General features: G+C 43.6%; 2 protein-coding genes and 5 long non-coding RNA genes across 11 annotated transcripts in view; 4 read left to right on the plus strand and 3 right to left on the minus strand.

Annotated features, from left to right (window-relative positions):
• Positions 1-24,507: 24,507 nt before the first annotated feature.
• On the minus strand, positions 24,508-176,112 carry MARCHF3 (membrane associated ring-CH-type finger 3). 2 transcript variants are annotated; one of them, XM_030317222.1, is made up of 6 exons: positions 175,897-176,112; positions 76,904-77,010; positions 62,757-63,000; positions 59,105-59,309; positions 32,783-32,992; positions 24,508-26,554 (listed from the first exon to the last, which is right to left on the minus strand). In XM_030317222.1, exons 3-6 carry the CDS (start codon positions 62,942-62,944, stop codon positions 26,396-26,398), a joined length of 762 nt encoding a protein of 253 aa, XP_030173082.1. In that variant the 5' UTR covers positions 62,945-63,000; positions 76,904-77,010; positions 175,897-176,112; the 3' UTR covers positions 24,508-26,395. The 2 variants fall into 2 exon arrangements, with proteins under 2 accessions (XP_030173082.1, XP_030173075.1); XM_030317215.1 differs by lacking the exon at positions 76,904-77,010.
• On the plus strand, positions 67,215-72,066 carry LOC116738005. Its single transcript, XR_004343475.1, has 3 exons — positions 67,215-67,278; positions 67,686-67,922; positions 71,778-72,066. It is a non-coding gene; the product is annotated as an uncharacterized LOC116738005 (long non-coding RNA).
• Positions 176,113-176,324: 212 nt separating the features above from the next.
• On the plus strand, positions 176,325-183,523 carry LOC115515441. Its single transcript, XR_003969273.1, has 3 exons — positions 176,325-176,653; positions 178,786-178,866; positions 183,438-183,523. It is a non-coding gene; the product is annotated as an uncharacterized LOC115515441 (long non-coding RNA).
• Positions 178,450-178,843, minus strand: LOC115515444. The gene is made up of 2 exons (XR_004343482.1): positions 178,751-178,843; positions 178,450-178,634 (listed from the first exon to the last, which is right to left on the minus strand). It is a non-coding gene; the product is annotated as an uncharacterized LOC115515444 (long non-coding RNA).
• A 16,043-nt stretch (positions 183,524-199,566) lies between the features above and the next one.
• On the minus strand, positions 199,567-220,373 carry CA1H5orf63 (chromosome A1 C5orf63 homolog). Of its 3 annotated transcripts, none has more exons than XM_030317232.1 (5): positions 220,331-220,366; positions 210,759-210,812; positions 205,621-205,741; positions 201,327-201,383; positions 199,567-200,174 (listed from the first exon to the last, which is right to left on the minus strand). In XM_030317232.1, exons 3-5 carry the CDS (start codon positions 205,732-205,734, stop codon positions 200,004-200,006), a joined length of 342 nt encoding a protein of 113 aa, XP_030173092.1. In that variant the 5' UTR covers positions 205,735-205,741; positions 210,759-210,812; positions 220,331-220,366; the 3' UTR covers positions 199,567-200,003. The 3 variants fall into 3 exon arrangements, with proteins under 3 accessions (XP_030173092.1, XP_030173099.1, XP_030173104.1); XM_030317239.1 differs by having other exon boundaries at positions 220,303-220,355; XM_030317244.1 differs by lacking the exon at positions 210,759-210,812 and having other exon boundaries at positions 220,331-220,373.
• Positions 220,374-220,427: 54 nt separating this feature from the next.
• On the plus strand, positions 220,428-251,636 carry LOC115515446. The gene is made up of 3 exons (XR_003969277.1): positions 220,428-220,506; positions 240,288-240,415; positions 251,604-251,636. It is a non-coding gene; the product is annotated as an uncharacterized LOC115515446 (long non-coding RNA).
• Positions 251,637-274,138: 22,502 nt separating this feature from the next.
• The window catches only part of LOC115515451, a 15,804-nt gene continuing 1,584 nt past the window's right edge, over positions 274,139-288,358 (plus strand). The window contains exons 1-4 of one of the 2 annotated variants that reach the window (XR_004343484.1): positions 274,139-274,399; positions 277,446-277,519; positions 277,945-278,063; positions 279,081-279,159. This is a non-coding gene — a long non-coding RNA (uncharacterized LOC115515451). Of the gene's footprint in view, positions 274,400-277,445; positions 277,520-277,944; positions 278,064-279,080; positions 279,160-288,358 lie in introns of those variants that run through there. The other variant, XR_003969278.2, reaches the window with a different exon arrangement.

The following is a 288,358-nucleotide window of genomic DNA, read 5'->3' on the forward strand; positions in this document are numbered from 1 at the left end:
GATCGTGACCTGAGCCAAAGGCGGACGCTCAACCGCCTGAGCCACCCAGGGGCCCCTATTTTTTTTAATTAAAAATTTTTATTGTTTATTTTTGTGAATGGGGGAGGAGCAGAGAGAGAGAGAGAAGGAGACACAAAATCCCAACCAGGCTCCAGGCTCTGTTCTGTCAGCACAGAGCCGGACTTGGGGCTCGAACCCACAAACCATGAGATCATGACCTGAGCTGAAATCGGATGCTTAAACGACTGAGCCACCCAGGTGCCCCTTTTGACGGTTACTTTTGAGAGAGAGAGAGAGAGCAGAAGCAGGGGAGGGGCGGAGAGAGGGAGCCACAGAATCCAAAGCAGGCTCCAGACCCAGAGCTGTCTGTCAGTGCAGATCCCAGCGCGGGGCTCACCGTGGGGCTCCTCCTCCTGGACCTGGAAGTCATGACCTGAGCTGAAGTCAAACGCTTAACCGACTGACCCATCCAGGCACCCCTAAAGGTTTCCTAACTTAAAGTTTGCTGTACCGCACTGGGTAAGGGGTATCCTTGCTTTGCAGACTGGCTGTCTTGCCTAGAGGTGAAGTCATTTATTCACTCATTCATTCCTTCAGCAACCATACCCCGCGGAATTTGCGTTTGCCTGGCGGCCACCGCCAGACAAGGCTTCTGGAATACGGAGCTGAGAGATCCAGTGGTTTTCTGAAAAACTCGTTCTGTTCACACAGGCCTGTATCCGACAGCTCTGCCTACTTTATCCCCGGCAGCTGTCAGAAAATAATTTACACAGCCGGTTTACAAATGAAAACCGTGCTATTCGTTGTCCAGAATGAACGGGAACAATTCCAGCTGTCAGATAATCCCCACATCCCTAGTTCAAATCTGTGTTGCGAATGTTCCTCAAATTAATGGCGAATGTAATAAATATTACTGGCGTGGTGCAGTTCAGCAAGCGCTTTCACGTATGTATTCCAACCCGACTTGTGCCTCTCAGCCTGTAAAGCCGTGGCTTGGTCGGGACAGGCCGGCTGACTGCTCTCAAGGAGGCTCGCCCCCGCTCGCCCCTCCCCCCCCGCCCCTCCCCCACTACGACACGCCCCTCCCCCACTACGACACGCCCCTCCCCCTGCCGTGCCTTCCTGGCTCCTCCCCCCGGCCTCCGCCTCGTTCTGTTCTCCGGGGTCGGAACCACAGCGGGCACGCGCTCCCCGCGCGCCGCCCTTCCCGGAGCCGGAGCGGGCTGCCTCCCCTGCAGGATGCATTTCTCCTGCCGTCGGGGAGGTAATGAAGTGTTGTGATGTAAAAGTCACCTCTGGGGGATAGTCACCATTAGGTAAGCTAAACAGAGGTGGTGGAGACGCAACAAGTCCTGCAGAGCAGGCCGGGCCTCGGTGAGGCAACGTGTTACTAATGTATCTGGGAACTGTGGGACGTGTCCCGGGGCGGGAACAAGCACCCCCAGTCCTCCTAGCGGGTGGTGGACGGCCTGTGAGTAACGGGAATGATTGCAACTGGTGGTGATTCAGCTCTGATTAGTAAGGAGGTGAAAGAAAAAAATAGTGGTGTTGTTTTTTCGTTACATGATAGAGAATTAACCATTGTGTAAACCATGCCTCGTGCGGTCCTGGGTTATGTTCCAAGTTTGTACTTCCCCACATGGGTGGGCCTTCTCCTCAGACGGGCTGTAAATAGAAAAGGCAGCATTTTTTCACCTTTGAACCAGCTTTGGGAATGGAAACCCCTGGAGACTGCAGCACTTAGTGACAAGAAGCTGCCGTCCCAGAAAGTGTGGTCTAGAGAAAGCTGACATTCCTGCTTCTCAATTTGCTTATCCGCAAACCGAGACCAAAAGCCCTGTCGCAAAAAAGAGTGTTGATGGGCGTATTAGATCCCGAGGAAAGATCACGCCAAGACAGTAGGTCTAAATAAATAGTGATTTGTTTAAGTGTATTTATTTATTTTCAGAGAGAGAGCGAGCATGAACGGGGCAGAGAGAGAGAGAGAGAGAGGGAGAGAGAGAATCCCAAGCAGGCTCCACACCGTTAGGCAGAGCCCGACGCTGGGCCCGAACAAACGAGCCAGGAGATCATGACCTGAGCCGAAACCGAGAGTCGGACACTTAACCGAATGAGCCCCCAGGTGCCCCCGATAGGTAGTCATTTAAAGCGAATGGTTACTTCAGAATTTTTGACAAGGGGTGTCCGCAAGTAGGGTGAGGTTCTGATCGCGCGGCTGTTGGTGTCTCGAAGTCTCCGTGTGAGAACAGTGCAGGTCAGAGCTGACGCTTCTCCCCGTCAGCTGAGTGCTCAGGCAAGGAATGCCTCTGAGAATGCCGGAAGCATCCCACACTTCGCTCATTTGGTGAATAGATGTTAACCCCACAGACGTTTCTGAGCGCTCGAAGAGTGCCAAGCTGCGCCCTGGGCCCCGGGAAGGCAGTGTTGCGCGCAGAGAAATCTTGCCCTGACGCCGATGTGGCTGCAGCTCCGGGAGGGCATCAGACGAACAATCGCACAGATTCGTCCCCGCACAGCCGTGGGACGGCACCACACAGCTGGCTTTGGGACACCTGGTCTCCCATGGGAGATGGCCATTGGGAAAACGCGTCCGGTTGGAAGCCGGGTTTCAAAGACGGGTTCTCGCCACCTGGGAAGAGCTCCCCTGCGCACACCTTCACAGTCACGACAGGCGTGATTTTCACTGTGTTCAAGTTCTTTGGCTTCGTGCGTAGTAGGGTTACTGGAGCCTGTTGGAAATGGTGGCCGCCGCCTCACACAGCATTAGCTAAGGGGACATCGGGTGGTCCCGAAGGGCCGTTTCGCTCTAGCCTGGGTCAGTCCAACTGCCAGTCTCAGGGCTCCCTTGTGCAGATGGAGGCGGAACAGTGAAGAGCGGTCACATCCCCGGGGGGGTATCCGCACCAGCCACGGCCTGCGTCTAGGCCCGTCTCCCTGATCTCCCTGGTGCTCTTGGACCTAAAATTGACAGGCACCGATTCAAGGGTGTAGGTCAATATTGTTACCATGGGAGGCGAACGTGCCCACGTCTGTCAGGTCCTTCACCCAGCCCCCGAGAGGAATTCAGAACCGTCCTGGGGCTCTCCGAGACTAGACTCTGCCCTCTGTCACTGATGGGGTTTGGGCTGGAACCTGGAAGCTCCTGGAAATTGGGAGTTTTGGGGATCGAAGGCTGCCCGAAGATAGGCTTTGTGAGTCACTCACGTAGAGAAACCCATACCTGAAAGGGGATCATTCCCCACCCCCCCAACATTGCCACCCCCCCAGCCAGGTGCAGACAGGTGTGTAAAAGCAACATCAAATCAGGGATAGCATAGCAACATCGGCTTTTCTTTTTTATTTGAAAAGTGAGTATTAGATGACTACTTCCCAGTTAGAAGTTTTGGAAAGTGCACTCCGAGTTTTCCGTTTTAGACAAATGTCGGCTCTCCCCTGCCGTGGTCCCCACTGTACCGATTTGTTCCAAATCATTTAAACATGTAGTCCTGTGGCTCGCCTCCCCCGTGCAGAGGTGCGGCGTCCCTGTCAGATCCGTCTCCATTTCTACTGGAAGAAGACATTGGGAGCTCTGTCAACACTTGTGACAGGTTGGCCACACTGGCACCTTTGTTGCTTAAAACCAAAGAGGACAGTGACGGTCCAGGTGCCCCCTGTGCTCAGGGCTCAAATGGGACCACGGAGAGGATTTCTGGAGCATGTTTGGCAGTCACTTCTGAGTTTTCCGTCGAGACCCAAACGCTGAGAAAATCTTTTCGCTCGTGCCAATTGGCCATCCTTCCCTCTCAGCGCTTTCCCGGCGCACAGGGCCTGCGCGCTGCTGGAAAGTCATGTCTGCGCTCTGCACAAAAGCTGCCTGCCGACCTGCTGTGCGTGATCCACGGGGCTGAGATGACAGGGTCTCGCTTGATGTTGGCTGTGGGTGGATTTCAGGTTTTCATTTAAGTAAAGAATAGTTTAAGCCTTCAGCTGGGAGAGGGGGTTAATGTGTCCGTGGGCGAAGCCTCGGGGGTTCTAATGCAGCAGGTGATCCACCAGCATAGCCCTCTCCCCTCCACACCCCCACACCCCCCAGGTGGCCAGAAGAAACTGTGGCTCTTTGGCAGCTCTTTGCCAAAATGCTTGGTGGAGGTTGGGAAACACTGAATTGTGAAATTTAAGGCAAGGCGACGGGGTGCTCTTGTCCTCTTTGGCACGTGCATCCTAAGTGACAGGAACGAGAGCAGACCTCATTTAATGGGCGGCCAAAGGGTGCCGGGCTATTCTGAACCAATCTGTTGGTCAGCGTGCTACCTTCGACAGGCTCGGTAGCCAATGCTGAATGACTTTGGATGGTTTCAGTGGAGAGACATGAGTTCACTGATGCTGTGTCTGTGGGGGAAGCCAGGAGGCCGACAGGATTCCAGGAGGCTTTGTGTGAGGGGCTTGCTCACTTCCAAGAAACAACGGGCGGAGCAGGAAATGTGGACATACGTGCTACTCGTTAAATGACTTGTTCATATGGCAGATTGTCCCCATCTGGGGGTGCGTGACCCCTGTTATGTTCACAGGAGCCACCAGGAGGTTGTGGAGACAGATGTATCCTCTCCTTATCTCCGATCCCCTGACCCCCGAGGTGCCTGTGGCCCCTTCTTCCCCCGAATCCTCTCTGGATTCACTGTTGATTCTCACACTTGCTGCCTCATTCTTTTTCCTTCTCACGCAACCTGATTCCAGGCACTTTTTCCTTGAGTGATGCTCATTGTGGCCACATGGAGCTGTCATTAGGAGTGTGGGACGGGAGGAGAGGAGATGATGGGGTTTCAGAAGACTTCACCTTGATTTTGATAAATGAAAGGAGGTGGCCTATCCCCAGATTTAAAGCAAGGCAACGGGCAAGAGCACCCCGTTGCCTTGCTTTAAATTTCAGAATTCAGTGCTCCCCAACCTCTGCCCACACCCACATGCTTTATTAGAGGAGAATCAGGGCTTCAGGGGAACCTGTGGCGATTTCTGTTTCCAGAGTGTGGTGGGTGGCTTCAGTTCAGCAGGACTGGTCTGGTCAGTGACAGCCTCACCAGCACTGTGCAGTCTCAGCAGGACGTGTCTTTGGGGTGTTTTTTTTTTTTTTTTTTTTTTTAAGTTTATTTGAGAGAGAGAGTACAAGCAGGGAAGGGGCAGAGAGGGGGAAAAAAAAATGCCAAGCAGGCTCTGAGCTGTTAGCACAGAGCCCAGTGTGGGGCTCAAACTCACGAACTGTGAGATCACGAGCTGAGCTGAAATCAAGAAAGAGCTGGCCTCTTAACTGACTGAGTCGCCTGGGTGGCCCAGGTCATGTGGTTTTTAGGTCAGAAGCTCTGAGGCTGGTTGGCTTCTATCCACGATGGGAAGAAAAGCATCATTCTGGCACAGACCTGGAGGCCCCTTCTCTGACCTTCTCCTGGCAATCAGTGCACAGGCTGTTCACAGTCCGTGCTGTCGAACCTGATGTAGTTTCGCTTCAGCAGGGCAAACACCAAAATAGTCAGCCTTGGCCACGTATAGCATCTCTAAGGACAGTCACCAACTTTGAGCCTATAGCCTCTAGTTAAAATGCACTGCTGCTTTCTCACCGTTGCATGCTGTTCATGCAAGCCTCTGACTCTGATTGTGCTAGCTGCAGCCCACGCTCTCCTCAGCTTCCTGGTCTCAGCTTTCGGACAGCGCTGGTGTCAGGCTGGGCCCAACTTGCTCTATTTTATTTTATTTTATATTTTATTTATCTTATTTTATCTTATCTTATTTTTTTATTTTATTTTATTATTTTATATTTTATCTTATCTTATTTTATTTTATGTTATTTTACTTTATTTTGTTTTATATGTTATTTTATTTTATTTTATTTGTATTATTTTATCTTGTTTTATCTTATCTTATCTTATTTTATTTTTTATTTTATTTTATTATTTTATATTTTATCTTATCTTATTTTATTTATTTATTTTAATTTATTTTATTTTATATTTTATTTTATTTTATATTTTACTTTATTTTATTTTATTATATTTTATTTTATTTTATTTATTTTATTTTATTTATTTTATTTTATTTTATTTTATTTTACTTTTTTATTTGTTTATTTTATTTAAGTTTATTTATTTTGAAAGAGAGACAGAGACAGTGAGAGAGAAGGAGGGAAAAGAGAGACAGAATCCCAAGCAGGCTCCGAGCTGTCACCACAGAGCTGGACACAGGGGCTCAATCCCATGAACTGTGAGATCATGGCCTGAGCTGAAATCAGGAGTCAGTTTAACTGACTGAGCCACCCAGGTGTCCCACCAACTTGTTCTGTTTTTTTAAATTACTTTTTACAATGCAAAATTTAAGCATATGTATATGTGGAGAGAAGAGTCAACCCTGTGTGCCCATCAGCCAGCTTCAACAGTTGCCCATATGTGGTCAGTCTGGTTTCTTCCCTACTCCCTCCCTCTGCTCTGCCATCTGGTGGATTATTTTATTTTTTTAAATGTTTATTTATTTTTGAGAGACAGCACGAATGGGGGAGAGGCACGGGGCAGGGGGGACAGAAGATCTGAAGTGGGCTCTGTGTTGACAGCAGCCAGCTGGATGTGGGGCTCCAACGCAGAACCGTGAGATCATGACCACAGCTGAAGTCAGGTGCCCCCCACTGGATTATTTTAAAGCAAATCCCACATATTACATAACTGCAGATATTCCTTCAAAATGTATCTCCAAGAGACTGGGACTTTTTCTAAACAGAACCATAGTTCTATTATCATACCTAAAACAATTTCCTTTAAAAAATTTTTTTTTCCTCCTTTCCTTTTTTCTATTTATTTTTTTAACTTACATCCAAGTTAGTTAGCATATAGTGCAACAATGATTTTTTTTTTTTTTTCAACGTTTATTTATTTTTGGGACAGAGAGAGACAGAGCATGAACAGGGGAGGGGCAGAGAGAGAGGGAGACACAGAATCGGAAACAGGCTCCAGGCTCTGAGCCATCAGCCCAGAGCCCGACGCGGGGCTCGAACTCACGGACCGCGAGATAGTGACCTGGCTGAAGTCGGACGCTTAACCGACTGCGCCACCCAGGCGCCCCGCAACAATGATTTCAGGAGTAGAGGCCAGTGCTCATCCATAACGCCCCTTACGCATTAGCCCACCCCCATCCCACAACCCCTCCAGCAAACTTCTGTTTGTTCTCTATATTTAAGGGTCTCTTCTGTTTTGTCCCCCTCCCTGTTTGTATATTATTTTTGCTTCCCTTCCCTTATGTTCATCTGTTCTGTGTCTTAAAGTCCTCATATGAGTGAAGTCATATGATTTTTGTCTTTCTCTGGCTGACTAATTTCACTTAGCATAATACCCTCCAGTTCCATCCACGTAGTTGCAAATGGCAAGATTTCATTTTTTTGATTGCTGAGTAATACTCTATTGTGTATATATACCACATCTTCTTTAACCAGTCATCCATCGATGGACATTTGGGCTCTTTCCATACTTTGGCTATTGTGGATAGTGCTGCTGTAAACATGGGGGTGCATGTGTCCCTTCGAAACAGCACACCTGTATCCCTTGGATAAATACCTAGTAGTGCAATTGCTGGGTCGCAGGGTAGTTCTATTTTTAATTTTTTGAGGACCCTCCATCCTGTTTTCCAGAGTGGCTGCACCAGTTTCCATTCCCACCAGCAGTGCCGAAGACATCCTTTTTCTCTGCATCCTCATCAACATCTGCTGTTGCTTAAGTTGTTGATGTGAGCCATTCTGACAGGTGTGAGATGGTATCTCATTGTGGATTTGATTTATATTTCCCTGATGATGAGTGATGTTGAGCATTTTTTCATGTGTCGTTTGGCCATCTGGATGTCTTCTTTGGAGAAGTGCCTATTAATGTCTTCTGCCCATTTCTTCACTGGATTATTTGTTTTTTGGGTATTGAGTTTGGTAAGTTCTTTATAGATTTTGGATACTAACTTTATCTGATATGTCATTTTCAAATATCTTCTCCTATTCTGTCAGTTCCCTTTGAGTTTTGCTGATTTGTTTCCTTCACTGTGCAGAAGCTTTTTATTTTGATGACGTCCCAGTAGTTCATTTTTGCTTTTGTTTCTCTTGCCTCCAGAGACATGTTGAGTAAGAAGTTGCTGCCACCAAGGTCAAAGAGGTTTTTGCCTGCTTTCTCCTCGAGGATTTTGATGGCTTCCTGTCTTACGTTTAGGTCTTTCATCCGTTTTGAGTTTATTTTTTGTGTATGGTATAAGAAAGTGGTCCAGCTTCATTCTTCTGCATGTCGCTGTCCAGGTTTCCTAACACCATTTGCTGAAGAGACTGCCTTTATTCCATTGGATACTCTTTCCTGCTTTGTCAGAGATTAGTTGGCCTTACGTTTGTGGGTCCATTTCTGGATTCTCTATTCTGTTCCATTGATCCATGTGTCTATTTTTGTGCCAGTACCATACTGTCTTGGTGATTACAGCTTTGTAATACAGCTTCAAATCTGGGAGTGTGATGCCTCCAGTTTTGTTTTTCTTTTTCAGGATTGCTTTGGCTATTCGGGGTCTTTTTTGGTTCCATACAAATTTTAGGGTTGTTTGTTCTAGCTCTGTGAAGATTGGTGGTGTTATTTTGATAGGGATTGCACTGAATATGTAGATTGCTTTGACATTTTAACAATATTTGTTCTTCAATCCAGGAGCATGGAATATTTTTCCTTTTTTTTTTGTGTCTTACTCAATTTCTTTGGTAAAGCTTTCTATAGTTTCGTGTATAGATTTTTCACCTCTTTGGTTAGGTTTATTCTTAGGTATTTTATAGTTTTTGGTGCAATTGTAAATGGGATCGATTCCTTGATTTCACTTTCTGTTGCTTCTTTATTTGTGTACAGGAATGCAACCAATTTCTGTGCACTGATTTTATATCCTCCCACTTTGCTGAATTCATGGATCAGCTCTAGTGGTTTTTTGGTGGAATCTTTTGGGCTTTCCATATAGAGTATCATGTCATTTTCAAAGACTGTAAGTTTGACTTTCTTCTTGCTGATTTGGATGCCTTTTACTCCTTTGTGTTGTCTGACTGCTGAGGCTAAGACTTCCAATACTGTGTGGAATAATAGTGGTGAGAGTGGACATCCTTGTTGTGTTCCTTAGGGGAAAAGCTCTTAGTTTTTCCCCATTGAGGATGATATTAACATTGAGTCTTTCATATATGGCTTTTATGATCTCGAGGTATGATCCTTCTACCCCTACTTTCTTGGGCTTTTTTTTCAAGAAAGGATGCTGTATTTTGTCAAACGCTTTCTCTGCATCTATTGAGAGGATCATGTTGTTCTTGTCCTTTCTTTTATTTATGTGATGTATAACATTGATTGTTTTGTGGAAATTGAACCAGTGCCCTGCATCCCAAGTATAAACTTGGTTGTGGTGAATAATTCTTTTAATGTATTATTGGATCTGGTTGGCTAGTATCTTGTTGAGGATTTTTGCATCCTTGTTCATTAGGGAAACTGGCTCTAGTTCTCCTTTTTAGTGGGGTCTTTGTCTGGTTTTGGAATCAAGGTAATGCTGTCTTCATAGAACGAGTTTGGAAGTTTTTCTTCATTTCTATTTTTTGGAACAGCTTCAAAAGAATAGGTGGTAACTCTTCTTTAAATGTTTGGTAAAATTCCCCTGGAAAGCCACGAAGCCCTGGACTCTTGTTTTTTGGGAGATTTTTGATTACTAATTCGATTTCTTTACTGGTTATGGGTCTTTTCAACTTTTCTATTTCTTATTTCACTTTTGGTAGTTCATATGTTTCTAGGAATTTGTTCCTTTCTTCTGGATTGCCCATTAAATTTTTTTTTAATGTTTATTTATTTTTGAGAGACAGAGACAGAGCATGAGCAGGGGAAGAGCAGAAAGAGAGAGGGAGACACAGAATCCAAAGGAGGCTCCAGGCTCTGAGCTGTCAACACAGAGCCCGATGCAGGGCTTGAACACACAAGCTGTGAGATCATGACCTGGGCTGAAGTCAGATGCTCAATGAACTGAGCTACCCAGGCACCCCCATTGCCCATTTTATTGGTGTATAATCGCTCACAATATTCTTTTATTATTGTTGGTTTTTCTGCTGTGTTGGTTGTGATCTCTCCTCTTTCATTCTTGATTTTATTTATTTGAGTCCTTTCCTTTTCTTTTTGATCAAACCGGCTAGGGGTTTATCAATTTTGTTAATTCTTTCAAAGAACCAGCTCCTGGTTTCATTGATCTGTTCTACTGTTTCTGTTTTGTTTAGTTTCAATATCATTCATTTCTGCTCTAATCTTTATTATTTCCTGTCTTCTACTAGTTTTGAGTTTATTTGCTGTTCTTTTTCCAGTTCTTTAAGGTGTAAGGTTAGGTTGTGAATCTGAGATCTTTCTTCCTTGTTTAGGAAGTCCTGGATACTTTCCTCTTATGACTGCCTTTGCTGTGTCCCAGAGGTTTTGGGCTGTGGTGATATCATTTTCATTGGCTTCCATGTACTTTTTAATTTCCTCTTTAACTTCTTGGTTAGCCCATTTATTGTTCAGTAGGATGTTCTTTAGTCTTTGGAGACTTTTTTTTTCCGAAGTTTTTCTTGTGGCTGATTTTGAGTTTCATAGCGTTGTGGTCTGAAAATATGCATGGTATGCATGGTATGATCTTTTTGTACTTGTTGAGGGCTGATTTATGTTCCAGTATGTGATCTGTTCTGGAGAATGTTCCATGTGCCCTCAAGGAGAGTGTGGTTACAAACACCTTTAGTTTTTGTTTGTCTGGGAAACTTTTTATTTATGTCTCCTTCTATTGTGAATGACAGTCTTCCTGGATGAAGAATTCTTGGCATATTTTTCTGATCCAGCACATTGAATATATCCTGCCACTCCTTTCTAGCCTGCCATGTTTCTGTGGATAGGTCTTTGGTGAGCCCAATCTGTCTTCTCTTGTAGGCTGAGGACGTTTTTTCTTTTCCTGCTTTCATGATTCTTTCCTTGCTTGAGTATTTTGTGAATTTGACTGTGATATGCCTGGTTAATTTTTTTAAAAAATATTTATTCATTTTTGAAAGACAGAGAGACAGAGCACAAGCAGGGGTAGGGTGGAGAGAGAGAGGGACACAGAATCTGAAGCAGGCTCCAGGCTCTGAGCTGTCAGCACAGAGATCGACATGGGGCTCGAACTCACAAACCACGAGATCATGACCTGAGTCAAAGTTGGACTCTCAACTGACTCAGCCACCCAGGTGCCCCTGATATGCCTTGTTGATGGTCAGTTTTTGTTGAATCTAATGTGAATTCTTTGTGCTTCCTGGATTTTGATGTCTGTATCTTTCCCCAGGTTAGGAAAGTTTTCCACTGTGATTTGCTCACATAAACCTTCTACCCCTTTTTCTCTCTCTTCATCTTCTGTGACCTCTATGATTCTGATGTTATTCCTTTTTAATGAGTCACTGAGTTTTCTAATTCTTATATCGTGCTCTTTTACCTTAGTCTGTCTCTATTTTTCTACTGCTTTAGTCTTTATAAGTTTGTCCTCTGTATCTCTGATTCACTGCTCTGCTTCATCCATCTTTGCCGCCGTGGTATTCATTTGAGATTGCAGCTCAGTTATAGCATTTTAGATTTCATCCCAACTAGCTTTTACTTCTTTTATCTCCATAGAAAGGGATTCTAATCTATTTTCAACGCCAGCTAGTTTTCTTATTATTGTGATTCTAAATTCTGGTTTGGACATCTTGCTTGTATCTGTGTTGATTAAGTCCATGGTTGTCATTTCTTCCTGTTCTTTCTTTTGGGGTGAATTCCTTCAATTTGCCATTTTGAAGGAAGAAAAGGAATTAATAAAGTAAAAAAAAAAATAGAAATTAAAAAATTAAAAACAGCATAAAATAATCAAATAAAGGTTGTTAGATCCTTGGTGTGTTTTGATCTGGTTGTTGAAAGAAGTTTGATAGAATAGAGAAAAGAAAAAAGGAGAAAAAAAAGGAAAACATTTCAAAATTTGAAAAAATGAATACAGTAAAATGAAATGATGAAAGTAACCTAGAATTTAACAAATTTACAAAAAAGTAAACAATATAGAAGAAAATTAAAGAAAAAATCTTTTTTATATAAAAACAGAAGATAAAAATAATTTTTTCTCTTTCTGTATTCAAGAATAAGAAAAGGAAAGAAAAAGAAAAAAAGTAGAATAGATGGACCAGCGAACAGAATGAAATATGATTGAAATTACATCCAGTTTTCCCTAGAAGTCAAATTATGAAGTACTGTCTACTCTGTAAACTAAGGAGGCGGAGAGACTTGTGTTCCTCAAGAGCGTGGTTGGCACAGTTGGCTTAGTTTAACGTCTCCATTCTCCACTAGGTGCCATTGCTTAGCTAACTGGGGTAGATTGTTGTGGCACATGTAGGCATGTATGCACATGCACAGGTGAAAATGGTGTCACTCAGCTACCCAGTCTCTGGTTTCAGAACTCTGTGCTCTCCTGACAGGCAGTCAAGCACTCCTCCTTTGTCTCTGGTTTCCATCCACTCCCCACTTCTACACTGTCTGTGACCAAGCCTTCAGGCTGCCAGATAGCACCTCCCTCCTGAGTTTTATCTCAGATGCGGCTGTGTTTCTCAACCCCTCACTTCTGAGGGACTGCAGCTTTCACCTCAGACCCTCTGGGGGCGGGTCTCGCTGAGCAATGGCTGGGTGCCAGTCCGCCCCCAGGAACCTTCAAGCAACTGTGCTGCTGCTGATGTCCAGAGACTGTGCCTGGGCACCAGCCCACCCCAGAAAAACTTCATGTGGTCATGTAGCAGCAGTGTTTCAGGGGCTACGGGAAACCACATCACACATCTTGCACCAGGCTTCACCCCAATGTCCCTCTTCTGACACCAGAAAATGTGGCTGATCTCCAAGATTTGCTGGGTCCCTTGCCTGTAGGAGGTCTCGCAGCCTCTATCATATGTCCTCCCAGCAGGGGAACTGCCACTCCCCATGTGGCCATAAGACCCCTCAGACCTCGCTCTCTGTTCCTGAGGATTCACCCTTCCCACCAGAGCACTGCCAGATATTGAGCTGTGGAGTTTCAGATTCTTTGCTCCCCCTGTTTTTAGAGTCTTAATGGAATTCAAATCCTTTGCTTTCTCCTTTCTCCCTTTTATCTTCTGTCCCATGCAGCTGTTTCCACTCTTGCCTTTTCTCTCCAGCTGCTTTCATTGGGGGGGGGGGGTGCTTTGCTTCATCCTCTCTCCACAAGCAAAAACAGCTCCCTGCCCTCTGCAGCTTCTCTCCCCCAGTTCAACTCTCCACACCACATGACTGCCAAATTCTGTGGTTCAAGTTGTGCAGATTGTTGTGTTAATCCTCAAATCAGTTTTCTAGGTGTGCAAGATGGTTTAGTGTTGTTCTGGCTGCATTTCAGGGAAGAGAGAGGCAAAAATCACTTCCATGCTCCTCCACCATCTTGGCCCCATTCCCACAAATTATTTCTTAAAATATTTTTTTAATGTTTATTTATTTTAGAGACAGACAGAGTATGAGCCGGGGAGGGGCAGAGAGAGAGAGCAGGAGACACAGAACGTGAAGCAGGCTCCAGGCTCCGAGCTGTCAGCACAGAGACCAGTGCAGGGCTTGAACTCGCAAACTGTGACATCATGGCCTGAGTTGAAGCCAGACTCAGTCGACTGAGCCATCCAGACGCCCCAAATTATTAATATGATCAAATATGTAGTGTTCAGACTTCCCTGTCTCATGATGTTTTCTTTGCCTTTGGTTTTCTGAATCAGGATCCAAACCCAGTCTACATGTTATGTTTTTTGATGTTGTAAGTCTTCCAAATGAAACATCCAGCTCACAGTGTCAGTAGCGCTGCTGTTGAGAAACCCTGTGACTGGTGCAATTTGACAATGTTTTTGCCCCTCTCGTTCCTGTAAACCAGCAGTTAGATAACAGTGCTTGATCATTTTCAAGTTCTGTTGTTTCACAAGAATATCTCGTGGGTGTTTCTGTACTTCCCATTGCATCATGTCAGAAGGTATGTCATGTCAGCCTTTTGCTTTTCTGTGATATTAAGATTGATTTGTGGGTTTTGTGGAGGCTTGGATCCTTTTCATTATAAAGTTCCCTATCGGCCAGTGGTTTCAGCATCTGTTAATGATCATTAGACAGATTGATTATTTCATTTAGATTCTGTCATTATTTCTACATTTGTTTGGTGAAAGTCTTCTCTAAAGAACTGTAATTCATCAATTATACCCCAAGGTACAGAATACACAAAGTAGTTTTTAAAAAGCACTTACCAGCACAATGATTTGGTTCTTTAGTGTGCTCCAGAGGTGACTTGGGAGCTTTTTTATTTTAAGTATCATTGTAAACTCATGAATTTTACCAGAGAATTTGTGTAACAATTCATGAGTTGTTCCTTTTAAAACAAAATGTTTATTTATTTTGAGAGAGAGTACAAGCAGGGAAGGGGTAGAGAGAGAGGGAGAGAGAGAATTCCAAGCAGGCTCTGCCCTCTCAGCATGGTGCTCGATCCCATGAACCGTGAGATCATGACCTGAACTGAAACAAAGAGTTGGATACTTAACCCACTGAGGCACCCAGGTGCCCCAAGTCATTCCTTTTTGATGCCCATATAGTTCCATCTTAGGTTGGTGGGAGCCTGTTTAAGTTGTATCCTGTGTCCGCTGGATACAACCACTGTAGTTTTCTTTGCCTTCTGGTATGACAAGGTGTTTCAGATTCCTCTAACACATTTTCTTTCCTGACCTAGAGTCAGACCTTTCTCCAAGGAGATCTTCTTCCTTTTAGTAGGACAATGGTATGTAGCAACCATAAGCAGGGCTGCCCAGTTTTTGAAGACCTTGTGTAAGTGTTGACAAACCTGTAAGAGATGCAGGTGTACATGGAGGGATTCATGTCTTGCACGTGGATGTGATCACCTGCCACAGCATTTTTACCAGGTGCATGAAACAGAATACATCCCATCTCTTTCCTCTCAAATAGTGTGTGCTTGAGAGTTCCTTGATCCTGGCTGATCTTGCCTGAGTCTCATTCCTCATCCTTCCTATCTGGCATGAAGGAGACTTATCACCAGTGTGGAAATCTTCCCTTTGCCCCTAGTAGCTGGCACAGGCTTCTGAAAGTGGAGTCTCAGGCTGAGGACTTGGAGAGGGTTCTGCAGGATTCCTGAGGTTGCTCTGGTAGGACCCCCCACCCCCCTGCTTCCAGAATGGTGCATCCCTTGGGGGTGGGGGAGTGTCTCCTCATGCACAGACCCCTAACTCAGGGCCACTAATTTTGTCATAAGATGTTGCCTACAAAGAGTCCCGTGCCTTCAGATGGACTGCAGAATAGACGGAGAATAGGTTGATCCTTATGACAGAGTCTGAGACCGCTTACCATGGACTCTGCTTAATCTGTCTCCATGGTCTGGGGCCAAGCTCACCAGGAGCCCTTAGCTGCTGAGAGGCCCTGAAGAGGGTGAGCTCTGAGTGATGTCCTGTGAACCTCACCAAGCTGCCTGGCACCCTCAGCTACTGAACCAGAGGCATCAAATAGAGCTGGCTCTGCATTTGTTAGGCAAGGGGAGTGAAAGGAAGGTAAGTGATGGAGAAAACCCAGTGACATTTTTGAACTCCAAATGGATTTTCATATGATAGCAAAGTTAATTGCAAATTTCCCAAAAGCCAGTCTGAACTTCTAGACTGTTCCATTCTGTTTAAAGGGCAAGAAAACATAGTTCTAGTTGTTACACTGTAAAAGTAGTGCCCCTTGCCCATCACCGGGGCATCCTCATGCCTCCATGGCACCACCTGGGCTGTGAGGGGTGCCCTGCAGAGGTGCCCTCACAGCATCTCCCAGACATTTTCTCCCACAAATCTCAAGATTGACTTAAAAAAAAAATCCTAACGTCAGCAGCCTTTAAGCCTTGTCTGAGAATAAAACACACTTCTTATGTCTGCTAAGTGTTTCTTATTTGCAGCTGGGTTGAAAGTCACAGCTGCCTCCTCTTGTGAACAGGGAGGAGGAGTGGGTAGCGCATGGTTAGTCATCTTCATACAGGACAGGCCCACGCAGCCCCATCCTTTCCTGCCCTTTGCAAACTCAGGGTCCCCAGGAGCCAGGGAGCCAGATGAGGTTGCCCAGAGTTTTAGAACAAGAAAGGACCTAATTTCAACATTGTTGTTCTTCTTTCCAGTGAAATCTAGCCCAGATCCCCACTATACAGAGCAGACATCAAGTAGTTGACTGGAGTTGAGGCACCAGAGCCAAGGCTGGGTGGCTCCTTCCAGGCCCTGTCTCCACAGCACCTCCAGAAGTGCTGATGGTAGAAAGTAGGGCAGTCTTATCCTGACCATTGGCTTCTTTCCCCTCCTCCCCCCACTCCACCCTGGAAGTGCTGAAGAAGTAAGAGGATGGGTGGTGAATCTGAGAAAAGGATATAAAAACCTAGAAACACTTGGGCTACAACAGGTGTGGATGTGGAAGGGCTCATTGACATAGCTGGGAGACAACTATGGGGGGGATGCTGTGTCCCTTTCTCTGTCCTGTATAGCACTTTAGGATGGATCAAGGCCTGCTTTATCACATCCCAGAAAGAAAAGAGCAGTGCCAGTGTGGTGCCACCAGGTCATTGGGGTGACATTAGGGCTGTATTGCATCCATGCTGGGGTAGGTGCTGATAACTTCTGTATAGTTTGTTTTGCCAGCTGAATGGAGTTTCCCACTTCTGTTCTCGAAAGGCAAGTTGGTTGCAATCCAGGGCAGGGAAAAATGGTGAAAATCCAGGCATCAGGAAATGGTGATCAGGAAAGAGGTATGGGGATGTTCCCTGAGGGATGCAGTCACTTGCTGAGGTGTGGCATGTGGACAGTCGTTGAGTCCAAATGGCAGCACGGAGCATCTCCCTCCTCTTCCGCTGGCCCACCGGGATTTAGCTGCCCTCGTTGTGGGCACATGTCAGTAGCCAAGGTTGTTGATGCTCAGGAAAGTAAGGGAACACAGGAAAAAATAATGAGAGATGAAATAAGATGGTAGAATTCTGACCCAATATATCTGTTTAATGTAAATTTAAATAGATAAACTCACCAATTCAAAGGTAAGAGATTTTCAGATAAAAAAAAAATTAGCAGCATGCTATCTACAGGAGGCATAAAAGAACGAAGAAATGTTTAATACAAATTCAGACAAAAGAGAATTTTAAAACATCAAGATGGACAAACACAATATAGGAATATTATAATTTGGTAAGGAAAAATCCATTAAAAAGATGTAATGGCAAAGATAAACCTGTAAATATTGCCACAAGTACATAAAGCAGCTACCAACAGGATTAAAAGAAGTAAATAAATCAACAGTTGTAATGAAATTTTATATGTCCCCCTCAGAAACTGACAGATCAAGCATGAAAAAAAGCAAAGTTGGAAGATGTAAATAATTAATACACTGTAGCTTGTTTATTTATATGTACATATATGTATATACATTTGCAAATATCAACCATGTATCCAGCCACAAATAAATGCCACAATTACCAAGGATCAACATTACTGAAATCATTGTTCTTAGACCATAGTGTAAAAATAACTGAAATACAAAGCAAAAGAACACTACCCACCCCATGCTTATTTGCTGAAAGAGAAAAATGTCCCTACTAAATGACTCTGGGGATAAAGACAAGGAACATAAGAGAAATAAAAAAAAAAATACCTAGACTAAAATTTAAACATTGAAAATTTCCAAAAATTGTAGGAGATAAAGTAGTACCTAGAGGAAAATTTATAACTTTAAATTATCTATCTAAGAACAAAGACAACAAAAAGATGGAAACGAGAGGGAATTACACACACACACACACACACACACACACACACACGCACAAAACAAAAAGGAAGGCCATAATAAAGGTAAGGCTAAAATCAATAAAGCAGAAGGCAAAGAGGATGAGAGAAAGAGAAGAGCAAGAAAATTCTAAGCTTATTTTTTTCAAGATGAATGAAATGCACCATTAATTCAGATTGGCTAGACAAAAGAATAAAAAAGAAGATGGAAATTAAACACTGAATGAAGAAGGAAATTGGAAGCAAATGAGTGAAGGTGAGGACCAGCCACTGGCTGCACCAGAATCTGACTGGGATGAAGTGAGTGTCCCCTGAGAGGGGTAACCTGGTATGGGATGTCAGAGCTAGAGAAAGGTGAAGGGGATGTCTCCACAGGGGAGGGGATGTCTGTGGAGGTGAGAAAGTGGTTACCTACAGAGACACTAATTATATAGGTAAATAAATTAAGGGCAATGAAAGCCAGCTTTCTCCTGGTAAGTGAAGAAGCTATAAATATGGCAAATATAAACATGATTGAACTTTATGGCACTGGATTTGAATTGGTGCTATTGGTGTGAACTCTTGATTTTCAATATATAGAGAGAGGGATACACACAATCTTTTTTTAGTGTTCATTTATTTATTTTTGAGAGAGAGAGAGAAAGAGAGAGAGAGGGGAAGGGACAGAGAGAGAGGGGAGAGAGAATCTCAAGCAGACTCCACTCTGCCAGTACAGAACCCAATGCCGGCCTTGAACTCATGAACCACGATATCATGACCTGAGCCAAAACCAAGAGTCAGATGCTTAATGGACGGAGCCACCCAGGTGCCCCAGGGATGTACAAAATCTTAAGTAAGATTGATCCAAGATCAAAAGGATGGCTTAACAGTAGCAAGTCTTACTACTTGGATTAAGGTAGTAGAAAGTCAGGTGTAGTTATTATTACTAGTTCCGTGTGGTATTTAAAATAATGATGTAAAAATTCACAAAATACTAGAAATAGAAAGGAAACAGAAACTCAACAAAATGATAGAAGAAAAACGTATAGCAAGTGTCTTTGGTGGAGAAACTCTGACCCCTCATTAAGACTTGGAATCCAGCCAGTGTGCCTGCTATCATGACTGCCATGGAAGGGTCCGAGAGGACCTGGCCACTGCACCCGGCCAGGGAAGAGCAGGCTTAGAAGGGAATCAGCAACCTTCAAGAACTAACAGCAGGTTCAGCCAAGATGCTAGTACAGGATAATACTAGCCAACAAGAAAAGAGAATAGAAAATAGGAAAATAAGATACAAAATAGAAATAAGATACTGTGCCTGGGTGGCTCCGTCAGTTAAGTGTCCAACTTTGGCTCAGGTCATGGTCTCATGGTTCGTGAGTTCAAGCCCTGCGTCAGGCTCTGTGCTGACAGCTCAGAGCCTGGGACCTGCTTCAGATGCTGTGTCTCCCTCTCTATCTGCCCCTCTGCTGCTCGCACTCTGTCTGTCTCTCTCAAAAATAAATAAAAACATTACAAAATTAAAAAAAAAGAAAAGGTACCATTTACAGTAGCAATATGACTAAAGGTGTTTAAGAATGAAACTAGCAAAGGACACAAGAATTTTACTGACAATGATTACAACTCTGTTTCAGGACACCGAGAACACTTAAATAAGTGGTGTTATGCTATTTTCATCATATGGGATTGCTAAAAATTGCAAAGAGGGCAATTTTCATGAAATTAATGTATAAGTTCACTACAATTCCAATCAGAATTCCATCAGGACCTTTTAAACGAGTTAACAAAACTGTTCTAAAATTTATGCACAAGAATTAAAAGCTTGTCTATAAATAACCGAGTCAGTTTTGAAAAAAAAAAAAAAGTAGAGCGAAATTGGCAGGGGATAGGGTTGCTCATTCCACTAGATGCCGAGGCTCAGGATGAAGCCACAGGGAGAAAAACAGCGAGGTAGTGCAGGGCCACAGCAGTAGACAAAAGTCACAGATTGAGACTGCAGAAACAGACCCATGTCTACATGGAACTGGGTATATGACACAGGTGACACCACAAGTGAATGACAAAAGGGGAGATTGTTTTGTGGAAGGCGAGGGGAACTTAGGGAGATAAAGCTGGATCCCTGTCTCATATCCTGCACAGAGGTAAACTCCAGATAGTTCAGAAGCCTAAGGGTGATACATGAGACCATAAAGGCAGAAAATCTGGGAAACTGTCTTTGTGATTTTATAACGAAAAAGGACTTGTTGAGGCACCTGGGTGACTCAGTTGGTTGAGCTTCTGACTCTTGATTTAGGCTCAGGTCATGATCCCAGGGTCATGGAATTGAGCCCTGCATCAGGCTCTGTGCTGAGTGTGGAGCCTGCTTGAGATTCTCTCTCTCTTCCTCTGCCCCTGTCCCCAACTCATTATCTCTCTATATATAAAATTAAAAAAAAAAAAAAAGACATTTAAATTTCAGTAAGACCACTCATAGTACAGAGTGCCTGATGACAACCAGATCTGGCTATGTCCAAGTTAAGGATTTCTGTTTAACAAAGTATACATAGCACAGGCAAAGTTAAGAGAGAGTTGAACAAATGACAAATGGAAGCACATTGAACTGACTAGGGAAAATATAAAGGGGAAGATCACCAACCCGGTAGGAAAAATTAAAAGTGTGCATTTGCACATATACAAGCAATGAGACACAGGTTTGTATGGTCAGATTGGTCCAAAAGTAAAGACTAGCTAGCGGAGAAATTGCAAAACTCAGCTGCTACAGGGTAGTGTCTTAAGTGGTGTATTCCTTCTGGAGAACAATTCAAACATAGTGAAATTAACCATGTCAGTGTCCTAGAACCTGGCATTCCCATGCATGCATACCAGTCCAGAGGAATCTTCCAACAGGACTGGAAGGAGATGACTACCCGGGTGTCTGTTTCAGGGCCCTGTTGGCTGGGTCAGGGAGTTGGTGGTAGCACGAAGGGAATAGAAACATGAAATGGAATCCCAAGCCACCATTAGAAACAGTGACCTAGGCACACATGAAGCAACACAGATCTTAAGAACATAGTGTTAAGTGGGGAGTGGGGTGGGTAAAGAATGAGATTTATAGCATAATCACCTTTTTTGTAAATTAAGACATCTAGTAAAAAACAGTATGTTTTACAAAGTCCTATGCATATTCTGTTGACTGAATGCCTAAGGAAGGGAAGAGATGAGAGTGGAGACCAGGAATGAAAGGGAAACCACCATAAAATAGAAGCTGAGAAGCATCAAGGCATAGTGGTTGGCAGCATGGACTCCAGAGTCTGGGTCTGAATCCCAGATCTGCCTCTTACTAGCTCTGTTACCTTGAGCAAGTAACTAAATTCCCAGGTTAAGCTTCTGCCTCTGTTCTAAGGGTCTGGTAGCGGATCTGCAAAGATGCAAAGACAGCCCCAAATGATTCTGCCCCTCCTGTCAGCAGGCAGGGCTTGTCACTGCTTTGACCAGTAGAATTCAAGGAGGGGACAGCTCCAGGACTTCCAAGCCCAGGCCTTATGCAGGACAGAAGCTTCTTCCCTCTTAGAGCCCTGAGCTGCCATGGAAAGAGAGGGGCCTTTGGAGTTGAGATGCCAGGTGAAGAGGCAAGGCCACACATGGAAGGAGCACCTGGACCATCTGACTGAGACATCCAAGTGCAACCAGAAGGGGCGCCGCCCACAGACCGCCTGGCTGAGCCCTAGGTGGTGAATGCATGGAATGGTGAAATGCAATGAAATAGTGGTCTTAGAGCGCTGAATTTTGGTGTGGTTTGTTAGGCACAAAGAGTTTGGCTCTAGGTACATACTTGTAGAATAAAACAGAAGAAGGACCCGTCTAGGCTGATGGTGACAGAAGTTATCAGAGACTAAATGTATGATTAACTCAGGTCTTTGCATCTGGCCTTCACAAATATGATAAAATAAAACGTTTGATAGGGTTCATGTATTCATTTCCTTAATATGGTAACTGTGGATGGTGTAGGTGAAAAGTGTGTCTGAAAAGGAGTTTCTCAAAAGAAGCAGGGCTCCGAAGCTGATCTGGTGTTGTCTTTGTGCACAGAATTCAGAGTCTCTGCGAAGGCACTAGATGTATGAGCTCAGTGACTCATGAGTTCCTCATTTCTGGGAACACAGACAACTGATAGACTATATTTGTTTTCCTCTGTAGCACTAGATCCAGAACTAGCAAAAAAAAAAAATTTTTTTTTTCATCTGTGATGAATTCTCAATTAGCCATAGTCTCCAGTGTCAGGAAATGCAAGGGTAACTGAAATCTACACATGATTCAAAGATCTCAATCAAGTCAGTAATTTCAGCCTCCAGAAGGGTCTCTTAGTTTTTATTCCAGGCACAGTGTGCTCAGTAAATATCTCTTGATCATTTAAAAGCAATCCCTCTTCTTTTTGAAAAGGATTTTTAAACTATTTGTTTATGGTCCTTCAAATCATTTATTAAAGTCGTTTGGCAAAACCCAAGCTAGGGCAGAATAACCCACACATCAGCCACAGTGAGTGGACTGAAGGGGGCAGAAGGGGTATTGCCATTCATTCATCAACTATTGGGAGCTAAGCCCTACCAATCTCACAAGGATTGTCTGAGGTAGGTATTGCCCCCATTTTACAGAGGCAAAAAACTGAGGCGCAGGTAGGTGGGGGTCACTTGTTCAGTCAGCAGCAGGGACACAGTAGAGCCAGGCTCAATGCTAGGTTGCCTGACTCATGGCTGGTTCTCTCCCACTCTGTCGACCTGGGAAGCAGAGAGTTGGAATCACCCCACAACAACTAAACAACAAGGGAAAAGAGCCAATCCCTCGACACTGAGAGCTCCAAACCAGGCACTAGATGCCGGTAGAATATACCGGCCCGTGCATTTTTGCAGAACTGACCCATTTTGCAGAGAGCATGCATTTGCCCAAGCATGGCCTTGGAGTACACATTTCTTGTGACTCCAGCCTCCACAGTCCCAGGTCTCTCGCGGCAGCCTGCCAGACCATAGACCCTCCACGTGCTTGGCCAGGAGGGATGGCGTCCAGCCAGGTGCATCCATGTCCCGACATCTGGTCCAGAAATAATCCTGAGCTCTGTACTTACCCACAAGCCCACCTCCTGTCCCATTCATGGCTTTGGAATCACCACCTGCATCTCTCATCCAGCTTTAGGTCTTAGAGCTGTGTGGCTGACTTCGGGTAGCTTCTGGGAACATTATAAATCAAGGAGGAAAGGAAGAATGTGCCAATTTCCTTTCCCAGGTATCTTTTGTCCTCAGATTCTTTCTGCCTTGGGATTCTCCCTGGTGAGAGAGACTGAGGTTGAAGTGTTTGCCTGGGGAGAAAGTGGAGCCTCCAGCTGGCCAGTGGCCCAAGTGCAGGTCAGCAGGCTGCTTTTTCTCTTTCCTTTTCTCCGTGGCTCCTCTACGCCCTCAGATGAGTCACTTTCACTAAAGATGAAGTAACTGTGGCTTCAGTCCAGCTGTAAGTGATAGTCCATGGCACTGTGGCACAGGAAAGGGAGACCAGGCCATGGAAGACAAATACAAGTAGCTTCTAAGTCATGTCATTTATTTTTTCCCTCCATTGTATTTTCTAGCTCGTCTGAGCTTCTGCTCAGTAGTCTGAGCTGTAGAATTTGTGTGAACATTCCATGTTCTCTGTATTCCCTGGATGTGAACATGCAGAAGCATGTATACACACACACACCACACATACACACACACACACACACACACACACACACACACACACACCTGGGGCAGGCAAGAATGCACTGGATTTGTCTCAGCTGTCCCTTTCCCCTCTGGCTTCACTGTGACACACATTTGTCTCTACCCTATATCCTTAAGACATATGGTTAGGACAGGGTACAGCAAAGAGGGAGAAGAGAGGGCTGTTGAAGAAGTTGAAGGAAGGGAAGCTGTGAATCCCCAGGATCCTTTACTTGCCCCTCCTCATTCTTCCCCCTGCTTCATTCTTGACTTTTCAAAAAGAATCAAAGCAAGAGGTCAAGGCTGGCAGTGACCAGTGCAGCACCTCTGCACCCCTTCTTCCAGGCAGGTGCAACTTGGCTTGGTGACAGACACAGAGCCTGGACAGCAGTCCCCACCTGTCCCTGGCCTCTTGGCTGGTGCCTTGTGCAAGTGCTGCAGTTCCTTATGCTCTCTAACCTTGAATGATGTCATAAAGGGCCAAGAGTGGATCAAGAACTTTGAGGATCTCAGATGGGTGCTGGGCTGCTAGAGCTCAGGGTCTCTCTCCTGAGGAGGACCCAAGCTGCTGGCCCAGGAAGCGAGCCACTGATGCTACTCTGGGCTCCCAGGAGTGTCCTGCCCACCCTGCAAGCAATCTACTCCTTGCATTTGGACTCGGCTTTATTTACTCGGGTGGGGATGCAAGTATGGGGGAAAGACGTGTAGCACAGACCCAGTACGAATGTGCCAACCTTCCCAGTGCAGAGGCCTCAGCGAACTGCTGGGCACCTGTCTGCCTTTGATATTTTGAGTCAATGTATCTCATCTCATGAACGAAGATGGCAGGGACTCCCTGCAGCCAACCTCAACAGGAAATGATCCCAGGAGTCTCTCACTTCCTTAATTCACGGAAGGAGCCGGGAGGAGAAAGGGGCTGGTCCTCTCATGACTGCTTGTGCCATTCAACTGAGAGGTGTCGCTGGTTAACCTGACAGCTCAGGGACCAGGGCTGGGTGGATGTTATTTATCCAATCTATTACAGGGCTGTAGTTCACAAGCTACCAAGTTGGACTCTTGGCTCTGGAAATTTAATGTGTGACAGCTGCATGCAGCCAGTGGTGTCCAGCATTTTAAAAAGGTCAATTAAGAAACGGTTGATGGCGGTGCAGCTAATGACAGCCTGGAGGGGTGAGCAGGGCCGAACAAACAGAAGGGCTGAGGCGTAGATTACTGGAACGGAGTGTCGAAGGGGAGCGTGGTGGGGAGGAAATCTATTGTCATCAGCCATAAAGCACATCTGAGTTTTGCAGCGGAGAGCGGTACAGCTGTTTCCCTCCCCAGGCAGCTCGGGGAGCAGTCTGTGAACGGGAGTGGGGGGGGGGGTGCTCAGCAGACAAAGGTGACACCTGCATCCGCTTGATCGATCTGCACACAAAAATCATTCCCCTCCTGGCCGCCTGTTCCTTTGCACTTTTCCGCTCTCCCACTTGGGGAGCATAAGGCAGAAGCTGGAGCGATATTCAGAATGTGGGTCATGTTCTAGAAATCCATATTTTAAGCATTCCCCAACGCTGGGCTCCGCCTTCTCCTCCTGGGCGTGTGGGTAGGCGGCAGGCAGGCGGATGGGGGAGCCAGCGCCAGCAAGGGCTTTCCTCAGACGACACATGTGCCCCATGGTTTCAGTGGCTACAAATGCAGGGTGCAGTTTAGAGCCTTTACACAGTGGTGGATAAAACAGGGACAGGAAGTCCTTAGCAAAGGTCTGTTTCAGCCTGTGACTGAATTGGCTCATGGTTGGGGGAAGGCACTGTGTGGGATGCGTTTTTTAAAAAATCAGACAAAGGGGCCATAGGCTGCTAGGACAGGTTTTTTGCCACATCTACCTGTCAAGCTAGAAATTCAATAGAGCAATGGGAATGCTAATTGATATGCAAAACAGGTCCAGGGTTCCTAGAAATGTCTAATGATCCACCAGTTCCTTGTGAAGGCAGAATTAAGACATGCACTAAACGAGATGGGAGTAAGAACACCAACCTTTTTGCTTGTCTTTTTTTTTCTTTTCTTTTCTTTTTAAAACCTACTTTGGGGAAACTTCACAGGTTTTATAATTAAAAAGAAGAATGTTGCAATCAGCGGGGTTTGTCTTTCACACACTGGATATTTATTATTAGAAAATAGCTTTTATCAGCTGGCAGTATCAAACAATTCGAAAGGAGCCTGCTTCTCGCCGTAATTTTCTTTCCCTCCTTAATGAAATTTAAATAAACAGTTCACTGTAGGGAGAGTTGCCACACCTTTTTTCCCCTTTAAAAACGGAATAAATGAAGTTTAGTACAAAACATCCTCCAAATATGCCTTGTTCTGTAGCCATTACGCTGTCCCCTTGAGTGAGAGAGAAGGCAATGAAAAAGACCACTCAAGTTATCAAATTACCCCCAAAGAATCTACAGTAGAAACTGGGAAACGCATAAACTAACCCAAACCAAACTCATCCAAACCAAGAAACCAGTTGTAACGTTGGCTTTTTCGACTGTAATTATCATCTGACTTTAATATATATACTTATATATATATATATATTTGAAATAGTAATAAAAAAGGAAGCATTGAATTGCATCTTTAGCAGGACAACCTTCCTCATATGTTAAAGAGGTGTTCAGAAAATCCCACATAGTATCTGCTAAATAAGCATGTTTGGCAGCTGAGCAAGTATCACGTGATTGCAGCATCCATGATTTGAAGTCAAACAGCATCTGCTCTCTTTCGGCTGAGTCCGTTGCTGGGGCGATGTGCTCACAAGGCTCAGGGTGTTCTGAGACCCACGGCTTAAGGAGGGGTTCGGGAGTGGCTCAGTACATGGCCCCCGTGCGGAGACTTCCAAAACCCCAAACAACGAGCCAACCGACCAACCACACAAGCCTCAAACAATGGTCTCCTTTGAGTTCCTCTTGACAGAATGGGGGCCCAGCAGGGACTGCTGGTTAGAAGGTACGCTGACAGACTTTGGAATGAGGAGAATCACTCTCTGATTGGTCCGACGCCATTCGTTGTACAATCGACAGTGGTATCGAAATGACACCTGGGGTCAGGAGAGGAAAAAATAAGGGAAGGTTTCAGGTAAGCAGAAGCCGAGAATCAAACCAAGGAACAGAGAACGTCATTTACAACAGCTCTGAACAGCTGACGGTGGTACAGCGGGGCGGGCCGCATGGGCAAAACGGCTCTTGCAAGCGGCTGAGGGTTGGGAGGTTGGGACCAACCAGAGAACACCCATGTGTGGGCACACGCAGGGCTCCCAGGGTGGCCTCCTCCATTCCCCATAATACTGGATAAAATTAGGATATGAAGAGGAAATGAGGTTCCTTTGGAGTCTGGATTTAGTTTTGGGGTAGTAGTGTTTGGGCCCCAAAGCGTCAGTTGTGAAGCAAGTTAGCCACAAGCAGTTGGGCAGAGTGGGTATAGTGCTAGCCCTCCCCGAGGTGTGGGATATGGCAATGTGTCTTTCTGGTCTTCAGGTTAAATGAGAGGGATGCTCATGTATCCTCCTGCAGGTTGGACTCTGCACAGTTCAGTATTCAGACTAGCAAATGTACCCTTCGAATTGTGCCATGCACAACCTGTACAACTGTACTAGCTGGCCCTGATGGGTGAACTCCAACTGCCTGTAGCTACGGTGTTCTATGGCTTCCAGTGGGGATGCTTTGGCATGGGCGCCAGGTCCCTTGATAAATTCTTCTTGAGCCAGAGCCTGGGGTAGGTTCAACTTCCGTGGGCATCTGCAATGCCTTGTGCCTACCTCAACATTGCATCCAGTGCTCTGTACCTTAGTGTATTTGTTTCTCTGTCTCCCTGCTCCAGAAGCATCTTGAGAGCATGGTTTGAGTTGTATTCGCCTGTGTAAGCCCAGCACCTAGCACGTGCCTGGCACTTAGGAAGTTGCTCAGTAGAGTTTGCTGCGTGAATAAATATCCTATGCTTTCTGATTGCACCACTGCTTCAGATTCAAGCCTCTCTTATAGAATACACAACATTATAAGCAGTCAACTGATGGCCAATTGTGGCATAACTCCGCCGAAAAGTACTTGCTTCCCATGTAAATACACTGGAATGAGACACATCTGTGGTTTGTTTTGGAGAAGGCTAGCTTACAGCATTGATGGACTGCCCAGGCAGTTCAGAGTCTGTACTTCTGAAGATGCATAAACTGTCTTTAACACTGGGGGTAGGTTCCAGTTTGGGAGCTTCTAGATGACGAGGTAGGTGCTGGGAAGGAAGATGCCCGTGAGCTTAGGCTGACAAATTACCCGGTATGGGCTGTTTAATAATCTGGGGTGGGCGGTTTGGGATGATCCCGGCACAGGATCCATGGTAATCAGAGGGCTGACCTATGGTTGGACCTCAGTGTTTCTCAAGCAGAGGAGAGCACAGGCCCTTGATCAGAAAGGGCTTACCAGTCGTCTGGCAGGATCATGAAATTCACGGCTGCTAGCTCAAATTTCTGAGGCTAGAAAGCAGATGCCACAGGCTGAGTGCCAGTGAGATTTGGATATGAAAATATAAGCTTCTCAACTCACACAGATGTGCTTTTCTCCAAAAGGCCCTGAACATGCCAAAGTGGATCAGGTTTTTTTTTTTTTTTTTTTTTTTTTCCTTAAGCTCGATTCTCATGTATCTATTCTGTCCTGCTCCTGCTTGGTGCTACTCATGAATGTGAAACAGGTAGGCTGGAAAGCCCGCTGCTCGGGGCTAAGAGCAGGGAAAGAGGAGAATGCAGACAAGTACTTAACAAAGAGCGTTGGCAGTCCTGGAAGTCGGGAATCTGGAAATACTATAGTAAAGCTGGGTTTCCAATCAAGAGACCCTTCTTCTGGGGGTGCCTGGGTGGCTCAGTCTGCTGTGTATCCTACTAGTGATTTTGGCTCGGGTCATGATCTCACGGTTTGTGAGTCTGACGTCGGGGTGGGAGCAGGTAGGGGGGCGGTGGGATCTCTCTCCCTCTCTGCCCCTCCCCCCCTCATTCTCGCATGCACACTCGCCCTCGCACTCTCTCTCTCAAAATAAATAAACAAAAAAGAGACCCGAGGTGCCTGGGTGGCTCAGTCGGTTAAACATCCGAGTCTTGGTTTCGACCCATGGGTTCGTGAGTTCAAGCCCCATGTCGGGCTCTGTGCTGATGGCAGGGAGCCTGCTTGGGATTCTCTCTCTCTCTCTCTCTCTCTCTCTCTCTCTCTCTGTTTCTCTCTCTGTTCCTCCTCTGCTTATGCTGTCCCTGTCTCTCTCAAAAATAAATAAACTTAAAAAACAAAAGAGACCCTTCTGTATGTTAAAGAGCCGTGCATGCTGGACCTCAGTAAGCAGAGAAATAGCTGTGGGCATCTGCAGATAGCTCCTTTTCTGATGCTGGGAGCAGACCCTGGGCTCTCGGGCCAGGCACCCCAGGCTTGGATCCCATCCTCTGCCAAGCGGCTCCACGTTTGGGAGGGTTGCTTACCATCCCCAAGCTTGAGTTTCCTCAGCTGCAAAATGTGAATGGTGGTATCTCAGAGTGCACAGAAAGCACTTAGCACAGTGCCTCACGTGCGCTAGTGTTCTCGGCCTGTTATTTTTGATGTGTTAAATATGGAAAGGAAGACAGTTTTGTGACGCTCCTTCTTAGACACAGGGGAACTGGGGGAAAAAGAGAAAAACAGGGCTGTTTCCCTTGCTCTCAGCGTGGCGGGGGGTCAGCAGCAGGTTGCATCACCTGGGAGCTTGTTAGAACACCAGAATTTTGGGTTCCACCCAGACCTAAGGAATCAGAGCGTGCATTTTAACAAGATCCCTAGGTGATTCACAGATACATTCCAGCCTGAGAAGCACTGCTTCAGGCGACCCAGGAGTCAACAACTTAGCAGTTCTCCTGGTGCCTTGGCCAGGAGGTACAAAAATCAGCCCGCTTGTTGAGACAAACAAATGAGATCTTATTATGCATTAATCTATCGTCATTGCCGTTAACCATCACAGTCTGCAGGCAAATTCAATCAATAAGAAGAAAGCATCATATAAAGATGACTTCTTATCGGGGGACAGTAAAATAGATTGGGGCATGATGCAGACGGGCCCTTGGGTTTGCGCTTGCCCTGGGTTCATGCTGAGCCTGGACCAAGAGCTCCAAGACGCCCCCTCCCTGCAGTGGGGCAGAATAGGAAAAAGGGAGGTTTGATTTAGAGGAAAAAAAAACAGGCAGTGACGGAAAAATAAACAACACAAACCAAAAAGAAGCTGTGGCAACTGTAACATTAGGAACTTCGTTTAGATATTTCTTAAATGTGTGAGTTTTTAATTTTTTATTTTGAGAGAGAGAAAATCCCAAGCAGGCTCTGCCCTGTCAGCATGGAGCCTGACTGGGGGCTCCATCCCATGAACTGCGAGATCATAACCTGAGCCTACATCGTAAGTCAGATGCTTAAACAACTGAGCCACCCAGGCGGCCCAAATGTCTGAGGTTTTAAGAAGAAAGGAGGAAGCAAGAGCACAGGGCCACTATTCTAAAAATACTGTTCCTTTTGGGGTGGGTTTCTTAAGGTGTATTCATTTCTTTGTCCAAAGGGTATTTATTAACCTGTTGTGGACCAGATCCTGCGAAGAGCTGTGGTCACAGACTGGGCAAGGAGGGCTAGAATACATCAGCATCCACCTCTCCCTGTCAGGGAGGGGACAGGCTGTTACCTAAGGTCTACTGTAATGTCACGGCAGGGTTTGGGAAATCTTGTTACGGATTTTTTATTCTACCCTTTCTCTCCAGAGGTTTTGGCGTGATTGAGGCTTGCTGATGGGGCCAGGGCCTTGTAAGTCACCTTCCCAGAAACGGACTGCCGCTCCCTGAACTCTGGCTGTACCGCGGAGGTGGGCTGTGTGAGCAAATGGGATGCGGAGCAGGACTGGGCACGGGGTCACATTCAACCCCAGGCTAGCTCAGGCTACCGTGGGCTATTTGGGCTGCGGCTCAGCCAGCCGGCAGTGACCCTTGTTGGACAATGTCCTACGGAAGGTTTCCCCGTGTTACAAGGAGAATTCAAATGACTACCCCATTGGGCTGGGAGCAAGCCAGAGGAGACAGATCACTCATTCACTCCATTCTGTGCCTTAACCGGTTTCTGTGCTGAGTGCTGGTTCCACCAGGGACGCGGTGAGCTGAGGGGCTTCCCCCGGGTCACAGCACCACCCCCCCCGCCCCCCTGCTCCCCACCTCTCAACGGGGGCTAATTATAAGTGCCACCCTGGATGTCTTCCTAACGCTGAGCGTGGACTCAGCTCTCATCCGGCTTTTGACTGTGCATGGAGCTCAAGTGGTTTGTGATGTGGGCAGTGACGTTTCTGGGGCACCTCTCCCCGGGATCTCGGCGGAGATGGCTGGCACCCTGGACTCCGGGATTCCTGGTACGGGTTTCCGCACGGCAGCTTCCAGAAGGCCCAGCTCCCCTGAGTTGCGCCAGATCTGTGCACAGACTGCAGAGGCAGGCCGGCTGAGTCTGAGATGGTGGGGAGGCTATGTGTCCCCCTTCGCTGCGCCCGCGAGGCCCTTTCAGGAAGGCTCCTCTGAGCAGCCGGGCTGGGACTGACACCGTGTTTGTTTACCTAAGACATTTTCACAGCATATTCTCCCGAAGCCTGACAGCTTGTTTACAATGGGTTTCTGCCGGAGGGCACTTTCCACGTGCTGTCAGCTCCTGACTTACGGCTCCTGCCAGGGCTGCTGGGTGCAGCATTTATCAGGGAGGGAGTTAGTCTAGATTCAGTAACTACTGTCGCGGGGCGTCGCGGTTTCCACACCAGTCAAAGGGGAGAAAGCCTTTCTTTCCCTCCAAATGCTTTGCATCTTGTAGACGGCTGGGCACGCAGAGGAAGAAAGCCCTGTGCCTGTTTTGGGTGCTCTGATAAATGTTCCCGAAGTTTCCGCGCCTAATCGTCACAGCAGCGGGACCCAGGGGCTGTCGCCTGCTCCTCCACCTTTTTGCGTAAGGCTGGTCAGAGAGGTTAAGTACTCTGTTCAGAGTTACACAGCTATTAGGATGTAAATCTTGGGTCCAACCACAGGGCCTTTGGATTCTAAATGCATATGTGCTCTTACCATGCAGCACTGCCTCTTGGAAACATTTCTGGAATAGAATATGTTCTCATGCTCCTGAAAGAGCCCTTGCTAGGTACCTTTCCCACCCAATCCCCTCTTTCATCTAAGATGGGTCGCATCCGCATTCCCCTAGGAAAACTTTTCCTTTCCTTTCCTTTCTTCCTCCTCCACCCTTCTTTTCCTCTTTCGTAGTGGGAGTAGGAGCTGGTGGGGCCGGGTTTGGAAGGCAGAGCAAAGGAGCAAGTGTGAGCAAGCGCTAGAAGCTTCCACATGCTGACACACTGTGCTACGGGATATGAGAGTGGTACACTCTGGACAGGAAATACATATTAAATAACAATGGAACGTGTTCAGATTAGAAATGAGCAGGCACAGGAGAGTCATGCCAGGAAGCAGGGGGCCTGGTTTCTGAAACTGTTGTAGAGGCTAGTGACGCTCTTCTCTGCGGGTCCCAGAGGGAAACATAAAGCGTGAGATCAATGCCGTGCCAACTGGTGCCCAAGCCATCAACTCACTTCATGAGTTCAGTGAACGGAAAGAACAGAGATGTTTAAGAATTCTTCCTCATGTACAGCAGGCACACTTATTGGGAACTGGTTTTCTTTGGTGGCGGCTTCTCAGCTAGATAAATGAGTGTTTTTATGGGCAGCAGAGTCAATATCCCGACACAGAGAATAATCATCAGGCAAAGTGCAGCCCCACGTCCAACAAAGACTTGAGGCTGCGTCAGGAAGTAAGAAGAAAATAACCAGCAGGAGGATTCATGATGTGCGCAGGCAGTGACAGCAACGGTGGCCGAATGCATCATTCATAATACACTACAATCCCAGCAAAAGTGAGGAACATAAACCAGAGAAAGGAAACGCCATGCCTCATAACGGATGGAGTCCTAGAACGCTGGAGGGGAGAAATGTCTGGGGTGTGTGTGTTTGACTGATGGGCTCTCAGAAGCTGGGGCTTTTTCTTTACTTGATCTGCTCTTCCCAGCAGCACACCTACGCGTACACACACACACACACACACACACATGCACACACGTGGTAATAAATCGCATCAGACTCTCTCACCAGCACCTGCAGGTCTGTCTCTCCACGGACATGTGACGGACAAGAGGGAAGTCTGTGCCAGCCTTGGGGCAGCCAGCTCCAGCTGCTCTGACCGCCCCCCCCCCCTCCCCGGACGGTGGGCCATACTTACTAGTGTCCAAAAGAGGTAAATAGTGAAGAGTGCGACAGTGAGTGCAATCAGTCCGACGGCCTCCAGCCGACTGCTAAAGTGCAGGTGGTCCACAGCGCCCCGCAGGCAGAGCCAGCCCGAGATGGTGGCCAGTGGAGTTATGAACAAGAAGCACACCATGTCTCCAAACAGAGTCCGCTTCTCATGCTGGGGGCCTGGGTTTCTGAGCCACTGCCGGGGAAAAGGGAGGAGAGAGAAAAGCAAGGTCACGGTTAAATGCCAGGATGGCATGGAGATACACTACCCGCAAGCTGTCTTCTTCTTCGGGAAACTGGGAACGGGCACTTCTGACCCATGCTGAGATCACAAGGCAGCATTAAGGGCTCATTCCCAGGCCCCGCCTCACCGGATTATAGTGACTATGGTGATAATTTAACGTGACAATAGTGATGATGATAAAAACAATAATTTGAACAGTGTCCTTGCTGTCGATGGCCTGCTGTTTCTGAAACGATGGTTATCATTTTAAATAGCGACCCCATGGGAAGGTAGAGAGGATGTTATTTCTGGAAGGTAATAGCTGAGATAGAAAAAGTGCTGTCATGTGGCCAAAGCCTTCCAGGATCTTGGCTCTGGGAGATGTCTACAGGAAAGGGTTAACTCAGCAGGCCGGGTGGCTCAAATTGTGCATGTTCCCCTGAAAGACCCGTTTTCAAGATTGGCTCTTCAGAAATGAGCTCTGAGTCCTGGCAATATTTTGCCTTTTACGAGTGTCTTTGTTTGCCTGAGGCCTTGGGCCATATGGTAAGAGTATAATGAAATAGTTTATGCCAACAGCGTGATTTATGCTGAACACCTATGTTCGCTGTGGGGGCTGGAATATGAGCAGCTGAGGTCAGTCATGCAGGCGCTGAATGCCTATGTGACCGACCCCAATAAACACCCTGGACACCAAGGCTTGGGTTGATAACGCTTGGTATGTGTTGTCACAAATTGTTGCTGGAAAAATTAAGCAGATTTGTATGACATTACTGGGAGGGGACACCTGGGAAGTCGCACCTGGTTTCTTCTGAACTTCACCCCGTCCATTCACCCTTTCCTTCTGCCGATTTTAGTTGGTGTCCTTTTGCTGTAATAAATTGTAACCATGAGTAAAAGAGCTTTTCTGATTCCTGTGAGTCCTTCTACTCAATCATGGAGGCTGATGGTGGTTTTGGGGATCCCCCACAGAGTGAGACTCATGTGACTCCATGAACTGAGTGATGCCCCTCCTTGTTAGGACCCTGGACCTCCTCCTTAGGGTGCTCCCTGACATTTTAATTGGGTTGCTCTCTTGACTGAGTCAATCCCAAAAAAGGGTGGGCAAAACTTTGTGGTTGTTGAAAGACCAGAGAGGAGAATTCCTACAGGAGGGGAACAGAGTTGCTGTCCCAGTTGGGGAATTGCTGAATGCCTGCTGAAATGTTCTCCATAATCCATTCTGGGAAAAGTCATGCTTACGTATGGGTGTCGGTGCACGACAGTAATGAGGTCAGGTGGCTTTTCTTCAGATTGGCATTGAAACATGTCTCCAAATACCCCTGCCTCACTACCCCATGTAGTAGTGGCTGTGCCCAAAGGGTCCAGAGGAGGGGGGGTTGAGCACAGTTAGGGGTGGGAGTGGCAAGAGACGCAGGCCGAGTCTGTTTTCCATCTTGTTTCCTAAACGAACAGGGGCTTAGCTGTGCCGTGGGCTGGCCCCCAAATGGAAGCACTGTGGGCTGCTGAGCACACTTTCCAAATGGCCAGGGCTGCAGTTCCCACAGAAACATTGGTGGGAGTGAAAGCATCATGACAGGGGATATGAGAGTAGATGGTGCACAGTGGAGAGTAAAGGGAAGGCCATGGTCAAGGGCAGGAGGAAGAGACAGAGGAAGCAAGGTGAGGACAGAGCAATGGAAGGGCCAGCAAAAGCTTCAGGGAGTGACTAGAGGAGATGGGTGGCGGGGAGAGATGGTAAAAGGCAAGGAAGAGCTTTTCTGAAAGGTACCCTTTCCTTGAGTGTTTGCCTGGGGCCAATATTAAACGACCCACAGTGCCCAACATACCAGTTTCCAGGGACAACCCACCTTACCATCGTGCTGAGATGCTGAAAGAAGTCAACCTCAGCTCAGTAATGAGGAGGCAACTTGTCTGTGAATATAAATACAGCATTATAAAAAATTTCACATAAATCCCTAAGTGATCAAGTGCGAATGATGCTGACCCTGCTGCCTGTTGTCATGTTACCTTACACATCTCAGCAGCTTCAGCAAAATTCAAAGAGCTCTTATTAATTAACATTTTCTTGCCTAAACACTGGGAATATCGATCGCTATGAGGTGGAAAGGAGAAATCAGGTACGATTATCCTAATTTTATGGAGGCTCAGTGAGGTTAAATGATCGCTCCAGGTGATTCGGAGGTCAAACTGAGGAGAGGACTCACATCGCTCCCCTCTTGCTCAGGTGTCCTATCAGTAAAATACTCGAAAAATATTAAAATTGCAAGACATGCAGAAATCCAGATCCTTAAACAATTTTGCTCAAATCGCAGCAACCTGATTCCCCTTGCAGATTTTCCCTGGAAGCAGATCTGGAAGCCTGGCCTCCCTTGTTGGAACATAGGAAATTCTCAGTAAATATGCAACAGATGTTCACAGACAAGCCGACCTCACTGGCGAAGACTTTCCTCAATTTCTGCTGCTTGGGAATTTGGAATGCATTTTATGAAAATTAATTTAGAATTTTACTTATCTATGTGGCCCTTAACATGACCCAGTGAAATGACTCAGGTGTGGAAGGAGGTAATTACAAATCACTAGTTATCTCTGTCTGGTGTAAGATAAATTACAAAGGCAAGATTATTATTACTAATGCTGGTTCCTGGTTTCTCAGTTTCTAGTTGTGCTCTGATTTTCTATATTCTTTTTTTTAGATGTTTATTTATTTGGAGAGAGAGAGAGAGAGAGATAAGAACGAGTGTTGGCAGGGGAGGGGTAGAGGGAGAAGGAGAAAGAATCCCAAGCAGGCTCCATGCTCACCATGGAGTCCAGCATGGGGCTCGATTCCACGACTGTGAGATCATGACCTGAGCCAAAATCAAGAGTCAGCTGCTTAATTGACAAAACCACCCAGGCGCTGGTGATTTTCTATATTCTTGAAAAATTTTCAGGCCTTTTTATATATACATTATCACCCAAAATCTGGACTCTGCACATTATTAGCTATAAATATATATGTGTGTTTATAAATGTATATATATATGTATATAATATATATGTGTATGTATTGTATGTATACATATAATATATACATATATATGTGTGTTTATAAATGTATGTATATAAATATATATTTATAGTTAATGTGCAGAATCCAGACCATGAGTCATATAAATTTGCTCAACTTACTCTTTATGTTGTTTGCTGCTGGGTCATATTTAAGTATGAAGTTGTTTTTCTTTTTTTTTTTCTTTTTTAAAGTAAGCTCTGTGCCCAGCTTGAGGCTCGAACTCATGACCCTGAGATCAAGAGCTGAATGCTGTACCAACTGAGCCAGCCAAGTGCCCAGGTATGAAGTTACACCCTAGGTAGCGTTATATCAAAATCGGTGACTTCTTCAGAATCCCAGGTGTCATTTATGTTTTACACAAATGTTAAGTCCCATGAACAGGACCACTGGTAGTATCTGTTGCTGAGAAAAACCCTGCCCTCTGCCACAGTAAGAATGTCTGTCAAAGCATCCAAGTTGGTCGATAACAGGATATTTATACAAGCAGAGATTATAACCGAGAAAATCTGATTACACCTCAAATTTCCATCAAGAGGGGGGATGTCTAAATAAATTAGGAAAACAAAATAAATTATGGAATTTACTTAGAACAGAAAACCATCGAGTAATTTCAAATGATAATGCGCATTTTATATTTCCTGATATGATGTACTGCTGAGCAGGAAGAGTTCTACTGGACAGAATGTGTAGTAAGATCCTGTATATATGATGAGATAGTTACATACACACAGACATTTACACCTACAAAGATGTAGTGGATTTACACAGACAAAGACCAGAATGATACCCAGCAAGATAGTGGCTATTCTTGGTGGTGGAATCATGAATGGCCTTTAATTTTTTTCACTTTGTATGTATTTTATAAAATGAACATGGATTCGCCATGTAGCTACACATGTATGTATTAGTTGTGTACGAAACATTGGGAAAGACAGAGGGGGACACTGACTGAGAGACAGGGAGAGAAGAAGGAGGGAGCTGTCTAGCTAGTGCTTAGCAAACAACAGCAGTAAAAAAATAAAAAGAAAAATAAATAAATAGTACTGACAGATGTTTGGGGCAAGCTCAGTGCTAGAAATCTGAGTTCATTATGCATTATCTCACTGAGTCCTTGCAATAACTCTCTGAAGCATGTGCTAACATCATCCCCATTTTACAGATGCCGACACTGGGGAACAAAGAATAACTGACCTAAGGGTGGACAGCAAGTAGGTGGCCGAGGCAGGATTCAAACCAGCCTCACTTTGCTGTTCCTTGATTTCCATGCTTACATTTTCTTTCTGCACCAAATGGCACTTGTGTGGATGTGTGTGTGTGCACACGCAGTCACTAGATTTTTTGCAAGCTTTCAGCGAGGTGGGATATGGTAAATCCTGCCATTTTACTGTTTCATCAGGTAGGTGAAGGACTGGCTGGCCAGGATGGTATCGTGGTAACTTTATAAAATATTCTCAGGCTACTATTCCGTTCTATGTGAATTCTCTTACCAGATCACAATGCGGTCCAATCTGTGGGCATTGAATCACAGCTTCACTTTGGCATAATTCGTAACAGACAAAGGGTTGATCTCAATTATTGTTCACTGTGGTTTTTTGCTCCTCTGTGTCTCCTGCCTCTCTAATCAGTTATACATATTATACACAGAATATTAAACCTATTCTGTAGCAGTATCTTCATTTCCCAAACATTTAATAAAAGAGCAGGCTTCGGCAGAATGGCAGGTTTGTTTGTGTGTCTGTGTTGCCACCCGACCTGACCTGAGGTGGACCCTTTAGAACACTGGCATCTCGCACATTCAGCGTTTACAATGCTAAATCAGTGACAGGAACTTATGTTGACTCACACCTTGTGAAATGCAGAGCACTCTCTTATATGCCACATGAAGTAATTGCTTTACTCTCCGATAATCTTTGAAGGCGGTGCCACTACACCACCGTTTTACCGATAGGGAAACTGAGGCACAGAGAAGATTGGTGTTGGCTCTGGTCCATGCACTCTAGCTCTAAAGACTGTGCTCCGAAACAATCTGTTCTGTCATCATTCTTTTTTTATTTTTTATTTTTTTTTAATGTTTATTTCTGAGAGAGAGAAAGAAAGAGCGAGACAGCGTGAGCATGAGCGGGGGCGGAGCAGAGAGAGGTAGACACAGAATCCGAAGCAGGCTCCAGGCTCAGAGCTGTCAGCACGGAGCCTAATGTGGGGCTGAAACTCACGAACTGCAAGATCTTGACCTGAGCCGAAGTCGGATGCTTAACCGACTGAGCCACCCAGGCGCCCCTCCGTCATCATTCTTGAAGAGGCTTTAGTTTAACATTGGTCTTCTGCTTATACTTGGGGGTTAGCTGTGGCCGATGTTTGAGAATACTAATTTATTTGGCATCTCTCACCTGGCCGGCTCACCTCCTTGGCCGCCAGGGGATCTGTCGGCAACGTGGGCACCCTTCCGGCCTTCTGTTCTCTGCTTCCATCAGAAACGTAAAGCAGGGAGACTGCGCCATTAAAAGCCCTGGCACTGAGCTGCCTATTTTTCTGTGGCGATCTCATTCCAATCGCTAACTCGTTCCTGAACCCGGAGATTGATCTGCTCTTGGAAATACATACAAAAACCAACCACTCAACCAACCATCTAAACAAAACAGAACCCCCTCGCCCCGCCCCATGGTAATCAGCACTGTAGGGCCATAGACAGCAGAGGGAATGAAAGTATCATTCCACCGGTGACACAGCATCACTCACTGGCCGTAAGTGTACATCCAAGGTGAGCCGGGCACCAGTGATTCCTTTCAAGGTGGAGTAACTGTGGGTTCGGATATAATTACAGTGTCAATTTGTTAAATCCCTTCCTGGGGAGTAGGGGCAAAGGGGGTGCAGTGCTATAGGACATTAGATTCTGCCTCCCAGCCTCCGAGTTAATCGGCTTAAATCCTCAAGGTAGATAGGACAGCCTGCAGGTCAGTTTGTACTAGAACCAGATTACACTCTGGTGGCTAATAGCTCTGATCGATTACAGCCTTCCCCATGAATCTCCTTAATGAGAAACCATCACGAGAATGGGAGAAACTGATAGAAGGGATAACAACTGATAGGACCACCAGAAATTTATGGAGAGGAAAAAGAAAAAGAAGGCATGGTCTCACAATGTTGTCTCATGTGGGTTTATCCGCTTGAGTGTCTCTTGTTAATATGACACTTGGCAGAGTTATTAACCAAGGGCTTACCTTCCTTGGGATGGGTCTTATTTTTGAAGCCCAACTCATTTTACACTAAGCTGTCTTGCTTGCCTGGGGAGCGGCGAAGTGGAAGGGGCAGTGCTGTGATTAGACGGTAGGTGATGGGTCCTTTCCATGATTTAGAAATGACCGTGAAACATGAAAACCATGCATTTCAGTTAATGGAGGCACAAAAGAGAACAAAAACAAGGAAACATACTCCTACCGGTGTTCTCAATCCCTGAACTCCAGTCTGTCAGTCAATTTCCAGGACAGCTGAAGTCTCACAGAAAGAAATTCCGGTGCCGGGGAGCTGAGGAGATGCTGCTTGTTTGGGACATCCATCAGTGGATGCTGACACTGCTCACAGCAATGCGCCTCAAATGAAAACTTCACAGAGGATTTGCTCATGATCCTAAAATGTCCTTCTCCAGCCTTGGCCTCTGTCCAAAGCTCCAGATGCGCATATTCAACAGCCCGCTCAACATCTCCACTTAGATGACTAACAGGCGACTTAAACTCAATCCGTCCGAAACAGAACTCTTGATTTAGTACTTAACTTCACAACCTCTCTTTTCTCCACGTCTCCTCCATCTCAGTGAATGACATCACCACCCACCCAGTCGCTCAGCCATCCATTTCCTTTCTGTCTTGTGCCTAGCCCTCCAGGAAGTCCTATCAGCACCACCTTCAATAAGTCTGGCGTCTGTGCACTTCTTCCCACGTCCACTGCCTCTATCCCCGGGCCACGATCATCTCTTACTTGGGAGGCAATAGCCTCCCGGCTTCCATTCTGGCTTCCCTACAGTCCAGCTCCAAAACCAGGGAGAGAGACCTTGTACATACATCAGTCAGAGGATTTTGAACCTTTGCTTAAGGCTCTCCAGTGGTCAGAACTGTGTCTGTACTCTTGACCTAGGACTACAAGAAGACCTGACCTCACACCTGCCTACCTCTCTGACTACGTCTCCTACCACCTCTCCCCCTTCATTTCCAACCTTTACCTGTGGTGTTCCCGTATGGGAGGCAGGCTTTGTCCACATTCTTGTACGGTTGGCTCCTTCCGATCACTTAGGTCTCAGCTCAGAGGGTAACTTAGCACTGCAAACACTCCTGAACCTATAAACAGTGCCTTGCTCTATTTTCTACAGAGCTATGGCACTCTCTGAAAAGATGCTCTCTTTATTTATTTGTTTGTTCCCTTGTTTACATTTTGTTCCCTACTTCAGTGAGAACTCCGTGATGACAGGGACTTCATTTTTGTTCATTATTGCATGCCTCAACCCAAGAACAGTGCTGGAATGCAGTTGATGCTTAATGAAAATGAATGAGCAAACATCTGGATGCCAGGACCCCTGACCAGAAATGATCTTAGAATATGAGTTAGACGAATGAAATTGGTTGGTAAGGAGACACTTTTGTTGGTGAGTAGACATCAAGTCCTGAGGATCACTGCGTTCAGCCTTCTGGACGGGAGATGGTATTCCTGAACATTTTGCTCTTTGTAGGTTTCCAAGAGAAATATCTACATGTTGTTTTGTTGCTATGAGGTGTAAAACCTGTATTTTCTGTTCAAGCTTTTTTTCCCCCTGAGATGTAAATAATTGTGGAATGCCATCTATTTCTCCATAGGTCATGAGATAGCATGGCAAATACACTAAATTATTTAAGGTCCTTTCTAGTGTTTTAGTCACAATTACTATCTTTTTTTTTTATACCCCCATCCCTTTTTTTTTTTTTTTTTTTTACTACCTTGAACTACATGAGAACGAGACAATATCAGATGCCCATTTAAAAATTATACAACCCCGGTTCAACCAAAAATATGTACTGAGTGACTATTATGTGCCAGATACTTTCACTGAATTTAATAACACCAGCTGGTGTTGTTATTCCCATTTTGAATTACGATATTAAGCCTCATCGATGTTGAGGTACTTGTTCAAGGTTACAGGGCAGAGGAGCCAGGGTTTGAGATCTCCAGCCTAATGTTCTTTCAGCTCTTTCTTTCAGCTTGCTTTTGCACTACATACAATCTTACCCAAAATTTTTTTTATTAAAAAAATGCTTAAGGTGGCTCAGTCAGTTAAGCATCTGACTCTTGATTTCAGCTCAGGTCATAATCTCACGGTTGGTGAGATTGAGTCCCATGTTGCTGACAGTGCAGAACCTGCTTGGGATTCTCTCTCTCTCTCTCTCTCTCTCCCTCTCTCTCTGCCCCTCCCTGCTGCACGCACTCTCTCTCTCTCAAAATAAATGAACATTAAAAAATGTTTAGTTAGGGGCACCTGGGTGGCGCAGTCGGTTAAGTGTCCGACTTCAGCCAGGTCACGATCTCGCGGTCCGTGAGTTCGAGCCCCGCGTCGGGCTCTGGGCTGATGGCTCAGAGCCTGGAGCCTGTTTCCGATTCTGTGTCTCCCTCTCTCTCTGCCCCTCCCCCGTTCATGCTCTGTCTCTCTGTCCCAAAAATAAATAAATGTTGAAAAAAAAAATTAAAAAAAAAATGTTTAGTTGAAGTGTAATAATGGACGTATAATGCTATACAGTATCAGTTTCACATATAACTACATGAAATCTTGATCCTAATTTGTTTGCCCCTACAGGCTGGGGAAGTAGCCGGAGGAGACAGGAGACTGCTTCTAGTGCCCCCTGTTGGCTCCCCCAAATGCCGTGTGACCCTCATCCAGTTTTTTCACCTCTCTGGGGGCAGTAAAATAACAGAAGTCCCTCTCACAGGGGTGAGGAAGGTTCAGCTTCGAAGGGAGTGGTGCAAGACCGTCTCTCTTTGGCTCAAGTTCCCACTTCTGTTCAAAACATCAGGTTCAACTAGAGACTGGGTGTATCGTCTTCTGAGCTCGGGCTGTGCGTTCGCTGCTCCCTAAACGTCTTTCCATCTGTGCAAGCAACACCTCACACTTGACACGGTCCACAATGGAGCACTGGGTTCACCTCCATCACCCAGCTCCCGCCCGCATTGTCCTAGACTTGGGCGTGGCAAGACCAATACTGGTGGCTCTGGTGCACACCCTCGACCCCATCCTTCCTCGATGCCCCACCCCCCACACGCAACCAATCGGCAGGTCCTGTTGGTTCTTCTGGAATACATCTTGAACTCGTTCGCGTCTCTCTCTCTCTCCAGTGTCACTAGTCTTCCAAGCCACTACTCTCCCCTGAGCCACATAATTGCCTCCTCACCCTCCTGTTCCTGTTATCCGAGAATCCAGTGTCTGCACAGCAGCAAACTCACATCACTTCTCTTGCTTAGAATTCCCTGGCGGCTCCCCAGGGCATGTAGTCTAAGGCTTCTGAACGGCCCACAAGCCCTGTGTGTTTGTACCCTGGGCTCCGCAGACCCCCAAGCAGGCCAAGGACAGGATTCATGGGATCTGTGATTGGGGAGATTTTCACAGCCTCTAATTGAAATCTGGCATCTCACTGAGTTATGCAGAAGATCTTATGGGTTGGAGCAGCACTTGTGGCTTTGTGATCAATAAAAAAATCACAGCTATTTCCCATCCCATTAAACTGTTGCAGACATCTTGACATATTGCTCCTTCATGGTTGGTTATTAGATCTGCCACAGAATGTGTTAAAGAAGCACTTCGATTTTATATCCCAGCTTTTGTCTTTTTAATACTTTGATCGCTGTGTTATAATGTAATGGGTTGTCCCATTCCTACGTTTTTTTATTTTATGTAATTAAAAACATGATCTGAGAGAAGGGATCCACAGACTTCAACAGACTGCCGCTGGGTCCTCAATGGAAAAGTTTAGGCACCTGGAATCTGGTTCCTTTGATCTCTCAAGCAATGCTCCTTCTTTTTCCATGTTTCTTCCTGATTCAGAAAAGCATGAGGACCTCTGCAGGGGTTCTCTTCTGTCTAGTGCTCTCCTTCCCATGGCCAGCTCCTTCTTGGCCACACCTCTACTCAAAGATCATTCTTCAGAGAGGACTTCACGAATCACCATGCACTCTCTCACCACGTTACTCTTCACAACAACTTGTTTCTTTCTTTATAACTTTTATCACCATCAGAAATAACCTTTTTATTCATTTGTTTATCCCATGTCTTTCTCCCCAGCAGGTAAGCTCTCTTAGTACATAATAACATTCTCCTGGTGTGTTCAGTTATAAAATTCCCGCTTCCTGAAATACTTAGTTTGTGCTTGATAAATATTAGCTGAAGAAGAATATAAATCCTCCTGACTCACAGGATCACTTTGAGTGGAAACAGGATGAGTTTAACTGAAATCCATCCCTACGTACATAAAGACCATTCACCCTGACCCTACTAGTCAAACACCGTAAAGTAATTTTTTGCCACAGACACACGGTTAGAGCAGTTGCTCTGGCATTCACAGGTGTGATTTGGCTGAAGCATAAGTCACATTCAAGGGCACCCTGGAGATTTGTGACAGTCCCTGGAGGACTTAGGCCAATAGGCCAATTAATGGGCCACAATGCGTCATAAATACCATATTTGTACCTGAGACGCTGTAATTTGGTGCTGGCATTATTTAAAACAAACGCTACACATGCTGACATCAACGGTTTGAAGTTTTCCAAAGAGGAGATGAGCCGCACAGCAGGACTAGATGGCAGCGTAATTTCATATATTCACTCGCAACTTCAGATATAAGCAAAATGGGAATCATTTTGCTCTAATTATTTTAGATCATCCCTGTGCAGACGTGATCACAGCCAAATGGAGACTGCTTATCCGGAATATGAGAGGATGCTGCACGATTCTGTGGCACATGTGATCAATGTGAAGCCAGAGACAAAAGGAGACGAGATCAAGAGAGGACGGAGGACAAGAAAACAGAAATTTCTAGAAGAAATTAGTAATTGACAAGCATAGTGCCCAAAATAGAAATGATTTCTGGGAGGCAATGGTCTCATACTGTGTAGTCTGTTATCAACAGGACCCCACCAGCCACCCCAGGTCCCTGAGCCCTGTTTCTTTTGGCTGTTTTGGGGCTCCTGGCCCTGCATCCAGTACATTTGCTGGCATCTGACACCCTGTCTTCTGGCCTGCTGTGGGCCATAAGCTTTGAATAATGACTTCCAGCAGAAGGACAGGATCACAGGGCAAAAGGTGCCTGGACAATGGACCAAGTAAGAGCCCCATTTGGAATCTTGAACAAAAGCTGAGATTATGATGGATAATGTGAACAAGGATAACAAATCTCTATCTTGATCCCTGGGAACAGTGAGAGAGAGAGGGAATAGAGAGAAACCAAATTCAAAACCAGGTTGTCAAAACGGGACCACATTTAAAGATCGGTGTCCCTCCGAGGGAGTGAGGGAGGATATGAGTGCAAGAACTCTCCAGGCAGAGTGTGGTGGAGGGGTTGTAGTGAAACATGAGGTACCTGTAGAACTGTGAACAGAAGGCACAGTCTCACCAGGGCCACATACGCCTGAAATAAGCAAGAACAGCGGCACTTTGAGAAAGGGGAAGATTTCTGCCGGATGGAAGAACCGTGAAGCTGTGGAAACAGAGGAACTTTTAGAGTCACAATCCCTATAGCCCAGTGTTTTGTTGCCGAAAAGGACCCCAACTATGTAGGATGGCCCAGCCGACTTTGCTGATGTGCAATGCCTCTGAGCAGTGACTGGATCTGGAACCTCCCAGGGCTCCCTTTGAGCCAATGGCCTAAGTTCATGTGCTGATACCTCTTTATTTTTGTTTGAAATGTCCTGTCCTCAAATTTCAAAGGTATCCCCGTAGCATGCAAGCAATTTAGATAGTGCTGCCCACTCCCTGTGCACATTGTCTAAGCTCTTCATGATTTTCAAGATTTCAGATATGTCCTTCCTGAGCCTCTTCACATCTAGATTAGAGAGTCTCCCTCTGGCTGTCCAGGCCAACCCAGCCACCTGTTTTTGTCACTCCTCTGGACTGGTTGGATCTCCTTCATTGGTTACAGAGCTCTGAATATAATGAGGCAAAAATATGCCTTGGTGGGGTATGAGGGGAGGGCCCTGTTTTCCACTCGCTGGCGTCGCTTCTCTTGATTATGTTCAATGTTTATAGACCGTTTTGCTACAAATACTCACAGAGCTGTCTTCAGGGAAGACATTCTTAAAGGGGTAGGGGCAACAGTTCAACTGACAAAGGTCGTGACATCAAGGACTAGCATTTATGGAAGGGCAGGCAGGAGTCCGGCTGGATGCACCAAGTTGTTGTCTTGGGGGAAAACGCTTGTACAGCTGGGAGACATACATTTTTAGCTTGAGTGATCCTGAGACATGTGCCCCCAGTATGTCCCTATGCGGAACCAAGCCAACCATGGAAGAGCCTGAGTTAATAACTAGCTCAGTCCTGTATATATGCATAACTGAATCACTGGCTCTCCCCCTCCAGACCAGCAAATCATATCCACTCTTGGGGCACCCACAGAATTATAAAGCAGCCTCCTCATGGAAGAGGGAGTTTGCAGCCAAGTGTTGAGAAATTTCACTTACTTTTCTTGCTTAAAACATTTTACGGGTGGGGTGCCTGGGTGGCTCAGTTGGTTGGGCGTCTGACCTTGGTGCAGGTCATGATCTCACCGTTCCTGAGTTCGAGCCCCATGTCGGTCTCTGTGCTGACACCTCGGAGCCTGGAGCCTGTTTTGGATTCTGTGTCTCCCTGTCTCTGCCCTTCCCCCATTTGTGCTCTGTCTCTCTCTCAAAAATAAATAAACATTAAAAGAAATAAATAAAACACACACAACATTTTAAGGGTGTGGGAGACACTTTGGGAAACCCTACATGTTCCTTTGCAGTTTATGTAACTGTCTTTTCAGATCAGGGGTCTTTGACCAGGGCGCAGGGCTTTGGAAAACCTGTGACCCCCGCTTTGAGACTGTATTTGAGCACTAGACATCTGTGCATTTCAGAGGAAACAGTTCAAGCTTTTATCAAATTCTCAAACATATCTGAGGGTAAGAAATGCTATTGCAGAGCATTTCCTTAAATTGTCTTGAGACACTGCTTGGGTCCAGTTCAACTTTCTGAGCTTTGAAAAATTTAAGAATGTGGGCAGTAGGATTTGACTGGCTTCTGAGAAGCCGTAATTTTTCCTTAGACACTGGTTTAAAAAAATTGCCCTAGGGCACAAAATGTGATATTTAAAAAATTAATTGTATAGTTGCAGGGCAGCAGAATCATGAAAGCGACCAAATTAAATTAATGGGCTTAAAGGAAGAAAAGGATTTATATTGAGCAAAGATGGAAAAAATTCAGACAATGTAAAAAAATCAATGTGCCATATGATTTCCATACAATAAAAGATTAAAAAACGAATAGGGTTTCAGCTCATAGACTGTTATGGGGAAAAGGCAAAACTTCAAGAGGAAAAAGGACTATTGACATCTGTGTCAATCTGCCCTTTTCCTGTCATCTGCCCTTTTCCTCCTTCCTAAAATGGCTGTATACACAAATAGAACATAAATATTTTATTTTATTTTATTTTACTTTATTTTAGAGAGTGAGTGGGAGAAAGGGGCAGTGGAGAGAGAGAGAGAGAGAGAGAGAGAGAGAGAGAGAGAACCTTAAGCGGTCTCCATGCTCAGCATGGAACCCAATGCGAGGTTCTGTCCCCCAACCCTGGGATCGTGACCTGAGCCAAAATCAAGAGTCAGATGCTGAACTGACTGAGCCACCTAGGGCCCCCCGCAAATAGAGCACTAGGCTCCTAGAACGGGGTGCAGGGTAAGCACTAGTCAATGATAATGAGTAGGAATCGTATATTAAGGAGGATATCAGGAGAGAATCAAAAATACATAAAATAATAGCAAGGACGGTTAAGATACATTTTCTATAAAGTCTGAGACTAGACCTTGCAAATGTTATGCTAAGTGAAGGAAGCCAATCACAGAGGACCACATACTGTAGGGTTCCATTTCTAGGAAATTCCCAGAATAGGCAAATCCATAGAGACATAAAATAGTTTAGTAGAATACCCTGTCACCAAATGGTACACTTTAAATGGGTGAACTGTACGGTATATGAATTACATCTCATTAAAGCTGCTTAAAAAGTCTGAGACCTGGAAAATTCCCTGGGTAAAAAATAATTTGAAGTGTCTTGTAGATTCCCCTAAAGAATCTTACCATCCCGTGCAGATTTTCGTTTCTAGGCATTTCCTTTCGCCATGCCACATCTTCATCTAATTGGGTTATTTTTCAGATAGGTATCTGTCAGGTATGTTTTCCCAACAGCTGAAAATGTGTTTATTTTGGTGAATGCACGACTTCTGGGTTTCAACATGAGAGTCATAGATTTTAAAGCAGATACGTCAGTGTTTAGAAGGACATTAGAATGCTTTTATTCTCCCATCTCTCATGCCTTTCCTCCTGGTATCTCCTACTTTTCATGCAAAGATGAAGTCTTTGCAAGTAGGAAAATAGGAAGGGTGGCATGATTTTCTAGGATGGTGGTTATTTCCTCTTCGTCTCGCAATTTCTGCTTTTACTGATTCTTCCCAGATAGAAGTTCTTAAATGCCTATAAATTCTCTTTTATAACATTCCTGCTGCAACCACCTGCCAGCATATTATATATACTATATTACCCTATATTTTCCTCCAAGCCCCAAAAGATTTTGAACCTTGCCATTTATTCCAGCTTCCTGTTTCTTTTTTTTTTTTTTTTAAACGTTTATTCATTTTTGGGACAGAGAGAGACAGAGCATGAACGGGGGAGGGGCAGAGAGAGAGGGAGACACAGAATCGGAAACAGGCTCCGGGCTCTGAGCCATCAGCCCAGAGCCTGACGCGGGGCTCGAACTCACAGACCGCGAGATCATGACCTGGCTGAAGTCGGACGCCTAACTGACTGCGCCACCCAGGCGCCCCTCAGCTTCCCGTTTCTAATAGTGTTGCTGGAAGTGAAGTAATGATCAAGTGATGAGTAGAAAATATTTCCTTTTCTTCTTTTTAAATTTTATTTCTTTGAGAGAGAGATACAGAGCAAGCAGGGGAGGGGCAGAGAGAGAGAGAGAGAGGGAGAGAGAGAGAGAGAGAGAGAGAGAGAGAGAGAGAGAGAATCCCAAGCAGGCTCCACGCTGTCAGCACAGAACCCGATGCTGGGCTCGAACGCACCAACTGTGACATCATAACCTGAGCTGAAACCAAGAGTCGGACTCTTAACCAACTGAGCCACTCAGGCACACCTCCTTTCCTTCTTTTAATCTGAGCTCACTCTTCACAAACACATCTTACACATTTTCATAAATGGCACATCTAAGAATTAAACCCATTTTTCAGTAAACTAAAAGCTTCAGTAGAGTTTTCTCTCTCCCTCACATTATGCATATACAGTCCTAACTTTCCTCTCACATATCCGTCGCAGTGTAAATCTATCCAACTCTGTAATAATGGATTGCAAAGAAAAGTTTTATCAGACAATATCACAGGGTCCTATCTGAAGCATACAGGCAGGCTGTTGATGAGGCAGAGAAATACACAGTGAAAAATAAAGGAGGGAAGCCAAGCTACAGGACCTGACAGGGTCTTTCTTATCTTTCCCCAAATCTGCAGCACCTGTCAGGGAAGGGAAGCAAAGAATTGAGGCAATTATACAAATAATTCAAGAGAAAAGCCGGTGTTTTCCTTCATGAGTTGCAAAACCAGTTTTGCCAACCCGAAAGATCTAGATGACAGTCTTTAAAGACATTTATCTCACAAATGTGGGCGACCACATTAGGAGTGATTAACCTTCACAACTGTTCATAAAAGGAGGGAAAAGGTGAACAATAGTGTGTTCACCAGGCTTTCTAATGACATCTCTCTTAGGAGAAATCTCAGAAGAAATTGGTGACATAATAACTCAGTAAAACGAAGACTCAAATGTTGAAAAGGAGTAACCAGATGAGAAGAAACAAAGAAGGGATGTGAAGTCCTTGGAAAGGAAGAAACTTTTCTAGCTCCTAATGGGTTGCTGTACCTAAGAGCTTAGACTACATCAGACTAGGGCAGAAAGAGGCACAAAGAAGGAATGCTATTCCACAATCCCGGCTCTCATTCAGAACCAGCCCAAGTCTGTTCTTCTGCTTGGTTTTGCTTTAAAATATTTTAAAAAATATTTATTTATTTTTGAGAGAGATAGAGCGCAAGTGGGGGAAGGGTACAGAGAGAGAGGGAGACACAGAATCTGAAGCAGGCTCCAGGCTCTGAGCTGACAGCACAGAGCCCAACGTAGCGCTTGAACCCATGAACTGTTAGATCATGACCTGAGCCAAAGTCGGAGGCTTAACTGACCGAGCCACCCAGGCACCCCTGTGTGTGTGTTTTTAATAGACTTTATTTTTTAGGGCAATTTTAGGTTCATAGCAAAATTGAGTTCCCGTATGCCTCCTGCCCTCCCAACATACACAGCCTCCCCCATTATCAACATCCCCACCTGAGTGGTGCATTTGTTACAGTCAGTAACCTACATGGACACACTGTTATGGCCCAGAGTCGTCCTTTACATTAGGGTTTATTCTTAGTATTGTTCATTTTATGGGTCTGCACAAATGCAAAATGACGTGCACCCACCATTGTTCAGGGAAGGTTGACTGCCTTAAAAATCCTGTGTTCATCCTTCCCACCCTGTAACCGCTTTAGGTTTAATAGACAAATTCAGTGTCAAGAGGAGATCACAGCTTTAATCATCCATACAGTTAGTCTCTTAGAAAGGCTGGCAATTGGGAAGAAGCCCTTGGCTCTGTGTGTGCTTGTGCATATGCATGTCAACGAACAAGTGAGAGGGAGTACTTTTCCAGCTGAGACAGAAGAATCCAGGCATGGTGGGGACAGCACAGATGAGGGGCTGTGGAGATCTAGATTCTTCTGCCTTCTCCACTTACTGGCCCTGTGGCTGAGAGTGTTTAAGATCTCTGAAGAGGGAGGGGTACCTGGGTGGCTCAGTTGGTTAAGTGTCTGACTTTGGCTCAGGTCATGATCTCCTGGTTTGTGCATTCGAGCCCTGCGTCGGGCTCTGTTCTGACAGCTCAGAGCCTGGAGCCTGCTTCGGATGCTGTGTCTCCCTCTGTCTCTGCCCCTTGCCTGCTTGCACTCTGTCTCTCTTTCTCAAAAATAAATAAACATTAAGGAAAAAAAAAAGATCTCCTAAGAGGGACCTAACATCTCAGAGTCTCAGTTTCTTTACCTACAAAATGGGTTACTATCTGTTACAGGGATCGTATCTTTATACGGATGCGGACTTTGAAATAAGAAGGGTATAGAAACGGTATGGCATAGCATAGTTCCCTTTCCCTTAAAAAAGGGGAAATAATTTAATAAGAAGAAAACTCTGGGAGGTGAACACCGTCGGGACAGAAACAGGTGGACTCAAAGTGAAATCAATTAATGCCCCTGTATTTGGGTGTCACGTCAAGATCTGTGCCTATTCTGAAAAAAACAAATTTTTGGTGACAACAGGCAGAGAGCAGGCTATCACTCTGAATGAACAGCCAGTGATCTCCCACTTCCTAACAGAAGACCCTTCTCCACTTTGCTCATTCGAGTACAATTGTCCATCAGGCAGCATTTAACTATAATCATGTACCGCCTGCGATATTTCACACCATTATTTGTTTAATAATGCGTATTCTTTCTTTGGAGTTATTGACACTTAAAACTGAAGAGACCAGAGCAGGGGCTGGCAGGAGCCCTCGGCAGGGGGGCTGTGTGCATATAGTCTAACTCTGCATCTGAAACCTGGGCCAGGGGGTACGCAATCAATGTCTCCTTTCCGTTCAGGCTGGTGCCTCTTACTCCCGCCCGGGAGCTAAATGCGCCTTGTTATTTTGGCAGACCTTAGGGAGAGATGATTACCACCAGCTTTAGTCATTCAGTGACATCGCGTTGCTCCTCTCTCAGACTCCCCTTTACACAGCTCTCCTGCCGGCTGCCCCGGGACATTTTCACCTCCACCCACCACCACTCTGAACTCCCACGGAATAACTTCTAATCGTGTGCCTTTGAAAGAAGCGGACCTCTCAGTGGCCAACGCTGGCTGGGCTAGTTGTTCTCACGTTTGGAGTTAGCTAAAAGGGTCCAGAATCTCACGGGCTTATCAGTCTCCTTTTGTTTACTTCCTCTTATTCTTGGCCCAGATGTGTTTAAGGAAAACCTGGCTCCCTTTTCTCCTGTGTTTGAGAACACCTAAGGGGGAATTGGTGAAGACATTTTCTCTCTGCACCCCCCCCCTCCCCCCGCAAAGAAGCTGTTCCTTCGAAAGGTGTGTTGCTCTCAAAACGCTAAGGTTTGTTAATTCTAGGTGGTGGAGACACTCCTGTTTGACACGTTATTCTTTGTCCTCCTTTGGATTTTTTTTTTAAAAACACAGAATTAAAACTAAAAAGTTGGGCGAAGCAACTCTTGGTGTTTTGCCTCTTTCTGTCTCGGCTTCTCGAGGTCCTCAGTGAGCCAGTGCAAGGGAGCAGGGCTGGACCGACAGAGGTCCTCTTGCGAACATGGATGCTAATTTGTATTTCAAACCGAGTTCACTGCGAGGATCAGTACAATTTAAAATAATAGAATCTGGTCATGTAATTCTTTTTATGCATGGCGCTGGATTTTCCCTCCAAATTAATCCTGTACCAGCAGTGGATGGGCTGAAAACACAGGCACCAAGCACTTAGCTCACTTCCATCTGGCACGGCCATGTGAACACTTCGGTTGGCTTGCTTTTTTAATGAAGTGATTTCTAATGAAGCAAGCTGTGAATTTAATAGCTACCTTAAAACAGCTTCTTTGTAACTAAGCTTTAAGTAAAGAAGCAACTGCCAAATTAGCCACCGACACCAAGAGGAAAGTTCAAGACAGAACAGCCACAAGGTGGGGGATTTCAGGCTGAGGTCATCTGGGATGTCATCTCAACTGCTGGCACCAGAGATGGTGTCCCAAGCCTGTGTGCAGGCTGGCAGCCCATCCAGAGACTGGTTAAGGAAGCGCCTGGCCAATGCTAACGGTGGCTGCAGGGGTAAGGTATCTGAACTGTTGTTATCCTGACCCCTCCCCCCTCCCAGGCTGGTACACCGTCTCTCCGTGGTTCATTTGCCGTGTGATTCTGAACCAGCCACTTCAGCTCACTTATAATGTGGGCACAATAGAAGGGATATCCTTGGGGTCGGTCTCTACTACCCAGAAAGAAAGATGCTGGTAGAAAAAAATGCACACAGGAAACTCTTAAAGGTGGGAGAAATCACCCAGTTTCGCAATCAAAGGTAAATGGCAGGCAGATAATGCAAGGGGGTGAAGAGGGCCGGGTGGGTACGAGCAAGAGGTAAGGCCCGGGTGAACTGCAATGACTCATCAGATCTAGGGATATTCAAATTCCTTTATAAAAAAGGTGTAGGAGCGCCTGGGTGGCTCAGGCGGTTAAGCAAGACTCGGTTTTGGCTCGGGTCATGGTCTCGCGGTTTTGTGGGTTCAGTCCCCACATTGGGCTCTGTGCTCCTGGCGTAGAGCCTACTTGGGATTCTCTCTCTTCTCCCTCTCTGCCCCTCCCCCGATCATGCTGTTTCTGTCTCTCTTTATATAAATAAAGAAACCCCAAAAAGATTCTTTAAAAAAAAAAAAAGTGTTGATTGACAGCACACCTGAGCAAGCCAGTGTGTGAGCTCTGCTTTTCTTGACTGGGGTGGAAGCTAAGGCATAAAGATGAGCCATGACTTGTCCAAGGTCTCCCTGCACATCGTGAGTGGCCAGCCCAACATGGGTTACAGAGACGGGACATTAAGCCCCGCTTGGCAAGGTCACTGGCATGGATTTCTCAGTGGGAGGGCCTCCGCTCTGTTGTCCACAACATATACACAGGTTCCTCAACACAGTCCCCTTTCTGGTAACGGATACTTCCTTGTCTTTCACGCTATGGGTCCTTCCTCTGCTTTGTGAGGCCTTAGCCTCATCTGGAGCGGTTGAGAGAGTTGCCGCACATTAGGAGGGGCCCAGTAAGCTGGGGGCCAGAGCAGGGGGAACCCACGCTCACCTGTCCTGAGCTCAGGTGGTGGCATCAGCCTGGGAGTGAGTGTGAGAAGTGGGAACATCTTGGGGCACCTGGGTGGCTCAGTCAGTTAAGCATCTGACTCTCGGTTTCGGCTCAGGTCATGATCTCACAGTCGGTGAGTTCAAGCTCCAGGCACCTGACAGTGTGGAGCCTGCTTGCGGTTCTCTCTCTCCCTCTCTTTCTGCCCCTCCCCTACTCGTTCTTGCTGTCTCTCTCAAAATGAATAAACTTTTTTTTTTTTTAAAGCAGTCTCCATTCTAATTTTTTTTTTTAACATTTATTTATTTTTGGAAGACAGAGCAGGGTGTGAGCCAGGGAGGGGCAGAGACAGAGGGAGACACAGAATCTGAAGCAGGCTCTAGGCTCTGAGCTGTCAGCACAAAGCCTGAGATGGGGCTCGAACTCACGAACCGTGAGATCATGACCTGAGCTGAAGTCAGACACTTAACCAACTGAGCCACCCAGGCGCCCCTCAAAATGAATACACTTAAAAAAACAAAAAAAGAAGTGGGAACTTCTGTGGTTTCAACCGAAGTCCTTCCCTCCCACTTTACAGATGCCAGCATATGACCTTGTCATCCATTTTGTCCCTCCAGAACAGGACACAGAGTAGGAGAGAGAAGTCTGAGGGCAGTGCATGAGACAGCTCACTTCTTCCTCGCCGAGGGATTGTGACCTAATGCAACCATGGTAAATCTATGTCTTCCTCTATCCAAGGGTCAACATGGGCTTTTCTCCCCAAGACTATGGTGCAGTGTTTGTACAGTGGTTGGATTCCTAAAAGCTTGGCAGAGGCTCACCGGGCCTGAATTTTTCCCATTCGGCCTGATCCACCCTACTCCTGACCCTTTCTAACTTGGGCCAGCACTCTCCTGCTGAGTCCTGGAGTGCATGTTCTCCCCTCGCTGGCCACCTGGTCACCATGCACACAGGGCTGCAATTGCCTGTCCTTCCTCAAAACCCGATTTAGGACCAACGACTGAGCGGGAGCCAGGATTGGTCAGAATCTTCTCACGTGCCCTGTAGCTCAAAGCTGTGTCACTAGTGTGTCTTGTGTAAGATCTTGTCCTGCTGTGTCCAACTTGAGCCGTAAAGACGTGGTGTCACTTTCTTTGATTTACAACCATAGGCCGAAAGTATGAAAAAATTTGTAAGTGGGGGGAGGGGAGGTTCTCCGTTCTTGCATTTATTTAATGAGCAGACACCTCCTGACTGCCTATCACGTATAGCGATCATGGTCCAGCCACCTCCCTTACCAGGCTGCGCTCACCAATTGGCATGAAGAGGGGAGCATGCTTGCCTGTCTTCAAGGGATGGATTAGGTCGTACGCGTGCCTGGGAAGCGCCTTTAATCCCTTTATATCTCCTATGGTGTCATTCCCTAATTACCCCGATGCTAAAAACGTTTGCTAATGAATATGAACACTCAGAAACCAAAAGCTCATCCATTCAATACATAGATGTATCGAAAATCGCCAAGCAATGTCACTGCCTAAGTCTGATACATACATATTCAGAGGGTTTGAGGGAAGTCTTAAATCTAGTAAATAGCAAATGCCAAGGTACAAAGTGGTTTCTCCCCAGCAGTCCAACTCTGCTTCCTGCTGTGTAGCTGGAGATTATACTGAATCCAGGGCACTCTTTAGAAGCATTTTCCTCGAATGACTTAAATATATGTGTGTGTGTGTATGTATATATATATATATATATATATATATATATATATGGTAAATAAAAAGTTTGGGAGAAAAAAAAAACCCTTAATCCTCCTCTCCCTAGCTTTACATCCCACTGTTCTGAGTAACTGATCTGTGTGAAAACATTATCGGTCTCATTGTAGCTAACCCTCTGAGTCACAGGGAACAGCTTTTAAATTGTTCATACAGTTCTTATCAATCAGCTGGGTCTGTGTAAAGGAACTAGAAGTATGGAAACCTAATCACTCCCTCTGTGAAAAATCACCGTGTCTCCTTGATCAGAGGAAGATCAGAGCGCAGAAAGCCTCCCCCCCCCCCCCCCGCCGCACCCCCCAGATTTGCACCATTTCCTGGCTATTTCATTTTAATCAGGACGTTGCTGAGCTGATCTATTACTTCATAAGTCCCCTGGGAAAGCGTGGGTGTTACGGATACATGTCTCAGGAAAGCCCAGTGCCAGATACTCCCATCAGTGGAAACTCATGTTGCAAGCATGCTGTTTGCATGTAATCAGATGGGTTTCCTTGGCAAACTGCTCAATCACATACACAATCACAGTGGTAGTCGGGAGTCAAGGCACACGTTTTTGGGAAAGCATCATGGTACTTTTATTGGGTTTCTGTATTCTTCCCTTTGTTATAAAAGAATGGCATCAGAGTTCAATTTACAGAGAGAAATGAGGAAAACTAAAAATGAGCAGGAAGGAGCCCATAAAACCACCCAGGCTGGTCATTCAGTGAATCCTTTTATGGTTAGTGGATGTCTATTTACTGCGTTCTACCAGGTCATTATTCTTGGGGATACTTTATCTGACAAATTGCCACTGGGTAAAATTTCCATCATCAATGAAAAATACGTAGCCTTTATAAGACAGAAGTACTAGCTGTGGAGGTGTGAAATGTGTCTTATCTGCTCTTCCTTTTTGCTACGTGCAGTTTGAACGCTTCCCTTTCAAGCTTTGGCTGATTGACACAGACCTGAAGAGATTTACATAAGCTGGACTGGAGGAAATTCACCCATATCCAAATAAACCAGATGATCACAGTGTAGTTCTCTTGTTATACTGGCTTACTTAGCAGGAAAAAAAAAAAAATTAGGATATAAAATTGGCAGTGATTTTACCAGAGGAGACTAAATGATTTGGTCTGGCCGTGGAGGTAGGAAGGTTAGTAGATGGGCACACACAGAGTCACCTTATTGAGTTATAATTCAAGTACCATGAAATGCTCTCATTTTTAAGTGTGGGATATAGCTTTTGAATGTATTCATAGAGACCAAGGATATAATGGAGAGCCCCCAGTTCATTGTCCTGCAGCTCTGAGAAACTGAGGCATGCCACACAGATGGACAGTGGCTAAATGGGGAGGTGATACCCACTTTGGAGGTGCTAATGAGAACCAGTCCATTGATTTTGGCCATGATGGGTAGAAACTCGTAGACAGAAACCCTGGGTTTCTGATCGGTTACAAATGAACATCCAGCTGCTGGGTGCGGAGAGTGCAGGAAAGGAACGGATGGGGCAGTGTCTTCTCAACAGTGGAGATATGGAGGATGAGGTTTACTTTGAAGGAAGGACTGGGGGAGTTTATGGAAGAGCGTGAGAGTCCGAGGTGTGACAGTGATTCTGACCACTGCTAACCCCTGGGTGCTGACAAATAACATTTATAAATGACTTTTTCAACCACTTCCTCTAGCAAACAAGAAGCTGTTATTATTATGTTGATTTTGAAATTCACTGTTATAGAATTTTCGTGCCTTAATGAGAAGGCAGATCCAACTGGTACGTAATGATTAACGCAATTGGAAGAGTGCAAACAAGAAATAAAGTAAAGCTACTCCGAATGCTTAACCCCAATAGGCAGGTTTTGCTGATTTTCCAGAAAAAAAATTCATGGCTATCTCGAGATAAAAATATTAAGCAAAGCTCAGTGTGGATAAGCCTGCCCTTTGGTAAGAGAGGAAAAGTCAATTAGTAATGTCATTTGTTTAAAACTATGCCTGCACCTGGTTCTCATTTGTCCTCCAGCTGAGAAACCAAAGACAACTTCTTTTTATTGCTTGTGGTCAAACAGCAAGTTCATTTCGCCATGGGATGATCAAACGGCCAGCCTCCCCCGGCTTGAGAAGGTTTGCCTTTCACTTTCAACTTGTTCAATCATCATTAACTCTGAAAAATGTCACATTCCATTTGTGCAATGAAAATTTCACCACTGGTGACCGTTTGGGTGAAGTTTTTGTAGGCATGGCCCTAAATCTTACAGAGCACCTCACACATTCTCAAGGTCATTTGCCCTGTTTCCTTGTTTAATGACAGTTGCCTAAGATCCCAGAGTCTGTGGTCAAGCATAGGCCACTTTGAAGAACCTTTGTGTATAGGTACATGTTTCTGTCTCTGAGATGGAAGGGGTTCACTGGGTGATTCGATGCAGGCAATTTAGCTGAGAAAAACCAAGATGTGTGCATGTGAAATGCACACGTGTGCACACACACACACACACACACACACACATACACACACTGGGGTTTTTACCAAGGGAAAGTAAGAGTCTTCTTTACCGGGGAGAGACCAGTCAAGACCACTGGATGCACAGCCCTTTTAAAGCAGAGTTGTTTTTTTTGTTTGTTTGGGTTTTTTTTGTTTTTGGTTTTTAACTCTGGGAAGTTAGCTTCCCTGGAGAAGCCGCAATACCAACTTGGGGAGGTTCCAGAAAGTTTCTGGAAAGGACAAGTAGGCTTCTTTTTTAACTTTTGCCTTCGGGCTTGAGAAATCTTCCACCTCCCTTGTTTATTATTTAATTATGTACCTCCCCATGCACCTTCTGCAGAGAAGTTCTGGAATGTAAATCCCAGTGAACGTGGCATGGGGCCAAATCCCTGACAGGCACTCTACAAATATGAATTTCTGAGAGTGGATGTCAAGCAGCAAGGCTGCTAAATTAAGAGGTCACTTGATCCAGAGTCTTAAAGCATAGGGTGAACTGAGGCAAGTCCAATAAATTTTACGCCATTTGGCAAGTAAGTCATTGCTAAAACAGGCCCCAGTTACAGGTCCTGATTAAATTCTCAAGGTCAAACCCAAGAGCATGTACATACAGAGTTCTCCAGAGCCTTAAGTGCTGAGGCGCTAACATACTGTTTTAAATAGTCTCTGAGAAGGGCGTCTTGATTTCTAGCTCTAGCTTAATGCCCAAGTTTCGCTGGGTCAGCTGCTGAAATAGTGGGTTATCAGCGGGTCTGGATTATAGGCACATAATCTTGATCTTGGTCTCTCTCAATTAGCTCCAGCTCATAATATATTAGAATAGTTATTATTGCTAACATCCAATTTTTAACTGTCTAATAGACATTGAGGGTAGGAGAGAGGGCAAAATAGTCTAGTGATATTTTCCACTTCCCCTAGCTAATGCATAGACCAGACCCTTGGTCTAACGTAGAAATGTGTGGCTCCTAAAATATGAAAGAGTGTCCTGCCATTTTAATAGCTGGGTTGAAATGCCTTCCTTTTAAGAAAAGAGATTCCAATATTAGGTTATTAACTGAAAAAAGCTTGTGTATAATTTCCTAAGAGAGATTTTTTTTTTTTTATTCAAACACTTGGATATGTACTTGGTATTCTTCTAAGTGCTTTAGAAATCTTAATTCATGTAATCCTCATAGTAATTTCAAGAGGTAAAGTTACTTACCTAAGGTCATGGCACTACTCAAATCTAGGAAGTCTGGGTCTGTATCCATTATACTATGCAGCTATATTTTTTCATAGAGACCTCGCAGAGTATGCAAGCCAAATGCCCACGTATCTGTTGCTTCAACTGGGGCAGAGGGTATGCAAAGCGAAAGTATTGTCTCACTTCTCAGGAACGGGAAAATGGACAGCAACTTTATAAACTTCCCCTTTCTCCTCACACTGCTTTCCCATCTCCTGTCTCCACTTCATGGAGATCACTTTTCTACTGTCGGCTCCAGAGTGAGCTCGTGAGCCGTTTCTGTCTGTGTCACGCACACACATGCACACGCACACACACACTTACACATTGCTCCCGCTGTGCTTCATTGAGCTGCGTGGGGTTTGTGATCTGGGCATCAAAGCAGACATCATTTGCTCATTAGAGCTAAGTTTTCAGGACGTGCCCCAATTACTGACCTCCACTAACGGCCTGGGTTTGCGCTCGACTGCAAACTTGAAGTGGCAGAGTTCACAGTAGCTGGTGTTTGAGGATGACAGCCAGTGCTCCAGGCAGCTCCGATGAATTGTCCCCAAGGTCCCTGTGCATTCGCAGGGAGAGAGCAAGTCCTCTTGGCTGCTGCCCTCGTGGCAGATTCTGCACATCGGCCGGTCATTGAAGGGGCTGCAAGAGAAGGAGGGGGGCCTGCTGGTCACCAGGCTGGAGACCATCACCAAGAGGATGGTCCTCTGGCTCTGCGTCCCTCAGACCCTCCCCAGTGGCAGCTGCTCCAACAGACACTTGCTTTCAAACCCTAGATGTACGCTCTGTGTACAGCGGGGGGGTTGGTGGGGATCCTTGGGCATCTCCCTTCGCCAATATAAAGAAGCAGGGGATGGCCCGGGGCCAAAAGTGGGTGAAAGCGAGCAGTGTGTTATTTTTGTCTTGGACGTGGATGTTGTTCAGGCAGACTCCCGATCGAAAAATAAAAACTACTCCTCACCCTTAAAAACAGAAATTGTTTTGAAAAGACACCAACTGTAGTTTCCAGGCAAACTTCGTCTTTTGAATCAAGCCAGGACACTTGGAAAAACTCACGGGTTCTTTTCCTTTCTCCTTCCATAAGGGTGGGAGAATGAGGGGTGGGAAGTTAACCGGCAGCCAGCTCTCAAGCTGGCTAAGGATACTAAGCTCAACGCAAGTAATGGGTGTGTCTCACAGAGGTGGCCTGAGTCTAGAGCTCTGCCATGAATTTAGAAAAACCAGCCCTGCGCATTTCTTGAAGGCACACGGTGTGGTGGTTCCTGAGGCAGGTTCTGGAGTGGTGCCTGGGCCTGAACCCCAGCTCTGGTGCCTACCCACACTGGCTAATTGGGTGCGATTAATGTCATGTCTCTGTATGTTAGTTTCCTCATCTCTAAGACAGGCACAAAGAATGGTGCCTTCCTCTTTTTTTTTTTTTTTTAATATGAAATTTATTGTCAAGTTGGTTTCCATACCCAGTGCTCATCCCAACAGGTGCCCTCCTCAATACCCATCACCCACCCTCCCTTCCCTCCCACCCCCCATCAACCTTCAGATTGTTCTCAGTTTTTAAGAGTCTCTTATGGTTTGGCTCCCTCCCTCTCTAACTACTTTTTTTTCCTTCCCCTCCCCCATGGTGTTCTGTTAAGGTTCTCGGGATCCACATAAGAGTGAAAACATATGGTATCTGTCTTTCTCTGTATGGCTTATTTCACTTAGCATCACACTCTCCAGTTCCATCCACGTTGCTACAAAACGCCATAGTTCATTCTTTCTCATTGCCAAGTAGTATTCCATTGTGTATATAAAATATAATTTCTTTATCCATTCATCAGTTGATGGACATTTAGGCTCTTTCCATAATTTGGCTATTGTTGAGAGTGCTGCTATCAACATTGGGTTACAAGTGCCCCTATGCATCAGCACTCCTGTATCCCTTGGGTAAATTCCTAGCAGTGCTATTGCTGGGTCATAGGGTAGATCTATTTTTAATTTTTTGAGGAACCTCCACACTGTTTTCCAGAGCGGCTGCACGAATGGTGTCTTCCTCTTGTGTGACTGTGAGGAGAAGTGACAGTCCAAATCAGAAGCTTAGAATAGGGACCAGCCTGTAGTACATGCGTAGTTAGTGGTAACTATTTCTGCTCGCAGAAAAACTCAGGTCAGGAAAAGTCCAATGACACGGCCCTCATCAGGGAAGTTAGTAGCCAATGGAGGGCTCAAACTGACATGGCCTCACCTCCCAGTGCACACTGTGTCTTTGTGAGAGGACCATTCCTTTCTGATGGACATATTCTTATGTTGCTTCTCATATTTTTCTTTACTGGGCATTAGGTTTTAAACTATGTTATCACTGTATGTGCCAACCTGAAGAACAGCCTCTGCACCGGTCCTCGCCCAACCTAGACCCATCCCTCTCTTTGACACCATCTTTGGTCCAAATGGAAATGGCCATGGAAGTAACTGCTGTTTCCCAAAGACCTTTCTGGGATGATCCTGGGAACCAGTGAAGGCTTAAAAGAGGAAAAAAATCTTCCCACTTGCCCAGAAGTGGGATCCACTCATGCTCAGGGCTGAGAGAAGGAAGTTTAAGGAGTAGAGTTGACTTTGTCTCTGACTATTCCTGGCCTCCTTCATTCCCACTGAGCCAAATGCACGTGAAAATCGAAAATCGTCTGGTTTACCTGAGCACCTGGTAGAACACGTGAAAATGCCTGATCTGTGCGCCTGCGCGCACGCACACAGACAGACAGACACAGACAGACACACACACACACACACACACACACACACACACACTCACACAACCGGCTCATAGGTCTAAGTCAAGCCTGTTCTTCTGATTAAACAAGGTGTCTGAAGGCTTCAGGGTACACCCGGTCATCTGTCTCAGTTAGCAGGTGAGCAATGGTGCTCATTGCCTCATCATATTCTGAGTCCTAAACCAATTGTTAGAAGCTTTCCAAGAGGTGGGAACATATATATTGACTTTCTTCTACTTTATCCCTTTGCTAGCTGCACAGATTGGCAGAAGGCGGTGTGTGGGGAATGTTTACAAGATGCATGAGTGTGTAAGTCTGTGTCTGGTGGCTTCTGTGTCCAGGCTGGGGTAACGGAAAACGCTGTGGTGCTACCCACAGTCCTGCTGCAGTTGCATGTGGGCCTGTATCTCTACTGTAGGGCTTGGTTGCGTTCCTCAGACAAAGATAAGCAGTCAACATGTGAGTTACTGGCCCAACCTTCCAGAATCAGGAGTGGTGGTGCCGGCATCTTAGGGCAGGTCCAGTGTTGACAGGCATTTTACATTATTAGATCAAAGTTGCACGTAACTGTTCTGCAAGAAAGCTGGAGAAGCCAAGGAGCACGTATTGGCCGGACAGCCCATGGCTCTCAGTCTGCCACCAGACAAGGGGAGAGCTCCAGGGACCAAGTGCCGGCCTGGATAAGCCATCTCGGGGCTGCTCAGAACCCACGGCCTTGTTTTGTTTCATCATCCAAGGGAGACAAGCTGTGGGGGCAGGCAGGGTATGTTGTGAAGGATCAGGGGTGAAGGGCCCATGGGGCGCAAAGGAGGGGGCAACAGAAGTGCCCCCACTCCCGAGTGGGGACATACCACAGAAGCGACTCACCCAGGAATAGTGCTCCCACCAGGCGGTGCTGATTAGCACAAGCACTAGGAAGGTCACTTCAGAAGTTTTGCCCACAAGTCTAATCACTTTGGCTTTGTCACCAGAATTCAGGTGCCTCCTTCCCTCCTTTCTAACAAAGAGCTACCTTTGTTAGCACATGGCGACAGAGAGTGTAATTTACCATAGCATTGTCCAAATAACACAGGTAAAGAAAGCCATCCTGTGTCCTGTGGGATCCTTCCCTGCCTGGCTCTCTGCAAGTGTTTTAAGTGGAGAACTCAGGAGTGTGGATTTTAGCGTTACTCCCCATTGCTATAGAAACACTGATCAGAGAACTTGTATAGTTTTTTCTCCCCTCAGCACCTCCTCTCACCTGACACAAAGCCCTGAGCACTGTTTACATTCCTTTTAGCCTCCTGCATCTGACAAAGAGTGCTCCGGCTCAGTTACAGATTCATTTATTTAATAGCGGTACTACCTCTGGGTGGCAAGAGTCCGCACTACTGTTGACAGCAGCTGCCCGTCCTTGGCCGAAACTTGCATGACATACTGCGGCTGCCCATTCACGAGGCTGCCACAGTCGTCCACGGTCTTCACCACGGGCGCAGCCGAGCTGGTGCAGTCTGGCAGCACTTCCGGCAGGTGACTGCAGCGGCTGGTTGTCATGGTAACAGACAGCAATTACTCTGCTAATGGCTTCCACGTTCATGCAAGATTTCCATCTAGGAGAGATCAGAAAACAGTTTACTTGGGCAGGGTGGTTAATAGAAAATGGAGAACTACGGGCCACCAACATCGCCGTGTCATCATTTAATAGGAATAACACGGGGAGCCTAGACGTGGTGCATTATCTTGTTACCATGTAACACGTGTGTGCACACACACAGAACCCACGAGAAACAGTGGATGTGGTTGTGAACAAGATGGCGGGCATACGTAAATAGCAGTGTACGTGAACATTTAGGATCCCTGCTCTTGGAGGGGAGAGGGCGTGATGGCTCTGGAGCCAGATCTGAAGAGGAGATAAGCGGTTCTCCTGCTCTGTGCCAGAGAAGCAATAAGTCTTTGTTGACACTCTCTCAAAGTTACTAGAATCTTTATTAAAACCGCTCGCAACTCTTTTTTTCTTGTAAGCAATTTATTTTCCATTCGGCTTCATTCTGAGATGCTAAGATTAAAAAAAGAGAGTAAGGGAAAGAAGAAAAAAAGACTTTGGCCAAGTAGCACCTTCTAGGACAATATTTGCCGAAGTGAATCGTTCAATTAATGTACCACATTTCTGACCATTGCCATATCTGTGTCCCATAATACAATTATCTACTTAATATATCTTGACAATTAACTTCCTTTTAAAAACTTAACCTATTTTAGCCTTGTCTTAAATAGTTATTCATGAGAAATGATTAGTTGGATGAGGTCGTTATATTTTTTCCTAATGGACATCACAATCAAGACATTACAATTGAGTTTTTGTTAGTGGAATACCTAAAATCCAGGGACACTGCATCATCATAGAGGAACGCAAGAAATGATGACGAATGAGCTCTCTACAGGCTCTTAAAATCCATTCTTAGTAAAGGCCTTGCCTCCCTGACACACAGTCTGTCACAGGGCCTGCAAGGAATTCTGTCCCTGATCAGTGTGGTGGGGGTTTGAACCAGACCTCAAATTAAAAGCACCCAGATGCACCGGTGTGAGCAACCCCACCGTATCCAGTAACAGGTCTGCATGTGATACATGAGAAACAGACATCTTTACAGAAACTTGCAGTCGTTGAATCTCACCTCTAGGAATATGGCTATTTCTGCCCAGCCTGCTCATCTCAAGCTCCGGAGCCCATGACAGCCCAGACTCTATAGACAGAGGCAGGATTGGTTGACGGATGGAGTTCACATCAACAACCAGACTGGATGGTAAAGGCCCCAAATCAAAATAAATCCACCTCACAGCCCCCGAAAGATTTTTGGAATTCCTCAATGGGTTGCTTTCTCCTAGCTGTTTCTCCTGGTTATTATACAGTACTTGACTCCTATGGGTCTGGGAAACAGGATCATCCCAACTTCCAGAACAATCTGCATCTACTGGATGTTATTAGGATGAGAACATAGTGCTTGCAGGTGAACTTGAACTGACACGATCCCTCCCGAAAAGCACATGTCAAGGAGCCTGGCCATCAGGGGCAACTGGACAGGAACGGAATCCCCTCCTTGTGCTGAGGTGTCTGGCTGGCCTTGCTCCAGCATGTTCCTGTTCCTGTCCTTGGCCGTCACCATTGCTCTTAGTGTTTGTGATCTGGCCTGTCCTGGGAGACCTCTGGAAGCCGGAAGTGAGGACGGGGTAGTGGACAACCAGCCCTGGTCAGAGGCCCGATGTAGGGGCAAGGCAGGGCTGTCCCCACATGTTGTCGTCACCTCCCTGGTGGGCTTTCCAACCACTGGGCACTGGGCAGTCAAGGACACACCCGGATAATTAGCCAGTGTGGTTTTGCTTTTTATTTTTTATTATTTTTTAAAAGTTTCTTCATGTATTTTGAGAAAGAGAGAGAGGGACTTTGAGCATGCATAGGGGAGGGGCAGAGAGAGAGGGAAACAGAATCCCGAGCAGACTCCGCGCTGTCAGCCCAGAGCCTGAAGCGCGGCCCAAACCCACGAACCATGAGATCATGACCTACGCTGAAACCAAGAGTCGGACACTTTACCAACTGAGCCACCCAGGTACCCCTGGTTTTGCTTTTTAAATAGGATTTGTTGCCTTTGTTTGTTTGTTTTTAATACTGTAAAAGTCAGAAATGTATGTTATAGAAAGTACAGAAAAGTACAAAGAAAACAACACGACTCACAGATGATCCCACCACTTGGATAACCACAGTAAACTTTCTGGGTGGATGTCTTTTTAATTTTTGGCAGGGTTGACAGGGCGGAGTTGATTTGTAACTGAGGCCAGATTTTTTTTTTTTTTTTTTTTTTTTTTTTAGTAATTGAGTTATAGTAGCTCTCAGGCCACAGAACAAAAGGATGTTCAAAGACCGACTTCTAAAACTCTGTCTACTCCCCCTTCCCTATCCCTGCTCTTATAAAACCCCATTGACGTGATCTTAAATTCTAATAATGCCTCCTAGTCACCAAGTGTAACTTCCTGGCACAGCTCTCTTGCCTCACAAGGCAGCCATAGATAAAGAGCCAGGGGTGTGTTGGCAGGAAAAGCAGACACAGTGACCTTCTTGCCGCATGGAATCATTATGTCTGGATGCATTCTGTGAGTCTATTTTCAGGTTCTGCGTAACTTCAACTCCTAGGACCAAACGCTCCCTCCCTATGCTCGATGGCATGGGAAGGAGGCGGAGGAGAGATGCACAGAGGGAGAAGATGAGACCCAGGCAATCAGTAATTAAGCTAACTCTAGTGACGGGACATCACTCAGGCACACAATGTCCCCAAGTTCGTTCACTTATAACCCAGATTAAGTTCTCATCAAAGGAAGCAATTCTAAATATATGACCTAAATCTGCAATAAAATGCCCTTACAACAATTCACGAAGTAGAGTTCCCTTTAAACTTATTTTATATCTGTAATTTCACTTCTGGGTGATATACTTCATCATTTAATCTCCCTTCTCAAAGGCAAAAGGGATCATCAGCGGTCTGATCAGTTCATTTCATTCACAGTGGGTGCTGGGCACGGAGTTGAGCATAAAGGGAAGGAAGGCTCCTCTACGTTGCCTTCTCCTGCAAGCAAGCCCTGAACCCAACTTGGGACCTGATGGATACGATGCTCCAGTCCAGCACTCACTGAATACACCACCATATTCACAGACCACCATGCATCAGAATAATCTTGAGGTTCCAAGCCTGGCATGCCCATGATGAGTTCGCACACTTTGAAGAGATCATGTCTTTTTTTTTTTTTTTTTAATATTTATTTATTTATTTTGAGGGAGACAGCATAAGCAGGGGAGGGGCAGAAAGACAGGGAGGGAGAGAGACAGAGAGAGACAGAGAGAGACAGAGAGAGAGAATCTAAAGCAGGCTCCAGGCATGCTCAGCATGGAGCCTGAGGTGGGGCTTGATCCCATGACCATGAGATCATGACCTGAGCCAAAATCAAGAGTCAGACACTTAATCCACTGAACCACCCACGGGTGCCCCTACAAGATCATATCTTGAATTGAAAATTGGATAGAAGGGATTATGCAGAGCATGGGCACCTGAGATCATGGTGGGAAGGGCTAAGTTGGTTCTGACCCCACAAGAGTGGATCTAGTCATCTCCCCAGGTGGAGGAGGAGGAGACTGTCCCCAGTCTCAGTCAAAAGGAAGCACAGAGGCCTAGACCAGGCCTGGGGGAGGAGTGGGCCTGTGTAGGCTGCATGCACCAGTTGGCATACATATGTTGCACTGGGGGCAGTGACAAATGGCCCACTGCATTTCCCTGTCTCCTTTAGGGCCACCTGGGAAAACAGCAGGCTGTTGCTGTGGACGCTGGAAAGAGCTGAGCTGTCGGTTTGCAGCCTAACTGGGCTTCCACTGGTCTTTCTGCAGACCGCTTTCTTATCAACACTGCTGCTCTTGTGGGAACATGTCTTCCTGGTTCAGCCAAGAATTCTGCTGTCTGGGATTGTTCAGGACAAAACCACAGTGCCCGTGGGGGGTGGTGTGTCTGTGTAAACTTGAACATCAGATTGCACTGGTAGGGCAGGTCCTTTGTTGGCCAGGCTTGACACCTTGTATTCTTTCTTTCTCAGGCTGTGAATAGAACATGATTTGGCATCGGCCAAATCCATCTGCACAGAGTGAAAAGGAAGGCGCTAGGTGCAGGAGAGGGAGCCGGCAAAAGAGGAGGGAGTGGCTAAATGAATGAAAGCCTGATGAGACCATTGTGAAGATTAAAAAGGCCTTTTTGTTAAACTGTGACCCCTTTAAAGGACAGTACAGGTTTTACCAAAGCAAGAACCCAGCCGGGCTACGGCTAATTGCTGCCATGTTTCTGAATGGTCTGCCTTTGGTAAGTGATTTCCATGGGAACATGGCTGGCACCACGAGGATGCTGCCGGAGGACGTGGGGGAGGGGAAGGCAGGGTTCCTCTGTTCACCTCCTCAGCCCCCCTGGCCCCAGCAGTCCCTGAAACCTCCCTGAGGATCACAGAGTTCCGGGAGGAAGCTCTGTTCTCGGAGGCAGAGTACCCACGCCTGCACCTTGGCTCATTGCTCACCTGGCTAAATCACTTAGCCTCTCAGCCTTTGGTGAGATCTCTTGCGTATTTGGAATAAAGGCACTAATATTCCTGAGCCACTTGATCGGGTTGTTTGTGAGGCCTAAAATAATACATGTGAACATGCTCCGTAAACTGGGATGAGCCGCGTGCAGGGGACTATTGCCACGTTAACCTTAATTCCTGCTCTTTTTTCTAGGCTGAGTTGCATCTTGTTTCTCTCTTTGAAAACTGCCTTCCCCCGTGGCTGGTCAGTTTCCACCATGCTGTACCTCTGGATCATGCTTGAGCTCTGACGTTGTACTGCTCCGTCTCTCTTGTTGGGGGAGCACGAAGGGACCTTCTTCCCTGAACATCTATTTCTCTTCCTCAGCCCTGTCTCCTTCAGATCCCTGCACACAGGTTGTCACTTGTCCATGATGAATGTTTAGTGAAGGTATGTATTATGTTTGAGATATTTGGGTTTATTTGTTACAGCAGCTGCCATTATCTTAGCTTATCTAGTATGTGATAAATATACTAGGAAATAAAATGCAAGCCACGCCCCCAAGTGCCTGCTTCTATCAGAACTGTATTTTCAGCGGGCAACTCAACTTGAATCTTTTAGTTGTAGGACAACAAGATGTCTGGGGGAGGAATCTGTTATGTTGGCACCTCTGTTTGGGTGTACAAGTTATCATGGGGTTTAAAGGTGAAAATAAGAGCATAAGAATATGTGTGTTAGCTGGCCCTAACCTGGTCAGGAAGGCTGCCTGGGCAGTGGACTAAGCAGGCCCAAGCCTGGAGAGGCAATCTGTGGCAAGAATGGACCTCCAAATTCGATGCTAGTAATTCCTGAGATTTTTAAGAAGCACACTCCTCAGGTCTCAATATGTTCTAGAAGCGTGCCCTGTCACTCTCACAACCAGAGTCGGTCCACAAAGCAAATCCAAGAAGCAAATGTATTCATTCTTTTGTCCGCTCAAAGAAATACTTTCTGAGAGATGACTAGGTACTCCTTCGAAGTTGCTGATGGTGTAGTGTCCAGACCTTTCAAGCCAGGCTTTGCATTTCTTGAGGAATGTTTCCCAGACCCTCTTCGGGGCTGCAGAACCATGAGGGCAAGGCATCTTTCCACTAGCAATCATGCCTTTGCTTACTCGGGGGAAACTGCCCTAAATTTGTGGGGGGCTGGAGGATGGAAATGCACAACTGAGGAATGGCTCAATGGCTTTCTGCTCCCACAGAACTGCACATCATTCACCCTGGTCCAGGATTCAGAAGGTGGACCTCAGTTTTACATGATACTTGCCTCAGGAAGTATCTCTAAAACGTCCCTTCGCCTTCCTAGAGGGGCTGCATACTCAGGGGGGCAAGGCCTCCAATAATGAGACCAATGAGCGGGCAGGACAAGTCAGTTGGTGATTGAAACGAAAAAAAAAAAAAAGCAATAAAGGCTGTCCAGGAACTTCCCCCTCTGAGGGAGACTTTTAGACTCTGAATTCTAAGAACAGTCTCTGAGAATAAGAATGCTCTTTGATAGAACATTTCCCTGGCTTTTGAGGCATGTTATAACCAGGCAGTGCCCTGCATGCCTGATGAACTGACTTGGGAGTATCTGGAATGTTCAGACAAAATGAAGGCAGGCGGGAAATCACACACTGACCTTCCTTTCCAATGAAAATGGAGCAAATGACTAATTTCAAAACCATTAACATGTAAAAGCGGCATATTTCTTCTGAGGACAGGGCACAAAGGCTCTCTGAGGAGATTGCTGGGACATGATTACCAGCAACATTCAAGTTTTCAAAAACACGCCAAGGAGGCTATTCACTAAGAGTGGGTAGCGGTAAAGTAGCTGCTTCATTAAACTGAAATAGCCTCGGCAGGGCTGTGCTTACAGACCCACGCTACCAAATTATACGTTTCTTTTCTGGATGCTTCACTGACCTCATTATGTGGAGCGGAGGGTTTGTCATTCCAAATAAAGTGACTGTCCAAGTCTTTACAAACATGTCCGTCAGGCGCCTCATGAGACTGCGCACTGCCACACTGCCTGGCCCAGTGGGTTAAAAAACAAAAAAGCAAAAAACAAAAACAAAAACAAAAAACTTGCCTTTTTGTTTTCTCATTATGCTCCGCTTACGTGCGCACTGTCACACTTGCATAGCAGAGTAAGCAGGCGAAATGCCGGTTTCCGAGCATTAAGGAGGTTTTGATGTGGGGGTAAAGACACTTTCTTGAGGAAAGCGTAAACACCGGTGATGAATCAGGCGGGGGGAAAAAAATCCAGACTAGCATGAAGGCAAGTTGGATCCAGAGAGTTCTAATCACACAGTGTCTTTTTGAAAGTGACACACGGAGTTATTTATCCCTTCCTTGTTATTAGTTTTGATTCTCCATCCATGTTGTTATTTTTGACTTTCAGCCACAAGAAGCACCAGAAGTATCAGGCTAATTTTTTTTTTTCATTTAAAATTACTAATTTTCTCTTCAGGCAGGTAAAATCCTCTCCTTCTGCTGAAGGCAAATCAAGTAACAATTATAGTATTTATACATATTTTTTCCCCCTCAAGAAGTACTCATAAAATTAATTCGGATTTTGGAGGCTATCCATTTTTTCATTTAATTTTAATTATATAGATGAAAATGGCAATTAAAAATCCCACAACTGCCTTGTGTGTTCAAAGACACAGCGGCAGCTGAGTCACACTTGCAAGTGACAACAGGACCTGGGACACAGACCCCTGCTTCCCAAAGCGGGGGTGGGCATGGGGCAGGGCTCTCTGATGAGTTCTGGGGACCGGGGAGCAATCAGGACGCATCAGAAATGTTTAAGTGACAAGTTGAAAAACCACAGAGGGGAGCAGGCAAAAGAGAGTAAGACATTCCCGGGACATCGCAGGGAGATGAAAAAGAAAAGTGTATTCTTCAAATGACATTCAGCATGCCTAGCACCCAACAGCTCCCTGTCTAGACTAAGGAAAAGTGTGGAGGGTACAACACGCTAACCAGGATATCTGGTGATAGAGGGGGTAAATGTTTCAGCTCCAAAGGAGGGCAGAATAAACCCTAAGAACCAGAAGTCCCTGGTCTGTCGCTTCACTCATATTCATTTTCTACCAGCATCCAGGTGAATGCCCACCATAAAGGAAGTTGTACCTCACTCACCTTTTCTGTGCAAACAGCCCTGTGCCCGGTGTGTAGGTGTGCCTAACTTCAGCCTCCCACCCCCGAGAATAAAGCCAGCTGTTAGCGTATTTTCAGCCCGGGTGCCTTGGGGCTTTCCCCGTCTGCATTTCACCAAGACCATGGGGAGGCTGCACTCTTGCCCTCTCCCAGGGTCATGTCCAAGCTCTACATTCTGCCAGGTTCTGGGGGCCCAGGCCTCACTTCAGGCCCTTGAGGTCCCAAGAGACTTGGCTCCATTATCCTTGGCTTCGGCGCAAGGTTGACTTAAGTGACTCAGCTTGGTGAGGAGTATTAAGGCAAGCACAGAGTAAAGATGAAAACTCTTTGGATCTCGCTTTTCAGCCCTGTCTTTGGCATTAGAGGGACTCCCTATCGTGTGCTTCATAACATTAAAAGCCTCCCAAATTCCACATGTGCTCATTATCTCACATGTGCTCTAGAGACGTGCCAGAGTCTCTGGGTGTCTTTGCGTTGCTTTTGTACATATTTGGCTTTGGGGTCAGGAGCACTCTGGGATGGTGGGGGGAAGGGGACAGAGCCCTGGCTTATAACTGCCACCCAGCGCTTACGAATGGATGAGACTTACCCGGCGCTAAGCCTCATTTTCCTCCCTGACACTGAGGACCTGGGATAGGTGTGTGCCTGGCACGTGGAAGGCACTTGGTAACAGACAGTGCTTAAGACTGTAGTGCAGCGGGGTCAGCTTACAACAGCTGGGGGCCAGGGAGGGTGTGAGGGGTTCCTTCCAGATCCCTTACCTGGCCCATCCCCTCTACAAGCCCTCCTTGCTACCCTCGCATCTGCCCAAGCAAACATCTCACGGAAGCACAACCGCTGACATCTGCTTTGACAGTCTTGTGTAAATATAGCTAAAAAGCACAAAAACATCCCCCTGGAATGACTCTTCTTGGCCCTTCGACTCTGTTCCCTGCCTCTCCGCGACACACACTCACACACATACGCATGCATGCAGAGACAAGCCATAGCTTCTTTTTTGGTGCTTCCTGAAAATAAACGGGTCTAGTCTTTTAAATTAAGGTGCAAACAAGCACACGAAAACGCACCACATAGCCAACGGCTGAGTTACCCGTGATCACTTGATCACTTAATCTCTTCACAGGGTCTTCTGGATTCTTGTTCTTCACCCCCTACTGGCGGGGAATGAGGCCTCTTTCTTCCTTCCTACCTACCTCGATGCAAAGCATTCAATGAACTCCTTCAAAGGAATCTGAGGAGTCACTTTGTCCTCGTGGGAGCACATGCCCCCTTCTGGCCTTTGCTCCTTTCGCTGCCTGGCCCAGCTTACCTTGTGTCTTGACATCAATCCCTGCATCTGACACAGCCCCCATCCGCTGGAATGTCAGCTTCATCTGGGCTTTTTCGGTGTGAGGACCAGCCAGCGCTGTCCCCAAGCCTCCCGTGCAGGTGAGTTTGTTATTTTTTCTTTTTAAGTTTATTTTTAAAATTTACTTTGAGAAAGAGAGACAGAAAGAGAGACAGGCAGAGAGGAGGAGAGACAGAATTCCAAGCTGGCTCTGTGCTGTCAGCGCAGAGCCCGACGTGGGGCTAGAGCTCACAAACTATGAGATCATGACCTGAGCTGAGCTGAAGAGTCAGCCGACTCAACCGACGCTCAACCGACTGAGCCACTTGGGTGCCCCAGCCGCTGAGTATTTTTAAAGCCTGTTAGAAATATCGCAGCACATCACGTACATGGAGGACTGTTTTTACCAGAACATCCCATTAGGCCTCCTGGCCGCTTAGAAAGAAGGTCCTGAATCAAATATCTGGTCTGTTCATTTCTTTGTATATCCAGCCCCGCCAAAAAGAAGGGGTGAGTTTCCTTAACCTGATCCAGCCTGTTTGACAGAAACAAAACAACTTTATACTGACACTGAATTAAATTCTCATCCAAGATAAAACAGTCAAATATTATACAGAGGTCTGTCTATCTTTACTTTTAAATTTTCATCTGATGGGTTTTCCTTCAGAACATACAAAAAAAATTACACTATTAATAGCAATAGTGTGAATATATTTTTCTATTTTCATAGCACTATTCATTTGCCATTCTCTAAGTGCTTAATAAATACAGTGGGTCTTTACTGCCTTCCAGGGTGAAAATAACAGTTATGCCCCCACGGAGCTCATTCATTTGCTTTATGGGCTAAAAAATCTCTAGTGTGTCACAAATTAACAAAATGTTCCTGAGGACTGTGTTTTATTCTTGAATCTCCAATTTCACTAATAAATGTGAAAAACACATGTAGCCAGATAAGCCCCTGGAGACCAACCACTGCGGATGCTGAAGAAAGCAAGTTATTCCAGCTAAGATCAGCATTCACTTTTCCACCAGAGACTATTTGTTACCCAAATTCCCCTCCAATTGCTTGATGTAAGGCAATGGAATTGGTTTGCAGTGACTACCCCCAAAAGCTAACAAAACAAGTTTTTCTTTTAAAAAAGGATACCTTCAAAAAATAATCTTTTTTTTTTTTTTTTTTAATCATCAGATAATGACCTTTTTCTAGTCACGGCCCCAGTGGATCCACACACTCCCACCTCTGAGAGAGATCTGTTATTCTTTTCCTTAATATTTTCAGCATGCAAAATTTTAAGCAGAGAGAATACTAAGTAAACTGACGTAGATATACTCCCATCATGCCAATTTAACAACGAATCAAAATTTTGCCACACTTGTTTCTCCTTCCCTCCTTTTCTTCTTTCCTATGAAGATTATTTTAATGTTTGTTTATTTTGAAAGAGCGTGTGTGCATGCGTGTGCACGACTGGGGGGAGGGGCAGAGAGAGAGAGAGGGAGAGAGAATCCCAAGCAGGTTCCGTGCTGATATTGGCGTTCGATCCCACCAACTGTGAGATCATGTCCCGAACTGAAATAAAGAGTAGGATGCTCAACCGACTGAGCCACCCAGGCACCCCAGTATGCAACATTTAGATGTCTATTTATGTACCTCTTACTTGCCACCTCCTTTTCTTCTCCCTGCCACTATCTTGCTGAAGAAAGCCACATTCAAAATTGGCTTTCTTGCGGTATCATTTAATTTGTTCCTCTATCCCCTATGTTTTCTGTAAATGTGTAAGTGGCCTTGACAGAGTTCACCTCTTAGGCAACAATAGCTCATAAGTGACACTGTATACTTCTCATTGTATCACATCAGGAGACACCTAATGGGTGTCCCATTTTTTTTTTTAATTTTATTAAATTTTTTTTTTTTCAACGTTTATTTATTTTTGGGACAGAGAGAGACAGAGCATGAACGGGGGAGGGGCAGAGAGAGAGGGAGACACAGAATCGGAAGCAGGCTCCAGGCTCTGAGCCATCAGCCCAGAGCCTGACGCGGGGCTCGAACTCCCGGACCGCGAGATCGTGACCTGAGCTGAAGTCGGTCGCTTAACCGACTGCGCCACCCAGGCGCCCCGGGTGTCCCATTTTTAATGGGTTCAAGTGATGGCGGATGATTCCCTCATCCTTCCCCATCAATATTCTAATGGTCTAATGATTGCACCCATGGATGACAGTCGCTTGAAGCAATTATTTTATTTGGGAGCCACAAAATTAAGCTTTCCAAGTGGAACTTCCCTTCACCTTTAGTAGGAAGAATTCTGGAAACAACTTTCCTTCACCAACCAGTGCAATCTGGTTATGCCGAAGTCCGATTTGCATAGAAAACGCATGATCGCTGTTTAATTCTTTCCTTTGATTGTCAACTTTCAGAGTAAGGAATCTGTGCCTTAGTTACATGGTACAGTAACTGAGTTGTTTTGTTATCGTGTGTATTATTCTTGAAGGTCCACTTGTTTTTACTGAAATTAAGGAAAAAAACAAGTCAGACCACCTCACCATAACTAACCCTCCTTCTCATATTGAGAACTGGACTTGTAGTTTAAATGGACACAAAATAACTCAAGGACCTGGTCTCTGCCACTGAGCGCTCTCAGTAAGAAGGCCAAGCACTGCCTCTCTCACCTGCTCTGGTGTCTGACTTTGTCTTTTTTTTTTTTTTTAATGTTTATTTTTGAGAGAGAGAGAGACAGAGCACAAGCAGGGGAGGGCCAGAGAGAGAAGGAGACACAGAATCCTGAAACAGGCTCCAGGCTCTGAGCGGTCAGCACAGAGCCCGATGTGGGGCTTGAACCCACGAACCGTGAGATCATGACCTGAGCCGAAGGTGGATGCTTAACCAAGACTGAGCCCCCCAGGCGCCCCGGTGTCTGACTTTGTCTTGATGGTTGATGTAGTCTTTCCTTAAGCCGAACTTCCCTCATAGACCGAGGCCTTCTGCATTGACTAATCTCCTGGGAAAATGAAAACAAATCTAAAAGATCGCCTCTTTTGCTTACTGCGACACAGACCACTTGGTGTCACTTGCCCCCGTAGACTTCCGCCATCATATTATTTACTGGATGCATCTGAAGGAAGCAGATTGGCAGAACCACATGGCTTCAGACTGACTAGCTGAGGTCACTGGGCCTGTATCAGTTGGACCTTGTCTGTGACTCATCAGGAAGCCATTCTCACCCAATGAAGCCTGCAGGTGCCATCTGGCTTGGCCACACCCTGCTCCGGGGTTGCGGTAATAACACAGTGACGTGCTGGGCAAGCTTCCACTGGGGGAAAAATACGCACTGTGGGTGAAATCTGCCCATGTAATGAGAAACAGCTCCCCTTTTCTCTTCTCACTAATAAGGGTGAAAACATTTAGGCCATTCATGGGTATTCCCCAAAGAGGCATTTATAAGTCTTCTTTAACAATGGCTGATGAGTGTCTCCGAGACTGACAGGAATCCAGGGTCTTTTTGGCTCTCTAAGAGCAGAGACATTTTCTGCCCATTACTGCCTTGTTTTACTGACAGGCACCTGTCAGTTAGACATTAAAACAGAGTGATAATGGGGAGATAATATGCTGGCTCTGTCCACACACTTCAAGAGGGAAGCACTCAAGAAAAATGTGTATTTTGGGAAACCTAGATGCTCATGTGCCCATCTGCATTTCTATTTAGTTTGAAATTGAGTGCAGAATAATAAAGCAGTGAGAAGAGGGATAACAGGGAGACCCGGATCAGAAGAGCTTCCCAAGTGGCCCTGCAGATGCCAGTGTGGGTGTCCTGCTCTAAGCAGGGGGAATGGCTTAGGAAATGCATGCCAGAGAGGAGGAGCAGGACAGACGCTCCCCCCTCCCCTCCCCGCGCCCGGCAGGCTTCACTGGAACTCCCTGAGAGCTGCTGAACCAAGGAACTGGCAGAAAAATATCTTCCAGGACTTTGTAAATGGAGGACTTTCACACATTCTGCAAAAGTGCAAATACCCTCTTTTGAGAGAGAGGTGAAAAAGGAAGTGCACACTATAAATAAACTAATAAAAGCAATTCGATTCCTTCTGAGAATCTTTCTAGTAAATAGTTCTCTGTCAGAAAGTAATACTGTTACTCAGATATTTGGACCTCCAGTAGTATCTTCGGGTCCTGACTTCTTGGCTAATGCGTATCTTCTAGTACATACACACACACACATACACACACACACACACACACACAGACAGGCCCCATATAATACCCTCTTTATTTTCTTCAATCCAATAAAACGTCAATGTATTCAGTTAATGATTATAATATAATGCCATCTTAATGCTAACTAGTCACCATAAAATCTTACCATCGTGGACTTTAGCCATGGAGCCCGGGACTACTGAAGTGTAATCCCCACTGCAAAGTTGTCCTATGAGCACAACAGGAGGACAGCAGGTGCCGTCACATCCAGTGGCAATGGTCAACTTGACTAGCATAGATGCCAGAAATCACTCGCCTCCCCGCTAAAAAGTGTTGGAATTTTCTTTCTAAAATGCCAAGTGGGAGAAAGCTCTCTCTGCAAAGCTCTCTCTGCTGCAGTGATTCAGCATGTGGGATTTGGAGTTGAACACTGTTGGTTTGAATCCTGGCTCTTCCGTCTACCAGTTATGACTCCTCAAGCTGGGGATAAAATGGTGCCCATTTCATATTTGAGAATGAAATGAAACAATGTATCTAAAGTACACAGCAAACACTGCTGGCTGCAATGATTGGGCCAGGGCCACGGCAACCGCACAGGTCTCCAGGGTACGCTGTCGCTTTCAGTATTTCTGTTCAAGCCAAGAGACATTTATTACAGTACTGACACTAATAGGGGAGGCAACAAAATGCTTTGACAGGCAGAGTGGGGAAGCAAAAGACAAAAACAAAAACAACTCACGAGCTTAGGAATCAGGCACACGGTTTTGAATACTGGCTCTTGCCACCAGTTACCAGGGCTCGGTTTTGGATAAGAGACTTGACTTCCCTGCACATCAATTTGCCCATCTGTGAAAAAGAGAAAGTGACTTCCTTACAGAGTGGTCGTGCCCTCAGCTGACAGGGTATGTAAAGTGCCTCACCCATTCTGTGTTCACTCAGCAGTCTCTGTCATTATTATTAGAATATTACATGAAGCTCTGGGGAGGGACAGAGGTGGGCCTGATGCATCTTGTCACTGGGTGGTGTGACCCTGGGGATCCTGGGCTGGGGCAGATGGACCAGAACGTGCCAGGAGAACAGCGGGTTGAGACAGAACACACACACACACACACACACACACACACACACACACACAGAGGCATCCTAGGAATCTAAAAGAAATTACGTATTAGAAGGCGACGTGTGTAGAGAGTATTACCTTAAAACATAGCATCAATCCAATACAGGATATAAAACTGTCTCCCTTTGTTTTTGCTGGCAGGCAAATTTGAGGCTCTGGGGAGCCAGATGGGCCACGATTACTCTTGGAACCTTCCCTTTATCTTCCATGGGTTTGCCCAAGAGCCAGGTACCATTGTGGCCCCAGATGAGGTAGCTACCCTGAAGCATTTAAGATGGACACAGAGGAATGAATGGTCCTGCTCTTTGCTGGGGAGGGCATGTCTTTGGACTTTCCTAACAACAGAGGAGACAATTAAACGGAGTCTGTCATTTCATTTCCATCCGTTGATGTCAACACTCCTAAAACCAGGCCCTCACTTATCTTGTTTACACAGTGCTCAGCACTGGGCCCACTTAGATGTTTACTAGGTACATGAGACAAATACATGTTCTTTCAGTAAAGGAGGGATATGCAGAAAGGGAAATGTCCGACTTTTTGGATATCGGGTTGTAAGGATCTGGACACTTGAAAGAGGTTGAATATACCGTATCATGCTTTTTATTAAGTTCTCCTTTCAAGGTGACATAAAATACGTGTCCTGTTTGCCAGGGGAGAAAATGCAACCAAAGCTAATCCATGATGACGGTGTGTATGTATGCAAATGAGGCATGCTGATTTCTCTAGCTTGGTCTATTCATAAACTGGACTGATTGCTTAGATTTACAACCGATGATCACTATGGTAAATTCAATAACAGAATTTTCTGCTCTAAATGTAGCATTCTTTTCAGTATCTTTTTACAGCCCTTAAGTGGTTTTTGATGTACACGAAACTAAAAGCTTGGAGAATTAAAAATTACACAAATAATGAAGATGAGTTCCTAGGTGAATTACCCATTACTGTGGAGGTTTTTGGATAGTTTCATTAAAAAGAGTAAAAAGGCCATCTAAAGATACTTGTGTATCTACAAATGATTGTGAAGTCATTGTCTTTATTTCTTTCCAACTCCCATAAGCCTCTTTTATTAGTTTCAAGGAATAAAACTCCAATCTGCTTCAGTAAACTGCATTATTTTTTAAACTACAAAACATACGTGGTTTCTTTACATGAGCAATCTTCTTTAATGGCAATGCAGCCATTGGGAAGACCACACTAAAACGTATAGTTTATAGATCTTCCCTCTACCTTCTAGCTCTTCTCTACCTTCTTCTTCTTTTTAAAAACAATATTATTAAGATCTAATGCTTTAAAGTTTTTTTTAAATTTTAATTAAAAAAATTAACTCCAGTTAACATACAGTGTTGTATTAATTTCAGGTGTACAATGTAGTGACTCAACAATTCTCTACATGACTCCATTCTCATCATGGTAAGTGTACCCTTAACCCCCTTTGCTTATTTCACCCATTCCCCCACCTCCCCCGCCCCTGCCACCTGCCCTCTGGTAACCATCAGTTCTCTAGTTAAGAGTCTGTTTTTTGGTTAGTCTCTTTTATTTATTTATTTTTTTAAGTTTATTTATTTACCCTTAACCCCCTTCGCTTATTTCACCCATTCCCCCACCTCCCCCGCCCCTGCCACCTGCCCTCTGGTAACCATCAGTTCTCTAGTTAAGAGTCTGTTTTTTGGTTAGTCTCTTTTATTTATTTATTTTTTTTAAGTTTATTTATTTAATTTTGAGAGAGGGGGAGAGAGAGAGAGGGAGACAGAGAATCCCAAGCAGGCTCCATGCAGAACCTGATGTTGGGCCCGACCCCATGAACTGTGAGATCATGACCTGAGCCAAAATCAAGAGCCAGTTGCTTAACTGACTGGACCATCCAGGAGCCCCTTGTTTGTTTTGTTTCTTAAATTCCACATATGAGTGAAATCAGATGGTATTTGTCTTTCTCTGAGTGACTTATTTTGCTTAGCATTATAGTCTCTAGATCTGTCCATGTTGTTGCAAAAAGACCCAATACTTTTTAACAAGTGCCTGGCACATAATGAGCTCTTAAAAATATCTGCTGGCTCACTGAATGAATAAATGAATTCACTATCTTAATATCAAATTCTGGATCCAAGTTTAAAGTCATGCAACAAAGGGCTGAAACAGTTAGTTCTCTTACTTAGAAGTACAATCCTTTTTATCTGACTTCTTTAAGTGTTTTTTTTTTTTTTTTCTTTTTGGGGGAGAGAGGTGCAGAGTCCAACGTGGGGCTGGATCCCATGACCCTGGGATCACGACTGGAGTCCAAATCAAGAGTCGGACGCTTAACTGACTGAGCCACCCAGGTGCCCCTAAATTCTAGGCAGTCCAGTATCCCCTCTGCTATTTAATGGTTGCCAACATTTTATTTTTTTCCATGAATCTTGAATAATCCTTTTATTCATGTGTGTGGAGTTTTTTTTTTTTTTTAATTGAAGGAGAATCCTGAATAATCATTTTGTTCATGACCAGACTTGGAATCAGGTGCTCGTTGGTACAGGTCATTAATAGGCGGACTATGAATTTGAACTCTTAACCTAAACATGGCTTGCAAGTATCTCTAAAATAAAGAATCTCTAATTTCCCTTCCTATTCCCTCCTATGCACATAGTCTCCTTAAGCTGACATGGCGTGTGTTGTTTAAAAAATCAAAGAATGAATGAATACATGAATAAATGACTAAGTAGATGAAGATACAAAATACTTCAGAGGTAAAGCAGTTCCCATTTTCCCGTCAATTCAGAACCCTTTGAAAGTGCAGAAAAGGAGGATCTGTGGCTCGAAGATCTACCGAGACTTAGGTTCTTGATCTGTGGCTTGAGTAGAAGCATGGTGGAAGCTAGATCTCTGTGGGACCCTGACTCGGAAGTCATGGATAGATTATTTTTCCCATGGTGATAAAATGGCTGGCTATAGTTGAAATGGTACTATTACTTCCGTATTCAGGTGACTGAGCTCTTATGAGCTGGTGCTGGAATCTAACCATCATATGACCAGGTTTCTATTTGTCACAAGATACCATGTGCACAAGTTGAGGAAGCCTGTCCCTTCTGTTTCTGAATGATACGAAGTAACAAAACCACTAGAAATAGCTATTGTTGTAAAGAAAAAAAAAAAAAAGGTTGCTATTTCAGAGTCACCTGTAGGGAATGGTTGGGATAGGTAGGCAGGCCACGGAGGCACAGGATTGAGGGTGTAATGGTTAATTTTATGTGTCAATTTGACTGGGCCACAGGGTGCCCAGATCTTCGGTCAAATATTATTCTGGGTGTTCCTGTGAGGGATATTTTTGGATGAGTTTCACATTTAAATCCATAGACTGAGTAAAGCAGATTGCTCTCCCTTATGTGGGTGGGTCTCATCCAATAAGGTGAAGACCTGAATAAAACAAAAGGCTGAGTCTCCCTTGAATGAGAGGGAATTCCTCCTGCCTGACTGCCTTTGCACCGGGATGTGCTTTTTCCTGCCTTCAGATTCTCACTGAAACACTGGCTTTCTCTGGGTCTCAAATCTGCCGGCCTATGACCTAGAATTTACATCATTGGCCCTTCTGGGTCTCCAGCTTGCCTGTTAACCCTGCAGATCTTGAAACCTGTCAGCCCCCATAATCACATGAATTAATTCCTTATAATAAATCTCTTTATGTCTGTCTATCTATCAGCTATCATCATCATCATCAATCTATCATCTCCTATTCTATTGGTTATGCTTCTTTGAAGAACATTGATTAATACAGCAGGAAATGCCAAAAAGGTGATAATCTAAAAAGTGTATATGTACATACACGTATATATCCATGAAGCAAAAAATGAAGATAAAATCCATAAACAAAAATAAAAAATGATAATAAAATAAAAATCCATAAAGCAAAATTTAACCAAGTTCCCAATTTCCTTCCTGGTGATGCTCAGGCCATGTAAAAGGTAACCTACAATTCTTGATGACACTCTATGCAGAGGGTGGATGACTGGGGTAGGTTGGGCAGAGATGACATGGGCAAGGGTGATGAGCCTCCACATACAGTGCAGAGCAATTTGCTGGTTTCTGCTGCTAGTCTTACAATGGCTGGACCTTTCTTTTCAGGAATCTTTCTTTTAGGATATAATGCTTGAGTCTTTTCTTTATGGAACCCATTTTAGGGGCATGATCAGAAATGCAAACAGGGAAGTATGCACAGTCCACACCCACACTTCTCTTTTATATTCTCCAGTGTTCCTTTCAAGTGGCACAGACAACTGCCCAAAAGTGGGGGAAAGATTAAGTAAACAGATCATACCCATTTCATGGATTATTAGTGGGGCCATTAACATTACTTTTATACTACAGGTGTACTGGCACTGGAAAATACAATATAAGGCTATAAGGCCATATGAAAAAAAAGTAGGCTATACAAATACCTATCTATAATTTCAACTACCAAAGGGAGAAAGATGCTGTATCAACATGTGAACAGTGGTTTTCTCCAGGTAATAAGCAATTCTTGTTTCGTTTTTATTGTGCAGGCTTTTTGTATTTTCCAAAATAAAATGTATTTTTATCATATTTAGACTAAAAAGGATAAACAAATAACATCCTATAGCCCTCAAGAGGGGAAGCACATTAAACCACCTTTGGAAAATGATAAACACAAAAACCAAACGAGAGCAAGCCAATCCCAAACTCAAAAAGGCCTGTGTCCTCATCATAAATAATCCAAAATCAACCAAGACCACTTCCTTTCTTCTCTAGGTGCAGACATAACACTAGAGATATCCAGGGAAGGATATGCAACAACCCCTCTCCAAGGCAGCCCGTTCCAGGAAGCAGCTGGTTTAGTGGGAAGACCCCTGGGTCAGACCCCAGAGGCCCTGGGTGCTTTGCCTCGGACAGGCATGGGGACCCCACTGTATCATTTATATTCCCTCAGCTTTGGCTCTTCATCAGTAATACATGAGAACTAAATAGTCCTCAAGGAGCTCCTCAGGGCGTTGTCATTATAAAATGGAGTGGTACCTGTGCAAATACCCCCACGTACAAAGCACTACAGTGACGTAACACGGTCATCAATGGTCTCCAACACCAGGTTCATGAGCGAATCCTCCAGTGGCCCATCCTCCCCCACCTTGGTGGCGGCTGCAGATGTCAACAGTGGAGAGACGAAATGACCCAGACAGGATACTCTCTCTTCCCCGCCCCCCCACATAAATACAATGTGCCTAAATTAACATTTGGTTAGCTTGTTTCTTTTTAACCAGAGACATGCCAATTTAGATGAAAAATCCATATACTTAACATGAGTCATATCCTTGCTAGAGAAGACAAATCTATAAACAGGAGCTGTAATAATCAGCCAAACTTTTCTAAAGCATCATTTACATTCCTGTTTGGAATTTCTATATCCAAATTGCCTGCCCATCAATTGTATATTTAAACCATGTGGCCTTAGGAGAACTGGTGGATATTTTCACTTGTTTCAGAAATGAGGAAACCAAAGCAAAGGGATTCTATGATTTTCCCAGCCCCCTGAAGTTCGTGGAAAAACTTGGTAGCTCCATCTCTGACCTCAATTTCTTTAAAAATTTTTTTTAAAAGTTTTTATCTATTTTTGAGACAGAGAGAGACAGAGCATGAACGAGGGAGGGGCAGAGAGAGAGGGAGACACAGAATCAGAAGCAGGTTCCAGGCTCTGAGCCATCAGCCCAGAGCCCGACGCAGGGCTCGATCTCGCGGACGGCGAGATCGTGACCTGAGCTGAAGTCGGACGCTTAACTGACTGAGCCACCCAGGCGCCCCTAAGATTTTTTTTTAAGTTTACTTATTTATTTTGAGAGAGACAGAGACAGTGTGAGTGGGGGAGGAGCAGAGAGTGAGGCAGAGAGAGCATCCCAAGCAGGCTCTGCACTGGGTTCAAACCCACGAAACTTGAGATCATGACCAGAGCTGAAATTGTCCAAGAGTCGGATGCTTAACCAAGTGAGCCACCCAAGCTCCCCTCTCTGATCTCAATTTCTCTGCCAGGCTCCCATAATTATTATTTAATACTGATGAAGTGTCTACATAATGCAAGGTGCCCTTAGTCATTCTGGCTGGGGTGATAAGGAAGACTAGGGCAAGAGGAATAGAACTGAAAACTTTTTTTCCTCCTCCAAAGTTGGAGTTAACAAAGTTGGTGATTTCTCCAGTTATGACAAGTATATTCCACAAAAAACTTCAGAGTTTCCTAATACATTGAGTAGGACTGCATTTGCTTAACGGGAAAGTACATGCTCTTTTGATAAGACTCAAATTTTGAAACAAGAAGAATTCTTGGTATTTAATGCTTGGGCAAGACAGTGTGGAACAGCTACAAGATTTCATGATTAACTTTTATAATATGCAGTTGCAATGGCCATCATGGACGCTGATGAGTTCCTCAGACTTTTTCAGTTCACATTTTACTAACTTAGAGGAGAGGAGAGCATAATTCTCAGCTCTGTTGATCTGATTCTATTGAACATTCCCCTCCTCTCCCCAAGTTGGGAGTTAACGTGGAGGACACAACAGAGAAAATACGAAAAAAACTGAAAGCCGAGTCACTTTCCTTAGTATTCCCAAAGTCTCAGGCTGCAGATGAAACTTCTTTTCATATCTGTGAGTCACCACATATTTTCCTGGGTATCACAACTCATTCACTTCCCTTTTTGTGCCATGATTTAATTTTTCCCCGTAGCACTTTCAAACTGTAGGCAAGAAAGTTCTGCGAGCTGTCCTACTGAATTATAGAAAATTAGAATCTGGTTTGGGGGAAATAACTTCACATGTGCATTACAATGAAGAAAATGTCACAGTTCGTCAGTTTTTCAGAAGCCAAAATAAATAATTTTCCTTATTTCTTACAAACAAGGGGGAAAAAATACAGTGATCTCCTTTGCTATTATAATCAGGTATCTGGGGAGTAGGGGAGAAGTCTAAGATCGTCCTCTCTTTGAATAAAAGTGAATTCTGTGGATATATTAGTCACTAAAGTTGCAAATGGCTCTTTTTCTTAGAAAACCTCATGAAAGTTGCCAGACGTTGCCCATTTTTTTGGATACTGTGTGATGATAACACAGGTACAAATTCCAATTAGTGTCCAGTTCTACAACAAACAGAACCTTATGCCAGAGGTTGATTATAACAGGTGACCCTCAGCTGAAACTCTGTTATTATTAATTTTTCACAGACAACACCACCCTGTTGGGTATACCTTCCCTATTAGAGAAGGTTAGGACCAGCGTCTCACCTATATACCTCCCTGTCCCCCATGCCCTTTCTTTTTCACTTGAAAGGAAGGCTTCCCCAAATGGTGTCAACTGTTTAGCCAAGATAGACAAAAGGTCTCCGGAGTGGTTGAAATGAAAGAACACAAACCAGCAACTAGCACTCTCCTGGCTTCTACCTGTGTCTCCATTTCCTTCTGATCCCCTAACCTTACCTGTACCATTGTGCGAGTGACCACCTGCGGTACGACCACCTTTGGAACATGGGACAGTATTCAGAGATAAGACGGCTCTAATGATCTTGGAAGAACTGGAAGACATCCTTGTTGTTGCTTTAAAAATAACTTATAATTACTTAAAAAGTCACTGTAATTTTAACAGCCAGAGATTCTTCTGGACTAAAGGTACTTAAGCCCCATATAGGAGAATTGAATAAAAAGGGAATCCAAATACCACTGAATTCCTATTACTCGAGGTTGTTATGTTCTGTAAATTGCTGTCAATGCTGAATGAACCATTGCTCCTAACAGAAACCCAGTGCTGGATTCCTGCAAGGCTCTGGGCATAACATTTTCATCAAGTGATAACCTTTCGTCACTACATAAGCTTACTTTATGTGTGTTTCTGTTTAAAGATACTTATTTAACATGTTTTGTTGATTCATTAACAGTGAACCCAGGGCCCACAATACTACAACCCATGCCTGAATTAAACTTATGTGACTCTTCTTATAGAAGTTAGATAATGCAAGTTATCGAACTTCTGTTTTTCTCCGTAAGACCTATCGTAGCCTTCTTGTGCTTGGGAACACTAGAAAGCACATCGGCATTTCTGCCATTTTAAAGAGCAAAATCACCAACAAAAAGCCCACACGGGCACAGTGGGAAAAGGACGCTTGTTTACATTATGAGATCTGAAAGAGCTGAGCGTAGCTTTGCTCGACCTCAGCTGGGAACATGTGTGTCAGGTGACTCGAATTTTTTGCTACCCTGTGCGTGTCCGCAAATCACCGTGAAAGCACTGCAAATATTGATTTTGGGGTTACAAATAAATTTTCACAAGTAGGTGAATTCTCAGTTGTGGAATCTGTGAATAATAAGGATTGAGTGGAGAAGTTCTACTCCTTATCCATCAGCAGATCTTGCTTTCTCTCTCTTTCTCCTTGACACTGATACAGCTTCAATTAACCTGATCTTTGATGCTAAACAGTATGGGTTTTTTTTTTTTGTTTTTTTTGTTTTTTGCCAGATGGCCATTTTAATTGTAGTGCAGGTGTATATTATGTTTTATGCTTGTTTTTTTTAAAAGTAAATCATTGGGGCGCCTGGGTGGCGCAGTCGGCTAAGCGTCCGACTTCAGCCAGGTCACCATCTCGCGGTCCGTGAGTTCGAGCCCCGCGTCAGGCTCTGGGTTGATGGCTCAGAGCCTGGAGCCTGTTTCCGATTCTGTGTCTCCCTCTCTCTCTGCCCCTCCCCCGTTCATGCTCTGTCTCTCTCTGTCCCAAAAATAAATAAACGTTGAAAAAAGAAATTTAAAAGTAAATCATAGTGAGAAGCTTTGCTTTTCAAAAATTAATGAGCGTGGGGTGCCCGGGTGGCTCAGCCGAGACCTACTTCGGCTCAGGTCATGATCTCATGACCCGTATTGGGCTCTCTGCTGTCAGAGCAGAGCCCACATTGGATCCTCTGTCCCTCGGCCCCAGCCCGCTGGCACTCCCTTTCTCAAAAATAAATAAATATAAAAACAAATTAATGAGCATCATTAGGAGTGATGGAAAGTGTAAAACCCATCAGTTCACAAAATCCCCTCCAATTTTCTATTATAGAAAGAACACAGCGTTGAGACCACATTATCACTGAACAGACAGAGATGTTAACTACCGTTGGTGCCTTACAACTGACTCTGGTTCAGCAAAGTTATGTTCAGAATTTCACAGAAAACTGATAAACAATTACTAAGTACTGTGGGAAGAGAGAGAACCTCAAGTGTAAGTGTGGAAAATGAGGCCTCAGTCCTCTAAAGCCCCTCGTGCCGAGCCGCCTTTCAGGAGCTTCCTAACACTGCGGGTGAAATTAGAAGTTCAAACCTAGTTTTTAAAAACGTTGTTGCCTTCTCTCAACTGTGGGGGAAAACGTTGACATCAGCCACCCAACAGGGAAGTGTAATAAATAGGAAAAAAAGAAAAAAAGAGAAACAGAAAAAAGAAGTGTAATAAATAGGAAAAAAAGAAAAAAAGAGAAACAGGTGGGAAAATTCACACTCGTTAGAAACAGTTCTCAGAACTGTGCTTGGTTTTTCAAAACTGAAGCCAAAGCATGTGTTATGTATGTGACAGTAGCGTCCCTCAGAGTATAGTCTGAATAAGGCAGGACTGAGGTCCAGCGTAACATTAAAGGAAGATTCTGGCAGAGGCACTGTTTGCACTTGGGCCCTGATCCCAGAAAAGCACATTCCTTCATTCATGTGTTGGTTTATCGGTGACGGCTTCAGGGAAGCGCCTGGGGGGGGTCCTTCTGCTGGTGGCGCTGTTGGCAGTCACCCGGACCCCCGCACCACCATTGTTCGTACCCAGCCTGTGGAAGAGGTCTGGGAAGGAAATGAGAGTCAGGTCCTCTGAGGGGTCAGCGTGCAGTGACGGTATCTTATAACAACGTTATCATCATGTTAGCTGATCTACACGGCCCTGTGCAATGTTGGCCACCATTGCTGGTTTAGAGAATCATGGTGCTGAGACTCAAGGTTGGGGTCTTCCTGCCTTGTATTTCTTACCTAAAACTAACTTCATTTCCCCATGACAGCTTATCTTAGACACCGAAAGGAAGCCTTCTTGAGCATTTGGAGCTATTTAATCACACTGTGGCTTTTAAAAAAATGGCATCACAGGAGCACCTGGGTGGCGCAGTTGAGCGTCTGACTTGATTTAGGCTCAGGTTATGATCTCAGGGTCATGGAATTGAGCCTCACATAGGCTCCGTGCTGAAAGCGGGGAGGCTGTTGGGGATTATCTCTCTCCCTCTCTCTCTGCTCCTTCCCTGCTTGTGTGCACAGGCACCTGTGTGCGTGCTCTCTCTCAAAATACATAAATAAACATTAAAAAAAAAGGTTATCGCAGCACAGTTTCTACCACTCCCTGTGTGGTCTGATAAACAATCAAAACCTTGAATCTCAATAGGGGAGGGGATAGCAACTTTTTAGGAGACCTACTAGTTATTTTAGGACCGAAGTCAGCAAACCTTTTCTGTAAAGAGCCAGACAGGAAATATTTTAGGCTTCGCAGGCAGGCCCTATGATCTCTGTTACAAAGACTCAACTCCGCCATTGTAGTGTGAAAAAGGCCACAGGCAATATTAGCTACATTGCCTGGCTATAAAAAACTTCAAATAAAACTTCATTCCCGGAAAATAAAATTTGAATTTCATGTAATTTTCACACATCACAAAATACTAATCTTTGTTTTACTTTTGTAATGTAATTTTAAGAATATAAAGACCATGCTCTTGGTTCAAAAGCAAACACGGGCCCTGCCCTAAAGGGGTGTGCCATCTAAAGTGAGGACTGTAGACACAGACGTAGAAAGAAAACACAGAAAGAACTATATACCGCACAGGCTCTTTATTTATTTTTGAGAAAGAGACAGAGAGAGCCCAGGAGGGGCAGAGAGAGAGGGAGAGAATTCCAAGCAAGCTTCACACTGTCAGTGCAGAGTCTGACGCGGTACTCGTACTCACGAAATGTTGAAATCATGACCTGAGCCGAAATCAAGAGTCAGGTGCTCAACCGACTGAGTCACCCAGGCACCCCAAGACTTTTTTCTTTTTCTCTCTCTTTTTTTTTTAACATGTTTTGCAACTTCCTCAGAAACACACTGAGCTCAAACACCCAGTGGAACTGTATCTCTGCTTGTACTAACGCACTACTCCATTGCAAGGTTTTCTTTTCCTATGATCGACATCAATAAAGCATGAGAAAGTACCTCAGTGTCTTACAGAAGAGACAAAAAAAAAAAAAAAAACAACACCCCACACTGTAATGGAAGTTAGAAAAATAATATTGAGGGTACACTATGGAACAAGCCCAGTTGTAAGCATTCGGCATGGATTATCCAATTTAATCTTCATAGCAGTCCTCTGAGGGTTGATTAGTAGTAGCAGGAAATGATGGCACAAAAAGGTTACAAGACCAAGGTCACACAGCCAAGGGGTGGAACAGAATCTGAATCCAGGTATCCAATTCTTTACACCTCACTTTTTTTTTTTTTTTAATTTAAATCCAAGTTAGGTAACATACAGCATAATAATGATTTCAGGAAGAGAATTTAGTGATTCATCACTTATGTAGAACACCCAGGGCTCATCCCCACAAGTGTCCTCCTTAATGCCCCTCACCCCTTTAGCCCTTCCCCCACCCAACACCCCAGCAGCAACCCTGTTTGTTCTCTGTATTTAAGAGTCTCTTATGGTTTGCCTCTCTCTCTGTTTTTATCTTATTTTTGCTTCCCTTCCCATATGTTCATCTGTTTTGTATCTTAAATTCCACATGAGTGAAATCATATGATATTTGTCTTTCTCTGAATGACTTATTTTGCTTACATAATACAATCCAGTTCCATCCACGTTGTTGAAGACGGCAAGATTTCACTCTTTTTGATCGCTGAGTAATATTACATTATATATATATGTATATATACACATATACATATACATATATATACATATATATGTACATATACATACATGTACACACACACATACCACATCTTCTTTATCCATTCATCTGTTGATGGACATTTGGGCTCTTTCCATACTTTGGCTATTGTCGATAGTGATGCTATAAACACAGGGGTGCATGTGCCCCTTTGAATTTATCTTTTTGATAAATACCTAGTAGTGCAATTGCTGGATCATAGGATAGTTCTACTTTTAATTTAAAATTTTTTTTATGTTTATTTTTGAGAGAGAGGGACAGAGTGTGAGCTGAGGAGGGCAGAGAGAGAGGGAGACACAGATTCTAAAGTAGGCTCCAGCTCTGAGCTGTCAATGCAGGGCTCGAACCCATGAAGGGTGAGATCATGACCGGAGCCAAAGTTGGACACTCAACTGACTGAGCCACCCAGGCACCCCTATTTTTAATTTTTTGAGGAACCTCCACACTGTTTTACAGAGTGACTGCACCGGTTTGCATTGCCACCAACAATGCAAAAGAGATCTCTTTCTCCACATCCTCGCCAACATCTGTTGTTGCCTGAGTTGTTGATGTTAGCCATTCTGACAGGTGTGAGGTGGTATCTCATGGTGGTTTTGACTTGTATTTCCCTGATGAGGAGTGACGTTGAGCATCTTTTTCATGTGTCTGTTGGCCATCTGGATGTCTTCTTTGGAAAAGTGTCTATTCAAGTCTTTTGTCCATTTCTTCACTGGATTATTTGTTTTTTGGGTGTTGAGTTTGTAAGGTTTTTTTTTTGTTTTTTTTTCTTTTACTGTTTGTTTACTTTTGAGTGAGAGAGCGCGAGTTGGGGAGGGGCACAGAGAGATGGAGACAGAATCCGAAGCAGGCTCTAGACTCTGAGATGTCAGCAGAGAGCCCGATACGGGGCTTGAACTCACAAACCGTGAGATCATGACCCGAGCCAGAGTCAAATGCTTAACTGACTGAGCCACCCAGGTGCCCCTGACTTTGTAAGTTCTTTATAGATTTTGGATACTAACCCTGTATCTGATATGTCATTTGCAAATACCTTCTCCCATTCCATCGGTTGCTTTTTAGTTTTGCTGATTGTTTCCTTTGCTGTGCAGAAGCTTTTTATTTTGATGAGATCCCAATAGTTCATTTCTGCTTTTGTTTCCCTTGCCTCTGGAGACATGTCAAGTAAGAAGTTGCTGTGGCCAAGGTCAAAGAGGTTGTTGCCTGTTTTCTCCTCTAGGATTTGGATGGCTTCCTGTCTTATGTTTAGGTCTTTCCTCCATTTTGAGTTTATTTTTATGTATGGTGTAAGAAGGTGGTCCAAGTTCATTCTTCTGCATGGCGCTGTCCAGTTTTCCCAACAGTATTTGCCGAAGAAATGGTCTTTTTTCCGTTGGATATTCTTTCCTGCTTTGTCAAAGATTAGTTGGCCATACGTTTGTGGGTCCATTTCTGGGTTCTCCGTTCTGTTCCATTGGTCTGAGGGTCTGTTCTTGTGCCAGCACCATACTGTCTTGATGATTACAGCTTTGTAATACAGCTTGAAGTCTGGGATTGTAATGCCTCCAGCTTTGGTTTTATTTCTCAGGATTGCCTTATTTAAGCCCCACTCTTAAGTGCTCACAATCCCATCTCTCACTGCTGAGGGGTCTTGTCACCAATGGCTCTGTCACTCACTTGGTATTCCTTTCCCAAGATACTGTGTCATGTGTGGCTGGCCTGTGTGCACATGTGCACAGGCACAACATTCCTCACACCTGGGCAATCCTTGCTCTTCCCTGCACCATTATCCTCTCTGCTTCAATCTCTGCATTTGCCCAAATGTCTGTTTTCCCACGACAAGCAGGGACGTCGATATGGGAAGCCACCCTGAACAGTAAACGGACATGGGGGTAAAACTCAAGAAAAACTTTGTTCTAGCTCAGGTGTGAACTGTGTAATCCTGTGTAGATCACTATACCTTTGGGGAGATAGTTTCTTCATCGACTAAATAACACCCCTCTTCCTAACTTTTCTGTGAAAACAATCACATGATGCACTGTGTGTGGAAATATGGTATAGTCTGTAAGGAAGCAGTGATTGTTGGTTACTCTTATTATTTTTCCTAAGTGTTTATTTTTTGAGAGAGCACAAGTGGGAGCGGGAGAGGGGCAGAGAGAGAGGGAGACGGGGGATCCGAAGCAGTCTCTGGACTGACAGCAGCAAGCCCAGTGTGGGGCTCAAACTCAACAAACTGCAAGATCACACCATGAGGGGAAGTCAGATGCTCAACCAACCGAGCCACCCAGGCACCCCCCTGTTGGTTATTATTTTTATTACACCCGGCCTTTACCCTTTCCTCTCCCATTCCTTCCTTACTCATTGGGAAGAAGCAACACATTTCACTATCTCAATATGTCTCAAAACACCAGCCCATTATCTTGCCCTTGCCTGCCCTTCTTATTCACCGAGGAGATATACAATGGTCAGCAAGACAGAGATGATCCTTGCCTTCCCCCAGGTCAGAGAGGATGAGACAGACATCCAGCGGTATGCGCTGGAGCCCATTTGCACAATCCCATTGATGCCTTTCCAAGTTCACATTCAGTGAAGCCATGTTGATGGCTTCAAATTGGCAAGTGTGGAAGTATTTACACCAAGGAAATGGGCAAATGCTAAATCACCCCTCCTCCCCCTGCCCGCCGCCCCCTATTCCCCAGAGAGCTGGTTGCTGGACATTTACCAGCACACCCCTGGAGATAGAAACATGTGCAACAGGGCAGAGAAAAATACACCGTGGTCTGCACGTTCACAGGGAGGCACTTATCATGACTGTGGAGGGTGGGGGTGGGGTGGGCACAGGTCCCAGAGGAAATGAGGTTTAAACTGACACCTAGATACGGTCTAAATAAGAGGAGCAAACCAAGCAAAGGGAGAAGAGAGTTCCAGGAAGTCCCAGAGTGTCAGCACAGCTGAAGGAAGTTCTTCGGGCTGTAGTGCAGAGGGAGGGAGGAGGAAAGGAGTAAAATGAAGCTACAGAGGTTAAAAAGTTCAACCCGACCCTGCGGGTAATGAGTGGTTACCAGTGGGCTTTGAGCAGGTAGGGTCAAGGTTACGAGCGGGTTCAGAGTCAGAGCGATCGCCTTTGAAATCTGGCTCTCCCAGCTGGCACCTCCAGCTTCTTCCGTCAGCTGAGGCTCATCTGTACAATGAGGGTCGTTGCAGTACTCAGACCTCCTGGTGGTGGTTGTGAAGCCTCAGGGAAAGCGTGCAGCACCTGCCTGGCTCCTCAGAGTTGCCGGGCAGACATTCAAGCACAGACTAGCCAACCGCAGAGCAGAGTCGCACGTTCTCCTGGGAGGACCTGTTTCTGCAGCCCCTGCCCACCTTCAAACACCGGTATTCTGCTAGTCGGGGACGGTGTTTCTCGTCCGCTGGGGGGTGACTTACTGGTGGCTTGTGAAATCCACAAGTGTCTTGGGCAGCACTTAAGGAAGACACAGAATTAAATGGAATTAGGCAAAAACAAGGGCTGGCGTCCTTTGTACTTTGCAAGGTAAGTTCTGTCTCGTGTTTGGGTGTGCTGGATTGCCGTAAAACTGATCCCTGAGGGCTACAGTTAAAAAAAAAAAAAAAACGTTAAAAAGTGTGAAAGCTGCTCTTAATCAGGAAGCTTCCTGAGCTCTGGGGGCTGGGAGACGAGAGGGTGAGGCAAGCGGGGCCAGCCTGGCTTTCTCCTCTCCTAGAGATCGTTAATGTCTCCGGTAGGGGATTTATTCCCCCAGGTCTCCAAGGCTTTTTAGCTTCCAGTAAAAATTGATGCTCCCTGCACCAGGTAGGACCCTAGGCTTTATCTGCTGATGAGAAGCCAGAGTAACTGACAGCCCATGAAAGTGACCCTTAAAGCCAAGAGCCAGGGAGGGAGACCGTATCTTCTTAGTGGGGGTGGTTGCTTGTTTGGGAGGCAAAAGGAGGGCTATTAAGCACCTCCGACGGCCCCATTAGTAATCGCAACCCCACCGTGAGTCCAAGTCAGTAACTAAAACCAACCAAGACAAGTCACTGCCCACTGGCTTAGTGCATGAAGGAACTCATGCATGGAACTGACATTTAGTTTGGTGTGTCCCAGAAAGATAATTCTATATATGAATAGATTTTAGAATAATTTGCTTTCATCATATGTCAAAACATATCCAGTTTGCCCTTTGGAGTTGCAGAAACCATTTGGCATTTCTTTTTTCCTCTGCAGTTTTAAAAAATGGAAAGTAATGGCAGATGCCTGGTCAGTGTTTGGGAGAAACAAATGCCCTACCGCAAGACGATCTGGTTTCCTCGAGTCCTCAGGGCTCATTCCCCAGGCATGGGCAATTGGCACTAGATTAGCTGCCCACATTTATTGACAAAGGAATTAATCTTCACCAGTGGTGTTTTTTTAAAGCCCATTCTTTCCAGGAAGCTGCAGGAGAACATCGGGCCTCCTTCATTTTTCCCTTTCTTCCTTTCCCTGCTGACAAAAGTGGCTAAAAATAACCTCGTAAACCCTTGATTCCACTGAGGAAGGTGAGGGAGCAAAAGAACAAAAGAATGTCTTTTCCCCAGTGCAGGCTGCCCAGTGCCCAGTTCAGGCATCAAGTGAAATCACAGACATCAGGAGATTGCCTCTTAGATGGGTTGAGGAGGGTGTATGCGTGTGTGTGTGGGGGGGTGGGGGGTGGGGAGGGAGGCATGAACAATGTGAGGACAGTTACCCTGACATGACAACTGTGTATTTGGTCAGACAAAACGTGTCCATCCATGATCTCTAGGTATGCAGCACCCGCTTTAACTGCATTTTCCTACTATGCTTCTCACTTAACAAAATCATCTTCTGGGGGAGGGAGAAAGCAGTATACGCTTCCTAAGTCAATAAACCAATGCTGGGAGCACCTGAGTGGCTCAGTTGGTTATGCGTCGGACTCTTGATTTTAGCTCAGGTTATGATCTCAAGGGTTCATAGGATCGAGCCCTGCGTCCGGCTCTGTGCTGACAGTGCTGAACCTGCTTGGGATTTTCTCTCTCTCCCCACCCCCGCCCCTCCCCCTCCCTCACTTGCTCCCCGTCTCAAAAATGAATAAACTTAAAACAAATTAAATGAACGCTGAGCCAGGAACTGCCCATTTCCATTCCGTACACTCTACTGAAAGTCCCCCTCAGTTAGACCCTAGGTAAAGTGCACGGCTCTGTTGGCTATCTTCCAAGGAGTGCTCAGCCTGTTAATAACTGAGCATCTCCTGTATGCGCCAGACTAGGGTTTGTGCAGAAAGGCACAAAGCAAGAGAGAAAACCACAATAGTTGCATGAAGAGATGCATGAGAGAATGAAGGGTTGAAAGGTTGTGGCACTGGGGTTTCTCTGGTCCATGGAGTTATGCATAATGATCTTTGAGCTAGGTTCAATGGGGGTGATGTCTTTTTCTTTTTTTTTTAATGTTTATTTTTGAGAGAGAGAGAGAGAGAGAGAGAGAGCATGAGCGGGGGAGGGGCAGAGACAGAGGGAGTCACAGAATCTGAAGCAGGCTCCAGGCTCTGAGCTGTCAGCACAGAGCCTGATGCAGGGCTCGAACTCACAGACTGAGATCATAACCTGAGCCAAAGTTGGACACTTAACCAACTGAGCCACCCACACTCCCCCAGTGGGGGTTATGTCTTAAACTCCCATGGATTTCAGTATGTCTGTGTCACCCATGACAGGATGGCAGCATGGAACTTGGTGATCTACATGGTAAGACTAGTGTCGAAAGAGGATGTACAGACCCCAGGGAATTAACAAACATGATGGACTTCCATATGTTGGTGCTGACATGGCATTAACTGTCTGATTGGCAGAGGTAGCCTGAGGAAGGTGTTGTGATGAGGGTAGGTTTCTTGGCTAGGCAGTATTCTTCGCGTGTGTTTTTATGCGTGTGTGCCTTTATTGGTTTGCAGCTATGGAAGTTGGGAAGGTGAAAAAGGTGGGTGTGGAGAGAGGAGGGAGAATTTTTCCTTCCATGAAGCTTTATCAAGAGGATATACCAGTGAAGGAAATACCGTTAAAAGACAATGTTTAGGAAGTAAACAGTTATATATGCATTTAAATCTAAATGCCATCCCCGTCACGTACATGTGTTAAAGAAAACAAGGTACCAACAGCTAATAACTTAGAGATTTCAAATTCATCCTCCCTAAAGGATTTAATTATCCTGTTAAACTGATTTCCCATTAAAGATTGTAACACAGAGATCATTTACAGAAAAAAATATGGTGTCACTACAATGGTCAGTATATGTCTGAACAACATTTATAGGGGTTTTGATGGAACAGGAAATAGAGAGTGTCCTCTGTGACAAAGATCACATTCCATACAATGAGAGTCCTAGAAAGATGGAGCTATACACTCAAAGACCTAAACTCTTTTGTCTTTGCAAATTCTGGAGCTAGAGTCCCAGTTGTAAAAGGAAAAGACCCCGTCTCTCTCCAATCTAACAACACTTCATGAAAGACTGAGCCCTTGATAAGGTGGATTGCCCCCAATGATACCCTAGAGGGACAGACATATGGCGCCTGGCCTGGTTCCCCTGGCTTCCCTTCTGGTTCTCAAGGGAATCATAGAATTCTCAGCATCCATGGGCAGATGTTATTAGAGGGTTGGGATCAGAGAGGCAGAGGTGCTTATAGAGAATAGTTAGATTAGGGTTAAGTCATCTGAGAAGGGAGGGGTTGAACCTGGTAGAAATTCCTGGGATCTCAGGGAGAATCAGGAATGATCAGGAAATAAGAGGTGGCAGAAGGAAAGGAGATAGCTTCCATGATCCTAAAGGCTCATCTTAGAAAGGGGTCTGAACTGGTTAAACAAACTGTACACATCCGTATCATGGAATGCTGGGTCATGCCTCCCAGTATGACCACCACCCCTGACCATTCCTCCAGTACCCCAACTCCAACAAGCTTTCAATTTCCCTGGAACCTCTAATCCATTGATTCTTCTCCCTTTTGACTCTACCTCATCCTCTTGATGATTGTCCTTTGGTCCTGAGCCCATTTAAACAAAAACTCCATCCTTAGAAGCCATCTGTTTGCATGTACCCACAACTCTTGCCTCTTTCCTGTCTATTCTCTTGGCAAGGGCATGATCCAGTTCTTTGCCAATTCTACGCCTATACCCTTTGCTGCTGAATATGACTGGAGAAAAACACAGAGCTGCACCAAATGGAAATTTGTGACTGCAAGACTGAGCCCAGAATGCTGCCCCACAATCATTCTTCATTTTTCTCTTTCTGGACCCTTCCCAACAGCATACACATACATGGCTGGTTATTTCTCCCACCTCAAAAAATCCTCTTTTCTCTGCCTTGTGTAGCTCTTACCTCATTTCTCTGCTCCCCCTGCAGCAAATCTCATCAAAAGAGGTTTCTTTCTGTCCTCCCATTCTCTGTCTCTTGCAGCTTTATGAAGGTATAACTGAAGTACCCTACCATGTACATATTTAAAGTGTACAATTTGATTGGTTTTGACATATGTGTATACTGAGAGATCATTACCACAGTCACGATGATGAAGCTATCCATAACCCTCAAGAGTTTCCTTCAGTACCTTTCCTTTTGTCCTCCACCCATTCTAATGAGCCTTCTGCCAGCACCACTCCAAAGAAACTCCTGGTCAAGGTCACTGGTTATCTACATGTTCCTGAATCGAACGGTCGATCCTCAGTCCTTACCTTACTTGACCTCTGCAGCATGTTGACCTATTTATTTTCTCCTTCCATCTTGACACACTTTCTTCTCTTGGCTTCCAGGACATCGTAATTGATGGGGTTTCCTCCCCTTTTCACTATCCTCTTACCCTAAAGAGCCCTAGGATGCAGTCCATGGTGCCCCTTTCCTCTCTGTCTAAACTCACTTCCTTCATAATCCTCAACCAGTAACACGATTAATCCCAAATTTCTCTCCATCCTGGACCTCTCTCTTCTACTCCTTACTCGTACATCCCACTGCCTAGGTAAGATCTCCACTTCTCCAGTGTACCATGTTGAAAGCCGAACTCCTGAATCTACCCCCCTACAAAATTTGCTCTCCTACAGTCGTCCTCATCTTGGTCAACGGCATCTCCACCCTTCCAGATGCTCAGGCAGCCAACAGCTGAGTACTTATTCTTGACTTTTTTCTTTGTGTTACCACCACAAGATCCATCAGAAAATCTGCTTAATTTTACTTTCAAAACCTAGGCAGAATCTAACCACTTTTACTGCCTCCACTGCTTCCAACTTGGTCATTTCTTGCTTGGCTTACTCTGATGGTCTCCTAATCTTCTTTTCCCTATAGTGTGTTTTCTATAAGGTAGCCACGTAGATTCTTTTAAAAATGAAGCTAGGAGGTTCCCTGTGTGGCTCAGTCGGTTAACTGTCTGAATCTTGATTTTGGCCCAGTTCATGATCTCATGGTTCCTGAGTTCAAGCCCTGCATCCGGCTCCACACTGACAGTGCAGAGCCTGCTTGGGATTCTCTATCTCCCTGTCTCTGTTCCTCCCCCATTCCCACTTTCTCTCTCTCTGAAAATAAATAAACTTAAAAAAATGAAGCTAGGTCACATGATCCCTTGTTCATAAACCTTCCTATGGCTCCCCATTTTTCTCAGAATCACAGCCAACTTCCTTACAATGGCCTAAAGGGCCCTACACATTCTTGTCCTCCCCCCCCCGCTTTATCTCTCCATCCCATGTTGAGCTCACTCCATTCCAGCCACAGTGGCCTTTGCACTAGCTGTTCATTCTGGCTTTAAGTGCTTTCTTCCTGGCACAGCCACTCTGGAAAACAGTCTGGAAGGTCCTCAAAAAATTAAATACAGAGTTACCATCTGATCCAGCAATTCCACTCCTAGGTATATACCTGCTAGAATTGAAAACAAAGCTTCCAACGAAAACTTACACATGAATGTTCAAGGCAGCATTGTTCCCAGTACCCCAAAGTGGAAATGCTCAGTGTCTGTCAACTGATGATTGGATCAACAAATGTGGCGTATCCACACAACAAAATATTATTCAGCCATAAAAGAATGAAGTACTGATACGTGCTACAACTTGGATGAAACTTCTAGACATTATACTCAGCGAAAGAAGCCATACACAAGAGGTCACATATTGTGACCGTTTCATTTACATGAAATGTCCAGAAGAGGCAAAGCCATAGGGACAGAAAGTTGGCAACACCAAGTTGCCAGGGGCTGTGGGGAAGGGGCAATGGCAAGTGACTGCGACTGGGCACAGGGTCTTGTTGGGGGTGATGATAATGTTACGGATTACCCCTGTGCCTCCATCAAGGCTTTGCTCAAATATCATTTTTCAGTGAAAATTTCAAACACCCTACCACCCTCCTCGCTCTTCTCATCCCTCTTATCCTGCCTTATATTTTAATCCTTGTACTATGTGTCAGTTTCCGACATGATACACACTTTGCTTACTGTGTCAATTGTCATTTCCTCCCACTAAAATGGAAGCTTCCTGACTTCAGACATTTTTGTCTGCTTGTCTACTTACATAGTACAAGTATCTGGAGTACTACCTTGTGCATCAATAAATATTGACTGAATGAATAAATTAATACCAAGAAGACATGAAGATTGACATGCAAAAGAATACCGAATCATATGAAATAATAATTTATTCTTAAGTGAAAAAAGTGGATTAGCAAACAATGTATAGTATTTACAGTATGATCCCTGAATTGTTAGGAAATAAAAATGTATTATGCATAGGAAATACATTAGGGAGGTGAGATACATTAAAATACATCACAATCCCTGAGTGTTGTAATTATAGTTAGTTACCGATTTATTTCTAAAAAAATGTGTTTGTATTTTCTAAACTGACAGGCTTTGGAATCAGGCAGATTTGGGATATAATCTGTGCTCCACTTCTTACTGGCTATGTAAATCTGAGCAAGTTATTTAACTCCTGGTGACTCAGTTTCCTCATCTTTAAATGGTATTAACCTTACTGGACTCATTTGAAGATTAAATAATACATGTAAAGCATTCAGCATGTGCTTGGCACATGCTAGGCACTGAGTTATCATTACCTTTCTAAAAACTATGGAGTTCACATATTTAAAAAAAAAACTTTTTTTAATGTTTTTTAAAATACATTTTTAATGTTTATTTATTTTTGAGACAGAGCATGAGCGAGGGAGGGGCAGAGAGAGAGGGAGACACAGAATCTGAAACAGGCTGCAGCTCTGAGCTGTCAGCACAGAACCTGACGTGGGGCTCGAACCCACGAACCACGAGATCATGACCTGAGCTGAAGTCGGACACTCAACGGACTGAGCCACCCAGACACCCCTTTTAATGTTTATTTTTTGAGAGAGAGACAGAGTGTGAGCTGGGGAGGGGCAGAGAGAGAGGGAGACACAGAATCCGAAGCAGGCTCCAGGCTCTGAACTATCAGCCCAGAGCCTGATGCAGGGCTCAAACTCAGGAACTGCAAGATCATGACCTGAGCCAAAGTCAGGTGCTCAACCAACTAAGCCACCCAGGCACCCCATAATTATGGAGTTCAAAATGTACTACTTCCTGAATTTTTTTTCATAAACATTTTGTGTCATACTCTTTTAAATTCCTTTGAGTGAACAATGAACGAGTATAGACTCTCACCTTTGTTAGACGTCTGTACACTCTCTTGATTCATTCAAGCCTTGAATCATCCATTTCTCTACTGACCAGGTCCACTGGACTCATTTGTTCCCTGTTGATTTTGGGTGATGTTTGACTCATCTGGCCAAGAAGAGATGACATGTACATAGCACTGTCTGCAAGGCACTGACCTTTAATGTTTCCTTCTGAGTTGTTTGGGCATTTTTGTCCATTGTTGAGTGATTGCTCTGTAGGTTTTTTAGTTTTGGCACAACTGTAATCGAGGGTCTCTAATGCTCTAAGAAGGATACAGAAGTTACAACATAAAAAACTCAAAAGCAAGCTCTTGAGTTTTCTCTAGCTAGACTGTCTTCTTATGGGGAGGGGGGATCAGCAAGGCAGAGAAAATCGTAAATTTTCACCTCCCTTTTCAAAGTTATTGTAAAAGTGATGTATTCTCACGGAAATACAGATTCACTCATTAAAGGAGGGTATACATGGAAGCAAAATACCTCTACTCCTAGTCCTGGAATTACAAGTGGTTACACTTGTAACAATTCTTGGTTTATCAAATTTAAGCAATATCAATTAATTCCTTGTTTTTAAAAAGTTAGAAATTTAGCCCCCTCCTTTTTTTCCCTCCTTTTTCCTCTCCCTAAATTTTGTTATATTTTTTACTTTTAAGTTCTTTGTTAACTTTATAGGTTTAAATAATGGTCCTGTATTTTTCTTTTTTAGTTCATCACCTTCAGCCAGTATCTCTTAAGCTGCCCCCAGTTGTGTAAGTCGAGGAAACTGGCACCGTTCTACCTCCCTCTGTTGCTTCTCTTTTCCATCACTCACATAGATTCTCTCAGCCACATCATTAATTTTGCATTCTTAGGGTTTATAACTTAATTGTCTGTAATCACCCTTGTCTTCCACAGATTCTTTACGAGTAAGTTCTAGAAAACGAAAACCAAGAAAGCATTTTAACATTATGAGTCGCCATAGATACAATTCGCTTCAGAACTAAGTAGTGTGATTGGACGCTGACAGAAGGTGATGTGGGTTTCCTTAATCCATATTGCTTGAAAGAGAATGCCCCAGGCCTCCAAGTGTGTTATAAAAGTGTTAATTATTTTGGGGGGGGGGCACATGGGTGGCTTAGTAGGTTAAGCATCCGACTTTGGCTCAAGTCATGATCTCATGGTTCATGGGTTTGAGATCTGCATTGGGCTCGCTGCTGTCAGCATGGAGCTTGGGATCCTCTGTCTCCCTCTCTCTCTGCCCCTCCCTGCTCGCTCGCTTGCTCTCTCTCCCTGTCTATCTCAAAAAAACAAAAACAAAAACAAAAACAAAACTTAAAAATTTTTAAGTTATTTCTTACCAATTGCTCTAAATCACAACACATTTTCATTTGTTTCATAGTTGAACTATGTATTTCTTATGGAGCTTTTTGTTTTTCCTGACAGTTTGAATTGCCTTTATTTTATTTTTTTCTTGTTGGCAATAGTAGCCTATTTTTCACCCAAATGCTAAGATCATACATCTGGTTAATCAAATCGTTACAGAAAATCCACATTCTTCTTGAAGTCACGCTTCCTGTTGCTCTCTGACTCACACAGTCAGACACACTGTGTAATTCAGACACACTGTTTTCTAAACATGCCACATCCCTAGGATTTCTTTTCATCACACTCTTTGAAATTAGGGTCAATATTTTCTCAAATATGTTCTTTCTTTTGGGTCCTCTGCTTCCTTTGCTATAGAATATTCTCAAACAATTTTTCCCTCAGAGATCTTTATTCCAGACATTTCTAAAATTTTTATTTTCCCTTTCTCTCAATTAATAGCTTAATGATAAATAAATTCTAGGTTTCAAACTCTTTTCCTTCTGAGCTGTGAATTAATTTTTTCATGAGTTCCTGATGGCAAATAAAATGCCAGTCTGATTCTTATTTCTTTAAAGTGTTCCCCCTCTCTGAATATTGTTAGCATCTTTTCCTTCTCATTCGTGTTGAGAATTTCATAGAGTTTTGCCCTTTTAATCTGAAGCTCTGGGAAATGTTATTTCTTTAAATACTTGTATCACCCCTTTGTCTTTATTCTCTTTTTGGAGCTCTTAATCATATGTTGGACTTCTAGGATGGGCTGTCCATGTCCATGAAATATTCTTTTATATCTCCTTGTCTTTTTGTTCTAAGATCTAGGCCATATACTTGACTTTATTTTAAATGCAGAAAATGTGGGGCGCCTGGGTGGCTCAGTCGGTTGAGCGTCCGACTTCAGCTCAGGTCACCGTCTCGCAGCCCACGAGTTCGAGCCCCACGTCGGGCTCTGGGCTGATGGCTCGGAGCCTGGAGCCTGCTTCCGATTCTGTGTCTCCCTCTCTCTCTGCCCCTCCCCCGTTCACGCTCTGTCTCTCTCTGTCTCAAAAATAAATAAAAGTTAAAAAAAAATAAATGCAGAAAATGTATTTTGAAAATTTCGTCCACCATATTTTATTTTTATTTTTAGAGAGGGGGGAGGGGCAGAGGGAGAGAGAGAGAATCCCAAGCAGGCTCCATGCTTGGTGTGGAACCCAATGCAGGGCTTGTTCCCATGACCCTGGGATCATGACCTGAGCCAAAATTAAGAGTTGGATGCTCAACCGACTGAAACACCCAGGTGACCCTCATCCACCAAATTTTTAATTTCCACTGTTTTTATTCCTTTTTTTTAATTTATTTTATTTTATTTTTTTAAAACTTTTTTTTTTCAACGTTTTTTATTTATTTTTGGGACAGAGAGAGACAGAGCATGAACGGGGGAGGGGCAGAGAGAGAGGGAGAGACAGAATCGGAAACAGGCTCCAGGCTCTGAGCCATCAGCCCAGAGCCCAACGCGGGGCTCGAACCCACGGACCACGAGATCGTGACCTGGCTGAAGTCGGACGCTTAACCGACTGCGCCACCCAGGCGCCCCCCACTGTTTTTATTCCTTAAACTTCCATTTATATAGTCACCTCTTCTTATTTTCTGGATACAAATATTCTTTTTATTTAAAAAGTTTTACAGAGAAAATAAACACCTCTGTATTTACAATTCAGAATTTTTTTTAAAGTTTACATTTTGTCATTTGTGCTTTAGATACTTTTCTTATTAAAAGAAATGAGACCATTGAGGTCAGCTGAAGTGGCCTTTTTTTCCCCCAACCCCTATCCCTACTTCTGTTCTTCCCTCTTTCTCTTTCCTACCATCATTCACTTCTTACCAGAGGCAATCACCGTTATAAATTTTGTTGGTTTTCTTCTAGTCCATGTTCTACTATTTTTAATATGTCATTATCTTTGAAGAGTACACAGTATTGTTTTATGTACATTAAATCTGTACCATAGTAGACATATTCCAGAAACATTTTGTTCACCCAATACTTGTTTAAAATTTGTCCATATTGAGGGCTGCCTGGGTGGCTCACTTGGTTAAGCGTCTGACTTCAGCTCAGATCGCGATCTTGCAGTTTGTGGGTTTGAGCCCTGTGTCAGGCTCTGTGCTGACAGCTTGGAGCCTGGAGCCTGCTTTGGATTCTGTGTCTCCCTCTCTCTGCCCCTCTCTCACTTGTGCTCTCTCTCTCTCTCAAAAATAAATAAACATTTAAAAAAAAATCTATCCTTGTTGATACACAGGGATCCAGTTTGTTCATTTTCAACTGCTGTGAGCATCCTCATGATCCTTCATTTAACAAATACTTATGTGCACCAAAAATGTTCCTGAAACCGTTCAGGTGGCTGGAGGCACAGCCACGAAGGAAACAAAATACGAACATAGCATATTTTATCTTTCCTCCGTCCACAGACATTAGGTTTTGCCATGACCAACACTGCTTCAGTGACTGTTCTTGTACCAGGCTTTGATTGCATGTGCTTCTCTAGTGAATATTTCTAGAGGTAAAGCTCTTTATCACAGGCCACATTTTCAATGTGACCAGGTATTGCCACCTTGCTGTCCAAAGTGGTGCATCAGATGGGATGCCCAGCAAGCTGAGAGAGTTATCTGTTCTGTTCATCCTGCTCTGCATTTGGAAAGTCATACTTCTTTTATTTTTGCCATTCTGATGGCCGAGGAATGGTGCCTCTTGGTTTTAGTAAGCATTTCCCCTAATTGTTAGTGAGGCTTAGCATCCCTTCTCCCATTTATTGGTCCCTTAAATCTCCTTTGTGTACTACTCCCTGAAGGTATCCTTTGCTGCTCTTTTTTGTAGTTAGTTGTTTGTCTTTTTCTTACCAACTTGTAACGTTCTCCATCTATACAGTGTGGAAGCAAAAACATTTTCTGTTTTATGCATTGAAAATATATTTTTGCAATTCAGGGTTTGTGTCTTCACTTTATTTATAGCAGCTTCTGCATAAAAGAATTTTACTTCTTAATGCCATCTTTGCCTTTATGAACTGTCCTTTTTGTATACTGACTGAAAAATAATCTCTCCCCCACAGTCATAAAGAAATTCTCCCCTCTATTTCCTCTTAGTAATTTTAAAGGTTTATTTTACACACACAGGCCCCTAATTCATCTAAAATTACCCATCTGTATGAGTTAGGCATTCGTCTACCTTTTTTTCATAATGAGAGCTAAATCATTTATTAAATAATTTTTCTTTTTCTCCCTTATTTTTAATGCCTTGTCTACCCTCTGCCAAGTTCCCACATATATTTTGAAGATTGTTTCTGTGGTTTCTATGATGTTACAATGAATGGATCTGCGATTTGTCAGGTTCTTTTTTGAAACAATTCTCTTTTGCTCCGTAAGTTTCCCATCTTTCACCCAGTCTCAGTACTACTCTGTCTGTCTTCACTTACATTGACCATATTTTTAAACAGACCTCTTTATTTAAAGATGAGGAAACAGGGGGCACCTGGGTGGCTCAGTCGGTTGAGCATCTGACTCTTGATCTGGGCTCAGGTGATGATCTCACATTTCATGGGTTGGAGCCCCACATTGGGCTCCACTGACAGCATGGAGCCTGCTTGGGATTCTCTCTCTCCATCTCTCTCTGCCCCTCCCCCACCCACTCACTCTCATTCTCTCTCTTCTTTAAAAAAAAAAAAAGATGAGGAAATGGAATGAAGCAAATAAATACTCCTTTAAAACTTGATCATGTTCTTCCAATCCATGAGCACAGAATGTTTTTCCATTTCTTTGTATCTTCTTCAATGTTCTTCATCAGCTTCCTATAGTTTTCAGCATACAGATCTTTTACATCTTTGGTTAGATTTATTCCTAGGTATTTTATGCTTCTTGGTGCAATTGTGAATGGGATCCGTTACTTTATTTGTCTTTCTGTTGCTTCATTATTAGTGTATAAGAATGCAACTGATTTCTGTGCATTGATTTTGTGTCCTGCGACTTTGCTAAATTCATGTGCTGAATTCAACTCACTGACACATGAGTTGGTTGAGTTTATCGGGTTTTCCATGTATAATATCATGTCATCTACAAAAAGTGAAAGCTTGACTTCATCTTTGCCAATTTTGATGCCTTTGATTTCCTTTCGTTGTCTGATTACTGATGCTAGCACTTCCAACACTATGTTAAACAACAGCGGTGAGAGTGGACATCCCTGTCGTGTTCCTGATCTCAGGGGGAAAGCTCTCAGTTTTTCCCCATTGAGGATGATATTATCTGTGGGCTTTTCATAAATGGCTTTTATGATGTTTAAGTATGTTCCCTCTATCCCGACTTTCTCAAGGGTTTTTATTAAGAAAGGATGCTGAATTTTGTCATATGCTTTTTCTGCATCGATTGACAGGATCATATGGTTCTTTTCTTTTATTAATGTGATGTATCACATTGATTGATTTGCAAATGTTGAACCACCCCTGCAGCCCAGGAATGAATCCCACTTGATCATGGTGAATAATTCTTTTTATATGCTGTTGAATTCGATTTGCTAGTATCTTATTGAGAATTTTTGCATCCATATGCATCAGGGATATTGCCTGTAGTTCTCTTTTTTTGCTGGGTCTCTGTCTGGTTTAGGAATCAAAGTAATGCCAGCTTCATAGAATGAGTCTGGAAGTTTTCCTTCCCTTTCTATTTTTTGGAACAGCTTGAGAAGGGTAGGTATTATCTCTCCTTTAAATGTCTGGTGGAATTCCCCAGGGAAGCATCTGGTCCTGGACTCTTATTTGTTGGGAGATTTTTGATGACTGATTCAATTTCTTCGCTGGTTATGGGTCTGTTCAAGCTTTCTATTTCCTCCTGTTTGAGTTTTGGAAGTGTGTGGGTGTTTAGGAATTTGACCATTTCTTCCAGGCTGTCCAGTTTGTTGGCATATAATTTTTCATAGTATTCCCTGATAATTGCTTGTATTTCTGAGGGATTGGTTGTAATAATTCTATTTTCATTCATGATTTTACCTATTTAGGTCATCTCCCTTTTCTTTTTGAGAAGCCTGGCTAGAGGTTTATCAATTTTGTTTATTTTTTCAAAAAAACAACTCTTGGTTTCATTGATCTGCTCTACAGTTTTTTTAGATTCTACATTGTTTATTTCTGCTCTGATCTTTATTATTTCTCTTCTTCTGCTGGGTTTAGGCTGCTTTTGCTGTTCTGCTTCTATTTCCTTTAGGTGTGCTATTAGATTTTGTATTTGGGATTTTTCTTGTTTCCTGAGATAAGCTTGGATTGCAATATATTTTCCTCTCAGGACTGCCTTTGCTGCATCCCAAAACATTTGGATTGTTGTATTTTGATCTTCATTTGTTTCCATATATTTTTAAATTTCTTCTCTAATTGCCTGGTTGACCCATTCATTCTTTAGTAGGGAAGAATAAATATTGTTAAAATGTCAATACTACCCAAAGCTATCTACACATTCAATGCAATCCCAATGAAAATTGCACCAGCATTCTTCTCGAAGCTAGAACAAGCAATCCTAAAATTTGTATGGAACTGCAAAAGACGCCGAATAGCCAAAGTAATTTTGAAGAAGACCACCAAAGCGGGAGGCATCACAATCCCAGACTTTAGTCTCTACTACAAAGCTGTAATCATCAAGACAGCATAGTATTGGCACAAAAACAGACACATAGACCAATGGAATAGAATAGAAACCCCAGAATTAGACCCATAAAAGTATGGCCAACTAATCTTTGACAAAGCAGGAAAGAATATCCAATGGAAAACAGTCTCTTTAACAAATGGTGCTGGGAGAACTGGACAGCAACATGCAGAAGAATGAAACTAGACCACTTTCTTACACCACTCACAAAAATAAACTCAAAATGGATAAAGGACCTGAATGTGAGACAGGAAACCATCAAAACCCTAGAGGAGAAAGCAGGAAAAAACCTCTCTGACCTCAGCCACAGCAATTTCTTACTTGACACATCCCCAAAGGCAAGGGAATTAAAAGCAAAAATGAACTATTGGGACCTCATGAAGATAAAAAGCTTCTGCAGTGCAAAGGAAACTATCGACAAAACTAAAAGGCAACCAACGGAATGGGAAAAGATATTTGCAAATGACATAGCGGACAAAGGGCTTGTGTCCAAAATCTATAAAGAACTCACCAAACTCCATACCCGAAAAGCAAATAATCCAGTGAAGAAATGGGCAGAAGACATGAATAGACACTTCTCTAAAGAAGACATCTGGATGGCCAACAGGCACATGAAAAGATGCTCAACGTCGCTCCTCATCAGGGAAATACAAATCAAAACCACACTCAGATACCACCTCATGCCAGTCAGAGTGGCGAAAATGAACAAATCAGGAGACTATAGATGCTGGCGAGGATGTGGAGAAACGGGAACCCTCTTGCACTGTTGGTGGGAATGCAAACTGGTGCAGCCGCTCTGGAAAGCAGTGTGGAGGTTCCTCAAAAAATTAAAAATAGACCTACCCTATGACCCAGCAATAGCACTGCTAGGAATTTACCCAAGGGATACAGGAGTGCTGATGCATAGGGGCCCTTGTCCCCCAATGTTGATAACAGCACTTTCAACAATAGCCAAATTATGGAAAGAGCCTAAATGTCCATCAACTGATGAATGGATAAAGAAATTGTGGTTTATATACACAATGGAATACTACGTGGCAATGAGAAAGAATGAAATATGGCCTTTTGTAGCAACGTGGATGGAACTGGAGAGTGTTATGCTAAGTGAAATAAGTCATACAATGAAAGACAGATACCATATGTTTTCACTCCTATGTGGATCCTGGGAAACTTAACAGACGACCATGGGGGAGGGGAAGGGAAAAAAAAAAGGTTAGGGAGGGAGCCAAAACATAACAGACTCTTGAAAACTGAGAATAAACTGAGGGTTGATGGGGGATGGGAGGGAGGGGAGGGTGGGTGAGGGGTACTGAGGAAGGCACCTTTTGGGATGAGCACTGGGTGTTGCATGGAAACCAATTTGACAATAAATTTCATATTTAAATAAATAAATTTAATTAATTAATTTAAAAAAAAACCTGATCATGTATTTCTTGGCCATAGTGTTTTGTCTTTCTGATTTGTTTACTCATGTTCCCCCAATCTTTGATTTTGTTTTTGCCTTTCTCTTAGTGAATTCTCTATATATCTTCGAAATATTAACTATTTGTTATATGTATTTAAATTAAAAAAAAAAAAAAAAAGAATCCCGGGATGCCTGGTGGCTCAGTCAGTTAAGAGTTCAACTCTTGATTTTTGCTCAGGTCATGATCTTACTGTTGTGAGAACCAGCCCTGTGTCAGGCTCCACATTGGGCATGGAGCCTACTTAAGATTCTCTCTCTCTCTCCTTCGCCTTCTTCCTCTTCCCTGCTTGTGCACGCTCTCTTTCTTTAAAAAAAAAAAAAAAAAAAAAAAAAAAAAAAAAAAAAAACCTATCATTTGTCTTCTAGTTTTGTTTACAGTCTGTTTGACAAAAATTTTTAGATATCATTCTTCTCTGTGATATCCTTTATTATTCCTCTACTGAGAAAAATCTCATTCCAAGAGCAGATTAAAATTTATCCTAGATTTTTTTCTTTAAGTAGACTACACGTCCAGCATACAGCCCAACAACAGGCTTGTGCTCATGACCCTGAGATCAAGACCTGAGCTGAGATCAAGAGTTAGATGCTCAACAGACTTAGCCACTCAAGTGCCCCTCATTGTAGATTTTCTGTGACTTTTATAATTTCATGAATTCTTCAATACATTTAAATTTTATTTTGGTGTATGGTGTGATGTCAAAAGCCAGCTTTCATTTTCTCCAAATGGTTTATCAACTGGTTCAGTCTTATTTATTGGTAACTTCTTCATGTGTATGCCACTGTTCTCAACAGTAAATCCCTATTCATCGTAGAATCTCTCCCTAGGCACTGCTTCATTAATCTATACTTGGAAAACATCACATTTCAAAGTTATGATAGCTTTATAATTCATTTCAGTAACTGTTAGACAACGATCTCTTGTCTCCCACATTTTGTTGATCATTTCTATTTATTCTTCCTGGGTTGTTGTTGTTTTCTTGTTTTCTCTTTGTTTTTTGTTTTTTTCTTAACCTTGAGTCACCATTTTAAAGTTGAGATTTTCTTAAAAATGTGTTTCACCTGAAGAATAACATAGAAAAGAATTACATTTTGAAAATATTTAGTCTTCCTATCTAGCTACATAGCCTTTATTAGAGTTTGCTTTTATTTCTCTCAGCAAATAGTTCAGTTTTCCAAGTACTCATTTATTATTATTGAATATTTTACATCTTAGTAAATGGGATCTTTTCCATTATATTTTACACACACTTATTGCTCATTGACAGAAAAGCTATTGATTTTGGTTTATTTTGTAGATAGGGTTTTTTTTAATTAAATTTTTATTCATTATATTTTGATTGATTCTCTTGTTTTTAGGTAAACAGAAACATCACCTATAAATGATGATCTTTTTCCTTCTTTCCACAGATTTCTGTTTCCTGGATGGGCTGTGGCTTCCAGCAGAATACTGAGTGATCACTTTGTGAAGGGAGTCTTGGTCCTGATCCTCATGAGGTATTAGTTTATTGTCCTTACCAGTTTACCAGTTAGTGTGCTCTGAGCTGTTATTCTGGTCTCAATGTTCTTGATCATATTAAGATATATGTCAGTTTCAGAAATGGTCTTGTGTAGTTATCCTGAATTTTCAGCTTTTTTTTTTAAAGTTCAATTTTTTTTTAATTTCTAAAAGCCCGTTGCTTTTGTATTCTGTATTTTTTTTTGTTTTTCGTGATCAAATTCTTCATATTCCATTTATTCTATGTCCCTAGTCTCTCCTGATTTACTCTATTTATTACTACTTTTAAAATAATTTATCTTTGAATCCAAAAAGTGTCTCATGACTGGATAGTACAGACAAGGAGAGGAAAGATCAAGGGTACCAAATAATCTTCGGGTAAAACATCAAATGTGACAGATTTTTTAAAAATGCCACTTGTTCACTTGAAAAGAAATTGATTGATGACTGGCACACAGAGGAGAAAAGCTGGTAACTACCACTTTGGCTGACTTTTATGTGCAAGATACAATTAAATTAAAGAGAAATGATCACAAAAGCCCACCAAACACACACACACACACACACACACACACACACACACACACACAATAATGGAGTTATTTCAAAAAGACAGAGGATCAAAGTGTAAGAGGTCCAATGACTACAGGTGGAAAATAAAAAAAAGTAGTATTGCACTATAAGCCCAAGTACGAAATCTGAGTCCATACTTCTACAAATAAGTGACTGAATAAAGAAATCAAGGGAGGGGGAGGGAGAAGAGACCTATCTCCTGTGCAGAAGAAATCTGAATAAGTTATGTACATGCTCAGACTCAAGGAGGTGGAACATAACTCCCCGTTCCTCAAGTGTCGCTGGACACGGTGACTTCGTTCCAGAGGATGCTGTATGGAAGAGAGGGAAGAAGAGCAACTTCACAGTGGAGAAACCTGGTAGACACCATCACCTCAGTCAGGTGATCACGGTCAACATCAACCCGGAAAAGTCATGTTGATAACATGTGCCCTTCATGTGTGATGACACTGGCCCTTGACTTGCATTGTCTTCCTCTCCCAAACTCAGAACCTTAGATGCATCCTCATGGAGGGACATTCTACAAAATACTGACTTGTGGTTGTCAAAGTCAAGGCATACGTGTGAGGAACTGTCACAACCAAGAGGAGCCTAAGGAGACATGACAACTGACTGTCGGAACACAAAAAGCATATTAAGTAAAATTCCATAAAAACTAAGGAAATGTGAATGAAGCATAATCTTGAGTTACTAAGAATGCATCAGTATTGGTTCATTAGTTGTAACAAAGATACTATACTAATTTAAGGTGTTAGTGATAAGAGGAAACTGGGTGGGAGGTATATGAGAACTTTTTTTTTTTACTATCTGCAGTTTTTCTGTAAATACAAAACTGTTCTAAAAAATAAAGTTTATTTACTTATTAAAAATTTTTAAACATTTATTTATTATTGAGAGACAGAGCTTGAACAGGGGAGGGGGCAGAGAGAGAGGGAGACACAGAATCGGAAGCAGGCTCCAGGCTCTGAGCCGTCAGCACAGAGCCCGACCCTGTGCTCGAACTCACAAACTGCAAGATCGTGACCTGAGCCGAAGTCGGCCGCTTAACTGACTGAGCCACCCAGGGGCCCCAATAAAGTTGATTTAAGAAATAATCACACCTTAATTCCTTGGTGTTCTTAAAGCTGCGATTACCACACACCATGGTGGAACACAACTGTAACTCATGAACGGCTAGCCCTGGTTGGCATTCCAACCAGCATCGCATCTGGGACTGATTACCAATGTACCTTTGTCGCCTAGGTGATTGCTTGGTTATAGTTCCATAGAGGGTACTCAGTTAAATTCTAAAAGCTCCTCTGAGAAAACAGCAAGAACAAATGGACATAATTTGCAGTCGGAAGGGGTTGAGTTAGAGTTCTGGTGTGCTGTGAAGTCAAGCTATGTGATGTTCCTAGCTAGGTATCTTTTAAAGGGTGAGTTGACCATAGGTCAGTTTGGGTAGCCTGGCTTTAGCATGTCTTCGAGTAAATCAGGCAAGAAAATGAACTGTCGGGTGCCTGGGTGGTTCTCTTGGTTAAGCATCTGACTCTTGATTTTGGCTCAGGTCATGATCTCACAGTGGGATCATGTGGCATCCAGACTCGCGTTGGGCTCTGCCCTGATAGTGTGGAGTGGAGCCTGCTTGGGATTCTCTCTCTCTCTCTCTCTCTCTCTCTCTCTCTCTCTCTCTCTGCCCCTCCCCCACTTGTGTGCACATGCTCACACACTCACTCTCTCCCTTAAAATAAATAAACAGAAAAAACGAATTGGTACAGTTTCCAGGAGGCCCTAAGAGTTTTTGTATCTTAAGCCGAAAATTTCCATAAACTAAAAGTTGGTCTAAGTGGTTCCAATCACATAGAAATTGTTCTTCAAATTGTCTCCAGTCTCTGCCATTCTCTCCATCAACACATGATTTATTAATTTTGTTTCAGAGACTTGAGTTCAGGCTGCATAAATCATGAATAAAGATTAGTTTAACAGTCACAATGCCCCCTGGGACAATGTTTCAAGTGAAGAAAACTCAAAATTGTCGCAGTGTGAAAATAATATGACAGTTGTATCAATATTTGCAAACTGAAGTGATATTCAGTACCCTTACAGAGGCGGGGAATAAATTCTCTTCCTTCTCATTTTATGCAAACTCCAGAACTTTCCTTTTTAATTTTTTATCAATATTTTCCCCTTTGAGAATGTTTTGACAACAAGTCTCCGTTCACCCTGATCTGCCTCCAGCTGTTCAGCAAATCAGACACTGACCTCTTGCTACTGCCTTGATGACTTAAATACTTTAGAGAAACAATATATTACCTGGCCCCCAAGCCATTCACAGTAATGACAGTTTGCCATCTTTATGCATTCAAAAACGAGAGAAATGTCTGTTAGTGTGGCAGATACCATGGTTTTAAAATTTTTTTTTTTTCAACGTTTATTTATTTTTGGGACAGAGAGAGACAAAGCATGAACGGGGGAGGGGCAGAGAGAGAGGGAGACACAGAATCGGAAACAGGCTCCAGGCTCTGAGCCATCAGCCCAGAGCCCGACGCGGGGCTCGAACTCCCGGACCGCGAGATCGTGACCTGGCTGAAGTCGGACGCTTAACCGACTGCGCCACCCAGGCGCCCCAATACCATGGTTTTAATATTCACAAGTGTATCACCTTGTTTCCACTGGCTTATTCTACTTGGCTTTTTAACCTTTATGAAACTCTAGTTGTTCATGTACTTAGATACGTAACTGTGATTTAGACAAAATGACCAGGTAATAAATACTCTGGTTAGAAGCTAAATAGTCACTGGAATGAGTTAAAAGTGGCTAGTTTTAAGGAGAAATGAGTCATTATTCAGGCAACTTAATTTTCTCTGACTTATTCTCAGGTAGCCGATGGTGTGGTGAGGACCGACAATAAGATCACAGGGTAGAGGCTATCCTAGCTATGACTTAGAAGATCACACGACAGCAAGATCACATAGCTATTCTAGCGATGACTTCATACAGTTAATGGAATCTCTTGCTTTAAACATTTATTCCAAATGTCTGAATCCTGGGTGTGCTAGATGAAGAAAAGAGAGGAATAGAGTGCGTACAAGGGAGCAAACCACAGTCTGTTAGACGAACTTCTGTCTCCACTTCCCGAATGATAGATATTTTGATGGAGAGCTTTCAACACGCTCTCTTGGTCAGCAATGAGGGGCATTGATTTATATACAGGCAGGGTTTGCACAGAGGGCTGTCAAAATAAAACTGTAGCGAATCATTAGAAGGCTGAATTCAATATGTTAAATCCCTAATCAGAGAGGCCAAAACCCAGACTCCGACATCTGTCTCAGGGAAGGGACCACCACGAGGCTGATGAAAGAGGGTTCGCGGAAAGGTCAGGAAAAAAATGCCAACAGTTACACTTACTATTATAAAAGAGTGTAGTACTGTTTGTGGTAAGCAATACAATTTGTTCCCTTTTTGTCCTATGTTGTCCCCTATTCATTTGAATAACTATATTATCAAATCAATTTCATTAGCTAGTATGGGGGAATGAACAAAACCTGATTAAAATTCAAATTATAATCCCATCATGATGTAGTCTGCCCTGGTATTCTCCGAATCTAATAAGAAATTATGCCTCATCAAACATACATAATTTGGCTTGAAGTGGTATTAGTGGGAGGCCAAATTTATAGTCACAATAAAGTTGTCCGTGCTGGATATTTTCATTTCATAGTGCAAGATGCATTGGGTAACCTAGGTCCCCAGGCAATCATCTCATCATTCGGCCTCACTCTGGGTGGAGCTTGTTTATATCCTATAATTACACCATTAACAGCCACTGCTAAATATAAACACAAGGATGGATACGAATGATTGCTTCACAACTGCGGTGGTGTCACCACACAATTACATTGACAGGCTCACTAGTGACAGCCCTGGAACTACCACGGTTACTCCTCTGCAGTGTAAACAAACAGCCATCTGAACACTTAACAGGAATACGCATTGTGTTTCTTTGTCCATTGAAACAGAGGTGCCAGCATCACATGAAGAAGTGAGGACGAGTCTTTGCCGTGAGCCTAGTAGTTCTGCTACACATGTTAAGAGCCCAGGGGTGGAAGGGGTGCCTGGGTGACTCAGACGGTTAAGTGAGCAACTCTTGGTTTTGGCTCAAGTCATGACCTCACCACCGTGAGATGGAGCCCCGTGTCGGGCTCAGTATGGAGCGCAGAGACTGCTTGGGATTCTCTCTCTCTGCCCCTCCCCTGCTCATTCTCTCTTCCTCTGTCTTTCAAAATGGATAAACTTAAAAAAAAGAAAAAAGAAAAACAAAAGGACCCAGGGGTGGAGGTTCTGGACACACCGCCAACATCTTAAGAATTCATGTCACAGGAGCCTCGCCATATGCATCTGCTGGTTGGTTCTGAAATCCACTTAACTGGCTGTGTCCCTGGGGGTTAGTCATTTCACTTCCATGGACCTTAACTTCTTCATGTGACAAAGGAGAGTATCAGGGCCATGTGTTTACGTACATATAAGATAACTCCATGCTTTCAGTAACAGCAACAAGAAAACTAAATATGAACTTGTGATTCTGTAATTTATTACTGAATCCATTTTGTTGTTATTTTTTTTTTTAATAACAAAAGATTTCCTTTCTGTCCATGTGACTGTGGGCAGGTTTGTTGTTCTCTGAGCTTTAATTTTCTTATATACAGATTAAGATAATCACAGCGCCTATCATGGTTTATAGACTATTGTGAGAATTACCCAGAAAACGTATGTAACATTTAGTCCAGTGCGTGGCACAGAGTAGGGACCTGATAGACAGGTTTTCATCTGTTTTCTAGCCCTTTTTGTTTTGATTATAAACAAGTGAGCAAAGATTGAATAGATTCATGATTGTCTACTTACAAGGGAAAGTATTTTTATGACCCGTTAGCAATTTTTGTATGAATTCGTTATCTAGAGAAGCAACATCTGAATTTGGGAAATACTTCAACAGAAATAAGTGATCCTAAGACAATGTATTTGTCCTTTAAAAAATAAACTAGGGTAATACATCGCCCTTGGTATTTTTGTCGCATGAAGCAAGACGGTATCAGGTGCAATACCCATAAAAACCAAAATAGAAGATTTGACCGATCTTAGGTAACTTGTCAAAGTTACCGGGTAGGAAAAAAAAAAAAAAACACCCTTAGGATGTTACTGCTAATTATTGGGGGGCGGGGAAGGGAAATTCTGCCTTAAAAAGAAAATTAAAAAGCAAACCAAGTACCTGCATTTTCTGCTTGAGTAAATGGCATAAAAGATGTTTGCTACAGAGATTTATTTATTAGTTTGAACTAACAGAAGATCAGTTTGATCTAAGACACTGAAAATTTTTAGAACTGGAAGCTGACAGAAATTTAAGCTTAGTTTTTAAATTGGTGAATCTTTCAAGAAACAAAAAATCTAGGGAGTTTTTTCAGCAGTTGAAGAAAAGCAAGCGGAGAATCAATTCTTCCATCGTCTTCTGTTAGGAAAGCCAAAGGAAAATGGGCTAGGATGTCAAAATGTCAAGGATACTCATTTTAAACTCCTGAAGTTCATCAAACTAATTCACCAATATTTTCTGGCATTCTCCCTCCTGTGTGTAACAGAAAACTGGCCTAAGGGGCGGCATCAGAGGGCTAAAGCGCCTCTCTAAAGAGCACTCCTACCTTGGGGCTTATTTTCAATATGTAATACAACATTGGACTGTCTCACACCTTCACCCATTCTGGCTGAGGGCGCTCGCTCCCTCAGTGAACTAGCTGCTTGGGCCAAGTGGTCACAGATGTCAGCCGGTCCGGTCCTTCAGTTGATACCTTAGAGGGTATCTGACAGAAGGATCTGGAACTATGGTTCGCATGACTTCACCCAGATTCTGCCAGACCGTAACCTCTGCCCTCCTCCCCACTTCCCCGCTGCTGTGTCTCACCCGTCCTTGGCCTGAGGTGGAACTAACACCGTAGGGTGAAGGGCGCAACACAGAGAAGATGACAAGATCCTCCCCAGTGCAGTGTTCTGGTCAGCAGATTTACCAATTTAAAAACATAATGCTGGTTAATCCGAGTTTCCCTGGTCGCTCTCCTTCCTACACATACCTAAACACATTCCATTTCCTAATTAACTTACTTACTGGTATGGTTTATTCCCCTCCTGACAGGCTGCAATTTCTCCAGAGTTAGGAGCTAGGGCAGATGCAATACTGGCTATTGCATAAAGGCGCTAAGTGCAGGTGCAAAAAGAAACATTTACCAAATGGTTTCTAAATTGAGAGCCCGAATCTGGAGGGTTTCTCTCTTCCTAACGGTCCACGTCTTTGGAGAATTAAGCTTAAAGAATGATTTTCTGGAATTTTAAGATGTGCATCTAGTGAGCTTTCTCCTATGGTCCTGTTATGGTTGTTGGAGGCGGGGTCCAGAGAGCCGGTGCCTCTTAATCCCTCAGCCCATGGGTCTGGTACATCTCCTGAGCATGTGGGATGTTGAGTTCTGAAAGGAAGCGGGAGGTTTCAGTGCCAGATCAGTAGAAACAGCTGAGGCAGAGGGCAGCATGGTGAGTCCAGGCTTCTGAGCAGGTGAGCCAGACTGGCACGAGGTGAGAAAAGGGTCACATCCCCACCACCCACCCACCCCCGCCCACCTCCCGCAGCCAGCCCCAGCAGGAGCAGAGGATGGGAGGGAATGACCTTGTGGAGGATGGGGCTTATTGGCAGCTAATGGAACAGGGATCTCCCTGACTTCCAAGGAGAGAGAGGCAGCAGGCTTCCTAGACAAAGCAAGGAGAGGGGATTTATCTTCCAGAACTCAAGCTGCATTTCCTATGATGACTTTTTCCTTCACTCACATTGGAACGTGTCTTTTTTAAAGCCTCCATTTCTTAAGCAATAAATATGAACTAGGAGAATTGCCAAGGGCTTTACCTACATGAGATCATTGTCCCCAGAACAATTATATGAGATAAGGATATTTATAACGCCCATCTCCCAGATTGCAGATGAGGGATCCAGAGCTCTCTGTGTGTTAAAGAACAGGCCCGTGGAAAGAATTCACCATGTTCACACTGGTCTGACTACCTCTTTAGCTACGGCTCTTTAACATTAAACTGTACTGCTCCTCTTTTGTGAACTGAGGCACTGACTTCACAGAAAGTCGATTTTGGAAAGGATAAACAACAAAAACTGCCAAGATGTTACACAGTCAAGGATTCATTCACAGCCATTGCCCACTCATTAGAAAGGAACATACATAAATGCTGTTTGGGAAGCCATTTTTAGCTATCACTGGCCAGGAAAAATGTTTTGTGCTTGAGACTTTAGTTTTATTTATTTTTATTTTATTATTATTTTTTAATGTTTGTTTATTTTTGAGAGTGAGACAGAAACAGAGTGCAAGCAAGGGAGGGACAGCAAGAAAGGGAGACACAGAATTGAAAGCAGGTTCCAGGCTCTGAGCCGTCAGCATGGAGCCTGATGTGGGGCTCAAACCCATGAACCGTGAGATCATGACCAGAGCTGAAGTCGGGCGCTTAACCAACGGAGCCACCCAGGTGCCCTGAAACTTTAGTTTTATTAATGGCATATTAATGATATAGAATGCTGATAATGATATATATAATTAATTGATAGTGTATCATTATTAACGCTGGTTGAAGCCTAAACAGGGTTTGGAACTGTATAGAGAAATGTTACAGAAATACAAGGTGAAACTCCTACAATAGCAGACAAAATAATGAATCAATGAGACATGAAAGTCACCTAGAGAGAGGATTTTATCTCTACTAGTTTGTAAGTCCTGGTAGAGGCTTTCACGGTCACTGTCCTGCATTCCTAGTGGGAGTATAAAATGGTGAAACTACTTGAGAGGAGGTTTGGCAGTTTCTTATTATGTTAAACATATATTTAACACATGGCCCAGCCTTGGGTATTTACCCAAGAGAAATGGAAACATACGTCCATGAAAACACTTGGGCCCTTTCATTCCTAACAGCCCCCAACAGAAAGCAAGAGGTGAATGGATTAGTAACTTTTGGTATATTCATATAAGGAATACTACTCAGTAATAAGATGGAATGAACTACTAATCCCATGCAGCAACATACATGTATGTCATAGCTGTGTTGAAAGAAGCTGGACCCAAGGACATACAGAGTATGAGCCTGTTTGTCTGAAATTCTAGAGGCAAAATTAATCAATAGTGCCAGAAATCACATCACTGGTTGCTTGGGGCAAGGTGGGTACATGGTCGGGCAACTGACCGCAAAGGGGCACATGATTCGAGGGAGGTGGAGATGTTCTGTGTATCGATGGAATGGTAGTTACATGGGTGTGCGTACACATTTGTCAAAGGCATTCAGACCACATGCTCAAAATATTTTTTTGCATATGAATTATACCTCAGTAAAGTCGATTAAAAACAGAAAGGCCTACTGGCTTACAAAGGAGTATGCATTAAAAAACCAAAAATCTCTCCCTCTCTGTCGCTCTCCCCTGAAATGTTTTCTGTGTCTCATGCTCATTTCAGGAAGTTTATATCCGGTTATTTTTCCTTAGTTGCAAGACTGATTCTTGTTTGTGAAAGCCAAGTGGAAAAAAAAATTAGAAAACTTTAAAATAAAGCTATTAAGGATTTCTAAACTACCTTAGCTGGATAATCAGATTTCCTCAATTGTTGAGGTTTTACTACTTGGAGCATTCTTAAAATGCTATTTTCTAAAACGAGTATTTACCTCCACATGCCTTAAATAACATTTACTGAACACAGTTTAATCCTCTCTGAATGCCTCCAGGTCATCGCTGTGAATATCACAAGTTGTAACATAGCGATGATGTCGGATTGTTATGGCACATATGACTCTTTGCTTCTGGGCTAAGTGGCCTCAGAATACTTAGGCTTTTTCAGCTGTTATATGTGCATCTTATTCTTGATTGTGTCTTGTTTGGTTGTCAGCAAATATATATATTTATATATATATTTATATATTTATGTCACATATATATATATACTTTTTTTTTCTCCTGTTTGTCTCCCTGTAGAAACTGCTTTTCTCTCAGCCTTCTAAGAGAATCGGACTAACAGAACCATATAGAGAGCAGTGGTCCCCAACCACTGATTTTCCAATCGGCAGTTGACTGGTTTCAAGTAAAGTACCTGGAAACTTGTCAAAACCATAGCAGCCCTGGCCCCGTCCTCGGTGATTCTAATTCAGTGTATATCACACATTATTTTTGATTATGGAAATATGCTTGGCCCCACCGGCCAAATCCACCTTGCTGCCTGCTTTTTAAAAACTGAAACAGAATTTACATACCATAAAATACACCCTTTTAGGTCTACCATTGAGTGGTTTTAGTATTTCACAAAGTTGTGTGGCCATCAGACTTCCCCCAGCCCCCGACAACCACGAATCCACTAGTCACATTTCTGTGTCTATCTATGGCTTTGCCTATTCTGGACATTTAACGTAAATGGAATCACACAATCTGTGGCTTTTTGTATCTGGCTTCTTTCACTTAATGTTTTCAAGGTTCATCCATGTCACAGCATGTATCAGTATTTCAAACTCCTTTCTAAAGGTAAATAATACCTCATTGTATAAATATACCACATTTTGTTTATCCACTCATTAGTTGATGGACATTTGAGTTGTTTCCACTTTTTGGCTTTAAGGAACAAGGCTGCTGCAAGCATTCATGTCAAACCTTCATGTCTTCTGTTCTATTGGGTATATACCTAGGAGTGGAATTGCTGGGTCCTACGGTAACTCTGTTTTTAAGTTTTTGAGGGACTGCCAGGCTGTTTTCCCAAGTGGCTGTGCCATTTTATATTCCTACCAGCAACGTGTGAGGGTTCCAATTTCTCCAAATCCTTGTTGACTCTTGGTACCTTCTATCTTTTTGATTCTAGCTATCTTAGTGTGATGTGCCTTCTCATTGTGTTTTTGACTCCTATTTCCCTAATGATGAATGAGGTTGAGCATTTTTTTTGTGTGTGTATCAGCCATGTGTACATCTTCTTTGGAGAAATGTCTGTTCAAATATTTGATTTTTAAAATCAGCTTATTTGGGTTTTTTATCGTTGAGTTGTAAGTTGAGTTTTTAAAAATACGTTCTAGATACTAGACCCTCTTCAGATATATGATTTCCAAGTATTTCCTACTCTCCACTCGCTCTCTTGATAGTGTCCTTTGAAACACAAAGGTTTTAATTTTTAATTATCTATTTTTTGCTTGATTGCCTGTACTATAGGTGTCATAGCTAAGATACTGTTGCCTGACCCAAGATCACGAACATTTACACTTAAGTTTTCTTCTAAGTGTTTTACAGTTTTACCTCTTACATTTAGGTTAAAAAAAAAAAAGCTTCTCATGTGATTCTGAGGCACAACTAGTTTTTAAGGCTGAGAAGATTTTGGCAGCCTCCAAGAATTTCTTTAAAAGGAACACGCTCTGGGGCACCTGGGTGGCTCAGTCAGTTGAGTATCCGACTTGATTTCGGCTCAGGTGATGATCTTGCCATTCATGGGTTCAAGCCCCTATCAGGCTTGAACTGGTGGTGTGGATCCTGCTTGGGATTCTCTCTCTCTGCCTTGTGCACACACACACACACACACACACACACACACTCTCTCTCTCTCTCTCTCTCTCTCTCTCTCTCTCTCTCAAAATAAATAAACTTAAAAAAAAAAGGAACAAGGTTTGGTGTGCAGTTTTCATAATATACATGTTGAATGATAAAAGGTCTTTTCGGTCTACTTTCTGGGTTACAGATGGCTACGATGTTCAGAGAGCTGATTCAGGAAGCCTGTGTATTACTGTTTAGGTGTATGGTCACCTCTTAGTACCAAACAAACTAAAACAAGTTTAGGAGGAGCTCCTTACACGTTCCAAGTTTAACATACAGACTGTCATCTTAAGTCAGTTTCAACGTATGGTGCCCCATAGTTCTGATCCAGGTATTGGGAAATGTTGTGGAGAAAAGAAAGCAAAAGTCAGCAGCTGGGACCTAGCTAGCTTTCAAAGGACGATGGCACGATTGCCACATTTCTTCCATCTGCAGAAAGAAAGATAAGCAGGTACAACCACAAACCATCAGTTGCCAGTTGACAGTTTGTCCCAGAGACCCTGAGGCCAGTGGCTCTCAAACTCCAGTGAACGTCGCGATCACCAGAAGAGCTTGTAAAAACCCAGATTCCTGCGCCCCACTCCCAGAAATGCTGGGACCCTGATTTTGCCTTTTCGATATGCTAGCAGATTAGGTTAATGATGATGGCCCTAGGATCCCACTTTGAGGATAAATGGGTGGTCCATCCTGCCCTGTTGCTTCCAGAACATTGATCAAGCAAGCATTAAGCCAGAAGACTCATCCGGGGCTCCTCCTTGGTCGTGAACATGCTAAAAGTATATACCAAGGAAGTTATGAAGCCATAAATTATTTTAAAATCTTCATCATTGACAGTCTGATTTCAGGTTCCAAGGGTACGGTTATTTTTCCAAATGCCATTTGGTCACTTGGAAGAGTTTCCGGATTTCGATAAAAATAGCAGGGATCATCTAAATTGCATTGTTTCTCTTACATTTTTTTTTTGATATTTGCTCTTACTCCATGCATGTAGACATCGACAGTGGTTAGGAATGCTATTCAGGAACATCTCCTGTGTTTGTGATAATGGATTTGACCTGTGGCCAAATGGTACTCGTGAGAGATGTGGTTGTGACTTTGACAGATTGAGCCAAAGTTATATTCTGATGAACTGCAAAGGAATTTTATCAGTCCCAGGATGTCGGCCAGCTGAATTTGACAAAGGAGTGACTTTCCAAAATGTCCTGAGCAATTCATGTTTATTCCGTCACCTCTATTTCCAGCGTTGTCAAAGGTCAGCTAAAAACTTCATTTTCCTAGTTTCTGCCATTTTCAGGACCACAAGTTTAAACCTGAGAACCAAATGTTAAGCTGTGTTCCTGCCTCTTACAAATCAGCAAGAACAGAGCTCAGCAAGCAGAGGGGAGTTTACAATTTTGCTGATGCCTTAGAGACAGAATGAGACCTCAGCTTGTTTGGCTATTCAGTAGAGAAGATAAGTAGAAAATGTCTCTGTGGGTAAATCGCAGAGTTTCAGGAACAGAGAGAAATCTGTCAGGCCAGCCGTAAGAATACGTTTTGCATTTAGGTCCTTAAAACAGTACTGGAAGTCAGCTAATTATTTTTTGAGACAAGTGGAACGTTTGCTTTGAGAAGAGCCAAAAGTGCTGTGCCAACCCAGTCAGTCTGCAGCATCCCTGCAGCTGGCTCGGCGGGGCTCTGCTCCACTGTCGTTTGCAAACTCCCAAGCCCTCTGTCTCCCAGACCACCCACAGGAGGGATCTGGTATCCAGCCCTTACCATGCTCCAAGGAGCAAGTACACGTTTTCTTTTAAACAGACTGCAAACCAACCCAAAGAAAAGTTATCTTAGTATCCCTACGTCCACAGGAGGAAATGTGTACGTAGCATTTTAATCCCAGTGAGTGATATTAGTCACTAGGCTTCTGTTCGACTCTGTTATCCCTCACCCACTTTTCTAAATTATAATGTCAATAACTGCATTTGCACAGAAATCGCCCTAACTGGGTAGCTACTTCATTAAATTATCACATGATTCCTATTTTATAGGTACAAAATACTTGATCTCAGTGAACTGGCGACTTTAGAAACTTAGGAGGCAAATTAGAGCAATTACTAATAAATTATACGTGTGGTAACTAACAATTTGTCTATCACCTAGAAATATGAGGAAAAAAGGCCAGACTTCTTGTTCCTGCACAGCTCTTTTCATTTTTCCCTTTCTAATACCAAAAGCTTGCATTATCCACACCGGTTCCACCAAGACTGCTGTTGCTTTCCAGAGTCCAACGTTCATAACACAAAGTTAGGAACACAACAGCGGGATCTGTAGTCTGTTTGGGGTGGAGGGTGTGACTGCTTCAAATTAAAAACAAAAAAAATAAAGGGGGAAAAAAAACCCAACCCTAAACCAAGACGTGAGTTTCACATCAGCTTTCCCTAAGTAAGTTCACAGAGGAAATAATGGCCAGGAGGCAGGGGCAAAAATTCTCCTCGCTCATGATCACCATTCACCATCGCTACTATGTGGTGTTTCTGGGAGAGGCAGTTTGATGGCATTAGAGGAAGTTCTGTGTTATAAATCATCTGTAGTTCTGGGGGAGGAGGTGCGATTAGGTCAATTAACAAGATGATATCTTTCTCTTCTTTCGTGCTTGTCTCATCCAGCCCTTGGGTGTGCTGTTCCACATGAAAGGCGTTGATGTCGTTCATTAATTGTAGGTCAGGTTCCTCTATCAGCATCTTCCTCCCACCTGGTACAGCCTTACCATCATCCGCTCACATCCCCAGCCGGTTTCATCTTCTTGTTTTCTTTTTAAGTTAATTTCTTTTGAGAGAGAGAGAGAGAGAGAGTGGGGGAAGAGCAGAGACAGAGGGAGAGAGAGAATCCCCAGCAGTCTCCGAAGTGTCAGCATGGAGCCCAACATGTAGCCTGATCTCACGAACCATGAGATCATGACCTGAGCCCAAACCAAGAGTCGGAATCTCAACCGACTGAGCCACCCAGGCGTCCCTGGTTTCATTTTCTGTGGCTGCTATAAAAATCCTAAGTGCGGCAAGAGAGGCATTTACAACCGTTTGCTTGAATTTGTCCTCACTGGCCTCTTGTACGAATGAGGAGAGAAAAAAAAAAAGTATCCTGATCTTGGGGAAAAGAGGTCCAATGTCTAGGACCTAGATGCTGGGACAAGATGTAAAAAAAAAAAAAATAATAATGCTGGAAAAAGACCTGTAAATTTAAAAAGTTTTAGCTACCAATCCCAAATACCCTCCAGCAATGGAGAAAATTTGTTTTCTGCATGATTTATACACTGCATTTCCCCCTTATACCCAGCAAAAATTAGATACTTATTTCTCTACATTTCATGATGTCAGTTTTAAAATATATTCTTTTTACACTGAGTATAAGTATTTGTTTATAATCCATAGTTACACATTTTACTTGAAAATTTCATTATTTCCCCCCCCATACTCTTTCTTTAGTTATTTGTGCCACCTGGCTGGGTATAGGTAGATGTCACCATGTCATCACGTCTCCCTGGAGAGTCACATGGGCAAAGAGCTCCCTTGAGATGTTAGGGAGAATAAAGAGTAATCACACTCATTGTTTTCTACTAGTACAATGAGCAGAGTTTAACAAGAGCAACCTCCTGGGAATTGCAAACACCTTTCTAAATAACCAGGGATGATGTGCTTTCACAACCTGACCTGCATAGTTCTGCAGGCTCCCAGGGGAGGGGGCAGGGACGTGGGGCGGGGTGGGGGGGGCGGGTGGTGACTGCCCTGTGCCCACAGACTTGTGTGTTGGGTCACACTAACTGGGTGAGTCAACACATCCTGCAGCAGCCTGTCATTTGTGGGGGCCTGAGCAGGTGCAGCCCTGTGGAATCCCACTCCTCTGGGGCTCGTGCCAGGCGAAGCAAGCGAGAGGCAGCACCGCTTTCACCTGCAGGGGATGCCCGTGCAAAGGCCCGTAGGTCCTGCCCGTCCTGATTCCAGTGGAGACTCAGCCTCTCACCCCCCTCAGACACTCAGCTAGACAATCCCAGGAGCTCGGAAGGCAGCACAGGGAGTTGGGGGGAAACCGTCCTTAACTCTCACACCCCGTTTGCCTAAAATGCATCGTGATGACCCCACTCAGTTCAGCAGTGCTAGAAATAAAAATGTTCGAGTGTGGGGCACCTGGGTGGCCCAGTCAGTTAAGCGTCCGACTTGGGCTCAGGTCACGATCTCACAGGTAGAAGGCTGGTGAGCTCCAGTCCCGCGTCCGGCTCTGTGCTGACCCCCCGAGCCTTCTTCGGATTCTCTCTCTCTGCCCCTCCCCCACTTGCACTCTCTCTCCCCAAAACAACATTGAAAGCAATGTTTGTGAATTATTGCTTCTGCAACTATAAAGTAGTAAATTCTGTCTATTGGAATATATGTCACACAGTTTTGTAGTTCCTCACTATATAGAACTGCCTAAGGCGATGGCCGGCAACATTATCTAAAAACCTTCATTATAATCTAGGGGCAGAAGAATACCTCATACTACAAAGCAAACTATTTTTTAAGGTGGGGGACCCTCCTCCCAACAGGGTCTGATTGCTGACGACGATGGTCCAGGCCCCTGGCTCCCACCTTCCTCTGTCAAGGCTACGCCTAGCTGAGGGGAAAAAAGTCTGAAGTCACCACCCAAGGAGGTGTAAGCCTCACCAGTCTTTTTGGCTAGAAGAGCATCTTGATTTTCTCCACATTTTGGCTTTGTTGTTCTTTGGATAATCAGAGGAGGAGGGTAACATAAGCAACCTTTTCATAATACTCTTGCTCTTGTATTTTGTTCAAAACTCACCACGGAAATGATTAATAAGAGCCTTAACTGGGGGTTTTCGCATCAAAATCAAAGGTGGCATATTTCAGTATTTCGCATATTGATCAAAGGTGGCAACTTTCTAGTCATGTTCATGTGATGAGCTCATTTAAAAATAGATTAGGAGGAGTCCTGACCACAATTTCAGATCACCATATGACACATGGAAATGGTAGCTATTTGGACAGTAAGAAAACAGGTGTTTTTTTTTTTTTTTTTTTTTTTCTGTAACCTACACTCGTTTTTATATATTCTGTCACAGTCTGGGCACGACTTTATCCCAATAAGTTCGTTTTTATCAATGATTTAAAAGCCTTAACAAAGGGGAGCCTGGGTGGCTCAGTCCATGAAGCATCTGGCTCTTGATTTTGGCTCAGGTGATGATCTCATGGTTCATGAGACTGAGCCCTGAGTCAGGCTTTGTGCTGACAGTAAGGAGCCTGCTTGGGATTCTCTCTTTCCTCTCTCTGCTCCTCCCCGACGCACGCTCTCTCTCTCCCTCAAAATAAGTAAATAAACTTGAAAAAAACTTAGTGACAAGTTAAGTTGCACGTGATACCTGAAGTCACCTGGCTAACACAGTCCTACTGAAATCTTTCACGGTAGAATACAGCAGTCTCATAGTGAAACCTGGCTACCACACTTTCGTGTTTTCCCACATGTAAGTTCAAGTTATGTTTTCACTGGTATAATATTCTGGTGAAGTTATACGAGAATCTACAGCTTGGGATCATATTTCCTCATCAGCCAGACATCCTGGGATGCTCTCATTGCTAGCCTGGAGGTACACAGAACATGGGGATGGGGAAGGCATTCTCCCAGGTCTAGGCAAAGCAAAGTGTGTTCACAGACCAGTGTGAAGGGCAGGAGGCTTTTAGACAGTGGGTCAGGATCCACGTGGGTGAAGTTAAAACCCGGAACAGCTGTACTGGCTAAAACTCATGGTTCAAAAGTCAACCTTCACGTGGACGCACTTGAATCAAGGGAATGTAAGGATCATTAAATAAGATCAGTCTTCTCTAAATGGAAAATGTACCTCGTTTTCTCTCTATGCCATGTCATGTCCCCAACAGGCATGTCCCTATGTGTCTTTTGGTTCCTTTTACTCCCTGGGGAGTGGCCTGCTGTTCTTACGTCTCTTTCTCTCTCTGGTGAATCCCCAGGGTGATGCTCCAAAAAAAAAAAAAAAAAAAAAAAATCCTTCAATCAGGGGCCCACGGTCTTTTCTGTTTCTTTCCCTTCAAATAACTTTCTCGTACTTTCTTCTCCTTTGTCATCCAGGGAATGACAAAGGAAAATACTACCCCTCTATATTCATGGGGCTGAGACACACGTTCTTAACTCTTTTTTTCTTTCTGCTCACGATACATTGCCGATAGGTCCTTTCCTGGTTACGTCTGGGTGTCCACACCTCAGTGCGGGGTAGCTTGTGGGTAAAATTACCCAGAGCTCAGTGGGGCTTGGGGACAAAACCTTATGTGACTCAGTCCATTTTGTTTTGTATTTTGCCAGCGTCTTCCCTTGGAGACCCGCTCCCTTCTCGCTAGTTCGCCCTGCTTTCAAGTCCATGCCCGAGTTCCGTTGTCCCTTCGCTCCTCCACTGCTTGTGGTCCAGCTCGACTCCCTTTGCTTTGGGTCAGAGCTTGTGGAGACATCTGACCCTCTGTCGGGAGATTCAGCCCACTGGTGGTGATTGCTGCTGGCCGTTTACACAGGTGTCCCCTGGCTCCTCACTCCCTCGGGGCATCCCTGTCCCCCAGCCCTGGGCAGCATGGGGAACACACCCATCCACCCCTTTGCCTGCTCACCCAGCAGGTGCTTGGGAGTGTGCCTGTGTGACAGCTTTCCTGACTGCGCTTACCCTCCACTGGCGCAGATTTACTTCTGGTCTCATCCTCTAAGGCAGGTCCCAGAAGCTTTTTTAAGAGGAAGGAAGGTCTGTGTGTTCGAGTGACGATGCCTACCGTAAACACCCTGTTATCTGGCCATATTCGGAGGCAGGGGGTTGGTTTATCAGCCGTGACCAGGCTGGCACCCCACCCAACATAATCAGCACGTGTGCATGTAACAGCGGGGCTCTGCTTTGGGTGTGAGAAAAATGGGCAGATACCAGGGTGCTGTGGGGTTCACACGAGGTCACACTGCTGAGGACAGTCTCAGTGTGCAATGTTTCTTGGATGAGGCCGGCAAGCCTTGGCTGTTTTTAGTTGTGGATTCTATAATCGATCACTTTCCCCTCTTTGCATTGGCTGCTGGAAAGCTTAGTGCCAAACCTGAAGGATGCCTGGTTTGCATGAATTTGAATGGATTTTTTAAAAAATGTTTATTTATTTTTTGACACACAGAGAGAGACAGAGCATGAGCGGGGGAGGGGCAGCAAGAGAGGGAGACATAGACTCCAAAGCAGGCTCCAGGCTCTGAGCTGTCAGCACAGAGCCCGACACGGGGCTCGAACTCACTAGCTGTGAGATCATGACCTGGGCCAAAGTTGGATGCTCAACCGGCTGAGCCACGCAGGTGCCCCAATTTGAATGGATGTTTATGAGTGACTTTGAATGAATTTTTACAATACCCTTACTTACTCACCAGTCCATTTTATGTATTTTTAAAAATTTTTTTTTTTTGTTTTGAGAGAGAGAGAGAGAGCACGGAAACTGGGGAGAGGCGCAGAAGGAGAGATAGAATCTGAAGTAGGCTCCACACTCAGTGCAGAGCCCAATGTGGGGCTCCATCCCACAGCCCTGGGATCATGACCTGAGATGAAATCAAGAGTTGGACGCTCAACTGACTGAGCCATCCAGCGCCCCCATTTTATGTCTTTATCTTTGTTTTCTATTTTCCCTTCCCATCTGCCTATAAGTTCTATTTCTCTGCCACCCACCTTAAACCTTTACTGAATCAAGGTGGGACCATGAGTACACAAACATAAAAAACGAGGTAATCTTAGGAAAACAAAAATGGTCTCTTCTACACAGTGGGTTGGGAGACAAATCCCTGGATAACGGTATCCACTAAACGTTGTAACGTACACATTCATGACACAGAAATACCGATTCCAGTAGTTTATCCTACCCATACACAAGTGTGCGATCTTTGTCGCACTGTTTGTAATGGGAAAAAGGAAAATAAAGTAAATTCCTGGGCATGGCCCAATGCATCATCCTACATATATACAACGGCACACCGTGCGGCTGTCCAAAAATGAGAGATGAGTTTACGTGTTCTAACATCAAGGGTGCCGTCAAGGTAACAAGTGAAGAATGTCAGTTGTTGGTAGGGTGGGGGTGGGGAGGAGAGGAAGATATGTTTGTGACTTAACTTCCTCCTAACCCCCCCACAAATAGCAGGAATACTAAGGAGGGCTTGTTGCTTGTTGGATGGTGTAAACAAAATTGTCATCCTCGGCGCGGAAGCTTTCTCATAATTCACCCGGTATTAAATAACAGGAATGAGGAAGCAAAATTGCAGAAGCTTAGAAGTTCCGTTCTCTGAATTAGCACAGGCTACAGAGTGGGTGAAGATAGAGGAAAGACCAGAGTCTGGCCTTTGAGAGAGAAAAGCTTCAGCAGGTGGGGGTTGTCTAGTGGGCATTTTGATGAGAAATGCAGTGAATTTTCACTCTGTCTCCCACACGCTAAGTAAAACCTACCTCCCCACCTCCCAGTACTTTTGCAGTTGGATTTGTTTTGGAGGGAACGTGATAAAGTGCTGCATCCAACCTAAAGGTCAGACAGGCTCAAGGGCAGAGGTGGCCCAGAGTGACCACTGGCCCCATCTGGGTCACCAACAGATAATCAGGTCCCATGTGCAATTAGTTCTGTGCATACTGGGAACTACAGGTTGAAGACTAGGAAAAGACTGGAATGTGGACAAAAGCCAATATGCCTAATCAACCCTATGCAAAAGCAGTGGTCTGGCTTAATAAATACTGAGATGAGTCTCCATACCCAAGATGACTTAGAGCTATTTAGATAAAAAGGGTTAAAGCATCGTAGGAGAGAAGATAATTCCAGAACATAGCATGTATCACAGTAGCTGCTGGGGCACGTGGATGGCTCAGTCGGTTAAGCGTCTGACTTAGGCTCAGGTCATGATCTCGCGGTTTGTGAGTTCGATCCCCGCCTCATGCTCTGTGCTGACAGCTCGGAGACAGGAGCCTGCTTCAGATTCTTTGTCTCCCCCTCTCTCTACCCCTCCCCTGCTTGCACTCTCTCTCTCAAAAATAAATAAATATTAAAAATATTTTTTAAAAAGGAGCTGCAGTTATACACGTGAGAGACAAACAAAATGCTAGGTCTGACTGCATGAGTTGTAATAGGAATATTTTCTCTATCTGAAAAAAAAAAAGAGTGATGTCGTGTCCATTAAAAATTGCTCTTACTGCCCATCTCACCTCTGCCTCTTGCTCTCACACAGAACTGCGCTGCCTGGCTATTCCTTCATGAGACTCTTGCGTCTTCTGGAACCACCACTTCTGCATCCTGTGGGACCACCCCTCGTGAGGACCTACCCAATGGAGCAGGCCCCCTGAACATGCTTTAGGAACTGCCACACCCCTGGAATGTTATGCAAGTTAGTGTGTGTGTATACTTTTCTGGGGGGAAACGTACTGATTCAAATATGGCCCCCTAAATACCAAGGACCTCTTATGTTAGAAGCCTGATAGTGGAATGCCTAAAAAAACAAACAAACAAAAAAAACCAAAAAAATCCCTCCTATTTCCAAGGCTTAGCACAAATCTTGGCAAACAGTTGGTACTTTAAAACACACACACACACACACACACACAACTCACGATGATTGAGAATACAGAATATGCCAGGTGCAGAGAGGTTTATTATTATGACCCTTTATATGTGGGGAAAATGAAGTCCTACTTGCAGATCCTTGTTGTGAGACTTTAAACCCTCGATGTTGGCCCCTCTGTATAGATGCTATTAAATGACTGAACTACTGAATAAGATGACGAGTGGCAGCTACAAATACCTCCACAGTGCAGGTAAGGAAACTGAGGTAGCAGCACGGAGAGAGGGGAGTTGTGTCACACAGCCGTGTCACCTGTCTTCCAGCTAAGTGTGCTGTTCCTTATGGTCTCTGGGTTTGATACAGTGGTTATTTCTTTTGGACATGAGAGTGAAGTCCTGTACCCTACACTGAACTCATTTCACCCATCTCTGAATTGAGGACTCTGGCATGCGTGGGAGAATCTTGTTCCCGCATCACCACGGACGTCTGGTCCGGAGCACAGAGCTACCCCTTGGCCTCACCACACTGTATGCCTTGAGAATGTGGGCCTGGGATCACCAGAACCTCAGAATTTTAAGAGAAACCAGAAACGTAGATTTTTATGCGGAATGTCCTGAGTTTTACAGGTTGACAACTCACATGTTTCTTGAAAACACAGTAAAAGCCAAACAAAATACATCATCTGAGGCTGGGTGGGCCCGTGGGCCACTAGTTGGCAAACAAAACTTTCATTCGGCGAACGTCCAGAGTGATCTTCTGGCCCAGCCAGGCAGATAAAGTATGTGGAGGAGAGGAGAAATTACTATTTTCAGTTTGGCAGCCTGTTAGCATCTTTACTGAAACGTCTGGCGGGGGGGGGGGGGGGGGGGGGGGCGGGGTGGGTGGTTGAAAGAGAGTCTGAAGTTGTTTTGAGACTATCTGTGGATTTGAAATAAGCTCTCCGTGGCTGAAAATCCGGGGCAGGTAGGACCAGTTGTGCGTGACTCTCTCCCTGAAGCTACCAGTCAAGCTTTTCTGCTGCACAAAGAACTGTTCCAGTGCGCAGCGACACATGACTTCAGCATTCTTCAAGCGGTTGTTCGAGCGCAGTGCCCTGCTGAATGTGCAGAAAAATCCCCGACTCGCCGCGTGTCTTCTTGCACTGCGTGTGCTTCTGCGGGGCGGCAAATCAGCCTCCAGCCGTGAACAAATGACTTCTTCCAGGATTGCTCTGGATAGTTCGCTGTCCACTGAGAAAGAAAAGCTTCTCAGAAGAATGGAACTTCTCCTAACAGAAGGCCCCTACTTTGCCTTTTACTCTGTCAAGCAAGGCTGTGCAGAAGGCCGAATAAATGCGGACCCGTTTGGGGATCCGCGACTCTGGCACATGAGCATCTGGGGCCCTGAGCCCACTTCCCCGACAGTACAGCCTCAGGAGCTTCTGATGGCGAAAGCCAGGCAGAGGCATAATTTAGAAGAGGAGATGTTTCAGAATTGGTTTCCGCTCCAGCTGTAGGAATTGTATGTGGAGAAAACTTCCTGGAGACCCCTTTGCTTTAAATACGTTAGTAAAATGGATACGGAGTATTAATGTCCTTCGCAAGGCGTTGGGAAGTAACACTAAACACCGTTCCCTTTCAACTGAAGGTGCCGTATACGTGTTTAGTTTGGAGAGGGATCCGTGCTTGCGTATGCACAGTTTTCCTCCCGCCATACCAACAAACTGCGGATTTTCCAGCCCCCTTTCTTTAAACAACCACCAGAGAAAACATCACATCTGATACGTAAGCCAACGGTAACAGAGTGCTAAAGTGTGGACAGCATCAAATATTATGTTTGGAGTGAGGCTTCCTTCTGCACAGGCTGCCAGGCAGGCTCATTTTACTTGTATAAAAACACTTTACTTGACTACTATGGTATTTAGAATCCCTGGCCTGGAGTCCTCCCAAAGTCTGCCGTGAAATAGCTAAGGCTGTTTCCACACACTCCTTTCTACTTTTGTTAACACTTTCCTCTCCTTTGAAGTCAGCTCGAAGGACTGCTTCAGGTTACCTCGCGTGTTTCGATACCCAGTTCCAACATGTCAGGAGGACAACCCAGCGATAATGAAACCTGGTGCCACTGTCCAAACATCTTTGCTGTTCAGGCTTAAAAACTGTGGACCAAGATCAAATGCATACTTTTTTCATTAAAAAAAATTTTTTTTAATTTTATTTTTGAGAGAGAGAGAGAGAGAGACAGAGAGAGAGAGACAGAGACAGCGAGAGAAAGCATGTGAGTGAGCTGGGGAGGGGTCGAGCGAGGTCGGGGGGGACAGAGAATCCGAAGAGGGCTGGATGCTGACAGCAGAGAGCCTGATGTGAGGCTCAAACTCATGAACCGTGAGATCATGAGCTGAGCTAAAATCAGATGCTTAACCAACTGAGCCATCCAGGTGCCCCTCAAATGCACATTTTAATGCAAATCCGAAAGAAAGAAACCGTGTTCGGTTTTTCCTTTTCTAGCCCAGTTTTTAAATACCCAAATATAGAAGAACCTGTATGTTAGAGGCCAGGTGAGAATGGTTCCCACAGGGAACAATCAAGGCACAAAGGATCATGAGCTTTTTCTTTACTGCATATAAATGCGGTTCTTGAGATAGAGAATCTAGTTATTCCTTAAACTGCCCTCCCATGTCCTAATTTACAGGATTTTGTTTCTTGTGCTGACAGTTAAGGTAACCTATGAAGGGGGAGCTGAATAAAGGGTGTGTTGACTCTGCATAATGAGCCAAGGTGCCCACATCAAATTAAAGGTTGGATATAACTTGTAATTTTATTTTGGATTTTATTTTTGGTCGAGTAAATAATGACAGTTTGAGCGACATACATGTATACATACAGTAAAACCTGGGATTGCGAATAACTTGTTCTGTGAGTGTTCTGCAAGACAAGCAAATGTTTCTGATAAATTTTAACTTGATAAACGAGCGATGTCTTGCAATAAAATAGCACGTGATGCCGAACATCACGTGATCACAACGGAGCCGACGGTTCTTCTCTCTCTCTCTCCCTGCGGGATTGTGGGTGGGTGATCTTCTCCCATACTCAGATGCTCGGTTGCAGGCCATGGTGTTTGGCAGAAATCAGTGATTTTTCAGAATTTTGGAAGGTGCCTACAACTGGCACTGGTGTATTTTTTGTTACTTCAAAGCACCTATGGACAGTCCTTTGCCTTTCCCTATAAGAGTAAGTTTAGGAATGCTTTGCTTCATTCTGGGTCACGGGATAGGTTCCTTGTTAAAGGTGCACCAAAAGAAAAAGATTCCATTGAGCCAACAGACAGAAGTGATTCCGTTAGTGATAGTGAAAGTTGTCCTACACGATAACCCTCCTCTCTCCTGTCTCCCTCACACCAGCCACAAAGGGTTTCAAAGGTTAAGTGCAGGCTAATTTATTTTTCCTTTTATTTTGTATTTTCTTTATTATTTCCTTATGTATTTCTTTATTATTTTGTATTATAGTATTTGTATTTCTTTATTATTTTGTATTTTGTATAATCATTTTTACATGAGTGTTTTTGGGTTGTGGAATGAATTATCTGAGTTTCCGTTATTTCTTATGGGGAAATTCGCTTTGATAGACAGGTGCTTTGGATTGCAAGCATGTTTCTGGAACGAATTACACTCACAAACCAAGGTTTTACTGTATACCGTTATTTTTTAATTGAGATATAATTCATCTGCCACATGATTCACCCATTGGAAATGGGTTTTAGTATATTCCCAGAGTTGTGTAACCACCCCCGGAATCAATTTTAGAAACTTGTCACTCCCAAAAGAGACTGCATACCATTAGCAGCCACCCCCCACTTCTCTCTTCCCACAGCCCCTGGAAACCGCAAATCTACTTTCTGTCACTATGGATTTGCGTACTGTGGACATTTTATACCAGTGGTGTCACATAGTATGTGGCCCTTCCAGTCCGTTTTTGTCACTTAGCACGTTTTCAAGAGAGAGAGATGTATACACACAGACACAAGAGCACCGTCTGACGGCTCCAGGAGGACCTGGGCGGTTCTTGCCGTTCACCTTCTCCCCTTCTTTGGGGCGTTCACATCCCATCTGCACGCGTTTGGGAAAGTGAGCGAGTCCTGCTGCGTCTCACGACAAATCTCCACTTGCCAGTGGCCGTCTCTGTGCCAACTTCTTGTAAAACCTCACACTCAACGTGTGCAACACGCTCTCAGCATCTTCCCTCTACACTTTTCCTCCTTGTCCCAGGATAATGGAGAGACAGGCTGTCCTCTTAGTGCTCGAGGGGACGCTGAGGGCTCAGCAGCTCTTCCCTGGGCGGCCGGGACCGCACCAAGAGGTTCTGACTTCCTCGTCTGCAAGTCCCCCAGATGATTCTAAAGTCTAGTTCTGGGATCTAACAGACTGCCGCAATGGCACGTGTCGTAGACCAAGCAGGGGTTCTCACATCCCGAGACCTGGCTTCCAACATCCGTCTACCGAAGGTTAGCTGCGGTACCTAGGGCACCTCAACGGTCTACCCTCCATTTCGCCATCTGTAACGTGGGCTAACTAAATACGCCTTCATCGAAATGTTCTGAGTGTTAATTAAATCAGATATGAAGTACAAAGCAGAGGGCCTGGCACAGAGAAGTTCCTCAGAAAGTAGGGGGCGGAGAGGGTACACATGCCTTGTTCTGAATTGTCTTTGTCACATCGCTAATATGGCTGGGTGATAACTAAGAACCAGTGTGTTTGAGTCCTTTTGTGAAAGGAGAAACGACCTCGCTGGCTGAGGGGAGTCCGGACCTTACAGGAGCACAGCCAGACGTCAACATTTTGTGCTGTTTTAGTTTCTTTATTATTACTATTCTTAAAGTTTTTTTTTTTTTTTTTTTATTCTGAGGGAGGGGAGGGGCAGAGATAGAGGAGAGAGAGAATCCCAAGCAGGCTCCACGCTGTCAGCGCAGAGCCTGATGTGGGGCTCTGTCTCACAACTGTGAGATCACATGACCTGAGCTGAAATCAAGAGTTGTTTTGTTTTTATTCATTATTAATTAATTAATTAATTCATATGTTTATTTATTTTAGAGAGTGAGCGGGGAAGGAGCAGGGAGAGAAAGTGGGAGAGAGAGGATCCGAAGCGGGCTCTGTGCTGACAGCAGACAGCCTGATGTGGGGCTTGAACTCATGAACTGTGAGATCGTGACCTGAGCCAAAATCAAGAGTCTTAACTGACTGAGCCACCCAGGCATCCCTGTTTTAGTTTCTTTCAATGGAGGAAGGGGTGGGGGCACCTGGGTGGCTCAGTCAGTCAAGTGTCTGACTTTGGCTCAGGTCACGATCTCACGGTTCGTCACGTTGGGTCTGTGCTGACAGCTCACAGCCTGGAGCCTGCTTTGGATTCTGTGTCTCCTTCTCTCTCTGCCCCTCCCCTGCTCGGGTTCTGTGTCTCTGTCTCAAAAATAAATAAAAACATTTAAAAATTAAAAAAAAAAAAAAAGATAATTACATGGAGGAAGGACTTGTGGTCAGAAGTTGGGAGAGCTCAATGTGCTATGTGACAGGAGGACGCTTCCACTGTGTCCACATGGGTTTAGGCTGTTCTTGACAGTCTGTTCACACAGCCAGCTAAACACCGATCATAATGTTTCCCCCTCCCCAAAACTCTTTGGACAGATTAGACGGAGACATCTGGTAGCAGTGGGCTTTAGGATACTTTGCAAAGTCTCATCGACAATTCTTAACCGTGAGAAGGGCTTCCGGTGGGGTTAGCCGTGCACGCCTGCATTATCTCTCCTCTGCAGGAGGAGCAACGGATCGGGAAACATGCAGAAGAATCATATAGCTGGATTGCACGCATAATGCCCAGCAGTTGCTCCAGACCCCTAGAGGGACTTTGGCTTCCCCCAGAGAGCTGCTCGTTTTTCAGTAACAAAGGGACAGATGATCCCTTCTGAAAAGTTGGCCTCAGGATGGGAGGGAAGGGGTAGGTGAGAGATCTGGCAGGGCCGTGGTGTGCCCATCCCTATCTGAGGACAGGAACCAGCCCTCTGCCCCAGACCCGGCTCTCGAGTCTGTGAGGCCACAGGCCGGTCACTTCCTCGGCTCAGGATCCTGTGTCAGAAACAGCAACGCGGCAGCTCAGAACTCCGACTTAGGGCAGGGATCTAAATATGGCAGGGCTCGAATTCTCTGTTTTGGGTATCAGCAAAGACTATCGGAAGTGTCAGCAGGCTGAGAATGCAGACCTCGTGGGGAGCTAACTTTGGACTTGGAACGGCAGTTCACTCAGGGCCCCAAATCCACCCTCTCTGCCAACGTGATTTATGAGGCCAGCTCAGCCCACTGAAGCTCAAATGGTCAAGGAGTCATGTCCCTCAACTTACGTTCCAGTTGTGCCCCCTGCACCTCCAGACACCTCACCGGCAGCAAATCAGAAGGAGCACAGGATGCAGGGGTTCGCTTAGAAGAGGCCTAACGTAAAGCCAAGGCCCAAACCAGAAGAAAGCACTGAAAATCTGTGTGACTTTACCTTTTTCCTGTCTTTTTATCTGTGTCCACCTTCCTTGAGGGTTTGCATATTTAATCGGTGTTGGCTATTTTTTTTTTGCCAATTCTTTTTTTTATTTAAAAAAATTTTTTTTCTTAACATTTATTTATTTTTGAGACAGGGAGAGACAGAGCATGAATGGGGGAGGGTCAGAGAGAGAGGGAGACACAGAATCTGAAACAGGCTCCAGGCTCTAAGCTGTCAGCACAGAGCCCGACGCGGGGCTCGAACCCATGGACAGTGAGATCGTGACCTGAGCCGAAGTCGGACGTTAACCGACTGAGCCACCCAGGCGCCCCTTTTTTGCCAATTCTAACAGCAAAAAGTTGATCAGAAAATCTGAAACCTGGGGGTGCCTGGGTGACTCAGCTGGTTAAGCGTCTGAGTCTTGATTTTGCTCCAGGTCATGATCTTACAGTCTGAGTTCGAAGCTCCTGTCACCTGCTTGGGATCCTCTCTCTCTCTTTCTCTCTCTCTAAATAAATAAACTTAAAAGACAGAGAGAGAGAGAGAGAGAGAATGGGAAACCTGCTATCGTGTGACAGGGAGAGAGACAGAGGTTATTTAGATGAGGCTGAAGCAGGGTAAGACCTACTTGCATCCAGGTGCCTTTGGATGGAACTGTATCATGTTCGTGTGGGCCCTGCAGTTTTAGGGGGCTGGAAGGGAAGAAACTGCCAGGGTTTCTCATGGCATGGGGATGCTATCCGTCTTTTGAGTGATGTGATTCCCTAAGAAGCGAGTGTGTCACCCTCTAGGGAGGGCAGTGGCTCTGCGATGGGCCAGGTACACGGATGGGGGGGGGGGGGCAGACAGGAGGTTGAGGAAAAATGGTGAACCTCCATATTCAGAAAAGAGGCTCCAGAACAAACAAAAACCGGAGCGACGTTGCTTGGGAAAGAAACAGGACAGGAACACCTTCCATGCCAGGACAGGGGGATGTGGGAAGGAATGAGACAAGCCCAGCAGAGGTGAGGCCCAGCCCAGGGGCAGCACACTGGAGAGAAAGTTCCGGAGGTAAAGCCCAGTGGGTCGGGGAGGCTGACCGGGGAACCAGAGTGGACACAGGCTGTGGCTCCAGGGCCTGCTGGCTCATTGCCAGAGCCCTGCCCAGGCCTCAAGTGAAAACAGAATGATCTGGCAGGAGCGCAGGACCACTGAGAGCCGGTCAAGGTTCTTAAACCTTTTTGGGTCACGGGTCCCTTTTAGGATCTGAGGAAAACTACAGAGCCACTCCCCTCGAAAGCGCACTTCATCTTCACGTTATTTCCCCTTCACTTCCGGGGCTTCAGGGGTCCCTGGAGGCCAGGTCACACACTGGAGGTTATGACGTCCGGGCCCAAAGGATGCTCTCAGGCACTGAGAGAAGAGGAGTGATAACAGGAAATGCTTGAAGGATTGTTTAATCCTTTAAACCTCTGGCAAATTGAGTGGAATCAGATGAGACCTGCCCTGAAACTGGTCTGAATAATACATAAAATGCAGTAAAGATGATCGAGGCATTTAAGCTTTCGATGTGTGTGCAAGTCCAGTGGAATGACAGGGCCTGGTGGGGGGGCGGGGGCGGTGGAGAGGTCCCAGAAAAAATGAGGAAGAAAGAAAAATGGGGGAAACCAAAGGTAGAGAGTGAGTGGCAAGGAAACTGTCCCCCTGTGTGCTGCTGGCCGGTGGCAGGAGAAGCTTGAGAACCATTGGGAACGGCTCTGGGTAATGGGGCTTTGCTCTTGGGGACCACACGTGGGTTCTGTCACTTGTGTTTCATACTAGATCAAGACACGTGGTATTTCTTTAAAAAATATCACTATAGGTTTGTAACAGGGAGTCTGTACTTATAATGATGACTTTTTTTTTTTTTTTTAACAAGGCGGTTGGTGAAGTGCATCTTGGAAGGTATGGGAGAGAAAGGGTTGCAAGTCTGTTTGCTATTAGTAAATTATGTGACGGGTTTGATTTGATTTTTTAATTTTTTTTTTTCAATGTTTATTTATTTTTGGGACAGAGAGAGACAGAGCATGAACGGGGGAGGGGCAGAGTGAGAGGGAGACACAGAATCGGAAACAGGCTCCAGGCTCTGAGCCATCAGCCCAGAGCCCGACGCGGGGCTCAAACCCACGGACCGCGAGATCGTGACCTGGCTGAAGTCGGACGCTTAACCGACTGCGCCACCCAGGCGCCCCTGATTTGATTTTTTAAAAATGTTATTTATTTTGAGACACAGCGTGTGCACATGCAGGAGAGCAGGGGATGGGCAGAGAGACAGAGGGAGAGAGAATCCCAAGCAGGCTTCGTGCTGTCATCAGCAAGGGGCCCAATGTGGGGCTTGATCTCACAAACCGTGAGATCATGGCCTGAGTGAGCCAAAATCAGGAGTCGGATGCTTAACCAGCCGGGACACCCAGGGGCCCCTGATTTCTGAAAAGATGCATCTTGGGAGGTGTGGGAGAGAAGGAGTTGCACCTCCATTTGCTATCAGTAAATGATGTGTTAGGTTTAATTTGATGGTTTTATATTAAGACTAGAAGCATGTCTTTTTTGTACAGATGAATTTTCAGCAGTTGTAGGAAGGCTCAAATTCTGAAAACACATAGGGGTTCTTGATTCTGTTTTTTAATGGCAGTGTAGTTGACATACAATTAGCTTCAGGTATACAACATAGTGATTCAACACTACATACATTAGGAAATGGTCACCACCATAAATCCACTACAGTCTGTCATTATACAGAGTTGTCACAGTATTATTAACTATATTCCCTATGCTGTTCAGTGTATCCTTGTGTCTTATTTATCAGTGGTCTTTGATTCTTTTTTTTTTTTTAATTTTTTAATGTTTATTTATTTTTGAGAGAGAGAGACAGAGTGTGAGTGGGCAAGAGGTAGAGAGTGGGAGACAGAGAACCCAAAGCAGGCTTCAGGCTCTGAGCTGTCAGCACAGAGCATGACGTGGGGCTCAAACTCACTAACTGCGAGATCATAACCTGAGCTGAAGTCGGAGGCTTAAGTGACTGAGCCCCCTGGGTGATCTAGTGGTCTCTGATTCTCAAACACACCTTTGCTGGGAGAGAGCCTAAAGCTGAGAGCAATTTTCATGGAGGACTATTTGGTCCATGGGTACAGAACACATACGGAAACAACAAGGTAGATTGTTCAAGGAAACTTAACTTCTTATAAAGAAAGGGATAGTTTAGCATATTAGCAGAACATGACATGAATGTGAGTTCATTGCAAGCATATCTAACAGTAGTAGGATTTATAGAAATATGTTCATTGTCTAATGTTCCATAAGGATACGTAGAACATACTGTGATACATGCAAAATAAGGAGCATAAAATTAAGAATCAGAAGACTTGGACTCAGGCAGATTCAGCAACTGTCAGCTACATGGCCTCAGCAAATTATTTACCATTTCAGACACAGCCCAAGTATCCCTCCTATAAAATGAGACTTAAAAGTGCCTGCTCCCACCCTACCTGACAAGTACTATCAAATTTGAGGAATGAATGAACTATCATAAATTGAAGCATTTGAATCATACCATTATTATACAGAGCTAAAGAATGTTTTTAAAAACTTAAGCACGTTTAAAAAAAATTTTTGAGCACCTACTTGGGACAAAGCACCGTTCTAGGTGCTGTGAATTACAGAGATGAGTAAGCCCTTCAAAGAGCTTTGTTTGTGATTTTGAAAATTAAAATAATAAAGTTATGGGTCAGACTGAAGGCTGAGGATTCATATCGTGAAGATTTTTCAAATATTCAAAGTTGGAAGGACCTACATCCAAACAAACAGGAAAATAAGCAATTTCCTTTGGAGAGGTCCTTTTAGATAAAGTAAGTATTTGAAAAATTCCAAATAAGTACAATGCAGTAGACACCCCTAAGAATCAATATTGGAAATCTGTCTTGAGCAATATGTAAAGCAAATAAATACATGGGAGTTGAATCATGTGATGTTTTTGTTGCTGTTGTTTTTAATCTCAAAAGGACTGCTGACCTCTGCCTACACGCCTATATTTAGGAGAGGCACTTGCAGGAGCAATCAGGTTTTCTTTACAAGTAAACTTTGGTTTCTACAAGTAGAAGACAGTAGAATGAATAGAAGCGCTTATCTCCTTAGACTGTAATAAAATGTTAACACAAAGGGGAGGGATGTAACGCCGATACAACTGGGAGAGGAGCATCAGGGGAAGAAGAAAGATTGCAACAAATTTCTGGAGGTCAAGGAGAGGCTGGCAAAGAGAACAGAGCAGATGATGGTTAATTTTATGTGTGAACAGGGCTATGGCGCCCAGGTGTTTGGGCAAACGCTAGTCTCTATGCTGCTGTGAAGGTATTTTGTAGATGGGATTACTATTTCTTATCATTTGACTTTAAGTAAAGATTACCCTCCATAATTCCAGGGGTGGTGTATGTGCCTGGGCGTGTTAATCCAATCAGTTAAAAGCTTTAATAGCAAAATCTGAGGTCTCCCAGGGAAGGAATTCTGCCTTAAGACTGTAACATAGAAGTCCTTCCTGAGTCTCCAGCCTGCTGGCCGGCCCTGGGGATTTAGGACTCTGAGACTTGCAACATCAAGTCTTACCTGAATTTCGAGCCTGTCGGCCTGATCTATGGATTTTGGACTTTCCAGCCCCCACAGTCGTGCATGAGAGTCAGTGTCTCAAAATAAATCTATCTCTATCTCTGTCTCTCTCACTGTATCTGCATTTGTATCTGTAGCTAATTTTATATCTGTCATTTACATCTCTATCTCTTTGGTTCCTTCCTCTGGAGAAGAACCCTGGCTGATAGACAGTGAGAGGTAAGAGCCTAGAACATGTAGGAGAAAACTTTGGGAGAGTGGAAGGGTGGGAGGACGTCAGAGCTGCCTGGCAGTGTCCCAGGAAAACCCCTGCCTCACCGGGCACCTGCAGCTGAGAACGGGACTCCAAAGGGGGTGAAAAGGAGAGCGGTTCACTGGGCCGGCGGAGACTCCTCGTGTTTCTCTCCCCTCCCCACCCCCCGCCTTAGGTCCGTGCCCGATGCCAGAAACCCCAAATTTTACTTTTACAAGTCAAACTGTGCTATATGTAAGATATAAACATTAGGGGAAGCTGGGTGAAGGACATATACAGAAATTCTATTTTTTGGTAACCTTTCTGTAAATCTAAAGTGAGTTCAAAATAAACCGTTAAAAAAAAAAAAACTGGCAAGAACTAGAAGGGCTAGAATATGTGCCAACATACTGTGCAGTAAAACCTTCTCCTCGGGCATTTTAAGCACCATTCCCGCCTCCCACCCCTGCCGCCAAACTCCTAACTAAAAGTCTAGCGCCTTCTTTTTCGTTTTTAAAATTTTTTATCTTTAAAATTTTTTTAACATTTGAGAGAGAGAGAGAGAGAGAGAGAGAGACAACGAGAGCATGAGTGGGGGAGGGGCAGAGAGAGAAGGAGACACAGAATCCAAAGCAGGCTCCAGGCTCTGAGCTGTCAGCACAGAGCCCGACTCGGGGCCTGAACTCACGAACCGCGAGATCATAACCTGAGCTGAAGTCGGAGGCTTAACCGACTGAGCCACCCTCATGCTCCCAAATCTAGCCCCTTCTCAGTGTGGTTTCCATTTTGGGCGGGGGGCGGGGGGAGTACCAGGGCTTTTCAATATAATCATTTCTCCGTGCTACTTTATTTCTTTAACTGATACCTGTATCATTTTCACAAAAACTTAAAAGCAGAAAACAGAAAAGTTGGTTTACTTAGACATGAAGGAGATTGTACACACTTCACTGATGAAGAAAAAAGCCTATAATACTAGGACTAGAGGGGAACAATTTCAAATGCAGACGTAGAGGCTCAAGTAGCAACACCATTTGGAAGTTTCTGAATTGACTTCTTTGTCAGAAAGCAAAGGAAGTTTTAATGGCAATTTAGCAACCCCTTCCCCTCCCCCAGATGCTATGGATCTTGCCAGCATACAAATGCCAGATCCCTGTAAATTTAAGTGTAAAAATGGAGCAAACGTTTCAATGGGTTGGGACACGGACCCAACTCGACCCCTTCCCTTGGCTCATCTTGACCCCTTCCCTCCACTGAGGGGTGAGATCTGTGCAGTATTCAGTGCTACTATGGACCAGCAAACAATGTGTTGTGAACTACGTAAAGGAAAGAAACCTCTTACTGCTAGCACCGATATGAACACGCGAATCACGATCCATACAGCACATCACTGATACTTGTGAACAGCTTCCTCTTCTATCATGCTCTGATCCTTAGTGTCTCCTGCAATAATATCAACTTGCCCTAGGAATAAGAATGAAATTTAGCAGCATGATGGCGTCTTCTATTACAGCATTTTCTTGTCCCTAGTTTCATTATCGCTGTATTCTTTCCCTTGGCAAATGTACTCCATGGCCTGCTAAAACGTCTAGCATTGTGAACTCGCCATATGCCTAGCAAGCAAGAGTGCCCCCACATCTCTCCCTGCACTTGCTGCCTCTCGGAATCCACAGATGGGGCCTGCCAATTGGGCCTTCTTCAGGCCGTGTGCAATATACCAAGGTGAACAAGTCATCTGACTGCAAATGCTGGCAGCTCTGGGGGAAACAATTTACTGGACAGTAAGAGGGAAAGCCATCCCGTGGGTTTAGTTAATGCCCAACAGTCACAAAAGGGCTGGATGCCCCAGGGAATATGGTACAATCAAAACCTGTGACTGTCTCCCCGCCCCCACCCCCACCCAGCCCATCTTCTCCTCTGCTCTCACATTCTGGTAACTTGGCTCTAAAAAGTGCACCCGCAGGCCCATCTGTAGCTGGAAACAAAACAAACCTCTTCCTCTCCATACCACAGGTATCCTATTTATTGATCTTCCCCATTCTGTCCAAACTGGTGTCTATAAGAAGAACATCAAATCAGCCCGATGGAACACAAGACATGTCTGACCATGCTGTAGAGCCTTTCCCAGTACCTCTGAGGAGGACACATGCTCGGGGAAGTAAGAACAGGTGCTTGCAACTCTGTGGCTGATAGGTGGGTACTGAATGGACATTTCCATTTGCTTCCATGAAGCAAAATCAGACAGAAAATGATCATTTTCCATTTACTCTCCCCCCCCCACCCCTCTTTCTGTTTTGTTAGAGTGGAGTTGAGGGTAAAGTACAAAAGCCCCACGGAGTCGAGTGCCCTTGGCTGAATGTTTTCCTTGGTCAGGATCACTCCATGAATTCCTACTCAAACACAGTGAGTAACCCGTTCCTGGAGGGTTACTGGCTGGATTTGCGGGTCACGGTGCCTGTATGGTTACCACAGAACTCTGAAGGTTACCAAAGGGCATCAGACATTCCACAAGTCACTGATTTTTTTTTCCTTCCTGTTTGGGATGCCCCCGCCGATTCTAAAGCCAGCTACCGTGACCCACAATAGGCCACAGGAGGACCAGGCCTCCAACGCAAATAGCCTTTGAACTGATTTTCCTGTTGAGCATAAAGGTGCTGACCATAGCCAAGGCCAGAAAGCACTCAGACATATTTCCCCTGCTTTAGGGCTGAGGCCAGATGTGGAGGCCAACTCCATAATCCCTGATTTCAACCAAACATAAACTAGGTGATAAGAAGCCTCGCCTGCAAAGTGTCTCCACTGGTCAGGATCTGAAAGCATTCGGGTGAGGAGGTAAAAGAAATCAGCTGTTAGGCAGTTGAGAGTTTGTCCAAGGCTTGGAAATATCACCTTTTAAAAGATGTGCCATCTTCAGATTCCCAGGACTCGACCTTGTCGATGACATCAGCACCAGGACACCCAGCGACTGCCTGAGGGCTGGGAAATGACTCTGTGGCCAGCTAGATTTTCTGAGCTTATCTGCAAAGCTACTCTAATCTCCTCTGAATATCAGGGCAGAGTCTTGCCAAGCAGCCAAACACTCACTTTAATCATTTTTAGTTAGGAGACAAAAAAAAGTTCTGTTTATAAATAAAAAGCTTAACCCATTGAGTTGGGGTCCACATCCGTATTCCATTTCTCTTTTCCTCTCAAGGTACCCACAGCTGAGGCAGGACAAGCAAAACGACACCTCGAGGGATCTTCAATCTCCCTGGAATATATAATCCTCTCGAAATGATCTAAAACAGTGTGGATGTAACCTTAAAGGTGGACCTCCCTCGGTGAATATTACAGCAACGCAAAAACAGAAAAGCCACTTTGAAAAATGATTCAGCAGTTTCTTATAAGAATTAAACATACACCTGTCATTCAACTCAGCAATCTCATGCTTAGGTATTTATTTAAGGTAGATGACAACACATATTCCCACACAAAAAATGGGATAGGAATGTTTATTCATAATGACCCCACTGTGGAAAGAACCCAGATGTCCTTCCACTGGTGAAGAGATAAACAGTAGTACATTTATACGATGAAGGGAATCCTACTGAGCAATAAAAAGGAACTAGCTACCGATGCACAGAGCAACATGGAGGGATCTCATTATGCTGTATGAAAGAAACCAGACTCAGAAGCCCGCATGGCATATGATTTCCTTTATAGAACATCCTGGAAAAGGCAAAATTACAGGGTCAGAAAACAGGTCAGTAGTGGCCAGGGGCTAGGTGTGCAAGGGAAGGTTGACTTCAAGAGGGCATAAAAGAAATTTGGGGAGTGCTGACGCTATCTTGTATCTTGATCACGATGGTCATCATACACCCGTATGCATTTGTTAAAATACATGGTCCTGTACACTAAAAAAAGGGTAAACTTAGTCCAAGTTACACCTCAATAAACCCAACCTGAAACTAAAATCTCAGTGTCAAAGGCTCAATGATTAACAAAGGCAGACGTCAAAACAACGGATTAACTTCCTGCCTACATCAAGATCTGGAGGCCTTCTCCCAGGCTGGGTCCGGTGGGACTCAGAAGCCGTGTACTACTCAGTTACCTTTGGGCACAGAGTTTAAATAAAGCACTAATACATAAATCAATACGGCCACTGTGCCAGCATGCTACTGTGCATGAGGTTACTCATTTAGGATGTTCTGAAGCCTGTTCTTCGTGAGACAGCTTCTCACATTCTGACATTAAGGTGCTATTTATTTTCCAGGGTGGTGCACGGTTCCTACTTTGCTTCTCCTAGAATTCTAACTGCTTGGATGCCACAGGTTACGTGATCCCCGGAGTCAAGCAATTATTTCAGACAGAGAATTCAAGCCTGCCCTGTGCTTGTGTTTTCTATAAATGAAGAGGTAAGTGAAAAAACAAATGAATGAATGCAGCACATTAATCGTTAACAGTCCAGCTGGACATAACAAAGAGAAAAAAGGGACTTCCCTAATTCTGTGATATGCTTATAGATGACTTGGCTCAGAATTATTTTTGGCAGAGAAACACTCACGTCCTGGGCATGCAAAGGTTTTTGCTTACTTTTCCACCGGATGCCACGACTATAGTATAATAGAGTGTCTCCATTTTGAATGGTTATGATTTGAAACTAGGCTTGCTTTCTCCCCTTTTTCCCAACAGAAAGGTTTACTGAGAATCCACTATATGGAAATAAATGGTAAGGGCAGATGGAATGAGAAACTCGAAGATGCAGCCTTTCAGCAGCCTACTACAGCTACCCAAGAACGTCCAGTGGAAGGCGGAGTGTGATGTGTGGTGAGCAGAAGCATAACTACGGCGCTAAGCAGCAAGGGGGAGGGGGACTGGATCTGTCTGGGAAGGCGGAATTCAAGCCCAGCTGTGGAGGATGAGATGTGGGACTGCAGACATTCCAGGCCAAGGAACTACTTTGCATAAAGGGCCTTATGGGTGCAGATTTGCTTAAATCACTTTTCAGCTGGCATCCTGAAGCCTGAAAGTCATGGGTATTACATTTGGGGAGGGGGGAAGGTGTGGGGAGGGGGGGAGGATTTCATGATCTTTAGGCCTCAGGGCTCTCTGTTCTCTGAGAATCTGGTGCTCCCCTATTCCCTCACGCACTAGAGCATCACATGTTTACATCACCTGCCTTGTCCATATAGAGTCATTTCAGCAGGGACCCAGGTCACTCGTGGTCGATCACTGGGTTATGAAGAGTCAAGTTTGGGAAACAATGACAACAGGGAAAGGGATAGGAGGGCACAGAGGTGGTGGCTTTAAACGGGGTTAGAGTACTTGCTCCCCTCCAGTGGGGTCTGGATCCAGGATCTTTAATCACCTCAGGGAGCAGTGTTAGTGAAAACACTAATAATGAATGCATGAGAACCTTCGCTGCCGCATTATCATTACCGATAAGACACCGGTAATCATCCAAAGGCTCATCATCAGGGAAACACTGTCCTCCTTTAGCAAGGGCGGGGATGGGAGGAAGAAGAGAATATCCTCCGTGGTCAATAGGCTTGCTATTTCTCACCACCTGATACCCCAAAGTGAAAGGACCAGGGAACTCAGGCCAGTCTTGCCTGTAGCTTCAGATCCTGTTTCTAACAGAAACAGTCGAATAACCGATTTATCTTCCTAAATGCCAGTTTACCCAAAATGACTGGACACTATATTTTTTTAGTAAGAGTATCCTTTTTCTGTATCTTCTCTCTCTCTCTCTCTCTCTCTCTCTCTCTCTCTCTCGACATTGTTAGGTCAGCAACAATTTCCATGTTCAATTAAGTTTATTTATTATTTTTAGTAATCTTTACCCCCAAGGTGGGGCTTGAACTCAACCCTGTGATCAAGAGTCACATGTGTTTCCGGCTGAGCCAGCCGGGCGTCTCTGTGTCGATTGAGTACATGTGGTCAACCTAGGCTTGACTGCTACCATTCTTGAGGAATGGGCCATGTGTACCATAGCATCGATGTGGCAAGGAAACACGGCCAGTTATTTTAGAAGATGATCAAAATCAATAGTCGGCTGATTACTTATCATTAGCCAGGAGACACTGAAGCACTTTTAGTACAGAAACCCAGTGGAGGTTACTGGCACTCTAAGGACAACCGAGGAAATACTAAGGGGGAGGAAATAGAGTGTTAGCGTATTCCTGAAAGCCCTCCTTGCTGGCAGTGTAAAATAATCCTTTCAATGGCAGGAAATAACATATCTCACAACACGGGAATTCCTAGGTCGTGGGGGTTTTCTTTTACTTTATGTGGGTCACAGAGTAAACTGCAAAACTTGATGGGCAAGGAAAGGGGGGGTGGTGGAAGGGGGATCATGGAAATGCAAAAGAAGCATCTTCCAAGTGGCCCCAGTGAGCCGAATAACCGCGAACCAATCAGGCTGGGCTGCTGATCAGAAAACAGAAGATGCTGACCTGTGGTGAACCAGAATTCTGCTCCAGCAGCTGAAGAGTAAAGCCCAAAGTTCCTGCTCCCTTTTCATGCCACTCCTCCGCTTTCCTCCACTTGGAGAACCCGCTCCAGCTTGGATCAGGGGTGAAACTGAAGCAGCTACCCTAAATGGGCTTTTGGCTTCGTACCAACAGGCTTGTTTCTTGACTTGACTCTCAGCAACCCCTGTGCAAACACTCAGCATTCCATGGCTGAGGCCACACACACACACACACACACACACACACACACACACACACACGGCAGCCATCAGGTGGGACTCAGGTGGGACGGCCGCAAATGTACTTTCACACCCTGGGGAGAAGAGGTGGGGGTGGGGAGGTGAGGTGGGGGAAGGCCAAGAGATCGGGTGGAGAGGAGGGAGCTTCACGGACGCTATAAAATCCACGCCAGGAGGAAACGAACAGATATCTCCATGGATATCAACCTGAGAAAAGTGGTCTTTTCAACAAGAATCTCACTCCTTCGCCTGCACCACTTCTTCCCTGCCGATCCCAGGCCAGGCCAAAACAAACTGAAAGACTATTACGATTTGTGGTCAAGAGAACAAGCTCCAAAATATTTGTGGATGTGACTTCAGGAGGCCCCACAGCGACAGACTGAAGTACGACACTAAGACCTGGAAATGTGGTGCCACAGGCACAAGACATCAGGAGGAAGGTGCACCTGCCAAAAAACCGGCGAAGTCTCCAGAAAGTACCCTCTCAGCAACCCCGCTGAAGGAGAACTAGCATATTGAACTTTCCACATAATTGCTTTTCAGGTCTGTCTCCCAGATAATCCCTCAGTGAATACCTAAGTCAGCAAAACAACTGGAATTTTTATATTGATCGTGTAATACTGGCAGGTCTGTGAGCTACAGGCCTCAGTCGGGGCAAACACATAAAATATTGCCAGTTGGTATAAGAAGTTTTTAGCTAATGTAGATGGTTTGGAAAAGGGGGCCGTTTTCTTTCTCTTTTTTCAGATGGCAGACTTTTTTTTTCTTCTTCTTATATGGTGCCTATTTTTATGGCATTTATGCCCCAACCAACTTCCAATGAGCCCATGAGAGCCAGCCCAGCACAACCTCCTGAGCAGCCTGCACCTTGGGGACAAGGAAGCACCTTACAGGGCGAAAACCTAAATGACTTGACCTGCATCCTGGGCCTCCAAGCTTCAATCCTTGTTCTCCAGACTACTTTCTGACCGACTTTCAGATCGGGCCCTCCCTGTTCTACTCCCAGCCATAAATGGACCTCAGTGCCACTGCACTTTCTGCACACACAGTCACCTGGTGGTAATGTGTCCCAGCCGATTTAGTCCCTGGTACTCTGGCATTTGAGGGGAGCAGCACTGCCCCTCAAAGACGGAAGTATTTTCAAAACTTGCTGTTTGTTTCCAGAGGGCCAACTCTTCTCTAAATCAAATACGCAATCTAACCTGTTCAACAAACATACCAAACACCTTTCATTGCAAGACCGTCAGCACTAAGGGTATAGTGGATAAGGCACTGCCCTCCCCCTCACAGAACTGAGGCATTACTAATGCACCACGCTGGGTGGAAGTCAGACCAGCCCATCAAGGCCATGTTATGGAGCAAAGCAAATAATACCAATGCCTTACAGTCACCCCAAACTTCATAGTTTTCAAAGAGCTATTCCGTGTATTTTAAGATTCATGACTTTTTAACATTTTTATTTATTTTTGAGAGGCAGAGAGAAACACAGCACGCGCAGGGGAGGGGCAGAGAGAGAGGGAGACACAGAATTCGAAGCAGGCTCCAGGCTCTGAGCTGTCAGCACAGAGCCCAACGTGGGGCTCGAACCCACCAGTTGTGAGATCATGAGATCATGAGCCGAAGTCGGTCGCTGAATCAACTGAGCCACCCTGGCACCCCTACTATTCATGATCTTAAGTCAAATTTTCACTAGTTGAAAGAGATCCTTCACATCATTTCCCCAACTTCATTTGTGCTGGGGCTGTTCCCCTCCCCTCTGGCAGACCCCCCTCATTAACTTCCCTATCCCCCAAACCTAGGAGGCATCATGCTTCCATCCGTTCCTTATCACACATAGTGAGATCATTATCAAGTCCCGTTTGTCCTTCCACCTTGAAATTATACACCGTCTCCATCACCACTGTTTTCATCTTCCCCAAGCCATCATCAGATCTCACCTGAATTATTCAGGTAGCCTCTTAATTGGTTCCTCTGCTTCCACTTGTGCCCACGTCCAATCTGTTCTCCATGCCACGGTGAATGATCAGGGAAAGTTGTGGTGGATTTGGTCCTGGCCACTTTTATTTGCTCTAGAACAGTGGGCGGTGTTACAACACGAAGCAGGATGAGGAATAATCTGGATATGGCAGTGTCACTGACCTCACACCCTCACTCCTCTTTGAAAAGGCAAGAATGAATTACTTTACATAAGGCTCAAGAAAGACAGCTGTAATCATTTGGATGCAGGCCACTTAGAGACATGGCGGAATGGAAAAGACGCATAGTGACACATTCCAGAGGGCATGGAATGGGAAACAGAGGAAGACCAGGGATGAACAGAGTAGACTCGGTGAAGCATGACAAGGCACAAAAGGATGTAAAGAATGAAGCTGGGAAGCCAGTGAGGTTTCCCAGCCACCAGAAAGACATTAACCCTATTGCGAATGATGAAACCAGTTGAGAATTCCCTCCACACAGCGAGGCCTTGAAGGGTAAAGATCTCCCATTATCTCAGCCCCAATACCATTTGTCTGGTGATCATCAGAAGACCAAGGCATAGAGATGAGGGTTCTCTTTAAAATGTTTATTAGTTGGGGCGCCTGGGTGGCGCAGTCGGTTAAGCGTCCGACTTCAGCCAGGTCATGATCTCGAGGTCCAGGAGTTCGAGCCCCGCGTCAGGCTCTGGGCTGATGGCTTGGAGCCTGGAGCCTGTTTCCGATGCTGTGTCTCCCTCTCTCTCTGCCCCTCCCCCGTTCATACTCTGTCTCTCTCTGTCCCAAAAATAAATAAAAAACGTTGAAAAAAAAATTTAATAAAAAAAAATAATAATAAAATGTTTATTAGTTGGCCAGTTCCCTCTCCACCTCTTGCTTTTAAGTCTGGCCTGTATGCAACTGGCACACCGTTTTGTGATTGAAACATGTACTGCCTGTCACTGTTCTTGGCGTCTCGTTCGTTGAGAATAAACTCATGTTGTATTTGGATGGACAGAGAAACTTACGGTGTAAAAGATCTAAAGGGATGAAACGGACACAGAGATGATGGAAAGCAATTTCTCCAGCCCCACCCAGGCTGGAGCACACTGTTACTATGTTCCATCAGGGTTGGTCCGTTTGTTTTCTGCGCCGACTTAAAAACGGTTAGTTATTTCAGCATCCCAGTGCCGCAATGGCACTGGCACTAAGAATACCACATCGGAGTGGAAACTGTCAACAGGCCATTTCCCAGAGCCTGGACAACTATGCCTGCAGGTGAAACAGTATCACTTCGGAGCCTCTACAAGGTGTTAGAGGCCATTAGCATCTCTTTGATATTTTTAACACACAGAATTCAAGCCCTGATCACATTTCAGGGTATATGCGCCCCTTGCTGCAAGCCCCCGTTCCTTTCATAACTCAGACATTGGGGGGGGGGGGGAATTATTGTTTTCTGAACCAAAGCTTAGCCCTTACTGCAGTGGAGAATCCTGGCGGGAACCTCTGCCTGGAGGGAGCGATCGATAACTGGAGTGGAGAGCAGAGGGCAGAGAGCAGACCGCAAGTCCCCCCGGACAGAGGACTTGAGGACAGAGATCCTGTCTTGTTTGTCTCTTTAGTCCCAGAACTTCGCAGGCGCTCAGCACTCACTAACGCTTGTTGAATTGAACTGACAGGTGTAAGAAAAGAAAAGAGAAGAGAAGAGCCCAGGGGTGGAGACCTGGTGAATGGGGTGGGAAGGGAACTAGAAAAATAAGTGTTTGGGGGGGAGGGTGTTGGAGGAGTAAAGAACTCTGGTAGGAAATGAGTGGAGAGAAAACAAAATAGAAAAAAAAAGGGAGTACCAAATGTCAGGATGCCACGAAAACATTCCAGGTGTGCATACGTGCACCAGACCCACATGCTCATGCACAGGTGGGCACAAGCACCCTCAATACCAGTGGGGAGTCAGAGCTCTCTTCAGGGACAGAAGGGCAGGGGGGTCTTGGAGGCACCCTGTTTGTTTTAGGTTCTGCTTCCGGCACAGGGGAAAGGGGAGGGAGGCTGGGGCAGCTGAGAGGTAAACAAACACCAGTTGGAGGCGGCACTCAGGCCACAGGTGTGTCCACGGGCAGTGTGGGCACAGATACTGGATTCCACGGGTCTTTCCTTCCAGGCACAGGAACACGAGGGATAAGCCCTCCTCACTAGTTCTGGAGGAGATCCCTCCCCGCCCCCCAGTCCTATTTCCTAACATAAACCCAAATTACCTGACAGTCCACCTTGTTTTTATCATCTATATATAGCAATGAGGAAGCTGTTCCCTATAAATAGGTTTGCACAACTGGGCTGTGCCTTTTGCAAACATTAAAGTGGAAACGGCCCTGACGCAGATCAATAGTGCTTGCCTATTTCCCTGTGCTGCTCTGTTTATTTTTAGTCCCCACAAAGAGCCCAATATTTGTAGGAAAAACTCTACATCGCCTTCAAGAATATCACCAACTAATGACCTGAGCAGAAAAAAACAATTTTGCATTTACTTTATTCCTATCATTCCTTTTTTTTTTCTTTTTTCTTTTTTCCTTATAGGAATAAATTCAGACTCGGCAGGAATTTGTTCTACTACCTCATTACATAGATTCAGGCCTTTGGGGAAAGAGATCACGAAGCTTATAAAATTCCATACCTCCTTTATTACTGCCTGTTTTCTTCCATTTGCCAATTTATCTAAGAGTTCAGTGCTCTATTCCACAGGCAGGGGAGTGCATGCTGGTGCACGTAAACCCAAAGAGTGAGCTTTGGTTGCTTAGAAATAGGAAGGAGTGTGACCCCCCCCCCCCCCACCTCACCTCCCTTTACTTGTACATCATCATTTAGTGCATGAAGGAAACAGAGTGGCAAACTGCAATCAGGAGCATCAGGACGTTCAGAATATAAAAGGTGCATTAGAAAAAGCACTGGGAGCTGAAGCCGGTAATTGGCACTTGATTATCTACAAGTGTCGCCTTACCCATCTCTGCGTTTTCTATGAAGTTTATTTAGCAAAATGCCCTCACACAGTTGGGCACACGCGTTTAATGCTGGTCAAGTAAACAAGTTTCTCCCAAACACAAATGGAATTGTGATTATTGGTTGCACCCTGGAGTCCCTGCTGAAACTGTGGATTCCTTGGCGACCCAGATAGAGTTCCATCGTCCTGTTTGCATCCTCAGCTGCCAGACAGAAGCCTGTATGCAATGACATATGCTCAGCAGGTCTTGATTGAAAGATGAGATTATGGCATTGTGCGACCCTGCGTAAGTCACATAACTCCTTAGGGCATTCTTGTCCTCATCCAGGGGGTTTATCAGAGTCCGCGACAACAGCTATTCATTGGGGCCGTGGAATCGCCCTGATTCTGGGCACAATTTTATTTGGCATCTGTGTATCATTTTTCTGAAAGAGGACACCTATCTTTTTTTTTTTTTTTTTTTTTTTTATTTTTTTTATTTTTTTTATTTATTTTTTCAATATATGAGATTTATTGTCAAATTGGTTTCCATACCACACCCAGTGCTCATCCCAAAAGGTGCCCTCCTCAATACCCATCACCCACCCTCCCCTCCCTCCCACCCCCCATCAACCCTCAGTTTGTTCTCACTTTTTAACAGTCTCCTATGCTTTGGCTCTCTCCCACTCTAACCTCTTTTTTTTTTTTTTCCTTCCCCTCCCCCATGGGTTTCTGTTAAGTTTCTCAGGAACCACATAAGAGTGAAACCATATGGTATCTGTCTTTCTCTGTATGGCTTATTTCACTTAGCATCACACTCTCCAGTTCCATCCACGTTGCTACAAAAGGCCATATTTCATTCTTTCTCATTGCCACGTAGTATTCCATTGTGTATATAAACCACAATTTCTTTATCCATTCATCAGTTGATGGACATTTAGGCTCTTTCCATCATTTGGCTATTGTTGAGAGTGCTGCTATAAACATTGGGGTACAAGTGCCCCTATGTGTCAGTACTCCTGTATCCCTTGGGTAAATTCCTAGCAGTGCTATTGCTGGGTCATAGGGTAGGTCTATTTTTAATTTTCTGAGGAACCTCCACACTGCTTTCCAGAGCGGCTGCACCAGTTTGCATTCCCACCAACAGTGCAAGAGGGTTCCCGTTTCTCCACATCCTCGCCAGCATCTATAGTCTCCTGATTTGTTCATTTTGGCCACTCTGACTGGCGTGAGGTGATATCTGAGTGTGGTTTTGATTTGTATTTCCCTGATAAGGAGCGACGTTGAACACCTTTTCATGTGCCTGTTGGCCATCCGGATGTCTTCTTGAGAGAAGTGTCTATTCATGTTTTCTGCCCATTTCTTCACTGGGTTATTTGTTTTTCGGGTGTGGAGTTTGGTGAGCTCTTTATAGATTTTGGATACTAGCCCTTTGTCCGATATGTCATTTGCAAATATCTTTTCCCATTCCGTTGGTTGCCTTTTAGTTTTGTTGGTTGTTTCCTTTGCTGTGCAGAAGATTTTTATCTTCATAAGGTCCCAGTAGTTCATTTTTGCTTTTATTTCCCTTGCCTTTGGGGATGAGGACACCTATCTTTTATTGTCTCAAAGATTCTGTGGCTATTCCCTGCCACCAAAAGTTTCAGAATCTTTAGCTGAGAGCTAGAGTCTCAAAAATTACTGAATTCGTGAATCTCAATACTAAAATACTTTGGAGCATGCATGCCATGCTTACTTACTAGATATGTGCGATGTACTATATTAGGTGCATTATCAAACTAGCATCAAAATCACAAAAAGTATAAGGTAAATAAACAATATTTATTTCTTTATATATCTAAGAGTACAGATACTTTATCTTAGAAAATAATCATTTTATCAAGAATAGTGTGAATGAATATGCCTTATGTTTGAAAAGCTGGATTAATTATTTGTGATACATTAATCTGAAGGTCTAGTTCCATGTTCGGTTTATTTTACATAGCTGGGTTTTAATGGCTGTCATAGTTCTAAGCAAAAAAAAAAAAAAAAAAAAAAAAAAAAAATCACAGTGTGAACATTTCCAAACACTGTTTTTCACAATGTTCTCTCTATAATAAGTTTCGTTAAAATTCAGTTATCTTCTTATTCTTAAAATGACATCTTTATCTTGAAAGGACAAATTAGTTATGCTCTGTATTTTTAAACAATGACCCATAGGTAGCATACTAGAGTGGCTCATTATCACAGAAATGGTTAACAAAATAGGGAACCCTTTACTTTTTATAAAAAGAAAAATGAATGTAACTTATCTGTAAGTTGGACAACTCAATTATTTTTTGATAAGATAACCAGCAAATCTCTGTGTGGTACAGAAGATTTTCATGGTCCCTTCTCAACTTAATACAAAATATTGTATTGCTTTGACTACACTGTACATTACACATTTGTTTTTTATAAAATTAATTATGAAGTATCCCGCAGCATTTGGTATACCTCTGGCTTCAACATCTTGGCTGCCCTAGCTTGCTTATGAATGATGCAGTGAATGAATTTATCTCTTATAACCTCACCCTGGAATCCTTCTCTAAGAAACAGCTGCTTCTCAAGAGGGAACACTACTTGGTTTTTCTCACGAAACATTTTCATAAAGATTGTGAATGAATTTCATCTAGTGATGGCTCACCAAAAGGGGGCACTTAGCGTATTTCATTGGTGGAACAGAAATGAGCAAATACAATAGGCTAGATCTAACATCTTACAAATGCAAAATAAGTCTTCTGCCCTCCATAACCTGTTCCAATATGTATTTGCTTCTTCAAGATACAGTAACACCTTCAATAATACTTTCACAGCACTTTGTGACAGAGAAACTCATTTTAGATAGTTTTCAACATAGTATCTTATCTGGGTTTGTACTGGGAGGAAAAACAGTTTTTAGTTTTTTTAATTTTTATTTTTTTACATTTATTTATTTTTGAGAAACAGTGAGACAAAGCATGAGTGGGGGGAGGGGAGGTGGGCAGAGAGAGAAGGAGACATAGAATCTGAAGCAGCCTCCAGGCTCTGAGCAAGAGGTCAGCACAGAGCCTAATGGGGGCTCGAACCCACAAACTGAGATCATGACCTGAGCCAAAGTCGGACGCTCAACCGACGAAGCCACCCAGCCGTCCCAGAAAGACAGTTTTTAAACATATGTAGCTTTTTTACTTCTTCAAAACAGGCTTCAGAACATCATTTAGTGAAATTTTATAAAGATCAGTAGGTGAATTTAAACATTGGTTTCACAAGTGCAGGGGTATTCATATTTTTCGGTGGCACTTTCATATTATCATTTTTCAAGGCAAAGTATACACTTCCTTCCAATATATTCATTCTTAATGACAGTACATGTCAGTCTGTGTTTCATTCCATCATCTTGATAGTTTTGGAATTGGGGGCTAACGTTTGATCAGTACTGATTGTGTTACAGTTTTTAACTCCCAGCTTGGCTAATAAACCAAGAACCTAGAACAAAGTGTGTCCTAGAACAAAGTTGTCAACTCCATTTCAAAGTGTTCACTTATTCTTGCTTGCACGGTTAGTGATACCTTTAAATTTATACTTTGTTTTTTTTTTTTTTTACAAGATTCTTTCTTTGTTAAATTTTTAATGTTTATTTATTTTTGAGAGAGAGAGAGAGAGAGAGAGGGAGACACAGAATCTGAAGCCGGCTCCAGGCTCTGAGCTGTCAGCACAGAGCCCGATGAAGAGCTTGAACTCATGGAATGTGAAATCATGACCTGAACTGAAGTTGGATGCTTAACTGACTGAGCCACCCAGGTGCCCTTTTACCAAAATCTTTTTAAGCTGCTTGCCTTGGTTGTTGTTGCTGTTTGGTTTTTGTTTTTTTGTGTTGTTGTTGTTGTTGCTGTTGAGGGCTACTTTAGTTGAAACTAATTAATATTAAGCCGATTAATTTAACCCAACATGTACAGATACAATGCAACATGCTATGGACAAGTGAGCAACCATCGTCCCCAACCCCACCCCCGACCCCGAACATACACCCTTCTGACTTAAAGAACAGGAGAGGGAGCAACTGTCAATCCGTATATTAGTAAAACCTAATTTTTCTTATTTTTGGGGTATAAAAATGTATACAAATTCCAGTATTTTCTTTCTTAGCCCCAGTGGTTTATCTTGCAAATTCCACCTTGGAAACCCTGATGTGGATAATCTCTGGTGCTATTTCCAACTCAAAAATTAAAAATTAATGGATATTCTGCTAGCAGGGCACTGGCTCTCTTTGTTTGCTCAAAGAACTCCTATATAACCCCCGAATTTATGTTTCCTGGCAGCTCCGGAGAAACCCTCCACCCCAAAACCCCGTGAGTGAGGAAGGAAGGCCGGTCACCTGGCTGAGCTCTTCCCCTGCTGCCACCTACGAGAGAGTCTGGTTGAATCCATCCAGAAGAACTGGGTAGGTTGACAGGTCTCTATCTCCCCATTAGCCTACCTTCACACTCCGCACACACTGACTAGCAGTTTTCAGCATCAGCAAACATTAAAACATGAGATTATGGGGGCACCTGGGGTGGCTCAGTCGGCTGAGCATCCGACTTCAACTCAGGTCATGATCTCACTGTTCGTGATTTCAAGCCCCACTTTGGGCTCGCTGCCATCAGTCTGTTAGCTACAGAGCCCACTTCAGACCCTCTGTCCCCCTCTCTCTGCCTCCTCACCTGCTTGCACTCTTATATAAAAAGAAATATATATATATATGTATATATATATGTATATATATATGTATATATATGTATATATATATGTATATATATGTGTATATATATGTGTATATATATATGTATATATATGTATATATATGTATATATATATGTGTATATATATGTATATATATATATATATATATACACATATATATATATGTATATATAAAACAAACAAAAAAACCATGGGATTATGATGTGTGGTGCAGCAAAAGTGTTCAGGGCACAAGAATTTCCCTTGGAAGGTTTGACAGCTGCAAGTGGGAGGGATGAGGCAGGGTCATGTGTTTTCAGAGTTGTTCTGGACAGCCCTGTTTTGTGTGGGAAGAAGAAACAAATTGTATTATGTGGAAGGGAAAAGTCTTCTAAATTTAGAGTCTTTTATCACCTGGATTGTTGTCTCTGAGCCTGCTTTCCTACGTTCGCCTGGCGAGTCCCAGGAGCTGGGGAAGTCCGGGAAGACTGACTGCATCCAGCAGCGACAAAGCCAGGTGCCAGGCAGCCCGCCAGAAAACGCAGTCCAGTGACCACAGCCTCTTTCAAGAGTCGGGGAGGACGGTCATACATATCTAAGAGACATTCTTTGTTCGGAGGCAAGATCTGGTGACCCATGAGTGAAATCTCTTAAGGAATGGACTTACAACAAGATAGGTAGGTTTTTAGAATAAAGACAGGACCAAAAGATCATCTCCGAACTTTCTCCAGTCACGTTTCCTCCATCAAAACTAGCTTCCCTCTTGTTCCTCAAACAGCTCCTAAGGACTTTCCGAGGCCTCCAATTCCTTTCAGGGGTCAAACGCTCAAAAACCAGAGGCTCCTTCACAGAAGCTAAGGATCATTCACCCTTAGGAAATTAGCTTGATTGGTTATGTCTGTATTTGAGGACAGGGCGGTGTATTTCTTTCGTTGGAAAAAAGTTTTGTTAACAAAAAGACAACAAAAAATAATCCAGTCTAGGTTGTTTTCTGTATTTTAGAGATTCCACCAACATTATCATCAGAGAAACTGAAGATAAAAGAAGATTATTTGCATCTCCGTTAAAATTATAATACCCTTCTCATTAAGGTGTTTGGAAAATGACAAGATGGCTCTTAAAAATGAAGTTTTTATTTGTACTACTCCCTTGCCCACGGGTTTATAAGTGCTGGTATTGTATTTCCTATACAAAGAGACACAGATTATTAACCGTGTGAATCCAGGCTGGGTTCCTGTTACATGTTTGTATACTGGATTCCCTCTCTTTATTTTCTTATGAAACCAGAGCTCCACAACCTACCTCTCCCAATCACCACCACCCCCCCACCACCAGAAATTGCTTCTTCTGCACTGAAGTATGAAACCTACTGGTTACTCTTATTTGGCATCTGTGATCAGACACATTGTATTTGAGTTCTTGGATACAACACAGATGAAAGAAACAGCCACAATAGGAACTTAAGCAGCCAACTAGCAACCTGGTGAGTGAGTACTCTCCTTACAAATAAAAGTTACCAACCAGAAATTTTTACAACTTGCTCCCTATAGCTAGGAAAAATAAACAGGCTTGAAAGATGAATAGAATCCTACGGCCGTGATGCCGGACCAAGTCCACAGAAATAATCCAGTTTTCCGTTTCTTTCCCAGAAGGTGTATTGCTCTATATCTGCCTTTATCAGAGGCAGGACCAGGACCAGGCTCAGGGGTTCTGACTGGGGTGGAGGGAGAATGGGGCGCCTGGCCATCTGGTCATTTATAGTGATAGCAAAGAGAAAACTCCTAGCAGAAACTCACATGAAACTAGTAATTGCATAAGATGGTAAAGAGTTCTACCGGGCACCTAAAGATGTAAATATTTATTAGCTATGCATACATCTTTGAAACTAGAAAAGGGATTTTTCAAAGATTTCCAAAGCAAAGATCTACTTCACACGCTCCAAAATATTTTCCAAGATGTTCCCACTATCAACTGACATTCTCTGACAGGCCTAGAAAATGAGCTAACTCCACAGCTCACAAGCAGCTTGCTTTATGATGGGTGTGAACCAGGCACACACAATGTCACAGCCAGTCTCGAGTGCCACATCCCTTGTGGTTTCTCCCATCAGAAGCCAGTATCTGTGACTGCCAGTTGGAAACCTTTTCCAGAATTTTCATTCCAGAGAGATTTCTCTAAGAGCTGTGCTTCCAACCCCCCTTTCCAACATTCTATCCCTGGATCAGGTATACAAATCTAGGCTCTGTATTTAAGCTGGAGAAGGAATAAAGAGTAAAAACACTGTCAAAATACTTATTCCACTGAGCCTCCACACCACCTCCCCGCCCCTCTTGAAAGTTACAAGCTGCAGGAAATAACCCCGGTTCAAAGTAGAGTGTTTTAATCTGCATTAATGACCTTTGAAAGCGTGAGTTTGGGAAGGCCTCTGAGATTCAAGCAGTGAGACTTTCCACACAGAATGCATGGAATTTGTAAGCCAAGGTGCTTCTGTGAAGGACTCTGTGCTAGAAGTGAACGAATACTCGGGGCACTTGAGCAACAGATTCAAATTCAATCATCTCGGCAGGCTTTCACCTCCACTTCCAAATAGCTGTGGGCTCTCTGGGCTTGTGTTCAACTGCCTAATGTAGCATGAGGGGATGGCTTCTCTCTGAATCCAAGGCTCCATCTTGGTCTGTCCTCCCCTCCCCCCAAGTAAGGTATTGTCTCTCATGGGGGCAGACACAGGAGACCAGTGCTTTTCTTCCTAGCCTTTTCTTTAAACATGAGAATATGCAAACATATGCAAAATTAGGCATACTCTGTGGTGAAAATTCCCACAAATAAATAATAAATCTTCCTCATATTGCTCAAAGAAGAAAAGGCACGGTAACTAGGTTCCCTAAAAGTGCCCCCCCCCACATCCCCACCTTACCTTCAAATACGATGATAAATGAGATTTTTAAGAGAATTCATTTTTAATTGCTTATTCCTAGTGAGTGATTTCAAACACCAGGTAGATCTGGGGCTACGATTCTGTACAGCTGAGTATTGCTTCCCATGTATACTTTTAGCATGTAAAGGCTGCCATTTTAATTGGTATTCAGAGGTCTGCCAATGTGCAGACCCAAGCAGTTCAGTTATTTTGACCAACTGGGAAAGTGAGTTATCTAGAAACAAATGGGAACGACAGATTAAAAGGCTATCCTTGCTAATACTTTCAAATTGGGCTAAAGTTAGTTATACCCTGTTGAGTCCTTCCACTTAGGACGAACAATGCAGCAAAGCATGGCGAGACGTACTGCTTGGGCCTCTAATCTTAGCTGTGACATTTCCTGTCTCATGTTCTACCATCAATAGTGACCTACTTGCTATAACCATGTGATTTCCCAACTGGGGCTTTTGATGCTCACACATGGGAAACACAATTATTTTTATATTTAGCACAAAGTGTAGCCGTGAAACATTTCAAATGATTTTCAGTTCAACATATCCACACGAATCTTATGTTGCGGTAATCTTTTGTTTTGTTTTGTTTTGTTTTGTTTTGTGTTTTGCTTTGTCTTTTGGAAACAACAGTTATGACACATTAAAAACAAAGCTTTCACTCCCCCCGCCCCTTTTTTAAAAAGCAAACAGTGCACACGCTCCATTAGGCCAGTATCCAATAAATTGAAAACTAGCAAAAAGTGAAAGAATCATGTCCTCGTTATCTCATCTGAAGAACTGGGCACACATGACTCTTGTTGAGAGTGATAGGGAACAACACTGCTGGTATTATGTAGGCTTGAAATCCTTAGCAAAATGAAAATAACTTATTAGTGGTAAGTAAAGAGGAGACAGAAACTAGCACTCAGAGGTGGAACAGAAGTATACAAAAGACACAACCACAGGATTTTTTACGTAAAAAAACAGAGAAAACTAAAAACTCACCAAAACACAACACAGAGTAGGATTACAAATACCTAGCAAGAAAGCCTTCCCATGCCACAAAATATGTCTGAGAGCCACTCAGGACAGCTGATTTACCAGGCAAAAGTCAAGCCGTCACACACAGTTTTCAAAATTAAGAAGACCGCCCTCAATAAAAATCTATGTCTGTCTGTATGCATGTAACACAGCAAACGACTGTTCACAATTTTAAACCTTGTCAACTTCGATCCGCAAACCCTAACGACGTGAACAGAGGGGTCCCGCACTCTACTGAAGAGAACTTGCTCCATGTCACGTGTGAATAAGCACATTCCCAAAAGTTAACCAAACCCCCAAAACAGATGTCAGGAGCCTGCAGTATACCTATCTCGGTGACTCTCCCAAACTCTGTGGCTACACCAGCTCAGAAGCAGCTGCTTTTGTGAATCATAAAGGACCTTTCAATGCACAGGGTGTTCACACATGGAAAAGCACATGTTCTCTGCCTCTGCCAAAGAAGCTTCACGGCCGCCCCCCTCCAAGTACTTGGGAAATATTCCAGCAATATGTGTGTACCCATTATGGATTCCTTCTCATTGCTACTGCGTGTGCTATACATTTTCTATAACCTCATGCTGTTTCCCACCCACACAGCTTAGAAAGAAAGAAAGAAAGAGAAAAAAAAAAACAAAAACAAAGCCTTTGTCGAGCCATAAAAGGGCCAATCTACTGTATATGAAAACTACCCTGTCAAAAGCCGTCTCTCAAGAGTTTATGTAGACCATGAACCTGCCTAATTTCAATAATGATATGTTGGCCCAGCCCTTTAATTACCCATCTCATTGTCACCTGGATCTTGATGGGCTCTTCCCCAATCACACACCCAAATCTACCTAGCTTATAAAGTGAGGAAGAAACGGCTCCCCTCCAGGACACACAGGAGGAAGGTACCATGTGAACAACATCGAAGTATCCTTTTCCATTTCCTCCCCATTCTGTGTTTTACTGACTTGTCTCTGATGCAAGACATAAAAACAATCTGGAAGAACTAGACTTAAAAATTACTCTCAAATATAGATGTGTTCTCACCATAACATTTAGATCTGCTTCTGGAAGTCTGATACGGGGAGTTTAGCTGAGAAGTGTATTTCATAGTAATGGCTCCAGCAGGTTTTTGTGATAGCGGGAAGCCCAGAAGGCAGGAAAGAGCACCACGCGGGTTTAGACTCATTCCCCGCGTGGAGAGCGATGCCGTGGTTGGCGAGGTCACCTGAGGAAAGATCTGGGGAAGGTGAGCAGGTAGGAGGGGGATGTGAAGCTCCTGTCAAAGGTGAGATGATGATTTGTTTGGTTGAGTGGTAAAGTCACACTGGAGGCCTCAGAAAATAATGGTTCACAGCGCACTCAACAAATGACACAGCAACCCACAGAACGACAGGGAAAGGAAAACACAGACGCACATATTTTAGTCGAGAGGGTCCCGAGCTGAAAGCCAGAGAGAAAAGCAGCTTCAGAGGAAGGCACTGATTCACTTCTGTCAGTCTCTTCCAAATTAACATGGGAGGTAAAGCTATTTTTCAATTTGCACCTTCATAATTACCTCAGAATAATTAAGAACACAGTTCTAGGAATACATTATTTTAGTAGATACGTGAGTTCAAGTGAAAAATTATGTGTAAGCAAACAATTTTGTGTTAGTGAATTTGCCACTGCAAATTATCATGCAATTATAAGTCTTCCAATTTACAATTGAGCTTTATACGTACACCTCCATCTTTTAAGGGTTTATGTCTAACACTAAAGGAGGTGGCATCCTTAAAACCATAATCAAAATAAAAACCGAAGTTAAGAGTATTACTCAAATCTCCCTCTTCGACCAAGCTCTTTTAAAACCTTTATGTAATATTATTGTAGTAAGTCTACCTTCTCTCCAAAGAATTCTGATATCTATATCTTATTTTACCCTCACAGACTGAGAGAAAAGTAGATTTTGTTGTTTCCAGATTTTATATGAAAAAAGCTACAGTGCATGCACTCAGCTCATTGACAACTGTCATCCATCTTTAGTCCTAGTGTGGGAGATAAAGGCAGATTATGGATCATTAGAAGTCAAAACTTCTAAATATTCCTTTCTTTATTAACTTAGTCGCTTGATTTTCCATTCGTTTTATAAACACAGCTAGGATCTCTGCCCTCGTGGAACTTCTATTCTAAGTGGGGGTGGGGGAGCGGACAGGCAAAACCAAGTAGACAGGTAAATTATGTAAGATTATGGCAAATACCATAGAGGACACAAAACGGAGCAGAAACAGAGGATTGGAGGGTGGGGGATCCCCTAAGGAGATCAGATGGGATGGTCCTGAGAGGTCACCGTGAAGGGGAGCCCTGAATGGAAAGAATGGAGCCGTAGGAGCTAAGGATGTGTGATCCAAGCAGACGAAACAGATGCAGAGTCAGGGGTGAGAATGAGACCAGCTTATGAGACAAACAACAAGGAAGCTAGCTAGTGTGGCTGGAAAACTAGTGAAGGCAAGTGAGTAAGTAATAAGGTCAGAGAGATGGGCAGGGCCCCATCACTTAAGGCCGTACAGGCAATGGTAGTCTTCTTACACAAAGAGAAGCCATGGAGGGCCGGGAAGGACATGGGCAGATGAACCGAAGTCTAAATCCTAGCTTAACCACTCAGTGGTTATGTGAGCTAAAAGCAAGTTACTGGCTCCTCTCGGATGCTAAGTTCCTAATTTATAAAAGGGCACTCGATAAATCATAGCCATTTACCATCATCGATAATCATTATTATTATTAATGCTGTGACATGTAAATAAAGTTGGTAAAAAATGTTTACATTCAAGTAGACTGATACTGCAAAAAAATATATCCAAAATACAGAATTCTTACGAAATGAGCAAATCGTTTTAATCTTTTTTTTTTTATTCAGTAAAGATCATATACTCCTCGAGGACAAATAGACATAAATTAGTACATTTGAATCATTAGGGTTTATTGTGATTCTAATCAGAATAATTATTGATCTTGGCTCATTTCTCCGTCCTTAATTAGTCTGCATTGTGGCTTTTCTCTCCCTGTCAACCTAGCCTAGCCATTTTGTGTCCAGATGTGTATAGTATTTCAGTGGTACCTACCAGCCACACAGTAGTCATAAATGGAATTTCATGGTTACTTTCCAAGTCACAATGTATACTAAATACAGTTGCTTGCCAACATCTACTGCCCCCTCACTCCCATACACAGATTTCTTTCTTACTAACAGAATCCCAGTTTTATTCACATTCACCTTCCCCCTCTCTCAAGCAATGATGGAGAATATCCTGCTAGTGATGGATGTACAGATGGGGCATGTGATCCTGTTCTGATCAATGAGATAAGAAGACAGGTCTTCTCAGACACTTCTTAGTAATATTTTCGTCTCCTTCAAAAGGAGATTGTACAAGGGGGTGGTCCATTTTCTGTGCTCTAGATATTGTCATGCCCACGAGTACCATCTGAACAACTGCAGCCATCCTCCCAAGAAGATAAGACCCAGGCTTAGAGGGAAGTGGTCCCTAAGGATGACAGTGGCAGGGAGGGGCAAGGAACCTGTATCCTTGATGATGTAAATGTGCCACTGAATCAACCAATCCTGCTGCCTGCCCTACTTCTCACACGAGCTAATACACTTCCTTCCCGCGTAGGTCAGTTGGAGTTGGAGTCTTGTGCCGTGTGCGGAAGGTTTCCTAGCAAGTGGACCACATCACCTTCACACGGACATTTCCATTTGGAAGCATCCCTCGTTTCTTTGTCTCTGGGAAGGTCTAGGAATGGAACGAGGACTTCGGACTCTAGCTCAGTGCACTCCAAAGTTCTGGATATGGGATGATCCAGCGTTGTAATTTACAATACTGGAACAGTCACCGGGAAAAGGCCAAGGGGAAAACACCCCGGAAGTCACAACAGGAAGATGGCGCTTCGGAGTAAGTAGCTGGTGCCGAATGGTCTATCTCTGGCTTTCCGTTTATAAACTTTGCCTTTCAGCTTTTGCCTGCCTAGTTGACATGTTTTTCCCTGAAGGCCTCAGTGAAGCACACCCCTCATTGGGCTTTTGTTTCATAAGGCTTCCACTTCTGAGCTCTTATCCAATTATAAGAATTTCAACAGGGACCACGTAAGATCTAGCACAGATCCCACGCACCGGGCAGATGCTAAGGAAACCGAAGTAGCTTCACACTCTCCTGGGACGAGAGGATTAAGGGACAGAAACGCTCTGCAGAAGAGGTGCAGGTTTATGATTTGTTGTCAGGAGAAAGACCCGCCTAGAAAGGAAGGGGGGAATATAATCATAATAGGACACTGGCTTTTTTTGCTTCAGCCATGTAGAGTTAGTTTGAAGTTGAAACTATCAGGGACTGGTAAAATAAAATATCCATCTTGCAAAAAAAGCCTAGATGCTTACTGACTGTAGAGGGAAGGGTTGGACTGCGATTATTGGCAGCGGAGCGGCCGGTGGGGGTTGGGAATGAGGTGAAATAAAAGATCCCATAAATGTCTAATGGTTCACCATAAGCAAAATGCAGTACGGCTTGAAACCAAATTAGCCATTCTGGTCTAAGAAGTTTTTTTTCTTTAAGAAAAATTACAGAATTATAAATTTAGCCCATAATGGAGAACAGAAAATATAAGGCACATAGGTTTTATAATTTTGTAGAGTATTTGAGAGATATTACTTATCAAATGGGGTGAACATTATAACTGGTGAAAATTTGCTAAAAGACCATAATTAAAACAGAATACCAAATGGTGCCTTAGCTCTTGAAAGGGTCACCATCAGGATGCCACTTAATGTCTTCATTACTGATCTGCGGCGAAAATGGAATTTCGTTCAATATAAGAATGGTGTCTAATTGTGCGATGTTGTCAAGGGCTGGAAAGTGGTAGAAAAATATCTGCGGAGGTTAGAAACAACACGACTTAAGTAGGTAGATCAGAGCAAAACAACCTGAAACACCCGAAATAAAAATTAGGTAAAATCAATGGAGGAGAGGAAACCAAACACTGCAATCCTTCCAAAGGGAAAGCCAAAAGGGACCAGTGTTGGTGTTAGCTAGAAGGCAGTGACCCAGCCTCAAAAGGAAACGGCCCATGGTTGGTTAGAACAACAGATGAAGGACTTATCAGCGGAAGAGGCACCAGCGCACATGTCCTGTCTGTAAAGACATCAGGGCAGCCCAGTCCTTCTTTTCCCTATTCAGTGTCTACCTGTTCAGGTCTCTGTAGAAAGGTTCATCCCCTAGATTGCAATGAATATGTCTATTGCTAGCAGAGGCTTGTGATCTTGTTTGCTAACAATACAAAAAGTGAGCAGGAGGCGGTAAGGGTGATTAAGCAGGTAAGGGGTGGGGGGTGGGGTGTCCCTGGCAAGTATGGGTAAGGCTGGTGAAAACTGAGGTTTTGCGAGATGAATTCCTTTCTCACTGGGTAAGGCCATCAGAGCATGTATTATCCCAGAGAGAAGTCGCATCACTGGGATCATCTCCTTAGCATGAGAAAGACACACTGGACTCCTCTAGGAAAGTCCTCTGGAAATGGTCAAAAATGCAGTTTCTCCTGCAGGGAAAAGGTTCGTGGGAACAATGATTATCATAGAGCTTTATAAAATAGAGTTCGTACCTGAACAGGAAGGATGGAGAATGTCCCTTTCCAGAGAGGAAAACGTGAGTGGAGGGTGGGACTAAATGAAAGAGAAAAGTCGAAATCAGGGAGACCTAGAAGGTGAAGGATGAGAACTTTCTGGCTGTGAGAACCTCAGTTTATGTAACACAGTCACAAAGTATTAAGAGGAAGTTTTGGTATACGGGATGCTGAAACGCAGGTCTGAGAAAATGCCAAAGCAAAGCACCACAGGGAGAGCCTCCACCGGCTGCAGGGAAGGGCACGGGCGAGGGGTTCCACAGATGTTTGCCCCCCCCCCCATATAGACACCCTCAAACCCTGGTAGCCTGCAGCACCTAGATGAAAGAAGCTTTGAGACATGCAGGGGCAAGTGCTCCTGACCTAAAAGGTCCAAAAGACATCAGTGAGTCCATGACCTAATCTAGGATTGCTCATCTTCTCTGTTGCCTTGAATAATATTTAGATGTAATCACCCAATTTTCTAATGGGATTTTCTTGGCAGGTAGGAGAAGAAAGCACCTATGTTAAGTGAGGCTTAACCTCCCAGATGAGACAGAAAACAAGGGTCCTTGATCTCTTGCAGTCATTTGAAGTGCATGAAGATCTCACCTAAAAGGGCGATGCTAAGGACCTGACCCCAGGCAGTTACGCTTCCTTTTGCTGCCCCATAAACTCCACCTGGACACGCGGTCTGTGCAGCAGTTCAGCAACCCACTCTGAGGTAAGCACGTACCTAAGTCATCAGATGACATCATAAGCACAGTTGTGCAGGGGGTCGTTCTTGAACGAAAGGAGATTTAGAGATGAAAAACATTTATAAAAGTTAGTCTCGGCAATAAAAATCTGCTGGGATTATTATTTTTTAAAAAGCCTCACTGCACAAATGTCAAGATTGCCCATTATGCTGAGCTTTGGTTGGCAGCGGCCTGTAGGCCCAACAACCACCTGGTTCCTCTACGGCGCCCAGACCTCCGTGGCCAAAAGTAGCTGGTTGGCTGCCCTGGAAGGCAAGAGGGACCAAGCCGTCTGAGACTTGAAAAGATGTGCGTGGTCAGGCTGCCCCAAGTCTCCAAGTGGGGCCCGTGAGTTAGCTGCTTGCTCAAGATAGGACACAAGGAGTGTGAGAACACAAAAGGTACCAGGGGCCGTGGCCCAGACTAGTGGAAGGAGGGTGGAGATGGGGGCATTTCTGAACAAGTCACAACAGGGAGGCAGTGACAAGAAGAGGAAAAGCCAGGAATGAAGAGGAGGGGATATAAAGACGAAAGAGCAGGAATGGATAGCAGCTACATGAAGCATTGAGATTGGGGCCAACGCCGGAACTCTGGCACTGGGATTCAATTATCACTGTCATTTAAACTGGTGGTGAGAGGTGCCTGGGTGGCCCACTCAGTTAAGCGTCCGACTTCGGCTCAGGTCATCATCTCACGGCTTGGGAGTTCGAGCCCTGTGTCGGGCTCTGTGCTGACAGCTCAGGCTGGAGCTGCTTCGGATTCTGTGTTTCCTTCTCTCTCTGTCCCTCTCCTGCTCGTGCTCTGTCTTTGTCTCTCAAAAATAAACATTAAATAAATACACTGGCGGTGAGTATACGCGTGCACATCCTTCAGAGGGCTTGCAAGTGTTCACCTGTAATTCTCTGTGGCCCTCTAGCATACCTGGCAACTATTTCTTAAGCACCCTTTCTTGAGAAACTGGAAGGTGAGAGGCCCTGCCCTCCAGGGGCTGCTGACCCGGAGGGAGTGCGGCTACAAGAGGGAAAGGTCCTGCTGACAGCATACAACCAGCCCAAAGAGGAACACGGAGAAGCTTCCCAAAGGCTCTAATGCTTGAACTGCAATGTGGAGTTAGTTAAGTAGAAAGGAGGTGCCACCCATGATAGGTACTCAGTCACTGTTTGTTAATTAATTTCAGTTCGTTCCGATTTGTAATGATTACCTGGAAAATCGTTCAAGGGCTAGGAGTTCGTTCTTATCCCCACTGTTTTTATTATGTCGATGAAAAAGATAAACCTGTCCATTTTCGAGTCTAAGGATATAATCCAAAAAAAAAAAAAAATACTAGACCTTATCTTTGGCTGAGATGGGGAGTACACTTATAGTTTTTCTAATTAGGAGACATCTTCTTGGTCTACTTGTCTCATAGCAAAAAGTTTTAAAAGCTTTTGAAAAGATCACGTTTTGCTCACTTGAAATATGTGTGTATATTTTAGCATAAACTACACTTGGCAGCTGCTAACATAATTGGATGGCTACGCCTTGCAAAAGCTTGATTTCTTTTTAATCAAATTTTTAGAATCATACTGGGTTTTTTGCCAGTGCTGCAATAGTGAGCAATAAATACATCATTAGATCAATGGTGTTCTGATGATGGATTACTCCAAAGATACTTCCAGCCAAGAAGACTAAGCCCATAGTCTCATTGTGCAAAGATGAATAAAATATTGTTTAAAACACAGATACGCAGTTAACATAACAAGGAAGAAAACATTGCAAAATAGAACACAACAGCCACGGGTTTATAATGTAGCAATATTGATCACGGATTTTCCTAAGTACTCTAGAGCAGCCATGCTATTATATATGCCTCTGATTAGACCCAGAGATGAGAAGGAAAAAGTTATAAAAAAGGAAACTAACAGAGGAAGGCCTGCTGCTATAATAAATTATTTAAAGCAAGCAGGGTGAGCGGGTTGTGAAGACAATATAAAACAGAATCAATGCCCCTAAGAAACCCCAAACCATCAGCACCTCTATAAATTTCTCACCACTCTGTCTAGCATGTACCTGGGGCTTCTTCTTTCCCAGCACCCTCCCCATCCCATCCCACCCCTACCCTTCACATTTTGTCTGTTCGTTTCTGAGAACTTAACATTTGTTTTTCTTCTGTAACCTAGGATGTTGTCTTCAGTTATATTTCTCATCTTCTATTAGAAGAGTGTCTGCAAGGCCACAGATGAACGCATCTGTCACTTCAATTATCTCGATCTTGAATTTCCCGTGGAAACAATAAGCTGGTAATATCTAACATGATACTTACAACATGACTTTGACATTACTCTTCTCTTCCTTTTTTCTTACCATTGTTGTAGTTAAATCCACAAAGTGAAAGCTAGAGTAAAACTTACATAGCTCCATCAGTATTCTGTATGAGGACGTGTCTAGGACCAAAAATCTAAAGTAAAGGTAAGAACTTGGTAAGGGTACGTTGGGGGAAAAAGAGTCAAAATGGCTACAATTCAAGTATTAGGAGATGTTAAAAGGGCAGATTGACTTGAAAAGTAAATACTTTATAGGTAGATTTTGCCATGGGAATAGGGGTGGGGAAAGAAGGGTGAAAAAACGAGAAAAGAAGTCGCCAAATTCCTTTTGCCAAAAGTATGCCATGGCCAAAAAAAAAAAAAAAAAAAAGAATTGTTACTTAGAAGCTTGCAGTGACCTATGGCCCAGTTTCAAGAAAAGTAGCATTCTACCATAGTTTTTTGAAGTAGGCATAAATCCCATTGTACAATCAGGCTGGGATTATAACTTAGGCTTTTAAAATGTTCTGGGTCCCATTCATCATGCAGAAGCTGGGCAAATGAAATATAAACAATTCTATTCTGCCAGCATAAAAGCATTACTAGCAGCATAATAGGACTCATAAGCAAATGGAAACGTCTAAAATATGAGTCCAAAGAATTCTACATAGAGGCTTTGCTGCCATCGTGCTCTGTGACCTTTAGCAAATTATTTGCCATTCTGGGTCAAGCCTGGCTGGTTAAGGTTAGGGTCATTGAACCAAGTATCACATATGGTGGTTAACTTTATAAAGAAAACTGTCCCAAGGTCACATTCACTATACAAATAAATTTGAAGAAAGAGGTAAAAAAAATTATAGACGATATGAATGACTAAGCATAATCCTGTCATATTACCAGGATGCTAAAGAAAAAATAATTCAAATGCAAGGCCAATTTCTCAGTTATTGGTGTTATCTTTGAATGGGAAAGACAGGATCTAAATATTACCAGCCTTTTGTGGCTGCTGTTTGCTCATCTGGAAAAGAATCATCGTACTCAAAGGATTGTTAAGATAAGTGACCTATAAACATTTCTGCCAAGTGCTCCTTTAAATGGGAATTGCTCTGTGAAAGTCCCAGTAATGATCCAGTGGCCTGGAACAATCCAAGTTCAGTGTCCCAACCTATCCATGTCCTTTTGTCATCAGGCAAGTAAATATCCCAGGCACTTCTGAACTCTGAGAAGTCAATAGGTTTTCCTAAGTACACGGACGGTAGGGCAACACGGTAGGGAAGGGCAACAACCTCTGATAGATCCATTCTCTTTAAAACCTTATCTAGAAGTTTTAGGGGTGCCTGGGTGGCTCAGTCTGTTGAGCATCTGACTTCGGCTCAGGTCATGATCTCGCAATTTGTGAGTTCCTAGCCCCGCATTGGGCTCTGTGCTGACAGCTCAGAGCCTTGGAGCCTGCTTCTGATTCTGGGTCTCCCTCTCTCTCTCTGCCCCTCCCCCACTCACGCTCTGTCTGTCTCTCTCTCTCAAAAAAAAATAAATAAACATTAAAAAAAAAAAACCCTTATATAGAAGTTTTAAATTGAGAATTGTGCCAGTCTGAAATGGGAGAATGACTTTTTTTTTTTATTAAAAAAAATTTTCTTTTAAATGTTTATTTATTTTTGAGATGAGAGTGAGACAGAGCATGAATGGGGAAGGGCCAGAGAGAGGGAGACCCAGAATCGGAAGCAGGCTCCAGGCTCTGAGCTGTCAGCACAGAGCCCGATGCGGGGCTCGAACCACGAACCGTGAGAACATGACCTGAGCCGAAGTCAGATGCCCAACCGACTGAGCCACCCAGGCGCCCCAAGAATAGACTCTTAATGTGTATCAAACTGTACATAAAAAGGGAATTGGCAATAATTAATAAATCCAAATTCACACTGATTTGAGAAGTTATTAGCAATCAGTTTTCAACCTATCACTCTATGATGCTGAAAAAAATCTATCCAATTAATTGGACAGCTTGAAATACTTCTAAGATGAGTTTCAGAAAACGAGAATGTTTGGGCTTCTGAATAGGTGACCCGGACTCTCCCTTGAGCAAGAGGCAGATCAGCTACAGCTTCCTAAGGAGATCCTTGATCTTGTGTCAGTCTGTCCTAGTCCTACTGAGGTTCTAATCCCCAAGTGCAGATTGGCTTTAGAATCAAAGGTGGCTCCCAAGGACCGGGATTCTTTTACCTTCCAGGGAGAAATGTCCAACAATGTGAGTTATGACTGGCAAAGTCCCCTTGGAGCACCCCAGGAACCCACTTGACTTTGAATATAGACTGGAGGAACTAAGACTGGAGGGGTCTTAAATTACCTTGCTTCTCCAGAGAGACTTCCTTAGAATTGGGGCTAACCTAGAAGAGAGATAGCTGAGGATTCTAAACACTCCTGAATACAGGACAAAAGGTGCCATTGTTGAGGACAGAGTATTAGAGTGTTGCCTATAAATTTCACAAGGCTGGTAAATGCCACCTGGAAATATCAGAACAATTACTTGTTAAATGACCTCACAGACTAGGGTCATTCTGTTATATCATAAATACCATGCCAGTGTTTCTTAAAATACGGTGAGGGGATCCCTGACGTCAGAATCACTCGAGGAGAGGGGGTGCTTGTTCAAAATACAGATAACTGAACCCCACTCCAGACTCCTGAATCAAATCTTAGAGAACAGAGGTCAGCCCACAAACTGAATTTCTAAGTTGATTCAGATGATCCATATCAAGGCAGGAGAATTATTTTGTCTTTGTAGTGCATGAGAAACTTAAAAGACACTCACAGATTAGAGATATATATATTTTCTGCAAAATGTTTTAAGTACCATAAAAATAAAAACAATACTTCTTGTGATGAGTTCTTAAGAACCATGCCAGTTTATTCTGCCCACATTAATAATAAACACCATTCTTAAAATGTAATTATGAGCATAAAATTATTGGCAAAAATATCAATTAGCCTTCTCAAAACTGTGCCTTTATTTTGTCACCAAAAGTAATTACGTTATTAAGGAAATTTATAGTTTTTTTAAGTATCAGTCACTTAGCTGCAGGAACTTATTAAGCTGTTTTACTCCTCCCATACCCTTTTAGTCATCAGAATTTTTGTGATAAAGGTTTTTTATTATTTCTTAAACTATAAATTGTGAACCACTGCAACCGGTGATTAGGCTGAATATGAATTTATATCCAGGTTATAAATTCCTAAAAACATGTTTCATTAGAATTACTAAGCCAGTCTTAACTCTGGTAGATTAAATAGCCTCTGCAATAAAGCTCTGTTTATGTCTATTAAGGATTTTTTTTTTTTTGGTGCAAAACAATTCAGTTTTAATGCATTCTCTTAAGAAGCAAAAGAAAACAGTTCCTGATATACATGCCACTGCAAAGCAGTAAACCAGTGTTGCATGGTAATGTGACAAACACATTTCTTTTCTACAGGAATTTTTTTTTCCTCTTATAAACTCTCTTTCCCCAAACCACGACTGTAATTATTTCACAAAATGTAGTTTGCCATTCCCGAAGAGTCAAACACTCCTTTTCTCCCTCACCAAAACCACAAGTTCAGGCTGAATACAGAATGAAAATAGAACTTGAGAGGCAGTCTTTGTTTGTAGCATGTTGTTCCTACTAAGGGTTGCCCCCTACCCACACTCCACCCTAGTGATCCAAATGAAGTGACTTAAGCGTACATATTATGTTTTAACAGATGGGCCGGCTGGCGGCTGCTGGGCTGTAAAACAGGAACTCAGAATCTGCACGAGTGGTATTGAACTAAATGCTCGTAAAGTTCATGGACATACACTGACCCAGACAGACCACGCAGATTCAGACATGCATGCACACACACACACACACACACACACACTGATCATACACTCCATAGATCAGAGGGTCCATCTCTCCACCCAGGGCAAGTTCAAGGCTGTTTCCCCCTCCATATATTTCTATCTCATTCACCCATCAATTTTACACACACACGCACATCTACATATGCATATTCAAGCATGAACAGTTATATATCTCAACGTTTTGGTATATTTTCAAAGACATTTTTTCCCCCAAATTGTGTTTCCAAGTCTCTAGTACACTCCGGAAGCTCTCATTCACATCAAATAAGAATGACAAGAAAATATTACATTTAATTCTGTTTGGTCCACACATAATATAAAGGACATGTATGCAACTGCCCTCAGAAAAACCAGCTGCTTTTAACCCTTATCATTAAAACAGAGAAAAAATATCCCAGACTGGGTCACAAACGAAGTGTCAAATTTAACCTTGAATCCTCTGTTGTCAGTTCCTGTCACAACTTCATCGCTTAAAACACACACCACCGACCAGCCTGGTGGTCCCTTTCACGGTTTCGTCTTGGATTCTCCCAGGCTCCCTGCACTGGGACAGACAGCAGCTCCCCGCCTGGTCCTAACGAAGTCTTTCCGACACACCTTGCAGGTGATGTAGAGGTCCGAGCACCTCTTGAGGGATGCGGATACAAGTGCTAATAGAAAGTAATTACTTTACCAAAGTTTAATATCCATGCTGTCGATTCCTTTCAGTAATTGCAAAGCACTGAAGCCCCTGTTACAGAACCTAGATGGTCGCTTAAGTTCTCTGACCGCTCAAGACCCACCCCGAACACGATGGTCCCTGGTTCAGGCTACGGATAGGACACTGTCGCGCCGCACCGCCTCTGGCGCTGGTTAATTTTTCAGAAACCCGTCCGCAAGCCATCTAGGAACTGTTGCCCGTACACGAGAGGGCACCGAGGCCAACCCCAGCGCGCGTGTCGTCGCCGCAGAGGGCCAAGGGACGCGTCCCCAGGCCCCACCTAATGATGGCAATTACAACATGCCAAGTTCGTGAGAACGCAGAGCCGCGTCCCGGACCGAGTTGCGACTCTCCGAAACAAGTTCGGGAGTGGGGATACTAGCAAGGAGTAAATCCCGCCTGGCCCTGACCTCCCCACAGCCGCCAAGCTAGGACCGACGCACCGACGCCCGCCAGGACCCGTCCAGTCCCCCCGCTCGCCGAACAGCGCCAAGAGGAGCCGCTCGCCTCGCGCGCGGCCACTCACCCTCCTCGCCGAGTCCCGATCACAAACCGACGCCCCTGCAGAGGGTCCTGAATCCCAAGTTGCCCCGAACCGGCGACCGTTCTGGCCCTAGCGGACCCGGCACACTGGTTCGGGAAGGCACCTCCGAGGGAGCACGACAAGCCCGGCGGGCGCCCCGGCTCAGCAGCCGCCCGAACGCGTTGACAATTCGTGGACCAGCTTAGCGAATGAGGCGGACCGCGGAGCTGAGGCTACCCGGCTCTGGAGGGAGGCGGGGCCGCGCGGCGGGCGGGGCGGAGCCAGCCCTGGGCCAGCCCGGCGGGGCGGGGCGCCTTCCGCGCGTGACTGGCGGAGCCCGCAGCCAATTGCGGCGACTCCGGGAATCCGGGCGGCCGCGGGCCGTGCCGAGCGCCCGGCTCCGCCCCGCTGCCGCCGTCCAATCGCCCGCGGCTGAGGGCTGGATCTGAGACGCGCTGGCGGCGGGGAAGTTGGCTGCGGTGGGGTGCCTGGGCTGCGGGCTGGTGCTGTCGGGGTAACTGCCCCGCGACCCGGGTGCCTCGGGAGGGTAGTGGCGGCCCCGGAAGGCCCCTGCCTTAGAGAGGTCTGGGGCCTTCCAGAGCCCCAAGAGCCGCAGCGTGTCGGCGTGCTGTGAAGCGAGAAGCCCAGCCGCAGCCTGGACCGACTCCGGATTGACAACGCCCACACCTGGTGTCCGCGGGAGGCGCCCAACTTGGCGTCCCCAAAGGAGCCCCAGCGAGGAAACCGAGACCCAAAGAGGGTGAGTCCCGGGCCGCCTCACCCAGTCCACCTTTGGAGGCCCGGGCCCGGAACTGGGAGCTCCGGGCTCCCTGGAAGAGGTTCTGGTTGCGGTTTGGTGGTTATCTTCAAAACAAAACTCCGACTCTGAGGACCTCCTGGAAAGTTCATTACACGTCCCCTCCTCAGCCGTGCTTTCATACCAACAGCAGCAGCAGGAGGGAAGCCTACCGGCGCCTAGGCCCCCTTCCCGGCCCAAAGTGCCTGAGGCGCTTGGGCAGAGCCCGGGGGCGAAAGGGAGGCTCGGACGCTAGACGGCGCCGGAGGCCTCCATACCCAACCTAGGGTCGGGCTGCTCTGTCGGGGGACTTCCGTAGCATGGCTCCTGCTGCTGTTGTTCCTTGGGTCCGCCAGAGGGCCAGGGCCGCCCAATCCTCGCGAGCAGGAACGCCTCCAAGCGAGCCACAAGTGCCCACAATGCACGCTGTCGTCCCCTGCTCCTTTGGATGTTCCTGGACCAAGCTCAGAGACCTCCCTAGCGGCGGGCACCGGAGGATCCTGAGCTTTCTGGTCGGTCGCAGCTCAGTAGCCCCTCTGAGTAGGCTCTGTGGGCTCTGCCCTTCCTGGCCGGCCCGGTCACTTCTGCTCCTTTTGTTGGCAGGGATGCTCTTCACCCTGTGTTTAAGCCCTTACCTTGGCTGAAGTATACACATACACGGAGCTGTAGGTATAGAGTCAAAAAGCAACGGGGTTGGGTGTTGCTTTCCAGGCTGAGGCCTAGAATGTTAGCAAGCTGTAGACCCATAGCTTTGGGTGCTGAGCGGCCAATGGGTGCCTGGAACTGCACCTGGCATAGGTAGGCACTCAAACCGTGTTAGTAAAATGAACTTATGCGTAGTAGGAAAAGGGTCAAGCTTTCTGGTGCCCTGACACCTTCATCACTGACCATTGGCTCCCTCAGATTCACAAGTCCTGAAGGTTTTAGTTTCTTGTGCGTGAGGGAGTATGGACTATTACAGGTGTTATTTCGGTAGCTGCTTGACCCTCCTGATGAGGGTCATTGGCAAGAAGGAAGGCAAAAGGCCTGTAGCTGGAAAGGAATTGAAATGGCCACTCCAGCAGGGAAGGCTACAGCTCTGAGGTGGGCTCTCTGGCCTGGTTTGAGTTTCAACTTGTGTCTATTCAGCTCCCTGTCTCAGCAGGGAAAGGTCCCTAAGACAGGTTGTCAAGCAAGAAAATCAGGCTCTGGACAGTCCTTAGTAGGCCTTAAAAACCTATTTGGATTGCAGAAATTACTCATTTAGTGAATCAAAGGACTGGTGTAGCCAGGGGAGTCCAATCCATTCCATGGTAAGCAGTTGTTTACCATACTGCTGACTGGCTTGAGAGAATGGCCTTTGCCCACAAGGAATGAGCTGTAGACCAACTGAATGGAATATACACCAGATCTCTGCCTAGGTTGGGGTTGGAAGATAAGGGGAAAAGTATATTTCCTTGGATTCCTTACCCCACCCCACCCCCCAACTCCTGTCTATAACTAGAGAAAAAGTTTGCCAACAGTGTTTATCATGTTAACACCCTGTGAAGGTTTTTCACAGATGCTAGTGATTATTTTAAAAATCACCTTGGTAATAGGAGCTAAACATTGGCTGTTGACTGTACCTGCTATAGTATTTGTGTTAGATGATGAAACAAGGAAATAGGAAGTTTCTTTTTAGGAAATAAGAACTAGATGGGTGACTTCCATGTCCTGATTTCCAGGGTTTTCCATCTCTTTGTTCCATACAGACATAATTGCCATGGGTTTTCAGACAAGTAACTGGTTTAATTTTCCTTTATAGAGTGGATGGCATTTAGAGACAGCACATCTAGACTACATTCGTATTTCCATACCATCTTCTGTTGTAATTGGTGTTTGATAGGAGTTTGTCACTCTGGCACAGACTTAATCCTTTGGCTGTCGTTCTCCCAGTGATCTCTTGAGTTTGGGCTGTCCCCGTATTCTACAAGGGAAAAAAATAAGATTTACTTGCATAAGAACTCATTGTAGTCCTATCTGTACGAAATAAACAGAAAACCAGGGAAATCTAGACACAGAAGACACTTGCTTAGTACTAACCTATTTCAGTGAAGACAATTTCTTTCCTTCAAAAGGATGAAGAAGTTTGTGGAATGGCTTGGGAATGAGAAGACTGAGTTGAGGCCATGGAAGCTGGGCTGGTCCTTTTGTGGATGGTGAGCAAATTTCCCTTCAGGCACTGTCACCCATCTCTGACACTGAAACAACATTTTGGAGCCTTGTAAATTTCAGCAGGATGTGACTGATAGGAGCCCTGGGTTCTAATCTGAGCTGTGAGTGCTCCTGGCAGTCACTTAACCTCTGTTTACCCCTGCTTCCTCTCCATAAAACAGCAGTGGCAGAATTGACCCACTCTGTTTAGCTGCTTAAGGGGGACACTGTGACAGCGGTTAAAAAGCACTGCCAGTTCATGCCATTTATAGCAGTAGTGATTGTTGAAAAGGAGAACAAAATGATGTTGAAATAGGAAAACAGTGTGGTCTGAACAGTTCCTCTCTACACTTGGAATTTCTCTTCGTTTTAATCTCGTTGGATTATTGTCCTTTTATTCCATAAATGGAAATGACGGAAAAGGGTCCTCACAGTCCTTGTTCTTTGATTACCTTGTTCTTTGATTGTCCTTGTTCTTTGTTTTGGGAGCTTTGCTCAACTGAATAGTGTTTTTCCCTATTTTCCGTTTCCACCACCTCTCTCATCATGTATTCACTTTGAAAATTATTCAGAAATTGAACAGGCTGAGCTAAAGACCTTAGCAAAGAAATGCAATCAGAAGCAGCAGATTCTAATACCAGCCCTGCCATAGGTTCGTTCTAGGACTACAGGCAAGCCATTAACCTGAGTTTTCCAACTATAAAACAGCAATCCTTCTGATTAATTTCACAGAAAGAAGAGATAACTCATGATAAGGCACTCTGAAATATTAATTCCCCTAGAGAGGACAAAATATCTTGTAGGTGATTTTGCAAACTCAAGTATGGTGTTAGTTTGTCCGCAACTAGGAGCTATTTTTGTAACAGAGAGATTGCTCTGGCACAGGGTCTGCAGCCAGGGTGATACCACCCACAAAACAATGATATCTCATGTGTTTAAATGATAATGCAGGCACCCCCTGTCAAAGTTCTATTGCCTCAGGTCCAACCAAGGAAAAATGTGATAACAAAAATGTGTGGGAAAGGGAAGCCTCTGTTGTACACAAACTTGGGATTTCCTCATGCATGCCCTGGAAAAAAATCTACACTGAACTTGTTAAAAATGGATGCCACCGTGTGAGGACAACTCTGATGAAAGGCTAGAATGATCTAAGGAAGATGGCCTGGTACATAAAACTACACACATTGGTCAGAAGGCCACCAGAAGAGATTAAAAAATACCATTAGTTTTAAAACTTCAGAATGAGTAACACTGAGGAATTTGGAAAGGGAGGGTCATGTACTCAAGGAGGAAAAACAGACTCCCAACCTAAGTTAAAAATAAGAACAGCAGGGTGTTCTGAGAAACAGGACAAACAATATGGGCTGAAGAAACATGATCGACTGAAGGTTTTATTTCCTTTCCGTTGCTTCCTAACTTTGAGACCTCGGACAAGGTGCTTAGCTTCTCTGAGATAATTGGGGTGGCGGTGAAGAATGTTGAGTTTTTTCTGCTTAGCTTATTATGAATCTCAAGCAAGAATCTCTGTGTAACTCTTAGCACAGGGCTGGGCTCATACTGGTCCTTCTGCTGATAATAACAATGCCTCATATTTATTGACACTCACTGTATGTCCTGTGCTGTTCCATACTTTTCCATCTAATTACTCACTTGATGCTCACAATCAGCCCCTAACGTTGCTACTGTCTCTCCTTCCTCAGAGTTGCTATCTATGTGGAAGGACTGTTCTAAGATTTATATTCTTCTATGGACTAAAAGTCAGCAGCCTCTTTTAGTAATAGTATTTGCAACCAGCATTGCCTGTTTTCCTACGGAAAGGGCTAATCCAGTCTTGCCTGGTACCTCATTTAGGCTGCATTGAGCACTTGGTAACATACAATAAAGCAAGTGACAGGTTCAGAATTCAGGACAAAAATGGCCACAGAAAACAAATGGTGCTTCAAAACTCCAAACCACTTCCAGGTCTACGACTATAACCTCCTCAGTTTGGGCTTCCAGACAGTGTGCTCATCATCTGGATTTGGGGTTTAATGAACGTTAGTTCCCTTGAGGCAGCAATGTGGGAACAGTAACTGGCCAAAGAAGGAAAAGAATGGATTATCCTTAAGAAATGAATTGTATCATTAGTTATTATGAATGCCCCAAATTATGACAGATTCATGTGTAAGTATGCCAGGGAAAAGTAGCCGTGAGCTATAATACACACAATCGTTTATTACCCAAGAGAATTTAGGTGCTAATGTGGATGGTTTTGCATCTGTGAGATTCTGAAACCCACAAAGGATTCCAAGATATAAAGCCAAATAAACCATAATACAGAGGGAAATGATTTTGATTATGTAACATTTATATATAGCATTTCATTTTACATTTTCAAATTGCTTTTCAGTCATTGGTTTATTCTTCATAGCACACCTGGGGAGTATATCCATGCTGTTATCCTCTGTTCACAGCTGAGGCAACTGAGACTGAAGGCAAAGTGTTTTGTCCAAGCGCACAACAGGGGCAGGGTGAGAAATCATGTATTTATTCAATCACGGGTCTATTCAGCACCTCTCCTTGGCAAGGTACCACAGTGTGTGGTGTATAGCGATGGGTACTGTATGCGTGGTCCCTGACGTGCAGGGAGTCTGCTGGGGCAGTAAGCGTTTTGTGGATGGTGTCTCCAGGAGTGCTCTAGCCAGCAAGGACCAGGGTTTAGAAGAGGAGAAGGTGAGTCCCCTCACATTCCTGGAGACAGTAGCATTTGAGACCCTTGAGAGATGGGTAGAATTTTGGCAAAGAGAAGCTGAGGGTGGTGTGAATGCCAGAGCAAGGAAGGTGGGCACATTCAAGGTGTATTGGAGAATGTTTGACCACAGCAGGACGTTTGTCAAAAAAGGGCTGGTGAGGAGAAAGCAGATTTTCCAGCACACTGAATGCCCGGCTAAATATATAGATTTTAGCCTGTGGGCAATGAGAGCTCGACTCCTCTCTGACTTCTTCCATTCCCTCATTATTCTAACACGCACTGAGTGCTAATATACACTTAGTCTCCAGATGTTTTCTCATACACTGGCTTTTCTAACCTTCACAGCATTCCAACGAGATACATATTATTTTTCCTCCTTCAGTGGATGAGAAAACTAATGCATTTGGAAATTCAGACTTGCCCACCATTATGGAGCTCATAACTGACAGATGTGGAATTTGGAAGTAGGACTTTTGACTTCCTCATAGGTGTTTGTGGGAAGAAGGGTGCAGATTCTGGACATTGTATTCACAATGCTCATCTAATAATATGCCCTCCACCCTGGCTCAATGTCTTTCCAGAAAGGAAAAGTAAATGGAAGAAAAATAAAATTAATTTCTTAGCATGTAATTTATTTTATTTCTAAAGTCAGCTGCAGGTCAGTAAGAAAGACAAAGACAGATTGTGCTCTACGATTGATAACAAATGTCTGCATTTTGATAACTTTAGTGTTGTCAGTATCTTTAATATATTCGGATCTCAGCTTAGTGTTTCCACTAAGCCAGAATCTCTCTCTGGAGTTGGTCAATTCGGTCCCTAATCCTTTCCCCTTAGCATGCAACCTAACCCGTTTATTGTAGTGCCCTATGAGGTCTCCATCTCAGCTTGAATTTTGCCCATTAAGAAATAGCTTTTTCTCTTCAGATACAGGCTACTAATTAGCATTTTTACTGTTTAATCATCTGGGCTAAAATACAAGTGAGAGAAGTATTATTGTTAATCCAAAAATGCTTAGAAAGGAAACCGATTGCTTATTTAAATCTTCCTATAAAGAAATAAAGAGATGCCCTCAAGGGGTGGGTGAGATGAGAAAACTTAGGTGACATAAAAATTAAAACTGAAAATTTTAACATTTGTGAAATAGGGCACTTCTTATTGATCTGGTATTATGGAAGAGTGGGTTTTTTTGTTTTGTTTTTTGTTTGGTAAATTCCTGTCCGTGATCAGTCAAAGAAGTTTTCCTCTAGAGCAAATACCTAAATACCTGCAACAAATGACAGGCCACTGTTGACCCTATATGTGAAGAAAAACAGGAAACCACTAAAACGGAATATTTCAAAATCCTAAATCTAATGCGTAACATTCTCCTTGTCTCTCAACCCTCTAGTGCCTTGTTTGGCTTTGTCCGGATTGTATTTTATGACCCGGGTTATAGAGAGATCCACAAATAAGTGGTTAAGTGTTTTTCCATGGTTTTTTGTTTGTTTGTTTCTTAAAGAAGTTGAAAGAAAGTAAAGTTAACATGTAAGGATCATTAAATTTCATCTAAGATCTTAAGGATTCTATGTGAAAGATAAAGAAAACAAGCACTGGACCAGAAAACTGTATCTGATTTCTCTTCTCTCTTAAAATGCCATAACTTTTTCATGTGCTTTGTAGGAGAGCAATGGGCTGGGACAAGATGGTCTCTGTTTCACTGAGGAAAGTGATAAAACTAATCCATGTTGTCTTGGCTTCTAGATCTGCAAAGCAGGGATGCTTACCTTGAGATACAGAGAAAACAGAACTTTGAAAGACTCAGAGGAAATCATACAACTGATTGTAACCATTTGCATCTCTTTACAGAGGAAAAATCCACAATACATACATCTGGGGACTTTCCATATTGATGGAAGAAAGTGTTCAGGATACCTAAGTGAATCCCATTGAAGGCATGTATTAGCATTAATTTCTCCTAACTATTAAAACTGAAGCTAACGTGGGTTCTTTCTCTTCTTAAGATGTGCAGCAAAAATGCTGAAACTCTCAAAGATGATTGAGGCCAAAACATGCCAGAATTAACCTTGTTTAAAAAACAAAAACTATGCGCAGTAGATAACTTTCCCAACCAATAAGACTGAGGCTCTTTTCACAGGAGCTTCTGAATTCTGAACAAGGTCTAATGGGATATTGCAGGGAGCAAAATACTGTGTGAGAAGTTAATGACATTTCATCTTGATGTCTGGTGAAGGCCAATTTAGGATGCGTCTGGAAACAGGCATGTCAGCTGACTAAACCCTGGGCGTCTTTGTGGGGAGGTTATTGGTCTTGTCCTGGGTAAAGGACCCAAGGTCATTGAGTTATAGCATCTCAAGGTACTTTTCATGGCCTCTGCAGTAATCACTACAGTATTATCCTCAGGTATAAGTACTCAGTAAATATTTGTTTGATAGAATTTAATTGTTAGCAGGTTCTGAGCTTAACTAAAGCAGACAACTGCCCTTGGAAATACAACCAATCTCTCAGAAGTCCAAAGAGAAAAGAGCATAGTCAAGGTCGAGTGTCCCCAGAAAGGTCATGCTTGCTTAGAATTCATAGCTCAAATCAGCTGTGGTGGGCATGAGGGCACTAATTCTTATTCAGAGTCAAAGAAACTATTCACTTGCAAATGAATTGGAATATGTAATTGGACCTGGCCCCTGAAAGTTTTGTGGCCTTTTCAAAGCAAAATGGAAAAAGGGAAAACTATGGCTGTTTTCTGACTCCCTTTTCCAACAACCTGAAAATATATTACAAATGAGTTCTTAGTTGTGGGTCACCATCCTTGCAAGACCTGTCTTTGGTTCCAAGGTTAGAAACTCTTCCTCTGCCTCCCGTTCTCACCGATCCCCAACTTGAGCTAGGTCTCAAAGTCTCATTTTGACCATATATTCTTTCAGCCACGTGGGGGAGGATGAGAAGAGGCTAAATATAGCCATGGAAAAAACAACCAGCAGACTAGAAAGCACCTTTAGGCTTAACATCAACAGTGAGTATGTAGCATCAGCTTACAGTCTTGTGTGAACACGCATGAATTTTTTCTAAGAATATTTTTCAGAAGAGTGTGTTTTTTAGATACAATCTCTAAATTGCATTATGAATGATAAATGAGAAGGTTAACAAACTATACTTCATGGCTGTTTTACATATTTGCTGCCATGATTAGCTCTATCTTTGTGAGTATAGATTATGTCACTTTATTAGTCTTGCTGGAAAGGGAGAACTACTGTACTTTGGTGTTGGGAAAGTATCTTTGAGATGATGACGAAGATTGCAGGAAAGGCTTGGGTTTATTTTGGAATTTGCTTCATTTTAAAAGACTGTGACTAGGTCTTCATACCTGTCTAATAAGCATGCATGTAACATTTTTGTTTGCTGAGTGCCTTTTAGCCCCCATTAGTCTCCACAATACCCCTTGAGGGTGGGTCAGTATTACTGCCAACAGTTTACATTTGAGGAAGTTTAAGACACAAAGGGATTATGTGATTTGTACAAGGTCACCCAGCATTCAAGCCTAGCTAAGAAAAAATGACTGCAAAGCTCTTTCCAAATAAAAAGTGCCTTATAAATGTTAGGTAGTATTAATGGGCATGATCCCAGGATGAGTAAAATACTCTCTAGGAGTCAAGTGCTCATACATGCTTTATATGATTAATTCTTTTAACCTCAGGGCAACTTTTGATATAGGAATTCTTGAAATTGGCTATGCATCGGAAGCATCTTTATAGCTTTTAGAACCTGGATCCCTACCCAAGCTTAGAATCATACTCTGGGAGGCGGGACCCAAATAATTTGTATCTTGTAAAGCTCCACAGGGGATTCTGATGGTCAGCCAGGGTGGAGAACCACTGTCCTAGACAGGCAATAATAATAAACTCAGACAAGCCAAGAGCAACAAGAAAACACCGTGGAGTCCATTTAGGAGAAAAAGTCTAGCATCTTCCAGGCTTCTGTTTACCTACTTTGCCACTATTATTAACAAAGGAACTGCTTCCATGAAAAAAATCAACTGTAGGATCCATGTGTGGAGTTCCAGGAAATAGCGCCAAGATTAAAGTTTATTTAAGAACCACCTGTGTTTGTTATAATTTACTGGGTAAATTTATGGGGATTCTCCTTGTGTTATTACTGCTTCCACTCTAATATTTTTATTTGGAGTACCTTGTATTATAATTGACAGTAAAAACCTCTGATATCTGCGCATTTATCCATCTTTCAAACATTTATTGAATACTTGGCATATGAGATTATGGAATGAAAATAATGTTCTTTGTCCATAGGAGTTTATCATCAAGTGATAAAACAGACCCAGGCCAAACAAACGAAAACCCTCTAGTACTAAGCCATACATACTAAATGACAATCAAAGTCTACATGAGGCATTATAATTGCTAAAATGTTGTAACAACCCAAATGTCATTAATTTAAAAAATAAATAAAACATAGTGTATCCATACGTCGGACTGTTAACAATAAAATGGAATGAAGTACTGATATGTGCTAAAACATGGATGAACTCTGGAAAAAATGTGTAAAATGAGAAAAGCCAGTCACAAAGAACCACGTATTGTAGGATTCCAGTTACATGAAGTTTTGTGAATAGGCAAATCTATAGAGATAGAAAGTAGATTAGGATTGCGTAGGGCCGGGGGGAGGACAAATGGGAAGGCACTCTTAATGGGTACAGGATTCCTTTTTGGGGTGATTAAAATGTTCTAAAATTGTGATGACTGCACAAGTCTATACTAAAAAACATCACATTGTACACTTTACATGGGTGGATTGTATGGTATGTGACTCATATCTCAATAAACCATATATACACATATCTATGGTGCTTTATGAGCTTGGAGGAGACAGTGATTGATTTGGGTTGGAAGAAAGGGTGGAAAATTTCCTGGAGGAAGCTGCAATTGAATTGAAACAGAAGGGTGATTTTGTAAGATGGAAGGCTCCAAGATACGAAATGATGGTTTTTTAATGCAAGGGTAATTTATCTGGAATCAGTAGGAATTAGGATACATGAATGATACACTATATAGAGGCTAGATGCAGGGCTTTTACTATGATGCTGAATTCTCTAGTTTGGTCTTCATTTCTGTGGGCATTGGAGAGCCATAATGGGTTTGTGAGTGATCCGATTTGGCCTGTGATTTGGAAGGATAATTGGAGGTGATGATAAGATGGATGGGAGATGGGGTGGGAGGCCAGTGAGCAGGGGAGACCGTTTAGGAGACTGGGCTTTTGCAGTACGTAGGTAAGAGACGATAAATCCTTGAACTATGGCGGCAATAGCAGTGAACGCTGAAACAAGGAGACCGATTATAGGAAATGCTTAAGAAGTCGAATCTTAAAACTTGGTGGTGTTGGGGAGTAGGTAAGAAGACACAAGATACATACAACACTATTTTATTTTATTTTATTTTATTTTATTTTATTTTATTTTATTTTATTTTATTTTATTTTTTATTTTATTTATTTTTTATTTTATTTTATTATTTTTTTAAGTTTACTTATTTACTTGGTGGCGGGGGGGGCGGGAGCAGGGAGAGAGGGAGAGATAGAATCTGAGGCAGGCTCCGTGCTGTCAGCAGAGGGGCTCAAACTCATGAATTGTGAGATCATGACCTGAGCCGAAACCAAGAGTCAGACACTTAACCAACCGAGCCACTGAGGCGCCCCTATTCTGTTCTGTTTTTTGAGAGAGAGAGTGTGTGCCCATAACCACACCTGTGCAAGCATGGGGGAAGGGCAGAGAGAGGGAGAGAGAGAATCTTCAGCAAGGTCCATACTCTCAGAACAGAGCTGGGATGCAGGGCTCAATGTCAAGACCGTGAGATCATGACCTGCACTGAAATCAAGAGCTGGACGTTTAACTGACTGAGCCACCAAAGCTTCCAGTATTTTAGACCACACCAGGGCCTGGGTACTCTTTTATTAAGTGACTTAGAATCATAATGCAAAAACTATTGTTGAAGTAACACCAAGCAGATAAATTGTAGCTCTTTAACAACTTGTCAACAAGGGTTTGATTACAGAGCCTCCTATTTCTTAACAAAGAAATATATATTGTGAATAAAAGGATGGATTGAAGAGAGAAATGCTAACCATTTTTTAAGCTCTTTGGAATCAGACCTTCCCTTGTTGGAAAGAAGCACTCCTTTATGGCCTGCTCTGAATGACTAAGTATTTGCCTCTTGCTCAGATAGCTTCCCTAGAAACCATTACTTTGGTGTGAGCAACTTAGATTTACTGCCAGGGCAACACCTCTCATCCAACGCCCACGCTGCCTCTTGGCTTGGTGCTCACCAGCAGGTGTTCATAAGCAGCATTTTGTTTTGCTTCTAATAAGAGCACAGTCTCAGAAAAGCATGGGCCGAATGTACCACACATTAGAACTTTCGCTTACAAGTGTTCTCAAAGGGGAGATCTGAAACTGTGGGAGTCTTTAGGATCAGGAATACAAAGACTGCCTTTTCCCTTAATCATGCCAGGCCACACCTGTGTTTTCCATAAGAAGGAGGGGCAGCCAGATCCTGGGCAAGGTCAAATAGAGACAGTCTTTCCCATTGCGTGGCAGTGCATTCCCTGAGAATCTGTCATGGCCTTCTCCATGGGCTCTGGAAGGTGTTGGCAATGACGTTGCCTGCTGCTAGCCGAGTTTGGGAATAGCATCCCTGACAAGTGCCGTATGTGAGTTTAACCAAGCAGGAAACACCATTTAGAACACCACTTGCTGAGATGTGGCTCTTTTCTGTGCCTGTCAGTGAACAATGACTACAACAAACCCTGTTCAATCACAGTTGTTAGCAGAGCTAATTACAGCCGTCTCGGGTGGGAGCAATCCCAACAGATGCCTCTAAGGGACTTCCGTCACAGGTTCAAACATTGGCTTTGCAGGTAAGCAATGGAAGCAGGCCCCTTGGGGGGCCTTTAAACAACAGTTCTCTGCAACTCTGAACGTGGATCCGTCTTCACTCTACAGTTGGCGAGGGATCGTTTCAAAAGAGAACCGCCACCAAAAACGAAGGAGGAAAGGGACGTTTAAAGCCAGTAGGGTAAATGTTTTAGATTAAATGAGAGCAGAACTGGGTATTATTCCTTGGGCCGTCTTTGAGTCACTGCATGATTTGATGGAGGTCACCTCCCCTTTCTGGGCCTCACTGTTCTCATCTCAGAAATAAAGATAATAATACTGGCTCTATTTATATCACAGATTGCTGAAAGAATAAAATAAAACAGTTTAAAAAAAATAAAAGTTGGGGAAAATAGAAAATGCCATACAACTCTAGGTAGTGTAACTGTTATTCCCCTTCTGTTCTACATTTTACTCACAAGTGATGAAAGGGCATAAGAAAAAAAAAATCTGTGCTATTGCAGAATCTTAGACTTTAGTTTCTTTCCTTTTTTTTTTTTTTTTACATTTATTTATTTTTGAGAGAGAGAAGGAGTGTGAGTGCAGGAGGGGCAGAGAGAGAGGAAGACAGATGATCTGAAGCAGGCTCTGCACTGTGAGCACAGAGCCCAATGTGGGGCTTGAACTTATGAACCATGAGATCATGGACTGAGCTGAAATCAAGAGTCGGCTGCTTAACCTATTGAGCCACCCAGACGCCCCTCAGACTTTAGTTTCTGATGCCTCTGAGTGGCACTATGGTTTGCTCATCTTCAGATTTGCCTCCCCCTCCCCAGTTCATTCTGGTGGAAACTCATCTTTAGTTTGAGGGGGTGGAGAAGACCCTGAGAATCTCAAGAGACCAAAACGCTGCACCCATCTAGTCTCATCTAAACTTCACTTGCTGCAGCCCGTCTTAAAGGCCTCCTCTCTCCATTTCCTGAGACACCTGATTTGGAAGGATGTCAGCCCTGAATGAGTCCCATAGTCAAACTGGGGCTCAGGAGGATACCTCCAGTACAGAACCGAAAATTTTTAAAGTGTGCTGAACCTGTCTTAATCTGGGTCTCTAACTATATTCTTGCTCCTGCTAAAAATCTCAGCATACTTCTAACCAAGCAAGGCATGTCTCCTTATCTGATGGTGCTGTCAGTGATAGAAAAGGATCATATTACGGACTTGGCAGAGAAGAAACAGATTTATTTCCAATGGTTGAAGATGTATCTTTTCCAGATAGGCAAAACCAGTCAGAACACTAAAAAATACCAATAGAAAGTGATCATGTTTTGTGAGCAGGAGAAACCATTCTTGACTTCACAACAATAAGGAACATTTATAAGGATCCCAAATCCATGGTTTAAAAAAAAAAAAAAATGACAACAGAGTGCCTGTGGGATTATCAGACTCTTGCTTGCCCCCTTAGGGTGAGGCGACATCTCCATTTAAATGAACTCCTTACATTCAGTGTTTCAGTTTCCTCCTTTCCCTTTTCTCCTCCCAATCATTATCTTTGTTTCAATGTTCAGCATAACGAAAAAGTCTAAGTAGGGAATTGCACATAATTGTAGGCTCTCTGCACCTTTGGCAAAGTGATGCTGCTTCTTCCATATTTGTAATTATCTGTTCTGCTCTTACTTACTCCTGGAAAATGTATGGAGAATGACAGCAGTATCCTTTATTTCTCTTGAAGGCATTCTTGGGTCTCACTTGGTGTATAGGTTATAGAACATATCAAGAAATGTAATAATTGCATTTTTATGTAATCACACATATACAAATAGAAAATACCATTTTATTTATTTAAATTTTTTTTAATGTTTGTTTATTTTTGAGGGAGAGAGAGACAGAGAGTGAGCAGGGGAGGGGCAGAGAGCAGGAGACACAGAATCCGAAATGGGTTCCAGGCTCTGAGCTGTCAGCACAGAGCCCAACGCGGGGCTCGAACTCACGAATCACGAGATCATGACCTGAGCCAAAGTTGGGCACTTAACACACTGAGCCACCCAGGCGTCTCTAGAAAATACCATTTTAAATGAATCGAGCAAAAGGGGGAAATAGATCATTATGTTTTAGCTATTATAGTTACTTGGTAAAGAGGTTTAAAGAAAAAGATAAAATCCTTTGGTAACTCACAGACTGTGATCACCCTGGACATGTTGCACCTGCCAGCTGGGAAGTTGTTTTAGGCTAGTAGGTGAGAACTCCATTGCTTCTTTTGCCCTTGCAACCTTTTCTTTATTAAGGGCTTAGAGAAATGTGACATTGCTAAAAACTCTAACTTGAAAATGCTTCACAGAGCAGGATCCTTGCCAAATTTAAGAATCTTGCTAGTTTGCAAGATGAGAGCTGTCATGCAGAACAAAAGGCTGATACTAGAAGTCAGCAATCACAATGGGAATAAATCCCACAATCTGATTTCTGAATGTCTTAATCTCCTTCAACCTTAAAAGAGTGATGCTGGCCTTACTTTGGGATAACTTTACAAAGAGAACATAGGGGGAGGTGGAGTTAACTCCTGAAACTTAGCTCCTCTGGCAGTTCCTTCCCAACTTCTAACAGCTCTTTTTTACCAGGTCATGAATAGATGCCCGTTTTCCCTTCTTAGCATTACATTCCTAACAAAAAAACATATGACACTGCCTCACTTGCCTGGCCAAGGAATAAGGGAGTTTCTCAGCTGGCTCAGGTCACGATATCACGGTTTGTGGGATTGTACCCCATATTGGGCTCTCTGCAGACGACAGTGAGGAGCCTGCTTGGGATTCTCTCTCTCCCTGTATCTTTGCACCCCCCCCCCAATAAATAAATAAACTTAAAAAAAAAAGACGACTTGGGATCATTGCTGGGGGTCTTCTGTGCAATACAGTGCTGCAGTAAAGCCTATCAGGGTTTCCCAGCGGAGTTGGATTGTGTGGTTGAATTGTGAGTAGCACAATGAGGCCATAGCCTGAAGTTTCCTTTAACTTGTATCCTCTCTCTTTCTTAGTGTTTCCAAATTATTAAGAAAAGCTTCAATTAATATTAGCCCTACCTTATTTCTAAGGGTGAAAGCTTTCCATCAGGAATAGTTCAAATATAACATTTTGGCATGAAGAAAGGATGCCTTTGCCACTCAGTGTGGGCCTTTGGCTGGATTCTTCCTGTTGTGTCCAATCTTTTGGCTGGTGCTGCTCCTATGAGCTTTTCTTCTCCATGTTTTGTGTGATTTTAATGTTTCTCCCTTCTCCTGAAGCTTTATTCCTTCTATCCTTCATAACTCCAAAGGACTTTGGCTTTGGTGGTCATTCTTTTTGAACGTGAGAGGGGAGGTAAAATGCTGAACATCAGCGTCTAAATGAAAGACCAGCTAGATGAGACCATTGTCTGTTGGCTGTGCCTCACTGTTCATGGATTCCTGTTTAATAGAGAGATAGAAGATCTGTGCCCGGTGCAGGACTCTAGGTCCCAGTGTCAAAATATTTTGGTCTCTGTGGTGAACAAGAGCCCTGGGTCTGGTATGTGCGTCTGTGGATGGGGATGGGTTGCCATGGTCTACTCTCCAGTATCAGAGTCACTCTCGAAGCCCCTGAACTACTGCCTAAATGCTTAGCTCTTCTAAGATAAGCTAAAAGTTATGGTACTTTCACAAATGGCTTGCCATTTTCGAGTATTGAGCTAATCGGTTAATCAACTCTTCTGATGCTTTTTGTTCTCTTAATTGTCCTCTTTAAGCAAAATATGTTTGAAAACTTCCTGAAAGAGACACTCTACAGCCTTTTCTGCACCTTCCACTTCCCATCCTACTGCAAATTTCTTTCAGGCTATATCTTCTTCCTTTTCCCTACCAAAATTTCTCTTAATAAGATTGAGTCATCATTTGTATTAGTTTCTTATTGCTGCTGCAACAAATTACCATAAACTTGGTGGTGTAGAACAATAAAAGTTTATTCTTTTATAGTTCCATAGGGCAGAAGAAGCCCTAAATCACTTTCACCGGGCTGAAGTCAAGATGTTGGCAACACATGTTCCTTCTGAAGGCGCTAGGGGAGAATCTGTTTGTCTTTTCTAGCTTCTGGAGGCCACTTGCGTTCCTTGGCTCATGACCCTTTCTTGTATCATCCCAGCCTCTTGCTTCTGTTGTCATATCTCATACTTCATCTTCTGTACTAGCTCTGTCTCCCTCTTGCAGGGACACTCGTGGTTAGATTTAGGACCCACCTGCATAATCCAGGGTAGCTTCCCTATCTTAAGATCCTTAACTTAATGGCATCTGCAAAGACCCTTTGTATATAAGGTAACATTCATAGGTTCTAGGGAATTAGGGCCTGGATACCTTTGGGGGGGCATTATTCAGCCTAACACAGCACTGATATACTAATTTTCAAGTCCAGTGTCGTCTTCTTTTAATTCCTCATCCTAGCTCTTTTGACATTAGATACTGTCACCTAGTCTGGGGAAAATTCCCTTTTCTGACTGTCAAGAAATGGCTCTTCTCCATTGATGTGATAACTTTGTTGCTTATCTCTCCCTTTAGAATGCAAGCCTCTGAGTAGGACCCTTGGCTGTCCATCTGCTGCCCTGTCCTCACTGCATAGAATAGCGCGTGGTATTATCATATAATCAAAGGCAGCAAAGAATACAAATTAGATGACCTTTCCCCACGCCTCTTATTCTCTTTTTCTTCTCTTGGTTTTTCCTCTGTCCATATGGTCAAGTTTGGTATTTCCCTGGGCTTAGTCCTAGCTCACTTTTCTCTGCCCGTGTTTGATGGATGCAGTTCCGGCCATATTATGGGGACTCTCGGATCTGCACCTCCAGCCCAAACCTCTGATTTGAACTTCCAACTTTAATCTTTACTGGATATCCCACAGGCATGGCAAATTCACCTTGTCCCACCTTTCCCATCCACCAAGCACAACCAAAAACTAACCTCCCTTCCTTTTATGCTCTCTGTCTCAAAGAAAAGTAAGTGCTAGGATTTACCCAGTAGCCACAGCAAGAAGGCTGGCGGTCATCTCAGACTTCATGCTGTCTTCTACTCTCTCTCCCCCACACCTCTCCAGTCAGTCATGAAGATTTGTCAACCTCTCTCTGAAATGCGTCTTGATACCTCTTTCTGTCTAACTCCCGTTGCCCTGGTTCAAGTCCTCATTATTCCCATGAGTAGGACATAAATCAACTTAGAAACTGTTCCTCTTGACTTCTCTTGAATATGATGGAGTGACATGCTCTCAAACCTGCTGCGTGATCGATCATTACCAGTCATCCTTTCAGTCTCTGCTGAGTGGGCAGTGACTGATTTGCTCACCACCTCACCTTGGCTCCCCGAGCTGACTGGATCAAGGCTAGGCACGTGATCCAAGGGTGGCTTCGGCGATAGTCCCAGCCAGCCGACACGACTTGGGTGGCTGCTAGTAATTAACAAGCTGAGTAAAATCCCTCTTTTGGGATTTCAGAATAACGAAGCTGGAGACTCAGACCCCTGTATTGCTGAACACAAGGATCAGCAGAAATGATGGGCACGGGCAAGCTGCAGTGATGAGAAAGCAGATACTGTGAGTAAGGAGGGGAGCTGGTGAGTCAGGAGGGGAAAGAAAGAGGCTGAGGCACCGTGTCAACGGTGCTGCCTCCATTTCTGTGGCTCTCCAAGACTATTTCCTGCAGCCCGGCCCCACTGTGATTCTTGTTGTCAGATTTCCATGAGTTGCTGCATTATTATCAACAAACAGAACAACCCTAGTCTGAGTGAGCCCCTGCTTCCTGCAATAAATTGGCCAAAAGGATGTTTTCCAGTAAGCCCTTTTAATGTTGTATGAGACATCTGGAGAAAGCAACACTGTAACCAAGAGCAGCAATTGTTTATTCCACTCCTTTTTATTTCATTTTATTGTTTAAATGTTTGTTTATTTTGAGAGAGAAAGTGAGAGAGAAAGTGAGAGAGAGAGAGAGAGAGAGAGAGAGAGGCAGAGAGAGAATCCCAAGCAGGCTCCATGCTGTCAGTACAGAGCCCAGTGCAGCGCTTGAACTCACAAACCGTGGGATCATGACTTAAGCTGAAGTTAGATGCCTAACTGACTGAGCCACCCAGGTGCCCCCCACTCCTTTTTAAATTTTTTTTTTTCAACGTTTTTTTATTTATTTTTGGGACAGAGAGAGACAGAGCATGAACGGGGGAGGGGCAGAGAGAGAGGGAGATACAGAATCGGAAACAGGCTCCAGGCTCTGAGCCATCAGCCCAGAGCCTGACGCGGGGCTCGAACTCACGGACCGCGAGATCGTGACCTGGCTGAAGTCGGACGCTTAACCGACTGCGCCACCCAGGCGCCCCCCTTTTTAAAGCATTAGCTTAGGAAAAAAAAAAAAGTTTATATTGGTATTTACTTTGGAAGTGGGAGAATATTATGATGAGCTTCTTGAGTCAAAATTAGTCTTTATGTAAAAACAAATTGATGCCTGCAAACATAATTTCAGAAAGGAAAAGTATGAAAACAACTACAGTAATTACTGAACATTGTCTAATACTTATCAACAGGGGGATAATCAAACTACCTATTAGATGCTGTGTTTCTAGATATCTACCTTTCTATTTTTCAGCTAGTGGAACAGAGGGTTTACTAAAGCCCTCCAGGATTCTTAGTCACATGACCACATTCCTGTCTCAAATGTGAATTAATAAGTAGATTGACAGAATATCTATAGGTAAAAAAACAACATTAGGCACACATAATCAATACTCTGAATGTGGAATACAATCAGAAAGCATCTTTATTTATGTCTCCCGCTATCCTTATAAAATGTATTCAGTGGTGGGATTTCTTACTCTGTTCAGGATAAAAAATAAAAACTGTAGTAAGTGTCAGGATTCTTCCGAGTATTCTCAGCCAGCAGAAAGTCCTGTGGTCACTTTATTTTTATTTTTATTGTTTTAAATATTTACTTATTTTTGGGAGAGCGCGAGTTGGGGAGGAGCAGAGAGAAAGGGACAGAAGATGCGAAGAGGGCTCCCTGCTGACAGGCTGACAGCCTTGAGTCCAGTGTAGGGCTCGAACTCTCGAACTCACGAACTCACGAGTTCACGACCTGAGCTGAAGTCCGACACTCAACTGCTCAACCAGCTGAGCCACCCAGGTGCCCCACCGTGTCCACTTTAAACTGTGATTAATGTGTCTGTTGCTATGTCAAAAATCAAAAGTTAGAACTTGCTTTAAAGTTGTCTTACCTGCAGGGTAGTGTGAAGCCATGTGCCGGTGGGAAGCTGTGGAAGGGGAAGGCCTTTCTTTCCTTGCTCCTGGAAGCTCTGGTTCTTGTAGAACTGGGATGGGGAAAGGCAGAAAACGTGGTCAGGGGCAGGAGTGTTGTCACTGAGTGGTGAAGTTGTGAGCTGGCTTCCAGCCTCCCAGGCCTGGCAGACATTTACAGTAGACGTTTCACAGGGGCCTTTGCGGGGTTTTGGGAGATGTTTCACCTGCAGTTCCCTTGATTTCGGCAAATGCACTCTCCATCTCAATAGCTGCTTGCTTCCTCAGCCCCAAGGAGCCTAGGATTCCATCCCTGCTTCTCTCCTGAGGCTCCCCCAGCCTGCCCTCTCTCACATTGGGCCCACATCTGATCTATTCTTCTGGGGAAGCTCAGAGCGATGGCAGGTCTACACTCCGCAGTCGGAGCGGCTTGCTAGTTCGTCTCTCAGGTGACTTGCCAGCAGGGCAAGACCGCTGCGTTCTTTCTCCCTACTACCTTGGGACACACATCAGGCTTTCTGATGAGTCCCCCGCACGTCCCTTTCTCTTGACATTAGGTGACCGCAACCTTTTACTTTAGTGAGAAGTGAAAGAACACTTTACTTAAAAAAGAAAAACAAAAATCCTCCAGATATCCTGTCTTGTCAGTCTCCAGCATGTTTATGTGATGCAGTAACTCCTTTGGAATGTAACATCTACTGTTTTCATGGTGCGTCAGCCAACACTTTAACACCCTGAAAGTATACGGGTTTTTATTTGTTTGAAATTCTTTTTTTTTTTTATTAATGTTTTTTATTTATTTTGACAGAGAGGTAGAGAGAGAATCCCAAGCAGGCTCCTTGCTGTCAGCAAAAAGCCAGATGTAGGGCTTGATCTCACCAACTGTGAGATCATGACCTGATCTGAAATCAAGAGTCAGATGCTTAACCAATTGAGCCAGCCACCCAGGCGCCCCTACTTGTTTGAAAATCTAATGTCAGAAATGTGTTGTTTGGATGAAGCCTCTGCACTTCCTGTACACCTATAACCACATGCTTATACTTAGGCAGGAAGTGCTCCGAAAGAACAAACTCCCAGGGTCCCTGGCCAGGCCATGGATTCTCTTTTAGCTCAGCAGACTCTAAACTCTCGGAACTTCTCTCACTGGTGACCCAGGAGAAGAATCAGCAACCCTAGGACACAGAGGACACATAGCTCTCAGGATGTCTGCAGCCACACAAATGGACCGTCTTACCTATGGCCCCCTTCCTCATTGGCCTTGAAGATGTGAATGTCCCACAGGGTTGCTGGAGAGTACTGCTGAGCTTAGCATGCTTGAGGACTATAAGGACCAAGGAGGATGGGATAGAGAGGCCAGATACCCCTGAAGGATCCTGAACCCGAAGGGCTTACTGTGGATGAGGGCAAGAAGTAAAGGAGGACATGGTTACAAGGGGGAAAAACCACATTACCTGAGGTCCCTCGCAGTGTAGACCCCAAATCTATTTGGCTGCATGTTCTTTACTCCAGCCACACAAAACCACCTGCAACTTTCTAAACATGCCATGCCCTTGCATATTCTTATTTTCCACATGCTGTTCCTTCAAATGGAACATGCTCCTTATTCCCAGCCCCACTCTATTGCTCCTATTCAACCATCAAATCCTAGTCTAATTTTCTGTGAAGATTTCTTGCTACATTACCCATCTGGCTGCCTTGCCATTTTATACATGTCTCAGTTCTAGCCATCACTGCTTTATTAACTTGCCTCTCCCTGCTCCCCAGGAGACAGTGATGGTCTAAGACATAGACTCATTCATTATTGTGCTCCCACCACCTGCCATCGTGCTTCAGTGTTGTAGGGACTTCTCTTAGATCTCTATAGCTGTGCAACAATTGACCATGAACTTAGTAGCTTGAAACAACACACGTTTATCTCAGATTCTTTTTTTTTCTTAAGTTTATTTATTTTTGAGAGAGATTGAGAGAAAGTGGGGGACGGGCAGAGAGAGAGAGAGAGAGAGAGAGAGAGAGAGAGAATCCTAGGCAGGCTCTTCACTTTTTGGTGCAGAGCCCAATGCAGGGCTGGAACTCATGATCAATGAGATCATGACCTAAGGGGAAATGGGACACTTAACTGCCTGAGCCACCCAGGCACCCATATTATCTCAGTTTCTGCAGGTCAGAAGTATGTGCATGTTGTGGCTGAATTCTCTCATCACAGCCTCAGCTGAAATCAAGGTGTTATGCAAGGCTCCGGTTCTCATGTGGAGCTCAGGATCCTCTTCTAGGCTCACTGATTGTTGACAGAATTCATTTCTCGAAGCTGTAGGACTGATGTCCCCATTTTCCTGCCAGCTGTTGACCAATAACTGCTCTCGGCTCCTAGCAGCCACCCACAGTTTCTTGCTATGTGGCCCCACTAGGCAGTTCACAACACTGATGCTTAGGCCAGCTGGAGCACATCTCGGATTTCTTTTTTTTTTAATTTTTTTTTTCAACATTTTATTTATTTTTGGGACAGAGAGAGCATGAACGGGGGAGGGGCAGAGAGAGAGGGAGACACAGAATCGGAAACAGGCTCCAGGCTCTGAGCCATCAGCCCAGAGCCCGACGCGGGGCTCGAACTCACGGACCGCAAGATCGTGACCTGGCTGAAGTCGGACGCTTAACCGACTGCGCCACCCAGGCGCCCCACATCTCGGATTTCTTCTGCAACCAGCCAGAGGGAACTCTGCTTTAAGAGGGCTCACCTGATGAGATCATGCCCAACCAGGATGATCTTCGTTTTGCCATATGATGTAACATAAACACAGCAGTGATATTTCATCATATTCAGTGAGTTCCATCCACACTCAAAGGGGGAAGGAATTATACGAGGGTGAGGGTTTGCTGGGGTCATCCTAGAATATTGCCTGCCATGGGGCTCAACAAATAATATCAAATGTGTCCCAGAAATTTGTAAATTATAAACAGTGCTATTCAATTGTAATGGTTTTTTTTTCCCTCTTGTCACTTTGGAAGGCTTTTTAAGTTGCTCCCAAATCTGTGTTGAGTACAGAATCATTGAGGATGTTGTATGTGACATAATACAAGGAGGTCCCTACAGTGAGCCCAGGTAGCACTGGAAATTCAGGGTGGGTAGCAAGACCTGGTCCAACAGCTGACTGGCTACATTACCTTAGGCTAAGTCCCTGAAACTCTCTGAATGTCAGATTTCTCATTGTGTATGAAATGAAGGGGTGGGACTAGACCATGTATAAAGTTGGCCAGCTCTAATATTCTAGAATTTCTGAGACTAAATCATACTGTTCAAATTAAAATCTAGCCAAGTGACTCACAATATCCAAATTCATTAAAATAGTTCACAAAAGAATTTCATTATAGATGAAATTACAGTGACGTGATTTTAAGAGAAAAAGGCAATTTTGTTTTAAAGCGAAGCCATTGCTCTATTGGTCGAACCTGCCTAAATATAAGCCAGGGTACACAACCACATTTTTAATACTTTGCCTAAATGGTGAAGAATATTGTCTTTAGATGACATAGCTATCCAGTTATGTCCAGAAGTGAATTTTCTCCAAGATATTAAAACCTGATACTGTTTTACAATTTGAATTAACTCAATTGATGACGAGTGAATAACTATCCAAGGCAGCCCTCAAATATTATGAATCAATTCACTGACTACGTGTAAAGCATGTTGAGATTCTTATGTACATTTTGGAGGTATAAATCCTTCTTTTGTTTTTCTCAAATGAAGTCTTTTTCACTAGGATAATTATTCTCTTCTACCCCCCAAAAAATGAATTCTAATTTTAAACAGGTATTATTAAATCCCACTGAAATAGGCTTCATGCAGATGTATTTGTTAAAACATCCCTTTATTGACTGTGCACAGTTATTAACAATTCACATTTCACTTTATCTACTGAGTAGAAGAGCATTTATTCTTTCATTAAAAAGTTAAGCCCTTAGGGCAGCAGCAGGGATGCAGAGCCTTCTTCCTATAAACTGTACCATCCAGTGTGCATGTGAAATGCTTCCATATTAATACAAAAAGGAAGAATAAATAAAACAAACAGACCTCTCCCGCCCTCCATCATCCTCTCGCTGCCAATACACTCCTCTTATTTTATAAAGTGCCCACAGGTAAACCATTCCCACATCGGTACAGCCACCAATTGGAAAAGTAATGTCACCATTTATTGGGCACCACCTGGTCTAGAACGTCTGTAGGGTGTGTGAAAGGCCACGGTCATGTCCTCAGGAAGATGCCATCTGGACAGAGAGGGTGGAGGATCATAAACCTTGCCGCTCAAGTTTCTGGAGCTGCTTTTCAAGTTTTGAGATGTCTACTCGATGCATCATCAGAAACTGGCCATTCAAATGAAAGACGGGGATGTCAAATTTATACCTTTGATACCAAGCAGAGTTTTCTGGAAGTGTGATGTCCACCTCCTGTAAAATAAACTGAAACAGAGACAGACTAAAGCTCTGAATTTTGGAGACCACGGAATGATACAACAGCCACAGTGCCAACCTGATGCCCAGACTTGCTCTCATGTGGAGGGGTTTGCTGTGGTCTGAGGTCCCAAGTGATCTCATGTCCCTGATTTCCACAACCTGATTGATTTCATTATATTCTTTAACTCTCTGTTTTGCCATTTTTCTGCCACACCTGTTTACATTCAGCGTCAGGTCACTACTCCATTTCCAGTGAAATAAAATACGTCCCGACCGGGAGGCTGAGAATCAAGACAGATGTGCTTTGCATGTGAGAACGGGAAAGGTGTCATGGCTTGCTGCAGGAAAACACCTCGGGGGAAATGACAGAGTAAGGTAAAAGGAATGCGGACAAAAGTTTAAAGAAAGCATCAACATGGCACCTGCTAGTTAGCTTTGATTCATATTAAGAGTCAGAGTAAGAAAACCAGCACTGCTCAGAGAAAAACACTTCGGGGTAATGAGTTTTGTGGAAATTAGCACTGAAATCTCTCTCTGAAGAATAGAAAGAAAATTTAAATGAAAAATCATTTAATTTCTTCCTAAAGAAAGGATCCAGGCAAACACTCTGTACTACCTATGCTCTCCATTCCATGTACATAAAGCCACACTCTGTTAGGCAGGTTTCCCCCGCTTTTTGAAAGTTTGCATCAGGCCACTTGGCCGTTATGAAAGACCTACATTAGTACCTGTTTTGCTACCTGAAAAAAAAAAAAAACGGAAAGGGATTTTTGCTTTCATGAAAAAAGGTGAAAGGTGAAAAAAGTGCTCAGCGTTTGGCCATTCTAGAGTCACGGCGCACCGTGAGCAGCGAGAGTGGTGCCGCCAAGCTCCTTCCCCGCGAACCTACGGCAGCATCCCACATCCAGCCCCGAGAGCTTTGAACTGTGTCTGTGAGCATCTGTGCTTTACCTCGGTTTATTCTGTGCATCCTTTAGCAAGATGTGTCCTGAAGTATCGGGAAAGCCTGAGAGAGGTTATTTTTTGGGTCTGGGAATGCTAAAAATTTTTTCTACATAAATTAACGTTAAATGCTCCTTTGCTTCTGACCACTTCGGCATATGAAGGTTGGATAGGAATGCTCTACTTGCAGATAGCAGAGGGGGAAACTGGTGTTACCCTGTTTTTATAAGCCTCCAGCACTTCCTTGGCTTCATCACAAAGGGGGCATGGATCCTACAGGAAGGAAAAAATAAAGCCATTAAATCCAAGGAATGACATGTAGCCCAACAAAAACCACAAGAAGCAGATTATGCTTATTTTAAAGGATTTGTTTTTTCACCAGGTTAGTTATACTGTTTTAGTTCCAAAGCAAAACATTGCCATAGAATCCTATAAATAGCTAGAGTTTCACGGTAAACGGGCCGTCAGCACTTTTTAGCAGTTTTGATTTTTCACAATTAATAAATCTACCTATACATAAATGTATACACATATATACTAAATTTAGATGCTTACATTTGCTACACATGTATATGTGTGTACATTAATATGTACATATCACATATACATACACATACATGTGTAACAAATTAAGCATCTAGATTTAGTATATATGTGTAAACATAGATATATACACAAACACACCATAATTTAAATGCTTATATTTTTTGTTACTGGCTTTATCTAATTCATATTGGGGAAGATTATCTTTCATTGACTCTAGTCAAGGGCTTTGTCCTTCCTATGTCAGGAGCACTTTTCTGGCCTGGCTAACATGACCATAATAGCTGAGAGTCTGGTTTTGGAGGCGTTGAGCTTTGCCTGCCTGATTTTCCTCATCAGTCCACAGGAATAAACTCACTGAGATGGAGTTAGATAGTGATTGCCCCACCTTCAAAAAGGGAGAAATCTCTATTTACTTTGGATCATGACTGTACCAACTCTTTAATGGTCTTCCTTTTTTCTCATTACAAGCATCAGTAATAAATTTCCCAGGTTAATTCTCCACTATAGGAGCAAGCAAGTTTTAGTGCCTGTTGTTGTTTGTATTCTTTAACCACCTAGTAGAGGAATCTGTTTAGAATGCTATGGATCTCTGGCAGATTTTAAAATCTTCTCAGCCCTAGACTCTATGAACAGCGACTAGCTATAGGTTCTCTTGCACGAGCTGAAAATAGACTCAACGTTACTGATGCTTATATAAAACCCGCTTTTTAACATGACAGGAAGAGGTGAGCTGTTATATAAAAGAAAGGCCCCTCCTCCAGCTTAACTCCCAACTTGTTTCAAAATAGGGACCCAGATCCTCAAAAGGCAGTTTTTCTTCAGAAGGGTCTTTCTGGCCCTGACTTCCTGCTTCAGAGAATTAGGCTCATCATTTATTATGAGCATCATCAATAAACAGATTATGGATAGTCTGTTATGTTTCAAGATAATCATGTGAAATTTTCTGAGAAAGTTACAAAAAGTCAACATATTTTTTTATTATTTATTTTGAGAAAGAGCGAGAGAGTGTACAAGCTCGCGTGAACATGGGACGGGCAGAGAGAGAGGGGGAGAGAGAATTCCAAGCAAGCTCTGTGCTGTAAACGCAGAGCCCGATGTGGGGCTTGATCCCACAAACCATGAGACCATGACCTGAACTGAAATCAAGATTCAGATGCTTAATCAACTGAGTCACCCAGGCACCCCCAACAGAGGATTTTATTTATTTATTTTTAAAGTTTACTTATTTATTTTGAGAGAGCAAGAAAGAGAGAGCATGAGAGTTGGGGAGGGGCAGAGAGAAAGGGAGAGAGACAGAGAATCCCCAGCCGGCTTCACACTGTCGGCATACAGCCCGAGGTGGGGCTTGAACTCATGAACCATGAGATGAAGACTTGAGCTGAATTTGGACACTCAACTTAGCCACCCAGGTGCCCCCCAACCAAGGATTTTAAAAGCAGAAGCAAAACAGGGACAAGCTAAACTACAGAAGGACCAAATATACCAACATTTTGCTTTTATAATAAAAAACTCCATAGAACCTTGATCATGTTTTCTGTTTTTGTAAATATGAAAATCTGAGCAAGTTATCATGTGTATATGTATTTTTGTAAGGAAAGGTTCATCAAATTTTAAAGAGGCCTGTGAACGGAAAAAGACCAGTGGTCTGGACCATTCAAACATCCTTATCTAGGACTTTCCGTGACACCAAAAGAGCACTTATTCACTCTGTCCCTGAAATACAGTGGACATTTGTTGGGTTGGCCATCCCATTCCCCTTTCTGGTAGCAGTAATTCTGTGCTTTTGCCTCACAGAACCCGCTCTCAGCAGTTGCTGACGTCATCCCTGAACAAGAAGGGTGGAACAGTTCACTTAGGCTGAGTCCATCAGCACATCCTCTCCCTCTCCCCGACTGACCTAGGCTGAGTCCATCAGCACATCCTCTCCCTCTCCCCAGTTGACCTAGGCTGAGTCCATCAGCACATCCTGTCCCTCTCCCCAATTGACCTAGGCTGAGTCCATCAGCACATCCTCTCCCTCTCCCCAATTGACTTAGGCTGAGTCCATCAGCACATCCTCTCCCTCTCCCCAATTGACTTAGGCTGAGTCCATCAGCACATCCTCTCCCTCTCCCCAATTGACTTAGGCTGAGTCCATCAGCACATCTTGTCCCTCTTCCCTATTGACTTAGGCTGAGTCCATCAACACATCCTATCCCTCTTCCCTATGAATGACTCAGGGATTGGCCAATCTTATGGCCAATATATGCCATATGGCCAATCTAATTGGCCAATTATATGCCTAATGACCTGAATCAAGGATTCATTACAAATTTTAAGCTAAATGGAAAATTAGTGTGGTTTTTTTTCTTTTTTCTTTTTTTTTTTTGCAAATGTTTTTGGCTAACTTGTCTTTTGTTCATACTGACAAATAATGCAGAATTGTTAGGCCAAATGAGCACCATTAGCCTTAAGGGATTATTTTATTTTTGTGGTTAATTCTCATATGCATATATAGACACAGATGATGAAATATTTTTATTCCATAATTTCCAACAATGCATTATATACTTATGGATATAAAGAGAATTATAAACTATAGCCTCAACAAGAAATTCAATTTTAAAAAATGACTTAAACTTTACTATTAGACAGCCATCAAATATTTTCAGATTGCTAAAATGCCTGAAATCTGAAAAACCTAATAAACAAGGGAACTTTTTTGCTTGAATCAGGACTATTATTCACTAAAGTTAAGTCCATTACCCTGTACTTTATTTCTTTCTTTGATTATGGATCACACAAAGAAATGTTAACTAGCAAAAGGAAATTCAGCAATGTTTGTATTATAAATTTCATGGGGAAAAAGCTCTTAAAAATTTTAAACAGTGGTGGCTTCACACTAGTGTTAGGGATTAGAAAACAAGTACAGTCAATCCTTGTTATTTGTAGCTTTAATATTTGCACAGTTGCTTATCATTGAAACTTATTTGTGGTGCTTCTGTGGTCATTCAAAAATATTTGAGGACTTGCACAGAGAAGTGAAAAATCTGAGTCACTCAAAAGTGTCCATTCCCAGCTGAGGTCAAACAAAACAGTGGTCCACCTTATTGTTTCAGGTCTCCTACTGTCAACAAGTGTCCTTTTCATGATCTACTGACGGCCATGCTTTTTGCATGTTTGTACTTTTTGTTGATTTTGCTACCTAGAATGGTCCCCACACACTGCTGAAGTGCTTTCTAGTGTTTCTAAACACAAGAAAGCTGTGATGTGTCTTACAGAGAAAATATTGTGTTATATAAACTTTGTTCAGGCATGAGATGTGGTGCTGTTGGCCATGAATTTGACGTTGATGAATCAACAATATATATTAAAGTGTCTTTAAATAGAAACATACATCAAACAAGGTTATGTATTGATCAGTTGACAAAAATGTTGTGACCAGAAACTCACAGGAATCAAACCTTGTATTTCTCCTGGGAGGAACGGTTTGGTGTTCACTAATTCAGTGTTTGTGGTGACTTCATAGAACATAGCTACCACAAATGAAAAGAATTAACTGTATTTCTAAGTGATATATTTATAAACATCATCTATTCTGATAGTTCTTTCTTCTGACCTAGGGATCAAATGACTATTAAATATATTAGTTTACTCCCTGAAAATGGTGAGACAATGAGGTGTCTGGGTAGAAAAGAGAGTATGCGGACAGTGTGGCACCTACTTGGGGTTCTCCGTCTCTCTCTGTCTCCCTCTGCCTCTCCCCTGCTCACGCACACATGCTTTCTCTCTCTCAAACATTAAAAGAAAAGAGAGTAGTACTGTTCTAAGTGGATCTGAAAACTGGAGGAGCAGGTCTGAGGAAAGTTTGTTCCACTGCTTTTCCGTCAACTTTTTCCCCCTTTCTTCAATGTACAATTCTCTTCATCCAACATTCTAATACTTTATGTTTTTGAAGTAGTAATTTTACTTTTTCACTCTGTACCTTTGTAAATAAGGTCAGCACAGGCAGAACAGTCTTAGAGGCAGAACGATTTCTCAAGAGGAGTCGAAAGGAGTATTTGGCAAGTTGCATGCTATTTCCTTGAAACCAGAGCATCTTAACTCTGCCAAAAGAAAAATAGACCAGTAAACTTATGTGCCCTAGATTTTGCTGTTTATAATATGAACAGTAAGCTGCAAGCCTCTGATGGAATTTAAAGACTTGAGAACTTCTTGGAGTCCAGGAGTGTCAGAGAGGCCCAGATGTTTGGCAAGTCTCCACACTGCCTCAACATTCAGTGTATTCCAAACAAAACAGAACTTAGAATGGGAAAATATCCATATTTATGGATGAGCTGTGTGCCTAATCACTTGGTTTCTGCAAGCAAACTGCATGGGTTTGTTCATTTGAATACAAAATTAAATTTCACCTGCAGATTGTGCCAGCATCCTGATTCCCTAAAATGTGGAGGTTTCCTGAGATGGTTTTTATTTGCAGAGATAGCTTATCTTATTGGCAAGCTTTCAATGACACACAGCCACCTTCATGGTAAAGGAAACAGTAATTAAGCAGCACAAATCCCCAAATGAAGGTTAAGGCTGTTTTTTAGGATATCCATATCCCCCTCCCCCACCCCCTGCTGCAAAAGATGGGGAAACACGGAACAGTAGTAAGAGGAACTATAGGGGAGAATTGGATCGAGTTGACTTGTCAGAAACAAAGATCTACTCAACTCCTTCAGTATTTTAAAAGGAGATTGCCATCGTTTTTTAAAACATACACAAATGTACTGGTGTTACTACTGGAGATACTCCAATACGAACAGCTTGGTAATAGCAGCATGTCAAACACTAGGCTTTGAAGCTCCCCCATCTTGCTACTTTTCTCGACATAAGACAGCCTACTTATTCCTAGTTATTCTACTGAGCCTCCAGCTTTGTCCTTAAAACTACAAATATGGTAATTTCACTTTTAAAACACATATGCACTGTTGACTTATCATTAATCAATATTCTCAAGATGAATTCATTCCTGGGATATCCATTTTTTTAACTTTGCTTTACTTTTTCTCTCCAACTTCACCTCACCTTCCCTTCCTTATCTCGGCACGCTGCAGCCACAAAGATTCTCTTTTGTTCCTCGAATACCCAAAGATCATTTCTTCATCAGGATCTCTGCACTCGATGTCCTTTTGCATAAAAAGCTCTTAGGTAGCTTCTCATTTGTCCTGGGTCATGCTTTAGTGACTGCCTTACCAAGGTTGACTAGCCCACCACACTGCATCCTTATGCTTCACTATAGTTTTATCTTTTTTTTTTTTTTAATGTTTATTCATTTCCTGAGAGAGAGAGAGAGAGAGAGAGAGAGAGAGAGAGAGAGAGAGAAAGCAGGGGAGGGGCAGAGAGAGAGGGAGTCACAGAATTGGAAGCAGGCTCTAGGCTCCAAGCTGTCAGCACAGAGCCCGACGCGGGGCTCAAACTTATGAACTGCGAGATCATGACCTGAGTTGTAATAGGATGCTTAACAGACTGAGCCACCAAGGCGCCCCAGTTTTCTTTTATCTTTTACTGCCTGAAACTATTTATTTACCTCTGTGTCTCTTCTACTACAATGTGAGTTCCATAGGGGCAGGTACTTTTTCACCCCAGTGTCCCCAAGCATCTGTAATTAACTTGGCACATAGTAGGTGTTCAGATATTCGTTTGAATATTTAAGGTATTGGAGTGAGTCTTTCTCTACCTCTTTTTCTCACCTCTAACCTTGATCAGACACTCATTGTGCACAGTGGTCACTAATTAAGCAGATCACATGTCATAGCTAAAGGTTAGTGTTCCTCAGGGTGCCCACAAGACTATGGGCACTACAGTTGGTCCCAACCCTTTCATCACCAACTCAGATCTCTGCTTGCTCTACTCCACAGAGCATGACTCTATTAATTATGTGCTAATCTCTACTGCTGACTAGGCTTCCTAGTGTAAGATTAGTCTTAAACTCATTCAAACAGAATTATATGATATTGGAGAAAAATACCATCTCATGTCAAACTAATGTAAAGACCAGAGGACAAAAAGATTGGATTCTGATCTGTAAAACAATAATCTTTCCTTCACTCTTAAACTGGTAGCCTTCCACCTGTCCCTGGATCTCCCTGTTAACTGAGTGATCTCCCTAACGCATAGGAGGGAATGTGATGAGCACTGTGCAAGGATCTGCTACTCAGGATTATTCTAAGATGGAAAGTAGATATAAACAGTTTCACAGTACACTGTGCTACTCTCAACCAATTGGTAAGCCCTGGCATACACATTTTCTATAAATTCAGCAGAATCAACAACTCCAGTACGTAAATGTGGTTGAAAACAACAGCTTCCAAGCATGGCTTTGTCTACACATGATATAAATGAGGAGGGAAGGTCTCTGTTTGCCATGTTTACTCTAGGTAACAATTTCTCCCCCGTTGGTTTTGGGAACCAAAACCAGGTTGGGTGTAGGTTGGGAAGGCCCTACACCCACAGTGGCACATCTTCCTGGGGAATGGAATTTAAAAAGCTGTACTATATGAAGGAGAAAGGAAACAAAATATTAGTTTCGTTAAAGACAGAACCACAGATCTTAGAAATGAGAAGGATCAGGCCCTCTATGGCAGTGACCTAAGACTATCACCAGGATAGTGAACTGTACCTACATGCTTCTGGTGGAGGGGTTTAAGATTTATTGATGTCTCGCTGGTAAGGAAAAGAACTTACTGCTTTTACCTAGCTGAGTTGAGATGTTAAAGGCTTTGAAAAAAAATTCACATTCACAATGGAAATCTGCTTTGGTATTTCCAACATGACAAAACACAGCATGTGGTCTTGGTTGCACCCAAGACAAATAAAACCTGTCATAGTAAACAGAGATGCTATTCATTCCAGATTTGCTGAAATATTTGTTCACCCAACCCAGAGAGCTGAGTCTTTAGTGATGCTACAGCCATTCTATTTAAAATTAGTTCTCTTTCCATTATTAGTCTCCATCTCTACCTTTTCTCATGTACTTAATCACTTAAACATGGCGTATTTGTTTACTGAGAAATGCCTTACTTAGCATTATGTAATTTTACTACCTGTGTATCTTCCAGATGTCCTAAGGCACATGCATTTTACCACATTGTTAAATTAACTTTTTTTCTTTGTAAGCACTGTAGGAGAATATTATATTAGAGTATGATATGAAAAAAAGCTCCCTATACCTCTCCTAGGCAGAAATAAGATATTAAGGCTGCAATTCTGAACACTGGAGTCCCCTTAGTTTTAGAAATAAATGAAAAACGATATACTCCAATTGGAACTCTCTAATACTCTTCTTAGAATATTTTACTAACTCTGTAAACCCTAACACTATTGCTGTCAATGTCACACTCACTGAATCATGCCTTCTTGAAGTAAAATCTTAATATGGGCTACTCTGTCAATGTGACATTTTCATTAGCTCTATTATTTTTGAACAGTATCTCAGCATTATAAAAAAATACTCTGAAAGGCAGTCTCTGTCTGTTAGCTCATGACTGGGAGAGGACAGCACCTTTTTGATTATGTCATTGAATTTAGTCATGAAACTTGTGTCCTTACTACATATAGACACAATTTTATCCTTTGTGTTTTGTTACATGCCTCTGTGATATGAGCAAAAAGAGCTGTGTTCATAATATCAAAGAAGCACAATTGGGTCACCTTTGTCACAGACAAAAAAAAAAAAAGTAAAAGGCCTAAGACTGGATTTAGAATGTGCCTAAAACAAATTCCACAGCCTAACAATAAAGATGGTGACTCCTGCTGTTTCAAGTCCACTGCTGCTCAGAGGCGTGGATCACCCTGAAAGAGAAAGGGAATGCCGGCTTTTCAACAAACTGAGGCTGACTCCAGTGGTCTTTATGGCGGAATCAAATACAACATGGGGGAGGACTGATTGGACCCATTCAGCCCTCCTTGAAGCAAGATAAGGAAAATAACTTAACTTTATAGCATTTTCCCTGTGAGGCACTCAAGGGCATACTATTAAAGCAACTGATTACAGTACAGAAAGAAGCCAGGGTCGTTTGAGCCTTTATTAGGGATTATTCATTTCTTGCATGAGGAGCTGCCCAGACTCGGGCTGCGTATCACTTACGTGGGGTCCCTGGATTCTTCAAACACTGCGTGTGTCTGATTAGAAGGGAAACAACATTGTTCTCGCCTGAGTAGAGAAACTGACCTTCACTGACCAGAATTTTTATTTCATACAAAGAACCTTTTGGCACGCTGGATCTCCAGGCTCACATGATCCCTCATCAGCAAGCTGCAGTGTTAGTTCATGTGCAAAATGAACAAGTCTGTCTAAGCCCATGTACTGCCTTGGTTATTAACAGGTAATGTTGGAGCTTCTTTGCAAGAGTATAATGTAAATTTAATGCTGAGCTGACATTAACCAAACACTATTACAGTAGCTCTTGCTGAACCTGTGTTCCACAAGGAGGGGCTCGGGGCTTCCATTTAGTCATTTGTGCCATATGAGATGCTAAGTCCTCATTTCACATTCATTACCACCTGAGTATAACGTTCCTATTTTTACCCAAATGACTGGAAACACACGTGTGTATGCACGCACGCACGCACACACGCGCATGCACACACACGCACCACACACCTCTACCGAGAACAAAAGCCCATCATTTTAGATGACTGAAAGTGTACGTAATGAGGTGAGGTTGCTCTTAGGGGTCTTGTCTGGTCATTGGGCTCGAGCTAATCCAGGGAAACAGGGCCACCTGTTGCCTCGCCAGTGCTCCTCTGTGTCACCTGTGTCCAAGCCTCCTTCTCTCCAAACAAGTGGGAGCCCGGCCTGGGCTCTTGGGGGACGAGGACAGGCAGCATAAAGGGATGCAACCAAAGCTGAAAATGGAGCAGATACTGTGAGGCATCAACCCCAAGGGGCGAAGCGGGGCTAGAATGAGGCTACAGGATAGAAGCAGAGCTTGGGACCCTCAGTCACTGGCACGGGTGGGACGGCAGGTGCTCGGCTCTTCAGCCTCGGCAGTCAGAGTCCCAGGCCAGGGGAACTGCCTAAGCCCTGGAGCCAACTGAGGCAAGGTGTTGTAACAAAGATCCGAGCTGACCACCCACCTGAGGCCCACTGGCACGTGGTGTCATGCTCAGCTTCCTTCTTCTCTTCTTTTTCTGAATTGAGGCGCACAATTAACATTTTATTAGTTTCAGGTGTACGAACATAATGATTCGATATTTGTATCTCCCATGAAACAATCAACACAGCCTCTTTCTGACCACGGAGTTGGACTGCTGATTCAAGCCCACACAGCACATGAAACCATACGTCATGGCCCAGGCCCGGGGAACAAGAAGAGGCCTCTCACACCACATGTCCACCTCCCTTCCTGCAGCTTCTTTTTCCAGATTTCAGTGCCAACAGCTTCACCACACAGGGGGCCAGAGAAGGCAGTAGAAAATCAGTCCCAGAAAGGAATGACTGGTCACATGAGTGCCTAGAGACAAAACCCCTTTTTTTTCCCCTTCACATTACTACCATGACTATGGGATTTCCAGGTATCTGGATATCCCTATTTCCCTGTTTATACTCAGTGGTGCTATGTTAATTTTCATTCAACACACCGTTCTGGTAAGTCCTTTAACTCTCTCAAGTGTGGGACTTGCCAATACAGTAAGATTACAATTTCACTGAAGGTATTTACACCTACCACTTAGTACAAGTGTCCTGTCCCCATATCCCACCTCCTTCAAATTCTCAGTAAATTAAGCCATTTTTTCCCCTTCATCCTGTTTGGTGTTTAGCCCATTTCTTTCCGCCCAAGTAAAACTCTCATGTGGAAAAGTCACCTCCACACACTAGATACAAGCAGCAAGAATAATAGAGGGATATACTTCAGCGGATTCAGGAGACGGGAGTTAAACTCTTAACTGAAACAATATAAATACAGGAGGGATTACAACCGGAACATTTAACGGCCACCTCTAAATGCTGTAAGGGAAAGGAAAAGAAGAGTACTGTGGGCTGAGATCAGAGGTGGCTTCACAAGAGTAGGATCCTAAATCATCTCGGATTTGGATATGTACCAAGAAGGGGAAACATCTCAAAGCTGGGATTAGACACAAAGGCGCTGTAGTACGAATGCCGTGGCCTGTTTGATGGGAGCCACTGAAGGGTTTTAAGCGACAGAGTGATATGATAAAAGCTGTGTTTTGGAAGACTGATCTAACAGCTGCATTCAGGATGGACGGCAGAGGAAAGGAGGACAGACAGAGGTGAGTAAGAGTTGAGGTCAGTTATGACAGCCTGGGTGTGGGATGAGAGTCATTCAACAATTATCTGATGTTTTCCAGGTGTTACATGCTATTGTAGGTGCTGGGTTCAGTGGTGACCAGGAAAGCAAGGTACCTGCCTTTGTGGCATCCATATTCCAGTGATGCTGCAGTCAAACAATATCAGATAGTGACAAGTAGAGGAAAGGGAGTAAGACAGGGTGATGTGATGGTAATTAAGGCAGGTCCTTGAAATAAGTACTCTGAGCAGGTGTTGGTTTTACTGAGACCAAAGGCTGAGAAGGTGCAAAAATCTGAAGGAGAAACATTTTGGAGAGAGGAATATGAAGTGCAATGGCTTTAAGGTGAGGACAACGTCAACTTACTGGGAGAAACCAATAGGAGCATGTGGCTTAAGCACAGTAAACAAGGAAGGGGATAGGACTCAAAAATAGTCTCTGGGGGGGCAGATCATCTCAGTCCTCATGTGCTATGTTGAGGTTTTAATTACAGTTAGATTTAGAAGAAGGAAGTGATATGATCTCAAATACATTTCTAAAAGATCACTTTAGCTGCTGTGTAAAGAATGGATGGGGGTGGGGGACAGGGGCCCCGTTAGGGGGCCACTGCGTTAGTCAAGGTAAGAAAGGATGGTGGTGTAGACAAGGACAGAAATCGGGCCAATAGTACTTGGCAATGAATTGGATATGAGGGATTAAAGATGACGGTAAGAACAATTCCAGTTTTGGCCTTGTGCCTCTGGTGGGTGGCAATGCCATTGACTAAAATGAGGAAAACGGAGGCACGTACAGATTGAGGAGTATATGGGACAGCTCTATTAGGGACAAGTTGGAGCTCATGGAGAGAGTGGCCTCACAGGTTTGGTATTCAGGAGAGAAGCCAGGGCTCAAGATAAAAATTTGAGATTCTATCAATTTAGGGACTGTATTTACAGCTATGGAAACAGATGAGATCATCTGTTTAGATAATCTGGAAGTTAGATTATCTGAATGATAGAGAGAAAGAAGAGGGCCCAGGACAGATCTCTGAGGCAATCCAGCATGTAGAAGTTGTGTAGAGAGGAGCCAGCAAAGGAAGCAGAAAGAAAGATTGGTGAGTTACAATGATACCCAGGAAAGTGTGTCATTACAGAGGCCAAGGGGAGAAGGTGCTTCCAGAACGAGAACAGGAGTAGTGAAAGAATCTACTACAGATCAGATGGGATGGGTCTGATGTTGCTTCAAAGCAGTGAAATCTTCCAACCAAGGCCTACCCCTAACATGAACTACCTGTCTGGTTTTTGCCTAAAATAACATCTTAACTAAAAGTATATATTTCTGGACAGAAGGACAGAAAGGACAGAAGTAGTGGATTGCAGAGGAGTGCAGGTAAACGTTGATTGGGTAGCTTCAAAAAGAGACAATAAATGTAAAAAAATCTTTGGATAAGTTATAAAGCAGAATAGAGAAATCAGCCTTAACTTTATTACTAAAATGATACTAAAAGTAAGGTATTGTTACCAAAAATTATGATGCTGATTCTATTGACTAAACTGTGCTTTTACTGGCCTCAGGAGGAAGATTTAAACTTCTACTATAGCATTCTCAGAAAAAGGAAATTGAAAAACTGAAAAATATTTCAAACAGAAATAGCCGAAAACTTAAGATTGTGGACATTACTTAAATAGGAATTTCTAAGACACGATATTGCTGATTGAACCAACATATTTACCTTCTACTCAGGAGGTCACTAAGTCCAGGTGAGACTGGCTGTCTATCTAGACCTTCCAATACTGTGGCACCAAATATTGGTTTAGCTTCCTCAGGCTTCAGAAAATAACAGAACAGGGCACTGAAATGTACTTTTGAGACGTCGAGGTTTCCCCTTGATAGGTTTTAGACAAAGGCCAGTTCCTTTCCAGTTGCTTTTTGCGATACTTGCCATTATATTTTCAAAGATTAAAAAAATTTTTACCAGTGATGTGCTTGATGCGTGTCTATCAAACAAGCTGCCTAGGAAATGGTAAAGCTGGATTTTATTGATCATCTCTCCAGACAAAACTTGTTCCAAAGTAATTCTGAATAACTTGTGTAGGGAGGGTAAAATACCTGTAAATAAACACAGCTCCCACTAAATCCTCAGTTGGGCGGTGGTGGGGGGGGGGAGCACAAATGGGTAATTCCTCATTTAGAGTTTCAAAAATCACTCTTCATATAGAGTTTCGGCTGGAATTCAGCATGTTTGAATTCCTGGGTGCATTTCTGGGTGAGGATTTCATAGACCTAAACCCTGAAGACAGGCAACTGCCACTAATTAGCTCGGAGATGCTGGCAATTCGTCATCCGTTTAAGCTTCAGTTTCATCAGCTGCACAACAGAAACACGACCCCTTGTCCTGTTCCCTCATTTTAAAGACAGAGAGAAACTGTGCCCACAGGCTTTGATATCAGATGTCCTCCTGATCAGAGAAGGGGCATCACACACTGAAGAAAAGGCATGGCAAATAGCCCGTGGCTTTGAAAGGCCCTAAACAAAGAATCTAGAGTAGTTTTTAACCAGACCATTTAGAGAGGACCAGAACTCCCACAGAGATCCAGGCAGAACTGCACGCTGGCTTCTCCAGCCCCTCAATCATAACCAGGAAGCCTTGGCATCGGAAAAGACCCAGCAGAGGAGGGGATGTTAGCATTGCCAGGAACTCGTTTTGCAACTGTTGGAGCCTCTGAGAGGGAAAAGCGCCTCCTAAAAGGCAGAATGATGTATTTTTCTCTCTTACTATTTGACACATTTTAAAAATAATTTTTAATGACAGACCCCCGTCATCTCTGCGCTCTTCTCCCCCTCCAGAAGCATGCTTGTGTTTGCCTCGCAAGCCGACAAATGTGAGGTGGAAGGGGAGAGGAATCCTTAGTGTGAACAAGAGTTTGTTTTAGAATCTCTGGACCTCAGCAGTCACACTTTCCAGATCATTGCTTTTAGAGCAGTCTGCTCGGTAATGGGGTTGGTGCACATGAAAATGTCAGGGAAGGGTTTGCAGAGGAACATTCAGCTGAGAAAACCAAAATGAAGATGCTAATCAGAAACAGCAGTGTACTCTTACTATGCATTCCCTCTAGCCCCCGGAGGTCCAGAGGGGATTCTGGACTAATTCCTGTTAACACAATAGGGCTAGGACACACTGCACCCCTCCTCTCCTCCAAAAGACACTCAGTCAGCGTCTGGCCCGGAGCCAGAGAGGCATATTCTGAATTCAGAGCGTGCAACAATGTTGAGTACAATTACGACATAATGGCTGCAAACTGTTCCTGAAAGCCAAGAAAACCTGAATGATGTGGTTGGGTTATATCATACATGAGGGCTTAATAGAGTTTAAAAACCAATTTGAAAATTTCTTCATTCCATAAAGATGGCATTAAGATGAGGGCAAAATCATTCTAGTTCAAGGGATGGGAACAAAGTGCATAAGGACTTATGCTGACTCCTTTCCACATTATCCTTCTTAACCAAAATGACCCATTCCCTTTGAAGATATCTGTGATATTTAATACTGACCCAGAAAGAAGGCATTTTCATTAAAGTATCTTAGTTTTATTGTACCCAGCTAGTAATGCCAGTTTCCTTGCTATTTACAAAGCACACAATCCCATTTCCAAAAACAACTCTCTGCCATTCAAAATCCATCCATCCAGGTAGTGTCTTCCATTCATCACTAATACTCTACTATTTCCAATTCATCTTGCCAAAGAGGCAAAGTTATCCCCGTGACCACACAAGAGCTGAAAAGATGTTTCATTCATTTTTAGCCATTTTGTAGCAAGTGAGTGTAGAACCTCTGAGTTACTAAATCCAGCATTTTCTTGGACTTGTGATATCAACAATACCTAGACCTGCTCAGTCTTGATGTTGGAAACAGTGTACCCGTGAGGTCATGCTCCCCTAACCCTCAGTATAGAAGAGTCTATAATCCTCTGAATCCTACTCTGTGACAACATCTATCATGGAATATCTTCATATTTCGGAACTGGGAGGTGACTTTGCAGATCCCCTTGTTTTATGGATAAAGAAACTAATGTTTAACTGAAGCCTTTCACACTGCATTTTTTTTGGTTCTTATATTGGTTTTCTATATTTTTTCCTTGAACAATGGCTTATTTTTATACATAATGAGACCACCGCAGAATTTCCAGAATGAGAAGGCATCTCCAAGTTCAACCTCCTTTCTTCCCCACCCCCCCAAAAAAAAATCTCAGCAAGCTTTATACATAAATCCTCAGAGTATAGCAGATGAGATATCGCATTTTGTTTAAAGTTTAATTTAAAGATGGAGAGTGAGGAAAGGCTCAGCTTCAGACAGCAGAATTCTTTTATTATAAGAATGAGGTTTGGTCTCTAAATCTAAGAAGATAAAGATTAACTTCATTTTTGAACCTGGAGAAACAGAGCTGAACTTAGATCTCCCTCTCTTTTTTTTTTTTCTCCAGTCTAATGTCCTAGGCTGCCTCAGCTGACTGAATTTCTATTAAGTAACAGTATCCTTCCTCCTGGCTCACTGGAAGAACTATGTATTTTAAAAAGTAAAGAATTAATAATCAAATCATTGAAACTCATGTCCTTCCTCCTGACTAAACTAGAAGCCATTTCCCCAAGATTTCATGATTAATATGAAAAAGTACAGGAACAAAGAAAGGAAGTTCATGTGTTTCCAGAAGTAACATTCTGGTTTCTGTGGCAATCCCACTGGCAACAGAAGGGAGCAGTGTATCCCACCTGCCTGCCCCATGACAACACAAAAAGCTGTCAACTTTGAACTCCTTGGGAATGTGAGCAAAGTAGAGAAGATGACTGTGGCTTTCTTTCTGTCGTATTTGGGCAACCTAGCCTTAAAATAATGACCATACATAGATCCTCTATCCTTAAGGCAGGACGAAACAAAGATACTAGTGCCCTAGGTAAGCTAGCAAATTAGTATGCCTTCAAAAGGACACTCTTCAAATATTTGCTCAACAGGTCTTTGGGTGAGGAGTTGAGCATGGCAGGCTGGATGGAGGGTGGAGACAGCGCTCCTGGAGCCTTTCAGCTTGCATGTTCCATTCAACACAACCAAGGCCCTGCAGCCGATCAGGTCATATCTCCTTGGAAGGCAGTTTGGTGACCACATACATACCGAGATTCTCAAACATGCACTTCCCTACTCCACGCTGTTCATCAAAACGTTAGTAACTGCCGTATTTACACTGCATCTAGTAATCTCTTGAAAGATTACTGTTTTATATTCCTTTCTCTACCTGTTGCATTCCCAATGATGCTATAGATCCAACCTCCCTTCAGGGACACTGTCTTTTCATTTCTAAAGCATGTGCTGAGTGTTTGCAGCGTGTCAGGCACTAGAAATGTAAGAGTGTCAAGATGCTTTCTTTGCCCGTAAGGACCTCACACTTTGGGCAGAAGAAAGATTTACAAACAATGCAATACTGCAGTGATGAAGCCTACAGTAGTAAAACAGTTGTTAGTCGATACTACTGGCGAAATGCTCTGAAATCCTTGGAGATGGATACTTTCTTAAAACAAAAGATATTTTGAGTTTTGTTCTGGAAACCCCATCTTTGGTAAGGATTAGAATTGATGTTTTCTTTTTTTATTTTTAATAATTTGTTTTTTTAACATTTTTATTTATTTTTGAGAGACAGAGAACATGAGCAGGGGAGAGGCAGAGAGAGAGAGACACACACATAAAGAAGCGGAAGCAGGCTCCAGGCTCTGCACCGTCAGTACAGAGCCCAATGCGGGGCTTGAACTCACCAACTGTGAGATCACGACCTGAGCTGAAGTCGGACGCTTACCCAACTGAGCCACCCAGGCGCCAGAATTTATGTTTTCATGCGTCCATTTTCTTGTAACTGGGATGTTAGGGATGTGGGATAATTATCTATGAGAAACATAGCCCAGACATCTCATTTTGCATATTCTTTCTCAAATGATTTTGTCCCTTGAACTTGCTATGGAGATGGATGAAGGAAGCTTGCCTAGTCCCTGCTACCTGTGTGGATCCCTGGATCCGGATGGTTTCTTCCCTTCAAAATAATTGCAAACGAGATTAAAGCTGCATGCAGGAACTATCCCAACTGGCTTTTGGCTTCCTCTGATGTACACCCCTTAAATAAAATAGTGGCAAAATTAGATTTAAAATAAGGAGCATAAAAACCTTACTATTTGTACCATATTACCTCAAGGTCTTGCTATGGTGTGAAACCCCGAACCCTGGCATTAGAGTAACTGAATGTAGCAGCCATCTAGAGTATGCACATGTTATGAAATACAGAAACTTTACAAACAAAAAATAACTTATTTTGAAGGCATATCTCCACCCTGCTTCTGGTACTTAAAGGTACAACAGAGCCAGGCATCTGGAATAAAATAGAAATACAGTCCAATAAATTCCCAACTTGGAAAATCCCCATTTCTATTACCTTACCTGCCATCAATCTATCTAAATAAAACCACATAGCAACATTTTCTTCTAGTGAAGGAGACAAAAATAAAACAAAACTGATTCTTCCCCAGCAAGCGGCTACTACTGACCACAACAAGCATGAAGAAAGGAAATCTGGGGAGTTTGCCTGTCTAAAGCACCAGCCCCACGAATCTTAATTTTCACAACAGTACCTTTCTGGTTCCAGGCAATTCTTCAGCAGAACAGAACCCAGGTTATTAGGCTATGACATTTCACACAGAAGCTGGATTTAGCCCTGCCTTATCCTGATATTACCATAATCACTCAGTATTTCCAGGGGACACATCTTTTTCCAAGTGTTTTAAATCTCAATGTATACAGCTCCAAATAAGAACAAAGAGCTTCATATGCATTTTCATAAGTTATTCCTCATAAAATTACTAAATGAGAAGACTGCGGCCTGTAATAGCTACCTCAACTTGTACAGTGCCATGCACACTGAGACATGGTTCCAGTATGTCTCTTAACCAGTAACTGTTTAACCAAGGCAATGTATTACAAGAGCCCTGCTTATGGTGGGAAATGTGCTAGAAAGTGTTGGGGGCTTAACAGGTCCTAGACACTATCCCTGTTAAGGAGGAGCTTATAGCTTGTGGTCAAGCTGGGCCACACTATATATATTTATTTTATTAAAAATTTTTTTAATGTTTATTTTTTGGGGAGACAGAGAGAGTGCAAGCAGGGGAGGGGCAGAGAGAGAGAGGGAGACACAGAATCTGAAGTAGGCTCCAGGCTCTGAGCTGTCAGCACAGAGCCTGACGTGGGGCTCAAACCCACGAAGCAGGGGATCATGACCTGAGCCGAAGCTGGATGCTTAACTAAGCCACGCAGGTGGCCCTGTGTATGTATGTATGTGTGTATGTATGTATGTATGTATGTATATGTGTATGTGTATATATATGAAATACTTTATAATAAGAAACAAGAATAAAGATCATTCAGGAAAAACCTTGTTAAAGACAGCATTAGAAACAGGCACTTTCCTATTCATGTTAGTAATTTCACTGGGACTTCTTTACCTCTGGACCTATTAAAAAACTGTATGAGGGGTGCCTGTGTGGCTCAGTCCCTTGAGAATGGGACTCTTGATTTTGGCTCAAGTCATGATCTCACAGTTGTGAGATTGAGCTCTCCGCTCTCCCACTCCCAGGTCATGGAGCCTGTTTAGGATTCTCTCCTCCCTTTCTCCCACTCCCAGTCTCTCTCAAAAACAAACAAACAACAAACAAAACAAAAAAACCCTGCATCTTGTGGTATTCATCAGGGGTGACCAACAAGGCTAAGTATTTGTTGAGAACTGTACAATTTCTGATTTAGTCTCACATTGTTCCCCACCCAGGGGACGGCTTTTGCCAGTAAAGCAGAGAGGAGGTCCAGAAAGCCCCGGGACTCACAACGTTGCCTACGGCACCTTTCAACCTTTTCACCCTCAATTAAAGGCCAACATGGCTGCTCAAAAATATTTATTTAAAAAGGCAGTTATGTCTGCGGGCTGCCAATTGAGATTATATTGCCACTTCACTGAACTGACTTAAACCCAGGACTGGGCATCTGTGAAAAACTGGAAAGAGAGTAAAGCTGAAATGTTTTCGGCTTTTTCTTAAAAAAAAACGCCTTTTCCCGCTCGTTACTTTGTTCACTTCCCAGAGCGCCATCGCACGCGCACACACACACGCACACACACACACGCACACACACACGCGCGCGCGCGCGCCAATAACTCCCCCTCTCCCCCCCGCTGAAGTTCATGGATTAATGGTTCCCGGTTTAATTAAGTCCCCCCTAACAATAATCGAAATCGGCAGCGCATGGCACAGCCAAGGGCTCGCATGCCCCGCCTCCCGCCCGCGTGCGGGTTGTGGGCGGGGATGTGAGCGCCCACCTGCTGCCGCCTGGCCATCCGCACCCACCTGAGCCGCCCGCCGACTTCGCCGCTTCCGCTTCGCGCCCGGCACTTCCGCCCGAGCCGGCCCGGCGCCCGCCCCCTGTCCCGCACTTCCGCCCGGGCCTGCTGCTGCTCGGATTTCCTTCTGGGACCTCGTGTCAGTCTTCTGAGGGTGGCGGCCGCGCCTGGGCTGTTGCGCGGGTAAGGAGACAGGCAAAAACCAAGGCCAAAGTGAAAAAGAAAACAAAATAAGCCTTTGGAAAAGTGACTCAGCCTGTTCGGGAACCATTTAATAACGAGCCAACTTTTTGTAAGGCTATTTTAACTCATTTCTGCGTTTGTTCACTCATTCATTTAACGCTTACTGCCTTCTTCCCCTGGGTTCTGGCTGAGCTAGGTTATGGGGAACAAGGTGATGAATGAAAGTGGCAGCTGTACCCTTCTCAGATGTAAAGTTATGTAAACAAATCAGACATAAGGACATTATCCTTTAAATAGGCCATGCCTTCAGTGAGCTAAATGCATTGAAAGGGAAGGAATGTGTACCTATGAAATGATGGAAGTGACCACTTGAAGTAGATTTTAGGCTGGGATGTGAAGCACCAGGTTGGGCAGGGACAGAGCTCTCCAGGCCTGGGGAAGGGGGCACTGGAGGGAGCCTGGCACGGACAGTGCCCAGAAGACTGACTAGTATGGCTGAGGCATAGAGGGAGAGGGGAGAGACGTGAAAACCGTCTGCATAGGATAGGCAAGAGCCAGGCCATGCCTAGGGCCTTTCTTTTAGTTTTGTGTTAAGGACAGCTGGAGGAATTTTTGTTTTACTCTGTTTTTGTTTGTGTGTGGGAAGGGGCTTGAATTGATTGCCTTTCCATACTGAAAGTCTCACTCATCTTTGGGAAGGAGATGAGAAGGGGCTGGGGTAAGTGAGAGCAGAGCACAAGCTGGAAAGGCAGGAGGCCCCTATGTAGTCCAGGGGTGAGGACCCAGGACTTGAATGGTGGTACTCGAAATAGTGAGAAAATAAAATAAGACTAGTGCTCAAAGCCAACATTGATTGCTCACATCAGCTTTACACTCATTAACTTGTTTAATCTTGAGAACCATCCTTTTAAGCCTTATTGCTACAATTTTGCAGATGAAAAAACAATAACTTGTCCTAATTCTCAGAGCTAGAAAATGGTCAAGATGGGATTCCATCTCATCTTGTCTGATGCCAGTAACCATGAGCTTATCACTATACACTCAGTATGAATTTAGTGATTTAAAAAAAAGAAAAAAAAAATAAGGTCAGGAATGCATCCCCTAAACAAACCACTCTAATGATGTGATATTGTTGGAGGACACATCTAGAAAGTAGAGTTCCCAAATTTTTACTGTATCATTCTAGCATTTGCTGACAGAAAAGAGGGCAATTTGTGACTGTCAATAGACTGCCTATGATTATTTTTGAGTTGATACACTGATAAGACCTAATGCCTTTCTGGGGGAAGAAAAAAAGTCAGTCTACAAAGTACACTCCACTGCACAGTTGCTGATACATTATTTTTAAAGAAGTTATCTTGAGTTGGGTTATAAACACCTTGGTGGAACATGCATGACTCACATTTTGTGGAGTGATAGAAAAGCTTCCTGGGAGTACAACTCCAAATCAGCTTCCACATCTCATTTCTTATTGGAAAACAAAATAAATTTGATTTATGAAAGCTGGTTTCACCCACTGCAGGAAAAGTATGACTTTGCCAAAGGCCAATAGTGAAGTCTTTTAGTATTTGTGGTGGGTAAATTTCGGTAAGGAGTCAAAAATTCACAAAAATCATCAGAATTTGAATTTGATAAGAATTTCTTGGGTTGTTCAGGCACAAGGTATGGTACCTCCTCATGATTGTTTTGGTTGAAGGTGCAAGTTCCATGAAATGGCTAAGAACTCACTGTACTCCAGGCCCAGTCTTTTCAGGAGTGCTTGACTGAATGCCACAAACCCAGAGGACAAGCTTTGCCTCTAGACACAGGGAAAACAGTGCTCAGCATTTGAGCTGTGCCTGGGAAAATGTCTGGAGTCTGAGTGGGAGAAGTTACAGTCTCCTAAATTAGAAATTAAAACTGTCAGAGCAAAATGAAACAACATTTATTAAATGGTCACAAAATATAATACTGTGTCAGCTTCATTAATTGCTGGATTTGTTGTTCATAACAATTTCACTACATTGGAAAATAGTTTGTAGATGAGATGCTCTTAACTGAAAATTCCTGGATATACATGATGAGTGTTGAGAAATCACAGTGTATTTTTTTTTATGTAAAACAATTTTTTTAAATTTTTGTTTTTGAGAGAGAGAGAGAGAGAGCATGAGCAGGGGAGGGGCAGAGTGAGAGAGGGAGTCACAGAATCTGAAACAGGCTCCAGGCTCTGAGCTGTCAGCCCAGAGCCTGACACAGGGCTCAAACTCACGAACCGTGAGATCATGACCTGAGCTGAAGTCAGACGCTTAACTGACTGAGCCACCCAGGCGCCCTGAAATCACAGCATATTTTAAATTAATTACTTTAGCCAAATAATTTCAAAAGCAAAATTATAAAATTCTTCATAGCAAAATAATTAAATGTGGGATGTGTACACATTTTAACATATCTGAAGTGATGTACAAGTAAGAGCGTTTAGAGAATATGAAGGTCTTAGTATAGCAATAGGTCTTATACAGTTATGTTTGCCCCAAACATGCTTGTCAGGGGCGCCTGACCTATCTCTTGTCCTCCATCCAGGTCTGGGCTTCAGTTCCAAACTATACCCTGGGAATCTTGATAGGACTGGTGTCAGGATCTCTCACATGGGCTGAGTTCTTCTGGTGGATCTCAAGGCTCTTCCAGCTCTATGTTCACTCCTGAGACTAAAGGCTGCTCTAGAGAAAGCCTGCTGGTATAGTCTGGTCTGTACCTCCTGAGATAGCTTGAAGGGTGTCTTAAAGGACACATCACCCTTTCTTCTTCCAGAGATGACCTGGAACCAGGCTTCCCCCAAGGCCTCCTGAGGGCTGGGTGTGTGGTGTGAAGGGAGGTATCTTCACTCCCAGCTCCTTGGCTTTGCCTTTGGGAGAACAGGAGTAAAGGAAAGGCTTTTGATGTCACTGCTTTCCCTTGAGAATACCTTAAAACAATAATATGTGTCCTGACAGGTAGTGACTATCATGCCAACTCTATTTTACAGTAATCTGTTTCCATACTGCTACTCAAAAAACATGCGATCTGAACTTTGACTAGGAGGGACAGTCCCCAGTAATAGCCACAGTTGGGTGATATTGACATAATCGTGATGGTGGAAGGATTTAGAAACCTGGTAGGTTTTCTCCCGTGGCCTTTCTCGGGTCTTTACAGTGAGCTTATTTATTTATCTCACGAGTGTCTCATCCCCAGCACTGCAAACTCTGCAGGAAATGATCTGGAAGGGCCAGATATTGTGTTATGTTTAAGGTCATGGAGAAAAAACAGTGGCAACCTCCCAAAGAAAAGACAGGCTTCTGAGTCTGGATGTGTTGGGTCAGCAGGGTCACTGTTGAACCCCCCCAGGCCAGCCATTACAGGAAACAGAATTATAAGCCTGTCTTACTAGGAGGGAATGGACCTCAGAAGCCTGATTTCTATATTCCCCTTGACATTTAAAAAAAACTCTGCTCTTGTGCCAGAGGAGAGTGAAGAAAATTTTAAAAGGAGAAAAATGTTTGTTTTAAGGCTTGCTCAGTAATCCACTTATGCAGTTTACATTAAAGAACCTTTCATGTAAACATCATTAATTATGTAGTGTAAGAGCCAAATAAAAATGCTAAAAAATAAAAGTAATTGTGGGATAAATTAGTATAGCTTGAGTGCACATATATTATGCAGACACTCTAGACTTTTATATTTTATTGAGGGAGGTGGATTTGTGATTTTCTATGTTTGAGCTGCTAGGATGGAACCAACAGAAGTGACATTTTACAGATGGATACCAAAGCTGTTAAAGTTTAAACTCATACTGGCAATGAGACTGTGCTTTTTAACAAGAGTCCTTGACTTATGCCTCCTCTCTAAATCTGTCTAGAAAAGGGGCGCCTGGGTGGCTCAGTCGATTAAGTGTCCGACTGGGCTCAGGTCATGATCTCATGGTTCGTGAGTTCGAGCCCTGCATCAGGCTCTGTGCTGACAGCCCGGAACCCGGAGCCTGGAGCCTGCTTCGGATTCTGTGTCTCCCTCTCTCTCTGCCCCTCCCCCGTTCATGCTCTGTCTCTCTCCGTCTCAAAAATAAGTAAATGTTAAGTCTGTCTAGAAGAGATTCTGGGCAGAGATGTGGATTGAGTATCCCATGGATTTCCCCAGAAGGTTTTTTGGAGCAGGACCATGATTATCTTCTCCAAAATCAGTAGCCTCCGTCGTACAGTCAAGTGCAATAACAGAAAACTGCTTGTGTCTGTGTTAAAGGAAGTGAATTGTGTGAAGAAGGGCAGGGACAGAAGCTGTTGAGGAAATATGGCACAGAGACCGTGGAGTAGCGATGACACTATGCATTTGTATCACCTTGTGTAGTATTTCAGAAGTCTTCATGTACGTTATGAAAATTAATCCTTTACAATAATTTTGTAAACTAGGTAGGGTATGTATATTTTTACCAACCTCATTTGACAGACAAGGAAATTGAAGCTTAGGGAGGGAAGTCACAATGAAACAGGGATTGGAAAGCACTGCATAAGTTCTATCGTTTTTTTCTACTACCACATTCATATTACTTTTTAAACATAAATGAAAAAAAACATGGTGTAGTTCATAGCAATATTTTGTGCTATGTGGGATCTTTTAAGAACATGTGAGTGTATTTACATCATTTCCTCAGGGAAAGTTTTGTTTTACCTAGAAAAGCAGGAAATGGAGTTGAAATGGGAAAAGTTTTTTCATTTTTATGGATTAAACCCATCTGTTATTTTCACTAAGCCTCCTATCATGGAGGACGATAGATTTCTTACAACATAAAGAGATGAGAAAAGAGGAAAATGTGTTTCCTTTGTTCTCTGGTTCAGGTTCATACCCATCCATGGAGTCCTGTTCAGATAAAACAGGGCAGTCAGTTTACCCATCAGAAAGAAAAGACACTGCTGTCCTCAGATATGCCCCAACACTCTGGACAGTCTTGCACAGAATTAAAGTTAACACTTACCGCTCTGAGGAATTCTGAGGGATAATTTTTTTTTTTTTTCACTGCTTCGGGCATCTTTCAATACTATGCTTGAATATTTTGCTATATTATCTGTTACATCTGCACAAGACAAAATTAAGCAAAATTATCTTTCACTTCTTTATTCAGAATAGTGCTTACTGAGTATGTACCTTGTGGCAGTAGGAGTTCAACTCTGGGGTTGAATCTAACAGACACGCTTCTTGTTGTAATGGAATTCACCATCAAGGGGGGGAGATGAATATGAATCACATGATCACAACAGTAAATACATACTGTAAGAGGCCTCTGCTCTGGTGAGAACAGGACTAGTAGATGATTAGGTAATTGGAAAATGCAGTTAAAGTGGGAAATCATTAAATATGTGTGTGTGTGTGTGTGTGTGTATGTACATATACATTTAACCCTTGAATAACAAGGGGGCCAGGGGCACCCACACCTCATAAATCCATGTATAACTTTTTGACTCCCCCCAAACTTAACTAATTTATGGCCTACTGTTGATTGGAAGCCTTGTTGATAACATAAAAATGGATGGACACATATTTTGTATGTTATATGTATTATATACTGTATTCTTACAACGAAGCAATCTAGAGGAAAGAAAATGTTATTAAGAAAATCACAAGGGGCTGGCACCTGGGTGGCTCATTTGGTTAAGCTCAGGTCATGATCTCCCAGTCGGTGAGTTGGAGCCCCACATTGGGCTTTTTGTTGTCAGCGTGGAGCCTGCTTCAGATCCTCTTGCTTTCACTCTCTGCCCCCCACTTGTACTTTATCTCTCTCAAAAATAAATGAACATTAAAAAAAAAAAAGGAAATCACAAGGAAGAGAGAATACATTTACAGTACTTCACTGTGTTGAAAAAAAATCTGTGTATAAGTAGACCCACCCAGTTCAAACCTGTGCTGTTCAAGAAGGGTCAGATGTGTATTTATATACACATACACATAAGTATATGTATACATTCATATATATATATATATATATATACATTTATATATGTGTGTGTATACATATATGTGTGTATACACATTGTAAATGTATGTGTGTGTATATATGTACATATGTGTGTGTGTGTGTGTATATATATATATGTAAAACTTTTATTTTTTACTTAAAATACATAAATGAACATTTATTTGCCAAATTTGATAGGGTCACCCTTCTTGCATACAGCCTACTCAAATGCATATCATCTACAATTTTCAGTTTCAGATACTTTAATATAGAGGGAGAACTTAAAGACACTTGCAAAATAATTTGAGTTCATTTAAATTTTTATTATTTTTTTCCTCTGGTCCTTTACACTTGTCTTACCTATCACTAATCTAAGAGCAATTTCCTCCCAGCTTTTTCAAGTCTTTTCAAAGCGTTTAACATTTTTTTTTTTAGTTTATTTATTTTTGAGAGAGAGCACAAGCAGAGGGGGGGTGGAGAGAGAGAAAGAGGGAGACACAGAATCTGAAGCAGGCTTCAGGCTCAGAGCTGTCAGTGTAGAGCCTGATGTGGGGCTTGAACCCATAAACTCTGAGATCATGACGTGAGCCAAAGTTGGATGCTTAACCGACTGAGCCACGCAGGCACCCCGTAACTTAGTTTTCATAGAAATGGCAACTCTCTTTTTTTTTTTTTTTTTTTTTAATTTTTTTTTTTTTTCAATGTTTATTTATTTTTGGGACAGAGAGAGACAGAGCATGAACGGGGGAGGGGCAGAGTGAGAGGGAGACACAGAATCGGAAACAGGCTCCAGGCTCCGAGCCATCAGCCCGGAGCCTGACGCGGGGCTCGAACTCACGGACCGCGAGATCGTGACCTGGCCGAAGTCGGACGCTCAACCGACTGCGCCACCCAGGCGCCCCGGCAACTCTCTTTTTATGTTCATATTTGATTAGTTGATGTGATATTTAATTAAACTACATAATTATAGTCAGCAAGTACAACTGCCGTAAACAGGTTAGGGAACAAAAACAACCACTCTCAGTTGGTGGGGATAGAAGGGATGGGGGTAGTAGGCTACAGAAGCCACAAGCATCTATCATGCTTTGGGCCATCAGTCAATACGTTTTACAGATGGATTTGAAAACGTCAGTAAATTCAACCCTCTCCCCCCCCCCCCCCCCGCCCCCAGCTCAATCGAAAGAGTTTCTATTGTAATTAAAAACTAGTAAACATTACTAAGGAAAAGCAGTGGGTGCCATAAAGGTCTGTAATTGGGGAATGTGACTCAGTCCCAGGGCAGCAGGAGAGGCCTCTCACGGGAAATTACAGTTGAGCTGCGATCAGAGAGTAATTAGGCATTTGCTCAAAGAGGGGCTGGGACAGGGGTCTGGAGAAAGGAGTTCCAGGCAGCAGGAGCAGTAGAGTCCATGCTGTGTGGAAAATAAGGAACTGAAAGAGGCCAGTATGATCAACGCAAAGAGCGGAAGTGGGAGAGCAGTCCGGGATGAGGCAGAGGGAAGGAGATGCCTGTTCACACCAGCTTTGCAGGCTCTGACAAGCATGCAGGTCTTCGTCCCTACTCATACCAGAAAGCTGTCAATGATTACAAAGCAAAAGGGTCTGCAGCAGCTAGTTTGTTTTGACCCCTAAATCTAATGGGGGCACTTGGATTGTTTTTATAATCTAAATACATTATAGCTAGAGGAGAAAACAATATTTTCATGACTGCTGGCACCTTTGGGAGGGAGCTGTCCTTGAATAAGAAAATACATTCATTAGCTGCCCACGGGTCAAAGTTGGGTAGGCGTCAAGATAATAAAAGAGATGCTAAGTATCCCTGCCGAGAATGTGGGAGGGAAAGAGAGAGAAGGGTGGGGGGAAGGTGTTGTATTATTCTCCTAGGGCTGAGGTAACAAAATACCACAAACTGGTGGGGAGGGGGGGGCTTAAGATAACAGACATTTATTCTGCCGCAGTATTGGAGGTGAGACATGTGAAATCGGTGTCAGCAGGGCCATGTTCTCTCATGGAGCTCTGGGTAGAATCTGCCTGCGCCTTTTCCTAGTTTCTGGCAGTGGCTGGAGATCTGTGGTGTTCCTTGGCTTGCGGCTGCAGACTGCATCCCTTGAATCTCTACCCTGTGGTCTTAAGGCATTCTCCCTGTGTGCCTTTGTGCCCCTTCTTTACTTATAAGGACCCTAGTCAAATTGGATCAGTCCCACCCTTAATGACGCCATCTTAACTTGATTACGTCTGCATAGACTCTATTTCTTTCTTTCTTTTTTTTTAAGTTTATTTATTTTGAGAGAGAGAGAGAGAGAGAATGAGAGAGAATCCCAAGCAGGTTGTGCACTGGCAGTGCAGAGCCTGACTCAGGGCTCGAACTCAAGAATCGTGAGATCATGACCTGGGTCGAAACCAAGAGTCAGACACCTAACCAACTGAGCTACCCAGGCTCCCCAAGACTCTATTTCTAAAGACGGTCACGTCTGCAGATGGTGGGGGTTTGGGCTCAAATATATCTTTTTGAGGGCTATAATTCAACCCATAACAGGTGTGAAGGGAGAGTAGTGAGAAGAATAAGCAAAACCGTGGGAGCTTAAATGGTGAGGTTGGCTACACCCACTAAGAAATTGCTGATAGCTAAGCGGTTCTCAAGTGCTTTGCTTACAGTGTAAGATGTGACAGCCTGCAAAACGTGTCCCCCATCACAGCCATGTGGTGGCTCCCGCCTTTTCAGTGAAGTTTCTGCTAGCAAAAACTTGTTGGCAGAGGTGGTAAAGGTGAGGGGACAAGTGACAAGTGGAGTCTCTGAGAAGGATTCGGGTTCTATGTTAGGGCTACTAACATAAAAAGTGTGATCACAGGAAGTCTCAGAGTGAACATCAGTTTGGTAGAGGCTGAAAAGAGTAATTTTGTGACTGTAAAACCCTCTCTCTAACCCAGATATTTAGAGATATATTGGATTTCCACAGTCTCTAGCTTGGGGACTTGGGTCAACCTTCTCTCCAACTTGTTGGGATAGGACCAAGGTTGCAAATACAATTATTATTAAAAATCTACCCTGCAATTTTTCTATCATCCTTTTTAGGGTACCGTGCATGATTTTGGCCAATCATAAGAGTGTTTGTGTGTGTTTTTTTAAATGTTTATTTATTTTTGAGAGAGAGAGAGAGTGTGCATGCATGCACACAGCTGTGATGACAGCAGAGAGCCCGATGCAGGGCTCAAACTCAGGAACCGTGAGATCATGACCTGAGCCAAAGTCAGACGCTCAACCGACTGAGCCACCCAGGCTCTCCAAGTGTTTGCAATTTACTTTTAAAATAGTGAAAAATCCTGTGTTCTGTATCTCTTGCCCTTCCATCTTGTAAATCTGCGCATTCCAAATAGTTGACCACTTTGATGGCAGGAGGATGTTCTCTGAAGTTCAGTTTTCGCTTCTTGTCAGTCTCCTGCTTCACTTCGTAGAAAACCCTTGTGATGCGTTTCTTTACTAGCAGAAGCTCTTACGTGCCGCTCCCTCAGGTTTGCGCCCGGCTCTCAAAACGAAGGGAATGATTTCCTGTAGTGAGTCCAGATGTTGTGTTCAGCACTATTGCAATTAGCCATCAAGTCTGAGAGCTGTATGAAATTACGTCTGTCTTTGAGGCCTGGGAGGGAAGACGATTTGGTAATAGTTTAACGTCCGTTGGGTGAAATCGTTGACACTGGGGAAGAACTACTGCCTCCATGAACGAGGATCCTTCGCGGCACCTTTTCGGTTCATTTCTGCGCTCCATTTACATGGGTGTTTAACACGAATGTGCTTTTAAAACATGTAACAATTTCCTGAAAACCTAAGTAACTGGCAAATGGTTAGAATAATTAATAAGGCAGGTGTTTTTGTGTTTCGTCTTCTGTACGCAGCTTGGAGAGAATGGGAACAATTTCAGCTGGCAAAGGTATCGTCTGTGGCCAGTATGTACTGCCTCTGTGGAAGCTTCCACCCGTACTGCAGGCACTTCACGGGCACTGAGACTGCTCAGGCAAAATGAAGCAAAAAGCAGAGCAATTACCCAGAGACTATGAATACAATACGATGTTGTGTTTGGACATTTAGGCAAGAAATCTTCAGGGTCTTCTCCCGCTTTGAGAATCCTGCCTGGGTTGTTGGTTGGAGAAGCTGGAGAATGTTCTTCTTTAGCCCTGAAGGAGTTGGCTGACCCCTCCATCCCCCCCACAGTAAGCCAGAGAAATTGTGTTCTCTAGCTGTTAAGGGGAGACGGGCCACCTTGGTAAACTTGACAGTCATGCTCTTGAGCCTTGGAGGACCACCTGGTATCCCGTTGAACCAAGCCATATCTGCATGACTCCTGCCTGCTGAGGAAGGGTGTCTGCCCCAGAGAAGGCACTCATGGCAGGGCCAGGAGTCCTGAGACGACCAGAGAATGCTGGCAGAATGGCCTGTGAGGTTCAACCCGAGGCCTCCTGCCATGTTGCTGGGCTCCCTGGCTCTGTATGGTCTTTGTTCCCATAATTCCTGTGTGGGTTTCTATACCCACAATTTCTGCTCTGCCCTTATTAAGTCCTTATAACAACCCTTTAAACACAGTATTTCAGCTGATGTCACAGGTGCCATTCTTCTGTGATACTCACATTTGGACCACCCCTTAAGGCCACGACCGTCTTCTCATAGCTCTATACAAACTCTTGATGGCTGCCTCACATTAAAAACATTAAAGCAGAGGGGGAAAAAGAAAGAAATCTCAGCTTAACCTAGCCATATAAACCACCCATTTGTGCTAGTTACTCTGCAGGTATAAAGCATTCTTAACACTTAAACACTTCATTCTGTTAATAGCAGTAAGTTGGCCAAAATTCCAAAGAAACTTCTTGAAATGGTAATCAATTTTAAGGGATTCTTTATAAAATCGAGAGTGTTAGCTACTTTCTGGGGAAAAGGAAGACTAAAGGATAATAAGACTTTGGCAGATAGGAAGTATGTGGGCATCAGTTATTCTTATTAGAGAGACAAGACAGGAGTAATTGGCATAAGCTAGATGGAATAAAAGACATTTAATATAAGGAAAATCTCATTATAAGGACAAGAAAACTTTGGCATTGCCCTCTTGTACTGCTGGTGACAATTCAATTATAGGATTGTCATATTTCTTATTTTGTAATTGTTAATTGGTTAAGGCATAGGACATCTTTGTGAAATTTCTCTTTCTTCTTCAGTGTGTGTGTGTGTGTGTGTGTGTGTGTGTGTGTGAAAATGAAGAAACAGAGACACAGCAGTGACTTATGTTACTAGCTCCATTCCTCTAGGGAAAGCTCACAACTCAGAATTACTCTTTCCTTCCACAGTGGAGAGGTAGATGGTCGCTTTGAAGACATCTCTTTCCAGCTTTTACCTACCAGGGTCTAGTTCTGGGGTTATTTGTGGCTTCCTGGTTTCACACTGGTCTCCTTTCTCTTCCTCACTGACTGTCACATAGATGCAGATGGTGAGACAGAAAATCCAATGAAATCGTATTGTCAGTTCATGTTTCGCTGTATTTTCTCTGCTCGTCACCTGTTTTAAAAGCTTATCTGGGGGCGCCTGGGTGGCGCAGTCGGTTAAGCGTCTGACTTCAGCCAGGTCACGATCTCGCGGTCCGTGAGTTCGAGCCCCGCATCAGGCTCTGGGCTGATGGCTCAGAGCCTGGAGCCTGTTTCCGATTCTGTGTCTCCCTCTCTCTCTGCCCCTCCCCCGTTCATGCTCTGTCTCTCTGTCCCAAAAATAAATAAAAACGTTGAAAAAAAAATTAAAAAAAAAAAAAAAGCTTATCTGTTTGTATATCATCTCTTATAGCTTGCTTGGATTCTCCTTTCCTCTTGGTCTGGGGGAAGGGCAGGGGGACACAGAGAGAGAGAGGGAGAGAGAGGTGTTTAAAGTTCCCTGCCATCTGACGTCACCCGTGCTGCTGCAGGTGATTTACATGCCACATGGTCTCCACCGTCTGTGTGCTGTAACTCGGTAATTCAGTGGTAGCTTGACCTTCAACAGCTGCTGAACCTCCTCATCTTTGCACAGGGGTAGAGGAGGCCATTATTGCAAGGAAAGAACATGTGGCTTTCCAAATGGCATGAAATACATCTATTGCGACCAGATGAATTACATATTCATGAAAACTGTGTAACGGAAGACTACTCCGCTTGCCAGGCAGTCACCTTGGCCGAGCGCAAGGCTCGGTAAACAATGCAAAGCTCTGGCTCCCTCATTTATTTACCTTGCCAGTCAACGTGCACAGCGCTGGGGCAGGTTTCTACGACCAGCCACGAGAGGAAAGCTGGGAAGAGCTCTGCGTTTCCAAGGAAAACTGAATTCCATGATGCTTACATTTTTATTTTGTATCAACAAATATTGATTGGATGTCCATTATTCTAACAGTATCCGAACAAAATTGTAATACTGTATTATTAGGAAAGTTTCTGCAAATGCTGGGAAGCTTCCCCCCCCCCCATTAAATAAATATCCAATTAGTGTGTGTAAAACGACTCCCACCAAGATGATGAGTTTTGATGTTTGTGTTTCTTATTAATTCCTGACTTACTAGTAAAGGATCATGGTAATTATCCCTATTTTGCAGATGGCAAAAATGAAGCCAGAGGTGTTAAGTGACATCCCAGGAACACTGTAAGTGGCAGAGCTAGGAAGAACATTGCTGTGTCTCGACTCCAAGTTCCTATTTACTCCACCAGAACACTGCACTCGTGTGGATTTGACTTTACTGTCACCATGTCAGTAATGATGACAACCCAAAAGGTGGTGACATTTAAAATGCTGTCCTTGGTCCTATTCATAGCTCGTCCGGGACGTACTTCCAATGCTGGTTAGGTTCACGCACATGCTGAGCCTCCTAGCTGCAGCTGTTCCCCTTCTCCACCCTGTGATCTGTCCATCTTTACATTCTCCGCTGGGCTGGGTGTGCTAGTTGGACACACTCACACCTGTTCACACCTTCTCTCAGTGCTCCTGGACTGCTAAAGCTACAGAGAGACTCTCTTGCAGTTAGGGGTCCAGATATGATTTCAGGCTCTGCTAATCAGGTGGATTTATGTAAGACTTAAGTTCAGAACTGAGTTAAATGGCAAGAGCTATGGTGGTCTGTTAGACCTTTATCGATCTATCTATTAATTATCTATCATCTATCTATCAATCGTCTGTCTATCTTTCTGTCTACCTACCTACCTACCTGCCTATCTTTCTATCTATCTCCCAGTAAGGATTTAGCAGGAATGAACAATTGTCATCTCTGGAGAGCTGCTAATGAGGTGCATTTCTGGAGCCAGCATTGCATTGGGGTCTTTGGATTCCTGTTTCCTGAAGGTGGCCAAGAGGGCAGCTCCCCCTGGGGTGCAGTTCTGCAGTATCCTTCTAGGACTGCTGTCCAGGCTCAGCACGGACCCAGTGCTCCTCCTGACCTTTCCATGATTTTGTTAGCACCTAGTTCCCTGTGTTAAATCTCTTGCTCCTTAAACAAGATAGTGTAGTTTCTCTGATCTGTAGCTGACTCCTGACTCATTCGCTGCTTAAAGATTACCTGTGAGCCTGCTGCATGCTGACTCAGTCTGTGTTTTATCACATCGTATTGCATTTACATTGTTCTCTGTGTGTGTGTGTGTGTGTGTGTGTGTGTGTGTGCGCGCGCGCGCGCGCGCGCGCGCGCGCGCTCATGAGCACGCGCATGTGTGTCTCTTTCTCCTTCCCGCTCCGCCCAAGTCCTCAGACTCTGAGGTTATTAATCTTTTAGTCCTGCTCTGGGTGGGATAAAGCCTGGCACATAATATTCACTTAAGAGATGTTTGTTCGAATAAATAGATGGATGACTAAACGCATAGAACCAAGTATCCTGTGATGCTTAGTTCACAGGAGAATGAAAACCTTGTTGAAAATGCAGTTTTATTTCATACATATGCCATTAGTGTATTTTATTTAATAAAAATGTAGAAAGGCACACACTTTTAGCTTGATATTAATCATTACCTTTTACTTAAACAGTCAAATGGGATTTGCTGCTCAGCTGTTAAATATTTTGCTGTCCCTGGAAAACCAGCAATGTGCATTGATGAATGTGAGCCTTGTGTCTTACCTCCTGTGTCCTACCCATTACATTTCTTCCTGGGTAAAATCTGAACAGGTGCTGTTAGATGCCTCATTAACTGCATGGAGCTACAGAAATTCTGGGTGAGATGATCCCTCACCAGAAACTAAGCCCTGCATTTATTAAACACTGCCCTGGACTTAAAGCATCGTGATTCTTTCTGTGTTACCATTGGTGACAGACACTGGCTTAAGGTGCCAAGAGCTTGAATTGCTGTTATCTCTTATCTTTTCTCTGATCCTCCCTTCTTTCCATCATGCAGCCTGCTCTCTACCATTTATCTGTCTGTTTCATTTCTCCATTAATATTTATTAAGTGCCTACAGGTTGCATAATAATAATATTATATTATTATTATTATTATTATTATTATTATTATTATTATCTTTTAAGCTACTTAAAAGGCTTTAACAATTTGTAACTCATTTAATTCTTGCTAAAACTTTCTCAGGTTGGAAGGGCAGGCATTCATATTCTCATGCCACTGATGAGCGTAGAAAGATGTAGAAAGGGTAAGTGTCCTGCTAAAACTGATGTAGTAGAACTGGGCCTAGGTGGTACCATCTGCCCTGACTCTAGTTCACTGTTTGTCTCCATCCCATATTTCTTATGACATGAAACAAGACTAAAGAGAGACACAAAGTAGACAATATCAAATCTTCAGGGCTTTGCACTGTAGACCAGTATATTTTATACGTGAAGACACAGGGAATGTCTTGATGAAGGTTGGAATATGCTTCCACTCAATTATGAAAGGTATTTTTATTATCAAGGAATGTATGTACTGCATCTACATGAAGCACCCAAATGGTGAGAGCATGTGAGCCTGAGCTGGCAATGATGAATCCCTTTGGCCTTAATGATGCTACTGCAGCAGCAATCTGAGGAGGTCACCCACACACAGCATCCTGACCTGGTCTGATGACATAGGGGATATTAAGCAACATTTCCAAGTAGGAGAGCAGCCAGGAAGGGGAAGTGGGATGGCAGGATATCCCAGAGAACAAGTCAAATGGGGATCGATTGAAGGGTCTATGGAGGAGCAGGGGCGGGGTGGGGGGAATGGGAGAGGAGACGCTGTGTATCATTTTCTGTGTGACACCAGAGAGCAAAATAATCACACAAGGTAGAATGACAGGGACATAGGAGAAGACATTTTCTGACCATCACAGAACTCTAAAACTGAGGTGGGCTGCCCTGGGAGGAATAAACTGTTTGTCATTAGAAAGGTTCAAGAAGATGACCATCTATCAGGGCTCTGGTAAGGGATCCTCCCTTGTGGGGAGATCAGATAGTCAGCTGGTTGTCAGACTAATGCAGGCTGGGAGCTGGACGAGAAGCAGGCCTAACTGGAGACTCTGATTCAGCAGCTCTGGGTGCAATCTGGAGAATCTCTGTCGGGAAACCACTGGACCAGATCCCTGGACTCCACAGTGGAGGGCCGAAGAAGGAGGACATTTCCTTCACATTTACATTTTATCTAAAAGGAAAAAAAAAAGCAGGAGCAGAAGAAGAAAACTTACTAATATTTAGTGTCTAGGGAAGCGCACAATCTCTGATCTGTCTGTGTGTCTGATGTGTCCCATCTGATACTGCAGTGAGCAGGAGCCCTTCAACACTGAAGCTCGCGGCCATGCCTTCCTTCGTTCATCCACACTGGCATGTTTCCATATATTGTAGTTGATTGTGCCCAGTTAGAGAAATGTATGGACTGTGTTATCTTAAATAATAGAATTGCAAATAGCAGAAGATTTATAGTATTTTGAATGAAATGGGGAATAACGATGACAACTTTTTTGTGTCACAGAGAAGTTTATGGGCATTCTTAGGTCAAAATAATTAAAGCATAGTCAAAATTGTACATTTTTCTTTTACAAAAAGACATGTGTCCAATTATACTGACCTCCTGTGATGACAAGTAGCTGTTGGTAGTAGGGCTTTTGGCAGAAATTTGTGAGAAACTAAACATACTCGGGGTGCCTGTCTGACTCAGTCAGTAGAGCATGCGACTCTTTTTTTTTTTTTTAATTTTTTTTTTCAACGTTTTTTTTATTTATTTTTGGGACAGAGAGAGACAGAGCATGAACGGGGGAGGGGCAGAGAGAGAGGGAGACACAGAATGGGAAACAGGCTCCAGGCTCCGAGCCATCAGCCCAGAGCCTGACGCGGGGCTCGAACTCACGGACCGCGAGATCGTGACCTGGCTGAAGTCGGACGCTTAACCGACTGCGCCACCCAGGCGCCCCAATCAGTTACTTTTTCAAAGGAACTTCTGCTATGGAGAATGCATTCTAAAAATAATGGCTGGAAACGTTTGCATCATTAATGTTATTTTTGTTGCCAAAGCTGTAGAAGTTTGTAAACTTTAAAAAAGGCATAACATCTCAAACTTAGGAAACATAGGAATAGAATTTCAAAACTGATTTAAAAACGAAGGATTCTGTGTATTTTGAACTCCTTTATTAAATATATAAAAATATAGTAAATTCCAATTTGTTGACAAGAACAAATGACAGAGCAGGAAAAAAACTGAAATTGACTAGCAGATTTCTACAAACCCTTTTGCATAATTGGTGGATGATTTAAAAAATAAGTTTCATGAGGGGAGCTCCTGGCTGGCTCAGTCAGTAGAGTATGCCACTCTTGATCTTGGGGTTGTGAGTTTGAGCCCCACATTGGGTGTAGAGATTACTTAAAAAGAAAAAGTTTCCATGATTTACTAGGCACGACCAGCAATGCATCATCCCCCCCCACCTGCCCCATTTGGATGGATGTATTTTTGAGAAGCATCTTTCCAAGCAGCGACAGTCAGAAAAGTTACACCACACCAAATCCCTGTATCACAAAGTATGAAACAAAGAAAAAATAATGACTCCTATTCAATTATATTATTCAGTAAAGAACTGTTATCAGCTGTGGCATCTGTTTAGTGAGAGCAGAATTCTTTATTCCTATTAATAAAAACAATAAAAAAGTTATTTTCAAACATTTTATCTACATCTTATCTTTTAAACTTTTTCTTATTTTGTAGGTTTCTGTAATGATCATAATGTATTAATGTAATAGTGTATGTATATAACATATAAGTGAATCTGTAAAAATAACAGGGTGCATGTTTAAACTAAGGTGGACCCATGGTCAGCAAGCTCAGAGGCCGCTGGATGTGATGTCCTTTAAGGTCCATTCCCTAGTTTGGAATCTTTGATTCTCAGGCAAATGCTGTGCTCTTATTTGGTGAGAGATAAAACCTAAGTGCTAGAGAGACACTTTCCTCCAAGGCAGGCGGCATCTCATTATCCAGCTCAGTGCCCAAATCCCAACCAAAAAAAAAAAGAAGGGTAAAGACCCACATTTCTGAGTGAATCGGCTTGATTTAAGACCCTGAGCTATCTGTGTTTTGTACAACATCTAATGCACTGTTGATGCTTAATAAATAACAAATTGTGATATTAATAATTAAGAATTGATGTTCTTGCTCCTGTGAAATGATTTGCAGGAGAATTATTCCCCATTCACTCATAAAGAAAAATGAGAGGCAGAGACAGAGCAATAGCTTTTAAGGAAATTTAGTTCCAGCTACTTTGTGTGTGTGTGGTTTTTAGCCCCCATCTCTGGTAAATCTGATGAATAACTGAGCAAGACAGACCCAGAGCCAGTCTACACTGCTTTCCCCTCCTTTTGTGTCCCTACCTTTAGGTAGGAATGTCTAGGTTGTTGAATTGTAGGATTCTAAAGTGCTTGACAAACATTAATTAACTGGGGGGTCGTTCTTTGTTTGAAGAGAGTTATGTCTAATTGTGAATATGTCTCCAATTATCTGCTCCTTTCTTTTGAATGTGTTATTATCTAAAACGTGCAGTATCTGATTTGCTTGTACAGTTATTTTAGTAGGTTTTTTGAAATAGGTGGCAACCATGAAAAAAGGGACATATAGTCACCTTAGGGAGAAAAATTGTAATGATTACAAACTTTAGGTTCATGTTCGTATTTGTGCATATTACATGCATCTACACACACACGCGCACGCGCACACACACACACACACACACACACACACACACCTTTCCTGTTACGTACAAGCATCCTCTCTTTCAAGCCGTGGATTTTGGCGATAGTGATGACCCACCCTGAACTGGACTCCATTCCTTCTGAGCTAGGGGAATTGTTGAGATTTGCTTTTTAATAGCAGAAATTGGAAAAACTCTCCAGAAAAGGGAATTAATCCTCCTGCAAAAAGCAAGTGTAATTAGTCACCAGAGGAAACTGGCTCTGCATGCCAACAGAGTCCAGAAGATTGGCTGAGTGCTGTTGACTCCTTACCCTCCATGAACCCATCCTCCCACCCTACGCGGGAAGAGGGTGACGTTCAGACAGCCGCCACAGTGGACACTGGCAGCGTGGGCCTGGAGACCAGATGGGTTACAAACTGCAGGAGACCCTGGGCCTGTGTTTTGGCATAAGCAGTGCACCCTGTTAATTAGGAGCATAGCTTGGAACAGTGTCTTACCTAATTAGCCAGGGCAGGTATGTGCCTGTGCAGGGGTGGATTACAGATTTTTCTGTCGCTTGGAGAAATTTTCTATAGTAACAAAGGAACAAAATGTAAATTAATCCACAACCGCAGGATTTGTACGTATTATGCCTTTCAAAGCGGGCTTCTCAGTACGTCGCCTATCATACCTTCTAGACGTATCCGTAGCCTGTAAATACTGAAGCTGATGTCACTCTTAACTTCATCTAGGCGCTACTCATCAGCTTTCAGAGGCAGTGTCATAGGGTGAAGGTTACAGACTTTGATGTCACACACACCCCAATTCAAATCCTGCCTCCTCCATTTACTGGCTATGTTACACAACAGACTTTAAAATCCTCACCAGTAAGGGGCGCCTGGGTGGTTCAGTCGTTAAGTGGCCGACTTTGGCTCAGGTCATGATCTCGTGGTCTGTGAGTTTGAGCCCCACGTCGGGCTCTGTGCTGACGGCTCAGAGCCTGGAACCTGTTTCGGATTCTGTGTCTCCCTCTCTCTCTGCCCCTCCCCCGTTCATGCTCTGTCTCTCTCTGTCTCAAAAATAAATAAAACGTTAAAAAAAATTTTTTTTTTTAAATAAAAAAAATCCTCACCAGTAAGATAGGAATCACAGTACTTGTTAGGGGCTGAATTGTGTATCCCACCTCCCCCAGCCCCTGCAAATTCATACATTGAGGTACTCACCTCCAGTGTCTCAGAATGTGACTGTGTTTGGAGACAGGGCCTCTAAAGATTAAGTTAGGATGAGACTATCAGGGTGGGCCCCTCATCCAGTCTGACTGATGTCCTTAAAAAAATAGGAAATTGGACCTACAAAAGTGACTCTTAGGGATGCACAGGGGAGGACTGCACCCAAAGAGTGAACACTTGCAAGTCAAGGAGAACGGCCTAGAAAAGCCCTTTCCGTTATGGCCCTCAGAGGAAACCAGCCCCCTGGCACTCTGATGTTGGATTTGGAGGCTTCAAACCTGAGAGCAGATATATTCCGTTGTTGAGGCTGCCCAGGCTGTGCTGTTTTGTTATGGCAGCCCTAGAAAAAAACTAACACAGTGTCTGTGAGAGGGTTATCACACAACTAAAGGAGATAATTTTTGCATGGAGTCCCTGCCTATGTCCTAACTAAATGACCACTGTCACTGTCATGCAGCTATTCAGTGAATATTGTCTCCCTTCTCTTCCTCACTCAGGAGGCTGTCATTTCCCAGGATTCCTCAGCCATGCTCCGGTGATACCTGTTTGAAATCGGACTTCAGGCAAGCTGGTTCCTTCTCGTGTGGCTAAGACGATGCAGCCAGCTCACCCTGTTTATGGAACGGTAAGCCACCTCTTCCCAAGGTATTCCCGTTCTGTATTTTTCCCGCTGGCTTTTCTCGGTCCTGGCTCAAGGAGACAGCACCTCCTCTGGGATAGGCTACAGAGGTGAATCCACCTTGTTCTTGCCCTTCACAGTCTATGAGGGAAGGGTTTTCTGCCAGTGGCGGGGATAGCTGTAAAGACAGAGTGAGGATATCTGTTGCTCTGCTGGTGCTGTTCTGTGTTTCTGCCCTTTTCTTCTTTGACGTCAAGTGCTGGGATGCCTAATGTCTCCATATTCCGTGCAAAGTCGAAGTAGATGCTACCTCAGGAACAAACACAAACACCTGTGGTGTTGCAGGTCTGGCTTCGGGGCCAAGTAAATTAGCACAGCCCCGTAGTCACAGCACTTGCCCCAATTCCAGACAGAAAGGGTTGATGACTCACAGGCCTGCTGACCTGATGGCCTCACGTCCATGCCGTCATCTGGGAAGGCTGCCTGTGCTGCCCACTGCTCTCCTCCTGGGCCCACAAGGGAAGAGCTGCCGTGGTGACAGCATAGCACATGAAACCTGGGCTGGGGGACAGGGCTCTTTCTAAGATAGTTAGGAGGTAAGAGATTCTTCACGCATTGAATTCAAAAGGGTTCTCTTTCCTCTGTGAGTTAAGTTTGCTGACTGCAGTCATTTGTGTAGTCATTTCTTTGACCGGCATTTAGCACATGCCCACCAAGTGCAAACCACTGACGTGCTCTCTGAGGAGCATGATAATTACAGTAACAATAATACTAATAAATGTTTTATTTTGTCATAACCACCGGTCTAGGCCCTTTATGTATTACTGTGGATTTTGTTGGTAACATTTTTGAATGTATGCTACTGTTACAGGAACTATGCTAAGCAGCTCGCCTGCACTTTATTTCTTCAAAAAAAATTTTTTTTAATGTTTATTTTTCAGACAGAGACAGAGAGACAGAGTGAGAGAGGAGGAGGGGCAGAGAGAGATGGAGACGTAAATTTCCGAAGCAGGCTCCAGGCTCTGAGCTGTCAGCACAGAGCCCGACGCGGGTCTAGGACTCACGAGCTGTGAGATCATGACCTGAGCCGAAGTCAGACATTTAACCGACTGAGCCACCCAGGTGCCCCGTGCCCTTTATTTCTTAAAGTGACTTTCTGAGGAAGGTACTCTGAGTCGCATTTCACAGATGGGAAAGCTGAGGTTCAGATAATGCTGAAAGTCACATGGCTGGTAAATGCTAAAGTCAGTTGTAACAGTTACGTTGTTCTCATCCCAAAGTCTATTCTTATTCAGTTGCCCATAAAGAGAGTTGAGAAGGAAACGTTCTATAATAATTGAGGTCCCTTGTGCCCTGCACTTGGAAATCATTCTCAGGGGAAACATTCTTCTTATAAACAACATTAGCTTTATGTGACCAAATCATGTGTCTGGTGTGATTTTCAGACTCTTGCCCTGGGTGCTGAAATATCTATCACACACCCTGAAAGCAGCTCTTTATCGACATTTGAGAGCTGTTCCTTTGGGTGAAGGCTGTGCCCAATGGGGGAATGTTGATTCCATTATGTCCCTTGCACCTTCCTGTCAGTGTGTTGATCATGTCATATTCTCTTTGGGAGTGCTCTAGAGTTCAAGTTGCCTTGAAACATGAAAGCAGGGAGAGCCAGAGCCATGGTATGTGTGAAGGTATGAGAGGTGTGCACCCCTCTGGGGATGAGCAGGCAGTGAGGTCCAAACCTGAGAGACTGACTGGTTTGTGTGGTTGGAGCTGGGGGACTTCCTGAAGCTCAAGGCAGCTCTCTTTCCAAATCCATCTAATCTCCAGCTGGTTGATGGCTTAGATAGAGACATTAGGGAGTAAGCAGAGCCAGGCTGCTTTGGGAATGAGATAAAACTCCATTACTCTGGAATTTATACCTAATCATGGTCATATCTACCTATGTGCAGCCCATTTGAATGGAAATATGTTTCTGTTTAACCCAACTACAACCCACTGCTACTAATAACTAATATTAATGTCATGACCATTTACAAAACACTTTTATAGGTTATCATCTCATTTGGTTATTCCGGCAAATTCTGGGGTGCATATTTTCTTTCCCTTTCCCTCTGGGGGAAGTGAGACTCACATAGTGAAGTGATTTGCCCAGGGTCACCAAGCCGGGCAGTGGGACATGTGTAGAGAAGCATACCTCATCTTTGGGCAAGGCCACAGATCCTTTGGCCATATCAACCCGCCTCCTTGACCACACACTCATTTCCCTTATGGAACCTGAAAATGCTGGGCTTCCAAATCACGGACCAGTTTCAATAAACAAAAAGGCTGACCTAAGTCTTTTTACTCCTTATGGGTACTCACCGTCTGTCTGAAGCCCAAATGATGGAAACACTCTCTCTCACCGGGGATGACTTTCAAGGATGTGCGGGTGGTTGAGAGCCAGCTGTGCTGCTGAATGCATTACCAGACAATGTCTGGGCTCTGGCCAGATTCCTCAGATTCCTTTTTACTGTTTGTGCATGCTGGTGGGTTTGGTGTGATTTGCTTTCAGTGGCCAGGCCTGTGGCTTTCTTTTTTTTTTTTTTTCTCCTCAGGGAATGGCCCTGACCAACAGGTATGGGAGTGCCTCTGGTCGGCCTGGACGACTGTGAGGTGTAGCTTACACCCTGGAGCTCCCTGGTGGCATCAAGTGAAGTCAGCTGTCTCTGGGTCTTTACCTGAGATCGCACCTTTGCCTGACTTGCTGCTAGCCAGTCCGGCTTCCCTCACCCCCTATCAGTGTTCTCTTAGAGACCTTTCTTGCCAGAACCTTTGCACATGAGTCCTTGTCTCCTACTTTGCTTCGAGGGAGCCTGGACTAAACATAAAGAAGTATGTTCCAGAATCTTCCGCTTGCCCTAGTTTTGTGTTTATTTCCGTGTGTTTGACTAAGGAGTTTCAAAGTTCATCACTTGTCTGACCTTCAGTTATTTAAAATCGCTGAGGCTCTTTTTGAATCTCTAAAATGAAGGATAATAACACCTCTCCAGGCCATGGTAGGAATTTAAATTTTTTTTTTAATTTTTAAATGTTTATTTATTCTTGAGAGAGAGAGAGAGAGAGAGAGAGAGAGAGAGAGAGATCATGAGCAGAGAAGGAACAGCGAGAGAACGAGACAGAATCTGAAGCAGGCTCCAGGCTCCAAGCTGTCAGCACAGAGCCAGATACGGGGCTCGAACTCACAAACTGTGAGATCATGACCCTGGCTGAAGTCGGACTCTCAACCAGCTGAGCCACCAAGGCGCCCCTAATTTTGTTTTTTTAATGTTTATTTTTGAGAGAAAGAGAGAGACAGAGATAAGGTAGGTAAAGCACTTGACATAATGTTCGTAGGTGGTGTTTGGGTATTATTTCCTATTCTAATATTTTGTGTGGAAATCTCTCTAGTGGCTTTCTGGGAAACATGGCCAGGAGAATGAGTCACAGTCACAGAATAATTCTACCATAGCACAGCCTGGTATCTCTGTGAATTTCATAGACTCATAGACAAAAGCCGTTTATGGCATGTAATCCGGTGTCTCAGGGCTTAGCAGACACCGATCGCAAATGCAGTCACATCAGATTAAGCCCCAAATGTCAATAGCAGTGAGCAGACCCCCATTTGACTGGCTTCTTATTGACTCAAGGAAGCCCAACCTTTATAGACTGTGCCCCTCACCCCCTGCCCCGCCTCCACGGGGTGATCACGTCCGTCCACAATTCTTCCTCAGCACTTTTTGCGGAGCCTCGACTTGGAGCTTTATGTCCCATCCTTTCCAGAGTTGCTGATCCCAGCCCTGCCACTCTGTTCTTGTTGGCACGGCTGCTGCTAGTGAAGATGGAGAGAGCCCCCCAAGGAATGTCATTTTCAAAATGGTGCAGAACTGCTTCCCGCAAGGCCTGACATCCTCCTCGTTGTGGTTTCTGTGAGTGCAAGAGGATCTTTCTTTTGTATTTTTTTGCGCTCTGCTGGGATTGGCCGTGCGATGCCGTGATTGCTGATGGAGTGCTTACAGCTGCAGAGGGCAGTGCCCGGACTCTGCAGTGGCTAGGCTCAAGGATATAATATGCATAGGTACTGGTAAAGCTGAAACCCACTGCCCTGAGTTGGATAAATCAGGAGTATTGTTACTGCGCCTCAAGGTCAGGGAACCTGATGGCTGCCACAGCTGATGGGCACCAAAAGAAGAGAACTCTTTCCTGTCTGTGTGTGTGTGTGTGTGTGTGTGTGTGTGTAGAGGGCGGAGGAGGTGGAGTGAGATGCGTGGGTGGGGAACAAGAAAAAGTGACAAAGGATCTATAATGATTTCACCAGCATTTTAATATATTTTCTTAAAAATTATTTTTTTAAATGTTTATTTTTGAGAGAGACAGAGTGTGAGCGGGGCAGGGACAGAGAGAGACGGAGACACAAAATCCTAAGCAGGCTCCAGGCTCTGGGCTGTCAGCACAGAGCCCGAAGGGGCGGGGTGTGGGGGGGTGGGGCTTGAACTAATGAATCACGAGATCATGACCTAAGCAAAGTCAGATGCTTAACCGACTGAGTCACCCAAGCGCCCCTTAATATATTTTCAATTAACACCCAGAACGCTTTTCTCCTCAGGACAAATCTCAGGTGGCAATAAGTTCTGGAATCTGCCATCGTGTATAACCATAATCACTTCACCCCTCCAAATTCCAGCCCTGTTGCTGGGTCTTACAGCACAGATAAAGCAATTACTGTATAAAACCACAAGTGACTGTGGCAGCTTCAGCCTGTAAGGAAGTACCATCATTTCTCTCTGGAGTAAATAGCCTTTTATTTAGCAAAGATGAGGCCCCCAGGGCATGATTTGAGAGGAGGCATTGAAACAAAGAGATAGCTAAGCCAATCAGCATAAAAAATAAATACGGGTTTTGTGGGGGGAGGGGGTGGGAGAGCTGAGAAAGGAGAAGAAGGAACCAGGAGAAATCAGGCATTAACCCAGAGTGCACTGCGAGACCACAACCTGTTAGACCATCACCAGTGGCCAGATGATGTTCAAAGACAAGATTAAGGTTGTTCTGTGTTTGTGTTTTGTTTTACTGCTTGCTCGGTGCTGCTAGGTAATGGCCTGAGGTTAAGCCTGTGTCCCGTGGTGTTTCTGGGAAATCAAGAGAAAGAGTTTGCTCCAGATCCGGAGAACTAGAAGGCAGAGCGAATAGAGCAGCCTGGAGAGACTGAGAACTTCACTGGGTAAGGGAGAAATCAGAAGGGGAGCCTTTGGAGACTCACGGAGATATTTCGGAAGAGACTGGGTTTCCATTAACCACGAGATGGGCAGAGTGTCAGCCAATTTTATGTAATTCTCAGGAACAAGGTGACCTCAAGTGATATCTGGATAGCAACCTAAGTACCCCCTCTTGCCATCTTTTATCCACCTCAGCCCATCAAACTTGGCTGTGTGTGTCTGAATCCCACTGGTTTCTAGGTTTTAGCCCTCTCCAGAAGCCCCGCAGATCCCGAATAAGTCACTGGATACAAATGGCTAAGTGGGAGGAAAATGTGTGTAATTGATGTGGTGAACAAGCAAAACTCGTAGGGGGTAATCATAGAGCCAATTTATTCCCCCCCCCCCCACCCCCCAAACAGTGCATAAAATTTTTAGGTTGTCAAACATAATCTATATTCAGAAAGTCCAGCCTATAAAATATCAACACTCCAACCTTGACTTGAGGTCCAATCTTCTCCCTCCTCCAGTCACACTACTGGTTGGTGGGGAGGAGGGGAGCAGAGACTGGGCAGAGGTGGAGAACAGGAGCTAGAATGTGTTTCTGCCCTTCTAGGGCCAGAAAATAGTAACAGAAGAAGGAGAGGTGAAGGAGAGGTGGGGAGCAGAAAAGGTCTCACGTGACTCAAACTCTCTCATGGGTTTGTGGTCTGTGGGCCTGACAGCTTTGATTCTTTGGAGAGTCCCGTCCCTGGAGGCCTTTCATCTGGAGCTCCATTGACCCAAGTAAAGGCATTTCCACTATGGCCAATTGCTCACTCCTTCTGTATCCTCCAGATATCTGGCAATATCTTTAGCTTCTCTCCACTAGGGCCTGTGTCCCCCTTTGGGACCTCTTTTGGGACAGGACCAAAGCTGTCCTGTCAAATTCACTCTTGATACAACCCACTTCTGCCCGTGGGAAACGTTTGCCCCTTTTCCCCTTGACACACTCTGAGAGTGTAGGCTGCCTCGTGCAGCCACTTATTTTTTGACTTCTTTGTCAGCTTGTTTTACGTTTGAAGTGAGAGACAGATAGCCGCTCATGTGTTCTCCAACTGTAGTCCTGTTAAAATCCTGTCAGCAGGCTGCAGATGAGCAACACGTATCCCCCACCCTTCTAAAATGGCAGAACACAAAGGCTGCATCACCCTGTGCTCTTCAAAGGAAACCTCTTTCCCCAAGTCTGCTGAACCCAGCTGTTTTTATGCCCTTTATATAAATGAAGAGTCTAAGAGATGTCTCACCCAATCTTGTCACCAACTCTGAAGTTTCTGCATGGAAATAGAAAACAATTTGGATTGTAGCATGTCGACTATGTGCTGTAGCTGATATGTTCCCTCTGATGCACCTTGGTTTCTCTTTGTAATCGGACGTTCAGTTGGGCCATCAGACATGGTGGTTTATATCTGGATTCCAATAGTATGATGGTTCAAGTTTTGTCTTTTTCCCTCGGGAGATTCTTCAATCCCAGTGACAATAAGGGGATACAGATGGTTAAAGGGAGGAAGGCTTTTTCCTCAGTCCATTTCCCGGAAGCATTTGTGGCTAAGTACCTGTCTCACTAAGCCTCCTTCTTACAATTAAGAAATGGCTGGGGAGCCTGGGTGGCTCTGTCAGTTAAGTGTCCGACTCTTGATTTCGAATCAGGTCATGATCTCACGGTTCAGGAGTTTGAGCCTACATCTGACTTCATGTTGACAGTGTGGAGCCTCCTTGGGATTCTCTCTCTGCCCCTCCCCTGCGCACTCTCTCTCTCTCAAAATAAATCAATGAACTTAAAAAAGAGGGGCGCCTGGTGGCTCAGTTGGTTAAGCGACCAACTTCGGCTTAAGTCATGATCTCACTGCTTGTGAGTTTAATCCTCGCATCAAGCTCTGTGCTGACAGCTCAGAGCCAGGAGCCTGCTTTGGATTTCATCTCCGTCTCTCTGCCCCTCCTCTGCTCGCACTCCGTCTGTCTGTCTGTCTCTCTCTCAAATATAAAATAAAAAATAAACCAAAACCAAAACCAAAACCAAACAAACTAAAAGAAATGGCTAATGGTTCTCCTTTTTGACTCTTAGTAGAAGGGCAGCACACACTGAAGTTAAGGTACATTAGGATGTTTGTATCTGATTGGGTTTTAAAATGTTTTTCTAAGTATGGTATCATGAACCTTCCATGTTAGTATCCAGCAGAGTATAGAGAAATACTGTAAAGCTTTGTAAGCATAGAGCAAGGCAGAAAGTGGTTTTTACTTCTCTCTTGCTCTTCTCTTCCTCCTACTTGGAAAATACACCTTGATTTTCATTTGCGCTGAGCTTTTCTTATACAAAGTAGTGGCCTTCATTTTGAAATTTGGAATTCGTTGTGATGCTTGGCTTAGAAGCTGTGTTCTGAAATCGGTGAAAGTTACATCAAATTACAGATTTAGCTTGTGCAGTGTGGTTGCCGGAGAACCCGGAGAAGTACACTCAGAAATAGAGCCTACGCTTTGGACCATAAGTGTCCCCTGAGATGTAGCTCTCCTAAATTGGCCTACTAGGTGGAGATTAATGAGGAAGGTGGTGTGTGTATGTGTGTGTGAATGTACCGTTTACTCACCCAATCAGTTTCAGTGAGGTAATACAAAGAAGGCAGAAGAAGCAGCTACGAGGGAGAAAAGTGGACAATGGGCACAGATAAACTCCTGCTCCATTCAGCCGTGCAAATTAGAACATAATACTAATTTTCTTAAAAAGGTCAGGCAGACAGTTTAGCAAAACAAACACCCGACAAAATCCTCCCTGCCATCTGCTTGGAGTCTGAGGCCTTGTTTAGTTTTACCTCCCCTTGTTATTAGCCACATGACCCTAGGTTATTTACAACCTCTCTGGGCATCCCGTTTCTGCCTCTCTGAAATGGAGGCAAACCTATCTGTCATGCCGAAGTCTCATGTAAAGGGTTCACTGTTCATGAAGTTCCCCGCGCCCTGCACAGGGGGGCCTTGCCGTAAGGCATTATGGTCGAGTGACAGTTGACGTGATGGAGATCTGGAGATCTGGCGCTGGGACTTCAGGGTCTTGAATCAGGTTTTCAATTTCAATTTGAACATGTGCCCACTGGCTGTATTGACACAGCAGAAAGCCAAGGGCAGATTTGACAATGATTTGTTTAATTTGATTGATGTGGATCGCAGAAGTGGGCCATTCGGTCTGCAGAATAGCTAGGCTGTAATGATCTGATATTGGCTGTCTACATTCATCAACCTAAGTGGGTAATTAGCAAAACACCATTTGACTTTGTGATGTATAGACAGTAATTGTGACTGTTTCCCAATTAAAAATCTCATCCAAAGTCGTGACTTTGGTTGTCACATCTGTGCAGATGATTTCCACATTTGTTCCTACCTCCATCTCTGAATTCTTTCTTAAAAGACTTTTATTTTTCCAGCACAGCCATCAGGCATCTTCTATACACACATTTTCCCTCATACATGTGCCCTTCTTCTATAATCCTCATTTCAGCAGTTCCCACCATGGTCGAGGTGAACTCTGACGTCTTCCTACCCCACACCTTCCACATTCTATTAGTGCCAGATTCTATCAGTTCTATGAAGTATCTTCAAATCCTCCCCCTCCTCTGTAATTCTATAGCCCTGCTGTCCTACGACTTCATCAAGGCACCACCTATGGTGACAAACCCTGTAATTGGCCTTCCTTTTCCTCATTCCAATCTATCCTATACATTAATGCTCTCATCTTCCTTTTCTTCTGCTCCAAAAATCCCTGGGGGATTCTCCTTGCCTGTAGGATGGAGCCCGTATTCTTCCAACTGGCGTCCTAAGCATGGCAAGGCCTGGCTCCAACCTGTCTTTCCAACTTTATCTTGTCTTACTCACCTTCATGCACACTTCTGAGCAATGGATCCCTAGTTCCCTGCCCTGACTCATGCCCTCCTAGCTGCTCTGCTGTCTCACACAAGTTTTTTTCTGGAAGCTTGCTCCCCTCATTCAGCTCCCTAAACACCACTCTAAGGGCTACCTAATCTTCAAGAGCTGTTCAGGTGCCACTTCCTCACTGCCCTCCTTTAGGCTTTTTGTCTCTGATCTGTACTCCAGTACATGGTAACAAGAGTTGTCCTACTTCCTCCTCTCTAGACTGTGAGTTCCTCCAGGGCAGGCTTTGTAACTAGTCATCTCTGTATTCAACAGGGTCTCCATATCTTGCATATAATGGTTGCTTCTTAAATAACCATTGAATAGATGAATGTCTATAAAGGAAGCAAGCTTTCCAGTCTATTTGTTTCTACTTTCTTGTGCGGAAAGCAACCACTTATTTGAATATTGGAAACTCATGTGTTTGGAATATTTTCCTCTGGGAATGCTCAATATGTTCCTATGGCTGTCTTCTTTCTGATGATGTGGGTCCTTTATCAGTGGTATGTGGCACTAATTATAGGGAAGGGGAAAGGAAATTCTAGAAAGTAGTTCACTGAAGAGGAAAATGAGCATAAAAATTCTTACTGTAAGTGGAATAAATAATATGTTTGCTGAGAAGGACATCTTGAAAGGCAACATTTTCTATTTTAAGAGAAATAATAATAACTTAAAAAAGTAACATCTTAGTATTTTTTTTAGGAGAAACTGAATTTGTAAGAACTGTAGAATAATCAAATCATTGAGAAATTGAGCTGAACTTTGCCTAGAATTCGGTAGCCACTGGGTTTGACAGGAGAGGGAAAAATGGCTGTTGGGCTTGAGAAAAGGACTAATGGAGACAAATTACAGGAATGGTAATCATTTTAACGGAACTTTGGAGTGATGAGCGTTCTGAGCTGATGGCCAAGAAAGAATTCTTTGGTGCAAAAAGGTGATTTTATTAATGCACGGGGACAAGACCCATGGGCAGAAAGAGTGGCACTGGGATTATGAAGACTGACTGATTATATACCTGGGAGTTGGAGGTAAAGTCAAAAGGGAGGCCTCCAGAAGGACTTTCATATGCTAAAGAAAACTAATAAGATCCCAGAGGCCTTGCTATTGTCAAGCTTAGGTTGTTTTTCCTCTAGTAAGGTATTAACTTTAGGCCAGTAGGGGGTTCCTGGAGAAGTAGTCTGTATTTGCCACAAGTATTTGTCAATGGGCTGCAGGTTATAAGGAAATTTTATTTTACCTGCCATTTCCTTCTTGCCTTCGTTCCCACATCACTATGGAGGGGAGGGTGAGATTAGGGCTCCAGGAAACTGAGTCTATAGGTTTCTGGAGATTAGACTACTGAGAAGATTGCCTATTTCTTGTAATTTACTAAGACATTTGTAAACTGATGGAGATTCAGGTCCTACATGACTGTGATCTCTATCAGTTAACCATTTGTTTTCTTTTCTTTCCTTTGTTCTTGGGCAGCCAGGAGTCCCTGAGGAATATCACACATATCCCACCTGGTGGGGGTGGGGGGAGGTGTTTGCAGCCTGTCAGCTTGCCTTATGTTCCCACATCACCCATTACATTGGGGAACACAATGAAAGAGAATATGGGCAAACCCAAGCAGTCATTTTAATGCAAAGGATAGTGTGAAGGGTGGGGTGAGATTTGAGGATGGAGGCAGGATTTCATTGGGACACATTTTGTGGGAATAAAATAAAGTGAACGTTTAATGGTTTATTCTTAGGCTCAACAAAAAGCCCCAACTCATTAAAATGTTCCACACTGAGATCTCTCCGGGGAATCTGAGTTGGAGCTTTCTGATGGTACAATGGGATTGGTGACGGTGACTGAAGGTGGTCCTGATAAGGGTCTTTGCTTAACATACTACTTTACACGCAGTAGCTGTTAGGTTAAATGCTGTTGGGTTAAAAACCAGTATTAGCTATTAAATATTCACAAAGGTTCAGATGTATATCTGCCTAGAGGCAAGAGAATGAGCTCTATGTACAGTTATTATATGCTTCAGATTTTCCAGAACATCTATTTTTTTTTTTTTTTTTAAGTAGGTCCCACTCCCAGCGTGGAGCCCATGGTGGGGCTTGAACTCAAGGCTTGAACCTTTAGATCAAAACCTGAGCTGAGCTAAGAGTTGGATGATCAACTGACTGAGCCACCCAGGCACCCCTGGAACTGTAGAGAATGAATTTAAAATTTTGTATGTCTTGCCTATTGTTCAATGTGAGCACCATTAAATTTTTCTAGACTTAGTTTGCTATACCCTAAGATTATAAAAATACTTACTAACCAGCATTTTCTCGCTTCTGTAATCTTGCTTGCTTAACACATTCCTCCCCTTCCCCCTTCCTCCTTCCCCCTTCCCCCTTTTTCTCCCGCCACAAGTAACGGACAAAGCCTTCCCGCCAAAGGACAAAGGACGCCCAATCAGAGAACAACAAATGTCCTTACTTTAAAATCAACTAATCAGGCCCCTCATAATCTGAAACCTCCCCTATGCTATTTGTCTCTGTCTATAAAAACGCTGTACCAACCCTGATCGGGGCCTCTTAGCGTCACCAGCAACGAGTGCGCGGAGGTCCAGTTTCGAACCTGCAATAAACGACCCTTGCCGCTTGGCTTTGACTTACGACTCTGGTGGTCTCTTGTGGGGGGTTTCGCGACCTCGGGCATTACAGAACATCTATGGTTTTAAGTAATTTTGCTATTTTCAATACATGTTTAAATGTAAGACCAAAGTTTTGTGACAAAGTTCAGAACTCAGAGAAAAGCTCTGTTGGACATTTGGTGCAGAAAATGTGGAGATTGTAATTGTGGGGGGTCTATCGAGGTCCCTTCTGTTGGGGGAATTGATTCAGTTATAACTGATTTTATTGTCTTACAGATACTTTGTAAACTGAGATTGGGTTTGTTGGCCATACTAGGGCTAAAACTAATTTCAGGCTCTCCCCACCTCTCTTGTGTCCTCCCCACTTACTAAAACGCAAGGGCTCAGGTTAACAAGGAAATCAGAGTGTCAAGAGGAAGATCACATAAAGGTCAACATGTCCCTATTCCCACTTTTATTTGCTCCCCAGTCTCCTGAAGGTGCCCTTGTCAAGGTCACCACCACCTCCAAGTGGCTGGATGCATTGGCCGCCTTTTACTCTGTATCTTCTCTGACTGGTCAGCAGTATTTGGCACAATTGACATTACCTCCTCCTTGAACTATTTCTCCCATTTGGCTTTCAGAACACTTGTCTCCTCCTACCTCACTGGCTGATTTCCTCAGTCTCTGTTGCTGGATCATCATCTTCTCCGCAGCCCTGAAACATCAGTGAGTCCCGCAGCTCAGGCCTTAGACCCCTTCTCTAGCTATACTTACTCTCACTTTCATGACTCAGAAACCATCTACTGACTGATGACTCCATAATGTATGTCTCCAATCCCATTGTCTTCCTCAACTTCTGCCTTGTGTAAGCAGCTGACTGCCCCACATCTCCACTTGGATCTTTAATAGATATGTCACCATTTCCTCCGAGTTCTTACACAGAGTTCAACTATTTTTCCTTGCCTGAAAACTTTTAAGCTTCTAATTGAGCATATCTATGCTTAGAAGTATGTATAATTATCGTAAATACTTAACATAGCTTATTAAATTCAAAAGAGGTGATTTGTTTAACCTCACACATTGTAGCAATCATTAGCCTAATTTCAAAATGATTAAGTAAATATTGGAAATGAATGCCATTCTTAAAAGTCATCACTACCTGTCTTTCACTGTCAGTATCGACATTATAAATGATAGGTGTGATTTTCAGGTGATTGCTGGGTGCTTTCTTCTTCATCTCTCAGAGTGATGATGTGTAACCCAAATCCAGCTGAAACCTCAGTGGAGTTTGTATATGTAGTTGATAATTTATGTTGGTACAGCTTTTTACAAATTGTTTTTTTTTTAAATAATATATCATCTCAGATGCACTGAAAACTCTGAGTTAATTAAAGCAGGTTTCATTTTTTCTTGCCAAAAATTGAAGTTTGAAGAGACTGGTGATTTGTCCAAATCCACACAATATAAATGTTGGAGTTGCTTTTACAACCCTGGGTCATCTGACTCCAAATTCCATTCCTCTCCTGATGCTTTAAGTGATTTTTCCCTTCAAAGCAACATCCAGGAAGTTTTCAGGCAAAAAACACAGTAAAGCCATGAGGAGAGGTATCATTTATTTTATTTGTAATTTTCAGTATCTGCACTATGTAATTTGTAATTTTCATATCTGCACTATTAAGAAAACTGCGCCATACCCTTGACATTTTTCCAGGGTAAGCACCCTGCCTTCGATATTCTACCATGTTGATGCTTCCTAGTTTTTAAAATTATCTTTAATTATCCAAAAGATAAATAAATAAACTGGAGGAATAGGGAAAGAAGCAAATAACATAAACTTTCAAATCAACATTCCAAATGAAAAGAAATGTTTTGCCACACACATTTGGGCTTATAGTCTGTGATAAGCAGCAGACCAGTGTTCAGCTTCATGCTGCTTTTCTGAAGCCCCTTTATTTATTTTTCATTAATCTGTCTCCCTTGTGTGCCTGGTGCTCAGTAATCTGCTCATCTGTAGCATGATCTATACTATAATCCATCGCTTCTCCCTCCATGCATTTTAATGAAGCAATTTTTGTCTCCTTTACATAACTGCTGTCCTGATTTCATAGTACAACATAACCATTCATTGTCACATCATTGAAAGGAAATCTTTAAAGGAATACCTCAAAATGAGATAGATACAGAATTTTTTATGCCCTCCCCCCCTTTTTTAAGAGGGCTTTGTGAATTCAGCAGAATTTCATCATTTCATGTTCAGTAGATGCCCAGGTTTGGAATTAGATGACCCTGGACACCAATCCGAGTGAGAAGAACATTGGCCCCTGTGCCCTCTTCATGTCCCATCCCTTGGCAGGGTGCTTGGATTTCCTGCCCCATGCCCTGGGGTAGTGTTTGTAGCTGAAGAACCATAGCGGGCTGAACAGGAAGTGCTTGCTTGTCCTTGCAGTTTGTTTCTGTCTTCCTGCTCGCTTGTTTTGCTCCTCTGTTGCCTGGTCACTGGCCTGGCCTTGTACCTTTTGCTCTGCTCTGCCCACTGGGCTTGGCACGCTCCAGGCCTGTGTTTGTCTGCCCGGCTTCTGACCGTTGCTCTCTTTGTGAGTCTCATTTGTGGCCTTGTTCTAATGCTGGTATCCTGGCTAATGTCCCTCTCCTGGCTGTTCAGGGAGCCAGGAAACTCCTTGTCCTGAACTTCTTCCACACCTTGCATCAGTCTGCATTCATTGCTCATCTTTTCACCCCATTCTTTTTTGTAAAAAATTGTTTATTTGGGTTACCTGGGTGACTCAGTCAGTTAAGTGTCCGACTTCAGCTTGGGTCATGATCTTGTGGCTCGACGGTTCAAGCCCTGTGTCGGGCTCTATGCTGACAGCTCAGAGCCTGGATGGAGCCTGTTTCAGATTCTGTGTCTCCCTATCTGTCTGCCCCCCCCCCAGCTCACACTCTGTCTCTCTTTGCCTCTCAAAAATGAATAAATGTTAAAAAAAAAGTTTATTTATTTATTTTGAGAGAGCACACACGTGCACGAGCAGAGGAGGAGCAAAGAGAGAAAGGGAGAGAGAATCCCAAGCAAGCTCCATGCTCAATCTCACAAACTGTGAGATCATGACCTGAGCTGGAATCAAGAGTAGGACGCTTAACTGGCTGAGCCACCCAGGCGCTCCATCTCTTCATCCCTTCTTAATCCTGCTTTAGATTTCTGGAACATGCATTCATTCATTCATTCAGCAACCAACTATTAAATGCCTGAGGTGTGTTGTTGACGTAAAGATAAATAAGATATAGGCTTTGCCCATACGGAATTCACAAACTAGATGATAAACAGACATAAAAAGGGGCAAATCTAGATTCTGTGGGACCTGAAGCTTATACAAATTTGGGGGCCCTTACTAAGAAAAAGAATCCAAAATTCTGAATACTCATTTAGGAAAGGGCCTTGGACGGGGTCTATATGAGCAGAGGCCCTAAATCTAGCTTCATTAACTACATGGTAAATTCACTTGTGTTTAAAGGGGGTCAAATTCTGGAGTAGAAATAAGCAAGGCACCAAGGAAGGGCAACTCATCCATACCTGGATGTCAGGGATGGTTTCCTGGGAAGGCTATCTCTAATCAGGTTTTTTTTTTTTTTTAAGTTAATTTATTATTTGAGAGAGAGAGAGATCGCGTGCATGCACACACACGAGCAAGGGAGGGGCACAGAGACAGGGAGAGAGAGAAAATCTCAGGCGGGCTCTGCATTGTCAGCACAGGGCCCGACATGAGTCTCGAACTCAGGAACCATGAGATCATGATCTGAGCCGAAATCAAGAGTCAGACATTTAACCGACTGAGTCCCCCAGGCGCCCCTATTTCTAATCACTTTTAAAGGCTGACTACATTTTAACTAGATTATGAGCAGGGGAAGGAGAAAGAGGCAGACAGGACATCCATGCAGAGGGTCCAGCATATAGGTGAAGACCACAGTAGTGAGTCCTGGGTGCTGGCAGCAGTGTTATTTTGCTGGAGTGTAAAGAATGTCATGGGTAGCATGAAACTGTGAGGCTGGAGAAGGAAGCTGGTACTAAAGCCCTGAGCATCTATGCCACAGTCAGGATCTTGGGCTTTTCTTTTTACTTAGATTTTCATCTCACACAGACCACTCTGGCAAGAAAATATGCACGTGTGGATATCAGTTAGGGGATGTGGCAGTTGTTCCAACAAGAGGTGACAGAGCTGTGAACTAAAGTCATAACAGCAGGAGTAAAGAGAAGAGAGAGATTAGATGTAGGACTGATCAGATGAGAACGGGGGTAGAGACAGAAGATGGTTTAAAGGGAGACAATATGTTTAGTTTTAGGGCAACTCATTTAGAAAAATGATGTTGAGTCTGAGGCTGGGGCAGAAGTGTGGGCACTAGGGGCAGGTTAAGAAAGCATCATACATAGGTAGTGATTGAGAGCAAGGGAATGAATGAACTAACCCCGGGGGGTATGGAGATAAGGAAGCACAGGAACTTGGAAAGGGAACTTGGGAAGGTGTTGGAACAAACCACAGGGATGTCTGAGGACGGGAGAGTCCGGTGTCATAGCAGCAATAAGAGTAACCAACATCAATCTGCTAAATGCCCTAGTCTTGCAGTAAAAAGATCACAAAATCCGTCTTGGATTTGTCCACAGGAAGTAATGAGACATGCAGATGAGGTCGTGGTGGGAATAAACCAAATTTCCATAGACTGAGTGAGAGGCGGAAGGAGTGACGCCAGGGACACTGTAGGGAGAGTTTTGGAAGAGCAACGCTTAAGAGGTTTTGGGCTGTGATTGGCTCCAGTGACTAGTATCCAAGGGCACTTTTTCAAGATGGAAGATACTTGAGTATTTTTCTTTTTTTAAAGATGGTAGATGCTTGAGCATGTTTATAGACAGATAGAGAGGTTAAATATTCAGAAGGTGGGATGACACAAGACCCTTTTATCTATGACCCTGTCTGCCCCTCTTCCCTGGGAACTCCCAGCTCTGGATCCTGTTTCTCCTTCCAGAAGATGAAATTTGTCCCTTTCCTATTTGGAGAATATAGGTCTGTCTGGTTGGTCTTCAGATCTTTTCTGTTTTCTGTCAACTCAGAGGTTCAGTGATTGATTTATTGGAGGCCCAAAGAAACATAAGAGTGTTTGCTGGCCTGTGGGGGTCCTGAGTCAGCACAGAATGAGAACAGAGGAAGAATAACATTGTTAGCCTCCGACATCCCTCTCTTTCTGTAATCCTTGCTTCCTCATGGACTTGGCTGGCAGGGAACTGTTGGCGTCAATGGGAATAGCCTTATTTTGGGGTGGAAAAAGTTCAGGAAGTGGTCAGTCTGCTCTTACTTCTGCAAACCTGTGACTGAGGCCGCTATTGAAAGCGCCGGTATCCATTCTAGAGGCTGAGGAACTCAAAAGCTCTGTCCCAGAAGACATCTCAAAGCTGTGGCCCTGAGATCCCCATTTGCTAGCAGCCGAGAGCAGAGAGAAGTTGGCATGGACGATGAACGTGAAAATGCTTTATAAACCAGAACATGCTCTACAAACGTCAGTTATTACCTTCTGTTCTGAAAGCTGGCTGCAGAAATATTTGCCCAAAGACCCCACAGTAACTCAGAGGCACTTGTATTTCTTTTTAAAGCATGTGTTTTACTGTGGCGTAGGAAACTAAACTTCGTTTTCTGCCTAATGCCCACTTGACAGACTTGGGGCAATAAGAAGTCTCTGACCGTCTCTCGTGTACTGCCCAAGTGTGTGTTGGGGCAGGTCTGTTATCAAGTAACCACAACATGAAATGAAGAGCGCTTCTCCACCATGCCTCCTCGATGGCTGTGTGAATAATAAAGAGCCAATAAACATCACAGCGCTAAAGCCCAATTAGTATTAGTGTGGTAAAGACTTTCATCCATTTCAGGGGAAAAATATATGTACTGCTGAGTTATAATCAGCGGAATGATGAGCAATATGGTCAAATAACAAACAAAAACAAAAAGAAAAACATTAGGATTCACGGTGGGTAACACATTTACCATTAGTGCTCAGAAATGGACTGAAGTTAAAAAAAAAAAGAAATAAAAAAAAAAAGAAATAGACTGAAGTTAAAACAGGAATATTAAAAAAAAATGCAGGGGCGCATGGCTGGCTCAGTCGATAGAGCATGTTACTTTTGATCTCAGGGTTGGGATTTCAAGCCCCATGTTGGGTACAGAGATTACTTAAGGGAAAAAACCCAAATAGGAGCATTGTCTTGTGTGGTCTGATTTTTAGAGACAAGGGAATCCAAATCCAATCATTCTTTCCCAAACCGATTTATCTGTATCTTACCTGTTGGTACATGAATATTGAATTCAAGCCTTTGTTCCTGGTTAAAACACACATTCTTGGCAAAAGTAGCATTTAAAATTTTTTATCATTATCCCTAAGTGTGAATGAGTTTCTGGTTTTTTCTCTGAAGTACGATGTGGGTTCCTAAGTAGGAGTGGGAGGGGGGGCGAGTCAAGGCAAGGGGCCGCCAGAGATTCAATTTCTCAGTTTGCCTGGGACCAGGCCAGAAGTGGTGGTATTTTACCCTGTACCCATCCTTCTCTGTGGTCCAAGAGCCCCAGTTTTCACTGTGGGTAAACCTGTGTCCTGCCTGAGACCACATTTCTAAATTTCCCCCATCTCACTCCTTCCACCGAGGGTTGCCAATCAGACACAGGCACAAGTTACTTGTAACTCTCAAGAACACTCCTTGAAAAAGGGACAGACCTCGAAGAAGCATTTTTTTGCCTTCCTACCTCATTTATCCTTCATTCTGCTCTGAATGAAGATACGAGGGCCCACAAAAGGCTGGTGCTCTAAGCAGCCACCTTAAAAGCATAAGGATAAGAATGAGCACTCTCAGAAAAGAGCTGAAAGTGACCTCGGTTTCCCCTAACAACAGGGACTTCTCACAGCAGCCCCGCGCGGCTCACCTTTGGATTTCTTATTACACAAGAAAGAAATAAATCTAAAACCATCCTTTTTTCAGGTCTCTGCCTATTCACGGTTGAACTCAATTCCTAACTGATGCAGATGTAGATACATTTTGTAGGAAACACACACACACACACACACACACACACTAAAATAAAATTTTAAAACACTGGGCAGAGTTCCGTGTCCATATCTGGATTCCACACCCAAAGATGGATATGGACACTGGTAAGCTTTCAGAGAAGACCCCTGCACACACATACTCGTATTACCTTGTCCAAGTACATTTATCAGACCCGTGATTGTCTGTTGTATGCCACTGAATCTCCTTGTTTTCAAGTCGTTCGCAATCTGTGATAGATCACACAGATGCAAGCATTATAAAATATTTGAAAAACAATAGCTGCAAAGTCAAGTTAAAAAGACTAGACATATTTGGAGAGAATATAAAAAGTGATATAGAATGTCTACCCGAGAGGATCATTGTGCAAAGAATTTTGACCTGGCAGTTCACATATCATGTGAGAGCAAAACCAGTGGCAAAGATATTGATCTAGAGAGGATTTTTAGTGAAATGGGAGTTCAGAGGTGAATTCACTGAGAAGCCAGGGACACTTACCCTTCAAGGCCCTCATCGACATGGGCTCCTTCTAACGTCTTAGGAGATGGGCTAGACGCACGTCCCCGTATTCGTCTGTGTTTCTAACATGTGCAAAAGCAATTCATTTTAATTGCAATCAGTTCAGATCACTGTTTCTTTCCCGTTTGACTTTCCCTGTGTCATACTTCCCCTTTTGTTGGATGGTGGTGGAACAGGTGGGGCATTTTGGGGATCCAAGTAAGAGGAAATTGAGCCAAGGGTACTTTTAGTTTGCATTTAGTGGGACACAGTTATGGGGACCACAAGCACTTCCCTGTGTAGTTACGTGATTCCTAGGCATCTGGCATGGGAATGGCTTCCAGGAATACTCCTTCTGTCCACCGTAGTGGCATCATGAGCTGAAGGTGTGGAGCCAGAGGTCACACAGAGTGATACCAATGTGTCTTGCGGCTTTCGGTACTAGAAGTGTTTGAACAGCAGAGCAGAAGCATGTGTGAAATGTATAGAGCCGGAAGCTACTCCAGATAATTCTTTCAATCATATTTATACTTAAACATTTTTTTAATGTTTTATTTAATTTTTAGAGGTGGGGGAGGGGGAGAGGGCTAGGGGGAGAGGAGGACAGAAGATCCGAAGCAGGCTCCACGCTGACAGCAGCGACCCCAACATGGGGCTTGAACTTATGAACCCTGAGATCCTGACCAGAGCCAAAGTCGGTTGCTTAACTGACTGACCCACCTAGGCGCCCCCACAATCATTTGTATAATTTTTTATTGTATTTTTATTTTTATTTTTATTTTTTTTTTTATTTTTTAATTTTTTTTTTTCACGTTTATTTATTTTTGGGACAGAGAGAGACAGAGCATGAACGGGGGAGGGGCAGAGAGAGAGGGAGACACAGAATCGGAAACAGGCTCCAGGCTCTGAGCCATCAGCCCAGAGCCCGACGCGGGGCTCGAACTCACGGACCGCGAGATCGTGACCTGGTTGAAGTCGGACGCTTAACCGACTGCGCCACCCAGGCGCCCCAATTTTTTATTGTATTTTTAAATCGTGGCAAAATAGACATGCCAGATTTACCATGTTCACCTTTTTTTTTAAAGTTTTTAAGTTTTGTATCTTTTTTTTTTTTTATTATGAAGTTTATTGTCAAATTGGTTTCCATACAACACCCAGTGCTCATCCCAACAGGTGCCCTCCTCAATACCCATCACCCACCCATCCCTCTCTCCCACCCCCCATAAACCCTCAGTTTGTTGTCAGTTTTTAGGAGTCTCTTATGTTTTGGCTCCCTCCCTGTCTAACCATTTTTTTTCCTTCCCCTCCCCCATGGTCTTCTGTTAAGTTCCAGGTTCACCATTTTTAAGTGCACAGTTCAATGGCATTAAGAACATTTACATTATTCTGTAGCCATCACCACCATGTATCCACAAGACTCTTCACCATGCAAAACTGAAACTCTGGAGCCATTAAACAATAGGTCCCCCCCATTTCCCGCTGCCACCGTCGCCCCTGTAATCACTATCCTACTTTCCGTCTCTATGAATTTGACTGCTCTAGATAACCTCATGTAAGTGGAATCATACAACATTTGTCCTTCTGTGACTGACACATTTCATTTAGTATAATGTCTGCAAGGTTCGTGTATGTTATAACATGTGTCAGAATCTCATTCATTTTTAATGCTGTATAATATTCCATCGTAAGGATTTACCACACTTTGTTTATCTGTTCATCTTTTGACGGACACCTCTTGGCTTTTGTGAATAATGCTGCTATGAACATGGATGCAAATACCTCTTCAAGACCTTGCTTACAATTCTTTTGGATATACCTGGCGTGAAAAATCTTATGTGGAGGATTATGTTCTCATTGATACCTAGTTAAAATGGAAGTTCTCTCCTATAAGGAATATTTTTTAATGCAGTGCGTGCAATTGCAAAAACTCCACATATATAGTCTTTTTCCTTTTCGATGGGAATTGCACAACATAGAATCTATCAGAATTCCTATACTCGCAGGCACAAACCTATAGTAGTACTACAAAACACTGATGATGTCCATGTGCGAAGGCCCGTTTTATGTATCCCAGCTATCAAAAAAATATTTTGATCAACCAAACACTGATGTGTCTTTCTATTTTCCCTAGAGGAAATCTTATACATTTTAAATTTTATAAAATGATTCTAATGAAGACTGATCAAACGCTATGGCAGGAGGGGCTGCTAATCTTTAAGTCTTCCCAGGAGAGTGAGAGAAAACATTTGTGTTCTATCCCTTTAAAGTGGCAAAGAGAGCAAGGGAAAAATACATACAGTCAAGCTGCCATATGAAAAGAGCCTCACTATTCGTATCCTGGCACACAAATGAGGAGGTTTAATAGAATTTGCGTCTAAATGAGCTTAGAGATCCTCTCATCAACCCCTCTAATTTTACAGAGGAAGTACATAAAGTCCCTGGAGGGTAAATGATGCTGCCAAGATCAAGCCCTGTGGGTCACAGACAGGCCCCATTGCAGACCTTCTAGTCCTCAGTCTGGTGTGTTTTCTCTCTGTCACGTTCATGTTAGATGTGGTGGGGAAGTTTTAGACAGAGTTGTTCAATGCCATATTAATACCATTTTACGAAAATGGATTTAGAAATTTTTGCTGGAGGTTTAAAAATACTGAGTCAGTTCTCATTTATTTGGGTTGGCTTGAGCGTATGGCCTGCCTGAAGGTTTCAGAAAAGGGTAGATAAATTTTCAAGATCATTTTAGCCTTAATAGTGTATGATTTTCATTCATCCATCCTCTTTAGCAAGAATTTCTTGAGGCATCTTCTATAAACAGAGCACGATATTGCACACACAGAATAAAATAATAGGATAAAAAGTGGACTGTAAGACATGGAGCTCCCAGCTCAGATGCGGGGCAGAACCACCCCACTCAGGTGCCTAAGCAAAAGGACAGGAGGTCCTAGGTATAAACTGTACATAGGCGGTGACTGAATAAAATCTTCATTGGCCAAGGCCTCTGCTAGGGCTTCTGCCGCGGAGGTGAACAAAACACCCAAATACAGTGCGTTTGGTTCACCTGAAAATGAGGGTGTGTGATAGTTGTGAATCCTTGCTATCATCGTTAAAAACTCCCATTGACTGAAACCAGCTGTTCCTGTTTCTGCTGTGTTGGGGAGAGGAGATGTTCAGTTTCCCAGCCTGTAAATAAACAACCATAGATGGTTTTTTTTTTTTTTAAAAGCAAAATAAAACACCATCTGGGAGCTTAATATCCACTTGGGGAGCAAACACTGTTCCCCACCCCCCAACCAGTATACCCACATGCAAATTTAATAAGAGTAGATGGCACTTATCAAAATTATGATAAAGAGAATGGAATGCAGTAACATCTGTGTGGGCACAAGTGCTCATTGAGCTTCTCCTTAAATTAAGATGCATGTAAACATTGTCTTACACATTTAAGAGGCGTAAGCCATTATTTTCAGTGTTTTCCAAGGTAGGCATACTCCTCTTTATAACCATGTTGAGGTTGGAGTGTATAAGTGAGCAGGTGTCTCAGGTGGTAATGGATCCCCTTGCTGCAGTGGGACTCACAACAAGGAAGCTTATGCAAGGAGATGGCTAGGAGGTGGTCATTGCCCCAGCTTGGGTGGGAGAAAAGAATCAAGGTAAATGTCTTGAAATCAGGTGCATTCTTATGTCCAGAATTTTATCCACTATTTCTTTTGGCAGTGGGGGATGGGGAAGTAGACGTAAAGTTATATTAGTCTAGTCTGCAGTCTTCAAATGAACAAGACAAGATGAATATATTAAAAAAAAATACAGTGGAACCCTTCCATTTCCTACCTTGCCCTTTCTCTCAGTCGAGCCTCTCTGAGTTCTGGGCTCCCTGCTAGGAGATTCTCCTTAGCAAGGGGTGTGTGTGTGTGTGTGTGTGTGCGCGCGCGCATGCATGTACATGTTAGGGGGTGGTGGGGAGAGATGGAAGTTGTTGTGAGATGGGTTTGTCAAGAGTTTATCAAAAATCAGAAGGAGAGTCTCTGTACCCTGCTTCCCAAGCAGAGTGCTGGGAAAGTGATAAAAGCCTAGAAAGAAAGGGCCTTGTAACACTAAGACAGAGTCCTGAGGAGGTTGAAAGACCCCAGAGAAGGGAATGTCTTCACAGAGTGTAGGCCTAGAGGGTGTGGACAAGTCTGTAGGTTCCAGCAGCTTTCCACATCCTAATCAAGCAAAGAATCACAAGATGATGGTGATGCCCACACACGTGGCTTTGGAAGGAAGGGATAGAGTCAGATGGATGGAATCAGGGGATGTCCTAGCCACCCTGCAGGGGCTGCAGCCAATGACCAGAGGCCTCCCTTCCCCAAACTTGGCATGACTTTGACCTCCTGGAACTTGGACACAACCCAAGCGCAAGTCTCAGGGTTTCCAACTGACCAGGGAACTTCCTGTTGTCTGAGGGGATTAGGACTCCCATATAGAAATTAAGTTTTATGATAAAAGAATAAAGTTTTATTTCTGGCACCCCAGAATTTATTCACTGAGATTCATACCCACTATACCAATTTATCTTTCTCCCTAAAATATGTCTTAAACAATTACTCTTGTCTTTCTTTGAAACGCTGAAGTTTCACAGGTATGATCTAGATAGAAATTCACACACTATTCACACACTAGTCAAGGAGTCAAGACTGCTTGACTCCTTGTGGTTTCCAGCCAATTTCCTGGTAACTGTGCAGAGTTTAGAAACTTCAGACTAAAGATTTGACATGACACTCTGTAGAAATAAAGCCTTTAGCAAAACCCACCAGAGCTGTCTTTCAAATGACTGGACTCTCTTCTGGAAACATTTCTGGGCAGGTTGTTGTGGGGGTCTGTATCTATCGAGACTCTCCCAGAATTTCACAACGTGGGAATTGAATTCATCAATTCAGTGTTAGTTAAACTCTTAATGCACTAAAAACAGTAGCACTTTAGTAGAAGGTGGGAAATGAGGGAATAGAGTATGTCCTAAGCCAAAGCTTACCAGCTCCCGATTTGCTGGAGGCAGGGAGGCTGAGGAGGGAGTGAGTCATCAAAGACCAAGTCCTATAAAACCACCTAAAACTTTATGGTCAGGTTGGTTTTAGCCGAGAAGCAAGGAAGGGAAGGCCAATTCCTCGAGTGCAGGATGAATGCTTGATAGGCACAAAAGTAAAAAGGTATGTGAACCTGCGTTGGTACTTAAGCAGGTGATCAAAAATAGAGATGGAAAGAAAGGCAAGATCAGGATTTCTACCCAGTTTAAGTCTTGCACAGACTCTTTAAAACTCCTCTCCCTCCCCTTTAAAAAAATTGAAGTGAAATTCACACAGCATGAAATTAACTATATTAAAGTGTACAATTCAGTGGCTTTGAGCACATCCATGATGTTGTACAACCACTACCTGTATCAAGTTCTAAATTATTTTCGTCACCCCTGAAGTGGTCACTCCCCATTGTCTTTTGTCCTTGATCCCTGACAATCACTAGTCTTCTTTCTGTCTGTCTCTATGCATGCACTTTTTTTCTGCATATTTATATAAACGGAATCATATAGGTGGCCTTTTGTGTCTGGCTTCTTTTATTTAGTTTAATGTTTCTAAGGTTCACTCACGTCGTCCTAGCATTAGAGTGCTTACTATTTGACACACTACTTTTGATGGACCACAGAAAAAGTAACATTTACTTGTATATGTTTATCACAGTTTTGGAAAGAGGAGACTTAAGGTCTGGTTCATCTCTCCAAGTAGACCTCTTCCTATTCTGGATCCTTTATCCCCGTTTGAAATGGACATTGGTTGTGTTTGCTCACCCAGACTCAGAGCCCCGGATAATAGCTCTTAATGTTGTGTAAGCTGTGGTCTTTTCCCCACTTAGCCTTTGGAGTTCAGGTTAACGCTGATCCAACTTCCTCATCCCAGAGTGGGCACTGTTCTCAGAATGGCTAATAAGGGTTCCCGTCTCCTTGGCTACAGTTCAAGAGGGCACACGCATGGATCCCTCTTGAAACTACAGAGATGTGTTTCCTTTCTGTTGGGCTTGAAGCTGGAAGGTGTAAGCCTGCTGGGTGTCTCCATGTGGAGAGCCAAGCCAATTCAAAAGAAAGCAGAGGGAAAAGGTGTGAGAGAGCTGAGTCCTGGTTCCATTGTTTGACCACTTTGACCAGCCCTGTTTAATTAGTTACAAATCTTTTTTTTTTTTTCTTTTCTTACCATAGTCTGAGTTGGATTTCTGTCACTTACAACCTGTCACTGCAAGGCGTGAACACGACCATACTCACCTACATCTGGGGCAGTGTGGATGAGGACATTCTGACCCCACGCTCAGGAGAATCTTTAGTGTTATTTGAAGTGAGGACTCCCATACTCTGTCTTCTCAGTTTTTTTTAGGTAGTGCTTTATACTTTTACAGTAGTAGTGAAAAAGTAAAACGCTATGGGGAGTTTTGATATTTGCCTACCTATCTATTCATATCTGTATCTTTAATCTTAAGAATTTTTAGTGTAAGTTTATGTGAAAGGAGAAAAAAATTCTCAACTTCTTTCTCTTTGGTTTCATGACATTAGATCCTTGATAGGGATATTCTTTTTAGTTCAATAGAATGAGGGGTAGAATTTCATTCAATAGCATAGAAAAAATGTGGGTCATTTTACCAGTAGAAAAACCCCTCAAGGAATAACATTTTATATCATCAAGGTCTTTCCGATTCAAGTTATCTTAAGCACTGCAAACAGAAAAAAAAAAAAAAAGCTTTCAAAAATTAGAGTAGTCTTTTCCACTCATTCTTTTAGATTCTCATATTTCACAGTAATAAAGATGGTAACTTTGAATATTCCCTACAAATACTCACCCCTCCAATGTGACTCAAGGTTTTAAGATAAACTCCTGACTAAAATTTGGTAGAAAATCATTAAAAAAGAAAAATGAAAAAAAAAAAAAAAAGGGTTCCTGGATGGCTCACTTGGTTAAGCGTCTGACTTTGGCTCAGGTCACGATCTCACGGTTTATGGGTTCAAGCCCCGCATTGGGCTCTATGCTGACAGCTCAGAGCCTGGAGCCTGCTTCAGATTCTGTGTCTCTCTGTCTGCCCCTCCTCTGCTCACGCTCTGTTTCTGTCTCTGTCTCTGTCTCTCAAAAATAAGTGAACATTAAAGAAAGTTAAAATTTGGTACAAAATAACCAGCAGAGAAGTTTCCTTCCATTTTCTCCTTTGCTTTAATTAAAGCAATTTAAAAATCCCTAAGTAATCCACTGGGATATTGGTATGGGTTGAATTGTGTCCCCCCATATTAAGTCTTAACCCCTACTACCAAGAATGTGAGCTTATTTGGAAAAAGGGTCATTGAAGATATAATTAGTCAAGATGAAGTCATATTGGAATAAGGTAGGCTCTAATTCAACATGACTGGTGTCCTCATAAGAAGATGGACTTGAGGGGCGCCTGGGTGGCTCAGTCGGTTAAGCGGCCGACTTCAGCTCAGGTCGTGATCTCACGGTTCGTGAGTTCCAGCCCCGCGTCAGGCTCTGTCCTGACAGCTCAGAGCCTGGAGCCTGTTTCAAATTCTGTGTCTCCCTCTCTCTGACCCTCCCCTGTTCATGCTCTGTCTCTCCCTGTCTCAAAAATAAATAAAACAATAAGAAGATGGACTTGTGAAGACAGTGACACACAGTGAAGATCACCATGTGACAAGAAAGGCAGAGACTGAAATTATGCATCTTCAAGCCAAGAAACACCGAAGATTGGGGGCAAACCCCAAAGAAGCTTCAGGGAGACTGAAGGAAGGATTTCACCTACGGATTTCAGGGGAGCATGGCCTTGCTGTCACCTTGATTTCAGAGCCGTGACCTCCAGATCTATGAGACAATACATTTCTCTTGTTTCTAAGTCATCTGCTTTTTGCAACATTGCTATGGCAGTGACAAGAAACTGACAAATGTTTATATTTGTATATAATAATAATTTTTTGAAATGATAAAAAAAGGACACCATAAATAAGACCCGTACCCATATGAATAACAAGAGCCCTTCAGGTCTTTGCCACATCTACTCTGAGAATGAAGACCATCCTAAGCAACCAGACTTTTAATATGCCAGAAAATGTGAACCTCGATCTGAAGGGGGATGCATAGTTATTTTAAGGATCCCAAAGACTTTAATCACATCCATATAAAACTCAGTTTCCTTGGGAAGAAAAAGAAGACGCTGCAGGTTGACAAACGGTGTCACTCAGTGCAGGCTGCTATAATAGAATTCCACAGACTAGGTGGTTTATAAACAATTGAAATGTATTTCTCACAGTTCTAGAGGCTGGAAGTCTAAGATCAAGACTCTAACAGATTGAGCGTCCAGTGAAGACCCGCTTTCTGGTTCACAGATGGCAGACTTGTCGCTGTCCTCTAACGGCAGAGGGGAAAAGGGAGCTCTCTTGAGGGTCTGTTACGTAAGGTCGCTAATCCTATTCATGAGGGCTCTGCCATCATGACCTAATCACCTCCCAAAGCCTCCTTCTCCAAATACCAGCACATTGGGGATTAGGTTTCAACAGATGAATTTGGGAGGAATACATTCAGCCTAGAGTTGTGGGGACAGTGAAAGGAACTGGATACAGTTCAGATTATCAGCGGTCACGTACAGCACGTGATGAAGGGTGAGATACGGGGCTTCTATGGCAAGGTGAGGTCTATGTATTCTCACTTCTCCATCCTCATTAGTATTCAGTAAGAATGGGTCTCTTGTTGAAATCTGTAATTTTGGGGGTGAAAAATACATTTGTACGGTTTGGGTGAGGCCAGCCATTGCTTGTACAGTATTTCAAGCCCAGAAAGATGAGTTAAGTCTTGAAGGAAATGCCATTGAATTTGTATCATGTTTAGCTGCTTTGACTCAGACACAACAGTTAAAAGCAAGAATATCAGAAAAATTTGGGATGGTATATGTCTCTGAAAAGAAAACAACAACAACTAACAAACAGTTTAGCAGTCTGATGAATAAAATCTAAGAGTTGGAAACAAGATGGCATATGATTCCTAAGACCTACTTGTGATACTTAAAAGATGCAGTGAACATGTTCTATTGATTTCAGACTTCTTTTTTATTTTTTTTAATGTTTATTTATTTTTGAGACAGAGAGAGCATGAGCAGAGGAGGGTAGAGAGAGAGAGGGAGACACAGAATCCGAAGCAGGCTCCAGGCTCTGAGCTGTCAGCACAGAGCCCGATGCGGGGCTCGAACTCGTGAGCTGTGAGATCAGGACCTGAGCTGAAGTTGTACACCCAACCGACTGAGCCACCCAGGTGCCCCCAGACTTCTTATTAAAAGGGAGACCGCGAGAGAGACCCTGATAGGTCACTTGGCAATGTTCTGATCCACGATCCTTAAAAAAAAAATCTGGCAATTTTGTGTTATAAGGTAGAAGACTATAATAATGACACAGCTCAAAATACCCCGAGGGCATAAGGGAAGCAGGTGTTGTCCTGAACAACTGCTGTTTGCTTGCACTTCACCCAACTTCTTGTTCAACCCAGAGGTTCTCAGACTCTTGCGTGAGAAGGCTCTTGGTAGGACCTCTTCATTTCCTCCCTCCCTTCTCTTCCTCCCCTCCTCCCCCTTGCTCTATTTAAAACAATCTATAAAACTATCAAACAGGATTTGTGAAAACACTGGTGCCCTTTAGATGGAATGCTAATGATAGAGCTGATTTATTTTTAATGTGATAGGTCTATTATTTTTGCCAAACCATGGAAGAATCCAAACACGCACGAATCCAGACCGGCAGCCACTTGGAAGGCATTGCCAACTTCTCGCCATCCCTGGGCGGCACCTTGAGAATTGCTGTGATAATTACCTAGTGCAGTGCTTCTTAACCCTGGTTGCATATTAAAATCACCTGGGAAGATTTTAAAGCCTTCTCACTCCAGACCAATTAAATCAGAAACTCTAGGGACAGGACCTAGGCATCCGCAATTTGTCAGAGATCCTCAGGTAATTCTAACCTGCAGCCAGGGCTGAGAACCAGTGGCTTAATGTCATGTTGCGTTACTGTTGGAGTCGGGACACTGTGGTAACAAGAGGCAGAAGTGAGCGCCCATCCCTGCCCCTCATAGCCCTCTGCTTTTTATCTGATTGGAGTTATATAAAGCCTAAGTGGAACTAAGATTAAGCCTGGTAATTGTCATGGCAATGCCCTAGATTTTTCTATCAAATCCAATCTTATTTGTGATGGGAGACGCAGAAGTGACTCTAGTGATGTTAAAATATTTCTGCTGCTATTTAGAATATTCAGCATTAAACTCGATAGAGTTTTTCCATAAAATTTCAAACATGAAAACTTTTAGAAACAGCAGATCTCACCTGAATAAAAAAAATTATCATTAATTGTAAAGTGTGCTTGATCACAGAGAATTATCTAGGCAATCAGCGTCATGTATAGCCTTTAATGCCTCCTGTCTGCTGAATGTGAGTTCTGCATATTGAGCACAAATTTGCAAATTTCTCTAGCTTATGCCTCATCACTCCCTTCTTTGATTAAATATAAAGTAAGTGGGATTTGAAAATCATAAAGCTGGGAGGGACCTGTGGAAACCATTTTGTCTAGCCCCATCGCTTTGCAAGTGTATGCCAAACCCAGGAAGAGAGTCAGGCTACTACTTTGGTCTTCTGTTAAATTCATGAATGCTCTAGTATGGATGACTGAGGCATCTTTCTTACTGGTTCCCCCTTTCCTGCCCTCCTTTTTCTCCACATTGCTGTCAGAGAGATGGTTCTAAACACAAATCCAATCAAGTCACTCCTTTTCTTGCTTAACCTTCTTGAATGACTTTGCATTTGCCTCAGGTCCAAATTCAAACTCCTTAGACTCCCATACATTCCCTTGTGAATTGATCTGACACTGTCTCCCCTCTGAAGAGTCATCTCTGGGAGCCTCTATTTCTCACTCCAAACTGCAGTCACACCAGAGTTCTAAATGTCTGAATGCAGTTCTCCGAATGTGTCCTATAGGCCACTGTGGGTTGGCACGTGCTGTCCTTTCTCCCTGCAGTGCTCTCTCTCCCTCTCTGTAAGGAGACCCTTCCTCTGTTCTTCCATTTGTGTAGTTCATATCAGCTTTGTAAGGAGCAGGGAGCGGAGAAACCAGAAATTGCAGCACAAGGTGTGGAAAGTGGGAGAGGACTTACTGAAATGACAGAAGTTTGGATGGATGGAATTTACTTCCTGAAATAGAAGGCCTTCTTAACTGTTTTTGTGTAACGAGCTTCAAAGTTCCATAGGAGACCAAGGTCAAGTGGATTGAGAATGGAACTCGCTGGGGTGGTGGTGGTCGTGGTGGTATTTCAGTAGCCCTAAGTAGACAGAGAATGGTTTCTTTTCTTTCTTTCTTCCTATCTATCAATCGTCTTCATCTGGCTTTAGTTGGATTTCAGGTGCAGGCATTTAAATTAACCATACCCTTCAGTTTATGGCATATTATTAGCATTGGTCTACACGAAGATACTATTTAATTTAGTTTTTCTTTTTTCTTTTTTTATTAACATTAAAAAAATTAAGTTATTTTATTTTTTAAAAAAATTTTAAATGTTTTTATTTATTTTTGAGGCAGAGAGAGACAGAGCATGAGCAGGGGAGGGGCAGAGAGAGAGGGAGACACAGAATCCGAAGCAGGCTCCAGGCTCCGAGCTGTCAGCACGGAGCCCGACGTGGGGCTCGAACTCATGGACCTGAGCTGAAGCTGGATGCTTAAACAACTGAGCCACCCAGGTGCCCCAAAATTTAAGTTTTTAAAAATTTTTACTTAAAGACAGAGATAGCAGTGGGGTAGGGGTAGAGAGAGAGAGAGAGAGAGAGAGAGAGAGAGAGAATTCCAAACAGACTTTGCACTGGCAGCAAAGAGCCTGATGCAGGGCTGCTTGAATCCATGAACTGTGAGATCATGACCTAAGCTGAAATCAAGAGTTGGATGCTGAACCCACTGAGCCACCCACACACTTCCGAGCTTTATTAACATTTTTAAAAAAGTTTATTTACTTAGAGAGAGGGTATGTGTGAGCGGGGATGGGAGAGAGAGAGAGAGAGAGAGAGAGAGAGAGAGAGAGAATCCCAAGCAGGCTTCGCTCTGTCAGTGTGGAGCCTGTCTTGGGGGCTTAATCCCATGAACTGTGAGACCATAACCCGAGTCAAAATCAAGAGCTGGACACTTAACCAACTGAGCCACCCAGACGTCTGCCTTATTATTATTTTAAAATACACGTTCCTTCCTCCTATTCCCCTCCTACCACATAGGAAACTGTTCCAATGTATTTTTTTAATGTGCATCTTTTAGTTTGTATGCGTTCTTTTATGGTCCATATAAAAATGTAGTTTTAATGGTACTGTGTTCTATACTTCATTCTGTATCCTTTTTTCACTATATTTTTAATATTATACATGTTTCCATGTGTATTTCAAGTGTGTAGCCTTCTAAGTGCTTCCCCAGTCACAGGTAATGAGCACCTAGCTAGTCTCCAATGTTCTGTCCCTATGAACAACCTCGAATTGTATAACCTCTTGTATGTCCCGTTATAGATGTATGTGAGACTGTCTTTGTGATAGGTCCTCAGGAATGGCTTCTAGTTATGTTCACACTTAATCTGACCAAATGGTGCTTTCGATTTGCCGGGTTGCACCAGTCTACATGCCCACCAACAAAGCATGATATTGTCATCTCTCCACCAACACCTGGCATGACCCAGCTTTCCAATATCTGCCGATAAAATAGAAGGAAGAGAATGTCTCGTTTTGGTTTTGTTATTTTAAAGAGACTTTATTTTTTATTTATTGTATTTAAAAAATATTTAATGTTAATCTTTGAGGCAGAAAGAGACCGAGTATGAGCAGGGGAGGGGCAGGGAGCAAGGGAGACACAGAATCTGAAGCAGGTTCCAGGCTCAGAGCTGTCAGCACAGAGCCCGACTTGGGGCTCGAACCCACGAGCTATGAGGTCATGACCTGAGCAGAAGTCAGACCCTGAAGTGACTGAGCCACCCAGGGACCCCTAGACTTTATTTTTTAGAGACATTTTAGGTTCATAGTAAAATTGAGGGAAAAGGAAAAAGAATTCCCATATATAACCCTGTCCCCCATGAGCCTCCTCCACTATCAACATCCTGCACAAGAGTGGTTGGTACATTTGTTACAATTAATGAAGCTACAGTGACACATAATAGCCACTCAAAGTTCAAGTGTACATTAGGGTTCACTGTTGGTGTTGTAGAGTCTGTGGGTTTTGACAAATATATAACGACATATATCCACCATTATAGCATCATACAGAATACTTTTACTGCCCTAAGAATCTTCTTGCTCTCTGGTTCATCCTTCCTCCCTCCCTAACCTCTGGCAACCACTGATTTCTTTTTATTTTTTAATTTTTTTCCTGTCTCTTGCTTTGCCCAGAATGTCATATACTTAGAGTCATACAGTAAGTACCCTTTTCAGATTGACCTTTTCCGTTTCGTAATACGTGTTTAAAATACCTCTGTCATCTCATGGCTTAACGGCTGACTTCTTTGTAGCAATGAGTAATATTCCATTGTCTTGAGGTACCACAGTTTATCCATTTGCCTACTGAAGGGCATCTTGGTTGTGGCCGTTGAAAATAAAGCTACTATAAATATCTGGGTGCAGGTTTTTCGTACATTTTCAACTCATTTGAATAAATACCAAGAAGGGCCATTGTTGGATTACGTGGTAAGAGCATGTTTAGTTTTGTAAGAAACCGCTGAACTGTCTTCCCCAGAAGTTCTTCCAGTTTGCATTCCAGCAGTATTGAATGAGAGTTCCATTGTTCCACATCCTCACAAGAGTGTTTGGGATTTCAGCGTTGAGGATTTTGGCTATTCCAATAAGTGTTAGTGGTATCTGATTGTTGTTTCAGTTTGCATTTCTCTAATGACACACGATGTGGAGCCTCCTTTCGAATGCTCATCTGCTGACCGTGTATCTTCTTAGGTGAGGTGTCTATTTAGGTCTTTTGTCCTTTTATAAATCAGATTTTTAAAATTTTCTTACTGTTGAGTTTTAAGAGTTCTTTGTGTAGCTTGGATCACAGTTCATTGTTAGATGTGTCGTTTGCAAATAATTTTTCCCCGTCTGTGACTTGTTTTCTCATTCTCTTGACAATGTCTTTTGCAAAGCAGAGGTTTTTAATTTCTTTAAGAATTTTTTTTAATATTTATTCTTTATTTTTGACAGAGAGAGACAGAGTGCAAGCCGGGGAGGGGCAGAGAGAGAGGGAGGCACAGAATCCAAAGCAGGCTCCAGGCTCCTAGCTGTCAGCACAGAGCCTTACGCAGGGCTCGAATTCATGAACTGCGAGTTCATGACCTGAGCTGAGGTCGGAAGCTTAACTGGCTGAGCCACCCAGACGCCCCATGAAGTTTTTAATTTCAATGAAGTCCAGCTTTGCAATTATTTCTCGCATGGATCACGCCTTTGGTGTTATATCTAAAAAGTCATCAGCATACTCAAAGCCATTTAGATTTTCTTTCTAGATTAGATTTAATCGATTTTCTCTATTTTGTAATAATGGCTATGTTTAACCATCAGCTCACAAAATTCCTGAAGATTTAACAGTCAGCTCTTATGAGCTGCCATGAGCCAGCTGCAGCACACCAGCCTTGTGGGAATAGAGAAAATTGGACCTATTATTTACGGTACGTACCAGAATAAATTCCAAATGGATCAGAGACATAAATGTAAAAATAAAATGAAACCTTACAAGGAAAGACCAGGAAAGATGTGGATAAATTCCTCTATAACCTGGGAGTGGGGAACGTCTTCTGAATTATGGCTTAAAATCCATAAGCCTTAAGGGAAATGAGATTATATTAGTTTCATAAAATGAACTGAGAATTATCATTTCTTTTTGCATTTTTTGAACAACTTCTCTAACGTGGGAATTGTGTTTGTAAACACAATTCCATTTTAAAAGCATCCAGGTCTAGAGATCTTTGGGGTGGAGTTTTAACTACCAGTTAAATTTCTTTAATCCTTGTGAATCTATTTTAAATTACGTATTTCTTCTTGTGCCAGTTTGGCATTTGGTGTAATTTCAAGAAATGTATGCCTTTTATCTATCTTTGCTTTCAAAATCTCTAATTGTTTCCTCATCTTCATTATTTGATCAGGTTTTACTTAGTTGTTTTTTTTTAACCTCTTTTCTTCTATCAGTCTTAACAGAGGTTTATCTTGGTAATCTTTTCAAAAACAGAACTTTTATTCTTATTAAAATTTCCTCCATGTAAGAAAATTATTATTTTGTTTCTCATTATATCCTTTCTTATATTCTTTTTTCTTCTTTGTTTTGATGTTCTTTTTGATCACTTCTTGAGTTGGACGCTGAGTATATCTCTTTTCAACTTTTATTGTTTCCTGATAAACATATTTACATGTGTAAATGCTCTTCTAAATATTTGTTTAGTTATATCCCATACATTTTGTGTTTTCATGCTCATTTAATTCTAGATATTTCTTCATTTTGATTATAATTTCATTTTTAACCTATGAGTTACTTAGTAATGTGGCTTTTTTAATTTTGTAATTTTTTTGATGTTTATTTATTTTTGAGAGAAAGAGAGAGAGAGAGAGAGAGAAAGAGAATGAGCGGGGGAGGGGCAGAGAGAGAGGGAGACAGAATCCGAAGCAGGCTCCAGGCTTGAGTTGCCTGCACAGGGCCTGATGCAGGGCTCGAACCCACAAACCATGAGATCATGACCTGAGCTGAGGTTGGACCCTTAACCCACTGTGCCACCCAGGCGCCCCATTAACGTGGTATTTTTAAAGTATGGAACATTTAAAGAAATTCTGTTATTTATTTCTAAAGTTATCTCATTATGTTTGGAAGATGTAATATATAAGACATTGCTCCTGGTGAGTTTATTGAGACTTCAGGTAGGCCTGGTACATTCATGTTACTTTGTGGGTGTTTCTAAAAATGTATATTTGCAATTTGTTGCGTGAACTATTATGACATATATATATATATATATATATATATATATATATGAAGATATTTATTATACACAGCATACCATTAGAACATACCTATCAAAGATGTGAACAGTATAATTAATAGTATAAGCCTACCAATTATACCGTTTAGATAAAAATCTGCTTAATTTTTGTTTACTTAATACATTTCTGATAAGTGGGTATTAAAAATTACAACTATTTTTATGTTACTCTCTGTATGCTGTCAGTTACTGTAACCTATTATTAGGTTCATATATGTTTGTGATGGTTATATCTTCTTGCTTTATTGTTTTGTTTACCTTAAAAAAATTTTTTTTAATCTTTATTTGTTTTTGAGAGAGAGAGAGACAGTGTGTGAGTGGGGGAGGAACAGAGAGAGGGAGACATGGAATCCGAAGCAGGCTTCAGGCTCTGAGCTGTCAGCACAGAGCCAGATGCGGAGCCAAACTCACATGACCTGAGCCGAAGTCGGATGCTTAACCGCCTGAGCCACCCAGGCGCCCCTGTTTTGTTTACCTTTGACATCAACTTCATTTTTGTCAGCTACTATCATTGCTGGTTTTCTTGGTGCATCTTTTGGTTTTATGAATATTTCTCATAGACAACATAGTTTTGGATTTTATTTTTATATCTTAATACTATTAGAGAATACTTGTTTTTTATTTGTGAGTTAACTCCATTTACATTTATTGTAATTGCTGTTGTATTAGAAATGACTTCTCCTACCATATCTTGTATTTTATTGCATTTTCTTTTTGTTTTCTCCTGGCTCAAAAAATTATTTTATTTTTGTTCAAGTGTGGCTGCCTTTAAGACCCTTATTCATGTTTACTTATTAATTTCTTTTTTTTTTTTTTAATTTTTTTTTTTAACATTTATTTACTTTTGAGACAGAGAGAGACAGAGCATGAATGGGGAAGGGTCAGAGAGAGAGAGGGAGACACAGAATCTGAAACAGGCTCCAGGCTCTGAGCTGTCAGCACAGAGCCCGACGCGGGGCTCGAACTCACGGACCGTGAGATCGTGACCTGAGCCGAAGTCGGACACCTAACCGACTGAGCCACCCAGGCGCCCCTACTTATTAATTTCTTGAACTTATCAATATCTGTATATTTCTTCTAACTAAACAAATAATTTAGTGTTTTTTTTTGTGTGTGTATATATATATATATATATAATTATTATTGTACACACACACACACACACACACACATGTCCTAATGGTTCTGCTTCTCTAATTGAACTCTATTATACCCAAGTACAGAAAGAGGGGACAGGTTAAAATAAGATAAGGAAAACTCCAAACCTAGAAACATCAAAATAAAAATTAAGAACCTCAAAGACGAGGAAAGAATTTTAAAAATTTCTAGAGAAAATAAAGAGATCATCAATGAGAACAAGAATTAGGTTAGACAGTGGGCACAAGGTGACAAATGGAAAAATACTTTTTAAATATTAAAGAAAAATAAATTTTAACCTAGATTTTATATTTATCTTTCAAATTGTCTTTCCAATGTAATGGCTTAAATATATATATATACATACACATATATACACATATAAATATATGAAATAAACAAATATATGTATATTTATTGTTAAAATAGAAATATCTTATATTTATAATTTATAATATATTAGTTATAATTATATTTATCATATATTATATTATATTGTTAAAATATAAATATATTTATATATATACATATACTTGTTTGTTTATTTCAGATAAGACTGAGAATGACATTACACTGAAAACATGTATTGGAAGCAGTACTCAATATTCAAGAAATATGGTAAAGGTAACAAAGTCCCTGTTAAGGACCAGAGTGAGAAAAGGAACAAATTTACAGATATATCCAAATATTTTATATATATCCAAATATATATAAAATTGTAATATATCCAAATATATTACAAATATATCCAAAAACACCTATTTGAAATAATATAATATGAGTATATACTCCCCTTTGAGGGAAGGGGAATATATATATTGCAGGGATTTGACCTTATGAAATGTGAACACTGGTTAAAGAGTCTTTATAAGGCTATGCTGTTTACGTCGAGTGTTGGAGTCAGGAGGTTTGGAATGAAAGACAGAAGTAAAGAGGGGGTGATCAAGACAAGCCGGAACCCATAAACACAAGCCGGAGCCTGTGAGGACAGACCAAAACTCCTTTTAGTTCCTGTTGCCTCTAATCTTGATTTTACGTGTTTCCTACAGAAACTAGAGCCTTATATCATGATTAGCAAACACTCCTGGTCTGGGGGTCAGTGAATCTTCGTGGGGATCTGCAGAAGGTGCAGCTGTTGGAAACTCCCCGGCTGCTTCACAGTCGTGAGGTGAGCTGGCAGGTGAGCGACAGTGCCCTGCAAACCTTTCACAGGGATCTTGCTTATGGCCCATCTAAATGGAAATGCACAGGAAATGGGGTTTGGGGAAACCAGAGTCAGCCTGGTCAAGGGGCCACAAAGCCAGTGCTCATACGTGTTAGTACTCTTGCTCCTACCCTCCACGTCTTCGAGCTCTCTTCTGTATTTCCTCTCTTTACCCTTTACTGCTGACCTCTAGGAGAGTTTGTCCATCTGAGCTTTCAACTCACTGATTTATTCATCACCTTTATCCATCTTGCTTTATATCTTAACTAGTGTTTTAGTTACTTCAGCTGTTACTTATTTCATACCTTATATTCAGTTTGGTCCCCTTTAAAAAAATGTTTGTTTGTTTATTTATTTAGAGGCAGAGAATCCCAAGCAGGCTTTGCACTGTTAGTGCAGAGCCCGATGTAGGGCTCGATCTCATGATCCATGAAATCCTAACCTGAGCCCAAATCAAGAATCTGATGCTTACTCAACGGAGCCACCCAGGAGCTTCTCAATTTGGTCCTTTTTAAATGTTTTCTTATTCTTACTTCATGTTGCTTACATCAACGTTAACTTTTTTTATTTATTTTTTTAATTTTGTAATGTTTATTTAATTTTGAGACAGAGAGAGCGAGACAGAGCACGAGTGGGGAAGTAGCAGACAGAGAGAGGGAGACACAGAATCCAAAGCAGGCTCCAGGCTCTGAGCTGTCAGCACAGAGCCCCATGTGGGCTCGAATTCTCGGAACTGCGAGATCATGACCTGAGCCAAAGCCTGCCGCTTAACTGACTGAGCCACCCAGGCTCCCCACATCAGTGTTAACTTCTTAATGTATTTGTTGTCATTAATTTCTCATTCCATCTCTTGGCATAATTCTGATTCATGTGGTCTATATTGTCGAATTTGCCTATCTTTCTAACATAGTAGCTGTAATCCTTACATGGATTTCTGTTTTTTTTTTTTCTTTTTGTTTTTTTGTCTTTTTTGGCCCCAAGATCTCTTGCTCCCTTTGACTACCAGCTACTACACATGGTTATGGATTGGGACATGGCTCCAGCCCAGACTCTAATTGACGTACCTGTAAGTGAATTAAGCCAGGGAAGAGAGCCCCGGGGCCACAGAACTGTTGGTGATCATTCCCATTTGCCCACCATCCAGAAATAACTTCTCTAGTGTGTATTTCCTATTTAAGGGAAATGGGAAACAGGCTCTAGACTCTAAAAACATTACAGTCTCTGTTGATTTGCTCTCCTTGCCCTGGGGGTTCAGAGTGGGAGGGATCCAGTGGTGAATACCCAAGGGTAGCTGGTCAGGGCACATTCCCTCTTTTCATCCCTCCTCACTTCCTTGGGGCTTTTGCTCTGCCCTTGTTGTACCCTGCTGACCCCTGCAGTCTCAGCTGTTGCTGCCAGTTTCTGTGGTGATTAACAAACTGATTGTCCACCTCGGGGAGAAGCAACAGAAAGTTGTCCTCCTCTGGCTGCCCTCCCCAGGCTGAAGCCATTCTCCCCACCAACCCCCTGCCATGTCCCTGCCAACCCCCCCCCCGCCCCCATCCGTTTCCTGAGTCTGCAGACTTCCCGGAGACTTTTTATAGTGCTTTATTTTATTTTATTCTTTGTTGTTAGTTCCTCAAATTCGAATTTCCCCTCTGGCTTCTGTAGTTTCTTTAGGGTTGATTTTCAGGAAGGAGCCAGTGGCTAATGTAGTTTGTCATCTTGACAGGAGTAGAGAATGGTTTATAGAATGAGCAGGTGTAGCAACAGAAAGGGGAGAGAATCTGAGACAGCAGTTGCAGGAATCTTAAGAGAGGAAGGCTACAAATGAACCTCAAGAGGTGTTTTTTCTGCATTTCGTTTAAAATTATTAATTAATATGTATGAGCATGTATGTATAAGTGTGTATATGGACATATGTATGTATGTATATGACTTTAAAAGTGAAATAATGCTATCAGGCTTATCATTGAAAAACAGCGATCTCTGGGGCACCTGGGTAGCTCAGTGGATTAAGTGTCTGACTCTTGATTTTGACTCAGGTCATGATCTCACAGTTCATGAGTTTGAGCCCTGACTGGGGCTCTGCGCTGACAGTGAGGATCCTGCTTGGGATTCTCTTTCCCTCTCTCCCACATAAGCTTTCTTTCTCTCTCAAAGTAAATGAATAAACTTAAAAAAAATAGCAATCTTCACCCTTTCCTACCTCAATATTGTGCCCCACGGCAACAATTTTCAACTTAAAAAAAAAACAACCTTTCTTAAAAAATAATTAAAAAAATTTTAAAAACCTTCTTGAAGTGTTTATTTCCACATTTAAAAAAAATTTTTTTTAATGTTTATTTGTTTTTGAGAGAGACAGAGACAGAATGCGAGTGGGTTAGGGGCAGAGAGAGAGGGAGACAGAATCCCAAGCAGGCTCCAGGCTCTGAGCTGTCAGCACAGAGCCCGATGCGGGGCTCGAACTCACAAACCGTGAGATCATGACCTGAGCCGAAGTCGGACGCTCAACCGACTGAGCCACCCAGGCGCCCCTTATTTCCATATTCTAAGTAACATGCTTTTATTAGTATTTCTTGGTTTTTAAAAGTTACATACTATGCTTGGCTTCCTAAATTAGAAGATGAAGAGCTCGCACCTGTACACCACTGTATTCTCCCTTCCAGTGCGTCCTTTTTCCCTTCTTACCCTGGCCTCCTGATGTACATACACCATCCCTTCCATCATCAATATGGCGTGTCCACAGTATCATGTGTGTGCAAACCCTGTTCATGCCTGAGACATATAGCATGCTAAGATCATACTTCCTTTCTTAAAAAAAAATTGATGTTTATTCATTTTTGATTGAGAGAGAGAGACAGAGTGAGGGTGGGGTGAGGGGCAGAGAGAGACGGAGACACAGAATGTGAAGCGGGCTCTAGGCTCTGAGCCCTCAGCACAGAGCCTGCCTTGGGGCTCAATCCCAGGAACTGTGAGATCATGACCTGAGCTGAAGTCAGACGTTCAACTGACTGAGCCACCCAGGCGCCCCTCATATTTCCTTTCTTAGATCTCTTTTTATTTTCTTAGGGTTAATACTTGCCTTCCCCACCCCCAAGTGTTCAGCGCTCTCTGTGCCTCCCACAATTGTCTGAATACTTTGATAAGAGTTGAAAACATCAGGTAATCTAGCGGATTCTTTCCCTTCCCCATACCCATCCCTCTGTGCAGACTTCATTTTCCTGCTTATCATCTCGGCAACTTCTTTTGCCTGCCTCCCATGTTAGGCCTCCCATTTCCTAATTTTGTATCTCTCTCTTTCTTGAAACTTTCCCTTGTTTGGTGCTGAAACACCAGCAGTCTCTTTTGGCTGCTTCCCAAGAAAGAGTCCATAGGAGGTTAAGTTTAAGTGTGGGTGTGGTGATCATTTGCCATTTAGACAGCCCCAAACATTCGAATACCCCTTCCCATTTTGTTAACAGTTTCCCACATTATAAATTCTATATTCTTTTTTAAAATATTTGTGTATTTATTTTGAGGTGGGGAGGGGCAGAGGGACAGAGAGAGTGAATCCCAAACAGGCTCCGTGCTATCAGCACAGAGCCCGGCCTGGGGCTTGATCCCACAAACTGTGAGATCATGACCTGAGCCGAAATCAAGAATTGGACACTTAACTGGTTGAACCACCCAGACGCCTCTAGAGCTTTTACTATTATGACTCTGTGAACAGCTTGTCTCTGTGTTTTTTTTTTTTATGTTTATTTATTTATTTTGAGGGAGAGAGTGCAAGTGGGGGAAGGGCAGAGAGAGAAGAAGAGAAAGAATCCCAAGCAGGCTCAGTGCTGTCAGTGTAGAGCCCGATGCAGGACTCGATCCCACGAACCCTGAAATCATGACTTGAGCCGAAATCAAGAGTCAGATGCTTAAGCAACTGAGCCACCCAGGTGCCCCTATAAATTCTATATCTTAACAAAGAACCCTGTTCAGGTCGTTCTCCGGTTGTTGGATTGCAGACCTGTGATTTTGAACCTACCACTCAGCTGCATCCGTGCCAGAGTGAGAATCTGGATCTCCAGCCGTATTACTTGGGAAAGAGGCAGGGCCGAGGCTTCCACTTGGCCGGGGAATCTCTGGGTGAGGCAGCCCAGCAGGGTTCTGGAATCCAGCGTGTGACTGAAGCATCTGATTTTGCAGCCTCCTGATGATGGCAGAGGCAGAGCCTGGATCTGGTGCCTGTGGTGATGGCAGCATCCTGATGCGGTGGCTTCTGTCCGAGGCGCTGACTCCCTCAGTGGGCAGGCCTGTGCTGGGAGGTCAGTCCTGGAAGTACAGTCCATTTTCTCCCAATCTGTGCACTCTCTGTATCTCGTAACTTGTCCCTTTGGCTTAAATTGGTGTGTTAGAGTCTGTTATAGTCTGCTATAACAGAATACCACAAACTTAAGGCCAACAGAAATGTATTTCTCACAGTTCGGGAGGCTGGACGTCCAAAGTCAGGTTCTGACGAGAATCCCCTTCCAGCTTGCCAACTGCTGACTGCTGAGTGTGCCCTCGCATGGTGGTAGGGACAAGGGAGCCCTTTTCGAAGGGCATCACTTCATTCTTGAGGGTTCCACCTCGTGACCTCATCGCTTCCCAAAGGCACCCCCACCTTCTGATACCATCGCATTGGGGGTTAGAAAATTCTAAAATTCTAAAAATTCAACACGTGAGTTTGGACGGTGAGGGGGAGACACAAACATTTAAACCGTAGCAAGTATCTAGAGTAACTTCTGCTGTGTTAGTCTAACCTGGCCAATGTGCCTTGTATGCCTATAGGTATCGTGATTCTACTGCAAGACATGTGAGTTTGAAAGGGAACAGATTTCTAATTTGGAAACTCGTTTTCCTCAAAAACTAGAAAGCCTTTCTCCATTGCCTCTGGCTTTCAGTGTGGTTGCCGAGAATTCTGAAGCCATTCTTTTTCCTGGGTCTGTATGTGATTTACTTCTCTGCAAATCTTTTTTTGTTTTGTTTTGTATCAAAGTAGTATTTACTCTTAGTTTTTTTGTTTTTTATGCTGTCAAGTCTATAAATGGTCATATTTTAAAGATTCAGAAAGTTCTGTGTGTTGTCTTATGAAAAAACAGCTGTTTTCTGACTTTGTCCCCCCCCCCATCCCATTTCCTTACTGTTAGAAGCAACCACTTTCACTGCTAGTGTATGTGAATATATAATTAATGCATTTTTAGCACACATGAAGGGGATCCTGGGAAGTCTTTCAAAATTCTCACATTTGGCTTTATACATCAAAGTAGATAACTTCCTTGTACCTAAACAGACTTTGGGGTGTAGGCGTTAGAGACCCTGTAATAGCAGTTGGTGAGTTTTTCTTCCCCTTTCACTTATTTGGTGGTAGGATCTGAACCTAGGCTGAGATCTGAAAATGGAAGGAGGCTCTTCTTCCAGGGGATGACAAGTAAGAGATCTGGTGAATTGGGGTCCCTAAAGTTCCTGGCACCAGCACCTGGGATACGACTCCTGACATGGGGAAAAGGCTGGGGAGTGAAATCTAGAGAGCTGGAGTAGGAAGCTGCAGAAAAGTGATATATGGAGCTTCTGAACTGAGCTGAGCCCTAAGAGATTGGAATCTGCCCCCCATGGAACCTATAAAAACCACTGTACCCCGGGCAGGGGAGTGTACAGGCGGAGGCTAGCCTCAGGCGGTCACTTTGGACCCTACTTAAGCACCGGGAGAAACAGCAGCATCAGACAGAGGAAGCCAGTCTAGGCTGTCTGGGCCTCAGCTACAACTTTGTATACCTTCGGTGTGCTTACTTGTTCCATGACAACCAGCTGCAGAAACTCTTACCAATTTCTTTGGCTTCACGGGAGTACATGTGGTTTCTGGAGCAGCAAAGCAGTGAGATGAGAACAACCAGGATTCCTTCCTGAGACTCATTAGAATCCTGGAATTTCTACATGGATGGAGGGGACAAGGGATTCCAAGAGATAAACTGATTTCCTGCTAAAATGGTTATTGAGCGTGGCATCAGGGACCCCCTGGACAAGGCTGGCTGCTATTCAGGAGTCTATGAAGGGTGCCTGGGGGGCTCAGTTGGGGGAACCTGTGGCTCTTAATCTCAGGGTCGTGAGTTTGAGCCCCACGTGTGACGTAGAGATTACTTAAATAAACAAAACTGAAAAAAGGAACAATCTGAAATAAGACATATTGGTTACACATATTATGATTTACTTACCCTGTCTCTCAACTTCTCTGGACACTAGCAACTCCGCTTAGCTGTTGTTATGGACAGAATGTTTGTGTCCTTCCCCACTCCACCCCAAATTTCTATGTTGAAATCTGGACCCTCCCTCCCTGCCCCCCACCCCCACCCCATGTGATGGTGTTAGGAGGCAGGGCCTCTGGGAGGTGATTAGGTCACAAAATTGGAACTTTTGACACTAATGAATGCGATTAGTTTCTTTATGAAAGAGACCTCAGACAACTCTTGCCCCTTGTGCCTTGTGAGGACACAGTGAAGAGATGATCATGTTTGAATCAGGAAGCAGGATCTAACCAGACACCAAGTCTGTGGGCACCTTGATCTTGGACTTCTCAGCCTCCAGAACTCTGAGAAATAAATGATGTTTAAGCCATTCAGTCTACAGTATTTTTACGACAGCAGCCTGAATGGACTCAGATACCTGTGCTTTCTTCCTTCCTACCTTCCTCCCTCCCTCCTTCCTACCTTCTTTCCTTCCTGTCTTCTTTCTTTCTTTTCTTCTTTCTTTCTTTCTTTCTTTCTTCTTTCCTCTTTATTTTTCTTTCTTTTTTTTCTCTTTATTTTTCCTTCCTTCCTTTTTTTCTTTCCCTTTCTTTTTTTTTCTTTCTTTCTTTTTCCTTGCTTCCTTTTTTGGGTGGAGGGAGGGGTTGTGCCGTTCGGAGGGATACGGGGTGCTGTCTGTCTGTTAGTCGTGAGGTCTTTTGGTAGTCGTATTCCTTGTACTTCCTGTCCTTCCTTCCTTCCTTTCTCTTTCTTTTTCTTTCTTTTTCTCTCTTTTTCTTTTTCTTTCTTTCTTTCTTTCTTTCTTTCTTTCTTTCTTTCTTCCTTTCTAAGCATGTCATGACAAAAGGTTGGGGAGAGGAAGGAACCAAAACTGGAAGGGATTGGAGCTGACATAATTTTATTTGTCCAAAGTCCACCCCGACTTGCCCCTGTTAAACCAGAGTAGTTTCTACTGCTCACAAGGATAGATTTGAATCCAGTTTGTATATTCTGTGGTTTGAAAAGCCATTTCAAAACATTAACTTGTTTTTTGGAATACATTGGATTTTTTAAATCCAAGGGAAGAAAAGCATAGCAGCTTAAAGCTGAGCATAAGGAGCTCTGGCCTTTAGTTTCCCTAAGCAATAACTAAAAACAAGAAAACTCAAAACCAAAACCATAAAACAAAAACCCCAAATAAAAGAAACACGTGGTGCATCTGTAGATTCATACACCAGGATGAATAACACAGTTTCAACAGACAATGATAAGCCTGATAGGACTTGCAGGGCAGTATTGGCTGCAGAAGCTTTTCTGGAAATGAAAAGAGGCAAATAGCCCCAACCAGGCCCCACATCTGTGTCTCTCACTAAATGGCCTGTCTGTTCCATCACAGCCATTTTCAAGGTCCTGGAAATCAGTTCCCTAGCTTAATCCAAGGTGAATTGGACCCAGGGAATCTTTCGGTCACACTCAATTCTCCCGTAGCCATGTTTGCACAGACATTGTGTCAGCTGCTCTGATTCCTTGGGTGATGTGGGGGTGTAGCTATGACCGTGACTAATGATAGACACGCTTGTCCTTTGTAGGTAGGGAGAAAGGGCACTAAAGAACAGTTCCATGTGTTAAATGGAAGGTGTAAGTTGGAAATGAACAAACGGATTCCAATAAGATAAGGCAGATTATTTAAGTTTGATAGCAAGTGGTTATAACTTGAAGAAATTCGAATATGAGAGGTTCTAGTCAAGCATTTTTCACTGGAAAAAGCAAATCTCTAAAGTAAGCAAAAGTAATCAGAATGTATCAACTCAAGAGAGAACAAGATATGGCACTTGGAAAGGAAAGGTAATAACGGCAATAATAATGTTCAGGCTCTGTTATTTTTTGAGGTTGGTTCAATAAAATGTAATGTAACATTAACAATTTCTTGGGGAAAAAAACCCAATCAACTGCTCTTCTCTTTTTATCTATGGCTCTATCTTCCACATGAATTATTCACTGCTCTGGTTAGTCCGTTGATGCATCCCTGAAGACTTCTGGGATGTGAGGTTAATGATGAAAGTAAAATTTGTAGTATTTCATTTAAGGACAAATGTTAATTAAAGCTTTATTTATAAATGCTCATCTGTTTGTTTTGGACCCAAATGCCTCTTCATTTCTGCTAGTGATTTCACTTCATTCAAATCTAGGATTCTTCATGGGTATGTTGTAGTCTGAATGTTATTCCATCCTTTTCACTTCAAAATACCCTATTCACAAAAAACAGTGATTCCTTTCACATTGCTTGCTAAAGCCATTATCCTTTCCCAGCCTCTGAGGGATGGCTATGTAATGTGTTACACTGAGAGCAAAATAAAGCTTGAGGCATTGTTTTCTAGGTGTTTCTGTTTACTAAGGCTGCACAGCAGAATCCTAACATAATGTTCAGCTTGGGTTTATTTTTCCAGATATCTTGTATGATATTTTTGAGAGTCTTTTTTAACCAAGGGCTTTATAAAGATAATAAAATACGTTTTTGAGAATAATTGAAACTAAATCCTGAAATTAAAACTAATTATCGAGTTTAGCATCAATACAGACAACAAACTACCAGCTGTCATCAAGTGGAATTTCAGCTAATTTTCTCCCTCTCCTACACGTGTGGCTCAGGGGATATTTTCTGTTAGTATATCTGTCCTCCTGGGTTCCTCTTTCCCTCGACAACAGTCCATATTCTTCAGTGTCCCAGGCTGTCTATTATGGGATGGGCTCATATTGCTGTTCTCAGACTGTTCTCTATGTATGTCATGGCTACTGTTTGCTTCAAGTCTAGGCCTTACCAGTTGTTTCTGTAGATCTGATTGAGTGTGGAATACTCTAGAAAATATCGATGTCCTCCTCTACCTGTGTGCCTGGGAGCAACTATGGGTTAGTGCCCATCCCTCTGTTCTCTGCTTCTCATCTGAGCACTGTCCCACATCCACCTTCTCTCTTCCAGCTGTGGTATGGCCCTCCCACTGTTCTGTTGGGTGATGTGGAGGGTTCTGTTCACTTTCTTTTGGCTGAAAGAGTTTTCTCCCTCATGGAGGTAAGGTGAAATAGATTCCTCCATTAAGTGGTACCAAGATGTTTTCTAGTCAGTGCCATTAAACAACCCCTAAGTAACAGTGGTTCAGGAGATGTAGGATTCCCATCTACCACTCATCCAAGGAAACCACTTAGACACAAAGATATGTGTTGCAGGAGTTAGAATTGCTTGTACCTCCATAACCAACCAAATGAAGTTCCTTTACTTGGAAACTGGGTCTCTTCTTCACATACTTTGCCAAAATACATAGTCTGGCCAAAGGATGGAGGAGTCTTGATAATTTGTTCATCTTTTAAACCTTGCTAGTAAGATGAATCAGTGCCAATCAGATGGACATCAACTAGTCTAATCAGATGGACCAAACAGGTCAATTTCCAGAACCTATTCTCATATCTAAACTGAGTCACTGCAGACCAATACAGAACTCATCCTTTTCCAAAAAACTACTATCTCTGTTAACCCTTCTACAGTTTGACATCATTAGGAAGGCACAAAGCACTTAAAGAGATGGATGAATTGTTACATCCACAATGGCGAACATAGTATTTATGTCACATTACTAAGTGCCTTTTCTTTTTAATTAGTTTCATATTCCTAGGCTTTCCTTTTGTTTCTGCAATTCTTCTTAGGACAACTGAAGCAGAATCCAATATAAAATCTCTCTCCCTCCCCTTTCTCTTTCTCTCCCTCTCTCCCTTCCTTTCCTCCTATTCCTTCCAATTACTTTGGAAAGAAGTTTGGCTTAGTACATACTGGACATAGAATTGGTAGCTTGTTAACCCATACATTTTTTTAATCCTGTCTGTATCAGATTAATCTCTAACAGCTTGGGGGGGGGGAAGAAGCTTGGGTCCCACTTCTAAACTACTGAAACAATCTGTAGGCATGAGATTTAAGAAGTCTGTGTTTTTAAAAATCTCTACTCTTGGGGCGCCTGGGTGGCTCAGTCGGCTAAGCGGCCGACTTCGGCTCAGGTCATGATC

The sequence above is a fragment of the Lynx canadensis genome, chromosome A1, assembly GCF_007474595.2.
Source record: "Lynx canadensis isolate LIC74 chromosome A1, mLynCan4.pri.v2, whole genome shotgun sequence".
NCBI classification, from domain to species: Eukaryota; Metazoa; Chordata; class Mammalia; order Carnivora; family Felidae; genus Lynx; species Lynx canadensis.

Coding starts and splice junctions, on each gene's coding strand:
- MARCHF3 (XM_030317215.1), bottom strand. CDS start 62,944: ATGACAACCAGCCGCTGCAGTCACCTGCCGGAAGTGCTGCCAGACTGC. Junction 59,310..62,756: donor CGGACTCTTGCCACCCAGAG/GTAGTACCGCTA, acceptor CTTCTCTTGCAG/CCCCTTCAATGACCGGCCGA. Junction 32,993..59,104: donor AACCCAGGCCGTTAGTGGAG/GTCAGTAATTGG, acceptor TTTCCCCGGCAG/TGGCTCAGAAACCCAGGCCC.
- CA1H5orf63 (XM_030317244.1), bottom strand. CDS start 205,734: ATGCTCTGGTTTCAAGGAAATAGCATGCAACTTGCCAAATACTCCTTT. Junction 201,384..205,620: donor TGCTGACCTTATTTACAAAG/GTACAGAGTGAA, acceptor TCCTTCCTGTAG/GATCCATGCCCCCTTTGTGA. Junction 200,175..201,326: donor TGGAGGCTTATAAAAACAGG/GTAACACCAGTT, acceptor TCTCTGTTTCAG/TTTATTTTACAGGAGGTGGA.